Source organism: Amphiura filiformis, chromosome 10, assembly GCF_039555335.1.
Source record: "Amphiura filiformis chromosome 10, Afil_fr2py, whole genome shotgun sequence".
NCBI classification, from domain to species: domain Eukaryota; kingdom Metazoa; phylum Echinodermata; class Ophiuroidea; order Amphilepidida; family Amphiuridae; genus Amphiura; species Amphiura filiformis.
The window spans coordinates 67,578,243-67,866,600 of record NC_092637.1 but is presented as its reverse complement, the minus strand read 5'-3'; the positions used below and the strand labels follow the sequence as shown (position 1 = coordinate 67,866,600).

The 288,358-nt window shown below is 37.2% G+C and overlaps 5 protein-coding genes, 3 long non-coding RNA genes and 1 pseudogene across 8 annotated transcripts; 7 read left to right on the top strand and 2 right to left on the bottom strand.

Annotated features, from left to right (window-relative positions):
* Nucleotides 1-42,158: 42,158 nt before the first annotated feature.
* On the bottom strand, nt 42,159-44,218 carry LOC140163206 (uncharacterized). The gene is made up of 2 exons (XR_011860419.1): nt 44,049-44,218; nt 42,159-43,018 (listed from the first exon to the last, which is right to left on the bottom strand). It is a non-coding gene; the product is annotated as an uncharacterized lncRNA (long non-coding RNA).
* Nucleotides 44,219-47,533: 3,315 nt separating this feature from the next.
* Nucleotides 47,534-49,042, top strand: LOC140162371 (uncharacterized). The gene is made up of 3 exons (XR_011860259.1): nt 47,534-47,639; nt 47,994-48,269; nt 48,964-49,042. It is a non-coding gene; the product is annotated as an uncharacterized lncRNA (long non-coding RNA).
* A 1,101-nt stretch (nt 49,043-50,143) lies between these two features.
* On the top strand, nt 50,144-59,989 carry LOC140162065 (hyalin-like). The gene is made up of 9 exons (XM_072185355.1): nt 50,144-50,315; nt 50,465-50,710; nt 54,152-54,397; nt 54,553-54,798; nt 54,949-55,194; nt 55,718-55,963; nt 56,523-56,768; nt 56,913-57,158; nt 59,769-59,989. Exons 1-9 carry the CDS (start codon nt 50,144-50,146, stop codon nt 59,987-59,989), a joined length of 2,115 nt encoding a protein of 704 aa, XP_072041456.1.
* Nucleotides 59,990-60,133: 144 nt separating this feature from the next.
* LOC140162064 (fibrinogen-like protein A) lies at nt 60,134-60,484 on the top strand. The gene has a single exon (XM_072185354.1). The coding sequence runs from the start codon at nt 60,134-60,136 to the stop codon at nt 60,482-60,484; it is 351 nt and encodes a 116-aa protein (XP_072041455.1).
* A 5,356-nt stretch (nt 60,485-65,840) lies between these two features.
* On the top strand, nt 65,841-221,650 carry LOC140163202 (uncharacterized). The gene is made up of 15 exons (XM_072186601.1): nt 65,841-66,676; nt 67,863-67,973; nt 69,450-69,527; nt 70,023-70,124; nt 73,091-73,201; nt 74,211-74,321; nt 80,550-80,786; nt 82,162-82,470; nt 82,612-82,881; nt 84,431-84,739; nt 85,279-85,515; nt 87,528-87,836; nt 87,955-88,227; nt 89,772-90,074; nt 220,193-221,650. The coding sequence occupies exons 1-15, from the start codon at nt 66,016-66,018 to the stop codon at nt 220,828-220,830; spliced, it is 4,059 nt and encodes a 1,352-aa protein (XP_072042702.1). The 5' UTR covers nt 65,841-66,015; the 3' UTR covers nt 220,831-221,650.
* Nucleotides 116,314-119,042, top strand: LOC140163204 (uncharacterized). Its single transcript, XR_011860417.1, has 3 exons — nt 116,314-116,571; nt 117,399-117,525; nt 118,787-119,042. It is a non-coding gene; the product is annotated as an uncharacterized lncRNA (long non-coding RNA).
* Nucleotides 124,713-127,968, bottom strand: LOC140163296 (protein NLRC5-like). The gene is made up of 2 exons (XM_072186695.1): nt 127,917-127,968; nt 124,713-125,833 (listed from the first exon to the last, which is right to left on the bottom strand). Exons 1-2 carry the CDS (start codon nt 127,966-127,968, stop codon nt 124,713-124,715), a joined length of 1,173 nt encoding a protein of 390 aa, XP_072042796.1.
* On the top strand, nt 180,312-208,581 carry LOC140163295 (uncharacterized). The gene is made up of 15 exons (XM_072186692.1): nt 180,312-181,150; nt 182,841-182,951; nt 183,498-183,581; nt 184,690-184,800; nt 187,884-188,120; nt 193,992-194,300; nt 194,437-194,706; nt 196,169-196,477; nt 197,012-197,248; nt 200,539-200,847; nt 200,989-201,261; nt 202,895-203,200; nt 203,342-203,614; nt 204,909-205,217; nt 208,220-208,581. Exons 1-15 carry the CDS (start codon nt 180,379-180,381, stop codon nt 208,579-208,581), a joined length of 4,272 nt encoding a protein of 1,423 aa, XP_072042793.1. The 5' UTR covers nt 180,312-180,378.
* A 38,981-nt stretch (nt 221,651-260,631) lies between the features above and the next one.
* LOC140162063 (ficolin-2 pseudogene) lies at nt 260,632-261,254 on the top strand (annotated as a pseudogene).
* Nucleotides 261,255-288,358: the final 27,104 nt, after the last annotated feature.

Here is a 288,358-nt window from a genome sequence, read left to right as displayed (position 1 = left end):
GCCTGACAATTCTAATTTAATAATATAACTTTTTAAAATAGCAATTTGAATTGATCAACATATGATTTAAAAATATATATATCTTTTTTTTAACATAAACTTTAACATCAGACATAACATTCCTCAAGTAACTGCATGATTAATAATTAACTGCATCTTCTAATCTGAAACATTTAACTCCAAAACACGATTGGATAGGGAGAACATTTTTTTTTTAAACAACGTCTTTTAAAACTCTGAAGCTCGTACAGCAGACAAGGAAAAGGGGAAAAGGGGATGACAAACTAACACAATTCTGAAAGACATCGACCAAGACCTTGCACAATCCCCAAACTGGGCATTTACAATGTCAAGTTCCATGTGTTTCAGAAAGTGCGAAGATCTTACTCTACACCTTAAACTACACCTTAAAATTAACCCTAGAGTTCATAATCTTGAATCGCTGAATCCCTGGCCAGTAGATCCACCGCTGTCGACTTGAACCCCCGGGCTTGAACCCATTCGCTGCACTGTAGGCCTACTTGACGCTGATCCTGACGTTGAACTTGACACTTGCGTGATGAACTCGACACTCAATTTGTCGGTGTGATTCAGATCATGTTTTCCATAAAATTTTAAACATGACGTAATAAGAATTGCTTTTTGCAATTGGACGATAACTGATGACGGATGTCAATATAAATAACAAAAGAATTGAATTCTTCATATAAGTGCAGTTTTCAATGCACCAACATTATAAAATAAGACGCAGTTCCTCCCGTAGATACAGTACTTGACGAACACGACGAAACAATTCCACACGACGAAATTGTACTTAGACATTCAGCGCTGAAGACCAATACCTTGATAATATTTGATTCAGAATATAACGGGCTTACATGAAAATCGTATGCAAAGTTGTGCACCATACTCCGCACGAATTGATGTCATGTATCAGGTCACAGTTAATAACCCGTATTTTATTTCTTTATTTCTGAATCAAATGTTATTCTGGAATCACACAAATATTGTACTGACGAAAATTCACAATCATTTCAGAATCACACATATTGCATACCAACTGGAACAAAATTCTTCTGTGTCAAGTTCAAATCCAAATGCACCTATTGTTCAGATGATTGACCACGAAAATGACCGAAGAACTCCATAATCCATTCAGCACGACTCGAATTCTCTGAAATATAAACTCAAGCAAAATACACAGTATAAGTATAACACATACATACTATCTAATTTAGCATATTTCTTAAGGTGGTTATGGAGGCATTATAAAAGTGCTCTAAGCATGTTTTAAACAGATTAATTGAGTAGAGCAAAGTACACTGATCAATATGCCTTTTGTTTGAGTCAATTGGTCATACGGTTTTCAAAATATATCAATTTATATTTTCTTTGTATCTTATTGTTTTTATCAATAATCAATAAAGTTAATGAGCTAAATTGACTGGAGCTCATTTACATATAATTTTTGCCAATATATTGCTCAAAATCCATGCATAAATGTTCAGGGTACTTTTATTTTGCATAATTTTGCCCTGAAACTTGGTCAAAGTGTTTCTAATATGTCCTAATGTATTATATAGTGAAGCCGCCCCCTAATTTGCATATTTGCATAATTAATTAGCATTTATGCAAATTAGCTCATTAATTATGCAAATATGCAAATTAGAGGGTGGCTTCACTATATAATACATTAGAACATATTAGAAACACTTTGACCAAGTTTCAGAGCAAAAGTATGCAAAATAAAAGTACCCTGAACATTTATGCATTGATTTTTAGCAAAATATTGGCAAAAATTACATATTAATGAGCCTTTCCAGTCCTTTTAGCTCATTAACTATATTGATTATTGACAAAAACAATAGGATACAAAGAAAATATAAATTGATGTATTATGGAAACCGTATGTCCGATTTGCTCCAAACAAAAGGCATATTGATCAGTGTACTTTACCCTACTCAATTAATCTGTTTAAAACATGCGCAAAGCATTTTCTAATTTCTAGAAAATGCATCCAATACCACCTTAATTCCATAATCATAAGAATACCGTATACCATATACAATATAACATGATTTATACAGTATAACATCATAACATAACACACGCTGCCTTTCTTAAATTCTTCACAAATTTTGAAAAATTACACAGCCAAAATTCCATAAACACGCAATTTTCAATTCAAAAATTCATAATTGAAATTACAATCTGCTTTATTCTTCACATAATTTGAAAAATGAATACAGCCAAAATTCCATAAACACAGTTTTCAAAATTTCATAAATTACAATCTGCTCTATGCACAACATTAGTATTACAAAATTCAATTGCAACACATTCATCTGCTTTTGCCAGATATCTTCACAGGATAACTTTTCAAAAATTCCAAAGCAGCTGGGTTTAAATTATCAGCAGGCTCCCAAGTATTTCTGGAACTTGGGAAATCACGCCACTTGATAAGATACTGAAGCTTGTTGTCCCTGTACCTACCACGTAAAATCTTCTCTACTTCATACTCACTACTTGTGGTAACAGGGGCGGCGCCAGGGTATTTTGATAGGGGGGGGGGCAAAACAATGTTGAAAATGTGTTATGCAGCGCGACAGCGCTGGCCGTCGCGCTTGCGCGACGCAGGGGGGTGTCTGAGGGGGGATGTGCCCCCCTGAGAATTTGGAAAATTTTCAAAATGAAAGCACAAATGAAGCCATTTGATGCACCATTTTCACCCTTTTTAGGGTTATTTATTTTCCAACCGCATATTTTTATGTATTTCATTCACGGTCCCGTCTTTCAGCCCGCTTGTTTTAGGCATGGACCTACTCAATTAGTAAATCCAGCACCTTTTGGCAACAAAATAAGTTCATGGTACAAATGTGCATATGGTGGAAATGTTAAATATAGTCCAATGTTAAAGTCGCGCGAAGCGCGAAAATATGGGCACTTTTTAGGCTAAAATGGCCAAATATGAGGTTACTTTGGTCAGAAACCCACATACAGGCGTCAACATTGAGGAATTAATGATTGTATGAACCATCTACCCTATCAAAATTTATGGGGGATTTATACCCCACACCCCGGGTCGGACCTACGCCTCTGGTCGCAACGCGGTGTAGGCCTATATGTTAAGTCAGTTGCATTGTATATGATATGCCGTTTTTTTTTTTATAAATTGGCACGATAAAATTATATGAATGGGGGTGTCTTGAGGTTGGAAATATTTCAAACTGAAAGCCGCGTAATCAGGAATGTAGGGGGGAGGTAGTCGCCCCCTATGATCACTAAAAGCCGAAAATGTTCACTTTGCGAGCGTAGCGAGCGAAAAAACCCAGTTTTTTATGCTTTTTCAGTCAGAAAAGGACAAAATTTGCCCATTCGCGAGTGTAGCGAGCGAAAAAAAAAGGTTCTTTATGCTTTCTTGGTCAAAATTTTAGGAAAAGGTCCAAAACAGGTCCACTTTTTCAAAATTAGCCCCAATAAATCCTGGCTACGCCCCTGGCCGGCCGTAATGAAGCAAATTGCTTATTTATATTGGTGCATAATTTTTACACTATTTCTGAGAGAGGCGTTTTGGATATACAATGTGATGAAATAAGTTGTGTGATCTATCGGACTGAAAGTTAACTTAATTGCTGTATGACACAGACTTACATGTGTTGCCGCGCCAGGAAAGTGACGTAGCCAGGATTTTTCCAAAGTATAGTTGGGAGAAAAGGCAAGAGAGGCCATGTGACTTTTATGGAGGAAAATTTGCCGAAAATGGGCCCAAAATATAAAAACCAACAACTTTAAGACCGCGTAGGTCAACATTCCACAAGGGGCAAGATGTCCGAAGGGGAGTTTCCTCCTTCTAACCATGGCCAGGGAGGGGAATTAAAATGGCTCCTTTTCTTCTTCTCCTCCTCTCTTTCTCTCCCTCCCTTTTCTCTCTCTCCTTCTTCTCTTTCTCTTTTTCCTTCCTTTTACCTCTTTTTTTGAAAATCATAGGGGGGGGCAATTGCCCCCCTTGCCCCCCCTGTGGCGCCGCCCCTGTGTGGTAACAGGAGTCAAAGGTAGACCCGGTATAAAAGATGTGCGCTTATCCAATTCCTTGGATGCCATAAGTGGGGCAAACGAGTCATCTGGACAATCAGCATCTACAACACCTTCTAGAGGATCCCTTTGCACAAAATCTTTGGGCATGACAGTATTGCAGTCAGATCAATAGTTGGTCGAATCCAACCAAAAGTGTCCACGAGCCAAAAATAAAAGTCCGAAATAAAAATGTCTCCACAATTTTTTCCTTTTGTCTATTGATTGATGACATATTGGCCTTATAGGAACCAAAAGTGCCATTACTAATCTTGAAAAATAAATCCAGGACGTGTGATAGTAAATGTGATATCAAAACCCAATGTTACCTACGAATACCACTAGGATGCTTTCACTATCGCAATACTAATCAACCTAAAACAAATGGAATATTCCCATTAACGCTTTTTTCGTGTAATGTAGACCACAGGGTGTCAGGAAAATGCTAGCTCAACCAGAAAATATTTGTTTTTATTTTTATAACGCGATCAATATGATCTTAGTCAATTTATGCTAGTTTATTTTTGAAAATGAAGTTTAGGTCAGTTTCTGTATTTCATTTATCAAAGGAGTATGAATCAATTTACACATTGTATAAGAACGAGTATGATATATGTTTTCAAGAATATTAGGAATTATACGCATACACCTAACGCTTTATACAATGAAAAGGTGAAGAAACCCGGGTATTCGTAGGTAACATGAGCGATTTAACAATATCTATATTGAGTTTATAGGTTTAAATTCTGCTATTATGGTAATGAATTAATAAAATGTTAGTTTTTAGATCTCTTTCAGATGGTACGTCCAAATGGATAAATGCTATTACCTTATATTAAAAAAGTTTGATGCTTTTAGCAAGATTTTGACCACTTCATTTTGATATACAAGTAGTTAATCAGCAATTTTACATAATAAATAATTGTTGAATGAATCCGTATATGGGTAATACTAGTGTCCTGGGGTACCGCTTAAAGTTTTTGACAATTAATTTCCATTGGTAGGGACACTTCATTACACATGTCATGTATTATGCTGTATTCGTAAGTAACATTTCAGTATTTGTAGGTAAGAATTAGACTTTTGGTGGATATCGCAATCAAAACTTCATTTTATAAAGCACTTTGAATGTATTATTTTCTTTATATGCGTTTATTGATACTTTAGACCATATCATGTATTAATAATGTCGGTTCACAGCGGTTGAAAGAGGATTGAAGTAAGAAACAAAGGCACTAAAGTGACTTTAATTTGCTTAATTGCACACAAATCGCTTAAAACCGTTATTGCAGACTTGTGAAGTCTATCTTGGAGTCAGTTACGTCTTGTGGCCTTTCGTTTGAGGGCAACTACAATTAGCTTTATACCAGTGTCCATCAATGTGTTGTCTAGATCATGAGACAATGAGAACAGTCGTTTTTCCATGGTATTCGTAGGTAACCTTAGCGAAAACGTCAAAAGTTACCTTCGAATAAATCAATTTGGACACAAATTACTCAGAAACCAGAAGGTCGGTAAACATTTAAAATGAAGCACACATGACAGTTGACAAATCCAAGTATTTATCCCCTTCTAATCTTCTTTGAATCTGATTTTTCTTTCAAATGAGCAGACCGTCGTCTATTTCAGTACATATTTTTCACCAATTAAGTCGTATTCAGTTTTGCATGGTGGGCATGTATGTGAATTCGCAACTTTCATTGACATATGATTTGATAGCAAACATACAGGCCTTCGTTATGTACCAATATGGGCATTGGCATGAATGGCGGTGTTTCACAATACTGTCATGATGTCAAAGTGTATTCGTAGGTAACATTCGGATACCGAAATTTACCTACGAATACTTGCTTTTATTGTTGACATCTCAGAAATATTTAAACGCAGGTTATTGAAATTTGGTAGAAATAAAGAGTGTATTACCCTGCACCTATTGCTTAACTATTTTTTCCTATTCTCTCACTTTGTGGAAATGACACAGCCTTTAACATGTATTCGGAGGTAATGCATATTTTTTACCAAACCTACCTTTGTGCCATTTAGAATTTCTGACAGCTAAACACAATAATAAAGATGTCCGAATGTAATGCATTTCAGTATTGGACATATCAAAGCTTGTATCAATTGCGCATTTATTAGTGATTTCCATTTTTGTAAGATATATCTAGTGCTATGAAAAATTGTATTCGTAGGTAATGTAAACAAATACCACTCAAAAAATTATCACAAAAAATTCATAATTATGTACAAATATGTGAAAAATTGAACAGGCAATCTTTTAATACACACCTTTCAGGAAATCAATTTAGATTCAATCCAATGACTTCTTTTCATAACTGATTTAGATGTTTTTAAAAATACTTTAAGAAATATTTTGAAAAAATGGGTAAAAATAGCATGTTTTGGGGTCTCTGTGTCTAAGTTTTTCACAGAAGAGGGTCTTATTATATATGGCGCGAAGCGTATGATCAAGGCGAATAAAAACAATACAAAAACGAATGCCAATTGATTAATACTTTTAAGTTATGGCCCTGAACATGCCGTGTACACTTTTCGTTGGATTCGACCAGTTACTATGTCCATGAAGGTATTTTGTTATGGCGTCATAACATAATCATGAAATCTTCACAAACAATTCTAAATTTGTTATGTGGTGTCAAAGCAAAATTATCTTACTCTAAAACCGTCGGGGTACCGTACGACAATGTACCACACTGCAAGTATGTTAATTTTCCACTTATAATTGCTAACCGTGTATTTTGAATGGGGATGTCAGCCCTGTATCTTCGCCAGCCTCGTACGTCACGTGTTGCGCTTCCTATGCCGCCTGTCGCTTCAGACGGATCAGATCAGATCTGCTTCAGATTGTCATTGTTTGGCTATACGCTGGCGAAGTTACGTAATTAATCGGATTAATTACCATAGCAATAGGTGAAAACAATTTTGAACATATCGCGCTGCACTACACGCAGGTTACACTCATCACCTGTGTATGTCTGCAATCATAGATTGAATACAATACTGGTCTTTTCAAAGATACTATAATCAAAGACAAAATTAAAAAGACTAGTTTGCGTCTGACGTCAGGGCAAAGATGCGACGTGATTGGTTGCTGACCTGCGCAGTACGATATTTTCGGTCTTGTTGACAGGACGTCATACACAAGCTAGTCTTTTTATTTCGGTCTTGAATTATTATCTTACAGGTGCAAGTAATCAGCATGATATGGTTCAATGAAGAGGTACCGCGTGAACGTATCAGTGCAGCGCGGTATATTTAAAAATTGTTTTCACCTATTGCTATGGTAGTTAATCCGATTATTACGTAACTTCGCCAGCGTATAGTCAAATGAAGAAAATAAAGGCTCACCGCTAAATAGGAACAAAAACACATTCAGTCACCACTCATTGTAAAAAAGCATATTTAATAAAGTATAGTTTGACGTGTCTCCGATATAGGCCCACAGTTCTGGAGTTATAGGCAAAAATGTCAAATTTTGGTGTAGTAGGCCTACAGTTGAAAAATGCTCCAATTTTAATCCAACTAGTCTCAAATTGTTGCTTAGGCAAAAATAAATCAAAATGAGAAAAGTTGCATTGTTTTGGATGTTTTGTTACATAGGCAACGTCATTATGTGAACGTCAACATGGCTTAACATGCTTAATGGATCTTGATCTTTGTTAGTAAATTGTTACAAAGGTAAATAACCATCTGAGATATGACAAACTATTCTTTTTTTAAATGTTATTGTATCTGAGACCATATTTTAAATCAAAATCGGAGATTTTTTCAATTGTTGTCCCTTGAGTGGAATCCAAATTTTAACATTCGACCTGTCCCCTAAGAACTGTATAATTTATCGGAGATAGGTCAAAATATAAGTTTCTGAATCATTACGACGTGATAAAAAAAATGGTATGTGTTTTTTTTAAATTAAGATTTGACCAACTTTCACCCACATGCATAAGCGGCCATTTTTGATTTATTCAAATTAGACACTGTTCTACTACCGTACACATCTCGATACACACATATTTCTACCAAGAGCTTCCAAGCAAGCAGTGAATTGTTCTATGCAGTCTTTGATTACACTATACGGTTGAGTGCATAGCAACGTAAGAGCTGTGGAGCTTCTAGCTGAAAAATAAGCCTCCGTGATTGGTTTTTGTCGAAACCTCAAGTGTTCCCTTTAGGCTCCCTTTATCCAATCAGATTTTGTTTATATCAAACGAAAGGTCAACAGAAAACGCAATTCAATGTTATAGCAAGGCGAATGTGGTAAACCTGTTGAAAACTACCTATCCAAGCACATTTTTGACCAAAATGTAGGTTTAAAAAGTCAAAACCTCAAGTGTTCCTTACAATATTTTTTCAAATTTCATGTCATTAAATGTAAAAGCACACTTATACTGTCCATAGGCCTATACTAGCGCCATTAGAACACTGAAAACGAAACTTGGGGTGACTAACTAAGGAAAAGTTAGTTAAAACAATGTCAAGTACGACTAACCTGTAACTAATACGGCTGGACTGGACTAAACTATATGTTAGTAGGTCAGGATACACTAGGGACTTAACTATCAAAATACTAGTTCAACCTTTACCTACTAATATAATAAATTAGTTCAACTAGACCTACTAGAGCTTACTAGGACTCTACTAATATATTGGGGTGTTCTACTAATGGGCTCTACTATCAAAAACGATGTCAAGTACGACTATTTTTTTTAATAGGGCATTCTGTACTAATGTTCGACTAGTTCAGCTGACTGAACTAGTCTGTGGAACTAGCCCAATTCTAGCCCGGTAGAAGTGGTCGAAGATATGGAAAGGTATACGTTTTATTGACCTTTTTTCCCAACCTTGTATTTTTTAATAACTTACAAACCGTTTTAGCATGGTTAGAATTTGAAAAACAGATTTGGCCCCGTTTTTTGAGCCCTGTTTTCTACTACACACGGCATGATGAAGGTTCCCACGAATTCGGCAGCAATGACAGCCTCAACCATGCATGCACAAACCCACGGTCCATGATCATGACATTTGTGTTCCGATTTACAACCTCATTTCAAATTCTAACGGTTTGTAAATTATTCAAAAACAAGCTTGGAAAAATGTCAAAAAACATACCTTTCCATTTCTTCGACCATTTCTAACGGGCTAGAATCGGGACTAAAATGTCCATCTCAATGTGCTATACACAGCTGCATGTGTGAAATGTCGTCCATGAAGTTAGTAGAGACTAGCTCTACTAGCTTTATTTGTCATAAGAGTCATGTCATGTGATCAAAAGGGCGGTAAATTCAACTTTAGTACAACCCTTGGTACGGTCCACAACCATGATTCGTTCTACCAATTCGTAAAGCCAGAAAAGTTAGTTGGACCGACTTTTGCGGTGCAACTAATTTTCACTTATTAGTAAAGTACCATAATTTGGCATAGTTCGGCATGTCCGTACTAACAATTTCCCTCACTGCATGCTGTACTAGCCAAGCATACTAGATGGACGTTTAGTCCGACATTAAAAACTAGTTTACCAGGGCTTAGTTCAGCTTCAAATACGAGTTTTTGTTTTCAGTGAATGGGCAATGGCAAATTTTGTTTCAATTGCAAATCTTGTGCAAAAAGTTACTATATATTTTCACCTGTTTTGTCATTCGGTTGTAAATTCAATGAATTATGACTTTGCTAAAGAGTGCTTACAAATTGATATGAACTATATTAGACCTTGGCCCACTATGACACCCCTTGACATACTATGATTCCCCTCGACGCATCAAGACACCTGGGGGTCATCCTACTGGATACCATTGACCCACCATAAAACCATTTTGACCCACCATGACACCCTTTGACAAAACCATACTAGCCATTGACACGCCATAACCCACCACGACATCACTTGATCAACCATGATGACATCCCTTGACTCACCATGATACGCCTTGACCTACGCTGACGCCCATTATCCCACCTTGACACATCACCCACCGTGACACCCCCATTGACCTACCCTGACATCCCATGGCCCACCAAGACATCCGTGACCCATTCGTCTACCCCTTGATCCAAAATAACGCCCCTTGATCCATCATGACACCATTAACCCCACAAGACACCCTTGACCCTCCTTAACCCACTTATCGTGCATGCGTGGTACATGAGAACAAAGTCAAAATGACAGACAATTCGCTTTTTAGAGCATTTTATCAAATATAATTTAGTAAATGATTAACGTATTATTTTATTGAAATGGGTAATCCTGAAAATAGGAGCCCACAATTTATGAATTTTCTTATAACTATAAAACTATTAAGTGTACGACCCCCAGGCAATTGTCTGTCATTGTATTACATTTTTCTCTCATTCATTTGACAATATCCTCGGGATCATATTAGACACCATTGAACCACCATAAAACCCTTTGACCCACCATAATAACACCCCTTCACCAACCATGTTAGCCTTTATCTCACCATGACACCCATGACCCTTGCAGCATAACATCAACCATGACACCCTGTGACCCACCATGACACCCTATGACCCACCATGACACCAACTTTAATACTCTCCATGACACCACTTGACCAACCATGACATCTATGCAGCTGGGATTAGTTGAGCAGTTGATATGAAGTAATGAGAACAAGTAAAAGATATGGCTAGCTGACCTGCCTGATCTGGCTGAGGACATAATAATGTACTTCACTTTTAGATAGGCCTATCTATACTCCTCAGAATGTACCATACCCACGACGATCCTGATTCTGCAGCCTCTGATGCTGCCCTGCTATTCTGGTAACTGACTTCACCTCTCCTCTTTTAAAGCCTAGATTTCGCAACCACTTCTGCAAAGAGTGTGCAACAAAACCACGGCAGCCGACTTCGAAGGGGTAGCAAGAAGCCTTCCAACCTCTATCATTGCATTCTGCTCTCAATTCGGAATACTTTTTCAATTTCTCTTATGAGCTTCATCAATGCTGTCTTCCCATCTGACAATCAGCTCTCCAATCATCAGTGCATTTCCAGCCTCTGACCATATGACAATATCTGGACGCAGTGCAGTGATCAATATCTCTCCTGGAAATCCTCCTTTGCCATCCAAATCAGCCCTAATGCACCAGCCGTTTGTTGAAGAAAGGATGCTTGATCTTGATCTGGTATATGACCTCCTTCACAAATGGTAGCGCTAGATGTTGGTTGGAGCTTGTGAAACATTATTTCGATCAACTTACAGTTTAACTTCCTCCACCATGTCCACTATCACTCCGAGGACGTTGGTTATAATGCCTCCAGGAGTACATACCACTCGCAAGAGCAGGTGCGTGCACATGCACTCAGAATTACTGAACATTTTCCTCAGGACTGTTGTTGATAAATGAATGAAGATATTTCATATTTCTAGTCCAATAAAACAGTACTCACTGTTGAAACGGTATTGGTAAATCAAGCCAACACATAATATTATTTTTAGGTAACCCCCTTTTTTTCATTTTCCTACCCAAATCGCGTAGTACTCCTTTAAATTTCATTTCTGCATTACATTATTTAATGGGCGCTACTGCCCATGTGCGATTCAATCAATTAATTATCTCCGTCAGCCAATCAGCGTGCCGTACGTGCTAGCTGGCTGGGTTCCCGCATGTCATTCTCGTCCTTGCTGTGCAGGTGAATATATACAGTTTTTCTTTGTCGTATTTTTAATTTCATTATTTTTTTAGAGTATTAAAATTGTTTCGGAATTAAATCGTTCCAAATTAAGTTAGGATATTGTGTATAGAACGCGTGGAGGTGGTTTTGAGATCGTGAAATCAATTTTTAAATGTGTTTTGGACGATTTTCATCATACGTAAGTTGAGTGATTTGGTCATGTTGTTTTGCACGTGTATAGGTATGCATAGCGCCTGCATCCAAATTTCTTGTCGTTTATGGTTTCAAATGCACCTCCAAAATCATGATTTGTCATTTTAGTATTTTATAATCGTCGGTCCTAAACAAGGCAGCATATACCTTTGCCCTTACTATGGTGTGCAATTCAGCTTTCTAGGTAAAGTGGAAAGTGAGAAAGAGCTGGATTAGTTTGGTGTTGTGAATTATTTTATTTGTGTAATTAAATGCGGTGTCCATCACTGTGCATGCTTACTCGGCGACGTGGGTTACATGCACCAGAGTTATGCCTAAGGAGATATCAACAAAGAGAAGTAAAGGGGGTAACACTGGTTCTTAGTGGACCGGAGTTATGCCTGAGGAAATATCAACAAAGAGAAGTAAAGGGGTAACACTGGTTCTTAGTGGACCGGAGTTATGCCTAAGGAGATATCAACAAAGAGAAGTAAAGGGGTAACACTGGTTCTTAGTGGACCGGAGTTATGCCCAAGGAGATATCAACAAAGAGAAGTAAAGGGGTAACACTGGTTCTTAGTGGACCGGAGTTATACCTAAGGAAATATCAACAAAGAGAAGTAAAGGGGTAACACTGGTACTAAGTGGACCGGAGTTATACCTAAGGAAATATCAACAAAGAGAAGTAAAGGGGTAACACTGGTTCTTAGTGGACCGGAGTTATGCCTAAGGAAATATCAACAAAGAGAAGTAAAGGGGTAACACTGGTTCTTAGTGGACCGGAGTTATGCCTAAGGAAATATCAACAAAGAGAAGGAAAGGGGTAACACTGGTTCTTAGTGGACCGGAGTTATGCCTAAGGAAATATCAACAAAGAGAAGGAAAGGGGTAACACTGGTTCTTAGTGGACCGGAGTTATACCTAAGGAAATATCAACAAAGAGAAGGAAAGGGGTAACACTGGTACTAAGTGGACCGGAGTTATACCTAAGGAAATATCAACAAAGAGAAGGAAAGGGGTAACACTGGTACTAAGTGGACCGGAGTTATACCTAAGGAAATATCAACAAAGAGAAGGAAAGAGAGTACACACAGGATTAAGCTTTTCATCCTTAGTTGGCTGTAGAAAAACTTTGAAACCAGCTCTTGAAGAGTCATTTTTGATACCATGAAACGTAATATTGGCACCATCATCACAAAATTCCACTTGATCTGTGGAGAAAACATAACTTGAAACCTCTGATGATTCCGCATCAAAATGTACCGACCTCGGGGCAATGTCTGACGGCCGTAACATCAATAATATGCTAACAAAGTGATAGTTTTTAGTCTCAGTTCCTTGATACAAAGTTGTGCATTTGCAGGCCACTGCCGAAAAAGCTCACGAAATGGCTCAATAGGCATAACTTTTGATCTTTGCATTGGTGTATATGTCCCTGATTTTATCAATGCATCAACCAACCGTTGTAAGTGATAATCATTCAAAACATTGAAATAACCATAACTGTTATACATGTGTGTGTATGCTGCCATGGCAACCTTAACTTGTGACCTGGGTGCCTGGGACTTGTCTGCAAGCTCACATAAAAAATTGAGCCATGTGATTGCTTTGATCAGGAGGAAACTTCACTTGGTTAAGCTCACAAAACTTGTGTAACTTTCTCAACATAGTATTGTATGACGTGACTGTAGATGGTGCTAAGCAATAGGCTATTTGTTGGGTAGCACGGCTTGGCCATTGTTTTTGTCTGTTTGGTCACGCCACATACTCTCCAAGCAAATATGCGCCATTTTTTGTTTTTTCAGTGCCTCTGGCATCAGTATGTGTCCATGTGTGAGTCCTTGTTTTGGTAGTTTTAGTGGGGGTGCTACTGACAGGTTTAGCAGCTTCTGAAACCAGGCTTGTGCTGGCCACCATGGGGCAATTAATGTTGCATGTGCCCCTTGTGCTTCTACAATGTGTAGAACTTGTGGAATTAGCCTGAACGGTGGATTCACAAAATTGTTGTGTCTGTTCCAGTCTTGTTGTGCCAGCGCATCCACGCCAGACGTGTATGGGTCTGCATACCTGCTGTTGTAAATGGGCAGCTGTGCATTTGACATTGTTGCGAACCTGTCTACAGTGTGAGGTCCCCATATTTGATTTATGTACCTGAATAGGTCTCTGTTGAGCTGCCACTCGTAATGGTTTGAAAGCCGAGACAATGTATCGGCTGTGACATTTAGCCTCCCTTGCAGATGTTTTGCACTGAGTATAAGTTTTTTGTCGTACGCTTCCATCCATAACGCATTGGCTAACTGTGAGAGGGGTGGGCTTGGCCCCCCTAGTTGGTTTATGTATGCCATTGTGGTTATATTGTCTGTTAGTATTTGCAGTCTTATTCCCGGTGGGAAATTGAACGACTTTAATGCCATCAAGACTGCCATCATTTCGCGATAATTTGAGGGCATTTGGCCGAGTCTGTCGTTCCAAAACCCGGCTGCAAGCTGATTGGTGCCCTTTATGCGGCCCCCACCCTGATGTGGAGGCATCCGTCTCCATTTGAAGGTTTATCGGCCCAATTTGGATCGGGGCACCGTTCCATGACCCCAAAGCTTGCAGCCACCATTCCAGGTCTGCACGCGTGTGTGTGTCCAACACCAGGAAATCGCTCCAACTTGTTTTTGAAGCTAATAGTCTGTATGTGTTTCTCAGGAGAAGCTTGGCTGGCAATACTGCTTTTGACATTGCAATGCATTGCCCTGCTATTCGAGCAAGCATGCGCGCATTGATTTGACATTGGGCTAAAGCGCGCCTCAAGTCTTTACGCAATTTATAGATGCGCTCATTTGGGACACGTAAAGTTGGTTTTTCACCAGTTGTGATCTTGTAACCAATATAATTTTTAGATTCCTCTGGATACAAAGAAGATTTTCTTCATTAATCACCCAACCAAGGCGCAATAGGGTATCTATGAATAAGTTCTTGTGGTCTTGGATGCACCGCTTTTGGCTGAATAAAATGAAATCATCGACATACGCAGTAAGGCGAAGCCCGCGCATGCGTAAATATTGAATAACAGGTCTAATTGTTTTGCAAAAATAGTACGGACTTGCACTTAAACCAAAGGGAAGGACCTGCCAAACAAAAAAGCGATTCTCAAAAGTAATGCCTAAGAAATGTTGATGCTCAAAGGCCACAGGAACATGATGGAAACCGTTTTTGATATCCAAAGTAATCAACAAATCATGTGGTTGAATACAATCAATAACAGAGTTAATGTCCTCGTTGCGAAATTTTGGTGTTTCACAACATAAATTGATTTGACGAAGATCAACAATTAAGCTATGTTTGCCGCCTTTTTGGGCACACAACTGATTGGTGAAACACAAAAGGGAGTGTAAAAACCTCCCGAATTGCACCTGACTGAAGTAAAGCTTGCAGCTCACTCTTGATAAATTTACACTGGGAGCCAGTAAAAGCTCTATTTGGTAAATGAAAACTGACAGGTTCATTCACAAATGGAATACACACGCCGTTTTGTATCTAATCAAGCACTTCATTTGGGGCACCAATATGATGCCAGTAATCAACCTTATTACGCAAGGAAGCTGCTTTAAAGCTGCTGGATTGTTTACCAAAGCACATAATATCAACATTAATTTAACTAGCTGAAAGGTAACATACATGCATAACTTATGTATACAAAACAGGTTAAACACAGGTTTTAAAATCACAACTGACCAATCAATAGTACAACATTTGCTCAAATTGGCAAAACTTGTCTTGTATCATGTTGTGCACTAGTGTAACTGTAATACCAAATTTGGTTAAAGTGTTAAATCACAAACATTGCGTGGGTCCTTTTCACCTGTATGAGTCCTACTGCTAAACAAATCAATTGTCAGACTGTGACGATGGTCGTTGTGGCGGCACACTGCGGTTTGCGTAGCGATTGTAAACATCACCTGACACCGAACCGTGTTGATAACCACGATAACCAAAATTGCTGTAGCCACCCCTGTTGAAGTTGAAAGTTCCACGCCGACGCTCACGCCAGTTGGAATCCGAAGAAGCTGTAAAGTTATTTGCACTTCCCTGACTACGTTTAGAGCTACTATCACTTTTATCAGAGTACGCTGCAAGTGATGACGCCAACTTTAAGTCTTTGAGTGCACTAGGTGACAGCCCGGATGTGTTCTGCTGAAATGCTCTAAAAAACTGTGCCGTATCTTCACTAAATTTACCCTGGACTACCAAAGAGGCATACTCATCTTGTAAGAATCTTATATGAGCAAGCTGTACCTGGTAGAGCTAGTGACCGTAGTCCTCCTGAGACAATTCACTACCTGGCGATAATGTGCTTAATAATTTAAGCGATGTTTCTACGTACTTGGCAGATCGTGATACCACCTGCAAAGTCTGCTGGTCCTTGCGCTTGATTCCTTTCTTTTGGTCGTTCAGCCTGTGATCAGGAGGCAGTTTTAGTTTGCTTACTGCATCCTTTATAGCGAAAAACTCGTGCTGAAGGTCCCCGACTGTATTATCGGACGAAAGTCCATTGGCATTGATATCGTAAGGATCGACATAGGCCGACTGTCCTGTGGACGTGGCATAATAATTACCATTCACATGTAAACCTGACCTGGCATGATCGTCAACATGACGTTCAGATTTGTCCTCAATATTGGGCTTTTCGCAAATTGTTTGCTCGATGTTTTTCAACCTAGCCTTCAACGAGTCTTCGTTGTCTTGCAGTCGATGCACAGAAACGGCTAAATCCTTCATTTGGTCCAGGATTCGGTCGATTTTTTCCTCCGCCATTGGACCCCGCCAGCGTAGATTTTCGCTGAACAAGGAATGATCTTTGACCTGACCTATGGTCAGGTCAACACTAATTGAATTAGTCTTAGACCTCCAGTCGTTTTGTTAACCTAACTACAGCAGAGGAGTATTGTGGTTTTTGAGAGGATGTCATTTTGGTGAGTTATATATTTTATAATCAAGAGAGGATATTATTTGGTGAGTCATGTAAATTTTATTATGCTATGTGATGTAGTGCACATTCTGTTGGAATCATATTGTTTTATTATGTTGTAATTTTAAAATGGTGATGATACATAAAGATGCATACCGCAGGTGTGACATTTGTTATGTATTATTGAAAATCCAGTTAGCACCTAGAGGGAGCCATGCTGCCCAAATTTTCATTTGGCAAAAAGTAGTTGTGTTTTATAGGATTTCTGATAAAAATTATAATTATACCTTACCAATACATGCTTGCCATGTGTTTCGTAAGTGTCGTTACTATTAGCATGCGCTGAGCGGAGCCATGCTGCCCAAATTTTCATTTGGCAAAAAGTAGTTGTGTTTTATAGGATTTCTGATGAAAATTATAATGATACCTTGCCAATACATGCTTGCCATGTGTTTGCAAGTGTCATTACTATTAGCATGCGCTGAGCGGGGCTACTATGCCCAATTTTTCATTTGGTACCAAAATAACTTAGATTTTGTAGGCCTTTTACGTTAAATTGTATTAACACATTTTTCCTATTGATTTCTCGTCCTTGCTGTGCAGAGGGTGCTCGCTGTGTAGTATTGCAGAGGTAGTTGTAAAAAAAAAAAGCGCAGTGATTTGTAGGAGTAGGAAGCTAAAGTATAGGATAGGGGTGTGACTGAGTCTTGTATGTTGTAGTGTGGAGTTATGTAAATAAAATATTGTTGAGGATAATTAAGAGAACTACTACGTGATGATTATTTAGATGTACTTCTGCTTGTAAAAGATACTCTGAAGGTGGGGTTCTGCCCCCACGACTTGCCCACGTCTCATACAAAAATTTTCGTGTTCCCATTTTTGGGAACTGGTGTCAACCGCCCACCTGACTATCATATCCAACGTTACTGACCTATCAGGTTTTACATTAAAAACACATTGAGACATTTCGCGCTCTTGGCAATCGGCCGTCCCGCCACACTGTGGACGTTTCGAAGTCTAGCAGACTTCTTTCTCAACACTGATGTTGATGTTGAGACGATCGTCTGTTTTCCTGCTAATGATACTGGTTGCTTAGCAACTTCGAAACGTCCACAGTGAGTACTGTTTTATTGGACTAGAAATATGAAATCTCTTCATTTATGCACTCAGAATAATTATGTTGCAAAGTGCCTTTCTTACTACACGCATTGCAACAGCCCGTCTTATCCTCATACCAGACGCTCAGGTTGGCTGATGTTGGCAATATATCATAATTATGTTGACCTGCACAGAAATGAGATGCGAAGAGGTTCCATCTGCCAAATCACGCTCCAATACATGTTGCGTTGTTCAGCATTCTCCCACCGAGTCCAAGCGCCTTGCTTAGTTTGACCTACTGCCTTAGCTAGTCTCTTCTCCTCTTTTGCGACATTCCTTGTCTGAAGAAGACAACCACCATGTGTGCGTAGTCCAACCAATCCCCTGACGACCTAACTGGGTATTAGCGCCAACCATCTACTTGCACTTGTCTTTGCCTCCTCAACTGCCAAGTTGGCTGTACACTTTCTCCCTGACCTAACACCAGGCTGGGTGTTCTTGATTACCGGGTTCTTTGAGTGTATAAGGGTCATAAATGATCTTGCCGGCCACCTTGAACTCTTCAACAAGAGAACGCACTGGAAAAGTCAACATATAGTCCGGCTGCTATGGATTGCGATGTTTGTTAAGCTGCGTGGATGCCCAAGCCACTTCTTGACAAAGTTGTTGATCTTCCGCTCCATTGCCTCTACATTCACTGACATGGGTTATTGCTACCTCATAGACTGTGAGTGGCCACATAATCTGTGGCACGAGATTATTGCAACCACCATGGCTTCAACTTCCCGGGCAAGCCGCACTGATCATGCACTGATCAATCAATGGTTTCAAGACATTCGTTTACTTGCCGTGTTGTCTCTTTGACTCTTCTTGTGTGCTTTAGTTCCTCTGTGTACCAGCGCCCGAGGCTTTTCACAGGTTGTTCCTGAAAAGTTGGGATCACCTCTCCACAAAGGTTGAAGTGAAAGTACTGGAGTATTCCTCCTTTGGGATGTATACACCTTCCGCTATACTCCATGACAGAGTGACCACATCCTGCCTCCATACAACTCGCAGCAACCTCCACAAGAATTTTCTTAGCTCGCCACACTTCTTGTAGACTTTGTATGGGAATCCATTTGGGACAGGTGCGGAAGCCGATCTAGCTTTATTGATGAACTTCTCAACTTCAGCAAGTTTGGGTTGTGCACGTTCAAACTTCATGCCTGGTTGAGTCTGGAATCAGCATGAAATATGCTTTAAAATGAACTTTTATACCATATGTTTATATCTAACAACGTACTTAGTGCTATTTTAAGGGATGAGCCTATAGGAATAACGACCAAACAAAGAAATTCTTGTTTATGCCGTAATATTCCCGCTAAAAAGTGGTTCTTTTAATTTTAGAAAATACATTAATAATCGCATTGGACTTTTCGTACTGATCGTACTATAGTGACCACCAGCCTATAATGTTCTAATCACACTATAGACTGGGATTACATGTGACGTCATTGCCAGGCAATTGGTCTCTATTGTTCCTTGCCCGGAAATATGCCCACGCAGTCAGGGACCGTGCTTTTAAAACGCCCGCCAGATCACAATAAGGCCATTGAACTGTGTAGTGGCCATACGTACTTGCTGAAGTATAACGGTAGCACGTTCCCTTACCGACTCATTATTAATGTGTGGAAAGGGGTCAGGGACGGTATTCTGATCATTCTAATCCTATCTTTTGAGGTCAATAGATAAAAGAAAGGCCTTGAACACAGGTGCAGGGTTGTAGATAATATTTAATCATCAAAGCTGCTGGCATAAGAAATTTCGAGGAGACAGCGCTTATTATTTCTTGTAAACACAATCTAATGTGGTACTCACTACATGTAGAAGGCCGGGCGGGTCTGCAAATTAATGCATGAAGCTAGTAAAGATATAGCTTCATGTTCAGTTTAATCAATTAAAATACTATGGCTGGATATCAAAAAAATCGCGAGGCATTCTTTCTTGTTATGGAAGACAAGTATTAATTTTTATATTATTATGACAAAATCCAGTCCCTTCTCAATTGAATAGGCTCCGAGATTAGACTTTCCTTTCCAAAAATCAATTATATGGCCTAGAGGACATGATATAGACCTAATCTAAACCCATATTCGGTATCCAGAAACCTTCACAGTCCGAGCGGCGCTTGCACTCGCATCGCATTAAACTAGACAAAGTTCGCTAAACTGAGGCCTGCTTCAATTGCCAACCTTTATCGAGGGGCGAGTTTGAGGTTTCATAGTCATCTATTACCTATACCATTTTGCATTTTTCACCCCGATGTGGCAGTGATGTCAACGCGTTGTGAACAGCTGTTTCGCTCGCGCATCTATGCGGTGTCTTTAAGCGCGTGCGTATGTACACCAGCGCCATCGAACTCCAGCGAGTGATGCTGCGCCTAATAATATTCGTATAATGCCCCCAGCATACTTTCCTGCCGCTTGCCGCTGCGGCAAGCGGTAGAGCGTTTCAACCAATGACAAGCATTGATTGTGTCCGATTGTCTGCAATGCGCGTGCGCCAAGCCGCTCATTGCAAGCGACAGGGTAGTATGAAGCAAAAAAACGTTAAGAGTCCCACGTTACATCGCATGGTAAAAGTTAAAAGAAACTGAACAAAAATGTGTTGTTCAACGATGTATTATGAAACCAGCTTTATACTGACGTGACCCCGGATGTGACGTCACTGTCACATCAGGGTGAAATGGTATTGAACAACGCAAACCAGCCAAATTTGTCATAAGTTTGAATGGCCATTAGAAAACCGTGAATATAGTGTCAGAAAGTCTTACACATCTTGTATGAGCCATAGTATACTCAGAACTCTTGTCAGTCGCTGGCTATGGTTATAAACCCATCCCAAAAAGAAAATATCCATTTTGATTTGGTCCATTAGACATGTTAGATGGGGTGTTAAAGCAAAACCTACCGAAAGTATGTTTATACAGATAATTTATTCCGTCCAAATCGATGCAGAATTGACGACACAATGCAAACACCTCAATTTTAAAAGTTGCAGTTATTCCTGATTGATTTAGTTCTTCTACTCAATTGCATGATATGGGCAGCGATAGATCACGAGCGCATCAGACGTCTCACTGCGAGCATGCGCCGCAGACATGGCAGATGTCTGGCAGTCATTGATGCAGCAGGAGGACATACCAGATATTGAATGTGAAGAGTGAAGGGTAAAACATTGACGAAAGAGTAAATGAGTATCTGTATTCAATAAAACACATGAAAGTCAAACAGTCTTAGTCCGTCTCTGTTATTGTGTACCTTTGTGAAGAATCTTGAGAAGCAGGAAAACCACATCAATAGGGATTACTGCAACTTTTAAAATTGAGGTGATTGCATTTAAAAGGTCACTGTGTCATCAATTCTGCATCGATTTTGACACCATCATCAGTCGGCTGCGTCCTGGTTTCCTCTTCCCATGTGGTGGAATATAAAGGGCATATTCTTTCACAGGCTCGTCGTCTTCAAGACGCAGTATATGGCCGAGAAATTTGAGTTGATGAATCTTGACTCTGGCAACCAGTGGAGTGGTGTTGGTCAGATTGTAGATGGTTTCATTTGGAATCCGATCCATACCCTTGATGTTTAACATGACTCTGTAGCAAGATGTTGCAAAGGCATTGATCTTGTTTTCCATGTCCTTGGTGATTACCCATGACTCGCACCCGTACAGAAGGACTGTAACACAATTGTCTCAAACAGCTTGATTTTTGTTTCGATTGGCAGGGATGGGCTTCTCCAAAGGCGTTCCAGTTTCCAGAAAGCGGCCCAGGCTAATGGTTTTCTTCTTTTTAGGTCTCCAACACTAGAGCCCATCTTGGAACACAAGTACTTGAAGTCTGTGACGTGGTTGATGGACTATGAACAAAAATCTTTTTCTTTTTTTCTTCTCCTTTTTTTGTTGCTGTTGCTGAAATTAGTTGAAAATTTAGCGGCTTGTTTAATTTTGTTCGGGGATACACCTCTATGGAAGACATGACGAAAAGCTTAAACTGACGCCCCATACTGCAGTTAATGTTAATGTTCATTTTCCTGTACACAATACAGTGCTCTCACCATTGACGCGTGGCCTCTACAAACAGTGTATGTTAGTGTTATAGGCCATTGCCTAGTTATCGTCACTGTGTGAAAAATAACGGGCGAATATTGTTTGTACTCACTGAAATTCTAGAAAATATAGTTTTGTAACATGTCCTAAATTTTTAGCTAATTTAGATATTTGGAAATATTCGCACTTTGGTATTTTAGTAAGGAAGATCACGGCATTCCTTGTGTAAATTGATTGCAACTTTTAATGACTATCACTCATAATGTAGACAGCTCTCTTCCGAAAGGCATTAAAGCTAAACCACTTGACGGATATCTTTTGTACTTGACGTCAATCAAGAATAATGTACACATTACATGTAGGCTAAAAACTGAGAAGGTGGGGCATCTGCAAATATTCGTACTTCCCTGATATATAAATGACAGATAACAGCAAAAACAGCTCCCATATCTGTCCATAACTTTGGTCAGTGCAGCGAGACAGGGGATTTCAAGTGGGTGATTATTGATTGGCAAGTGCCATATTTGGGCATAAGTGCATTCCACCATTCAATGTGGAGGATAAACTAGACTTGACTCGATTGTTTTGGCTGGAGTGTTTTCCTGTTAACCCGGATTAAGTACTGCAAAGGTCGATCATGTTTGCTGTGCAGCATAAGTGCACTATGCTCGGTCATCAACGTTCTTAGTTGACCACTAAGAAACATCCGGGCAAACCTTTGTGTCGGATTTACAGCGCTAGAATAGTATTATCTAGAAGAATGACTATGAGCAGTTTGCTTATTCATGTGACGTCATCATTGGAAAGGAACACCCCAAATGTAGGAGGCCATCCCTACACTACCATGCTGAAGACGTTAGTATACATAGCGAATGATGTTCCAAATTAGCACAAAATTGGGATGAGTAGGTTAAATCCCAATTAAATACCATAGTGTGAATAGCCACTTGGATTGTATATGAAAATAAATTGCATTTTAATTTTAAAATAGAGAGAGTGGACATTGTTTCATGCAAACAACCCACATGTGAAGTTGTACCAAACATTATAATTAAACCCATAATCAAACACATAGCAACAGGAATGTAAGCAATTATTGCCGTCAGATTAACACCAACTATGATATTTTCATAAATAAACTTGGAACAAACATGTAATTGATGCTAAATATAAAACTTATGTAAATAACAACTTCAACTATATTTGCAATTCTCTGTCGCAAATACTCAAGCGAATTTGCCTGTTTTTGCCATCAGCTATGCAAGATTTTGCCGGAGTCTTGAAATTTAGATGATAAACGGTTAATTCCAAATTCAACAATTACACTTCAAAATCATTACATAACGTCAGTAGAAATTGTCAACACCATTAGCATTCGCTAAAGTTATGCCAATATTTTATGCATTTAATTTCATTGATTGTATAATGTTATATAAACTGAGCTCAAAAAGAAACTTATAATTTGTCACAAGGTCATATCTTAAAATCCTGTCCGTAAAATCAACCGAAATTACACACATACTTACTTCAATACTCTACTCTAAACACATATCAGTAACCAAGTAGTTATCCAACTGACACAATAGCAAAATGTACTGACATGGAACAGCTTTCTGGACCACATTCACAGCCCAGTAATTGACATTCAGCAAAAGAAATATGTGAGAATGAGTACAAAATCCTTGCACATGTGATAATTCCAAACAGTAAGTGGAATAGTGTGGAACAAGACCTGTTTCTTGAAGAAAGTGTGTGAAAAGAAAAAAGCAGCACCGTTTTATCTTTTGTGCCAGGATCTTGTATGCATTCTCACAGATTTCTTGCGCTGGGTACCAAATATTGGGCTGTGAAAGTGGTCCAGGAAGCTGTTCCGGGTCAGTGCCTTTTGCTGTTGTGTAAGTTGGACAACTGCTGGTTACTGACATGTGTTTTGAGTAGAGTATTGAAGTAATCCTGGGTGTAATTTTGGTTCATTTTGATTGACAGGATTTAACGATATGACCTTGTGATTCACAAGTTTTTTTTTTTTTTTTTTGAGCTCAGTTTATAAATGATTACAATTTACTTGAAATTCATCGTCGCATAACCTCATGCAGCAGATTTTTAGACCATACAGTCTCTACGAAGGACAACCAATTCTTTAGAAATGCATAGTCGCGCTAAAAGTCGATCGATACATGTTAAAATCAGCACAATTCAGAGATACACCTTTTTGCTATGAAATTTATTTTCTCGGTCAAATATAAAGCAATATTTTTTTCTTCATTAATGTCAGTTAAAAACATAGTGCTTGGATATACATTTTTTTTTTTTTTTTAATCCCGGTGTTAAAATTCAAGCATCATATTTTGTCTTTTAGTGTGATATTTTTTTAGGCCTTTAGTTCGCCCGCGAGCTTTTTACGGAATTCATTTTTTAGCGTCTCAAACTAATATAGTTTGCTAAAGAAAGATATTTCCAACCTCTGTAAGGCACATCGTGTGGGTCTATATATTATAGTTTTGTCAGAATTTCCGTTTTTATTTTACCCTTTTTCCCTTCATGCTCCGGAAATTTCAACTTTGTCCGATCGGGCACAAACTTGGTAGGTGGAATCCTTGATACAAGGCGAGTATTTGCCCGAAATAAAATCGAGGTCAACCGAGGTCAAAGGTCATTACGGAGGGGGGTCAAATTTCAAACTTTGTCCGATCGGGCACAGACTTGGTGGGTGGAATCCTTGATACGAGGGCTTAAACATGGTATAACGTATTCTCAATATGACAGGAACAGGAAGATTTCACCACTCCCTGTGAGGACTGCAATGTCTTCCCAGCATTCATAGCTGAAAATGGTTTCTAAATTTCAAACGGATGTATCAAATAAAACTGAGGTCATCAAAGGTCACAGGGGATCAAGCCAAGGTCATCTAGGGTCAGAGGTCATATGGGGTCATTGGGGGGTCAAACAGCATCACTATCTGATGCTGGTGGTGCTCTCACGTACAGCTACAGTGCCCTCACAGCTGCTGGTACTCTAGTTACTTTCAATTATCACAGGACATATAGTGCCGTTGCTCTTTTTTCATAATTGTTTTGGTTACAGCCTCTAAAATGGGGGTTGTTGGGTGAGACCTGGACAGTTTGGGGGAAAACTTTTGGAGAAAAAGAGAGTTGTTGTAGCTCAGCGAGAGCTTATCTAATTATTTTAAAAAGGGGTCATTGGATGACAGAAAACCACAAAGGGGTCACAGGGGTAAGAGGAAGTCGCAAAATAGGGGCAAATGTTTACATTACTTAAACGTCTCCAGTGAGTGCCACCCATTCGGGTAAAATCACAGGATAAAATATGTCATTGTTGTAGAGACTGCATATATGACACAGGATAAAACAAACAAATAACATAAGTAGTAGAGGAAGTAGGCCTCGGGGAGTTTTGTAGGGCTGGGGCCTGGGTCTTTGTACAGTTACATATTCAGTTTACGTCATTATTATTGCTAATTATGCTAATTAATCGGATTATAGGTGCTAAAACAATGGCTAATTGAGTTTTTAATGAGGCAAATGTAGGTTAGAGCGTAAATATTTATTAATTTGTGTCTTTATATAATTCCCCCACCCCCACATGTAATGGAATCTCCCATTTGTTGTGGGGCTGGGTCCAAGTGGTATATGGACATGTCTCAACAGGACTAGTATTGGGGAATTCCCATTATGACTCATCAAGGTTGTTTAGGTAATTGTTGTAATCAGGGCATTAGGTATGAATATTATAGGCCTATAAACCTGTAAAGCTACATGGGCAAGTTCAAAGTAAAGATTATTAGCAGCCGTTATTAAAAATCAACTTTATAATATTTGTTGAGTAGGTTACCTTGTTTGGAAAATGCCATACGGCCGAGCGCTTTTGCCGGCTCTCTCCGACCATCATGCCACCCGCTGCCTGTGTAAGAGCGAACAAAAATATCAGTGGGCTCTACCAGCCCCCCACCATCGAGGTTTGATCGTCCAGCCTACCCCGGATAAGGACGTAGGTCACTTTTGTTTTTCAGCAAACTAAACTTAATGGATGGTCTTACGATTAGCCCTTTAGCGTTTTAGTACACTGGGAACAATTATATTATAGTGAAGGAGGGCAAAAAAAAGGGGGCTAGAGTTGACAAAATTACAAGACTGGGCATGTAGATTCCTGCGTCACTTGATAATTTTTCCTGGTATTAAAAATGTGTCGGGCGTGAAGTGTGAAATCAAAAACTCAAGGTCCATGGGCCCGCCTTGGCTGTCTAACGGTGGGGTCACTGAGTCACTGAGCCCGGTGGGGGCAAAAAAAAAATCATCCCACTGATCTGCTACTAAAAGACACTTACCGGGACAGATGTGCGCAAAGCGCGCGAAAGGTTTAGTTTAAATTCAAGTTTCAATGCTAAAATGGGCCAAATTTATGTATTAAACTTGGTCAAATGAAGATTTAAACTGCAAATTTTGTCAATTTTGTCCTGGTATTTCGAGCCAGTGGAGCAAACTTGTTCCCTCCCTTCTTTCCCTGGTCGGTACGCCTCTGGTGGGGTCCATGAGCAAAGCCCCTGGCCGGGACCCAGAGCTCCCGCAAGCTCACGAGTTTTAGGCCTTTTCCAGGCATCAGAAAATCATACAGTGCCTTTAAGGTGGCTATAAGTGGGAATTTTTAGACTTAGTTTTGTATTGTATCTTTAAAAGTAATGATGTTAAAAAGATAAAAGTATACATTTTCAGAGCGGAGATGATGCAAGGAATCCATATAGTACGGCAGATTTCTGAAAAAATGAGCAGTTGTTGAGAAAAGCTTGATTTTCCTTGCCAATTATTTTTGGTACAACATAGTAACTTACCATACCGACTTACTGAAGTTTTAGTAAAAAAATGAATTTCCAAGGGACCGTCTCGCTTATCTGCTCTCAGAAAAATGGCTTTAATGGGGAAAATGCGCGCGAAGCGCTCAGAAATTTTGCCTTTTACTGTTAAATGGGCCAATTTTGCGTCTAAAATAGACCAAAAGAAAGATAGAAATCGCAAATTTTGTCACAATATTTCTGTTGACTGACTAGGCCGCCGAGAGTCATTACGCGCTCCGGGTATAATGAACACACGAAGGGAAAATATAAGATATCTCCGGAGGGGAAGGTGGTACGAAGGTCAAACAACCACCAAAATGTGTATTTTTACCCACACTATAATGTTATACCAATAACTCAATTTCGGCCAGGGGTGGACGTAAGCCCTTTTGCATCTCAGCTCTTCATATAGCGCGTTGTATAGGTAGACCTAGTGCTAGATATAGCTGCCTGTTGGAATATTAACAGAATTGCCTTCAATTAGGATTTTATTTTAGTGTTCATAAATAACCAACCTGATGAAGCTATTGCAATTATAATATTATAAAATTTGCTGAATTGCTGATGTATTTAAAAGCAAGGGTCTTTTTTTATCTTTTTGGTTTCGGTTCCTATTTCATTTTTGGCGTTACAATTGGAATTTGTAATCTGATAATAGGTTGGGTGAGGACATAAAAGCGAGAGGGGCGCTAGATCACTAAAACACCGGTGTTCCACACACAGTGGGTGTTCTGTAATCTTGTCTTATCCAGCCTTGGTTGACAGCAGGCATCCACCTCTATTGGAATATCAAGCTGATTGGTACTTCAAACTAACATTGAATTCAAAATACAGATCAACATACATAATCCCTTGCATTTTCGTTTCTGAACAATAGATAAAAAGATAAAAAGGCCCCAAGGTAACCACGATTTTTTCAAAACCAATAAATCTTTTAATTATAATTCATTTTAAATTGAGTCGTAAAATGTTGCTACATACAGGAAGATATTGTCAGAGATACAGACGGTCAGATAAACAGACAAAGTCATAGACAGTAATATACACTGGCATGTAAACATGAATGGGGTTAGTATGTTTGTTACCAATGAATAACTCTCTTCTATCCAGTGGTACCAAAATATGTACCAACATTATCCACATGACGTCATTATGACATCATAATGTAAGTACGCCCTCGGAAAATTGGGACATTTTAGCTGTAATACAACACAGGCCACAGAATATCATTTGAGGCTACAAAAACGTACAAATAGGCTTTTGTCTAACACACGCGTCGCGTCACGTCACGTCACGTCACGTCACGTTGAAATGTTATCAAAAGTTCATAATAAATTATTAACTCCACAATTACCCTTATCTCCCTACGTGATAAATAGTCCGTGAAATAGTCCATGGAATTCCAGCTTTTCATCAATGCCGCAAAGCACAGCAAAGCTTCAATGAATAAAATAATCGGGATTGCTGGAACTACTTTTAAACCACAGCCCGTATCCTAGTTTAGTGTAGCCTCTTTTGCAGGCGGTGCGTTTTCGCTTTTCTCAAACTATGAGTGTGATAAAAACACGAGTAGCCTGCGACGGAGGCTACGTACAGTGCGCACACCACTAAATAATGCTCCCACTGAAACACACGTGAAAATGGCCTATCAAAACAAAATAAGCTACCTCATTCGCGTGTTTCAGACTTATAAAACACGTTAGCCATTTTTGCAGAATCTGTGAGGTATATGATGCGGTATTATTTGGTCTTCTTTGATGGCGGTGTAAATAGCTGGTCATATAATTCGCAGTAGGGGATATTTGCTCTCGTCTCGGTTGTCTTTTGCTCCCTTTTTGCATTTGGCAACAAATGTTGCCAAATGCTTTCTTTCACCCGCATTTCTTTCTTCTGGCAACATTTCAAATCGCTATAACATCCACATACTAAGTTGGATTTTAACCAAACTTGGTCAGAATGACTACTGACCACTCCCATTTATGGGTTGTACCCCAATTTGACCTTTGACCTTGATTATATAGTTGAAAATGTGATTTTTTTCACACAAAAATACTAAGGCTTCTAGACGATTAAGCCGATTTCCACCAAAATATTTTAGAAGAATCCCCTACCCATGCTTCATATAGGATGTACACAAATAAGGGGTCAAAGGTCATTTTTCTTCTTTCTGGCAACATTTCAAAATGAGTCTAGCACCCGTATACTACATCGGATTTTGACCAGGCTTGGTCACAATAATCACTGACCACCCCCATTAATGTTGTGTGACCATGACCCTAATTTGACCTTTGACCTACTTGATATGGCCAAAATGTGATTTCACGACATTTTTTTTCACATGCCACAAACCTTGTGGGAAGCACAAGTGGGTAAGTGGCTACTAAGTTTCCTATATGGCTTCAAGGTCAAAGGTCATTGAGGGGTCATTTGTGTTAAAAGTTTGATCTCACTCCAGACTCAATGGATTTGATCCAAACCTAGTCCGAATTAATTAACCTTGACCTTGACCTGACATGTTGAATGACCTTGACCCACGTATGACTTTTGACCTGAAAACAGAGGTCAACAATAAATGTTACCAAAAACGTTTCCACAGTGACCCGATGTGCAATCTACCGTTGAGGGGCCAAAGGTCAAAAGGTGTGAAGTTGGCGCGAAATGTTGAACTTCATTGCGTAAATGACAGCTTGTCGCCCATTTACGACCGCACAACAATAAAATCACTCCGCGTTTGTCGTGGCTATTGTGGTGCGAATCGTCATCGTGGTTTAAAGCTGGTAGGACCTACATTTGTATAAGCCAAGTAAAATTAATAAGGAATATTTTTTCATACAAATACAAGTAAATATTTTGCCATAGAAAAAAGTCATTTTTTTAAATAAATGATCGTGTCTGGAAATTCATGGAAGGTAAAATCGCGAATCTGTTTGCCCTTTTACGTGCATTTCGATGGGGCTTATTTGGTGGTGTGCGGCCGTCAGCAATCGCCACGCCGATAACCATTTCACTGTGGGCCTGGGATAATGACGGGTTCGATGCGGAAACACCCCGGGAAAAACTAAAAGAAATCGTGAACTGAATCCGTATGACTTGTTTGTAACTTTTAAGAAGATATCAACGTGACGTGACGTGACGCGACGCGACGCGACGTGACGTGACGTGACGTGACGCGACGCGTGTGTTAGACAAAAGCCTACAAATATGCCAATTTTTACCGGATTTTTAGCTAAATATAAAACTACATTATTAAATTTTATATAAGTATCAAGTTTGAATATTTTTGTTTGAATATTTTTGTAAGAGCAGGTGGTGGTCGCCGTGCATTCTCTAAATGCAGTAAATTGTCATCGTCAACCGTGTAATTGAATGGGATTATTTTGAAATGTTAAAACGCTTGAAATATCACAAACAAATATGCCTATGTTAATAAATAATATAAATACAAGCTAAAACCGTTGGGGTTCGATAATGAACCCCACAAAACTAACCGAGTATATGGAAAATGCCATACGGCCGAGCGCTTTTGCCGGCTCTCTCCGACCATCATGCCACCCGCTGCCTGTGTAAGAGCGAACAAAAATATCAGTGGGCTCTACCAGCCCCCCCCACCATCGAGGTTTGATCGTCCAGCCTACCCCGGATAAGGACGTAGGTCACTTTTGTTTTTTCAGTAAACTAAATTTAATGGATGGTCTTACGATTAGCCCTTTAGCGTTTTAGTACACTGGGAACAATTATATTATAGTGAAGCAGGGTAAAAAAGGGGGGCTAGAGTTGACAAAATTACAAGACTGGGCATGTAGATTCCCTGCGTCACTATGATTATTCCAGAATAGGCCCCAAAATATGGACCTATGAAACGTCAGGCAAAGATCACCTAGAGTCACATTTCAAAAATGTTTAATACTTAGGTCATAAGGATTCAGGAAAATAATAGTTTGACATCTCTGTGATGAACCGTTTTCGAGTTATATGCAAACAGTTCAAAGGTCAATTTTCTTTAACTCAACAGGGGTTAAATGGTCTCGAATTGTTCCTCTTAACATAAAAATCATTACTGAAGATGTTTTACATAATGGGATGTCTGTTACACGGGGAAAAAAGGTCAAATACCATTAAACTATTTTGTGATGTTACCTTAGGAATTAGGTACCTAGATATCGTATTACTCAATTTTGCCAAAATCTTATCAAGACACTATTTTGAATACATTATTAAGCACCTGTCAATTGCAACCCCGGCCCATGGGTGTCCGGGACTTGACATCATGTGCCCAGGGATTTGACTCAAAATTTGTCCCGGGGGAGCTGTGTGTTGGCCGGGACTGGTATAAGAATTGATGTCGGCCAAAACCCCGGGAATTTGGGCAGGGTGCAGGTGAGAGCCGTGATTGGGTCGTAACTTACCGGGGTTTTCCAACCACTGAAATGTCCCGTGAACATTACCGTGGTTTGCTAAAAGGATACCCGCAGTTTCATGGGCCGATGGATACTATGCACTTGGCCGTACTTGAGCCGGGGGTTATTATAAATTACATTATTAATATATTGATATAAAATTTGAATACAACGTCTTGTGTTAATATAAAGATTTTCCAGGCTATTATGTACATTTTCATGTTGCGTGTAATTATCAAATTATCATTAATCACATTCGTTGAAATCAGAGCATTTTAAGCCTTTGTCTCCCTGTGGAACCCAAATTTTGACAATTGACCTTTCACCAAAAAACTCAAGAAATGTATATCGGAGATAAATCAAGCTCTACTTTTTCTGAATCTTTATGACGTAAGGACTACATTAGTATGATTTTTAACAACATTGACCAAATTTGAAATTTCACCCCTGCATAAGCGGCCATTTTAGATTTATGCAAATTAGGCACGGTTCCACTACTTGGACTTTTGGGGACTTTTTATCATCTTTAATATACTTAATGGTGATTAATTGGTTTCTGTTGCAATTAGTAGTGGGTGATTTAAAAAAAAATTTGATTGGCCTAATGATTGCAAACGGAAGTATGATTGCAAACGGAAGGATAAGCGATACAATATGCTTTTAGGTAATTAATAACATGCATTATTTATGTGGATATATTGCCTGTTGCGCTCACGATCATAGCAATTGCTATTGTAATCCGGGATAGTAATACTTTTTTTAAAGTAATTAAAAGCCCATGGCAACATACAGGTATGCTGTCTGTGGAGATACGGTCTGTGGCACACACGGTCATTGCACGTGTTATTATAATACCACGTCACAATTCCATATTTGGTATCAAACATACCTTATTAGGCCATTGTCGTAATCAATAGCCAATATTTCACTAGTTTCTTGGTTTCCGACTGCTTCATCGCCAGCGGTGGTATCATATAAGGGAAGTGATTGCACCTGGACAATCGTGGTTTTTGTTTGTTCCGACTAAGCGTTTAAAAAGTGTAAGTTCCAAATTAGTATTAATTTTTGGAAGCTATAATATTAAGGAGGAGCCTTGGTGAAACTTTTGAAAAAACTAATGAAATAAACATGGAAGCGGGGTTTCAAAATATATCGCTGAAGAACTAAAAAAATTGCAAAAATTACGTAATCAAAGGTAGGTTTACACGAATATTGCAGTGAAACGTGATCTACGGTGGACGAATTTTTTTCAAGGTAAGACAAATATAATTATATCCTTATGGTCAAATTTGGGGTAACATTTTATATAAGTGGTTGGCAAACGTTTTAACTCTGCGGGCCAAAAATAACCAATGAAAAATTACTTGGGTCGCAGATTAGATTTTACAACACACTACATACATCATACATATATGTACGTAGTGTGTTTTAAAATCTAATATGCGCCCCAAGTGCCGGTTTTAGAGGCCGTTCAAGAACGTTAAGCGAACGTAAGCCATTTTCGGTCGTTTTTGGAGGCAAACTAATGACTGAACTTTCCACCCGATTGTCAGTATCAGTTTTTTAAGTAATGTTTGTGACGTAACTGCTCCTTTTGCGTAGTTCTAATAACCCGTGGCCTAAATTCTTGACAAGATTATTGAAATGCGTACTAATATCGTGTGGAATTTTTAAACTTTTGGACGTCTTATCAATCCACCAAAAACATTATTAATCAGAAACAAAACATTTTGTACTTTTTTTAACCCTCGGCTTACTCGGCCATTTTTGTAACACAAACTACTAAGGGGAAGTTGCAGCCATCATAATACTGTAGTACAGGTGTATAGCAGTGTGTAAAATAGCGCCCATCTGCACGCCCGAGATATGCTACTTTGTCAAACGAACGGTCAGCACGGTTGTTTGAACAAAACATTATATAATTTTCGATTCTAGACCCGGACAATACCAACAGCTATCACACTAACATACAAATATATTTTAAGCTATTTTTAACATAAGATTTTCGTATCTTATCAACGTATTCATCATTTACTTTTTTTTTGGTAGCTTGTATTCTATAAACTGTTACCTCGTTGTCACACTTTTTATCGTTTATAAGCACTATGATAAAAGGCACTGGGTTAAGCCGCTTGCACGCGTTTAGCAGGTGCCTGTTTTCCCGGGGTACCTGTTTTGCCCGGCGCAGAGCATTAGGACTAGGATTACGGTTTGGATTAGGATTAGGGTTAGGGTTAGGGTTAGGATTAGGGTTAGGGTTATTCATTGGTAATATACTAGTAATAGTAATAGTAATAGTATACCGTGTGCGCGCGCTTTATTCCGTAAACAATAAGTATAATAAATAGACGGCTTTCTAGCAGAACCACTTGTAGCATAGTGTGTAGTGCTTCGACTATGGATCGATAGGCTGCTGGTTCGAATCCCGGTGGATCCTTGGTAGAATTTTAAATCTAGCTTGTTTCGTTTCTTTGTATTAAGTAAGAGGAAATAAAAGTAGCCTAAGTAACTCCAACGGAACGCAACGCAACGCTAGTAAGCATTTCGTAAGGTGTGAAGAGGCACGCTTCGTAGCGCTTGTTAGGTTGTATTCTATAAACTGTTACCTCGTTGTCACACTTTTTATCGCTTATAAGCACTATGATAAAAGGCACTGGGTTAAGCCGCTTGCACGCGTTTAGCAGGTGCCTGTTTTCCCGGGGTACCTGTTTTGCCCGGCGCAGAGCATTAGGACTAGGATTACGGTTTGGATTAGGGTTAGGGTTAGGGTTAGGATTAGGGTTATGGTTAGGGTTATTCATTGGTAATATACTAGTAATAATAATAGTAATAGTATACCGTGTGCGCGCGCTTTAATCCGTAAACAATAAGTATAATAAATAGACGGCTTTCTAGCAGAACCACTTGTAGCATAGTGTGTAGTGCTTCGACTATGGATCGATAGGTTGCTGGTTCGAACCCCGGTGGATCCTTGGTAGAATTTTAAATCTAGCTTGTTTCGTTTCTTTGTATTAAGTAAGAGGAAATAATAGTAGCCTAAGTAACTCCAACGGAACGCAACGCAACGCTAGTAAGCATTTCGTAAGGTGTGAAGAGGCACGCTTCGTAGCGCTTGTTAGGTACCCGTCGGATATCGTGAAAGTGTGACAAGAGGTTGAAACTGTATATTTGTGTGCAAATTGAGGGCGTTTTTACATATATTTTTAATTTAATTTAGCCAAATAATTTAAGTTATTCCTTACATTTCATGAAAAAATGGTTTTTGAAAATGAAATCCTGTTGTTTTAATACCATTGTACCAGTGTCTACTTCTTGTAAAGATGAAAACATGATTCAAGATAAATAGCGCCACCAGTGTTCACCTTCTCTTTCAAATGACTACATTTTACATGCATTCAAACAACCGTGTCTGAAATGTTCCACTATAACTATGTAGTGTCGTACCAAATTTACCAAATTTGCGATGCTCATCGTTCGATTGGCATTTTTAGGCAACAGTGTTCTTTATTTTGGCCGTTTTCAGCACTATGTTTGCAAATTTTTGCGCGCAAACGTTCAAGTTAAGTCAGAAATTTTGCCAGAGACACCACTGATAACTAGACACTAAGACAGCGCCCGAGCACCGATACATCAAAACAAAATTATATGGAGAGAATAATATTGGAAACATTATACTACAATTCCTTCAGGTAGTTTGGCACTCCCAAATTAATGTAAGGCCATTTCCGTATCTTACACAAAGTCTTTCTCTACAAAGTATAGGACAGGGTGAAGAAGGCGAATTTGAGTAATGTTATTACTACTTAAAGGCGTAAAGGCGGTTACTTGTCTCGGCTCGTTAAAACCAAGTGAGCGTTGACATGTCATTGTTTTTAAAAAGTCGTAAAAATCGTCTTTTATATTATTTCTCCGTCTAAATAATTATACTTGTAGCTTGATAATATTTTAAAGCGACAGAGCCCAAAGGTGTTAGATACATTTTGTTATGATCGCCATGGGAATATAGCAAACATTGGTAATTGCTTGGTAACACTATTCTCGCGCCAATATAATCATTTTTCAATTACACTAATGGTTATCAATTAATTCCAGCACGTAGTGCGTATCGTGGTCAGGGCCGTCGCCACACCATTTTGTCAATGGGGGGGGGATAATTTTTCCTGGTATTAAAAATGTGTCGGGCGCGAAGCGTGAAATCAAAAACTCAAGGTCCAGGGGCCCGCCTTGGCTGTCTTACGGTGGGGTCACTGAGCCCAGAGGGGGGGCAAAATTTCAAGTCATCCCACTGATCTGCTACTAAAAGTCACTTACCGGGACAGATGTGCGTAAAGCGCGCGAAAGGTTTAGTTTAAATTTAGTTTCAATGCTAAAATGGGCCAAATTTATGTATTAAACATGGTCGAAAGAAGATTTAAATTGCAAATTTTGTCCTGGTATTTCGAGCCAGGGGAGCAAACTTGTTCCCTCCCTTCTTTCCCCGGTCGGTACGCCTCTGGTGGGGTCCATGAGCAAAGCCCCTGGCGGGGACCCAGAGCTCCCGGAAGCTCACGAGTTTTAGGCCTTCTCCAGGCATCAGAAAATCATACAGTGCCTTTAAGGTGGCTATAAGTGGGAATTTTTAGACTTAGTTTTGTATTGTATCTTTAAAAGTAATGATGATAAAAGATAAAAGTATACATTTTTTTGGTACAACATAACAACTTACCATACCGACTTACTGAAGTTTTAGGGAAAAAATGAATTTCCAAGGGACCGTCTCGCTTATCTGCTCTCAGAAAAATGGCTTTAATGGGGAAAATGCGCGCGAAGCGCTCAGAAATTTTACGTTTTACTGTTAAATGGGCCAATTTTGCGTCTAAAATAGACCAAAAGGAAGATAGAAATCGCAAATTTTGTCCCAATATTGACTGACTAGGCCGCCGAGAGTCATTACGCGCTCCTGGTATAATGAACACACGAAGGGAAAATATACGATATCTCCGGAGGGGAAGGTGGTACGAAGGTCAAACAACCACCGAAATGTGTATTTTTACCCACACTATAATGTTATACCAATAACTCAATTTCGGCCAGGGGTGGACGTAAGCCCTTTTGCATCTCAGCTCTTCATATAGCGCGTTGCATAGGTAGACCTAGTTCTAGATATAGCTGCCTGTTGGAATATTAACAGAATTGCCTTCAATTAGGATTTTAGTGTTCATAAATAACCAACCTGATGAAGCTATTGCAATTATAATATTATAAAATTTGCTGAATTGCTGATGTATTTAAAACCAAGGGTCTTTTTTATCGTTTTGGTTTCGGTTCCTGTTTCAGCTTTCGGTTTCAGATCGCATTGTTATTTTGAAGTGTTAGCATGGTACGTGTGAACAATCCTTTTATTCTAGTCTTTTGTTGCTCACTAAAAAGTTGAACGAAGAGAATTTCTGTTTTCGGTTTGTTGAGTTATGTTTTCTGACATGAAACATTGAGATAAGAGGGTTTGTGCTAATCTAGACAAAGGAAGTATCTAAATGTTGTACGGCTTCAAAAATTGACATGCGTTTAGTGTATGGGCACTTTCGCCTAGGCGGGAGTGGCTCGTGGAATAGCCTAGCATCGAAATATATACTAATCAGTGTTGCCCGGGGTGTTGCCAAGAAGTTTTGTGTAGTTTTAGGCATGTAGGTATACTAACCCTGCAATCGCGGAAAAAAATCGGTCATATGATTAGATGACACGGGGAATTATTTTCGTCCCAAAATACACCTTAAAACTTGAGTGTGTGGTAATATGCAACACCAAAGAATTGCGTCAAAGCGTAACTGATTGATTTCATTTTTTGGCGTTACAATTGGAATTTGTAATCTGATAATAGGTTGGACGAGGACATAAAAGCGAGAGGGGCGCTAGATCACTAAAACACCGGTGTGTGTTCTATAATCTTGTCTTATTCAGCCTTGGTTGACAGCAGGCATCCACTTCTATTGGAATATTAAGCTGATTGGTACTTCAAACTAACATTGTATTCAAATTACAGATCAACATACATAATCCCTTGCATTTTCGTTTCTGAACAATAGAGGAACCGAAACCAGCCCCCCACCATCGAGGTTTGATCGTCCAGCCTAACCCGGATAAGGACGTAGGTCACTTTTGTTTTTTCAGTAAACTAAACTTAATGGATGGTCTTACGATTAGCCCTTTAGCGTTTTAGTACACTGGGAACAATTATATTATAGTGAAGCAGGGTAAAAAAAGGGGCTAGAGTTGACAAAATTACAAGATTGGGCATGTAGATTCCCTGCGTCACTATGATTATTCCAGAATAGGCCCCAAAATATGGACCTATGAAACGTCAGGCAAAGATCACCTAGAGTCACATTTCAAAAATGTTTAATTCTTAGGTCATAAGGATTCAGGAAAATAATAGTTTGACATATCTGTGATGAACCGTTTTCGAGTTATATGCAAAAAGTTAAAAGGTCAATTTTCTTTAACTCAACAGGGGTTAAATGGTCTCGAATTGTTCCTCTTAACATAAAAATCATTAATGAAGATGTTTTACATAATGGGATGTCTGTTACACGGGAAAAAAGGTCAAATACCATTAAACCATTTGTGATGTTAGGTACCTTGATATCGTATTACTCAATTTTGCCAAAATCTTATCAAAACACTATTTTGAATACATTATTATGCACCTATCAATTGCAACCCCGGCCCATGGGTGTCCGGGACTTGACATCATGTGCCCAGGGATTTGAGTCAAAATGTGTCCCGGGGAGCTGTGTGTTGGCCGGGACTGGTATAAGAATTGATGTCGGCCAAAACCCCGGGAATTTGGGCAGGGTGCAGGTGAGAGCCGGGATTGGGTCGTAACTTACCCGGGGTTTTCCAACGACTAAAATGTCCCGTGAACATTGTCGTGGTTTGCTAAAAGGATACCCGCAGTTTCATGGGCCGATGGATACTATGCACTTGGCCGTACTTGAGCCGGTTGTTATTATATATTACATTATTAATATATTGATATAAAATTTGAATTCAACGTCTTGTGTTTATATAAAGATTTTAGATTTATGTAAATTAGGCACGGTTCCACTACTTGGACTTTTGGGGACTTTTTATCATCTTTAATATACTTAATGGTGATTAATTGGTTTCTGTTGCAATTAGTGTTTTTGTTTTTTTTTTTTTTTGGTTGGCCCAATGATTGCAAACGGAAGTATGATTGCAAACGGAAGGATAAACGATCCAATATGCTTTTAGGTAATTAATAACATGCATTATTTATGTGGATATATTGCCTGTTGCGCTCACGATCAAGACAATTGCTATTGTAATCCGGGATAGTAATACTTTTTTTAAGTAATTAAAAGCCCATGGCAACATACAGGTATGCTGTCTGTGGAGATACGGTGTGTGGCACACACGGTCATTGCACGTGTTATTATAATACCACGTCACAATTCCATATTTGGTATCAAACATACCATATTAGGCCATTGTCGTAATCAATTGCCAATATTTCACTAGTTTCTTGGTTTCCGACTGCTTCATCGCCAGCGGTGGTATCATATAAGGGAAGTGATTGCACCTAGACAATCGTGGTTTTTGTTTGTTCCGACTAAGCGTTTAAAAAGTTAGTATTAAAAAATTAGTATTACTTTTTGGAAGCTATAATATTAAGGAGGAGCCTTGGTGAAACTTTTGAAAAAGCTAATGAAATAAACATGGAAGCGGGGTTTCAAAATATATCGCTGAAGAACTAAAAAATTGCAAAAATTACGTAATCAAAGGTAGGTTTACACGAATATGGAATACTGCAGTGAAACGTGATCTACGGTGGACGAATTTTTTTCAAGGTAAGACAAATATAATTATATCCTTATGGTCAAATTTGGGGTAACATTTTATATAAGTGGTTGGCAAACGTTTTAACTCTGCGGGCCAAAAATAACCAATGAAAAATTACTTGGGTCGCAGATTAGATTTTACAACACACTACATACATCATACATATATGTACGTAGTGTGTTTTAAAATCTAATATGCGCCCCAAGTGCCGGTTTCAGAGGCCATTCAAGAACGTTAAAGGTCCACAATCGTTGGCCTGGTCAACTGGTAGGTGACCTTGTCCTTGTAGATCACACTCCTATATACTTGTATACTTGTTTGGACTTTATAGTGTCTGGACTGACATGCCCTGGGCCACATAACTCAATTATGTAGTTCATTATTCCAGATGTGGTGGTGGACCTTTAAGCGAACGTAAGCCATTTTCGGTCGTTTTTTGGAGGCAAACTAATGACTGAACTTTCCACCCGATTGTCAGCATCAGTTTTTAAGTAATGTTTGTGACGTAACTGCTCCTTTTGCGTAGGTCTAATAACCCGTGGCCTAAATTCTTGACAAGATTTTTGAAATATGTGCTAATATCGTATGGAATTTTTAAACTTTTGGACGTCTTATCAATCCACCAAAAACATTAATAATCAGAAACAAAACATTTTGTACTTTTTTTTTTAACCCTCGCCTTACTCGGCCATTTTTGTAACACAAACTACTAAGGGGAAGTTGCAACCATCATAATACTGTAGTACAGATGTATAGCAGTGTGTAAAATAGCGCCAGTATGCAGGCACACGCAATTACGTTGCTTTTCTAACCCACACCATTGACCCGGAAGTACTCACGCTGTTAAGAAGCAGAGTTTGACCCTGAAAAGTTGGCCCAGGAAAACTTCGTTTTTTAATGTTTAGAATCATAAATCGATGGAAATTTGCTCATTATATGCCAGGATAGAGATGATATTATCTATCCATATGCATAGATTCATGCAAAATATATTGCATTGTTGGAAATACAAGCAATGTTTTTTGGTAAAAAATTTAGTATGGTTTTGGATATTTTCTCACGAAATTTAACGCAAATATCTGATTTTCAGAATGCCGGTCCTTGATATCACTTGACAAAATACACAATTTGTAATCTTTTGCATTGAAAAATTCAACTCCGATATCATGAAGATATTTTACCTGGTCAAACGGATAGATATAATTTGTACTTTTCATTTTGAGACCGGACTGTCAGACCGCCGATCATCGCGTTTGTTTTGATCAGAAATCATGACCTTGACTGGGCTAAATCACGCGTTGTCTCGGTCCCAGCCGGTTTGTGTTCCTCCGTCACTAAACAAACCGTCTGGCGACAACCCCGAAATGACGATCGCTGATTGGTTAATGAATTTCCAAATAAAACTGTTTTCAATTGGCTATAGGACGTGACTTGTGTTAGTGACACTAAACATCGTAGGTCCCTCACTGTTTGTAGATACCGCAAAAGCAAAATATACGCTAGCTCAGCGGCCACCGAGGCGCCAATCGTCAGATATCGCCTTTCATGTCACCGCCTCGTAGCGCGTACTCACGTACGTTGTGTGGATTTATGTAACCGCATAGCTGTCACTCAACCGTTGCATGTTGAAGCCCGGCACTGATTGACAGCAATTCTCAATCAGAAGATTTTCTTCTGACGATGGTTGGCCAATCAGAAAAGACGTACTATGAGGTTGTCGCCAGACGGTTTGTTTAGTGACGAAGGAGCACAAACCGGCTGGGACCGAGACTAAATCACGCGCAGTGATTGGCTGGTTATAATCACGTGGGACGTAAAATAATAAAAATCCCTTTAAAAAGGGATAAATAAAATAAATAATTTTTTAAACTTATAATAACATGTGTGACAATACTAAGAGGGGGGAGGGCTGGGGTTAGAAGGGGCAATTTTGACAGGTCAAAAGGGTAGCATATGGTGGGGGAGGGCAAGAGGGCTTGGTCAAATTTTTTTTATTTTTTCTTTTCCCGTCAGCCAAAAAAACAAAAACAAAAAAACAACAGAAATCCATTACTTTGGGCCAAAATTACCATGAGGGTCAATATTTTTCCCAGAAATTTTAATCCCAGAAAAATATTTTTCCCAGAAAAAAATACTTTTCCCAGAACAAAATATTTTCTCAGAAAAAATATTTATTCCAAAAAAATATTTATCACAGAAAAAACACTTTGCTCCGAAAAAGTATTTATCCAGGAAAAATATTTTTTCCAGATAAATTTTTGAAAGGTCAAAAGGGCGCAGCCTATGTTGGGGGAGGGCAAGAGGGCTGGGTTAATTTTTTTTATTCCACCCCCCCCCCCATCAGCAAAAAATAAAAACAAAAACACAAACAAAAACAGAAAATCCATTTTATACTTTGGGCCAAAATTAACATGAGGCAACGGAAAAAAGAAACCCTGTTCTACGGTCAGACGGACCTTTCAAGTAGGGTCGGTCTGTCGTTTTGGGGTTTGTTTTTTTCAGGTTTTTTAATGACCCAAAAAATGACTAAAATCTGTAAATAAATTGCAATTTGAGAAAAAACAAAAAAAAAAATTCCTGATATTTCTGAAATTTGGGTCGGCATTCATTTGTACAGGAATTTTTTTGTAGAACAGGGTTTTCTTTTTTCGTCGCCCGAGGGCCAATATTTTTCGCAGAAAAATGTTACTCCCAGAAAAAATTGGTTTTCTTACAAAAAAAGTTTTCCCAGAACAAAATATTTTTCCCAGAAAAATATTTATCCCCAAAAATATTTATCCTGGAAAAACATTTTGCTCCGAAAAGTATTTATCCAGGAAAATATTTTTCCAGAAAAAAAACCATTAATCCCAGAATATTTTTTCTGGTTTAAGTTATTTTTCTGTGAAAATATATATATTTTTTTTGTGGGAATAAATTTTTTGTGGGATTCAGTAATTCTCTTCGTATACTACTAGTCAATACGGATGAATGAATCATACAACAAAAATTATACACATGAAAATTCCAAGTTTGTTATATTTTTCTTTTTTATTAAATAAAAAAAAAGGGCATCAGGCCTAAAAAAATTGTTTGATTGGCGTAACATAAAAAATAGGGCAAGGCCTACTTTTAGGGTAGGTTGGGCTACGCCAATCAAACAATTTTAGGCCTAATTATTATTATAAATAATAATGATTAAATAATTATTAGCTGCAAATAACACCGTCTTTTTCTGGCTTTTTTTTGTTGCACATTTCTGCCTTGTCAAAGGAGGACACATACACCGAGGGGTATACACGGTAATCCCTGATGCTGCAACACCGCAGGATTTCATCAGCAACTTGTTCTGTAAATTATAGTTCCCCTCATCTCTGTTCAGATGAAGCAGATCATGTTCGGAACAGTCTGGCTTTCAAAGTGTTTCACTTGCAAACGTGAAGTAATAATTTGTGCCCAGGCCTGCACAAAAATTCTGCATTTGAATGTCAAGTAATTTTATGGATGCATTAATTGTCCAAGTCAGAACAGTAGAACTGCATGTCTGTGGATGACATTGTTAATGAGAAGCTTTAAGAGTATCAGGGTACTTGTATATTGTCTTAATTGTGGAACACAACTCTGTAAATTCTACGACAGTTCGAGAAACAAATTCGGAATTTAATGCGTTTGATCCGACATGAAGAAATAATATCTGGCTAAATTCCTATTCCTATTTCGACATCATATTCAATAGCCATCTGCTTGAACCATTTCTCCTTGCTTGTACATAATGGAGTGACATGTACGACCAGTCAACTGCGTCTTTGTAAATATCAAACATGTCCATAATCTAAGTATTTGGTGAGCGAGTCCCCAACGATAACAACTTGCAGAGCCCCCTAATCTGGCGAGAACCTGTAATAAAAAATGAAGATATCAGGTATTAATACTAGAGCCCCATAAAAACAAAAAACAAAATCGGATTTATCATTCTTAGAAGACTTTTTCGGCGAGGATTTTACAAACATTTCCAATTTTGCGGCAATTTTTTGCAATTTTTTTATTTGACCCCCCAAAAAAATCACTTTCCCCCCCTCAGAAAAAAAAAAATCCCTTGCTGCCACTGTTATCATGATAGTTGGCAGTACAGTACACATTAAGTTGGGTGCATATATATTATTGTGAGTTAAAAATATGCAATGTCCAACAAAATCGTATCGACGTCTCTGCAGGTTTCAAACTTAAAAACACTTGGGACCACCGATTTTGAGGTCCGAGACCGAGATCGACATTTATACATCAGAGACCGATACCGCAATCAATATTCATGAATTGTAAGAGAGATCTAGCATGTCTAGTTACGTTTGTTGTCATATTGTTGTTGCAATGTTGGAGACGATGAATGCATTTATCCATCCATTATAGGCTATAGTTCTTCATGATTTCAGTATAAACACTTCTTCATGATAGTTTGAGATTCGGATTCCATAAATAAAAGTTGATGAATTCAAAATTTTAACCAGTTTCCTGACCTGTGAGTGTGAGCTGTCATTAATACTGTCCAGACCAGAGCTGAATTAAATTTATAAAACACGTCATATAATCTGGGAATACCATGTTAAATCATACGCAAGTGCCGATTTAATTGTATAAAATGGCCCGGAAATATGGTAATTTTCGTCGGCGGATTTTTATTATTGGAACTTGTCGGTCCCCAATGATTTTGGTATCAAACAAAAGCTTCATCTCTCAACTACAACAAAAACACACCGAAATTAACGTCAATTTCTTGACCCGGTCAAACGGATGGTTACAAACTACTCATGTCACACAATTCTTCAAACCCACCCGAAACTTCCAACCAATATTTCATCACTTTACGATCACCGAAACTCATCAAATTTGGACTTAAAATACTCGTAAGAATCTGGACATTTCAACTTACCTCGCCATTTTGTCGCAGCTCTGCATACCAACCCGGAAATAGCCTCGAAAGATATTGGACATAGGGCAGACCTTTCCTATGACGTATTTCACAGGGTTGACATCCTACGATCGCGGTTTAGAAAATGCGAGGTCAGCGCTGTGAGCACGATTGCTGCACACTGACTGAAAAGAAAAGGGGCAAGGAGCCCTTTTCTACCGAAATTCAGCCCGATCATGGGCCAAAATAGTGTAAAATGCAACATTTTTGCACGCTCCCCGAGCACCTCGTAAAGATAACGCCCATTTCCATCCTGATAATGGACAGAAATAGTGTAAAATACCACATTTTTGCGCTACGCGCGCACATCGTCCATGTATTGTATGATGCGACTGTAATCTATGCCTCCAAAATTTTATTTTGCCCCCTGACGAAAAAAAACTGGCTACGCCCCTGCCTTGAACACAAATGGAGGAAGACTCGATCAAATGAAGATCGCGATAAATTTGTTGCACAGAACTCTAAAGTTAACCAATTGATTGTGAATAGTAAGGCCGTTTATTTCAATAGATAATGCAAATGCTAAAATCATGTATCGAACTCTAAACCCCTTCTTAATTCATCACCTCATAAACTACATGCGTGTAGTTCCAATATAGCTCTAAGGGGCTGTCATTTTCTTCGGAAGGGGGTCATGAATATACTGGGGGGTCATAGAATTTTTAGACCAAATATAGGGGGGTTATAATTTTTTAACGCCCAAAATAGGTGTGTTATATAATTATTAAGGGCTGGTGATTCAACATTTTCGCGCGCTATATAATGCAAAATTTTTGCACGCTCCGCGCGCCTTCTTTACGCACACGATCACTTTCTTCGCTCTTTGTTCCGGCAATGAATAATTTGTCTTGAGTCTGTGTAGGCGGAAGGGGGAGGGTCAAAAAAATTTCGACCCAAGATAGGGGGGTCGTAAAAACTTTTGCTTGCGATAGGAAAAAAATAAAAAATTTACTCAGGTCAACGACATATTCATGACATTAACTTAGTATTTAACACCTTGAGCAATTCACAAGAATGACCTCATCAACATATCTTAATCTGAGCATAAGGGGTAATACATGACCATAAATTGTAAAAATATTGGGCGTCATAAGAGAATATATTATGGTTATATACATAAACCTATAAAAGATGCTTTATCAAAATCAGTTGTGATGGGTGTTTTTGCATGTTATTCCAATGTTACAAACTTCTACAGATACGGCAAAAACTTGAAATATATAACCTAAAATTGTCATCATGAGAATCCACACAGGCATTGTAGTATGTCCACCAGGTAACACGCGCATGCGCTTACTTTATTATAAGGGCATTGTTGCTAAACCTTAATTTACTAAGTACGCGGTTTGTGACACCGACAACACGCCCAATTACTGTCACGAGCTCTACCATTGGTATTTAGGGAAACTATTGCCAAGACCTTAAACAAAATTATTTTTAAAGCGGTCCAATCCGGTCCCCGCACTCCATGCGGGTATTCATGCTTGTCGGTGAACTTTAAAACACCCCCTTTTGCATCTCATTTTGCGAAGTTTTTAGGGGAAAAAGACTCCTTTTTTTAGCGATTTCGCGAATTATTTGCCCTTCGACAATACCCTTTAATTTTGTTTAAACGCGAACGATATTTCTAATTTCCCCTTTTCTGGCAGAAACGCGTAGGCTGCTCGATGAAAATACCCCTTTTTTCAATTTCGCGAACACGTGGTTTGAAAAAACACCCCTTTTTTGTGTGTTTCGCGAATCGCGATTCTTCATCTGAAAACATCCCTTATTTCGCGAAATTTTCGACGAGCATGAATACCCGCGGATGCACGGAGTGCGGGGACCGGGGGTCCAATTGAGACTCCGCTAACCATTGGTGGCATTACCAACGCTCATAAATTATTTAAATGATTTCCAAGCCCCCAGCTAGCTGAACATTCAGTAGCTGTTATTCCAGTGTTCTCTCTCCGTTTTTATTTCAACAGCTCTCCTTACGACGTCGGACGTAGAGGTAACGTGTGCCATAACTAGGTGAGTAAAGTATTCTAAATATAAAATGAAGTGACTAAACACTTGTATGGTACGTGTTCATTGCCAAATCGTTTAGGTATCTTTTGCAAAAAACAATGGTGTTCGTTATGGTCAAGCTTTGATACATCTCTTGACAGTCAGCCGCCTGGACAACCAATTCTTTAGAAATGCTTGGTCGCGCTAAAAGTCGATCGATACATGTAAAAATCAGCACAATTCAGAGATACACCTTTTTGCTATGAAATTTATTTTCTCGGTCAAATATAAAGCAATATTTTTTTCTTCAGTAATGTCAGTTAAAAACTTGGTGCTTGGATATACATTTTTTTTTTAAATCCTGGTGTTAAAATTAAGCATCAAATTGTGTCTTTTAGTGTGATATTTTTGATTTTTATAGGCCTTGAATTCGCCTGCGAGCTTTTTACGGAATTCATGTTTTAGCGTCTCAAACTAATATAGTTTGCTAAAGAAAGATATTTCCCACCTCTGTAAAGCACATCGTGTGGGTCTATATGTTATAGTTTTGTCAGAATTTCCGTTTTTGTTTTACCCTTTTTCCATTCATGCTCCGAAAATGTCAAACTAAGTAAAAGTAGGTAATGGTGAGTACTTTTATCTCGAGAGCAACCAGCAGAAATAGTCGATATTTCCTTTGTTGTTATCCAGGTCAATTTTTCATTGAAAGCAAATTGCCCGACCAGCGATTAAATCCCCAATTGGGTGTTCTGGTTAAACATGATCAGTAGGAGCGCTATAGGTCTGGGAATTTCTTTGCTATATTGAAGTTCTGGCAACACTATAGCCATGCCGGTATTCCTATTAAACCCAGGGATATCGATCCACAATGCTAGTACTAGCCTTAGATTTCACGTGTTGATTTTGAAATTTTTCAGCCGACAGTGAAAGATGGTGAAATCAAAACGGAAATTCTGACAAAACTATGATATATCGCTCACGGTGATGTGCGTTAGAAAGTTGGGAAAAATCCTTCATTAGCGAACTATCTTACTTTGCAAAGCTAAAAGGTGGATCCAAAAAAAGGCTCGCGGGCAGAGTTTAAGCCTATCACAATCGAAAACCTTACACTAAATGACTAAATTTCACGCCTAAGTTTAACACTAGGATTTGAAAAAAAATACAGTATCAAGCACTACAGTTTTTTCTGACATTTACTGAAACAATGAAAAGGATTGCTTTTCATTTGGCCGAGAAAATTAATTTTACAATGAAAAGGTGTAACGCAAAATTTAGCTCATTTCAACACCAAATTCGATCGTTTGTATTGCCTCATTAAATGACTGAGTGAGCCTTGCAGAACAAAAGAATCGGTTGTCCAGGTTGCTAACTGTTGAGTTATTGGAATGTTAGATGATCTGATTTTGGAAGTCGGTTGTGTCCGATTTAAGTAGTATGTGTGACAAGATAGCGTAATGAAACTTTACGTGATGACATTTATTTCATTTCAGGTCACCATGTGGTCGTTTTTGTGGGGGATGAATCGTCTACTACGTGTGGCTTTATTTATTTTAAGCATACAAGGTATGAATATAGTAGTTGAAGTAATAATTCCCAATCATGTATTATAAACTGAACACAAATTGCCTACTGGATTTGAATAAAATCGCATTTTCTCGACAGTTGGTGCTCATAGTTTAACCTGGGCCAAAATATACCGAATGCACACTTTTATGCTAAGTGGCGTAGACATATTTTTGACAGGGTAAGGTGGATGTACTTGTGAATGTATCGACGGAAATATTTTTGTCGACTGAATTTGAAATTGTTGACGCCATTTGGATTTGCCCAGGACGCTCTGGAATCTAACGCGGGGGGAGGGGGAGTGGGGGTAACAAACATTATCACCTATTCACCTTAATGTTCTTTATTCATCAGTGTTGATATCAATAGTGTCTAGCTACGTGTGCGTGCTAGAGGAACGACCAGATCCATCACGAGGAGGTGCCTTGAGATGGTCACTGCCGTATAAAGAGAGATGTCATTGCCAAGGAGTGGTAGCCCCTCGGAAGCCTACCCAGGCATGTGGTACTTATCAAGACGATATCGACGATATGAAACTATGGTTTGTGGATGATCCTAGACCACTAACCAACCGTATGAATTGGAATAAAGATGCACTCGACATCCTACTGGAGCGAAAGGAGTACTGCGGTAAGTATGCAAAATGTTTAGCTAGAATTAGTTACGGTTCCTCGTTTAATGGTATTCACATGCGCGGTTTTTTTTGCGGGGGGGCTTGGGGTAAATGGAGAGGGCGGCAAAAAAGAAGGGACGGAATTATTAAAGAAAAAGGGTGAACAAATTATGAAAAAGGTTTAAAGAAATGCGAAATCAATGGAACTATACATTTTAACTTTTGGTCGGTAGCCCTATACATTTTTTGTTTTGCTCTTCACTTTCAAACCATCCAAAAAATGGGGTCAACCTTTTCGAGCTCTTGATGAAGGGTGCGGCAAAATTGACCTTTTCTGCACAAAGCCCCCCGGGTAGGAGCAACCACGGTATACAAGCTTGCGAAGCATAGTCCGAGGACCACGTTTATATACACACAAAGAATGGTCGGATTGTTGGCCTTGAGACACTTTGTGCCATTATGATAACAGTGGGGGACACGTCCCCCCCTCGGATTGACGGGCATGCGGGCAAGTAGTAGGTAGTCAAAGAGAATTGAACGATCATGGATGTCCAATTGTCAATCACTACATTTCGTCGGTCGCAACACATAGTGGCGTAGGGTAATTTTGGTAATATGTATTCAATTTGGTCCAACGGCTTTCAATATCAAATTCTTCAAGTATAATGACTTCATTTTGCTTCGTCCTTTCTATCACGTTTTTTTTTAAAGGAGTAAATGAATGCTCATCGAATCCTTGTGAATATGGAGGGATTTGTTATGATAGAATTGGGGAATACATCTGCGCGTGCCAAGACGGATTCTCTGGATCTCGATGCGAGAAGGGTAAGTTTTAAACATAGCTTAGTCATGTTCGTAGTTCTTGTGTTCTTGTGAGGAGATAAAGAGCATGCATGTCCTCTTTTAGGGAACAAGTCCCACGTGTTTGACTAGTAATAAATTAGCATAACTAACTAACTGCGATAAAAAAAAAAAGTATCCGAATAGTTAAAAAAAAATCCTAATTATTTAAACTAAACCATATTTGGGATTTTTTTAGTAGATGCACTCTTTGTTGTGCTTGTTGGAACCTTTTTAACCTGCAGAGGCCAGTTTGACAGTTTTAACCTTCGTCTAATCATATGCTTGTAATTCTACTTCTTGAGTTTGCATTGAATTTAATGGAATGGCATAATGTGCAGGATTAGATCTCTAAACAAATACCCAAATATCCAAGTATTAGGATACTTTTTGGCGCAGTATGGAAATTATGTGAAATGTATACGAATGGAAAGTTTAAAGACATAACATTTGTAGATTAGATCAAAATTACACTTTACTGTGTTAGGCACTATAAGATACTTTAGAGAACACAGCCCCCTTAAAAGGTTTCATTAACGAGATATGCTTTGGAAAAGGTAAATTTTAGGAAATCAGGATGAGGTCTCGCCCCCTTGGTTTATTTTGTGTACTTTAAGTGATATTTTTGATATTTAAATATATGTCATGCTTTTTGTTGTTTTTTAATGATTGTTAATTTCACATCAATTCAGCTTTTAGCTGCTACCGTGTCTTTTAATAAACCATGAATGAAATCCGAAAACAATCTCCATTAAATAAATAAGTAGATAGGCTTTCTCTACGGGAATCAAAATTTCACGAGTATGCTGTCGGTTATCACAGTACCGGAAGCTGTGTGAGATGTGTCTCTGACTGTCCTGTTGGAGTACGAGACACAAACTAACTTATTCTCAATTAAACTCTCTACATGCCTAAATTGCATTATATGTTAAAGTGCACATTTTTTATAAACCAATTCCATGTTATTGTTTATTCAGACATTGAAGATCCTGTTTTGGAGTCATGCCCTGTAAACCAAACAGCCAACACAGATCCAGGTAAAGCAACCGCAATGATTGTATGGCAAGGGCCTACTGCTACCGATAACTCCGGCGTTAACCCTACAGTTATGTGCGATCCGGCATCGGGAACTGACTTCGTTATTGGAAAAATGAATGTAACGTGCACAGCTGTGGATGGATTCGGAAATGTCAATAATTGCTCATTTTACGTTGATGTCATGGGTAAGAATTATGTTTTTACATCAAATCGACTGACAATATATTATTATGTGAATATGCTATTGTTGTGTCGCAGTAAACACAACCAATAAAACCGTATATAAGCACTTTCAAAATTATCAAATTACATTTGTATTAATGTTAATTTTCAGACAATGAAGACCCTGTTTTGGCGTCCTGCCCTGCAAACCAAACAACCAACACAGATCCAGGTCAACCAACCGCAATGGTTGTATGGCAATTACCTATTGCTACCGATAACTCCGGCCTTAACGCTACAGTTATGTGCGATCCGGCATCGGGAACTGACTTTGTTTTAGGGAAAACAAATGTAACGTGCACAGCTTGGGATGGATTCGGAAATGTCAACAATTGCTCATTTTACGTTGATGTCAAGGGTAAGAGTTCTGTTTTTCTTTTTGTTTTGCAAAGGAAAGATAAACTTTCGTTCCTTCCAAAATTGGCTTTCGATGGATATGGAAATAACAAGAGTTGCTGATTTAACATGAGTAAGATTTAACGTTCTTGTACCAGATATTCGGTCAATTACAGGGAAAGTGACTCCCGATATAAAGAAAATAATCAATAAGATTAAAGTAATTTTGTTTCGGTAATTGAAGGTGTGGGGTCAAAGGACGTTGCGTCACTTTTTCCATGAAAGTTACATTATTTTTAATTGATTTTTTTCTGAGGGCTCTCTTTTGCCATTTGTAAATCTTATTAATATGAATATTAATGGTAGCATTGCTCCAAGCAAGCACTGTAATATTAAAATGGGAAGTCTTTAAGTGCACTACCGAGAAAACAACTTTCTTTCTGTAATAAAGTGTTTGAGATTACAAAGAATCCAGATAGCTCTTGACATGTGTTTAGAGACATTATCTGTATGGTTATTCCATGTACGATTATCATCAATCATTACTGCTTAATGTTGAAGTTTCGTATTATCTAGACTATAATCAATACGCTTAGCATTCACAAAACCTTTTTGTATATTTATTCAGTACGATGAAATGCATCTCGATAGCATTAATGAAAATATGTTTGATTTAAACAATGCCGTGTTGCTTATAACATCATATTGACTGACAATATAATAATAATAATAATAATAATAATAATAATACGACTCTTATATAGCGCTTTACACCGAAGTCCCTTAGCGCTTAAAACATGAATAAACAAATAACAAACAATACCTACACAATACAACCTATAAACAATTTCTGCATGTGATATAAATGAACAAAGTGAAACATGAGATAAATCAATTGTCACAAAATGCTAGAGTAAACAAATGTGTTTTTAAGGAACATTTAAATTGTACAAGCGTCTTAGAGTTTTTTTACATTATATGGTAAATTGTTCCAAAGTTCAGGAGCAGCGAAATAAAAAGATCTCTGTCCATAAGAAATAGTAGCAACTGATGTAGAGACAAGATAGCATTTTGAGGATGATCGTAGATTTCGAGGAGGTTTGTATTCCTGAATCAAATCAGCAAGGTAGTCTGGAGCAAGTCCATGAAAACATTTATAAGCGAGGAGAAGAATTGTGTACATAATACGATATTTGACAGGAAGCCAGTGAAGATTTTGCAGTACAGGAGTGATGTGATCATGGAAGCGAGTACGCGAAACAAGTCTAGCAGCAGAATTTTGAATTCGTTGAAGCTTTGAGATGAGAGAGTCAGGAAGGCCATATAAAAGGCTGTTGCACCGATCAAGATGACATGTGATAAAAGCATGAACTAAAGTTTCAGTTGACTTTTCATCCAGATAATTTCGAATGCGACCAATTTTGTACAGAGAAAAGGAGGCAGAGCGACATATATTATTGATGTAAAGATCCATGCTGAGATCATCTGCAACAATGACTCCTAGATTACGGGCAGATTTTACAGGTTCTACTGGTACACTTGCAATATTCACTGAAGATAAGGAAGATAATTTTCTGAACTTTGATGTGATGTGAAGGACCTCTGTTTTATCTTCGTTGAGCTTCAAGTCATTTGCAGTAGACCATGCTTTTATATCAGTGATGCAGCGTTCAAGTTTGGGAATGAGAGACGCATAATCATCCTGTTTCAAAATGACATAAACTTGTGTATCATCTGCGTAAATCATCCTACCAAGACCATGAGAATCTATTATGTCCTCAAGAGGAGAAGTATACATTGTAAATGACAATGGGCCGATGACAGAGTCTTGTGGTACTCCTTCAAATGGTGTATGCGGTTTGGAAACAGAGTCATTAATTACAATTGATTGAGAACGATTTCTGAAGTAAGAAGTGAACCAAGTTAAAACAGAGTCGGAAATTCCATATCTTTTGACAAGTCGATCAAGAACAATTTTGTGATTTATAGTGTCAAAAGCAGCGGAGTAGTCAAGAAGAATGAGCACGGCTTCATTACCTTTATCAGTAGCAAGTAGTAGATCATTGTAAACAATATTTGACCGTCCACGGCGAATGAGCCGTAAATTCCTCCCCGGTCAATTTTGTTTTATTTCGTGTTTAAAAATAAACATCATAAACTTAAAAATGGTATATCATTTGACTTCAAACGATATCCAGAAGCGGGGTTATGGTTTGTTAAACTTTGCTCCTTCAACAAAATTATAGCTTTTTACGTTTTTACATGTGTCTCTTTTTCCACATTGCTGGCAATAAATATCAAACAGTCATAATTGGCGGTCATTTCAACTCATCCCCAAGTCAACGAGGTTTAAGAAAGTTCTCTCATTGTTAATTGTTGGTTATGCATACCTGTACAAAATACAATGCCTGGTAACCCACCACTTGAACAGTATTTAGCAAAAGCAAACAAAGACCAGAGCTATTAAAAGTTATATAGCCATCTAAGGTAGAAGCTTATTATCCACTTCAACAATAGGATTATTGATTAGTTTTTGACTATCTAAATGAGACGGGTGTCGGGCCAGCTTAAGTTACCGATGAATATGACCTTCGTACACATTTTACACCGTAACTCAGAATACAATTTAGGGAAGTTACGGCTCATTTGTGCTGCCGGGTCACATATATCATTGTGTGGATATGCAATTGTTGTGTCGACTATAAATAAGACAAACAAAATCATATTTAAACACTTTAAATTTACTCAATTCCAATTGTTTTATTGTTTATTATCAGACAATGAAGACCCTGTTTTGGAGTTCTGTTTTTCTTTTTCTTTTGTTTTTAGTCTTTGTTCAATCATATTCTTGGCTCATATTTGTTGTGACGATAATTCAGTCAATAATTGATTATTGATCATAGGGCAGAAAGCCATGAATAACCATTCATCAAGTGAACGTTTTTATATCCGATTCCGTGCATCAATTGCACTGAGTGAACCAATGATTTGTTTCTCCGTTAATAAATTCGTCACTCCTTGCTAGCCTTGCGACTGATGCACATCTACTCAACTTTGGTTCACGATGAATAGTTAGACTGGTAACATGATGACGATTCTAATGTCATCATGTCTTGCACGTGATTCATATTAAATTATACTACTTATGTGATGTAACTCTGGTAAGGTTTTATATTAATTCATACACCTTGTATTTTGATCAGTTTAACGTAAATTCATAATAAATTATATGATACGTAATTTCTGTTTCATCTTGTTCATCATTTCGAGATTGTCATTCCCGTTCCCGTTCATTCCCTCATCCCTTGGGACTCCAAATCTGGTACCTCGCTCTTCCTTCCCATGACTAATTCCCCAATTTAAAAGTCATAATATATTTGTATTACAAGTATCACAACAAATAAAACCGTATTTAAACATTTTCAATTTACCCGATTCAATTTGTCTTAATGTTTATTATCAGACTATGAAGACCCTGTTTTGGCGTCCTGCCCTGCAAACCAAACAACCAATACAGATCCAGGTCAACCAACCGCAATGATTGTATGGCAAGGGCCTGTTGCAACCGATAACTCCGGCGTTAACCCTTCAGTTATGTGCGATCCTGCATCGGGAACTGACTTTGTTATCGGGAAAATAAATGTAACGTGCACAGCTTTGGATGGATTCGGGAATGTCAATAATTGCTCATTTTACGTTGATGTCAAGGGTAAGAGTTCTGTTTTTCTTTTGATTTTGTTTTTAGTTTTTGTTCAATCATGTGCTAGTCTCATATTTGTATTACAAGTATCACAACAAATAAAACCGTATTTAAACACTTTCAATTTACTCAATTCCAATTGTTTTATTATTGTTTATTATCAGATAATGAAGACCCTGTTTTGGCGTCCTGCCCTGCAAACCAAATAACCAACACAGATCCAGGTCAACCAACCGCAATGATTGAATGGCAAGGGCTTATTGCTACTGATAACTCCGGCCTTAACACTACTGTTATGTGTGATCCGGCATCAGGAACTGACTTTGTTATTGGTAAAATAAATGTAACGTGCACAGCTTTGGATGGCTTCGGGAATGTCAATAATTGCTCATTTTACGTTGATGTCAAGGGTAAGAGTTCTGTTTTTCTTATAACATCAAATTGACTGACAATATCATTGTGTGAATATGTTAGTGTTTGTTGGCAGTAAACAGGACAAACAAACCCGTATTCAAACAATTTCAATTTACTAAATTCCATTTGTGTTATTGTTTATTCAGACATTGAAGATCCTGTTTTGGAGTCCTGCCCTGCAAACCAAACAACCAATACAGATCCAGGTCAGCCGACCGCAATGATTGTATGGCAAGGGCCTATTGCTACAGATAACTCCGGCGTTAACCCTACGGTTATGTGTGATCCAGCATCGGGAATTGATTTCGTTATTGGTAAAATAAATGTAACGTGCACAGCTGTGGATGGATTCGGAAATGTCAATAATTGCTCATTTTACGTTGATATCAAGGGTAAGAGTTCTGTTTTTCTTATAACATCAAATTGACTGACACTATATCGTTATGAATTCGGCAGACAGCCGAATCCGGATTCGGCTTTTGGTAAAGTCATTTTACGCATTCATTACTTTTGAATTTGAGAATAAGGGATCAATGCTATACAATACAGAGGGCAGCATATCAATTTGTTAACGGCGATCAGATGATAACCGCATAGTAAGTATTCAAAAGAGGGTGGCATACAGGGTTAGCCAACGGTGACTCACAGTACAGTCAAAGACGATAACCGTTAAAAAATCGATATGCTGCCCTCTATAGGTAAAGCATTGATCCCTTGTTCTCTAATTCAAAAGTAATGCATGCCAAAAATGAATTTACCAAAAGCCGAATCCGGATTCGGCCGTCTGCCGAATTCATAACGATTATCATTGCGTGAATATGCTATTGTTGTGTCGGCAGTAAACACAACAAAAAAACCCGCATTCAAACATTTTCATTTTACCCAATATCATTTTGTGTTAATGTGTCTTATCAGACAACGAAGGCCCTGTTTTGGAGTCTTGCCCTGCAAACCAAACAACCAACACAGATCCAGGTCAGCCAACCGCAATGATTGTATGGCATGGGCCTATTGCTACCGATAACTCCGGCCTTAACGCTACAGTTATGTGCGATCCGGCATCTGGAACTGACTTTGTTATCGGGAAAATAAATGTAACGTGCACAGCTTTGGATGGATTCGGGAATATCAATAATTGCTCATTTTACGTTGATGTCAAGGGTAAGAGTTCTGTTTTTCTTTTGCTTTCGTTTTTAGTCTTTGTTCAATCATATGCTAGTCTCATATTTGTATTACAAGTATCACAACAAATAAAACCGTATTTAAACACTTTCAATTCACTCAATTCCAATTGTTTTATTATTGTTTATTATCAGATAATGAAGACCCTGTTTTGGCGTCCTGCCCTGCAAACCAAATAACCAACACAGATGCAGGTCAACCAACCGCAATGATTGAATGACAATGGCTTATTGCTACTGATAACTCCGGCCTTAACACTACTGTTACATGTATGTGTGATCCGGCATCAGGAACTGACTTTGTTATTGGTAAAATAAATGTAACGTGCACAGCTTTAGATGGATTCGGAAATGTCAATTATTGTTCATTTTACGTTGATGTCAAGGGTAAGAGCTTTGTTTTTCTTATAACATCAAATTGACTGACAATATCATTATGTGCATATGCTAGGCAGTGTGTTGGCAGTAAACAGGACAAACAAACCCGTATTCAGACAATTTCAATTTACTAAATTCCATTTGTGTTGTTGTTTATTCAGACATTGAAGATCCTGTTTTGGAGTCCTGCCCTGCAAACCAAACAACCAACACAGATCCGGGTCAACCAACCGCAAAGATTGAATGGCAAGGGCCTATTGCTACAGATAACTCCGGCGTTAAACCTACAGTTATGTGCGATCCTGCATCGGGAATTGACTTTGTTATTGGTAAAATAAATGTAACGTGCACAGCTGTGGATGGATTCGGAAATGTCAATAATTGCTCATTTTACGTTGATGTCAAGGGTAAGAGTTCTGTTTTTCTTATAACATCAAATTGACTGACAATATATCATTATGTGAATATGCTATTGTTGTGTCGGCAGTAAACACAACAAAAAAACACTTTCAATTTACCCAATATCATTTTGTGTTAATGTGTCTTATCAGACAACGAAGGCCCTGTTTTGGAGTCCTGCCCTGCAAACCAAACAACCAACACAGATCCAGGTCAACCAACCGCAATGATTGTATGGCAAGGGCCTATTGCTACTGATAACTCCGGCCTTAACGCTACAGTTATGTGCGATCCGGCATCTGGAACTGACTTTGTTATCGGGAAAACAAATGTAACGTGCACAGCTTTGGATGGATTCGGGAATATCAATAATTGCTCATTTTACGTTGATGTCAAGGGTAAGGTTTCTGTTTTTCTTTTGATTTGTTTATTTTCAAACATGTTCAAGTTTAATTTGTGTTACAAGTATCAGTTTCATATCATTGCCAGTTTCATATAATTATTTACCAGTATCATTATTGTTATAATTATCATCTAGTATGTAGGTCCTAATAATTGTTCTCAATTGTAAAGGTCTGTATACACTATTTTGCAAATACCTTTCCCACTGCCTGTCACCTAATGTGCACCTGTTTTCCTCGGAGTTGTTTTGATTTTGTTTGTCTTTGGCCAAAGAAAGACATATGCTCGTTCTTTACCAAATTGCCTTGATATAATAACCACCGAAGCGTATGTTATAGGCTTTAATCAATAATAATTCATTTCACCAACCATGTATATTTCAATCATCATTGGATTTAATCTTGAATCTTTCAACAGACAATGAAGATCCTGCGATGGAGACCTGCCTTACAGATCAAATAGCTAACACCGATTCTGGCCAACCAACCGCCATGGTTATATCGTCGGCTGTATTCCATAGTGGCGTATAGTGATTTTTGGTCATTTTTTTGAAAATTGGCACATATGTTTTTAATGATGTTCTCTTTCATTTTTCTAAGTCTCATCAGTCATAATTAGCTAATTAATTAGTAATTAATTAATTAAATGTGGCGTATAGTTACAAAGTAACATTTTTTGTATTCCATAGTGGCGTATTGACCATACGCCACTTTTTATACACATTCTATAATTATGAAATATCGGCAGAAATGAAAAACATCGTATGTCATAGTGGCGTACACGTATCGGACCTATACGCCACTATGGAATACGAACGACGAAAAGTAACGCCATAGGGATTACACGGCGACCGAGGTGGCGTACGGTTAACGTTAGGTTAGGGTATTGCGTTTTGTTTGTTTTCCATAGTGACGTATAGTTTTATTTTCAGTTTGCCAGCAATAGTATGTATTTATTTCTTTTGAAAAATATATAACAATAAAATCTATTTAGTTTACTACAGAAATTTCACATCATTTACAAAATATTATGAATGTCTGATTTACACAACTCGATTTTAAATTGGCATTTCTTCAAACCTGATTTTCTCGAAAAGTTGTTTATTCGCGGCGCCCCACTATACGCCACTATAGAATACGGACGACGATATGGGAAGATCCAGGGCTACGGATAATTCCGGCAGCAGCCCGACAGTAATCTGCGACCCCCCATCGGGAGCGAGGTTCCCTATTGGACAAACCCTTGTAACGTGCACGGCTTTTGATGGATATGGAAATAACGACAGTTGCTCATTTAACGTGTTTATTCATGGTAAGATTGAACTTTCTAGTATCAGGTTTGAGCCAGTAAATGTATTGCCTCAATCTCAAGGAAACGAGCTATGATCTGGTACTTAAAAATAACATTTGCCACGCGCGTCGCAGGGTTCGGAGTCTCGCCATCTTTCGTGGCAATCCGTGACAATACTCTGACATCGGAGGATTGCCACGTGTTTGGATTTGTTAGAAGATTCCTAAAAATTGAGTTGCCATCCTCCACCGTCGGGAATTCCCACGCAATGCGTGCCGATCCTCCGAACCCCTAGAGGATTCCCACATACTGCGTACCTCTACCATAGGATGATTCCCACACAAAGTGGTTTGTTCCTCCAAATCCTTAGAGGAGGATTCCAACACACAGCATGGCGATCCGCCACTCTCGGAGGATTGCCACTCATTGATCCTCCACCGTTGCGGATTCGCACACACTGCTTGACAAAACCTCCAACGGTAGAGTTCTTCCACGAGCGAAAGGTCATTTCCACATACTTGTTGCCTGGTTAACAGCAGAAAGCAGAAGACGTCCCGACTTTGGAATCTTTTATGAAAGACTTCCCAAGTTTTGTTGGGCTTTTGCTTGCAAATTCTGAATTCTTAATTTCATATTTGATAAAAGTACTTTGTATCTAAATTCGATGCGCTGGGTTGGTTATTTATTCTATAATTGTAAATATGGGTTAGTTTCTCCATTTTAAGTTCATGATTGTGTATGCTTATATATTTATGTATTCTATGTATTTAAAATATTCTGTTAAATTATTTTGATGTATTTTGATGTATATTTTAATGTAACCCCTGGGCCTCATGGAAGAACAGAGGATACCTTAAAACATCCAATGAATGAGTAACCGAGGCAAAAGAAGAAATAAAACAAACAAACAAACAAACAAACAAACTTTGATTAATATACCCGTAAAAAGTATGAATATATCCAATTCTTCCATAAGATCAATATTAAATTTGTAAGAGATTGCTTAAGCTTGAGTTGAAAATAATAAAAAATAATAATCATAGTGATGGTTTAATGGTTGATATGAGATAGCAGGGTTTGTGTATGGTATGATATTAGATTTTTTAAATATTAATAATGAGAAAAAAAATGCTAGAAAGGGTTGTTTGTAATTAAAAATCCGTCGAATGCACTACCGGTGTAGACCATATATAGCTTGCTGGATTGAAGTTCGCCCGCTTGTATCCCGTCAGCTGCCAGGTTTTAAAACAAATTACAATTACATGATCGGTGTTCCAGAAATTTCAATATCTTAATTGTTTTCCATATCGTTTCAGATATTATACGGGATTGCTTTGATTTGGTGTCTAATGGAGATTACCCATCTGGCATCTACACAATAAATCCAAGTGATGGTGTATTTCAAGTGTATTGTGATATGAGCACAGATAACGCGGGGTGGACTGTATTCCAGCGCCGATTTGACGGATCGGTAAACTTCTACCGCGGCTGGACTGACTATGAGAATGGTTTTGGTGATGTGGGTGGTGAGCACTAGGCAGGTCTCAGGCTGCTACATCTACTGACATCAGGAAATCATTACATCTTACGTGTAGAGTTAGAAGCGTTTGACGGTGACAAAGCTTATGCTGAGTATCACTCATTTAGTGTGGGTGACTCGTCATCTAATTATGTCCTTACCATGGGTCATACAGCGGCATACGCTGAGTATCAGACATTTGCTGTGGGTGATTCGTCATCTAATTATGTCCTAACCATTGGGTCATACAGTGGCAACGCTGGTGATTCATTGGCGTATCATAATAACGAGGCATTCACTACGTATGATAGGGACCAGGATAGGTCTTATGTTAACTGTGCTGTATCCCGGAAAGGTGCCTGGTGGTATGGTTTCTGTGCATATTCCAACCTGAATGGCCAATACCTTGGTTCTACAGGAACCAATGATAATTCAGGAATGGCATGGTTCTACTGGAAATCAAGTTGGCAATACCTTAAGACCTCTTTAATGAAGGTCAGGCGTGTTCAATAAATGATACCAATCAATCTCTTAAATGAGATTTCAGATCACAATAGCCACTGTTAATATTTCGTATTATCTTTGCATTCCAGATTCATAATATAATACGAAGCTTTTTGCTATACCAAAGAGACCAGAGCAGGCGTAATTGATTGAGTTACGCAGTTTGTTGTTTTGTAACGCCGGCAAACATGGTAAAAATGATTACACTAAACGACTGGATTCTTTATACTTTGGTACTCAAAACGCATAGAAAAAGCTTCATATTATGTAATATTCATACATACTCACGATATAACGACGGTTCTGATTGGGTTTGGGTCCTTTTTTGCTGGTCATAAATTCCGTTTATGACCAGTACGCAGGGCATAAACAAGCTGCGTCACGCAGCGTTGGAACCCAATTAACGTGATCAACGATTTGCTAGTGTTGCGTACACGCGCATGTTACCGCACCCATCTCACGCGGAGCGCAAAAGATGAACGCGTTGACTCCCGGGCGTTGACCTTATGAGCCGAGCTGCTTCCTTGAGTGCTACTCATTTTCTTCCAATTTTTGAAGGAACACGGTATGGAAATGTTATTTAAACGTGTAAACCCTTATTATTTTCATTTGTATTGAACTGCTAACAATGTTCAGAATGTTGGGTATGTATGAACGGGGTTCATTCATAGGATTTCGGGCATGATCGTTGATTTATGTTCTCGGCTCACGCCTCACGCATAAACAGCGATCATGCCCTCAATCCTATGAATGAACCCCTAAATAATAATATTGGATGGCTTCATTTTGGGTTGTATGAGAATATACTGTACTTGCCATGAATAATATTCAACTCGCCGTACCGGCTCGTTGAATATCATTTATGGCGCGTGCAGTATATTCTAATACAACCCTCAATGTCATCCAATATTATATAATTATCCAACAATTATAAGTATAGACCAGAGCCAACAACTGACATTGCACAAGTGAACTTTTTTAACAGTGATTTTAATATCTAACTATATTTATATACCCCAGGCATCATGGTCGTTATTAAAATGTATACTCTTTTGCCATTTAATATATGAAAATTCAAATTAAATTAAAATGAAAACTACTGCATTTCGTCAAATATCGTTGTATTTATGTGTAGGTGGAGTGTTGGGTGCCGTGTGGTAGCTTGGTTTTGATATAATTTTAAAACAAATATGTGCGCGGTGTATGTAAATTACTCACACACTTTTGTATAACTATTATTTACATTTTTGTTTAGGCCATGTCAAGTTGCATATACACCAAACACGTAGGACACGACAAACTGATTGTGATTTAAATTTCAGACAGGGAAAGCTAAGGGATTTTCCCTTTAGAAACATAAAAGAAAAATATCAAAAACAAGATACGCACGATTGGCACTGTATTGTACCTGCTTGGAAACGGAAATAACAGGTTGAATTGTTATTGCCGGGTAAAAGTTGTCATGTAAACTTTGAAACTTTATTTTATTAAAGGGAATCTCCGGCAATCATAAAATTATGTCAGACAAATAATTATCAAGCACGAATCACATGGTTATTGACAATGTATCATACCGTAAAACTTCGTCTACAAGCATATGCATCATGTTTTTAATGAAAGCTTAATTAATCCAGGCGACAAAATTATAACATTTGAGCAAATAAATTACAGATACAGGCATATACAAATATGTACTATTGTAAGACTAAACTACTGTGTCAGCATATTTACGGCTGTTTTATATTAATTTATCAAAACACTCTATATGCTTGTACACGAGGTTTTACGGTATATCAATGGTGACAATCATACTTAAGATCAAATTCTGTCAAAATAGGCTAGGCCATACCATGTGGAATATAGGAGTGGTGGACGTATTGGTAGTAAAAGGAAAAACAGAACTGCCCAGTGTACATAGAACAAGATGTAGCCATGCCGTGTTATAGAGGCCATGCAGCCATGAAGTGTTCTATTTAAACAGATAATTAAATGGAGTAAAACATCATAGTTGGTGTGCAGAACACATGACACGTGGATATTTAATATCTACGAGCAAATCATGCCTTTGAAATCAAAACATTTTATTTATGGGTAAAAATTACATTTTTGGTGACTTTTCAATGACGTTTTAGCGATTTGGGGCATTTTGGGCAAACATTTATTTTTTTTCGTAATTTTTAGCAATTGCCTGCATTGCAAAAGTATGTATTACACTTTATATTATTGATATACAATGCTTCTCTAATTTTAAGAGAAGCATTTAAAAAGCCATTTATGATGTATGATGTGCAAATTTCCCAGTCTTGGCGGTCTTTGCACCTACCAAGATATCAGTCAACATCAATACAGCAGATTCCAGTATAAACAGAGACGTCAGCAAAAAAGTGTGGGGAGACAGGTGGCATGTCACCTTTGTGCCAACCAAATGCAAAACATGGTTGTCTCTAGGCGAAAAAAAATTAAAAACAGACTCTATCAGAACTTGACGCCTATTTTGGAGACTGCAAAGTGTATGTTGTGACGGAACGTGGGATTCTTGGTGTAAACATTTTTGGGGTAACCATTGAAAACAAGCATCTTTTAACCATTTCAACTAGAGCTGGACAGAAGCTTGAAGCATTGTGGAAGACTTCTAACAAATTGGGTGTAGAAGGCAGATATGGCTACTGTCAACAAATAACAAGTATATAGCGTAAATGAAATATTCATCCACGGACTAAATGAATTCTTCACCAATAAAACTAGGCCAGTTTGACAAAATCCAAAAGGAGTTGAAGACGTTGTGCTCCATCCGAACTCAACATCACTAGACTGCTTTACATACGACGGATAACAGATGCTACAGTTCTGTAGAAAATGCTGTCTTTTTACCAGCCACTAGAACTCACTTATTGGACAACAATTTCATCCATACTACAATATTCCCTTTACGGAAAAGTCTCTGTTGTTGATAGCAACATTAAGAAAAACACTGAGAAAAGGATTGATTCCTTCAAGTATCAAGTACATGCACATCTACTTCGTGAATCAGCTATGTGATTTATTTTTTGTAGGACTCAATTGATAGCCCCCACTGAATAACCTCCAGATTAATGTTTTTAATATGTATTTTGATATTGACCTCTTGTATGGGTCTTAATCACTTTGGTCATGGCTTTGGCCTCTTTTTGTCCCGTGCCCATTTGTTTTTCTCTCGTGCATTGTCAAAGAGTGAACCATTTAATTGGCGAAACAGAGTTCTTCTTAGGAGTCATCAAATCAAAACTGATAGCAAACTGAGAAAGACAAAAAACTAATATTCAAAATGTAGTATGGTTAACATCCATACGTGAGCAGTCAACGATGAGATTGCAATTTACGTATTATAGAAAGTTATCTGCGATGTTTTTGGATATGGAAATGAACAATTATGATCAAATTGGTCAATTTTTGATTGTTGATAGTGCAGTGAGGCAAGCTTTTTTGTAGAGAAAATAATGGATTGTACCTTATTATTTTAAGGAACTTGTTTTGGCTGGGGTACAAAGCTCAGTGATAACCACTGGTTTCCAGTTTGGATCAAGGGTCAAACAAAATACCTCAAAGTACGTAACAAATACATAACATAACATATCATTATTGACAATTTTCCAAAACTAGAGTTCACTGTGTAAAAATTGTCATTAAAGGAAATTCAGTCGCAAACACCAAATATGGTAAATCTACTAATAATGTGATAGCTCACTTCATCAATACTTTGCACAAAAGGGAAAGCTCAAATTCACCAACATTCAATATTGTTCATTGTTTTGACATTCGACATTCAAAATGAATGAGGATAGTTGTATTCGGCGAACATAGAGATATATACAAATGAGCCCAACAATGGCAAACCCGAGAGGAATCTGATAAAGACAAAATTTGACACTCAATACGAAGTAAGGATAAGGGTATACTAGGAGACAAAAATCTGTGATCGGGTGAAAAATCGGTGGAAATCTGTGATCCAACACAGACTGATTGTTCAACCAGTCACACATTTTCCTCAGAAAAAAATACGCAGAATTCGGCAACCATTGTTAACATCCACACCCGAGCAGTGTACGATAAGATTTTACAGAGAAAGTTATTTGTTATGTTTTGTATACAAATTGTGATTAAATTGGTCTATTTATGATTGCTGATTGTTCGGTGGAACAGTCAGACAAATTATTTTGTTTATCTGACTGTAACATAAAATAAATTGGCAAGTGGTGAAATTAAAGAACCTTTAATATGCCCAATAATTATGATTGTTATGCTTTATGAACAAGTTGACGTCACTTAGCAACAATGAAACAAAACAGTCCGTATCCAGGCACCATGACCATGGACCATATTCAATGAACCGTGACAAGTTTTGTCATTATTGGTATATATGTACTGGGTGTTGTAGATTAGGAAAATGGCGTCGTAATAAGAATCTGTTGTTATGCGCCCATTGGGTATCAGTAGGTTATCCCAGAAAGGATTTGATATTTCAGTTAATTGGTCCGATTTTTGTTCAGATTCAGGTCTTTCTCCTACCGTTAAGCTTGTACCAGTCGCCTCCGCCAGAGTATTAAAATTGCAACTGAACTTAAGGGAGTGTTCATAAAGAATTTGGTAGTAGTGGGGGTGGTTGGATAATATGAAGGGAGTTTGAAAACTTTAGGAGGAATGTAACTCTTTAACAGTCCAGAGGGGAGGATAGGACTTCTTAAATTAGCATTACCGTTAACCACACATTGTCCGAATAAGTAGGGTCTGAGTGTTGTAGCCAATTTCAGTAATTTGTTCCACACATTTTGGAAGCCGGTCAATGATTTTGCAATTCACCCCCCCCCCCCCACCCCCTGGACATTGTGTTATATTACCGACCTGGTCAGCACAATCTACTGGGCAAAAAACCAAGCCCTACGAATACTTTTTAGCCTGGAATATGCATCTTGAATTGAGGCTGAACATATTGACAAATTTAGAAATTGACCAATTTCACCTTGATTTTGGTAGTGAACGTTTTGCAATTCTAACAATAAAACCGAACCCATCGGAAGATTTTTACCTATACCCTTTGACAACTCTCACAACTGCCTCCTGGTACTCCGCCGGTGTTCGAATAACACTAGACCTGTGGCCTCTGTCAACTATAAGTTATTGCAGACCTACAAAAGCGGGTGGTCTTATATTTGTTTCTTCTTAGCGGAGGGAGATTTATTTCAATTTCCCGTTATGAGCAAACGTGGTTTAAAGCTGATCTCAGTAGGGTTAGGACAAATTATTTATCAACTACCCCTAAATAACCGTTTATGCATAATGTTATGTTTTATGTGTATAGTGACGTCGCTTAGCAACAAAGAAACAAAACAATAAGTCACCAAGCACCATGACAATAGATATGACCCCATGAACCAGGAACAACCTTAGTCAGTATTGTTATATATTCGTTACCAGACTAGATTGGAAGCACCCCATTTAATACTAAGTCTATTAAAAGTACTAAATTGATCATTTCAACCAACTGCATAATTCTGTAAGTCATAATGGCAATATCTACGATGAAGTTTACGATCGTTGTCTCTACTATCATGGCAACATTCGTTGGCAGCAATTGTCAAACAACAGATGTTTCTCCAGGATTTCAAGATGGCAACTCTCTACTACAAAATGTAACCAATACTTCAGCTACTAACAGTGCAGATGACATGGCATCTGTGCTGCCTGAAATCATTCTGCTCTTGAAAATTCAATGGACGAAAGAAAATGAATACCGAAATAACACAATTGAAGTGCTTCAACGTCAGCTTGAGGTCCAGCAATATAATCATGATGAGACAAAGACCAGACTCGACGATCAGCATCGCACATTGAATCAGATAGCAGATACTCAATCACAGATGGCGGATACTTTCAGTCAAGTTGTGACTTTATTGCAAAATATGACGTCGACTATGAATTCTATGGTGTCTGTTCTAGAGAACCAACAAGCAGATGTTAAGAACATTTCTCATTCATTACCGATTGTACTGGACCAGCAAGCAACTGAGATAGAACTGTTAAACCAACAACTGATGTCCATGAAGAATTGTTGTTTGCAAAATATTGTCAATGATTATGAAGGCCATGTAACAACGGCGGAAATGAGCACTGAAGAAGCTGTAATGAGCTCTGACGAAGCTGCAATGACTCCCGATAATAGACCAGGTAATACAGTACTTACATTCAGTCACATAGAGACGCGATTTGTTATAGGAATTTAGATATATGATATTTGAAACCTTAACTTATAAATAAATAAGCGTACTTTTTTCAAGAGTTTCTTGTGAGTTGAACACAGCTTGTCATATGGTTCGATATTGTTCACATTCTGCACTTTCAATTTCTACTCGGTTCTGTTTCCAAAAGTGTAGTGCGTAAAATAGTGAGGTTCAAATGCATTGTTATGTAAGTGTTACCCCCAAATATTGACATTAACGTAGCAGTATAAACACTGCATTACTTAGAACATGTCAACAAAATGCAACGTCATATTTACTGTGTAAAATAGTTGTTACGTTGATATTTGATATCACTATTAAACAAAAATGTTGCATCTTATGCTGTTTGTATTTAAATTTATATTCTTGAAATTTTATATTTTATATAGAAACAATAAACCATTGTTTTGAAGTGGTTGTTTTCATCATCAAAAAGTCAATTTCAAAGACAAAAATTAATGTTCTTTTTTGAAACTTTTGCTATTCACATGTCAGTATAAAATGCGTGTTCTTTCCATTGTATTATGATAATCGGTGGAACAATCTGCATTCCTACATTAATTTACATTTCTCTCCTGACTTAACCTTCTATTACCCAATCGGGATATATATTCTGATGATATTATATATGGTAAGACAATCACAAGTGCAAAGCTCGAAAGACGTGATTGCTCTCGGTGCAAAAACAAAAAGACGCCTAAAAACGATAGACAAGGACGGGTGTAAACGGCAGACTGTCACAGCATTTAATGTTATAATTTAAATATCGCAACCTCTTATATTATTTTTATTTTCTATAATGCAAAAACAAAAAGACGCCTAAAAACGATACACAAGGACGGGTGTAAACGGCAGACTGACACAGCATTTAATGTTATAATTTAAATATCGCAACCTCTTATATTATTTTTATTTTCTATAATGTTTTCATTTGATATAATAACAATGAAAACGATGGCTATGAATGAATCATTCACTACGCAAAAACTCTGAGGTACCACTGATTTGTCTACCACCACGGATTTGACAGTAACAACTGAGCCAGATACATAATCGTATGCAAAGCGTAGTATTATAATGTAATACAATCTGTGTTAGGCTATCTGATTTAATAAGCTTGTTCTCTAATTTAGGTCCAACAATAATGAAAATGACCACTACGTCCAAACCATTCACTACAGCAGGACAATTAGGTACCACTGAGTCATCTACAGCAACGGGTTCATCAGTGACAACTGTCCAAGGTACATAATTATTGTACTCCCCCGTTGAAATGTTTTTCTGCAGTAACAAATGTTGAATTTTTAGTAAATAATACTAACTTGAAACCTATATATTTACTCCAATATCATTTATAATAACTTTAATCAGTTTTAATCAACTTTTCAACATCAAAACATTGCTGGAAAATAAGGAAACAAACTTTCTTCTGATCTCATGAAAAACCTGTACAAAATCCCCATAGGAAAAGTGGCGGCGCTGTGCTTAATTAGCTATAATTATGACGTCAGTCCTCGACGACCATCATAACAAGAAATGACGCTCGGGGTATTTGAACTCTTTTTTAAAACATGTGATGCATAACAAATGTTCAATTGAATTGTGATACTAGAGGAATAAAGGTATCCCACGATTACAACGGATTAGTAATTGTTATGCGATTATGTTATTTGCCACGATCCAAAAGAGGTAACTTCCATACAGTTAATATCATGCAGCCTCACTACAGGGATTTCCTATCTAGCAGCGCATTATAGTTTAATTTCGACTTCCAAAATTGTTCAGTTTTAACATCAGATCAGGCTCAAAATGCCAAAAATTACCGAAGGGAATGATAGACGCATATCATAGTGAAGGAAAATCTAACCGTGCAATTGCAAGATTATTGAATATGGAAGAGGGATATGTTCGATATAATTTGAGAAAAAAGGAGATTCATGGCTCAATGGACAATCGCCCGAAATCTGGACGGCCGAAAACACCAAGATAATAATAACAACCGAACCCAAATAGCGTTTGTATCAAATATTGTTGATGATGACGTGACCAGCAGTGCAGTCGGGATAACTGCAAGTTGATCATGATAACTTTTTGATAGCAACAGGGTATTGACGTCATAATGAGCCTCATTAAACAGTGCCGCCACTTTTTTAAATGGAATTTTACTGTGTGATTTTCCAAAGAATAAGGGTATTTTTTCTTTGTTAATTTTTTTAAGAAATGATGGTTCCAGGTTCCTGCAATTATGACCATTATTTATTAAAGGGTTTATATTTTAGTGACAGTTATGTTTGATACGTTTTCCATTTGTAGTATCATTACAATTTAACATTTTCTGCGGTTATAGGGAGTGCGGAAAGACATTTCAATGCGAGAGTATCATTTTAATGTAATGATTTACTGGTTTATTACTTACTGATTTACGACTAAAGATATATATAGGTTCAACCGCGTTAAGTATACAACGTTTCCTGATCTCCCGTTAGTGTACGAGTACATGGTAATCAGGATCCAGGATGATGGGGGGAGGCGGATGTATGTGTATGTCGGCACTTCCAAACTCTACATGGCTTCGTCTCATCTCTTGCATCGCTGGCGCAGTATAATGGGTCTCCAGTTAAATGTCTTGCGTTAGGATGTCAACATAGATTATTTGACATAATCTGCGCATGTGTTTAATATGTCGTCTGTTGATTTGTTATGCTTGTTCTTTGTTTTAGGTTCAACCACAACGGCAGGACAATTAGGTACCACTGATTCATCTACGACAGCGGGTTTTTTAGTGACAACTGAACCAGGTACATAATTATTGTATATCAAGCTTCATTCCTAATGAAATGTTTTACTGTTTTATTGCTTTATTGATTAACGACTATGAATTATTATTAAGGTTGAAAAGCGTTAAGGCGGCAATCTACTTCTTCTTCTTCTTCTTTTCTTCTTCTTCTTCTTCTTCTTCTTCTTCTTCTTCTTCTTCTTCTTCTTCTTCGTCTTCTTCTTCTTCTTCTTCTTCTTTTCTTCTTCTTCTTCTTCTTCTTCTTCTTCTTCGTCTTCTTCTTCTTCTTCTTCTTCTTCTTCTTCTTCTTCTTCTTCTTCTTCTTCTTCTTCTTCTTCTTCTTCTTCTTCTTCTTCTTCTTCTTCTTCTTCTTCTTCTTCTTCTTCTTCTTCTTCTTCTTCTTCTTCGTCTTCTTCTTCTTCTTCTTCTTCTTCTTCTTCTTCTTCTTATTTTACACAATCTGCGCATATTTTTGATATGTTGTATGTTGATTTGTTATGCTTGTTCTCTAATTTAGGTCAAACCACAATGAAAATGGCGACTACGACAGAACCATTCAATACGGCAGAACAATTGGGTACCACTACAACAACTGATTTTTCAGTCACAACTGAGCCAGGTACATTGTATACCAAGCTGTATTACTTATTGATTAACGACTATAAATACAGATAGAGTTATGGTACAAATGTTATACGCAATACGATCAGTAATATCTTTGCTAAATGAAGAAGTTGGTTTCTTTACTAGCTTGGGTTCGAAAGTTATGTCCGATTAACTAAATCGTCCAGAAAACGTGTTGGGCCACTTTTGCCATGTTGGCACACAATCAAGTTTGCACCGCGTAAAACGCTTACCGTGCATTAAATATCAAAGAACTGACACAAAAGAACAATAAGTGGTTTTTCCTCTTATAGTTAACATGTACTAAATAATAATATGATATTTCTTTAAAATTTGTAAATGAAGTCATTATATTTCTTTCACATTATCCTATAAATAAAGTAATTTCTCCAATCGGCATTGGAAGTTTGCAATGCATTGTGGGACAGTTTTTGCAGTTTTAGGACACTTTGTCCTTTGACTTATCGGGAAAATTGCTGTAATTATTAATAATTTATTTATTATTGTCATAATGTTATCATTAAAAATATTTAAATTATTTATTTATTTAATAATAATGTTTTTAAGTTTGTTTTATTCTAGTAACACGTTTTAAATTATATTTTGTACGCACAAAACCCGAATTTGTCTGAATTTGCCAGATAGGTCAAAGGGCAAAGTGTCCTAAAAAAACCGGAAGTTACAATAGCGATTTGGCTTATTTCTCATATCCCTGAGATATCATCATTGGTAAAAGGAAGAATAGTTTTTTCATCCATAAGTACAAAACAAACGGTAAGAAAAGTTTTGAAATTAAGTTCCGCTGGGCTTCTTGCTGTTCTGGGCGACCACTATTGCCAGCATTTCTGTTGGTACTCTTACCAAATTCTACATACTACTCATGGCTTGATGGAAGACGTGAGTTTGGGAAATGAGCTACAAACAATCTTGTAATTTCAGCTTGACTCCATGTGATACAGTATGCCACAAACATAACGTGAATTGGGGTTGACGTTGTGGAGCTGCAGCCATGATTCCTAGTAAATGAGGTTGTTATGTCAGTGCTTAGTTGTGACTTTCAAAAACTAAAGATTTCTATTATGTAATAATTTCTACCATTTCGAATACCCCATTGTTTAAAACTACCTATCATCAGAGCACCGACCAACTGGTCCATGGTTCAACTCTATTTAGTAACTTCTGTCACACACAGACAAAAGTGGCCCAAGCGGTTTTAAGACTAGGTTACAAAATTGACCATATCTTCACTTGTATACCATCGATTTTATTGGAACAAAGCTTATCTGGTGGCTAAAGAAATTATCTTGATATACATATAAATATCAAACCAAAAAAGTAAGCGGCATACTTAATGTATATAATTAATGTGTAATTGTATTTTCCAAATTATATAAATTTTACTGTTACACCCTGCATACCTGGATCAATGGTTGTAGCGGGAGGTGGGGTATGTGTAGGTCGGCACTTCAAAATTGTCTTGGCCCTTTGAAATTGCTTACATGCATAAAGTGGGCTTGATCTCCCTAAAATTGACTCTATGGTTCTTTTGAAAAGTTTAGCATAACAACGACGGCTCTCCAAAGCTTCAACTCTTGCATCGCTGGCGCAGTATGTTAAGTCTCCCGTCAAATGTCTTGCGTTACGATGTCAACATAGGCATTGATAAGTGTAGGCCTTTATTATTATTATTTGACACAATATGCGCAAAAGGACAGTTAGGTACCACTAACTCGTCTTCAATGGAAGATGTGTGATTTTCCAAAAAATAAGGGTATTTTTCTTTCTTTATTTTTGTAATAAATGATTCTTCAGTGACAACTGAGCCAGGTACATAATTATTGTATACCAAGCTAATTCCTAATGTAATGTTTTACTGGGATATTACGTACTGATTTTTCAGCAAACACAAAAAAGTTTTAAAACGTTTTAAATAAGTTATATTTTGGCTTTTGGTTTACATAAAAACGTTTCAATAACATTAAAATGTCTGGTTATATAAAGGTCATGAAAACGTTTTGTATGAAAACACACTACAACAATATTTTTCAAATGTTTTCAAAAATGTTATTGTAAACTATTTTTGCAAACATTTTTGCCAAATATTTTGTCAACACTTAAATAACATTATGTTAAAATATTTGCACTTAGCAAACACAGAAATGTTCTTAAAATGTTTTGGTTTTTTTCAAAACGTTTTAATAACATTTAAATAACATGAAATCGTTTTTAAAACGTTATTGCAAATATTTTGGGCAAACATTTTTTCGCAAAATATTTTTTCAACCCCCAAATAACATTCTGTTTAGAATGTTTTGTATCAAGTTTTCAAAAATGGAATGTTATTAAAACGTTTTATACCCTTCATATAACCCGACATTTAAACGTTTTCTCTAAAACATTTTTTGTTTGCTGAGCAGTAGATTATCAAAAAATGCTTTTTAATGTTATGAAAACGTTTTATACCCTTAATATACCCTTTATATAACCCGGCATTTAAACGTTTTCTGACAACCTTTTATAACCTTTTGCGAATGATGTCGAAAACGTTTTGTGTTTGCTGGGTTACGACTATAAATACATTTACTTAGTTAGTGTTCAAAAGGAATAGTCGTCGTTCCACCCCTTATATACCTGGATCCAGGATTGTTGTGGGAGGGTGGGGTATGTGAGGTCGGTACTTCAAAATTATTTTTGTCCTTAAAAATGCTTACATGCAAATAGTGACTTAACCTCCCTATAAATTGACGATGGGGCTATTCTGAAAAGTTTACATAAAAACGACAGCTCTCCATAGCTTCATCTCTTGCATCGCTGGCTCAGTGTCATAAGTCTCCAGTCAAATGTCTTGCATTACGATGTCAACATAGATTAGTGTTGGCCTTTATTATAAATATTTGACACAATATGCGAATGTTTTTGATATGTTGTATGTTGAATTGTTATGCTTGTTCTCTAATTCAGGTCCAACCACAATGAAAATGACCACTACGTCCAAGCCATTCACTACAGCAGAACAATTAGGTACCACTGAGTCATCTACAACAACGGATTCTTCAGTGACAACTGAGCCAGGTACATAATTATTGTATACCAAGTTAATTCCTAATGTAATGTTTTCTGGGTTATTATTTATCTATTTACGACTATAAATACATTTACTTTGAAAAGCGTTAAGTGTGTAATGTCTCCTGCTCTCTAGTTAGTGTTCAAAAGGAATAGTCGTCGTTCCACCCCTTATACAGTAAGCCAAAAAATTAAGGTACCAGTTGCGTTCACCCCTGTATATCCTAAATAAAAACAAATATGAAAATTAAAACAAGCCGCCAATACCTGTACTCTTTAGCTCGGATTTAAGACCTTATTTGTTAAAATTCGTTGAGAATTAAAGATGCGGTGATCTAAAACCTAATGAAAAAACGAAATCAAAAGTTGCAATGTTGTGTTCTAATCAATGAAAGAACGACGCTAGTGTCAACGTGCTAATCAATGGAAGCACGGCGCTACGTCTTCTTGGTCGCGGACGGTAGGGCATGCAATGCAGCAAACTGCAACTTTTAAATTGACATCTTCGTTGGGTATTTGGATCGTCATGTCTTTATTTCTTGCACAATTTCAACAAATGAGGTCTTAATTTCGAACTAAAAGATGCAGCTATTGACTTGTGGTTCCAATTAAGACATATCTGTCATTGTTTGGGATATACAAGGGGTGAACATAACTTGTACCTTAATTATTTGGCTTACTGTATACCTGGATCAAGGATTGTTGTGGGAGGGTGGGGTATGTGAGGTCGGTACTTCAAAATTATGTTTGTCCTTAAAAATGCTTACATGCATATAGTGGACGTAACCTCCCTATAAATTGACGGTGGGGCTATTCTGAAAAGTTTACATAAAAACGACGGCTCTCCATAGCTTCATCTCTTGCATCGCTGGCGCAGTGTCATAAGTCTCCAGTCAAATGTCGTGCGTTACGATGTCAACATAGATTAGTGTTGGCCTTTATTATAAATATTTGACACAATATGCGCATGTTTTTGATATGTTGTATGTTGATTTGTTATGCTTGTTCTCTAATTCAGGTCCAACTACAATGAAAATGACCACTACGTCCAAACCATTCACTACAGCAGAACAATTAGGTACCACTGAGTCATCTACAACAACGGATTCTTCAGTGACAACTGAACCAGGTACATAATTTGTATACAAAGCTTCGTTTCTAATGTAATGTTTTACTGGGTTATTACTTATTGATTTACGACTATAAATATATTATGGTTAAAAAGAGTTAAGTGTGCAATGTCTAATGCTCTCCCGATATTGTTCAAAAGGAGTAGTCGTCGTCCCCCTTACATACCTGGATCCAGAATTGTTTTTGCCTTTAAAAATGCTTACATGCATACAGTGGACTTAACCTCCCTATAAGTTGACGGCGGGCTGCTTTAAAAGTTTACATAGAAATGAAGGTTCTCCATAGCTTCTAAAACATAAATTTAGATTAGTGCAGCTCTGTCTGGTTTTCCTTTCCCGTGCTTTGGGTTCCAGTGGTCCAGTTTAGATACAGGTTCAGTCTTGTTTCTGCAGCAGTAACCAGCGAACAGTGTCCTTCTTTGTGTCTGATTTTCTCTGTCAACATTGAAAGATCTGCATACAATTACCAGGGCTACGACACTGAAAAATTTGCATAGCAAAATGACCCGTCTCCTCCGTAGCCAATTTGGTTTCGCTCCATCGAAATCAAGCTGGCCACGGAAGAGACTACCCTCCTTTGTGTTTGTTCATTTGTGTATGGAGAGCCATTCTTGGAGTCTATAATGACTTAGGGTACGCTCTCAGCTAGAGTCCGACGCTGCATTGTACTAGAAATACCTTTTCTGTAAAATCGCTGTAGAGCCAACCGGGAACACGTATTCATTTTGAAAATATAGCATTAAAATTAGTATCACCCTTGTGGCCCCCGTGCAGTGGAAAACCTTAATTCTTTCATTAAAAAGAAATGAAAATTAAAAAAAACACGGATCCACCTGGGCACCTATAAAATGGGCACATCAATTTGTCTCAAATATGAATGAATTTTAAGAAAATACGGGATATGATGAACCATTGACTTGACGCCATGATAGTAGGATCTATTAGTCGTTTTATATACAATGTATATACCGTATTGTCATAATACCAATACCGTAAAATTCCGTCAACAAGCATATATATGCCTCTAAACGAGGTTTTTTTGACACAAGAGACAAGAGGCAGACACTCTCAACAAAAACGTTATTTGGAGTTTGAACAACTATATTACTGATAAAGGCGGCTGTACAAACATGTATATTAATTGCAATGTTTTTGAGAAAGGTATTGGCCTTTCATATCTTTCGTTAAAAAAAAACACGTAAATGTGCAGTTCATATGTGAGTGGACGCGGCGAATCAGCCGTAAACTCGGCAAATTGTATTTTGAGTTAAAGTGTCAAATGTATGTGAAGGTCGTATTCATAGGTGTATCAATTCGTTGCGACAAGTATCTTATCAAACGCTGTTTAAATCAATCAATAATACTACTGCTGAAGAGGATAATAAGCTTCTACCTATTTCTATAGAATAGTTCTTGTCTTTGTTTGCTTTGGCTAAATCCTGTTCAAGTGGTAGATAACAAAGCATTGTATTTTATCTAGGTATGTATAATCAACAATGAACAATGAGAGGATATTTCTGAGCCTCGTTGACTTGGGTATTATTTGAAATGACCGCCAATTATGACTGTTGGATATTTATTACCAGAAATGTAGAAAAAGAGACACTTGTAGAACCGATAAAAAATACAATTTTGTCGAAGGAACAGAGTTCAACAAATCATAACCCCGCTTTTGGATATCGTTTGAAGTCAAATGATATACCATTTTAAAGCTTATGGTGTATATTTTCTAAACACGAAATAAAACAAAATTGACCGGGGCCGACTTTACGGCTGATTCGCCGCGTCCAGTCACATATGCACAAACGAATACTTCTCTTTATGATATTCAGGTTTTTGTACACCACGTATAACATGCTACATAGGAGGTCATACGTGTTGACCTTCATCTATTGTATTTGTTCATTTGTGTATGGAGAGGAGAAGCGCCATTAAACGCCATTAAAACTCCATCAGTATTAGGGCGTAGTTCAGTGAACTCACCGGATTGCTATTCCACGTTCTTTGATAATACAGATAATAGAGAGATTGCGATTTCTAAACGTAGACATCGGACGTACGTTGATCTATTCAAAACCACTCTCCTGTATCGAAGCGAGGTCACGTATTTAGCTATTTTTGAAAATATTCCACGTGCGAAATCGACGTAGATACATCGTTGAAAATGCACAAAATTCGTCCATTCCACAATATGTTAAAGACAGTCAAAGATAATGAACATACGAAGGAAAGTCTAATTATTATTATGATCCTTTTTGTTAGTAACAAATCATTATAATAAAGGTACAACGATGTGTTAAAAATGGACTAAATTTAAACGCAATATTTATACGCAGAGATTGTCTATTGAAATGTGTGTGATACTTTGCGTATAAAAAATCACCTTGCGATTTGACATTTTGGACTCAACGTAGCATTAAAACGTACGTTCCACCATGGTTCCACGTGGAAATAGGCTGATTTTACCTCGAGTCTAGGTAAAGGAAACGTAGAGAACGAGTGTTTCTCTACAAATGTTATAGTCAAAATATCATGTGTTTTTTGTATAGCTGAGGGATGGTGCAATAACTTTGTGTATCCCCGAGGTGGTGAAGTATTATATGGGGTGGGGAGGGGGGGGGCAAAGATTGGTCGGCAGGGCAAAAGGGGGGGGGCAAGCATTTTTTTGCAGGTCGAAAGTTGGAACACGTTCAAATATGCACAATTCCTGATCGGTTATTTATTTATTTATTTATTTATTTGTCTGGCGCTCTAGCTGAAATACAGCAAGATAATGTAAGACAGTAAATGTAAACCTGTATCAGAGAGTTGATATTCTTGAGAGGGCACTCTATTCACGTGGTTTCTTTTCCAACGCTAAAAGATCACGAATTTTGGTGGTTTGCAAATGAAAAGTGTCCGCACTATCGATTGATTACGTAACTGTTATGAATAATTTATTAGGTTTTTCAATGCAATAGCCTCGACCCATTAATACATATTATCTGTATTATCAAAGTACTTGGAACAGCAATCCGGTGAGTTCACTGAACTACGCCCTAATACTGATGGAGTTTTAATGGCGTTAATCCTCTCCATACACAGATGAACAAATACAATAGATGAAGGTCAACACGTATGACCTCCTATGTGACATGTTTATATGTGATGTACAAAAACCTGAATATCATAAAGATCAGTATTCGTTTGTGCATATGAACTGCACATTTACGTTGCTAAATATTACTCATCATATATAATGACAAATATTGGTATTATGACAATACGGTATATACATTGTATATAAAACGACTAATAGATCCTACTATCATGGCGTCAGGTCAATGTTCATCATATCCCGTATGTTTCTTAAAATTCATTCATATTTGAGACAAATTGCTGTGCCCATTTTATAGGTGCACAGGTAGATCCGTGTTTTTTAAATTTTCATTTCCTTTTAATGAAAGAATTAAGGTTTTCCACTGCACGGGGCCACAAGGGTGATACTAATTTTAATGCTATATTTTCAAAACGAATACGTGTTCCCGATTGGCTCTATAGCGATTTCACAAAAAAAGGTATTTCTAGTACAATGCAGCGTCGGACTCTAGCTGAGAGCATAGCCTAAGTCATTATAGACTCCAAAAAGGGCTCTCCATACACAAATGAACAAACAAAAAGGAGGGTAGTCTCCTCCGTGACCAGCTTGATTTCGATGGAGCGAAACCAAATTGGCTGCAGAGGAGACGGGTAATTTTGCCATGCAAATGAGGTGAGTGTCATAGCCCTGCCTGTATTTTAGCTAAAGTATCTCGAGCTAATGAACACGACCTTTTGCCAAAGCCTATGTAAATGAGTCATTGTGAATTAAAGCTGAGTTTATTCACCGCAGAAGTGACATAATTAATCGGATTAACTACCATAGCAATAGATGAATACAATTTTTATTATATCACCCTGCACTACAACGTACACGCGGTACCTATGCATTGAACCATAGATGTCAAAGAAAGGATGTTCACTCGCACCTATAAGATTAGTATTTTTAAAAAGAGCTGTATTGTATTCAATCTATATTTGCAGACATACACAGGTGATTAGTGCAACCTGCTTGTGTTGGCATGGTTGGGCGATCTATTCAAACATTGTATTCATCTATTGCGATTATTACGTCACTTCTTAACTTAAAGAGGCCCTGCATTCTTTTATCGATTGGCTCCAAACAAAGGATTTGAACCGGTGTCCTTCACCGTAGTTATGGCGGAGTGCAGTTCAACAAAAGCATGATTGCAATCTACCACGACATTTCGGCTCACACACATTAGAAATGCACTACGATAAAAATAGGTTGATGAAAACAGTGCAACAGAGCATTAATGCCCAAAATTGAAAAGCTGTATAATTTATAAACAATATACACTACGCATAAAAAATACTACTACAAGTGATTTTCAACATATAAGAATCCAAACAATCAAGTACCAACATGGACAGTTTTGTCCTTATATCACTTTTGGGTTTATAACAAAATGTTTTCAAGCCTCTATCGTGATTGGCAGCTGCATAAGATATCTCTTTGATAGCTGATAATGCCCATCTATTCACCAAGTGGCTATTAACTGATGAGCACTGTTATTATGATAATATGAAATCATTGTTTATCAACAAAGGTGAGGGACTCGTCTTCTCGATATGCTCAAACAAACCGCTACACTTTTCAATGGCTTTCTTGTACTATATGACATATGGTGGGCGATTTGAAATGCACGTGCCCTGAGCAAACTACGATGCGTACGCACACTGCAGGGTAAAGAACAATGGACATTGCCATAATTCGCGCGCATACTGCCGGGCAATGACGTCACATGTCAAGTGGTATATACCCGATCAATGTTGGAGTTGCCTATAGCCTATATGTTTAAAATTCAATATGGCTACCGAACTGTCATGTGGTCCAGTGGATTAGTGCGCTGGACTTCTGTATTCTGTATGTAGCAGCGGCGTGGGTTCGAGGCCCACCTGTGCCGAACTGAAATTCCATTTAAAAAAAATAATAATAATACGGAAATGAGACTGGGCGAATTTATGTATGACGTAGAGAGGATTAAGATTCCTTTATTGATCCCTGACCCCACCGACTACCCCGGGCTGATTTCATGCAAAACAAATCACCAGATGACTGACTCTAGGACATAGCGCCACAACACGAGCGTTGGTAAAGTATGTGGCCTCACTGCAATACATAGCTACGTAAAAACGTACGTGTTAACGTACGTAAAAACGTACGTCCTACGTCTACGTTTGGAAAATCGCAATGTATTAATGGGTCGGGGCGATTGCATTGAAAAACCTAATAAATTATTCATAACAGTTACGTATTCAATCGATAGTGCGGACACTTTTCACTTGCAAACCACCAAAATTCGTGATCTTTTAGCGTTGGAAAAGAAACCACATGAATAGAGTGCCCTCTCAAGAATAACTACTCTCTGCATTTACTTCCAACAGATGTTTCATAATGTCCTCATCAACATTCTGGAACATCAGTCATCTAATATTATTCTTTGACCAATTTAGAAGTGGCTGTGAATGCATCGTGCATATACAGTGTGTCGTAGAAAAAAACCCGGCTGAATGAATGTGGTCATAACTTTAAAATAATGAAATCAAAAACAAACAAAAAACACTAAAATATAAAGAAATACAAAAAAAGGAAAAAGAAATACAATATAGAGAAAAAGAAAACACCTCAAAACAAAACACCCAAACAAAAAACAAACAAACAAATAAAACAAAACAAAAACAAAACAGGACAAACAAACAACAACAAAAAACGTGTAGCACCAGCTGTTTCCTACACGTCAATGTTATTTCCGTGGTTACAAAAAATGGATGGTTACGAAACGCACGTTACAATGCAGCTCATTCCAAGTTTGACAACAATATTCTTCATACGTGTTCATTCTGATCAGACTTGTTTGGGTTATTTGCGGGGAGGAGATAAGTTTAAGTGACCGATTATGGGTTCGAATTTCAACCAGCGGTTAAGACACAGGTCTCGTAAACCTGAGGTGCTGGGTTCGATTCCCGATTTTTAAACAGTGTGAGTACAGAATGTAGTTTATGACAGAATTAATTCATCCGGTAATTATATATTGAGACAGTAGAGGTTATACTCCAGCTGCTAATAATGATTGCTTGCGTCCACATTTGCTGGAAGCGATGACTTATTTCATTAACATTTTCAGCTCCAACGTGTGCACCAGATGAATTCTTCTGCGCCGATGGAACATGTGTGTCCAAAGTATGGGCGTGTGATGGGTTTGATGACTGTGCTGATGGTAGTGATGAAGACGAAGCTTTCTGTGCTACCTGCCCCTTCCAATTCTATTGTTCAAATGGCCGATGTATACACATAGAAAATGTTTGCAATGGAATAAATCAGTGCAGAGATAACAGCGATGAAACTCAACTGTGCGACGTCGGTAAGCTATACGTAGAATTTAAAATGTTAAATCTATGGTATTTTTATATATTGCTTTCCTCCTTGCATGAATACTGGAGTACACAATGGCTGGGTTGGGTCCTGCGTACCAAATCTAACAGAAAATAATTTAAAAGCACATTTCGTCGTATTAGTGCAAGAAAGTAGTTCGAACCATTTTCCAAATTTTGCATGAAAGCGTTTTTGGGTTATATGTTGTTGTTTTTTTAATTACTTCAAAAAACAAAATAGCGTAAAATATCCGTGTCTATATTTAAAATTTTGTTTCCAAAATTCCAATTGGAATGGATATTTTTGTAACTCTAGCTTATTTTCTAACTATTTTCAACATCATTTTGTCGCCTAAAAATTCTCTAATGCAAAGTTTAAAAATGGGTGCCATTGGATTTAGCTCCTTTTGGAACAAAAAAATATATTTATTATTTTTTTCTTCGCACGTGGGATGTTAAAGAGTTTTGCAATTATTTTTTTAAAGATAACCAAAACATTGTTATAACTATTCTAGTGGTCCAATGTCATTAGATTGGCAAGGTTACTGCTACTCTTAGGAATATCTTCAAATGAATTTTGCACAAAGCAGCCTTTGAAGTTAGCGCCTTCATTTGTATACTCCTCCTCCAAAAAGATACTTCTACAAAAATTGCACATACAAACTGTGTGCACTCACCCGACGATTAACCCTAAACTGTTATTAGAATAATATACATATTCTTAACATTTGGTCACTTTAACAAGACACTATTATGATAAAAAGAGTGATAGTAAAATCAAAACAAAGATTCATAAAAGATCTATTTGTCACATCTAACATCTAACTTTGCAACATGATTTAAGGATAAGTATATGGGATTTGACGCATCGTACTTTAATATAAATCCTAACAAATTTGGAATACCTTGTTAATATTGTGGTCCCATGAACCTCCCGCCGATGTGTCTTAAGCAGCGAGGTATAGGACAGGTGTTTGGAGGACAATGTCTTATTTGTGAACTGTTGAAGGGCATACCAATACGTTTGAAGAATATTCGCCGTGGAAGTGCATGACACAATGAAATGTGTACATTTGAAAAAGAAAACGAACGCTCATTCCAAAAAACCCAAGACTGAGTGAAAATTGAGGTAATAATGCTTTCATTGACAACTCTCTACATAGACTTGCATGTTAACTCTGATGTAAACTTCATTCTTAAAAACGGCCACAAAATTAAAAACGAACGTTTTTTTTTTCAATATTTATAAAATGTCACATAATTTCTTTCTAACAAGTAGGTACGTCATTCATTAGTTACTAATATGATGGAATTTAAAACTATCGCATAAGTCTAAAACTCATTAGAAGCAATTGTTCGTTTCAGATTTACCATCGCCATATATTACCAATGTAGGAGGAATGTTTGTTACATTAAGTTGGGAAGAGCCCCCGCCGGCACTAGAATGCAATCCTTCAAGAAACATTACGTATTATGCTGTCACATTCACTCCACAAGATGGCGGGTCTTCACAAACTGTTTACGTTCCTGCTGAAGCTGGTACAAATTACACGATTACAGGATTGGAACCAGAAACGATGTATAATATTGAAACGCGTGTAGTCATAGAGACTGAAGGACAAGAAGAGCCTGAGCCCTATGATCTTGGAATACCTCCGCAGGTTTTCGAAACGTGTAAGCTACAGACGTGAAAATATTAAAAGTCATAATTTATTTAAGAACGTACTAAAATTCATCTTAAATAGACTTATGTGAAGTTCTATAACGTTTATACCTTTATAAAAGAATTTGTATGTTTATGTTTATGTTTTTTAGTATTTGCTCAAACAACAGCGCAAAGTTCTACTGTAGCTACAACGTGTGCACCAGATGAATTTGTCTGCGCTGATGAAACGTGCGTGTCCAAAGCATGGGCGTGTGATGGGTTTGAAGACTGTGCTGATGGCAGTGACGAAGACGAAGCTTTCTGTGCCACCTGTCCATTCCAATTCTATTGTTCAAATGGTCGATGTATAGACATACAAAATGTTTGCGATGGAATAAACCAGTGTAGAGATAACAGCGATGAATCCCAAATTTGCGTCGGTAAGATATGAAGGAATAAATTCGGTAACAAGTCGGTAAGCTATGTTTGAAATGATAAGTCCAATGACATATTTAAATTGTTGCTTTGCTCTTTGCATGAAATTCATGTAGATCGCAGAATGATAACATAAATAAATTCCATGTTGCAATTCTCTTAACATTTAACTGCTTACGGCATTCAGACTACATAACAATGATAACGGGTGGATGGTTCGTACCATGGATGGTGTTGGTCAGATTGTAGATGGTTTCATTTGGATCCTTCGTGTCCGATCTTAAGAGAAAAAAAGAGAAAAAAGTATGTTTCGTCCTGTTGGTAGTAGCAACCATTTTGGAAATGTGTAATAAACCACACCTCAACCCCTTCGTAGTCCATGTTACAAAATTTGGCTCAGGGTTAAAGATATGTATCACAAAACCTTTACTAGGTAAATACATAATACATTTCTACCTTTTTGCATGGTTGAAATGCCCAATGGTGTAGTAAAATACAATAGTAAACGATTTAGCCTGAAGTGATGTAAGTTTAACATCAGAGATTTCCGGTTTTATCACGAGAGAATCGATCGATTGATGTGTATAATTGCATCAGTGACATATAAACTGTGTGTGTAGTGCTATTCCTCTTACGTCTTATTTATACGTCTCAGCTGTGTGAACTTTAATAACAATCCGCGAGCTAATATAGCCATTATAGGCTATAATTTTTTATAGGCGCTGGAAGGAAATAACAATTTTCTTTGTTATACCTCATTTATGGGCTCAAAATATATAGGAGAATATAATGTGATCAAGTAACATTTTGTGGAAAACAAATAAGAATATATATTCTTTATTAAAATGTTATCATTATCATTACATGTACATTTAAATGAACGTAAACCAATATTTGAAAGTTGCAATAAAATCCCATTGCTTTGTTTTCAGTGTCCAGAGAAGGAAATGTTGTCAGCTTGTTTCGTGAATTTTCGAGCAGGTCAATGATGTGATAATAAATTTAAAAAAATATCATTGTTTGCCTCATCCCATATTAAACATTTCTCCTCTATCCTGTGATATCAAAATAAGTACAAACATTTTCCCCACATAATGTCGCTATGACGTCATAATGTGAGCACGCCCACGCAAATTTGGGAAATTCTGGCTATGTACAAAAGTATAGGTAAAATTGAGTTTCACCGAATTTTATCCTAAATATAAAATGAAATGATATAAAGGAAATGACTATTTCAACCTAATTAACAAGTAAAAAGTAAAAAGTCAATAACTCTCGGACAGACAGACACAGATCCGCATAAATCTGATTCCTAAATGACCCTTTCGTCTTTACAAACAGTGGCGAAGCTAGGGGTTGTGGCACCCGGGGTCAAAGATACACAATGACGCCTTCACCCAATTCTTGAAACAATTACTCGCTGTGTTATTTTGCCATGGACTAGTTTACTATTTGTGCTTTATAAATTATAAAATGTCCGCTTGAAGCGGAGCAGAAACAGATGCCTCCCTCTATGCAGCTAAGTGTAAAACGCTTTTATAATGTTCATTTCAGATCTACCATCACCATCTATTGCCATTGTAGAAGGAATATCGGTCACACTAACTTGGGACGAGCCTCCGCCGGCACTAGAAAGCAACCCTCCAAGAAATATCACACACTATGCTGTAACATTAACTCCACGAGATGGTGGGCCTTCACAAACTGTTTACATTCCTGCTGAAGCTGGTACAAATTATACGATTACAGGATTGACACCAAGCACGATGTATGACATTGAAACTCACGTAGTCATAGCAACTGAAGGACAAGGAGAACCTGAGCCTTATGATCTCGGAATACCAACACAAGTTTTCATAACGTGTAAGCTATAACCATAGGCCCTATAGATATATGTATTCAAAATCAAATTTTAAACAAAACATATTGAACTGTAAGCTTAAAAACACTGACGTTAATGCTAAATGTATTACGTGTATTATTGTTATTTGTAATGGAAATAACGACTGCGGAGACATGAGCTATGAAAGACATGGCATGAATCCGACTACATGTAAACTGAAAAACAAAACAAAGCTAACAAACAAGATAACCTAAACATGCCAATCTCTCCCCATATACCACTAGATACTACTTGTATTAGGCATACCATACACGTATACATCATTCACGTTTAAAAGCAATTTTTGAGTTATTGCGACTTTCTGAACTACATGAGAGACGTAAAGGTCCACGACTGGTTATGTGCAACAATCCTAAAAATGAGCTTCCAGGTCAATCACCTCTGTGTAGATGAAACAGGGTTATTTCACGGTTTATTAGTGTACGTGTCCTGATTAGGCACGCAATGACATAGAAAATGCAAACCGATTTATGTTTTTGTTTTTTGTTGCTGTCTTCAGCTCCAACATGCCCACCAGATAAATTCTTCTGCGTTGATGGACCATGTGTCTTCAAAGACTGGGCATGTGATGGGTTTGAAGACTGTGCTGATGGCAGTGATGAAGACGAAGCTTTCTGTGCTACCTGCCCCTTCCAATTCTTCTGTTCAAATGGCCAATGTATAGACACGCAAAATGTTTGCGATGGAATAAATCAGTGTAGAGATGACAGCGATGAGACTCAAATGTGCGATATAGGTAAATTATTATGAAGGGTTTAAATTTGTCGGCTGTATTCCATAGTGGCGTATAGTGGGGCACCGTGAATACTTTTCGAGAAAATCGGGTTTGAAGAAATGTCAATTTAAAATCGAGTTGTGTAAATCAGACATTCGTTATATTTTGTAAATTATGTGAAATGCCTGTAGTAAACTAAATAGATTTTATTTCTAACTAGTTTACTTTACAAGTGACTAACTTTGGAATTTAGGGTGCTCAAACCCATTACAGGTGAGCTATAGAAACAAATTCAAAGTATAGACCTCTGGCAAGGCAACCGTTACTAATAGTTTCACGGAATACCTTCACTTACGATCATCGGGTATACCGATCATCAGACGGATAATTTGACATGATTTCAACTTAACGGAAATGTTTATACATGTATATACATTCTGTGGTGTCGACAGAATGACAAACCAATAGATTTTATTTCAAAATATTTTTCTAAATAAATAAATACATAATATTGCTGTCAAACAAATAATATGTACAAAAATATACGTCACTCTGGAAAACACGCAAAACACAATACTCTAACCTTAAGCCACCTCGATCGCCGTATAATCCCCACCTTTGTTTCATAACCACTAAGGTATAGGGCATTTTTTGTTTTAGCAATAGCCCCCTCTCCAAAAGTATTTAATTATATTTGTAATTGCTCAAGTAGCATTTTGTGCAAATTTTATTACACAATTTGTTGCCGTTCTTTTTATGAGTATTTAAGTACCTAAAACGGCCTAGAATGAGGCTATGGCGCTCTTTCCAGCCTTGTCTAATATTAATCTCCATAAACTTTATATGTAAAATGAAAATGACCATAAAAAGAACGGCAACAAATTGTGTAATAACATTTGAACAAAATGCTAATTGACCAAGTACCAATGCAATGCAATAGTTTTCGTGAGGGGGCTATACGAAATATTTTTTTTATGTATTGCATATGTATGGTCTTTTCAAAAATAAAATATCCATCTGAAACATAGGTGTCCCTGTGGCGTTACTTTTCGTCGGCTTCATTCCATAGCGGCGTATAGGTCCGATACGTCACTATGCAATGTAGCGACGCGTACGCCTATATGACATGCAATGTTTTTCATTTTTGCAGATATTTCTTAATTATAACATGTGTATAAAAAATAATCGATGCGCTACTATGCAAAGCACAACATTTCACTTTGTAACGATACGGTACATTTATTTAATTAATTACTAATTAATTAGCTAATTTTGACTGATGAGTCTTAGAAAATGAAATATATAAACGAATTTAATTGATACTATACTCCGTGGCATATTGAAACATTTGCTTTGCAAAACATGCTTGTAAAACACAGATAAGTAAGTCCAAATTTAATTTAATTTTGATTCCATTCTAATTACGTGTTAACCCGACGGGTGAGAACAACATAGACAAATAAGCCATTTCATGGATTACTTTTAATTGAATAATTAATAAGTAAAACATCCAACACCAATGCTAATTGGTTAATTCTACTATATTGTACTCAACGGCGAACTGCGCGTGGCTTCCAGATCTACATACCTAATCTAAAACTAGATAATTATTTAAAAGCATATTTAATGAGCACATTTCGTCGTGTTAGCGGGAACATCGCATATAATTTTGGTCTTAAGTCGTTGGGCAAAAAATATTCATGCTATTAACTGATTGCTTTTAAGACTGGTAAAATAATTTAAAATAATTTCATTTACCTAAAATTGTATACGCCTTCAAAAATTTCAATTTCAGCAGAAATGGACTAGTTGCACTCACACGAAAATTGAATTGCTACTAGAATTAGAAAATTACTCTCAAAGTCACTAAAATCTAGTGTAAATAAATTGATTTTCTTTGTGTGCAATTTTCTCTTGCTTTCAGTCAAAATAAATCAAAACAGCACACAGATTTTACATGTACACAGCAATGTTCGTCAAACTCATGAGTCCACCCTAATGCAGTTAAGTGTTAAACTCATTGTTCGTTTCAGATTTACCATCGCCTTTTATAGCCAATGTAGGAGGAGGGTCCGTTTTACTAATTTGGGACACGCCTCCACCGGCACTAGTAAGCAACCCTCCAAGAAATATCACACACTATGCTGTCACATTCACTACACAAGATGGCGGGTCTTCGCAAACTGTTAACGTTCCTGCTGAAGCCGGTACAAATTACACGATTACAGGATTGGCACCAGGAACGATGTATGACGTTGAAACTCGTATAGTCATAGAAACTGAAGGACAAGGAGAACCCGATCTCTATGATCTTGGAATACCTCTGCAGGTTTTCGAAACGTGTAAGCTGTAATAATTTATTTAAGAACGTACTAAAATTCATCTTAAATAGACTTATGTGAAGTTCTATAACGTTTATACCTTTATAAAAGAATCTGTATGTTTATGTTTATGTTTTAGTATTTGCTCAAACAACAGCGCAAAGTACTACTGTAGCCACAACGTGTGCACCAGATGAATTCTTCTGTCCCGATGGAACATGTGTTTCCAAAGTATGGGCTTGTGATGGGTTTGATGATTGTGCTGATGGTAGTGACGAGGACGAAGCTTTCTGTGCTACCTGTCCATTCCAATTCCTCTGTTCAAATGGACTATGTACTGACACGGATAATGTTTGCGATGGAAGAAATCAGTGTAGAGATAAAAGCGATGAAACTCAAATTTGCGATGTCGGTAAGCTAATAAGTATGTTTTAAAATTATAAACCCAAGAACATGAAAACATTGATTTGTTCTTTGCATGACATTATTGTATATCACAGACCCGAATTTAAATGCAATACCAGGTTGTGATTATCCTTAAGACGTAAGTACTTGAGGCACCTAGCCGTAGTTAAGTGCAGATCAGATGGTGTGAGAGGCTTAGCCGGAAGTCTTATACCAAACCTAATAAAAGATCATTTAAAAGCGTTTTTGTTTCGAGAAAATCATATAAACCATTAGTTTAATTTAGCAGGAATGTATTTTTTGTGTTTTAATTGTTTCATTTATTGTTTAACACAGTTTAACATTTTAATTACAAAATAATAAATTGCTTATAAGACTTACAAAATCAGTTAAAATATGCGCATTTACCTTACGGTTTTAAAATCTTCCAAAACACCTGAACAATCTTGCACTTCGCCCGACGATATGTGTCGTAAAACTGTTACTAAATAAAAATAAATATAAAGTTCTCAAAATAACATCATACCATAGTATATTTAAGTTGTGATAATAATGATGTCAGAATAAAGATTCGTAAACGCCTTTTTTCACATCTACCCTTTCGACTTTTGACTGATTAAATAATGCATATTGGAATTTGAAATCGCATTATAATAATAATTCTAATGAGACTTGATAAAACTACAGGAAAATTACACGTTTTCAACCTAAGGCGAAAGAAAGGAACCCGCTAGGTAATGGGAAAACGCATGCTATATTGCTCGCTACAAGAAATTTCTCATTGTTAATGAATTTTGGTATCATATAATAGCCATATTTTTCTCATTACCATCCTGAAATTTGTCACTCCAAAATAATCTATTTCCGAAGAAATCGTGAAAAAAATCTGGCGAATTGTGGTTACCAATTTAAGCAAAGTGTCAAACGCCCGAGAATTCTGGTAGGCAAGAAAAATTCGCGACGTTTCATTCCGATACCAGTTCGCCTGGAAAAATAAATCAAACTATATAGAGGGCGCTATAATGATATGCACTTAAAACAAAATAAAATAAATACATAAAAGCGAAATAAATAAAGGGCAAGAACTTTTCCTGTCAAGCATGATAAGAGGAACACGAACAAATATAAGGGAGCGAACCTCCCACTGAAGAATTAATTTACACTGAAAATGTTCTCGTTTTTTCACATAGATGCATAAAGGGGGGCGATATTTGAAATTGTATTTAAGTTTAAAAACAATCCATAGCCTCAACCAATAGGGTTACCTACTTTAAACAAGATAAAAAATAATCGCAAATCCCGACTGGCACACAAGCCAACTTGAAAAGGGGGCAAGGGAAGGAGCCGGCATGGGATTCGAACCCACGACCTGCCGATCTCTACACGGACGACCTATCAATTGGGCTACCGGCTCCCACTGACAAACGGTGGTTAAAACCGGGTCTAATGTAAGCAGTCAAGCAAACCCGCTTGTGTGTTTCTGTGGTATATGGATATATGACACCTTCATACAGATAACTCTAAAACTCTTTGGAAAACAATTAATTTCAGAGATACCATCGCCATCTGTTGCCAATGTAGGAGCAGTGTTCGTCACACTAAGTTGGGAGGAACCTCCACCGGCACTAGAAAGCAACCCGCCAAGAAACATCACACACTATGCTGTCACACTCACTTCACAAGATGATGGACATTCGCAAACTGCTTACGTTCCTGCTGGTACAAATTACACGATTACAGGATTGAGACCAGAAACGATGTATGACATTGAAACTCTTGTAGTCATAAAAACAGAAGGACAAGGAGAGCCTGAGCCCTATGATTTTGGAATACCACAGGTTAATTTTACAACATGTAAGCTATTATATTCAAAGTCATATTGTATTGAAAAGTTTAGCTTAAAATGATATGTTAACGTGAGATGTGTTTACTTGAGTGTTATTTGTGATAGAATAACGAATGCGGAGGTATGAGCGATGACGAAAAAGCATGATTCCGACCACAGGTAAGGTGATACATACCCCACCACCAATAAAAAACTAAAAAATAATAATTAAAAAAATCCCCATTCAATCATACACACTACCGGTAAAACCTGCAGACAGCCGAATACCAAAACCTGAACGAGGACAGTAAGTATGGTATACGAGCTCAAAATAATAATAGGATAATGTCTTAACTGCCAAAATACAAGACCTATACCACGGGATGATGAATTTCCACAAGTAGGCTTTACGTCTGCCGCTCACCTAGATTAAAATATGATGTTACACTATTACTTATCTCTATTCAGAACACTTTCCACAAATAATAGGCTTTCACATTTCAAAGATAGCACGTCTGCCGCTTACCTAGATTATGATGTTCAACTATTACTTATGCTAACACTTTGACTACGGTCAGGAGGGTGAGAGTTCATAAGGGCAATGTCGGGTCGATCGGTTACAACAATGCTGGACTTAAGATACATAATTACCAAGGATAATAGAAATCAGGATGTGACAATTGCTTATTAGCACATGTCCAATTCTTATTGAAAGAACAGTTGTTATTAAAATGATGTCCTGACCTTTCTATAGAGAGCTAATAATATCTTGAGCTTGACTCAATGTTGTGTTAACGTTATGCAATGGATTTTTTAAGGCTTGATTCCAGAGGGGCGTAAGTTAATAATAGAAATAGCCATGCAGAAAAAAAAGGAACTAAGCGTACTTGGTGTATCAATCTACATGCACAATGACCACGAACCTATGAAACCGTGGCACGTGAGTCATCCTATGTTGCAGGGATAGGGAGGGGCAACCATGATAGGGGTTGCCGGGGGGCAGACGGTTTTCTGCAATTTTCCTATGGTATTTTCTACATTTTCAATTTTGTTTATCCTTAGGTGATATCTGTCGTGAAATAAATCAATGCTGCTATAGGCTATAATAGGCCTAGTAGGCCTACCCTGATTATGCAATATATACAAAAATAACTACAACAACAATAACAAAACCAACAACCAATATATAATTTGTAAAAAATATTCATAGGCCTATATAGGCCGCGCCTATTTAGACAGTAGGCCTATTCCTGAATTATATAATAATACAAAACCGGCAAAACAATCAATCACTGCAGTCAGAAAGAAAAAAAACCAACAAGAAAGAAGACAGTAGATATGTTGCAGCCTCATAAGGCTACGAAGTCTAGCCGTGAACTTGAAATGAGCTCTGATGAAATTACTTCGGAAAGAATTACCTTTTCATGAAAAATTGAGGCACTATGTTTAATAACAATCTAACTAATGCAAATATTTGACCTTTGATTGACCGCCGATGACCCTGAAATGACCTCCATTATGTTTTGCACATTATCAACATCACATATACTGATTCAAATTGATCAAACTTGAAATGACCTATATATTTTGAATCATATCAAGAGCACATAATTATGCTCTTTTAAATTGGACAAACTCTCATCCCTTTTGACCCCCAAACAGACCCCTTCTTCATGTTTAAGCCAAATTTAATTACAATCGTATATGAGAATAATGCTTAGAGCCATTTTGGCATTATTCTGATTCATCACTTAATATGCAGTAATTATTGAATAGTAAAGCCCGTTTGCCATTCTGATGATCAGCGCACTTAATATGCATCAAATTTTAAAGTGCTTTTCAGTAATCAACCATTTTTGTCCCCTGTATCACCTTGAACTCAAAATCTGTGAGGACCCCATAGGCACCAACTAATGTCAATGCATATGTGTCAGCCGCATCTCTGTACCATATAATTTGTAGGAAAAGAAGAATTGTGAAGGTATTTGGTTATGTGCAGGAAATATCCCCTTAATGGCCTTTGACCCCCAAATCTGTGAGGACCCCATAGGCCCCCGCTATAACCAAGGTCAATGTCCAAATCTCAAAACTGTACCATGTAATCTGTAATATTTTTGGTAAAAATCACCGTTTTAGCCAAAATCACTCATGCGTGACATTTGACCCCGAATGGGTCATGTCATATGTAAATGTGGAGCTTTTGTGCAAGTTTGGTCATAATCGGTCAAATAATGAAGCAGCTAGAGTAAATTATACCAAATGTTGACAGAATAAAGAACGAAAGAAAGAAGAAGAACTAGTGGCAACTGGTGGTCATGGACCACAAACCTTAGCTTGGGCATGTTGGTGTATTGGAGGTATCTGACCCCTGCAAACTGTTCCAAAAATATTCCCCTGGTCATGAGGTTTGTTGTCACCGACTTTAAGCCCTGTACCGCTTACAGATGTCCAGAAAATGAAATTCTAAGATTTGACCCCAGATAACCTTTGACATGACCCTTGCACAGTATTTTAAAATGTTCCACTGGTCAGTTAGTTTGTTGTCACGGAGTTTGAGCCCTGTTCCCTTTACAGATGTCAAGAAAATGCATTTCGAAAATTTGACCTCTGCATGACCTTTGACCTGACCCCTGAAAAAGGTTACCCTGGTCATGAGATTTGTTGTCACCGAGTTTGAGTCCCATACCCCTTACAGATATCCAGAAAATGAATTTATAAGATTTGACCCCAGATAACCTTTGACCTGCCACCTGTGTTCCAAAATGTCCCCCTGATCATTAAGTTTGTTGTCTAAAAGTTTGAGCCCCGTACCCCTTACAGATGTTCTGGAAATGCATTTCTAAAATTTGACCTCTGCATGACCTTTGACATGACCCCTGCAAGATGTTCCCCTGGTCATGAGATTTATTGTCACCGAGTTTGAGCCCCATACCCCAAGTCCAGATAATGAAATTGAAAGGTTTTACCCCCTTAATGACCTTTGACCCCAATTTTGTCTACAAGCTATGCGGACTTGGTATAGCCAATGCATATGTGCAAGTGACATCATTGTGCTATGTAGTATGCGGTAGAAGAAACGTTTTGAAGATATTTGGTTATATACCAGAAATGCCCCTTTACTGACCTATAAACAACTTTATGTGTACAAGCTATGGGCCCTGGGTATAGCCGATGCATATGTGCAAGTGACATCATTGTGCTATGTAATATGTGGCAGAAGAAGCATTTTGAAGGTATTTGGTTATACACCGGAAATGCCCCTTTAATGACCTTTGACCAAAATTCTGTTTACACCCTATGGCAACTGGATATAGCCAATACATATGTGCAAGTGACGTGATTGTAGGGTATAACATGTCGGAGGAGGAGCATTTTGAAATTGTTGGCAGAAAGAAGAAGCGGAATCGGATAGCATAACAGTACCAAGCTGGGAGCTGGGGGTGTAACCCCCCCCCCCCCAGCTGGTTAAGAAGAAGAAGAAAGAAACCACCGAAAAACAAAAAAAAGTAAGGAAAAAATAGAAAATAATAGAATTGGGCCACACAGGGACTCGAACCCTAGCTAGTTGTCCAGCTCAAAACTATTACGTAGTCGAGAAGAGTATGAGTCAATCGCGCTAATCGATTGCGCCATGGAGGGGCTTGTGAATATTGATGGTCTGAAACTGATAATAATTATGCAATGCATACAGGCTGTTATGATAAACAAGCGCATTGTCCCCCCCCCAAACTCGTTTTTTGCAAAAGCTTCAATTTGGAAAGAAATCAAATGGTAGTGTAATCGACAGACAGTTGAGAAATAATGTAGGTAGTTAGATGTCAAAATTAACGTTCCGCAATCAATTTCATTTCATTTCATTTCATTTTATTAGAAAAAGCATCGTGACCCTAAGGCCAAATTGAGCAATTTTTACAATCAATAAAAGACATCCAAATATTACAAAATTACAAATACAAAATATATAAACAACAAATTTAAATTCAAATAATGCAAGATAAGAGATGAAAAATATTGCACATAAATAAATGGATATTGCTACATATTAAAACATCAGCATGCAGGTGTGAGTCAGTTCCTGGAGTCGGTGTGGGTGGAAAAAGGGTACACAGGTGAAGGGTACATGAGCGCACGCATGCAGATGCACAAACAGTGGCATGCCAGCACACATGGTCCCTTCATCTCTGAACACATACAACACCCAACCACCACCGAGAAACATCCACTCACACCTGCACAATATACTCACACACACACCCCCACACCCCTAATTCACACCACAGGCACACCACACATATATCACTGGACTCAAACAAACTCCAAAAAACACCTGGTACTCCCTCGGGCTCCCACTCGCACATACAAATAAAGAGATCATATATAAATTATATAAATAATGACACCTGCATATACATGTAATACATCAAAACTGTTTTAAAATGGCAAGTGCATAAGGATAACTACTGATTCAATAAATTAATAAAATATGGTACTGGACTATTAGCAAACCTGGATGTTCTGACTGGAATTTTTGATATTGCACTTGAATTGCGGAGATTTCTACCATGGACTTCAAACCTAGTGGGGGAATGAGATGACTAGTACGAGCATTGGTTGATAGCCCTTCAGCAAATGAATGACAGAGTAATTCTCTTCTGTTAGTTAAAAAATCAAGATTGCACGAAGTAATTGCATCATCATAAGATATTTAGTTCCAACCAAGTATTGTCCTACATGCCCGTTTTTGGATTCTTTCAATATCAGCAGATTGTTTTGATGTAATACTTGAGTGCCAAACCACAGCAGCATATTCGAGAACTGGTCTAAGGTAACTTTTAAGAACAATGGTGAGCTCATCTTGAGAGAAGCCAATTTTTTTTAAAGTGCGAAGCATAAAAAGACGCCTATTGGCTCTGGTTAGCTTGTCATTAACCTGGGCGTCCCATTTAAGGTCATTTTGTAACCAGAGACCCAGCACTTTCGCTTTGTCAACATAAGGAAGAGGCTCATTACCAATACTCAAATCAGTGTGTAGTGGCTCTGATCTACCAAAATTAACAAGTAAAGCCTGGCATTTGGATGGGTTTAATTTAAGGCTATTGTTTTTGGCCCACTCAGTAAAATCATTCAAATCATCTTGAAGACAGCCTTTAACATTACGATGACGGTTCTCACCAAAGGTCATGTCATCAACGTATTTCCAGTATTGTGATTTGGCATCTGTGGCAGCATCATTAGTAACAATTTGGAATCCAATAGGACCCAGTTTTGTGCCTTGAGGAACCCCCCCCCCTTTGACAGTAACATACTCAGATAAAGAATCATTGAATTTCACACACTGCTGCCTGTTGTGCAAAAAATCACAAATCCATGGCACAATGGTTCTTCTCACACCAATTTCGATCATTTTCTCAATTAACAAGGTGTGATTGATAAGATCGAACGCTTTTGAGAAATCTGTCAGAACCACTGTGCCAACGTTGTGGAGAAAATGCATGAGATTAACTAAATAATGGCTGGTAGAAACTCCAGAAACATTGCCAAACAGTTTGATGTCAATAAAATTCTCAATGTCTTCCAAAATCCATTTACAGATAAAACCCTCAGCAATTTTGGAGAAAATTGAAGTGAGAGACACAGGCTTAAGTTTTTCAACATTAGGAGGGCTGGTCTTTGGAACTGGCACAATTATTGCTTTTTTCCATTGGGTGGGCACAATTCCCTCCTTGTAGGAAGAATTTAAAATATCTGTAAGTGGAATACTGAGTTCATAAGCAAATTCACGCACCAATTGAGGTTTAAAACCATCGGGGCCACCAGCTTTAGATGGATTCACTTTCTTCAGTTCAGAGTAAACATCGCATGGGTAGAGGTGAGGGACTGGATTTTTTGCAGGTAAATAAGCAGGAAGCTTAGCCAGGTCAAGAGGCTCAATGTGGGCTGACACACTAGCGAACATGTTGTTAATAGTGTTAGCCTTACCTGTCGAGTCACTTACACTTACACTTACACTTACAGGATTGATGGGATTAATTATAGGTTTAGGCCTTTCAGTACCCCATATCCATTTTCTTTCCAGTGCTGATCAATCTTTCCTTTAAACTGATTTGTAGTATTAACTCCAACAACATCTTCAGGGAGGTTATTCCACACATCTACCACTCGCTGGGAGAAGAAGAACTTCCTCAAATTCAAACCTTTCTTCAGCTGCCTTTTGAAGAGTTTGAATTTGTGACCCCTGGTGCCTGTGTTATGAGACATGGTGAAAAGCTGATCTGGGTGTATATCTTCCAAGCCGTTGAGAATTTTGAAGACCTCGATCAAGTCACCTCTCAGTCGCCTGATCTCCAAGAGATACAGGTTCAGTTCTTCAAGTCTTTCTTGGTAGGGCTTCTCCCTCAGGCTTGGAACCAGTTTGGTAGCTCTTCTTTGGATCTTCTCAATGGCTTTGATGTCTTTTACCAGGTAGGGGTTCCATGCCTGCACACAGTATTCTACGTGTGGGCGAATGTATGCCTTATACAAGATAGGGAAGCTCTCCTTGTCAATGTGCTTGAAAGTTCTCTTAATAATCCTCAGGCTAGTCATAGCTTTGTTGGCTGCCTTTGTGCATTGCAGACTTGGTGTGCAGTCGTCTGTAATGTATACACCTAGATCTTTCTCCTCTTTAGCTGTCATGATTTCTTCTTCCCCTAGAACATAGCTTCTCTCATTGTTGTTGATTCCCATGTGCATGCACTTGCATTTGGAGGCATTAAACCGGAGGAGCCACGTATCTGACCAATCTTTGAGATGGTTTAGGTCTTCCTGGATATCATCACCTCCTTTAGAGCTGTTCTTCTGGACCCTGTTGTAAAGCTTTGTGTCATCAGCAAACATCTTTGTTTTGGACGATACCACTTCTGGCAGATCATTGACATACAGGACGAAAAGGATTGGTCCCAATACTGAGCCCTGCGGTACGCCGCTTAGGACATCAGCCCACTCTGACAAGCCTTTCATTACTCCAACTTGTTGTTTCCTGTCTTGTAGGAAAGCTGCAATCCATTCAAGGATTTTGCCGGAGATACCATAGGCTCTCAGCTTTGACAAAAGCCTTTTGTGAGGGACTGTGTCAAAGGCTTTTGAGTAATCAAGGTATATAACATCAACTCCAAATCCTTCATCTAAGCTGTCTGTCACATCTTCTAAGGTGGTGAGCAAATTAGACATGCATGATCTTCCACTGGTGAACCCATGTTGATCCTCTGAAAGAAGGTTGTTCTGGTTTACATGCTTGAGTATAGCATCCCTCAGTAGTGACTCCATGACTCTTTGACCCCTTCTTAAATATTGGGGACACTCTTGCTTGCTTCCAGTCATCTGGGATGTTACCCTCCTCCAGCGATTTTGTGAAGACCTTGAACAGGGGTGCCATCTCACTCTTGCATTCTTTCAAGACATAAGGATGTACTTGGTCTATTCCAGGTGATTTGTCTTCCTTCAATGCATGCAACTTCTTCTCAACATCATCTACAGTAAACGCCGCCCCACATAATTTTTCAATGCCGGGGCACCTGTCTGGTAATGTTGGCACATCTCCATCAGGTTCATTGGTAAACACACTCTTGAAGAAGTTGTTTAAGACATTTGCTGTTTCCTGATCTGTTTTGTCAGCTCACCTTTCTCGTCTTCAAGTTGTGAAACTCCTGCTTTCACCTTCTGCTTGGCTCTAACGTAGCTGTAGAAAGCCTTGGGTTTCTTTTTGAAATTCTTCATTATCTTCTTTTCATACTCCACCTGTGCTCTTCTGACTCTCTTTTTGGTCTTGTTGCTCTGCTTTCTGTACTCAGCGTAGTCTTTGTACTGCAGGGTCTTTCTGTATTTCTGGTACATGTTGTGTTTCTTCTTGATTGATCGTTTAACACCAGACTTTAGCCACGGGGGCTTTTTGCTTCTCTTCTTCCTTAGGGGAACATGATCCTCGATGGTTTTCTTGTACTCGTCTTTGAAGATATTCCATGCACTATTACAACTTGTGCCATGAAGAATGTCTTCCCAGTCAATTTCACTAATGTGACTCTTGATCTTGATTTAAACTTCCTCCTCTCCTCCTGCTTGTCTCCTTCCACCTCCACGAAAGGGCTGGTCGCTTTTAACGATCCTCCGATTTCTGATGACTAACTCACTTTCACCTTGTTCTTTTCTGTTGTTCAGATCTGCACGAAGCTTTCTATTTTGCACTCTTTCCTGGTAAGTTAAATCCGGGGTGATATATACAATACTCATGGCTTCGTCATCAATTTGTCTCAGTTTCTTGGCATTTGACAAGGCTTTCTTCTTCACATACTCGTCACTAACAGTAACTTTCAGTAGTCGTGGTCTCTTGTTGGTGTTGTTCGATTTCTTCCCTAGTCTAACAGGCTGGGTGACTCCTGCGTCCTTAACTTCAAGTTGATCCAGAATATCAGTCACTTGCTTCGCATCATATGCTTTCCTATCTTCACTCTGTGTACTACTGGACTCTGGTATGTTGTGTACTATTAGATTGCATTGCCTGTTGTTCCTCTCTCTCTGCTCCTCTAAGTAGTGCGAAACCTTCTCCTCAATCATTTCTTCTAATCTTTCTTCTCTGTTGATAGTAGCTTGCTCAAGTTTCCTAAACCCTTCAATCATTACATCAAGCTTCTTCTTCACTTCCATCATTTCATCTGTTTGTTTACCTGGACTACCACGTAGGCCCCTACCTTGAACGAAGCAGGTCACCGCTGGGATGCATGCATCACAAAACCACATGAGGTTAGCCTGGTATTTACTTTTCTTGGTTAGTAATTTGTACTTTGTCTGATTGAAGCCTGCACACGACTGGTGTTCCCATCTGCCACATTTATCACAACAAACAGCCTTATCTTCCTCATTAACTTGCTTTCGGCAAGATAGGGCAGGACACGTGAGGGTCTCTTCAACTACTTCTTCACTTTGTTTAACACTACGGGGGGTTGGTATGCCAGGTAGAATACGTGATCTAGTACTAGGTGACATTGCCATTGGACTTGCTTTAAGCTTACTAATACTACTACTTGCCATGCTACTGCTAGCTCTACCGGTTCTCTCACGGCGATGGCTGTCTGGTGTCATTGGACTTACTTTACTAGCACTACCAGTTCCTTCATGGCGATGACTATCCGTTAATAAGCTTGAGGCACTGGTGTTCAATTTACTCTGCTTGGCGCTGACCATCGGAGTACTACCAGCACTAGTACCAGTACAACTCCCGTTCCCGGGCCCGTCATGTTCATGGCCGCCATCTTGGAATTTTTGTTTACTACTACTGCGGGCATGACGGGTTTTAGATTTTTCAGTTTCACTTGTTACAGACTGTGTTCTGCTCGTTCTGACCATGATGAATGGATATGGGGACTTAGCTTAACCTTAAATATATAAATGAACGGTCCTCTTCTTCAGCAAAATCTTGATTTTTCTTCCAAAAATATCACGACATTCGGCAAAACACGTCTGAACACTACACGGTGTTTCTAGTTATCGGTGTTTCTAGTCATCATCATCTACTCCTGGGACACTCACTCTGAGCTCAGATTTGTTGTTATTTGTGACAATTTTTATCTGCTGGTGCCACTTACGGGGCTCGGTTTTTTGAAGAGATCTAATTCTCTGAGCATGATAAGTTAACTTAGCTTTAGTAATTTCTCTTTGAACCTTGTTACGTAATTTACGCCACTCAACAGGGTTAACCTCAAAAGCCATTTGCCGTTTCTTAATCAACTTCTTAACATATGGCGTGATCCATGGTTTATCATTATTGTGAATCTTTTTCTTTTTAATTGGGAAACACTCTTCAGAAGCAGAATCAAACATGGCATAAAACCTATCAACTTTGCTCTGAGAACCCTCGCATTCAAGGATTTCATGCCAGTCTTGTTTCTGAATCCATGTACCAAAGCGATTAATTCCATCCTCAGTGATGGGACGACCAACATATATTTTAACAGAGTTATTTCTATTTGAAATCACTTTCGGATTCCATAAGACACCCTTGTGATCAAGATATCGATAATGTAACAAAACATTTTGACTCATGCAATATTCTCGAAAATGTTTCCCCAAAACGGGCTTTAATCGGTACTGTATTTGGATCTGTTAAATGGCAACATTATTTCTTTGATCGATTTGAAGTACAATACAAAAAAGAAGAAAAGAGTCACTCGGCGTGGTTTTATACGGGGCGCACATTTGAAAAAGCAACAACTTGTGAATATGGTGCGTAAAAAGGATTTAAACAAAGGATATTCAAATTTATTCTAAAAAATTGTATAAACACACAAAAATAATGTTAAGCTACATCCAATACACCAACATTTCACTCGCTGCGATTTTGATTACTGAGAAAACTCAGTTTTAGAGAACAACTTCATACGTCTTTTATACGTTTTTTATACGTTTCTTTGTGTCAACCTTAAATGCGCTGTTAAAGATCGGTTTTGTATAGTACACCGTTTCGTTATAAAATAAATGTAACCCTTCAATTCACTGTGTGTAAGCTTCAAGTTTGTACGTGACTTCTTAGCATTTAAAATGCGGAGCTTGGGTAAAATCTGACTAAACATACGTTAGTCAAATTAAGAAAATTAAGGGTTAAGCCAACACTAATTCTCGCGATTCACAATACAATGCGCCGCCAACGGTTGCTCTTGGCAGTCCAATTTTTGACATGCTTGGTCGACATCTACTTTCTAGACACCATTGGATTTTCACGTAAGTACCGAGGGGATTAATAATGTTGAAAACAGCTCCACGCAGGATTCCGTGTGATCAATATAGTTCGAACATGTTTTATAGTGTGCATTCGCGTGTAACATCATGACATTTAAACACAATGCCATGTTCCTGTGTTGTATTCGTATTACGCGGGCTTTAGATGTCGACATTTTCCCATGATGCACTGCGTATTTTGGCCTCTCCCAAGCAACCGCTGGAGGCGCATCGTATTGTGAATCGGTCGAATTGCAACAGAATACACTTATTCACCATTCATTTCAGAAAAGCTTATCAAATAACACATCAAAAGTCCCCGAAAATCCAAGTAGTGGAACATTGCCTAATTTGCATAAATCCAAAATGGCCGCTTATTCAGGGGTGGAATTTCAAAGTTGATTATATCCAGTTAAAAACCATATCAATATTGCTCTCATCATGAGGATTCCGAAAAAAAATATATAGATTAACCTGTCTCCGACACACAGTTCTTGAGTTTTAGGCAAAAAGATGAAAGGTCAAAATTTGTGTCCACAATTTTAAAAATACTTAATTTTGATCCAATCGGTCCTAAATTGTTCCTTTCGCAAATATAAAATAAAATAAGAATAGTCGTTGCATTGTTTTGGATGTTTTGTAACGTAGGTAACATCACAAACATGGTCAAGGTCAACAGGGCTCAATGGATTGTGATCTTTTTGGTCATACCAAGGTAACAAACCACCTGAGATATGGCAAACTATTCTTTTTTTTTAATAAATATTTTTGCTAGCGGAGAACCTGAGACCATTTATATCAAAATTAGAGGATGTTTCAATTTTTGTCCCCTGTGGAATCCAAATTTTGACATTTGAGCCAAAAAACCCAAGAGCTGTACATCAGAGATAGGTCAAACTATACTTTTTTCTGAACCCTTATGACGAGAGAAATACATTGGTATGATTTTTAACAAGATTTGACCAACTCTAAAATGTCATCCTCTGCATAAGCGGCCATTTTGGAGTTATACAAATTAGGTACTGTTCCACTACTTGGAGTTTCGGGGACTATTTGATATGTTTTTATGTGAGTTTTGGGGACATGGACGCATGTGAAATGGATTATGTTGCAATTAGTGGTGGGTATTATATATTATGTCCCCCATGCTGTTCAACGCCTGTGGTGAATCGATCATGCGACAGGTGAATGAGGTTGTAGATGAGAGATCAGGCAGCATTGTCGGTGGAAGAGCAATATGGAATATTCGCTATGCAGATGATACCACACTCATAGCATGCACGAAGGCAGAACTTGAGAAGCAAGCAGTCGAGTTGGAGAGGTGCAGTCACACCTTTGGTCTCCATATTAACGCAGCCAAAACCCATGTTATGACCCATGGTAGCAAAGAGACAATCTCCCTGGGTGGAAAGCCAATCAAGCAGGTTGAAAGGTTCAAATACCTTGGCTCAATGGTAGGGTGTGATGGAGACTCTACACCGGAGATCAATGCTCGACTAGCAATTGCCAGAGATGCCACCAGCCAATTATTAGGACTATGGAAGGCTAAAGCGATCAGCCTAAAGCTGAAGAAACAACTGGTGAGATCCCTTTTCTGGAGTATAGCCCTGTATGGTGCAGAAAGTTGGACCCTAAAACAAAGCGATATCAAGAAGATAGAGTCGTTTGAGCTGTGGGTATGGCGCAGAATGCTTCAGGTCAGCTGGAAAGATAGGAAAACCAATGCATGGATCCTTCAGAAAGTGGGAATCACAGAGAAACAAGGTCTGCTCAGTCAGCTGAAGAAAAGAAAGTTATCCCTGTATGGTCATTGGAAGCGGCGTCCAGATAGCATTGTTCAGATAACGATAGAAGGAGAAGTAGAAGGAAAAGCCAGGCCAGGTCGAAAGAAAACAGGATGGATTGATAACATCAGAATGTGGACTAATGGTGGAATGGCCGTGGCAAGAGAGAAAGCACGCAAGAGAATGCCAACGGTTCTATGAGGACTATGGCAACGCAGCAGCATGCAGCAGCAGTGGTGGATGATTTCATATTTTGAATGGCCTAATATAGTAGTGTCAAATTCTGCTGCCCGTCTGGATGATAGAAAAATATTTAAAAAATATTGAATTTGTCTGGGATACCCATATTAATAAAGTTGTCAAAAAATGCAATCGTAAGATGGGCATGATCATGCGTACAGTAGGGTTCAATGCCTCAGTAAAAAGTTACTAGAACTCAGGAGTGATCTTGAGTAGCTGTCTTTGGAGCGGTACATCAAAACACAACATCCAGATGTTGGAAGGTGTTCAAAGACCACCACTAGATTATCTTCCGATCCATTTAAACTTAAAATTCAACGTTGCAAAACCGACGCGCACATGACTTTTTATTTTAATCGCATTGTGCAGCGTTGGAATCGGCTGCCCTTGTCTACAAGGACAGCCGGTTCCTTTTCTTCCTTCAAATCCGGGGTGGTTGAATTTTTGAATTCTCATTTTACTCAAAATTTTTGTTCTTTGAATACATGCTCTTGGAGCTCTTACTGCAGATGCTCGAATTGCAGGCTTATTTAATTTGGAATGGGGCTGTAATGGGTTTTTCCCCATAAATTATTTTCAAAAATCGAAAGGTGGGATTGTCCTAGAGGTGATTTTGCACCTGCTTGTCCCATTATTTTCGCTGGCATTTTATTCTATTTACTTTGTCTTGATAAGTAACATGTGCAATATTTATATATAATATATCTGTCTTTGTAATTGTCTATGAGCCAGTGATGAAGCATAATAAATAAATAAATAAATAACAATACATTAAAATGGTTTCATTGGTAAGGAACATGTTTGGCGCTTAAATGTCATGTAAATGCCTTTTAAATCTCCTAAATGTCTAGTTTTCTAAATCATTAACTACACATCTTTGCACCTTTAATTCGTTATTTAATGTATTCAACCCTTTTAGATAAATATAAATTCTTTCATACAGATTCTGGCCTTGAATCTTTACATTTTATATATTTGATATGTTTCTCATGCAGATGATTGGTGTGTAAACGTTGTACACGTGGGACCCAACATTCAAGATCACAGTGGAACTTTAAGAAAGGGAATAGTTTTTATTATGCCTCGTCATGTGATAGAATGTGTGGGAGTTGTATCGAGTTGGGAGTTTTGGACAGACGTGTTAGCTACATTTCGAGCAATGGTATTCAGACCAGATTCTGGAGGCGACCCTACTAAATGGACAATTGTTGGTATAAATGATATCCCCGCATCAGATGTGATGGCCAACCAAAAGTCTATTCATGTCGTACCAAGTAATGACCAAATATCAGTTCAAATAGGTGATGTCATCGGAGTAGCCGTTGGACAAGTCAATCCAAGAATTCAACTCTTTCAATTTAGCGGGATTGGCCTTACTCGTTACACAATTATGTCAGACCCTTCTACTTTAATGGCAGGTGAAACATTTGTCACCAACATAGGCCCGACTACATCCGAAATTACACTTGCCGCCAAAATATCAGCTCCAATCTAAGATCATAGTACTACCAATAGGGTACATTCACGTTGATTTCTTTGCGCAAATGGACATTTTCAATTATTTCAGCATAATATCTGACCAGTTATTCGGAAATTGGTGTCATATAAAAGGCACCGACATGAATACGCCTACCTTGACTAGATCTACTATAGGGCCCTTTAACCGTGGTAAACCCCCCAAAACCGCGTTATATCCAGAGAACTACTGAACCCAGTCACCGCTCCCCTGGAGAGTGTGGAGCGGTCACTAGGTTTTAGCAGTTTCGGAGTATTGCGTGTCTCGGAGTATAGCGTGTTTAAAAAGGCTCTCTGGTAGGGCTAATCTTCACATTCATCAGTAAATTGAATATAAATGTACTGTCTAATGATCTACTAACCAGTTGGTCTGATTTTGTCTTTTGCCTATCCAATATCGTGTCATAATGGATAGGCTGACCAATATTTTGAGTAGCCGATGCCGGCGCAGCCGGTATCCACTACGATATAAATATTGGCCAGCCCATCCATTATGACACGATATTGGATAGGCAAAAAACAAAATCCTATATTTTATTCTTCATCTAATTCAGTTTAAGTAAAACATTTTAAAGTAAAGATGCTTTTTTCCAGAAAAAAATCACGTTACATTTGTGAGTACACCCCCGTTGTTTTAAATGAACGAACCCGTTACGAACATCTAAGCCGCCGAATCGCGTTCTTAATTCTTGCATGTGTATTACGCGAACATATAAATCGCGCGATCATTGAGGATCTACAAGCATGACAAGCGTGCCGCCATTGCGTGTCGGCACGCTCATTGTCTTATATGACTATCCACTATGTCGATGTCATAATGGATAGTGAAAACCAATCAAATTGTGCGTATTCTTGACAAGACGCATCAACTGAACCATTTGGTCTAATAACCATTTGGTCTAATAACCATTTCGTCCAATTGCCATTTCGTCCAAAACAATTGCCACTTGGTTGAATAATCGGTATGCAACCATGATATATAAAGCTTGATACTTAAGGTTATGTTTCCATTGGGGTGTATTGATTTAAACTGAAATAGCCCATTGTAAGACCAATCTATTGTAAAACAACACTCGTTTAAAGGTATGCTTGTAGGTGGAATTCTACGGTATAAGTAGTTATATTATATTAAGTAAATGTGTGCTCTGGTTATGAGACTGGCAAGATGTAGTCATAAGATAATTACAATTACATCCAGTTATTACCTATGACCTCTTTATGACCTTTAAGATCAAGAAATGGCTAATAATTATGTATTCTTTACAATTTCAACCAGCAGATAGATATTACATTGTAACAAGCGCAGAAATATTTGGTATGAAAATGACAAAATGTCTCAGAAGTAAACCCAGATATAGTGCAAAATGTTAAATGTCTAAATAGAAAGACGTCAACATTTTACCCTATATTTGTTCACCAATGTAATTTGATACAACAAAAATACGGCAGAAATTTGTTAATTTTTCAATGGCAAAGTACACAGAAGTTTAGAGAAAATTAGATGAAAAAAATACCATTGTTTCTGAACACAAAAAATGTATGAATTTAGCAAATAATGGCATTGAATAACGATATATCAAAATAGAGAATGTGTTTATATATTTTTATCAATTCTGGATGAGCTGCACAGCAAGTTACTAAACTGAGCTAAAAAAGGCAACTTATAATTTTCCACAAGGTCATATCTTAAAATCCTGTCCATAAAAATGAACCAACTTCAATACTCTACTCTAAACACATGACACAACACCAAAACCGTCTTTCAAGTTGTGAATTCACTTCTGAATAACCAAAACAAACATTTGCCGACTTTTGATGATCCTAAAGATCTTGCCACACGATTTACTAGATTCTTCACGAACAAGATCAGTGACATTCGCGATAATCTGGATAATGATCCAGACAAGCTTGATGTTTCAAAGTTCATTAAGTCCAGCAAACTGCGGCTCTCTCACTGGATTTGTTGAAATGACTTGTGACGAAGTTCGCAAAGTGATAACTGCTTCATCAAATGCGTCTTGTTTTCTAGACTCACATCCAACTTGGCTACTTAAGCAACACATTGACCGACATCTACCTGCAATCACTGCGATTGTTAACAAATCCCTCTGTTCGGGTATTCTTCCATCTGCCGATCACAATGCTATTGTGACACCGCTCATCAAGAAGCCTTCTTTGGATAAAGAGATGAACTACCGCCCTGTGAGCAGCCTGAGTTATGTTGCTTAAAGGAAGTCCCCGGCAATCATAACATTATTCCTTATATGTTAGAAAAATAATTATCAAGCACGAATCACATGGTTTTATTTAAAACAAACTCATATTGACCATAAAACGAATAAAAACATCCGTTTCTCAACACGCGATATTCAAAATTCCCGGGCGCCGAGTGCAATGACGTCCCAGTAACACAATGAAGGCTGACGGCAATTGAAAACAAATAACCATTACGTCATTGCACCCTTAGACAATTTCGGCGCGGGAATTTTGAATACCGCGTGTTGAGAGCCGACTGTTTTTATTCGTTTTTATGGTCAATATGAGTTTGTTTTAAATAAAATAATGTGATTCGTGCTTGATAATTATTGTTCTAACATATAAGGCATAATGTTATGATATCCGGAGTCCCCCTTTAAGTTATAGAGAAGTGTGTTGCTACCCAACTTGTTGAGCATCTCAACTCAAACAATCTTACTGATCCATTGCAGTCGGCGTACCGTGCGCTCTGCACAGTACAGAGACTGCTATGATCAAAGTACTGTCTGACACTACATCTGATATTGACTCAAGACGGGTTGTTTTTGTTGTACTTCTCAATATGAGTGCAGCATTCGATACTGTTGACCACAAAATACTATTGGACCGTCTTGAAAAGAGCTATGCAATTACTGGCACTGCCAAAGCATGAGTTTTACCTTAAAGGTTGGACTTCGAAGGTGTGTATATCTGGCACGTTATCTGAACCTGTCACTCTCAGTTATGGTGTGCCACAGGGGTCAGTGCTTGGCCCTCTTTTGTTTACTTGTTATTCCAACCCCATTGGGAAAATTGTGCGCTCGTACCAATTAAGATATCACATCTATGCTGATGATTGCCAGATTTTCGCATCTTTTGATCCTCGCATTCCTAGAGATATGGAAAATACTCTCATCAATATAACGAACTGTATCGCTGAAATCAGGAGATGGCTTTCAGCAAATTACTTTAAACTCAATGACTCAAAATCAGGAGTTTTTCATTACTGGATCAAACTACAACTTAAAAACTCGTTGATACTAAAAACACCCAACTTGTCATTTGTGGCTCAAGTATCAAGCCCTCCCCTGTCAACAGTAATCTTGTCTGTTTTCTTGACGTAAACTTATCCCTCACGGCTCACGTCAACAATCTTCCCAAGACAATCCTGTTCCACATCAAAAATATCTGGCACATACGTAGATTCATTGACAAAGAAACATGTCACCATGCAGTTCGTGCTCTAGTTATTTCCAGGCTGGACTATTGTAAAGCTGTCTTCACTTTACTATCTGCCAAGGATAAGAATCGTTTACAGCGACTGCAAAATAGTGCTGCACGTCTTGTGTTTGCTGTTGGATGTCGAGTCGAATCTAAACCGCTTCTTCACAAACTGCACTGGCTGCCTGTTAAGCAGAGAATTGCCAAGTATGTCAGGGACTACACTTATTTGAAAACATTTTCTCCGTAACATTTTGTTTGGATTTTGCAAGGCAAAATTTGTCTTAGTGGGGTACCCTATTAATTGTCCACACATTATTCTATTCTATGGGGCATTCCAATACATATACCGTATTTACTCTATTAAAGCCTCCCCCCCTTTTATTCAAAGAAAAAGTGACCGAAATGCAGACATTTCCATGCCATAACCTGGAAGCATTGTAAGTAAGCTTAAAACTGGTATTATGATCGTGAAATTGCATGCATTAATCGTACTCTAGCTTACCTTATAAATCACATTCTTGAATCAATATGCACATAGATTTAATTTTGTATTATTGTCTGATTATATGTGGCCAGTCCCTGTATAGGAGCCGCCATGTTGTTTTTCAAACTGAAGTCGTATATCCCGAGTTTCTCATTGAAAACTCTCCTCCTCCCCCCTTTAACGCACCCGGAGCATTTAAACGCTATCCAGGATTTGAGCCTGGGACCTTTGGTTCACCGGTCCAATGGCTATCATACATATTGCACCCCAAACATCACCCCTTCAAAAAGGCTTTGATTTGTTTACCACACACACCATAATAATCACACATAACACAAACCTTTCAGTTTTCGTTTCATATTGTTTTCATCATCATTTCATCAATATTATGACCTGAAGGCCACTCGTGGAATAACTATTACTTGTCAGTCAATTTACTGCATCCAAACATTTATAATAAAGCACAAGCCTATAGAGGCCGTCAGCCTTTCGCCATCTTGTGGGTACAAATGATATATGTGTTCATGCGTCGGACACTACGCGCAGGGCGCAGTTTGCTACGCAGCTGTTATCGCGCATCAACGCGGTGATTTTGCTGTTCTTGCATGGAGATCGAACGACCATCACGTCGTGTACCCACAAGATGGCGGCATATGACGTCACGCTGACGGCCTCTATTGATAAGTACCAACATTCTTAGTCGTGTTACCTCGAGAGACTGCAGGGCGCAGTTTGCCACGCAGCTGTTATCGCGCATCAACGCGGTGATTTTGCTGTTCACGCATGGAGATCGAACGACCATCACATCGTGTACCCACAAGATGGCGGCATATGACGTCACGCTGACGGCCTCTATTGATAAGTACCAACATTCTAAGTCGTGTTACTTCGAGAGACTGCAGGGCGCAGTTTGCTACGCAGCTGTTATCGCGCATCAACGCGGTGATTTTGCTGTTCACGCATGGAGATCGAACGACCATCACATCGTGTACCCACAAGATGGCGGCATATGACGTCACGCTGACGGCCTCTATTGATAAGTACCAACATTCTTAGTCGTGTTACCTCGAGAGACTGCAGGGCGCAGTTTGCCACGCAGCTGTTATCGCGCATCAACGCGGTGATTTTGCTGTTCACGCATGGAGATCGAACGACCATCACATCGTGTACCCACAAGATGGCGGCATATGACGTCACGCTGACGGCCTCTATTGATAAGTGCCAACATTCTTAGTCTTGTTACCTCGTTGTTATCATGCCAAACGAGAGACACATATCTCTATAAAATACACTGCCATTTTTTCACATTTTTATCTTTTTAAACTTTATACAGAGTTACTACTATCATCATCATATGAAAAGTTCAGATGTTAAATTTCATACTATATTTATATTAACTCAGCATGAATTCATATTTTTTTAAATATGTTTGTCTCCATATAAAAAATATGGCTATGATTATGTACAGTGACATCTACGAATAATAACAGTAAAGACATTAGCTTAGTCAAGGTACTAACAGTCTCAGTTTTCACATCATATCACAACACATGTCCAGAAATCTGCTATATATATAGTAGTGAATTAGAACTTAAGTTTCTGGAGATGAGTCAAGATACACACAGGTGAATTTAAAAAAATCAGTCCGGGCTATTCCAGTTCCAATCCACATAACCTCTATGGAAGACATGACCTTAATCTTCCACACAGGGAGTGTGAATTTCAGATGGAGTTACGTGAATGGGTGAACTCTACACTCCCTGTGGGGGTGATCAAGGTTATGTTTTCCATTGGGGTGTATTGATTTAAACTGAAATAGCCCATTGTAAGACCAATCTATTGTAAAACAACACTCGTTTAAAGGTATGCTTGTAGGTGGAATTCTACGGTATAAGTAGTTATATTATATTAGGTAAATGTGTGCTCTGGTTATGAGACTGGCAAGATGTAGTCATAAGATAATTACAATTACATCCAGTTATGACCTCTTTATGACCTTTAAGATCAAGACATGGCTAATAATTATGTATTCTTCACAATTTCAACCAGCAGATAGATATTACATTGTAACAAAGCGCAGAAATATTTGGTATGAAAATGACAAAATGTCTCAGAAGTAAACCCAGATATAGTGCAAAATGTTAAATGTCTAAATAGTAAGGCGTCAACATTTTACCCTATATCTGTTCACCAATGTAATTTGATACAACAAAAATACGGCAGAAATTTGTTAATTTTTCAATGGCAAAGTACACAGAAATTTAGAGAAAATTAGATGAAAAAAAATTACCATTGTTTCTGAACACAAAAAATGTATGAATTGAGCAAATAATGGCATTGAATAACGATATATCAAAAGTTACTAAACTGAGCTAAAAAAGGAAACTTATAATTTTCCACAAGGTCATATCATAAAATCCTGTCCATAAAAATGAACCAACTTCAATACTCTACTCTAAACACATGTCAGTAACCAAGCAGTTATCCGACACAACTGACACAACAGCAAAATGCACTGACATGGAACAGCTTCCTGGACGACATTCACAACCCAATAACTGGCACCCAGCACAAGAAATCTATGAAAATGAGTACAATATCCTTGCACACATGATAATTCCCAAAGAGTAAGTGTAATAGTGTGGATCAAGACCTGTTTCTTGAAGAAAGTGCATGAAAAGCAGAAAACAGTACCGTTTTATCATCTGTGCAGGGGTATTGTATGCATTTTCACACATTTCTTGTGCTGGGTGCATATTGAGCTGTGAAAGCGGTCCAGGAAGCTGTTCAGTGTCAGTGCATTTTGTTATTGTGTCAGTTGGACAAATTTTATAATTGCACTTTTACTAACTTGGTCTTAATTCCATTTGAAGGGCGTGCGAAGTAAAGAAAGTAAGTCATTTTAAGTGAAGCATATGCCTACTTCACTTCGATAGGAGTAGGACTAATATATAGTTCGTCGGGTGCATCACATACTGGTCTATCTTGAATGTTTTACTTTTCTGAGAAAATTGGTATTATAGTTTCTTTTATGAGGCTCTTCAAATTCAACAAATTACAGACCTAGCTGAAAATGTTAAATTTGAGATATTTATGATTTTTACAAAATACGTATTTCACATACTGAAAAAAACACGCATTTCTAGAAAATCCAAATTGAAAATCTTCGTATTAAGCTTACCTTTCTATAATTTAATTAGACTGTGGATTTTCAAGAAAGTGGTTTTAAATTAAAGCATATACTAACAGATTTATCGAAGTGGAATATTGAATTATATTAATGTTAAATTTGAGATGTTTATGATTTTTACAAAATACGTATTTCACATACTGCTCTATCTCGAAAAAAAAACATATATTTCTAGAAAATCCCAATTGAAAATCTTTGTATTAAGCTTACCTTTCTGTAATTTAATTAGACTACGGATTTCAATGAAAGAGATTTTGAAAGTTTATTTGTGTTGGTGGACCACTCACCTTTAAGAATCACACAGGTGGATTTTTCAAAGCCCTTGCAAAAATGGAAATCCAAGATGGCCGCCGGCGGCCATATTGAAAATATCAAATTTCAGCCTCTAACCACAGGAGTATGTGTAATACCTCGTTTTAGGGGTTTGGGCATGTGGGGAATCGATTTATGACATCATTTTAATGATTAGAGGTCAAGGTCATGTGATAAGACCAAGTTAAATATCAAAATTCAAGATGGGCACCCGACTACATGAAAATCTACATTTTCAACCATTCGCCATAGAAGAATGCATAGTACCCCCACTTTTGGGGCTTAAGGTGCAGAGAAAAAATATTTCTCACATCATCATGCGTGGTCAAGGTCATGTTGCAGTCAAGGAATCCGCAAAACAACTAAAAGTTACCTTTTGTGCACATTTAGAAAGCAAATAGGCGGAGATATATTTAAATGTTTTGCAACTCAGCTCATCTTTTATTTCAACTTTAATACTTCTTTTCAACTTTAATACTTCTTGTTTGGATCACAATACCAGAGGCCTAGTATTAAGCAGTTCATTCCCGATCAATCATAATATTGATCAATATCAAAGACCCTAGATACAAAATCTACCATTTAATCGTGCGATCTTATACCTGCGATATTGAGCAATACCTTAAAGAAATCCAATATGTATTAGATAAAGGGTGAGAAACAGACCATTATCAGAAATTCGCTGTCGTAGTGCACGTTAGATTATGACCGTTGCCAGGTCAACTGGATCACGCTTTCCTTGTTACGAACCACTGATCGAAATGATCACAACACAAAGCCTATGGCATATCAAAATTCGGAACAGGTGCTTGGGCCCAGGCTTGGAGCAGTAACCAATGGTTACTAACGTGCACTAGCACTACGACAGCGAATAATGGGCGTGTTGTTCATGGCTGGTGAGATATTAGTTGGTTTGAGGTTGAGACCCTGTTAGGGTCGAAACCCGGGGGCACTCAACACAAATGCTCATACGGGTATGCTCCCCCGGAAAGACCCCCTTTTTGGATTTCGCAGCTCCGAAAGACCTCCTACATTTGACCAAAATAGAGCTCCGAAAGACCCTTGATTTTGATAATTTCAGCTCTGAAAGGTTTTTTCAGGCGATTTTCAACCAGAAAGCCAAGAAAGACCCTTGATTTGGACTGTTCGCAGCTCCAAAAGTCCCTATTTTACTTGTTCGCAGCTCCAAAAGACCCCCTTTTATCGGAAGGCCGTCAGCTCCCAAAGACCCACCACCTCAAAATTCTGAGGGAGCATACCCACCAAAATGTTTCGATGTGCCCCCCGGGGGTCGAAACCTCAAGAGGTCAGATGTAGCTGATGAAGACCCACACATGAACAAGGTATGCTTCTTCTTGCTACATATCTGTTTCTGAGGGAACAGCCGATTCTCCCAAATTGGAGAGGAACCTTATTGGACGACGTACGAGCGTTGCATGCTTCGTTCATATCTTGCTGAGTTCATCATACCCTGTCAAGACATGGGCCTTGATGAGAACCCGACACAACTCGTCTCCTAGCTTGAGGTGCAGCAGTAATGGGATCATGCGCCTCTTCTCTCCTGTCCCAAACTGAACCCAAAGCTCCTGCAAGCCATTCTCCTTGAACAAGCCAATGTAGTCATTAGACAGGATTGTTAGTTCACTCGCAGCTGATCCATTCAGCTTCATTCTCGCAGATAGCAGCTCTTCATTTACCACTATTCCACTCAGAACTATGTCCTCTAAATCTCATCCTGCTAACTCTTTTGCTATAGCAGTTGTAGATTCTGCTTGTATTGACTAGATGCCCAAAAATTTGTCCAGCTGCAATGGAATAGGCACAGATTCATTAATGACGGCCAAATCACAGCGCTATTCTCACCAGCTCTACGGGTTCGCTCTCCCTCCTTAAAGGTCCACCACCACATCTGGAATAATGAACTACATAATATATTGAGTTATGTGGCCCAAGGCATGTCAGTCCAGACAAGTATACAAGTACACAGGAGTGTGATCTATAAGGACAAGGTCACCTACCAGTTGACCAGGCCAATGATTGTGGACCTTTAAAGCTCTGCTCTCTGAACCTGCTTCCCCAAGAAATATCGGGCTAGACTGGAGAAGGTCATGTGCATATAGTTCTTCTGGAGCAAGTCCACATAGTGTAGCAATCTCTGCCTCCCTCTGTGCAGATGCGATGTCCTTCGTAGAAACATTAGCCTTGATTGTTTGATTGCTGGTTTTCTGTGCAACAATCAGCTGCTTGATGAGAGGAACGATCTTGCGAAATTCTGATTTCTCCTGACACTCTAGGGAAATGCTTCAAATTGTTGACGGAGAGCCGCGGCGGCAACAGATACCTGCTCAAACTTAGTGACGCATTCCTGACGCTTCTTGATTTGTAACATATTCTTGAGCTCAATAGCTGACTGGACAATGGGAATAGATGCATGGTCATTAGACTACCAGAACGCACTCCACATGAGCAGGTCAAGGACCTCTGAAACTACAGTATAAGCATTCCCTTCAAAGACCTGACATAGTGATCACCAGAGACATCGGCCCAACACTTCACTTTCAATTAGAGCATTGGCTATACCACTGCCAGTGAGGTACTTTCCTTCACATCTCAGGAGGACCTTGGCAAAGTGGAACATTCCCAACATGAGAAATATGTCATCAAAAGTGCCTGGTTCATTCATGACTATGAAATTAGCTTTCTTTCTATGAACATAATTGTACTTAAATATTCAATTCTATATTCTGGTTAAACTACAGTTACCTAGTTAGCTTGTCTGTGAACTTCTCTGTGTGTAAAACTGTGCTGTGTTAGACCGATTTATGACTTTATCTTGACCTAAACTCATGAAAAGAATGTCAGAGAGATAAAAAAAAACCAAGGTATTACAAAAGTGGCAGGAAATCACAATTTTCAATATGGCTACTGGCGGCCACCTTAGATTTTGACCTTGAACTTGATCTTATCACGTAATCGTGACCCCCAATCATAAAAATGATGCCAGAAGTGGATTCCCCACATGCAAGAATCCCTAAAACGAGGTATTACACATACTCCTGTGGTTAGAGGCTGAAAATTGACATTTTCAAAATGGCCGCTGGCGGCCATCTTGGATTTCCATTTTCGCAAGGGCTTTGAAAAATCCACCTGTGTGATTCTTAAAGGTGAGTGGTCCACCAACACAAATCAACTTTCAAAATCTCTGGCGGATGAGTTGTAAGCCAGGTTGTAGCCAGGTCCAGGACTAAGTATGTGATGCGTCTAATGTCACGTCACCGTTCGCGAAATCAAGAAGCTTCGAGATAGACCCTAAGATAGACCAGTATGAAATGCGCTTTAAATAAGATATCGGGTAATTAACTACTTCACATACAGAACTACAACGTAAGTGTAATTTTAAGCAATATTGCATACGTAAATATAATTCAGGATTCCACTTAAATAACTCTGTTAAGTAAATGCTTTAATTAAAACAACTTTCATTAAAATCCGTAGTCTAATTAAATTATGGAAAGGTAAGCTTAATACGAAGATTTTCAATTGCGATTTTCTACAAATGCATGTTTTTCGAGATAGACCAGTATGTGATGCGTCCGACGAATTATACCAACACAAAGATGACACCTTTTGAAACAGCTCGGTAAATAACTTATACATCAGCAAATTTTGTGGCTTACTTTCTCACCAGACTGATATCCTCTATCATTAAACATTACACCAGTGCTCCTCACTAGTTTTTTCCCTCTCGCTTGAGTCCATTGTAATTACCAGTGGTATTACCAGTTAGCTTTTCTACACTCTCTAGATGAGTAAAGCATTTGAAAAGTTCTTCAACACCATCATGTCCGACTAGATTGTAACTGAAACACCTGAAACAGCATGAAACCTGTTACCAACCGTCAACATTTGACTTCCAATTGCGGATCAGTCACTTTCTAAAAAAATGGACTTGTGTTGCCCTTTCTTGTATACTACGACAGATTGCTAAACTGTGGTATCTCAGCATGCTCATGGACAGAGAAACAATTCCTTTTGAAAACTGAATTTGTAAAAAAAAAAGTATAATCAAGGGATTTTACGCCGGAAGCCTCAAATAACCCAGGAGCACCAGGTGATGTTAGAGTTTAAAAATATGATTTTTTGCTATTTTTAGTTGATAGTATTTTTTGGATACCTTATTACCTCTAGAATGTCCCCTGAAAGGAGACCATTAAAAAATACACACAGCTCATGTTACAGGGGGGTCAAATTAGGGTTTGTACAGTAAAGTATAGGGAAATCAAAGCTGTTTTTGATTTTGACTGCATTTATTTATTATGCAGTTTACTATGACAAATTTGGTTTTAAAAGAAAGATATTCATGTAAATTAATTTTTTCAAAAATAAAAACTTAAAATTTGTCTATGGTTTTCATGTAATTAATCACATAAAATTGATTAGTCGAACACTGCCCTCGTAGGCGAATTGTTGTTAATGAGCTATACGCAGCCTGTCATCATGACATGCTGCATATAGCTATTATCACACGGTGATGGGCAAATTTGCCAAATTATATGGCACTGGTTAAATTGCATGATTTGAATGTTCTAGTTGGAGTAGATCCACTTAAAAGAAGTTAAACTCAAAGTTATAAGATTCAAGCTGCCGTTGATAGACACGTCAAGCATGATAACATGATTATTACAACCTGACGGTGTGGTGTTTGTGACTGCTTGTATCAACTGTCATGACTAAGCTTAGGCTTGTTCCAGTGCCAGTGGTTCTGTCTTCTGAGACTGAAGGTATATGAATTCTTGGTAAGTTGCATTTTATCTATGAAGTTTTGACTTTCACTTTAGAAAGCATATCATGGTACATGAATGTAAATTCCACTTTACTATGAGCATATACCTGTACGGTACCGTACATGATATTTTAATGGTAATATAAATAATTTATGTGATATTGATATTTATTGTCATGATTGTTATTATCATGTATCAAATGACTGGTTTGATCAGTTGAGTTACTGGTACCATTCATGCATTAATACGTAATCAATTTTGCTTCAAGACAAGTTAGTTGCACAGGCAAATATTCAAGCTGACCAGTGTTAAATATTAAATTCGGGATTAAATTATTCTTTATCACTTAGGCCCTATCAGTCAATGTGTTTACGTTAGCGTCGGTCGACTCAGCAGGATCCATAAGTTTGGACGTAATGCTAAGTGTAAAAGGCCTGTATAAAAATCTGCAAAAAAGTGCAATATTGTCACAGAGATCTGCAGGAATATCTAGGTCTATGTCCCAAGTCTATTCTAGACTCTCTATTGTCTTTTTTCCCAATTGATGTATTTTATTGGGAATTTCGACTTGTATACATGACATGTGAAATGTGGTCATTTATGGGCATTTCCACGGTAACACGTGTTACACTTTAGCGCATCCACGTTTACTTTCCATCCTCTGGTTGTAATATAGTAAAATTTAATAATACAACAATGGTGCGAAAGCCGTAACCAACCAAAACAAAATCATAGCAACCGCATTGACCCTCTTTATTTCTGGCGGCAAAAAAGTTTATTGCTGAACAATAAACTCAATAAACGTTATTTAAACTTAAACACAATTTTGAAAATTTCAGACGTATATCACCAAGATTATCAAAAGCCGCTGCAAGGTCAAGGGAGTGAAAATATCACCAAGTTTATCAAAAGCCGCTGCAAAGTCAAGGGAGTCGCCATGCAGAAATATAGATTTGCAAGATAAGCGTGAGCAATTGTACTTTTTTTTGTTGCCAGTTCACATGAATTTCTAACAAGTTTTCTATTCCCTGTTTCTAACTTTATACTTTAATACAGAGATGTGATTTTCAGAAATTTTCCTGATTTCATGAAATTTTATTAAAAATTTATTGTTTTCAGGAAATTTTGCCCTGCACGATAGAAATTAGAATGAGACAGCTCATTTTTATGTAAGAGGACACAAATGATGATACAACAGCTGATGAAGATGGTTCAGACAGTGATGAGGGGTTGTCAGACTTGTATAGTGATTCTGAACAGTCCACTTCTGATGAAAACACTTAGTTAAACACCTCGGTATTGTGCTGACAAACAGTTCAACTCTTGACTGCAAACATTTCAATGTCCTGTAATGAGATTGATTTCTGGTCTAGCAGTTCTTTGTGCAGCATTTGGATTGAATTTCATTAGTCATTTCTCTTAGCAAGCTTCCCAGAGGAGAATTTTCTATTGCAGGCTGACATTTATATTACCTTTATGTCCCTGATATGCACAAAATGCATCAATTGGATATTTTGCGCTAAAAGTTGTGACCTGATTAAAAGTTTGTTTTATAAATCATTGTAAAAGACGGGTGATTTTGTGGTATTCAGCTCTCTCTCTCTGTACTTCCTATCATTTTGTAGTTCTACACACTAAAAAGTATATAGATTGATGGATATCGTGCACTAGAGTTTATCACCAGATGTCTGCCGATGCTCCTATTTCACAACAACTTTGCGTGGTAATATCTGTACGCAGCACGCGCGTAGCATAGCAAAACACTGGCATCAGCAGACATCCAGGGATAAAGTCTGAACATATCAAAAGTTGATTTTTGGACAAATTCATTGTTTATGTTGTAGCAATTATTTTGAAGTTGAAGTACTTTTGCTCCTATATGGCCTAAACAACTTTAGTTTCCTCAGTGGGAATTCACAGGGGTGATTTTCCCACAGAAACATTTAAAAGTACTTTTGCTCCTATAGGGCCTAAACCACTTCAGTTTCCTCAGTGGGAATTCACACTAATATTATTATATTATTTGATTTGTAAATTATAAGATGTTTGTAGCAAAGACAAACCTATAATATTTCAGGTCATTTCATCATGGCAGTTGGCAATGGTAGGCTAATGTCTTGCATGATACAGTTGTGCACACATTGTTTTTCACTTGTCCATTTCACTGCCAAGATTAAATGAAATGGAGTATAACATGAGTAAAACTAGATTGTTTGTGTCTTTTCAGATCAATGAAATGGCTCTACGAATGAATGCATTGATGAACAGATTATATCGACTACTACTAGCAAGTGTCATTTTGGAAATAATAATTAAGTAATTCAAGATTAAGAACTTGCAGAATGTATGTTACATTAAGGGAAAGGGGATAGTAGATAAGGTGACAGGTGACATCATGCGCACACATCATGGCAATTTCCACTGTTCTTTGCCCAGCATTATGCGTATGCATCATACTTTGATCAAGGTCCATTTCATATCTAGTACAACTAGATGGACCGCGGTTCTCGGATGTCGCGGTTTTCGACGCACAGCGTCGACCGTGATGCCTCCACTAAAGGGAGTGATGTGGAATTCACAAGTTGATACAAAGCTTCAAGCCTAAAAGAGGAGACTGAATTTGACCTTAGATGACACCTGGATGACCCCAAAACAACCTTTCAATGACTCCTGGGTGACCCCAAAATGACCGCCCAACAATTTGGCTCCAAATGTTGAGGGTACATGCCACAAAATAGCTTTCCATAGACTTTACGTGCAAAATAGGGGTCACGTTTTAGGCTATAAGTCGAGTTACGTCTTACTTTGAAATATACATATGATATCATCTTAATCAGAACAAAATTCTGCATAACATATCTGAAAATGACACCATATTTTAGGTCTACTTTTTGAGAAAAATAGCGCTATATAAAAAGACCCGATTTTCCCGTGTTTACGTCCGACTGCTAACCGCGTTTTGACCTTGTGTGTTCATGCGCTCATCATCGTAAACATCACTCAAATTTTCGCGTTTTCTGTTCAAATTAGTAGAGATCACATTCACAAGTTCTAGCAAAACACGATTTGCAACACTAAAATTGTTAATATTGTACCGATTTTGCACATTTTTATGCAAAGTTGGGACTATAGTCGTGATAAACTTTTACCGGAAACCGCTTCACACGCGGATTTAGTGGCATGCACCCTTGAAGAGGCTAAAACATCGTTTTAGGCCTTGAAAATGATTTTGTTATCTTTTTCACTACATTTTGAATTAATTGTAAGAAATTTTGGGTTATTTTCTTTCATACTTTAGACAGGATGTCGATTTCAAGCACAAGCATGATAGCCGACAATTGCCATTTTTCGTCATTTTGATGCACATGAATGCACAATGGTTGCTGATTTGCTATTTTCATGAAGATATTAATTGATGTTAAGAGTAAACGTTCTTTGAACATCTTTTACAAGTGCATAACTTCAACATTAAAACATTCTCAGTACCTGCAGAATATTTAAAAAGACAAGAAATGTCAATCAAGTAGGCCTACCCCCCCTTCAGCGTCACTTTTAACCCGTTTTGTGCAAAAAGCAAATGTAATGAATGGCTATTTGAAATTAAATATTAATATAAATTAAACTTTGAATGTTATAACAATTTAAAATACTGGACAGTGGTATAAATAAAGCAAACTAGAAACTTAAATATCTTAAATCTAATATTTTATGTAATTTTATTAAAATTGAAGGCCAAAACTTGAGTTTAAATGACAAAAAAATTGGTTAAAAAATAACAATGAAATTGAAAAACTTCTTTGTAATTTAAACACCAATAAACAATGTTTTCAATATTTTGAAACTCTTCTTTATTCATATCAAAAGGTTTCAAACTTCTACCAAAATCGGAACTTTTATTAAATTGGAAATAAAAGCAGGCCTATTCGCGGCAAACGCACATACAGCGAAAAACCTGGCGGCGTCCATGAACGCGCTTGTTGATGTCCCTCCTCTTTTCTTCGCGTGCATTTTAAATAGATAAAGACGCGCGGAAAACGCATGGAATTGCTCCTTAAAGGGTACATGCCACAAAATAGCTTTCCATAGACTTTACGTGCAAAATAGGGGTCACGTTTTAGGCTATAAGTCGAGTTACGTCTTACTTTGAAATATACATATGATATCATCTTAATCAGAACAAAATTCTGCATAACATATCTGAAAATGACACCATATTTTAGGTCTACTTTTTGAGAAAAATAGCGCTATATAAAAAGACCCGATTTTCCCGTGTTTACGTCCGACTGCTAACCGCGTTTTGACCTTGTGTGTTCATGCGCTCATCATCGTAAACATCACTCAAATTTTCGCGTTTTCTGTTCAAATTAGTAGAGATCACATTCACAAGTTCTAGCAAAACACGATTTGCAACACTAAAATTGTTAATATTGTACCGATTTTGCACATTTTTTATGCAAAGTTGGGACTATAGTCGTGATAAACTTTTACCGGAAACCGCTTCACACGCGGATTTAGTGGCATGCACCCTTGACTGTACCCACCATGTTTCATGCCCATATAGTAATTATACTAATTTGACCTCAGATGACCCCTGGTGACCCCAAAATGACCTTCCAAAAAATTGGTTCTAAATGTTGACTGTACCCACCAAATTTCATGCCCATATGACAGTTTTTACTAATTTGACCTCAGATGACCCCTGGGTGACCCCAAAATGACCTTCAAAAATTTGGCTCTAAATGTTGACTGTACCTACCAAGTTTCATGGCCATATGACTATTTTTGGTAATTTGACCTCAGATGACCCCTACATGACCTCAGGAGACCTTGACCCACTAACCAATATAAACTTGTTCTGTCTGGGGTCAAGATGCACCCACCCACCAAGTTTGAGGAACGTGCGACCCCCAGTCTCCGAGAAAAGATGTAAATAAGGAAAATGAGCCCTCTGACCTCAAATGACCTTTTACCTCAGTATATGACCTTGAACCTCACCCAAAAAAAAGTAGCCAGAGTTTTTGACCATGACCCACCTATCCTGAAAATCTGAAGTCAATCCGCCCATCCATGCCCGAGATATCGCATCCGGACGGAAGCACGGAAGCTCGGAAGGACGGAAGGACGGACATTGCAAAAACAGTATGCCTCGCGGTGGAGGCATAAAAATGTAGGCATACAAGAAAGCCATTTTAAACATCAATATTATTCCAATTGCCCTGGTTGATATACACTGATGTCACCTCATCTATACATTTATGACCATTAATTGTTATTGGGCTGTTAAAATGTAGTAAAGCTAGTCTTAGAGATACTGTCCAATAGTTCTTACAAAACAATGGGACAGCATTGATTTAGTATATTTAGTAAGACCACACTAAGGCATTTAATTTTTCCAACTTGTCAAAGCGATATATGTAGTATACCATTTGATATGTTAAATACAAAATTATACATTGCTAAGGAGCAACTTAAAATGTGTGTTGAACAGCACTTTCACTTTTCAGTAAAGTTATTATGGTTCAACATAATTAAGCCATACTTTAAATAAGATTCTTAAACACTTGAGAACGTTCCTGCAATCTTATTGGTTCTTACCTGTGTGATATGACACGATATCACACGGGTCAGCGTGTGTGCATTGACGCGATACGCGTACTCGCTATTTGAACCAATCGGAGGCGCATAACAACAACGGGACTGATCGATTTTAAGCCCTAGGTAATTCCTTGCAAAATGTACGATTTAATTTCATTAATATTTGTAATAGGGGGCCTACTTGTAATGATATTTTTATTTGAATTGAAGTGTTTAAGAATGAGAATAAAAGTATTGTTTTTAGCCGCTGTCGTGCATCTATCGTCTCATATAACACAGACGACATCATTATTTTAAGTAAAACAAATCGGCTTCGCCTCGTTGTTTTACTTAAAATAATGATGTCGCCCGTGTTATATGAGACGATAGATGCACTCAGGGCTAAAAACAATACCCTTATTCTCTAATTCACACCTGTGGCTGAGATCAATCCTGTGGTAAGCAGACTCAAAGCAGATACAAAATAATTAATAAAAAACATGTTGACAATGCATATCGTGTAAGATTGCCAAGTAGAATGATAATGCAAGATTTTTCAATATATGTCAATCAAGTCGCAAAGACTCTCAATGTAATACACAGTGGCTGCCTGTGCTTGTGGCTCAAAGTGAAGCAGGTGCATATGGTGGGATCATTTTAGACTGAAAATAAGGGTAATGTGCAAGTCTGGGGTGCCCTGCAGTTTCACTCACCCTGAGCCTATAGGAGTTACGCCATTGTAATACGCTCATGTACAAATAACGCATCCATTGACACATATTTTATGCTATATATGGTGTTTTTTGAAAATAAATGAAAAACGATTAGTTTAAACAAGATATAATTGTGATATTTGAATTTCTTGTGTGATTTCCTTTCATTTGATACCCATATTGACATACTTTCGATGAAATTCAGATTTGACCCCCTGGGGGTCCGTGTGAATATTTTGGGGGTCTCCCGGTCGGTGCTTAAAATACTTGCCATGGACCATCCAAATTGATGGTGCAACTAAAAATAGCATTAAGAATTCAAAAAAAGTACTCTGTGCTCCCTGGTTAAAACCTGTTTAGCACCTGCAATCTACCAATTACCCAATTATTTTCTTCACTACACCTTTTTAACCAAATCGGTCTCCCGTCTAGATAGGTCACAGTTACACCAAAACTCATCACTCCTTCATTCCTGACTCCTGCATCCTGTAATACCTGCAGTAATTGACATTGATTAGTAGTATTACCAGACAATTTGTTCAGGCCCAGCACTGCTAGTCTCGGTAGGCTAGCAAGGCTTTTGAATATTTCTGCAACACCATCATGTCCGATTGGATTTTGATCGAAATAAATTTGAATCAGTCTAGGGAGATATTTGAATGATTGTGATATGGATCAAGCTCCATCTGATCCAATGTTATTATTAGACACGTCAAGCAGACAAAGCCGTGTTGTGTATTGGAGTGATAATGAAAGTGCTTGAGCACCCTCTGATCCAAAGTGGTTATTGCGCAAAGTAAGCTTAGTGAGCTGTGGTATGTATTTGAGTGAAGCTGCGAGTGCAAGCAAATGCTTCGCCACCAGTTTATAGCTAGATAAGTTCAAATAGTCTAACAAACTTAAGTTCGTCATTGCATCAGCTAAGTGGAATGACGAATCACTTAGTTTAGTACAACTCAAATCTAAGGAAGTCAGAGGCAAACTTCTGTTTTGAGAGTCCCTATTACCTTGCTTTTGACTTGTGCTATCATGTTGAAGCTTCCTACCAGCATTACTCATTGCTTCAAACAAGATTCGAAACTCTTAGTAGCATCTGTGTCTGATATCCACACATATTTTAGCACATTAACATATTGACACATTATTGGTATAGATTGACTTACATCGGGACCCTTCAGTTTAAGGCTAAAGTTTGGTGATTGATCCTGACCTGAGACTAATAATTTCATGCACGACTTGCTCAAGAACTGATAGATCTGTTGCTTTACCATGTTTGTGGAGGGGGTATAACCAACGTAGTAAGATTTGATTGACTCTCAAGAAATGATTTGATAGCCAATATACAACATGAGCAGCCATCAAAGTCAAGAATTTGGATTGACTTTGTTATCATTTTATTTGGCATCCGATTAAGTAGGGAGGTAACTTCAGGCACCATTTCTTCCGCAAATGCTTGACCATATCTGAATGTCAGGTTATTTAAATGAGGCACCTTGGTCACATATACGACTGGTATTGTAAACGGTTTACACACACCAATCGGTGCAGTATATATTGTAACCTTTTTAATAAAACTATGCCATGTATGGGGAGTGCTACACTCATCAAAATAATAGTTCAAGACACTTGTATAATTACAAAAGTTATCATCATATACATTTATACTTGAGACCAATGGCTTCATTAGTGAGTGCAGTGACTGGTTAAACCCAAAGCGAGATTCAGCTTCAAAGAGTAAAATCAAGGGTAATCTCAGGAATAAGCATATAATTTCCAATACCGCATCGTGTACCAAATCTATCAAAGCTATGTTTTGATTTGCATGACTTGTTAATGAAATACAACAAAACAAATTCGGCTGCATTTTCATTCACAACTAAATTTCAACACATGCTCCATATCCTCAGGATCCATTTTGGATACATATGACTTACACGCTATTTGATCGGTCTCAACCAAACTTGCCAAGTACATTGCCGCACAAAACTCTTGAAATGTTTTATGAATGAATGACACATTGGTTACTCTATCAAATCCTCTAACTGTGCAATCTTTTGAAATCACTCCTAGAGAACAACCCCGATCAACGATATGAGAAGAATCAAATTCCTGTTCCTGGAAAATCAGTTTTGAATCCTGATCTACCAAACCATCTAATGTAGTTTTACCTAATATGATTAAAATCTGATCGAATGAAATGTGAATTTTGAATTGAGCGAATGACATTTCTGATGATTCCCTAGCCATCCAATGCCTGGTCAGGTATTCTATGACTTGATGATACAAACCTGAAATTGTACCAGGAAGTGACTTATTTTGTTGCCATATAACGCATATCATTGCCAACATGAGAGAGAAATGGGACAGAGATTTGATCGTCTTGGTTTTGTTCAATTCTTTTAAAAGGCAGTCCTTGCATTCATGACAGTCACATTCTTTATATTCATCTTCCTCTTCTTCTTTCTCGTCCCCTTCTGTATCCTGGTCTTGTGCGCTAACAAACACGCTGACAAACGTTTCAATGCTGTCATCAGAAAACCCTTCAAGTAACACTTGTACATAACCCTCATAGCAGCTATTGAAATTATCTATTTTATTTGGCCTCGTTATGACTATGGTTTGGCACCCACAGAGCAAGTTATCACTAAGAATCGTATCATTTGAGCCTAGCTCATCATAGCCATCGAAAAGAAAAAGGCACTTGCCAGCAGTTGATGCAATATGATTACGCAATTCCTGTCCAGATACCCTGGGTAAGAGTTGATTAGTTATGGCATCAAACAGATCTTGATTTACTTGAAATTTGCGCATGTCAAGGGCAAACACAAGGTCAAATTTTTCCAGATTGATAACAAATTGTAATTGGGACGGGTGGCAAGTGTCTTCATTAGATGTAGCCCACTGATAAGCAAGTCTTGAGGTCAGAGTTGTCTTACCAGTGCCCGTTAACCCAGATACTAGTATATGACTTAAATGATTACCATGTACTGTTTAACAAATCAGTATACGTATTAAGATGTATATGTTTAACTTCCAAGTTTTTTCATTAGTTTTAACTCAACAAAAAACTCATCTGAGTTGGGGGCTCAGTGATAATAGGAAGATCTTCAACAGCTGGTGCAGGAAGTTCTGAAGCTGCTGTGCCACTGTCGTTGTTAAGGAGTGAGCTGAAATATTCTTTCCATTCCTCAAGCAGTTCATGGTCACTGGTTGGGGCTGATCCATCTCTCTTTTTGACTTTTACCCCTTTCCTTGAGTTCTTCCCAGAAAGCGTGTGTATGATTTTCCAGGTGGTGGTGTAATTCTCCATTTCATCGGCCAGCTTCAGGTCTTCCATCTGCTTATTGAGTGTAGCAAGCTCATCAGATTTATAGGAGTTGTTAAGGCTGGTGTTCAAGTTCCTCCATCTTTCTCTAGATTGACGAGACTTTGAAATGGAGCACCGCTTTTTAGGCCCCATGACAGGGTGTAATTCCCATTATTCCAGTAATTCCTAAATGTTCCCTGTAAGTCCATATTATTCCCAACTAATTCCGAATAAGTCCGGTAAGTCCCTATAAGTCCATATTATTCCCAAATATTCCTGTAATTCTGAGTAACTCCAAATAAGTCCGGTAAGTCCCTATAATTCCATATTATTCCGAACTAATTCCAAATAACTCCTAATAAGTCCAGTAAGTTCATATAAGTCCACTTAATTCCCAAGTATCCCTCTAATTCTGAGTAACTCCAAATAAACCCGTTAAATCCCTGTAAGTCCGTATTATTCAAACTAATTCCAAATAACTCCTAATATATCCCGTAAGTCCCTAAAAGTCCATGTTAATTCCCAAATGTTCCAAATAAGTCCATATAATTCAAAATTTTGAATCTCAATGAGTTCAGGCAATTTAAACAAACCATCACAGGGACATCATGCACCCCTAAACACACCCAGATATATGGGCCCAAAACACTCACCTCCCCCCCACTTGTCACCCCAACACCGTCGCACCTCAGCCCCCCCCACACACACACACATCCATCCCACCCGTCACCACAACAGACAACAACCCCCACTCCACATACACAGACATCATTTAAAGTACCGATACCTTTTATTTCTGAAAAAAATGGCACATTGTTTTTTATCAATTATCTCTGTATGTTTAATGTGATTAAGGGTAGACGAGGTATTGTTGGTCGAAGTAACCTAAAAATCGATTTTCATTATCTAGATCAATATATTATTGAAAAATAACACCTTGATGTTTTGCAAAAGTTCATTCTACAAATTGCATACTTTGCAAATTTGCTTAATTTATTGTTGTTAATGAGTTATGTACGTTTTACAAAAGTGTTGTTGTTTCAGCGCTCTTTACAACGTAACTCAAGAACCACAGGACCTACAAAAGTATATCTGTGATATTTGAATTCTTCTACACGCTCGCTATGAAATGAGCAATGCAGTTTTTGCTAAAGTTCACTATCATTCACAAGATGCCTTGAACTACCAAATCACAACAGTTTGAAATTGTTAATAACCTTAAAAATTCAAGCTTACATGTCATATAGTTGTGCAAACACTCGGCACCCAAAATGATACACCCAACCATGTCTTACCAATTAGATAAAGCATTTCATGTTCTGTATTATTCCCCCAAGGTTACGGTTACACTGAAATAATGCATTGATAGGTCTAATTCAATGGGATATCGACTTACATATTACACACCCCTACCCTGCACAACCCATCAACTTACGACACCCCATCAACAAACTCACATACCCCAACCTCACACACCACAATATATATACAAAGAGTACACATGTGCGCTACACCCTGCCCCCTCACACCCAACATTAACATACGCACACATTCATTGCACACATACACTAACATACGGGGACACCAACAAAAATTAAGGTACACCAAACCACTCAAACATACAAAACCTGAAAAAAACACTTAAACTTTTTAACTGTTTTGTCTGATATTGATAGTTTTCACAAACCTGTCATGATTATGCATCTACATTTGTATACCCATGAGGAGTATTATGCCTACAATGGGACTTTGCACATGTTTACAAGTAGCTGTAAGCCATTGTCTGACATTCTGAAGGGGATTGGAGTTGGCCATGTTGACTGAAGTGGCAGAATATATGAAATAATCCAACAATACATATGACAAGTGGCAGAGGAGTTCCAAACCCAAGTATGGGAGAGGAGTGTCTCAAGGGTGTCTACTGTAACCCAGGACTGTAACTGATCTCTTCTGCATTATATTATTAATTGATGATAGGTGATATGTAGAGTAAATAGGATGGGGAGAACACAAGAGTGTGTACTTTTGGAGGGGAGTTATTGGATGATGTGGTATTTGCAGATTGCCAAGCAAGTATGGTAGTCCTATGGTACAGGTCTACAAAGATTGATGGAAGGCTTGAATGGAAGATTGAAAGAATATGACATGAAAATTCATGTAAAGAAGTTCAAAGTAGTGAAGACATGACGAGGGCCGAATTTTAAGCATCACCATAAATGGACAGCAGAAAAAGCAGGTAACTCAGCATGGGAAGAGTCGTACTAGAGCCCGAATACTAGAGCAAAGATTGGCATGACAAACAAAAGAAAACTCTGCTTTCCAAAGCTTACAAGAAGGACATAAACAGATGCGAGTTGTAAAAAGTCAGTAGTTTGGAGTGTAGCCTGACATGGATCTGAGACATGGACACTGCAGAAAGAGGATACATGTTATGAAACTGGAAGCTTGTGAAATATGGGTGTGGAGAAAAAGTACTTTGAAAGACAGAAGACTAAGTGTTTTAACACTTACCCATTTGTCATCTCTCTTTCAATACTGTGGAAAGAGAGGTTGATAGTATGTATATACAATCAGAAAGAAGAATTGGACTGGAATATAGATGGAACAGCGGAAGGAGGGAAGGGATCAAGAACGCTTGTGGAGTTAAAGCAGGGTCTATATTAAAGTGAACAGCTGTTGATGGGAACAGCGAATTATTACCTGTCAAATAAGGCATAGGCCTATACATTACGCAAGCAAGCTAGGCTACATGGGCAATGGGCATGGTCATGATTCTATAAATATTCGCAATGTGCACTGCTTTGCCCGTTTCAAAAACATTTCAATGGGATTTTTAATTGATCAATTTAGAGGAATGATGAATATTCTCTTCAGTTTCAATATCATAGAGTACAAACAATGTTAAAGAACGTCACAGGCTATTCGAAAAGTGCAGGGCATCATCCCGGTACTGTTGACTGTACTTCAAAAGTACACTCATGTACTCTAGGTTCCAGAGTAAAAAATAAGTACAACTTGTCTGTACCAGTGCGATAATAATCATACATATGAGGGAGGCACTTATAAGGAAGAAGAAGAGAAACATAATTGTGTTGTTGAGAAAGGAATGAGGAAACATATAAACTCGTTTTGTTTCAACATCAGATTTTCTTTACAATGATTAAATTGCAGCATTATAATAGACATGCATATACCTCAAGTGGATAGTGTTTACTTAGAAAAAAGATGACACAAGATGATGACTCAGTATCATTGGTCATGGGAAAGTATGTAACGGGTATGGGTCCCAAGCCATGAGTACGGGTACGGGCACGGGCCCAGACCATGGGTACAGGTACGGGTCCCAGGCCATGGGTACGGCTCCCTAGCCATGGGTACGGGTACGGGTCCGAACCCAAAATAGGGTGCGAGTACGGATACGGAGCCACGGGTACGGGTACGAAAATTGGGACTCGAGTACGGGTACGGATAGGCCTACAGGTCCCAGTATGGGTAAGGATACGGGCCATGGGTACATCAGGTACGGAAATTGGGACTTAATACTTGTATGGGTCCCATTATGGGTATGGGTATAAACAAAGCTATTACTATTGGTGTAAACATTAATTTGATGTTAATTGCTATTAATACACTCTTGATGTAATAAATAAATAAAACTACATTCCGCACCAACAAACATTTATAAAGAGAAATGTATTATGTCATAATCATATGCAACATAAGTTTGAAGTTGTTTTATGAACCATGAGTTCCTGAGACATTTTTACTTGCTAAGTACTCTCATTTACAAAAAAAATGTAGAACTGGTTTAATTGTGTGGAATCAGATCCTTTTCCAGGATCTGTGGTGGAATTAATCAAGTACAAAAAGAGATTTGATGTGGTCTTAGTGAATCGAGCAATATATTGGGATGTGAAAATCATCATGTGAAAAAAAATATGTCTGCATGTGTATTGACACACAGATTGCACAAATAATAATTTCAACATACATTTAGTAATTTCATCCAATTTAATTGTTTTGTCAATTTTCCGAATAAAGAGCCTAGCTTTCATCATGTTCATTTCATGCACATCCACACATCCCTTCTACTTCTAAGGTAATACTGGACAGGACCAGGCGGTATAAATATCCAGACTTAACTTCTTACACACAATGATTAATAATATCATTAATTATGCACATCTGGACAACTATATCCAAGTTTTATCAATACTTTACCTATTAGCTTCTGTAAATCATAAATTTCTGTAAACATGGCGGTAAAGGAACTCTATTCATTTGACTCCGATGCACAAGCATGTGGCGGAGAGCTATGCTCACACAAACATTGACATGTAGTTCTTCATGTGTGCACTTGTGCATGCAGGAGAGTCAGTGTATTGGGATGGGGAATATTAAAATGATGAATAAAAGCTATAATAATGATATTAAACATGATAACTTGAAATTCACCACAAAGGACAATTCTTGAAATGTTTTTCCAGTTTGCTGGTTTTTTTCTGTACCATAGTGTGCACGAATGCGACATGTATAGGCCTACATATGTATGGGTGCATGGCATAAAGTGTGCACTGCAGTGTAGAGACTGTCACAATCTACACAGAATGTAGCATAATATGTACATTTTGTCAGTGTAGCATTGGCTAGATTTAAGTTTTTCTGGGCCCTGGGCCAGGCTAAAATTTAGGGCACTTGCTATATGGATAGTGGATCCATGTGAAGAGTTATCCATGTGGATCCATATGTTACTCACCACCCAAACCCACCCTATTTGTTTTGATTATGATCAGTAACTGAGAGGAGAAGTAGGAGAGGAGTTAACATGCATCTGGGAAGTGAGAGTAGATCTACTCTCACTTTCAAATTTGTATTCACTTGTAGGCCTATGTATTGATTTGTCCTGATTGAGCACCATTGTCTCATGTTATGGTTAATGAATATAAAACACAGTTAATTTGTCCTCATTGAGCATCATCATTGTCTCAAATTGGTTGTTGTCTTGCATGTTTATTTAGGTTTCAAGTTTCATTGTTTGGTAACTTATAATATCTACGGAAGAGCTGCCATACACCTTCCAGCATTTTCCTCCATAATGTGTCTGTTTATTGAATTGTGTTCAATATTGTTTTCAATGTATTTACCATTACCACTAGGCCTAGTATAGACTACTCTAAGGTCAAGTGGTTGTAATGATAAAAAAGGAAGGTAGTGAACCTGCAAGTTTTGGTAACATTTGTAGACTCCTATATAGGCCTAATAGGCCTACAAGTGAAGTGAACTTGCTATCAACCCAAGATAGCACTCTCCATTGATTGATCGATTGACATATAGGTACAGGATGAAAGTCCCATCCTGAGATGGGTAGGCCCTATCTGACACCACAGGGGTTCAAATTGCAATCAATTGCGGGAACCTGTTTAGGTTCTCGCAAAGGCTTTGCGAGAACCTTCGGTTCTCATCAAAACCAGGCTTCTGATTCCTGCAAAATATTGAGAAAAATAGGTAACCTTAATTTTTGTGCAGTTTTTCTGACAGACAATGCATGTTGCTTTCACTACCCTTTCACAACAATGCTCAAACTTAAAACTAGTTCTAAGTTCATCTGACCAATCGGCCACTGTTGCCTTTGTCACCGATTTAATTTTTGCCTTGGAACAAGGGATAGATTAACTACCAGAGCAATAATTTATGAATACAATTAATATATCTCCCTGCACTATCATATTTCTGCTGCAGAAAGGTAAAATATATAACACAACATGCGATCTGAGACTTGGAAGCTTACGAGAACCAATTTTGGTTCTCCTAGTTGTAATCAAGCGAGAACCTTCAGGAGAACCGGTTCTCGTGTTCTCCTCGAATTTGAAACCCTGCACCATTGTATATTTTATACTCACAAATACATACATGAGGTAGGGTGTGGTTCTACCTGGTAGCACATTCGGAAACAACATGGAAAGTATTTGCTATCTACTGCAGATATACATATAGATGACGTTTGCACGTCCAAGTGGTTTAATTTGGGGTCCTGGACATGTACCTTCAAATGCAATTTCTGGGAAGTCATTTTGACTTCTGTGAAATGCATGTAATTTGTGACACAATCTGGTCCATGGGGGGCAAAGGAGGCATTTTTGAAAATTGATTTACTGTAATTATTACATAATACGAGGGTCATTCAATAAGTTCTACCCGTTGGGTCATAACTTTTGTTTTGTTGTTTAAAGAGTGATAGAGTTACGCAATCTGCTGTTTAGTTATCAATTAGAACTTTGCAGAGAAACATGACAAGATAGCTTTTTATTGTACCTGATTGAAATACCAAAAAGTATGTCAATAATTTGGTGCACTCTTAGCTATAATTTTTGCTTTTGGCAAAACATGCACATGGAGGCCGGATTATGTGGTTTTATATTAAAATTCCACTCAGCCAAAATTATTCCTAAAATATATAGGAATATCGAATAGACACGAGAGGTTCTTTAAATATTTTAAGAAACTCGTTGGAAGTTATTGTAGGACGCGTTTCGATTAACTGTGATCAAATTAATTTGATCTATTTTGGTTAATCTCATCAGCTACATTTTGCTGTGTTTGATCTTAGGATAGATGCCCATTTTAGGCTGTTTTGTCGCACATATATACCAAATGACTGTCTAGCTTTTTGATATTCAAAATGGTAGATGTGCGGATCAAACACAAAAGTGTGTTATATTTTAATCTTCACTACTTATATGGATGTATCTGGTCTTGATAAGACTAAGAAAACAAACCGATATAATGAACAAGTTTGAAAATACAACATACTTTGGTTTTTGTTGGTTGAAACTATGATTATGAGCCCGTTTTAGGCATGTTTTATAAAGTTCTATACATAGGCCTACAGTGCAGCGTTATAAATGTGCATATAAAAGAGCCTTATTATGAGGACCATATGATTACCCGATTGGGTGTGGTTTTATTATGGTTCATTATAAGGTCTATATATTTAAAATAACATGTTAACATGCAGATCAGGTACGTATAGGAACAATGGAACTAGTGTAACCAACTAAAGTGTCAAGGAAGCTCGTAAGGAAACATTCATGAAGATAATGTGATGATAGATAATTAATTTTCATCTAATAGATCCAACAAAATAACGAGGTAACGTGAAAGAAACACTGCTTGTTATTTTGGCCGTTTAACACGCAGTTCTATATGGGCGGACATAAAGTCATAATTTCTTGAATTATGACTTTATGTCGAACTTTGCTCTGTTTACCTACAAACACAACAAATTTGGCTGATTCCATTTAGGTGCAAGTTGTGACATGTGTAAACATTACAAATATGCCAAAAAATCAGGTTAAAAAAAAAAATTCACCAAATTCATATTAGATTGTACATTATGACTTTAAATGGCACTTCCCTGTTTAAATAGTGAATCCAAAATGTCATCAATATTAATTGAAATGCCAGTAAACTTCAACTTGATTTGATTTTTGTATTTTTGAAGATTTGTATTAAAATATCATCAATATAGTTGGAACATGTTGTCTAAATAGTCAATGTGTACAGTGTAAATAAGTAATTTACATTTCTTTATAGCTGTTGTGTTTATAAATTTAACAATTATGAAGCAAATGGGATTTTAAAGTTTCCAGTCATAGAATTCAGTTTGTGTGTAGTTTACTTGAAAAATGAGTTGTGGAATAAATACTACTATGACTATGAACTTTTAAGCAGCCAGTATCAGCTGTAGTGACCTGGAGTAAATGTCCCATTGGGACTAGTCGTGTGGGGGTGCGTGTGTGTCGATCCTTGTGTGCCCTATAAAAAACAAGCAATTTTCACTGTGAAATCTGCATCATCATACAGGTGTTTGGTTTTTCACACCCTCATAGATTAGGTTTAGGGGTAAAACCCAGGGTGGGGGTTGTCCAAACAAGTCTTTTTCTGCATTTTAGGTCTTTCCAAAAAGGGAATGGGCTACTTTATCATGCCCTCTTTTTGGGTAAAATATTCCCCATGCAGTCTCAAAGAATGACCTGGGGGATTTAATCAAATGACTCCCTTTTATTTTTGGTGTCAATTCTCTCACTGAAAGACACCTAGTTTCAACTTGGTGTCTGCACATCCCTGTCATTTCCAAATTCGAGTGCCCCTTCCCATCTGGAAATAGGGCTTCTTTTCCTTTTTCCTGTTAATCCTTTCATCTACTGAAGTAATGAAATATATACTGTTTTAAAATTGAGCCTATTGTCAGGTCAGCTGGATATGAAGTTAGTGAATTTAGACAAAAAAATCATTCTGTGAGAGATTATCAAAAAATCAATGTTTTTCACTTAAAATTAATATTTTATTGAAAGACTAGTCTTTAATTGATGTCTAACAGGTTTTTAGAAGTCAAAATTGACAAATGTTTCCTAATTGAAGAAGCATTATTTAATATTTGAGGGATTTTTAAAAACTGAAGGTTTGAAAAAAAGAAGAAAAAAAAAGAAGAAATCTGACCGTCCGACCCAACTTTCCCATTTTCCCACTTGAGGGCAACACAACAATAATTTTTTTTGGCCTAAGTGGATTTACAAGCTATAGGCTATAGGCCTATTTACAAAATGTTACAGAAAAATGTACAAGATTGCAGTTCCTTAATAACAGAACCGTAGCCACGAGTGCAACACCCCCCCTCCCCGAACCTGCAAAAGTATACAAAAGTCCCAAAATTTAAAGCATTTGCGAGCGTATATAGCGAGCCAAAACAATTGATTTTTAAAGCTTTTTTGGTCAAAAAAAAGGGTCCAAATTTGGGGAAGAAAGTCCACTTTTCACAAAATTGCACCACCTTTTGGAAAAAAAGCCTACTTTTTTCAAAATTCAGCACCCCCCTAAAAAAAAATCGTGGCTACGGGCCTGCTTAATAACAAGATAATTGGACAAAAGACATGTATATGAAATTCGCACATACACTATAGTAGGCCTACTGAATAATTTTGATATCAGGTCCAGGCAAGATAATATTAAAATAGAAATTAATTTCTTCAGACTCAGACAGAGTGCCCATGACATTGATTTATCCTCAATAGTAAAACACTTACTCCCAAATACCCCCCGAAAAATACAGCAAAATTTTTATATGCAAGTTGGAACTGACTAAATTTTTTTTTTCTACATGTAATAGGCCTATATTTTCTTTTCTCCCAACAATTACTTTCATTTATACATAGTTAACACAAGTAGAGAACTTTATACATTTCATTTAGTGTGTTACCATGGTAATATGGCTACCTGAGTGTCAAAACTCTGAAAATACCATTAGCCTCTGACCCCGTGCCAGGTTCAACGGGAGGGCTAAGCACATAGCGGGTATTTCAAACTCCAAAAAGCACTAATACAGTAATAGTTGCACACATGCAATATCCACATGTAGTTATTACTGTGGATTGCACATGTTTATACATGTACAGCTATTTTCTACGCAGGCTAAGAACTACCGGGAAAACTAAAAGGTGAAATTTTGTGTTTACCGGGCAATTTTCAATTTTACAGTATAGCATTTTAGCCCAAAATAAATGTTAAACAACATGAAAATTCCCATTTTAAATGTAATTGTGTGTACTGTGTACATAGCCTTTATACCCTATACAGTGTACATGGCATGCATGTATGTAGGTAAACACTTGAAAGCTCTTGAAAATAACAGAGTATTGACAGTGAGTTTGAATTTGTAACCACTTCTATTTAGATAAAAATTCCTTTAAAAGGAATAGGGTGGGCAAATGAAAAATTGTCAAGAGAAATGAAAGTATGAGTAAGTCTTCACAATTAAAAACAGGGAAAATATGACACAACATCGATTTCCAATGGGGGAATAACACAAAACGTACGGTTCTTACATTATGCAGACTGGCAGACTGGGGCAGACTGGCAGACTGTGGCAGACTGGCAGACTGGATTGTTGCATGTTCATGAAATACTTTCCATCATTATAAAACTGTAATGTTAACAGGTCATACTTAATAATTGTATGTATTCAATTCAATTCAATTATTTAACAAAATACCCCTATTGTATTGAGCAATATATTTGGGTTGACCCTCATGCTAGGAATTCATCCTCTTGTGTTCCTAGTATTATAATGGATAATACACGTAGTGTCACTAGGATCCGCAACATGCTCATCTATCAGGGGCACAGTTCTTTAACCCCAATACATTTGTACATTCATTGAATGACCTTTTAAAATATGGGGATAAAAACTCATACTCTGCAACTTCAGGTCAAATTTTGCACTATGATTGTTTAATTCAGGTTATTGGGCTATGCCATTGGGATGCGGTCATTGTGGTCCATAGTGTGTGTTGGCCTAGATTTATGATAAATAGGATGGAAAGTGGTTGTCAAATCTTAATAGTGTTAGTGACCCTATCACCCTACAGACTTTTTATTCGATGTAAAATATTTGATGTAACATATCTACCGTATTTTTTTAATCTATTCCCATTCTATTTTCAGTATTTAAATGTTTAGGGGCTGCGCAATAATTATGAGCCCCCAGTGTGTGTGTGTTGGGGGGGGGGGGTAAATTTCGAAACGGCTCACCAAAAATTGCTTGCCCCCGGGGCCCCCCTCTCGGCCCGCCAAATATTCTTTGCCCCCCTTGCACATCCCAATTTACAAACCTTAAATGGTCTTGATAAATGTTGCGAGCGCAGCGAGCAGGAAATTTGCATATTAAAGCGTTTCAGTACCGTACCGTTTTGCCTTTTTAGCACGTTTTATTCAAAAGACGCCCCATGAATGTGTGCCAAAAATCGCTTGCCCCCCTTTCGCCCCCCCCCCTCTCAGCTTGCCAAAAATTGCTCCCCCCCCTTTCGGCTCGGCAAAAAATTCCCCCCTGAATTTTACCCTCACCCAGGGCTCATAATTATTGCACAGCCCCTTAAGTTCTAACGTATGTTTGATGACATAAAAACGATAATATATTTTTACCAGATATTATACGTATTCATATATCGATTTTACGTCAGACATTTGTTGTAGCTTGTTGTCTCGCTTTCCTTCACACCAATTTTTAAGAACCTGCACAAATCTGTGGCAATTTGAGCCTGTATGACCCTGACATGACCTTGATAATTTTTGTCCACCATTAGGGGTAGTTCTAACCTGACATTACTACCACTAGTATACCAAATGGTATATTTTGATACTAGTCTCATATTCTGCCCCAGTCTGCCAGTCTGCCCCAGTCTGCCAGTCTGCATAATGTAAGAACCGCAAAACGTATAACCAAAGTTAAAAGAATTTTTAACTTTATATGTTTATGATTTCACACCACCAAATAGAATTATATGGTTGTGCGCCCTTAATTTCACTTCTTAGAAAAACCCATGGATTCTCAATTTAAGCATTAAAATGAGCAGAAATTTGCATAATTTTAGCCAAATTTGGATTGGTCATGATTAGTAATACTATTTCCTGCAAGTGTACCACAGATGGGCGAGATCAAATAACTTTTAATGATTTTAAGCAGCCTTTTCTTTACAGAAACACTGGCATGGTTTTGCCTGTAAAATAGGCAATTCCCAGACATCGTAGACTTCGAGGGCCAGTCGTAAAAAATAATGACGGTCAACCTATATTTTTTCCCAGCCAGAGGGATCAGGCAAGGGCTGATTTCAACCATCATAGCTGTCGCTTAAAACTGAGTCGCTCCTGTGAAGAAAAAATGACGTTTTCTTAAGGCAAATTTAGCACATATCTCTATGGGACTCTGATTTGGTGGTGTGAGATCTGAATGGAGCTGTGTGTGTGAGTCTCAACTTTTGATTGAGCAAATTAGCCCTGTTCCACATTTGCGTTTGCATCCACCGAAGAAGTGCATTGACTGAATTGGTGTAATTAAAGGCTAAAATTGAAGAGAACTGCAACATTTGCTACAAATATACCAGTGCTAAGGTGAGTTATGACCCGAAATGTGTGTTTGAGTGAAAGATTCCATTTCGTAGAGTGACTTAGGCCCATGCAATGTTTACAATCATAATATTTTGTAAGCTTACATCATCAATGGCATGCAATGACTCAGTGCCAGATAGAGAAGACATCAGTATGGTGCTAGGGTACTGGTCGGAACTCATGAAATAGGCGCCTGGATCAGGTAAGCTTACGGTTTGTGTGTGTGCGTGTTGGGGGGGTAGGCTAAGCTTATGATTCCACTACTGGTAACCCATGTAATGTTTACAATCATGCTGGTATGCAGTGACTCAGTGCCAGATGGAGAAGACATCAGTATATGGTGGCACGTGGGCTAGGGCACTGGTTGGAGCTCATAAAATGTGCCCATGGATCAGGTAAGCTTATATGGGGGGGGTAGAGTTAAGATTTCACCAATAGGCCATATAATTCAACACTTATAATTCAGGTATTGTGGATATGTTCTTCTTTGTTTCTATGTGTCTGCCTGGCTTCTTGTCCCTCTTGACTGTAAATTGCTGAAAGCCTAAGTCTTGGTGAACTTTAACATGGTAATCACAATGCTATCTTCAGTAGATAGCAGATGTCAGAGACACAATGATTCTGCTTGAAATTTTTGTTATCCAGCTTTCTTGCTCAAATTATGCTAAAAATAAGTTAATTAGATTAAAATAGTCTGAAATTAAGGACAATCAGAAACATGTTGGATCATTCAGATTTCACACCACCAAATAGAATTATATGGTTGTGCGCCCTTAATTTCACTTCTTAGAAAAACCCATGGATTCTCAATTTAAGCATTAAAATGAGCAGAAATTTGCATAATGTTAGCCAAATTTGGATTGGTCATGATTAGTAATACTATTTCCTGCAAGTGTACCACAGATGGGCGAGATCAAATAACTTTTAATGATTTTAAGCAGCCTTTTCTTTATCTTATTTGTTATTCCCCATTGGAGGTTGTGTCATATTTTCCCTGATTTTAATCTTATCTATTGCTTATCCTTTGTTCTCTGCTGGTCAGTTGGAACAGATTTTCCCTGTTTTATATTAACCCTTCACATCACAACAGAAGACATTTTATGTTAACATTTTATATAAAACAGTGTTATAAAACTTTTGTAGATAATAGTTATTTAAAACATTTTCGTAATCATACCTAGAGTTTTTTTTATCATCAGATAGAAATACTTCTGCTCATCTTCTCTGGTGAGACAACAGGGCTGGGGTATCTTTCCATATCAAAGTTTAAAAATCTGTCATATCAATATCCTCAATATGTTGTTTTGAAACAACTTATGAGGGGAAAAGTTTGATTTTGCAATATTTCGATATTATTTTTTTTAACTTTGTAACTTTATTATGATTAACATAACTGTATTTCAAAGTGTCAAATTATATCATTATTTTGTCCCAACAAAAATAATCCAGGGAATAAAATATTCATTCATATGTTTATTTATTTTATTCAACCTGGGCCATATCTACTGGTGCACATGCATTCTCATAATTTGTCTATAATACCTTATACAAGCATCAGCAAGATTTGAAAAGTAAATAGCCTGTGTACACACTGAACACAATGCACAGCTGTCAGTATAAAATGATATATATGACCTTCACAATGCTATTAATTTAGCCCAAAGATTAGGAAAACTAGCAAAACTGGTGAACTGATACTGTTCAAATAAAAACATCTGCAAATCTTGCTGCAATTTCCAAATAGTATTTCTATTACTTAAATAATTATTTTTGTTATTTCTTTTAATACAAACACATTACTGCCTATGACGACTTTATCGTATTACTTATATATCAAAATCAAGCAGTGGCGTAACCAGCAGGGGGGGGGGGGGCTGGAGCCCCCATTTTGAACCCTTGCCCCTGTTTGCCCCCCCAAATGAAAAAAAGTTAAAGTAGGCCTACTTCTGAGAGTTATTAATTAACCTCATATCTGGTCATTTTAACCTTAAAAAACACAATTTTTGCGCGCATTTATTCCACTTTTTTACCATATGTCACCAGTTTAGCTTCAATATGCCAAAGATTTTCGCGCGCTTCGCGTGCATTTGTACCATACACTTCTTTTGTCGCCAAAAGGTGCTGGATTCCTGCCCCCTCATTTATTATGTTTGCCCCCGCTTGCCCCCCCAAATGAAAATGTCTAGTTACGCCACTGAAATCAAGTAATAATTAACGCCGCACCCACCCAAAAAGGTCAAATGTGGGGAGGTATCATGTTAATCCAGGGATTTAGTTTTGGCACTTCAGACCTACTCCTGATGCATGCATGGTGGTGAAACAAGAAAGATAAAAACTGTAAAAAAATGTATAGAAATTGTGACACAAATTGAATTATACATAAAATTTGTTGTTTTTCGGTTGCTAGCTGTATTGTTTTGGCTCTTCACTTTTTCAAACCGTCGAAAAAAAATTTGGGGCAACAATCCACAACGTCCGTCAGCAAAAATGTTTTCGTCGGTACATACATTTACAAGTTAATGTGCCCCCCGCTATGCCACTGTCTGAAATTTACATTGAATTGTTATTTTTACCCAAGGCCAAAATAGCCAGTGGGGTTTCTTTCACTTTACCTTGTTATAAGCTTATGATGGATGGACAGAAACCCTAAAAATATTATTTCTGCATTTCGGGTATAAAAGAATAACATAATTAAAATTTGAACGAAATCGTACATATGGCTTTTAGGTTTTTCTGGAACTGAAAATTATGAGGGAAAAACTCTGGAATTCCAATGCCCTCTATAGGTGTTTTGGTCAAAACAGTAAAACATCTGGAATTCCAATGCATTGGGGAAAATAGTCTGGAATTCCAAAATGATTTAGGGAAAAAGTCTGGAATTCCGACGCCCTCTATGGTTTGGAGAATATGACTTTGAATGGATTTTCAGAAATTAAGAGTAAAAATTTGTGGAATTCATAATGCATTGGGGGGAAAAAGGTCTGGAATTCCTAACGCATTTGGGGGAAAAAGTCTGGAATTCCGACGCCCTCTATAGGTTGGAAGTATGTGACTGTAAAGAGTTTTGGGGAAAAAAGTCTGGAATTCCAGACCAAAGTACATACAAAAAGAGTATGGAATTCCTGTGACCTCTATAGGGGGGGTTGATTATTATCTGGAACAGCCCATTGTGGAGATATGGCCTTTTCAAATCGAAAATGAGGTGAATATTATACTTTTTTCCAAATCAATTGTCACCCGAACCTTAGACTATGCCATAGTCGAATTTTGATAAAAAAATATGTTATTATTAATCATGATGAACGCATTCCTTGAACTCAAAATTATATTGATGTTTATTAAAATTAAATTGTTCAATAGTAAAATGGTCATAAAGAGTTTATATAATTAGATGGTTAGTGACAATAAAAGTTATATTGAATGCAACATATCTTGCATAATTATAATTGCTCACTTAATATTGAACAATTCTGATCTTGGAATCTACCAGTTTAAATTGATCGCGAAAGCCCAAGTAAAAAAATCCCACTTGGGAAGCTAGCAAACAGAGGGAGTACGGTGACTGAAAATATCAGATATGTTAAAATCTATCAATTGCACACAAACAAATTAATACAAATCGGAGTTTTATGCTTATTAATGTAGGCCTAATAGCCAGAGTACCGGTATGCAAAATGGGCAAGTGGACTACGGAGAAGTCTACCGGAACCTTTGAGTTTCTACTCATGCTACGAAAATATAGAAATAGATGGATCCCATTCAATGCTTTTAATACCAAAATTGTACCGCTGTTGCCCAATTAGCATAGAAAATTAGGCACTATTTGGTAGTGTTCATGTTCATACACTCACAAGAAATTAGCAAATCAAAATTTTGACACCCCAAAACGACAATTTTCGGCCAACATCGGACAAAAATTGATTTTTTCCTCGAAAATATAAAAAATAGGGAATTTTAAGTGCCAAAATCTGAAACTAGATGATATTTTATCCTGGAAACATATAAACAATCAAGAATTTTTATTGTTTTTACCCCTAAATAATTTTTTTTTTTTTTTTTTCCGCCAAATGAAAGTCAAAATTTGAACGCTGTCTTATTGGTATTCCTTGGTGTCAAATACATAGTGAATCCAAAATTGCCCATAAATTTTAATTGAAATGTCCTTTTAAATTTCAACTCGGTGTCAAGTATTTTTGTATATAGCTTTTGTAAACATCATATTTATCAATTTAAAAAGTAGGAGCATGTTGTCTATATAGTCAATGTTTACAGTGATTTACATTTCTTAACTTCATAGCTATTTTCAAATCTACAATTACTTTCCAGTCAATGAGTTCAGTTATGGTTATAGTCAGTTGTGGAATATAAAAATCCAGCCAGTGTCTTGACCTAGAGTAAATGTCCCATTGGGAAATATTGATAGTATTTATATAGCCCAGTCGTGTGCTGGTGTTGTATTGGTCGTGTGTCACATTCACTGCCCTCAAAATACCATACAGGTTTTCATGCACTCATCAACTTTTCACAGGTGAATTGGCGAGAAAAATGGGGGGGCTGTTATTCAAACGCGTCATTTTGCTAGAAATATAGGTCTTCCACAATAAAGTTTCGGGCTACTTTTGTCATGTTTGCTATGATGTGTTTACATCAAAGTATTGATTTGACCAATATATCCTGGTTGACCTGACAATTAAAGGAAGGTGACCTGATATAAACTGAGCTCAAAAAGAAACTTTTTTCACAAGGTCATATTTTGAAATCCTGTCCATCAAATTGAACCAAAATTACACACAGGTTTACTTCAATACTCTACTCGTAACACATGTCAGTAACCAAGCAGTTATCCAACTGACACAACAGCAAAATGCACTGACATGGAACAGCTTCCTGGACCACATTCACAGCCCAGCCCTGTTTCATGAAAAAGGTGTATGAAAAGCAGAAAGCAGCACCGTTGTATCATCTGTGCAAGGATCTTGTGTGCATTCTGACAGATTTTTTGTGCTGGGTGCCAAATGTTGGGCTGTGAAAGTGGAGCAAGTCCAGGAAGCTGTCCCATGACAGTGCATTTTGCTGTTGTGTCAGTTGGACAACTGCTTGGTTACTGACATGTGTTTTGAGTAGAGTATTAAAGTAATCCTGCAGTTTTTTGATGTTATTTTCGGAAATATACCGATTTGGAATGCCAAATTCCAATATGTTTATTAAAAAATATGAGCTTTCATATCTGATACCAAAATCAGCATTTTGATGAGGTAAAGTGGGGATGAGATTGTTAATCAGGTTACCCACCTTTAATTGACAGGATGGTACGATTTCTTCAAAGATGTGCGGTTTTCACCTTTTATGCCCAAAACATGTGCACAGTGCACTTGCATTTAGGGGTGATTCAATAATAATGTATATTACCCCTAGGATGGTGAATACCCTTACCTAAATCATTAGCCTTCAACTACCCTTCACAAAGCGGTCGTCAATAGCGGTCAGCTAGCGGTCGAATGCCATGTGACCGCTAGTTATTATAGCGGTCATATATAGTATTCTGTAGTGAAAAATTAGCCTTCCTATTCGACTACCCTTCGACTACCCTTCGTATGAGGCGAATTATGCAAATGAGCCACGCTAACTAATGGTCGACCACTAGTGGACCAGTAAGCCGAATGCTATACTAATGGTCGACCAGTAAGCCGAATACTAGTAGTGACCAGTAGTATTAGCGGTCGACCACTAGTGGACCAGTAAGCCGAATGCTATACTAATGGTCGACCAGTAAGCCGAATACTAGTAGTGACCAGTAGTATTAGCGGTCGACCACTAGTGGACCAGTAAGCCAAATGCTATACTAGTGGTCGACCAGTAAACCACTGGTATTGACCAGTAGTGGTCGACCATTAACAGGACCATCCAGTATAGCAGAATGCTATACTACATGTACATGTAGCATAGGATACATGTAAGCTGAATGGGGGTTGGGGTGTGTGTGATGTGGGGGGATTTGTGTGCATGAGGGGGCGCTTGAGGTATACTGATGGTCAAGGACTTTTTTCCCACCAACTGAGGACTTCCAAAAGCTGTGGACATCACTGGTTCTACTACATCTCTTCTGGCATAACAATAGGGGGCACCATGGGGCCGGGCCATGGGGGCAGTAATTGATGACCCCGGTGTCCGAAGAATCTCCCCAGAATGTCCTTAGTCACAGTTTATGTTTTCATGCAAAACAAACAGCTTGTAAACAGTAAACACAGATGAATGGGGACATTTTCCTGGTCTAAAATGCATCAAACGGGGACATTTGAGCATCGGGATGTTCCCAGTTGTAGAGTTGTAGTGATAAAATTGACCAGTGTTAATTAAGATGTCCCCAGTTGTCTGGGGGGGTGTAGGATATACCCGATTGTAGGTTTCAGACACGTGTCCCCAATTTACACACACAAATTAATGTCCCTAATTGATGCACAAATGTTCATAATTGGTGATTAGGCTAGAATTAATTACATCTATGTGTGTCCCCTTTTGACAGTTTCAGGCACATGTTCCCAATTTACACATGTTACAAGACAGGGTGGTGGGGGCGTATGTGCAATTTACCGACAAACATAAGGACATGCACATGATATTTCACATTTAAACAATTGCAATGGGAGACCGTCTTCAGTTTCGGAGCACAAGCACAATTGCATGCATGTATCCATAAGTCATGCATTTGCAAGATACCTCTATCGTGCATTAATTTAATATACTGTCCGTAGTCGAATTTCATACATGTAAAAGTGTCCTCAGTTTGTCAATTGAATGCAGTTTCAGACGTCAGCGTTTGCATAGTCCTAAACTGCATGTGTCCACGTTTGGAATAACACTCGGGTGTGTGTGTATATTGATCAGGGTTTCCTTAATGCCAAATGAGGACACACACCATATGTTTCCAAAAACAAGGATCTATACATATGCCACGAGGGATATATTGTATGACTGAAGGGGGCACATCCCCCAAATGCCACCCTTCTGCATCGTGCAAGCATGACTGGCAGCGCTGATGCACCCTGTACTTTCTAATTTCTAATCTTTTGACAATATATATCATTCCAAACAATTCAAAAAATGTTCCCAGCCGGAGGCCTGTATGATATATACATGCTTGACGTATAATAGTACATTCCTCCATGAAAATCTTCAGCAAGTAGCCCGTTTTTTTACTGGGAAAAAATTAACTGCATATACGGGATACAGTATGTAATAATTATTAATAAATGCCTCAATATAATCTCCTCCTTGCACTAGACCATTCCCTATTTCAAGAAACTGCCAGCATAAAAACTTATACATACCAAATTTACTTCAAATATATTTTAAGCTTACCTACATACTACATTATCCATGCATGTAGCATTTTTGTTTGCACACAATTACTATATGGATCACATAATTCCATTGCCAAGCAACATCCCAATAATTTGTACAATTAATGCCTGTAATACAGCTAAAAACATCAAAAAACAAGAGTCCCATATCATCTCTGCATTCACACCAATTCAAAATGGCAGTTATAAATATATTCCCATCATGCTCCAGTCCTTGACCCTGGGGTCGACCATTAAGGAATTTAGTTGAAGGGTAATATACTTAGAACATTTTCCTTCTTGTTGAGAATACTAAGCCACTTGGTCTGAATGGTAGTTAAAAGCTATGAATAGTAAGAGGAAGGGTAGTTAGCGGTCCTTACTATTCAGGAAAATCTTACACTAATGGTCGTACTACTATTCGAGGGTCTTGAATAGTAGCGACCACTATCAATACAGTATTATTAGAGTTCGAATGGTAGATGAATAGTTATCGAAGGGTATCTTAGCCTTCCTGTTTGGTAAGGGTAAGGAGGGGTGGGGCAATGATTGTTTGGCAGGCCAAAGGGGGGGGGGGAGATTATTTGGCAGGCTAAAGGGGGAGGCAAGCAATTTTTGGCACATATATTTGGCACTATTTCGATATTAACCCTTAAAAAGGTGTAAAAAGATGTTATGAAATGCTCAAATATATGCAAAATGTTCTTTTTGATGCACTCACATCACATGATTAAAGATAATTTCAGGTTTTAAATTGGGGTTCGCCAAACTCTAACATGTGTAAAGAAAGGGCAAAGATTTTTTGGCATGTCAAAAGGGGTGTGGCAAAGATTTTTTTTTTTTTTTAAAAGGGCAGTGAGGAATTTTTTGGCACAATGAAAGGGAGGCGCAAGCATTTTTTAACAGACCATTTAAGAATCACCCCTATAGTACACATAATCATGCACAGTCCCTAAAATAACTTGCAGAGGATTGGCTTGAAAATTCAAACAACACTTCTTTAATTCATGTCTACACTTGAAGACCTGAGTGCAAGAAGACGGTAAGTCCATATTAGCATCTTGAGATATGATCGTTTAAACTTAATTATAGGCAAGAAGAATCATTTTGTATATCAACCAAATAAATATCTATAATATTGATCGATATATCATTTTGGACTTACAGTATTCTTGCGCTCAGGTCTTCACTTTCACATAGCATTCATATGGTCAATGATAAATAATGAGTTTTCTACTGATGCAAACAAAAATCTACATTTTGATGTGGGCTGTGGATTTGCATGATTATCCTCACCAACATATGAACAGGCACTTGCACAGACATATACAAACATAAATCACCCACTACCCCACTACAGTAAAAATGATAAGGGTGCCCATGCTGTGGAAGATGACAGAGCCCAAGAATACGAGGGTTGGTCAATAATATCCCGCAACCATTATTTATCTCCGCTCATGCATGACTTAGATGACTGTTACTTACGATCAATAAAGTTTGTACCTTTGTCTTTCAAAACACACAACAATTAGTATCAGAGTACCTTTAATTACGTAATCTCATTTGCATAAAATCATTGCCATATGTACACTGACAATTGTCAACATTGGCGGGAAATTTGAATTGTAGTTGAGGAACGTGTAATAAAAAGAAGCAGAAGTAAGGAACAAAGCAATTTACCAGCCTTATTTTTGGTATGAGGTAATCTGAGTATATTCAATTGATAATTTTGAAAGAAGAAATGATGTATCCGTCAACAGATCAGGAAAAGGACTGTCTTTGAATTTCACCAAAATTAGGCCTTAACGACAAACAAAATGGCGTGAAAATCTGGAGAAAAGAGCCCACACGGTAGAAGAAAGAATCCAAATTATCTCCAAAATAAAACAAAAACAAATATGATTGTTGGTATGGTATGAGAGATCATAGTCAAGACAATAGAATTTGTTGCAATAAAAATAGAAATGTGCGCATGCGTAGATGGTACGCATGATTGAACGTACCAAAAATGCTAAAAATATGACTAATACAAGGTTTGCGGAACAGTAGCTGTGTGAGTGAATTGCTATACCAAGTTTTATGCTAGAATTAGACATACCTTTCGAAATTCAAATTTCTTATTCAATCCAGAGCCTCTCAATGGTGTGCTACTTTGATTACAAAAACAAGACCTTTTGAAAACAAAGGTTTATTAAGAAAGAAATGTTTGTGATTTCACCACTGGGATCTCCCTTTTTAATAATCAGTAGATACCCAATCAAACCAGGTACCATTTGTTAAATTTTGTCGTCGATTAATATTTCTATCCCTTATTATGTAAAGAACAATAGGTGATTAAGCCTACTCAAAATTGGAGATATTCAACACAATCTCTTTTCTTTAATAAAAATGGTATAGATCTAAAAAGAGTACAGCATCATTCCTATGTTATCGGTCTACAAAGTTGCAAAAACCGCGCCAGATTCCATACTTTTATTCTCGAGATATTTGGAATTATGTAACAATACCTCAATTTGGCGCAAGATTGTCTTGACTATTTTTCACCATAAATCAGGCAGTGCCCATACACTATTGTGTTTATGCTAATGTCATTATGTAATCAAGTATTCAGCAGTATTTAGCGTATGAAGTAACAGTCATCCAAGTCATGCATGAGTGGAGATACACCATAGTTGCGGGAACTTATTGACCAGCCCTCGTACTTCAAATGGGGATAATAATCCATACATGTATGCATTGACAGGGTCACAGGGGTGCATAGGGTGGTGGTTGGAGGGCTGTATGAGGGGTAGGAGGAGTTTAGCAAGAATGTAATCATAGAGGAAAATTTAAGGAACAACTTTTTATGAATAAGCCTTTTAAAATAACACATTATGATACATGGTGAACAAATGGAAGGATTTGACAAGTTTCGTGTTTTTTTGTTTTTTTTTTGCTTGTTTTTTTGATTTTTTGTTTTTGTTGTTTATTTTAAACAAAACAGTTTGGAAGATATGAGGATGTGCACAGACACCAGTTTGAAACTAGGGGCCTCAATGAGATACTTGACACCAAAAGATGGAGTCATTAGCGTGTGATGGCCCAAATAGGAGGGGATGTGAGAGTCATGAGAAACATTTTATCAAAATGAGGGTCTTTCTGTCGGAGTGTGGACAATGAGGTCAAAATATAAAAGTTGATGAAGTTTGGATTTTTTTCAAAAAGCCATGGAAAGTTTTAGGAGGAAATATTTGAAGAAAAATACTTTTTAGAGTATCAGAAATTGGGGAGGGGTTGTTTGGTGAGGGTACATAAATTGATTTAATTTTTTGGTCAAAGAAAAGATATAGTCCCTACTGCAGTTTCCATATGATATTGACACATAACACATGATACATGGTGAACAAATGGAAGGATTTGACAGGTTTCGTGGTTTTTTTTTTTTTTTTTTTGGGGGGTTTTTTAATTTTTTTTGTTGTTTATTTTAATCAAAACAGTTTGGAAGATATGGAGATGTGCACAGACACCAGTTTGAAACTAGGGGCCTAATTGAGATACTTGACACCAAAAGATGGAGTCATTAGCGTGAGATGGCCCAAAATGGGGTGTGAGAGTCATGGGAAACATTTTATCAAATTGAGGGTCTTTCCGTCGGAGTGGTGACAATGAGGTCAAAATATAAAAGTTGATGAAGTTTGGATTTTTTTTCAAAAAGCCATGGAAAGTTTTAGGAGGAAATATTTGAAGAAAAATACCTTTTAGATTATCAGAAATTGGGGGGGTGTTTGGTGAGGCCACATGAAAATTTGTTTCACGTCCCAACATTTATTTATTTTTTGGCTAAATGAAAAAAATACTGCAGTTTCCATGTGATATTGACAGTGCTAGCAGTTTTCAGTATCTAACAGGAAAATGATGAGGCCCTTTTATTATGAAGGGTTAGACTCTTTTAGAGTTCTACAAAAATACTTGCAAGTGATTCATAGTGAAAATTAACTTGTTTACCAACATTAGGCCTATATAACCTTAAAATTAAATATGTAAATTGAGGAAAAAAATATGGACTGATCCCAGAAATTGAGGAGGGGCGCGAAATGAATTGATTGAAGGGATCATTTTCCGGGGATCATTTGAGCCTCATTTGATGAGAGGCAGTTGAAAAAGGGGCGTCAACAACAAGTTGAAAACTTGGCCCAGAAGAGTAACAACATAATTATTTACTCTTGACCTACACATAACTACGTAAGACCTATATGAAATTCATGAATACAAAAACAGTACATGTACTAATTCAAATCTAGTCTAATATCATTTTCTTCAGATTGTCTGTGCCATTTGATTTATCATCAATAGTAAAACTCCCAATATTAGAAAAACACAGTGCAGGTGTTTTTGTGTAAGTTAGAACTGTATTAATTGCCAGTCAATGACTGGCAATATACTTACAGATGTTCTTTTTTCCCAATATTTTTTAAAAGAAGAAGGTGTTGGTGTTAGATTGTGGATATGGGTAACAATGCATATTTGAGGAAATTTACAATTTATCATCAGAGGAGGTATTCAATGTAATCTAACAGGAAAAAAAGAAGTTGCGTGAAGGCAGGTACAGGTGGTAATTATTAGGCACATATCTGAGGAAATTTATTAAGTTAAGGCAATGAGGATTGTATGAAAAAAAAAAAGAAGTCATAAAGGAATTCAGTGTATCAATGCTAAAAAAATCATAAGTGCTAGTGAGGAAGTGACGACCTGGAAAATTACGAGGGAATTTAAAAAGTGAACATACATGTAAAGCACTGAACAAGTTGTAAAGGATAGTGAGATGGACCCATCAACATTAAGAGGTAAACATAAAAAGGTAGTAACCAACCATGGTAACAGAAATGTTTTTATCCGGTATTACAGTGAAATAATGTTTTGCCTTTTACTCTGTAACTTCTTTGTCACAGACAAACATCACTCACATGATAAATTTAATTATACCTGTTTTGGATGAATGGCATTTTCTAAAATGTATTGAAATTATTTGATAAGAATATGAAAATGTGTTGAAACATGAACAAACTATTTCTAAAATGTATACATAAATTATTGCAAAACCAGTACTACTAATTTCAATGTTTACAAGTATTTCCCAGTATCAGAGATGCTGCCTTTCCTTCTCATGCCTGAATTCCTTCTTTTATTAAGTCAAAATGTCCGTACTTTTAATAAATTATCTTTAGCCCATTTTGGGGACTTTTTATCCAAATTTACACATTATTACAAGCTATTCCTATAGCCAGGGCTGTCAACTTTTGGAATTGCTTGGCGTGAGACACGTGGCGTACAGGGATTTACCGACTACAATGTTCATTTTGACTCATATAGCGTGAGACCGTGAGAAAGTGACCCAATGCGTGAGACTCACGGCCAATGCGTGAGAGTTGACAGCCCTGCATGCCTATAGCATGTGTAAATAATTTTCCAAATTGTTATGTTGAATCTGTTTTTCATATACATTTCTTTTGTTACTTTTGAAGAGATGGCGCCAGTGGTAATACTAATTCAAAAACTGCTCAATACAGGGTGTCCCAGAAAAAATTACCAACAAATAAAATTGGACGTAAGTCAAGAAATAGACATCAAATTCTAAAAATCTAAATATCAGCATGTGACCCATCTTATTCTGCATCTTATACATTAATTTTACTGAAATCTGTTGACTGATTGCGAAGAAATGAGCGATTACGTAACGCATGCATCAATTCAATTCATTCCAAGTTATAAAGAAAGATCATTCTACACAATGAATGCGCCGTAGTGGTTTACTGTCAATTGGCTTCATATTTTGTACCGTGAAATAATTTTCGCTGTTTTTAAATAATCTGTTTCTTGCAAAACATTTAATTAGGTTTTGTTCAAATTTGAAAACCTGCACGATATTGAAAATTAAAGCTTGCATGTAAGGTACTTGTAAATATCTTTTTCGTAAATGTTGATATAAATGTTGCATAAAGAATTCAATCTGGCTTAACAAAATTCTCACACACATTAATGTTTTCGGAATATTTCCAAAGACTTGTAATGCAAATTTAAATGTTAAAACTTCAACATTAATGTTGCATTGTATCAAAAATCACATGTAAATTAAGCTGTAAGCACTAAATCATTGTCATCTTTGGCTCAAAAGGTAAAATATAACATATTTGCCCAACCTAAAGAATTAAAGTTGGAAAACTTCCAATTGCAGAAATCAAAGTATTCTCGGACAAACTGTTATTCATCTCCATAACACCATCAGATTATAAAATAGATAATGTGGACTTAATTTAATGAGATACACAAACCTCAGGAAGCGGTGAGCGAGTATGAAAATAGCGCCTGTTGATCAAACTTGGAATAAACTGCATTGATGCGCACATTATGTAATTGTAATCGTTCATTCAACCGAATGTGATGCACAATAAAAAAGGCTATGCGCTACATTTTTTGATTCTGATGTCTAGTTCTCGACTTACATTCAATTTTATTCACTCGGTCATTTTTTCTTGGACACCCTGTATTAGAGACCCTTCCTGCATTCTTATAAATACTGTAATTAAAACATTTGTAAAAAATTTGAAGCTACCGGTTTAAAAAATTGAGGATGAAATACTTTTAATACTTATTCAATTGAATATGTCGGTCAGCAGACAACAGTGCGAGAAAAGAAATATTATTGCCCAATACGCACTGAAACAATGATAGGAAAATCAGGAACAACAACAACAGCCCGGGCAACAACACTTAGGAATTTCATCACTATTATACTCATACTTTTATGTATACGCTTGTTTTTTGGGCTCTAAACATATATGTTAGAAGCAAAGCCAGAAGCAGGGTATTTCAAAGTCAAATAATTATAACCACAATACCATGTTCTTTATATAGATTTTGTACCAGGATTTTGTATTTACTTCATCAGATAATTTATTATAAACTATTTACAGTGCATGTGTAAATAATGTGTAACATACTGTGTAGTATGGCTAACATGCTAAATACTAGCAAGTACACAACCAGTTCAAACTTCCCACTTTTAACTACAAAAGATCAAATAGGGCGAGCTAGGGGCCAGAGGTTAACATGGTAACATGATGATGGAATGCGTGTGTATACTGCCATTAAAGGTGCACTAGTTATTATATTAGCAGTATTTAATAATGCTTTAACAGTCTTTAATAGTGTTTTAAAAGTCCATAAGCTATCCAATCATTGAATATTGTGTAAACAATGAGTTATAAAGGGAATTGAAAGAAGAATAATTTTAAATGGATAACGGGAAGCAATAAGCATGCTAGCAAGAAGCTGTTTGTGATAGATTGGGGCCTAGCCAGTTGCAAATCTGAGTATGAGACCACATGAACCCTAGGCTTTTATTATTTGAGGCACAGCTACACTGAAGTCTGAAGTGAAGATCCTGTACTATTATGCCAAACCTTAGCCTCACCACAGCACTAACTGAACCCCAAATGATTCTCTCAGAACTCAGCATTTGAAGAGCAGTAGACATGGTAGAGCTGGGGTATGCTCCCAGGGGGGGGGGGGGGACTTCAAAATGAATTGGATATCTAGGTGTAGGGCTGGCACTTTCACAGTAAAGGGCATTCGGTGAGAGCAAAATATAAAACACATGAAGTAATTGGGTGAGAGCATGATTTTTGGCATTCGGTGAGAGCAAAATGTATATAATATAGGGTCATTGGGTGAGCGACAAACCATTTGGATCTAAATTAGTTGGGCATTGGGTGAGAATATGACCTCTTTTAAAATAGAGTCCAGAAAAAGCCTCGAAATTGATTTTCTAGTTCTAAATGGCTTTGTTATTTCAAAAGAAGTTTTTATTTTTTATTTATTACACTTTATCACTGGTATATACAATAATAGGTATAATATCCCATCAAAATATATTGCACATGAATATTCAAAAGTATGCATACAAAAAAAAAGGAAGTATAGATAAAATTTTGCACCAGTGAAAGGCAAGGACTAACAGGTGCAAAGCACCTCTAGGACAGTCCCACCAAAGATCAAAACAATGAGGACACCCCTCCCAAAAAATTTGAAAAAAAAACCTACACAAGCCTACAACCAGAACACTAGCAACATGTAACCCATAAACAAAAGCAGTGATATATGACCATGAACACCCGTTGCTGTTCAAATGGGAATATATAAGGGCTGTGCAATAATTATGAGCCCTGGGGAGGGTAAAATTGGGGGGGGCAAGAATATTTGGTAAGCTGAAGGGGGGAGGGCAAGGAATATTTGGTAAGCCGAGAAGGGGTGGGGGGGGGGGGGCAAGCGATTTTTGGCACACATTCTTGGGGCGCCTTTTAAATAAAACGCTTTAAAAAGGAAACCGTACGGAAACGCTAAATGCAAATTTTCCTGCTCGCTGTGCTCGCAACATGTATATAGGCAATTTAAAGTTTGCAAATTGGGATCCCCAAAATTTGGCATATGTGCAAGGAGGGGCAAAGATTTGGCGGGCCGAGAGGGGGGGGCAAGCGATTTTTGGCGAGCAGTTTGGAAATTCCCCCCGGGCTCATAATTATTGCACAGCCCCGAAGGGTCTTTGGGTGACCATACCCCACCCCCAGGGGGGTATGCTGGACATGTTGCAGTTAATTTCATTTCCTGGCATTTATCATATTCCTCTGAAGCTATTAATTTGGCAAACATGGCAACTCCACATGTTGTGCACTGCTAATTAACCCTGCTCCTGAACCCAGTGCTATATCATTCGAGTCTGCACTCGGACTCACTTTTTTGTCGAACTCACAGACTCAGCTCGGACTCTGACTCTGAAAAAGCCAAGTCCAGTAAAAATTAAATATATGTCAAATGTGAAATAATTATCTCAAAATTATTTCAATTAAATTTTATCAAGAAATGTTCAACTTCACTAACTCATTTTCCTAATTAATTGGGGCTGTTCATATCCCACATCCATTAAGATTCATCTGTCACTTAATGCAGAACATGTGGAATTCAAGTAGCTCATTCCAGGAAATTTTGGGATTTGGAGGAAATTAACTTCTCCATACAATACATTTTAATATTGTGGAAACGTTTGCTGCATTTTTAGTGAAAGTTGGTTTTAGGCTACCAGGAAATAAACATTTTTTAGCCCTAATGATTAGAAGTTCAATTGATAATAACAAAGATCCTTATTTTTAGGATCTTATAATAATTCTCTGCCTAAAATGCAAACTTTATGAACTCTTTAAATCATTAAACTCAGTGATGGGTAAGATTGCATGCTCAGCTCATCTCATTGATGGTGAATTATACATGTAAACATGAAACATTAAAAACACATTCAGTACATGTACATTACATTCATGAACAAGCGCACTCGGGTGGCAAAAACTTCTCATCTCACATGACGAGTGCACGGCTGAGAGTGCATTCAGAGATTGCAAAATTTTGTTACAAGTGAAAATTAACTTATAATAAAAAAAATAAGAAATTGATAATATTCAAAAATAATTTTTACATGTAATTAGCTGCAATTCTATATTCAGTTTTCATTGGCTTAGGAAGATTTTTAACAGGGGGGGGGGGGGTGAAAATTGAAAACATTTTGGTGGGCCACATTGGAGGGTGTTAGAGTGGGTTCGCCCTGGGAGTCAGTCACAAATAACAGTAATAGAAGGGTCAATGCTCTGTGTGGTTAAATGTAGATCATGAAGCTGAAGTCTCTAAGTGTTCTGTGAGAGGCACACGCCTACCCCCATTGGGAGTTTCATCATTAGGTCAGCCATATATGCCACAGCACAGACCTGGAATAATGGCCACTACATGTAGCAACTAGCTTGTAAATTATTACTATTATAATAGGCCTATAGATAACATAATAATGAGATCGAATTGCCTTTGCAAGGAAAGATTTATGTTGGAAATGTTCATGCCATATAAAAAAATGGGATAGAGAAAGGTCCCCTTCTAATTTTTATTGTTCTAAATCGAAAATCTGGATTTGTTCTGGCTGATTCCAAGTAAGCACATGTTGTTTTGGCTAATTTCTACAATTCAATCCAAATTGTTCCAAACTATTCCGATAAGGGGTGGTGCAATAATTATGTGTACCCCGGGGTGAATTATAGGGGGGCAAAGATTTTTGGCAGGCCAAAGGGGGGCAAGCATTTTTGGCAGGTCGAAAGGGGGGTCAAGCGATTTTTGGCAGGTCGAAAGGGGGGCAAGCAATTTTTGGCACAGATATTTTGGGCACCGTCTCTATATTATGCCCTCAAAAAGCGTAGGAAAACGTTACGAACACGTTCAAATATGCAAAATTTCCTGCTCGCTGCGCTCTCATTATATGTTAAGACAATTTAAGGTTTTAAATTCGGGTTCCCCAAAATCTTGCATGTGTAAAGGGGGGGCAAAGATTTTTGGCACGTCAAGGGGGGGGCAAAGGTTTTTGGCACGTCAAAGGGGGGCAAAGGTTTTTGGCACGGCCAAAGGGGGCAAGCGATTTTGGCAGACCATTTTGAGAATTCACCCCCGGGGTACACATAATTATTGCACCACCCTAACTCTATCTTGTCCCGACTAATTCTGATAACTCCGGATTGTTCCAACTAATTCCTATAACTCTGCATTGTTCCGACTAACTCCATTAAGTCCGGATTGTTCCGATAACTCCGGATTATTCCGGCTAATTCCGGATTATTCCGACTAATTCCGATAACTACGGATTGTTCCGCCAAATTCTGATAACTCCGGATTGTTCCGACTAATTCTGGTAACTCCGGATTGTTCCGACTAATTCCAGTATCTCCGGATTGTTCCGACTAATTTCGATAACTCCGGATTGTTCCGATTAATTTTGATAACTCCAAATTGTTCCGACTAATTTCAACTAACTGCGGATTGTTCCAAATAATATCGCTAACTCCAATATCGGACTCCGAAATCGGAATTAATACCCTGTCGTGGGGCCTCTTTTTGGCCTCATCCCTTTCAAGTTTAAGTCTGATGGTTGCATCTGATACCCAACTTGGCAGTCCGCATGGCTTTTGCTTTCCAATAACTTCCACAGCAACTTCACGAACTGCTGTCTCAAAGGTCTCATACCTATCAGAGATGGGTGTGGCATCATCCATGCTCAAGACCTGGAATCTGTTTGTTAGTTCCAGCTGAAATTCCTCTTTGTATCAGGATCTTGCAACTTCTTCCAATTGAATTTTGGTCTCCTGCAAGGTTTTCCTTTGCTTGTTTGCAAACTGGCAGCTAGACGGACGCTCACAATACGATGATCGGAGTCCACTTCTACTGAATTGTATGCTCGACAGTTGCGGAGAGAATTTACCCACTTCGTCGGGTGTATTACATAGTGACGTATGTTGATTTTTGTCATTTTTATGAAAATTGGCCAATGTATTTTAAATAGTGAATAGTATAATATTACCAAGATTTGAAGCTAAAGTTTGCATAATTAATTAGTTAATTAATTATGCAAATGACGGATGTTGCTATATTACATTACCCGACGTTTTACATAGTGGCGTATCTAAACATCCGTCACTATGTAAAACGCAGTTTACTCGGAAAAACAACTAAATTGTATGGCGTATCTGTCACATCCGTCACTATGTAAAAACATTATTTTTCAATTTGAACGTACGTAATTCAATATTGTTCATTGAAACCTACATGATTTCTTGACGGATGTTGATAACTGGGTATAAACCAAAAACTTTTACGTAGAGCAGATATTCAACGGATCAATATTTTAGTAAAATATCAATTTTAATAAATTTTTAATGGTTCGAGTTGATTCGACAATTATTTAGAGACATTATTTCAAAGCTTTACAATATACAAGGGATGATTAAGTAATAAAAAATGAAAATATGATCTTTTTTAATGAGTAGGTTATTGAAAGATGATCAAAATATGTTCAGAGGCGTTTAGAGGCGGCTCCAAATTTACAGATAATACAGTGTAAATTGGTAAAAACTGAATATAATCATTGGCGTTTTGTAAAAAGAAGTTACAGCTTGTGTGATTAGCTATATCATGAGAGTGAGTACTAGTAAGATCAGGAGTAAATACTCAAATACAATATGCCATGTATGTCATGGGCACTCGTGACGAGTCGGTTTTATCATGAAAAAAGCGTTTAATAATAAGCGTAACGAACCGACGGATGCTTCGAAGTCCTTCCTTGATCCGACTTTTATGCGCAAGACATAGTGACGGATGTGTGACGGATGTCCATAGATCAACATGTGACCAGATTAGCGTGCGCGATATTGGCGCAAGACATAGTGACGGATGTGTGACTGATGTTAGGGTGCAACGTTTTCACGTTTTTACATACTGACGTATAACTTTGTAATCATTTTACTGATTTAATAGAGAATAATTCTTCATGTGATAGATGTTTCAAGATACTTTAGATATACTAGTTTTTAAAATACAGCAACTTTTGGAGGATTTTACTTGACAGTGTTCTACTATGGTTGATCACAAATCGGCGTACTCTTTGATCGCGTCTAACTCAAAAACTTTTTTTCTGGCGAAGTTTAACATCCGTCACTATGTAATACACCCGACGACTTGCTGTTTATTAGAATGTGGTCTAACTGTGCATGGGTTGATCCAGCTGGATGGGTCCAAGTCCAGAGACGATTCCTGGGTTGGGGGAATCTCATTTGGGCCGGTCTGAGGTTGTACTCCTGGCAAATGTTGACCAGACGCTCACCATTGTCATTGGTTGAATCATGGTAGCAGTATGGACCAATCACCCAAGCATGTGAAAGATGACTATCTGTTCCAATTCTGGCATTAAAATCACCGAGGATGAGATGGATGTCGTGCCTTTTCATACCATCCAAGTGGTCAGATAGAGATGAATAGAAATCCTCCTTGTCAGAAGATGTTGATCACTCAGTGGGTGCATATACAACAGTGATGCTAAGCTGAGGGTTACCATGGAATGTTACAAATAGTATCCTCTCAGAAACAGCTTCAACACTCTTAAGACATCTGTGAACATGCTTGGACAAGACCAGACCCACTCCTCCATGCCTTTGCTTGGTATCAGAACTGTATACTATAACCCAGTTCCTGTCGTCTGACAAAAGTTAATCAGTTGGGCTTGGTGTAATGAGACGGTGTTCTTGAATTCCGGCAATGTCAATACCTGCATCAGCACAGCCCATGAATAGCTGATGGATTTTCGGTTGTTGATTAATAGTACGGACATTATAAGTATATATTACAAGAGGTTTGAAGGTAGACAGGCGACAATAATCAGAGCCAACCGTTCGTGATGGTGTACCGAGTTCCCGCTGGTCCGTCATGGAGTCAACAGTAGACTGCCGCTCATCTACCCTCGGAATTTTTGGAGATTTGCTTGTAGTTTTCGTAATCATTGAGTTGCAGGGAATTATTTTAATTCAGTCCCAGCAGCTTTACGGGTGATCAGTCCTGTTTCAGCTTATTTCTGGACACACAGCAGCCGATATCTACCAATATGCAGTAGTTCGCCTCTGATCTGGAACATGTTGGCCAGTGTTGGAAGGTTGACCAATGATGACATGTTCAACACCAGCCTATTGACCGTTGGGAAGTAAATCTTCCTCTTCCGCTCTTTGGCCCATGATGAAAAAATTCAGAGCCATAGAGATAGGTTACTCCAATATGAAGAGAATCACTACGTCCTTGTCCCCTTAGAATACTCAAGAAAACAAAGATGGAGCTTGATGTTCATGGCAAGAGACCTTGGAACTAAACTAGCCCTACCAGAAAAACAGCACCAGATCTTACCGCACTGTTCTCCAGCAGTTTAAGGACAAAGTCCGGCCGGAACTTAACTCACAAATGCTCTTGAAAGACCTGGTATCAAACCTAACCTAACAAATGCCACGAACACTGGTAAAATACCAGCCCGCACCTGAGAGCACCCAATGGGAAATCCAACACCAGAAACAGCATGTTAAACACTGATTCTTTGCAACCGGGGTTGCAGGTGTTGGCAAAGGTAATTTTCAGCCCCCCCCCCCCGACACTGCAACAGTGTCTCCCTTTCCCAAGATATAAAGGGTCAACATTTTCACCGGTGTTAATATTTTAGAACAGTTCTCTTGTCATAATAATTAACAAAATATATACTTTGACATATCTACTACTTATCAGTCTCGAGTTATTAGCGTCGAAGGTCACCGTTTTTGCTCCAAACGGGTTTTTGTTTGTTTGATTGTTTTTTTGTTTTTTTGTTTTTTTTTAAATTTATTTCTTCTTTAACCTGGGACACTCAATCAGTTGACCTGTTCTTCCTTGAGGCCCAGGGTCAAAACAGAAACTGACCTCTGATTGTGATTAAAATGGTTTGAATTTCCTTGTCTTGTTAAAGCAATCCACATGCTCATCATTACCTATTCTTATTCAATGGGTGCGTCTTGTAAAGAATTCACCTAATTTGATTGGTTTTCTGGTGTATAATATCTCGCAATAATTGATAGTGATATTAGTCAGGGCGCGCGCCGCCACGCAACGGCGGCACGCTTGTTGCTCTTCAATGATCACGCGATAATGCGTTCGCGTAATACACGTGCGAGAACTAAGAGCGCGATTCGGCGGCTTAGATGTTCGTGATGGTTTCGTTCATTTAAAACAACGGGGATGTCCTCACAAAAGTAACTTTATTTATAAAAATTACATTAAAACTGAATAAGAATGAGAATTAAAGATAGGATTTTGTCTTTTGCCTATCCAATATCGTGTCATAATAGATGGGCTGGCCAATATTTTTATCGTAGTTGATACCGGCTGCGCCGGCATCCACTACTCAAAATATTGGCCAGCCCATCCATTATGACACGATATTGTATAGGCAAAAAGCAAAATCCTATCATTTATTCTCTAATTCAGTCTTCATTCAAGTGACCAATTTAGCTGGCTGTGTTTCGTATCTACTAAGCAACAAAACCCCAGTTATACGTAACTTTAAGGTCAACGGTTTGCCTTTATTAGACTAAATCTGTAGATGGACATGGTATCTAATAAGCGGTTTGGACATGTCAAATACAATAAAGAGAAAAATATAAAATTGCAGATTATAATAGCGAAGATTTTGAGTTACAAATCTTGAAAAAAAAATCACATTGGATGGTGACTTCTGCATTAATAACCTTAGTGCATAACCTCAATTTATTGCACCAGGTATGTTTTTTGGTCACACTGTACGACGCCTAATGGGTCCCCTACTATTTTGAGATTCTTTCTTTCTTTTCTTTCTTTCTTTCTTTCTTTCTTTTCTTTCTTTCTTTCTTTCTTTCTTTCTTTTTCTTTCTTTCTTTCTTTCTTTCTTTCTTTCTTTCTTTCTTTCTTTCTTTCTTTCTTTCTTTCTTTCTTTCTTTCTCTCTTTCTTTCTTTCTTTCTCTCTCTCTTTCTTTCTTTCTTTCTTTCGCATGATATCGTGCATTCAATTCAGTGGCTTCATATGACATAACCAACTATGATTCTATAGTCATTTTGTCGAACTCTTGCAAATTCATCTCACTTGATATCGTATTCTCAATATAGTGACGTCACATAGTACTTTCCCCGTAATTATGATTATAATAGTCAAGATAGTTATTTTGTCGAAGTTGCCAGTCTTTATTTTAAATTTATATCGCCCGTTCCCCGTAATATCCCATGTGACAGGATTATTTAAGTTTCAGGTAATACTTTATGAATATATATGATTTCCAGGGTAACTATTTTATCCTGTTTCATAACAAAAGATTTAGGAGGATAACAACTTCTGTTTCTGTTTAATGAGAAGCTAACGATTGATCCCTAGAAACGGCCGGGTAATAAACACGTCGTTTCTTTAGAAAGGTATATCTTGTTTGACATCATTATTAGAATGATTGTTTGATTCATAAGCTGATATAAGTATTGCCTTACTTGGCGTATATTGATAACGTGTAGACAAACACGACCGTTATCAATACAGCCTGTCTCAAAAAAAAATTGTGCAAGTGAAAAAAGCCCTCTTTGGCAATTAGAAAACACCGTTGTGACATGATGCTTACATCAACGTCAAGGGCACAGTCTTAGCTCTCAACTGCCGTTTAGTCTGTTCAGTTTGCTTGTTTTATCTCGAGATATGTCTAGTTAACAACTAAAGGGTACAATCACAATTGTGCCACTTTTACTAGGGAAGAGGGCTGTGCATGTAAATCAATGATAGCTGATGTTGATGCTTCTAATGCACTCTCCCCTGTATTAGACGCATCAACATCAGCACGCGTGCATTATTTTGTCTAATTTCTCTCCAAACAAGTAATACGCGATCATTAACCTATAAGTGTGCAATATTTGTTTGTCTTTAACATGTCTTGAGTGACAAAGAAAACAGTATTTACCATGATAAAATCACTGTCATGCACAGTCATGTATTTAATTTCACAGCACAATGTTGAAATATTTATTTATCTTTTAATCTGTTTTAAATGAATAAAGATAATCATTATACCTGTATCATGATAAAACAGTGAAAACAATTTAGTATTGTTGTGTAATTGATGTATTCTTTTGATCTTACGAAGGAACTCTTCATAAACTTGCTGCTACAAATGTATATCATTGATTAATACATGTACAGCCGTCTTCCCTATAGACGAATCCAACGAGCCAAGACATGGTCAGGATTTGGTCGGACATCTTTGGGTAGCCGCTAGCACCAACCTGGTGTTTTGAGCGTCCAATTGTGCAAATAAAAGCCGCCTAACACCTAGATCCAAGGACGAGGAGGTTAATAGAATAAGGATGAAAACACCAGATATTTACACACAATCTCAATGCAAGGTATGGTCAACTTGCCACATGTGTACAAAAGCCAGACATGCCAAGGTCAGAAACCCCATTGGGTTATGGGAATGTCTTTAAACATCCTCTGCTCATTCACAATGTGATCACATTGCATATGACTTTCAAGTGTTTTAAAAAACATTTGAAATGATCGTTATATAGGAGTAATTAATCAGTATGTGAAAGCTTTGCTAGTAGTCATTCGATGTTGGGTCCCGTTCTCGGTCACACATCTTTGCACAGTATTTTTGTGGGATTTGAGAGGACATAAGGCACATCAAATGCCACTTTGAATACAAGGGTTGTCCTTCTCATGTGAAATAATTTAGATTTTTGGAAATTCGCAATACAATATAAATTATATTGCAACTTATTAAAAATTAACATTATTATTATGATCAAATTCGGCATATAACTGTTGAACATCTGGCGGTGCAGTTATATCAGATCAAATTGTAATATTCCAAAATACCAATTTGCTTCACAGCGACGCCCTCAATTTTACTCGGATTTCTACTTTTTGCATAATTATAATGCCCAGTGGTATACTAAAATACCACGAAAAAGACTAAGCCTGAAGTGCTTTAATAACAGTAAAATTTAAATTTTTGTCGACCCGGTTTTATTCGGAGTTCAGCGATCGAGTACTTGCTAACATGTACCTTGGATGTCAGCTTGTATGTACACACGTCGAGCGCGATGCTCCGTGCAGTTACATGTAATGCGATCGGCGAGCGTAGTACACGCATTGTAGGCGTTGGAATGAATCGCAATTTTCTTCGTTATACCTCATTTCAGTGAAAACAAACATTTAAAAAATAATCTATTCTTCATGCAAATCACACATTATTGCTTTAAGCATGGGAAATCGTTGCTTATACATTGGCCTATCTTATGTATACAAGAACAACACAAATCCACCCTATATACGTGCGGCTATTGAGCATGTGAAATCCCAAACCACCCAAGTCCAGGACTTGGGTGGTTTTTGCACACATATTATAGTGCCCTCGCAAACAGGGCAAGATGGATGACGTGCTAAATTGAGGTGAGAGCAGCAGTGATGATGAAATCGTAAAAACACAGAAATAAAGCTGAATGGACACAGAACAAGAAAAAAAAAGACTGAGAGCAAAGGGCAAAGAATACACTAACTATGTGATTCAAAAAACAACCCAAGTCCAGCACACAAAATGACCCCCCACAAATTCCCCGAAATGCTAATCATCATACCTAATACAGTTTAAGCCACTCACTCGCATGTAAAACTTGTCCTATTTACCAGGTAAATCTAACTGAAAGAAATGAAAATGATACACAGTTTTTTTTAATTTCTCAACATCGCTTTTCATGGACTTGGGTGGGTGTTGTATTCATGTATTCATATAATAAAGAAGAGGTATCCTTAAGCAAAGCATTGGACAGGGTAGTTCTATGAGAGCTGCGAGCTGTGAGAGAATGAATAAAAAATAAACAGATAATAATAATAATAATAATAATAATAATAATAATAATAATAATAATAATAATAATAATAATAATAATAATAGCGACAAGGCACATATCCACTCAATTAAGAGCGCTCAAGGCACTAAAACAAAAAACAGGTGCATTATTTACAAAAAACAGGTGCATTATTTACGTAAAAGTAAAGAGAAATATTTATATCACCCCAGCAAACACAAAAACGTTTTAAAAACGTTTTAAATAAGTTATATTTTGGCTTTTGGTTTAGGTAAAAACGTTTTAATAACATTAAAATGTCGGGTTATATAAAGGTCATGATAACGTTTTAAAACGTTTTGTATGAAAACACACTACAACAATATTTTTAAATGTTTTCAAAAATGTTATTGAAAACTATTTTTGCAAAACATTTTTGCCAAATATTGTGTCAATACTTAAATAACATTATGTTAAAATATTTGAACCCAGCAAACACAGAAATGTTCTTAAAATGTTTTTTTCAAAACCTTTTAATATCATATAAATGTCGGGTTATATAAAGGTCATGAAAACATTTTTAAAACGTTATTGAAAATATTTTGGCCAAACATTTTTCGCAAAATATTTTTTCAACCCCAAAATAACATTCTGTTTAGAATGTTTTGTATCAAGTTTTCAAGAATGTTTTTGGAATGTTATTAAAACGTTTTTATACCCTTTATATAACCCGACATTTAAACGTTTTCTGAAAAACATTTTTGTTTGCTGAGCAGTAGATTATCAAAAAATGTTTTTTAAGGTTATGAACACGTTTTATACTCTTAATATACCCTTTATATAACCCGACATTTAAATGTTTTCTGACAACCTTTTATAACCTTTTGCGAATGATGTCGAAAACGTTTTGTGTTTGCTGGGACCTTAAGGATTTTACCGATTATATACGAATCACACGTGTTACTACGTGTATATTTAATTCTGAAGCCCGTATCTTTTCCTCCAGTCAGTATTTCATTGCAGCTAATGTCACAGATTCAGATGAAATCACCTTAATTTCTGTATAAAAAATGGTGACCAGCATCTCATTTATCTGAAATAAAATAATTCGATATTTGTGACAAATATCATTACTGTGTAAAGCTTTTTGCACACTTTGCCCAAGTTGTGAGTTAAAATCCAATTACGTTAATCAATTCGATGACCAACCTGTGCAATATCGCCATAAGCCTGTTATAATACAATTTCGGTATCGTTTGAAAAGTGAACTAAAATGGTGTTAATATACGTGTGTAGTGGCGATTAACACTCTTCAAATTCTTTAATGAAACCATATTTGTCAAATTAGTTCTTGTACGTCTACCTTAATGGATGCCAAGGGGGCGTTACATATCAGGAATTCAATTAAACCATAATGGAAGTAAATGCACTTAAATTAAGTATTAAGGGGTCGTCCATAATTTTCGCCATTTTCACTTACGTACAAAGCGTACGTAACTTTTTACCCCCCTCCCTCCCTCGAGTTACGTACAAATAAAATGGCGAAGGATTTCCATGAGAACTACTAATAGCAAAATTGAGATGTTGGGTTGGGGTTGGGGTTAGAGCTTAGGATAAAGGTTCGATTAGGTCTAGGGTTAGGATTAGTGTTCCAGGAGGACAGTTGGTTCTGGATTAATGTTTTTACAGATAAGTTGAGAAATGAAAGCCATCAATAAATTAAAATATAGCTTAAAATTCAGCCCGAATCTAAACTAAATGACCAATGTACCCAAAATCTGCTGAAAAACCCAATACCTTCGTTTCCACTAAGAACCCCGGGGATCACATCCATATGGGGAACCACGGGGACATCCCTTGGCATGTTTAATGTATGCTCTTGCAATATTATTATTAAACTATGGGTTTCATATCTTTTGTCGCAATAGTGACAATCCACACTTGAGCCTTTGCTGCCATATAGCGCAGATAGAAAATATTTTGGTATGAACTAAATTAAGCATAGTGTAAAATAGGTCCACTGTGCATAATTAGACTCAAATTCAAAGAGGAAATCATTGTTTGCATGGCATGTTATAGAAAATAATTGTTAAAACAAATCGAACAATTTTAGGTCAATTTTATATGAATAAAATATTGGAAAATATCATAATTTATCACTTTCATTTTTTTTTATTGCTCAAACAAATCGCCATTTTTCTTACGTACACATGCCCAGGAATTTTACCCCCCTCCCTCCCTCTTACGTACGCTTTGTACGTAAGTAAAAATGGCGAAAATTATGGACGGCCCCTAACGCTTCAGTAAAATTATGAAAAACATGACGGGCTCTTCAGTCTAAAAGAAGTTGGTGGAAACAATGTAAGTAATATCTGGATGTGTAACTCAAAATGTTCCATATTTTCAGCTACAATCTGATATTTTGATTTCGTTATTGTTGGCATTTCTGACACATCTTATAGTATCGCTGGGCGGGGAAATCCAAATACTAAATATTGAGCCCCAGTATATTGTGTGCAATTATTTTTTGAAAGTCTCTTTTTGAAGAAAATGTCCCAGTACACTTTCTGACACTTTCCTTTTACCTGCATGAAATGTTTGTAAATATCAAACTAATCAACGTCAGTTTTTATTTGCGATGTTTTGTGACATGGAATTGATTTTGTGACATGAATTTTTTTATGATTGTTGAAAGTGCAGTGAGGCAACCTATTTTGTACAGAATATAATTGATTATAGCTTATTATTTTATTATTTGTCTGGGGTACAAAGCTCAGTGATCACCACATGTATGATTTCCAGATTGGACCAATCAATGCATCGTGTTACATACATTATATAATTATACATTACATAATATAAAATAAGAGAAAAAAAACCTCGTTGGTCGTCAACTATGGCTATTGAGCCATTTCAATAACGCCCCATTTAGTGGAAAGAAAAGGGTCATGAAACTTTGCACAGGGGGTCAAGTTCAAAGTTACTCAAACTTCCTCAAAACACACACAATTGTCATCCTCAGGCCACAAGGATTCCAAAAGGTATACTTTGATCTCTCTATGACGTACGGTTATGGAGTTATAGGAAAGGTGTAACATTGTGACGTCATATGTCTAATTTTGACTCCGCATCAAAAGGCAAAAATGAGAATTGCTCTGATTTTGTTGAAAATGGTCTCAAATTATTCATCCTGTTGCAAGAAATCTGGAAAAGAATAGTTATAACTCTCTAGAGTGCTTTCAAATCCAGGTAACACAACAATAGTGAAGGTCAAAGTGTTTCAATATAGAATTCAATGCGACTCAGTGGGTGTTATCCTATTTGGTTGTGTAACCAAGGTAACGAAACATCCTATATACAGGGTGTCCCAGAATGATTTGTACCGTGTTTGCAAAAATAACTAAAAATAGAAGACGGGCAGTGTATCTATTTTTGATACCAGCATTATAATGTTGGATATGTCTCCTACCTATTCTGTTAATTTCAGCACGCTACCTTTATTTGTTTTGGCGTGGCATGCAATAATGTAAAATCAATCAAAAAAGACTCGCATACCTTTGAAAAATGGCACGATACGATGAAATGAAGAACGTGGGATGTTTGGCACAGCATTTCGACGACAACTACTGAATAAGAATGAGAATTAAAAATAGATTTTGTCTTTTGCCTATCCAATATCGTGTCATAATAGATGGGCTGGCCAATATTTTTATCGTAGTGGATACCGGCTGCGCCGGCATCCACTACTCAAAATATTGGCCAGCCCATCCATTATGACACGATATTGTATAGGCAAAAAGCAAAATCCTATCATTTATTCTCTAATTCAATCTTCATTCAAGTGACCAATTTAGCTGGCTGTGTTTCGTATCTACTAAGCAACAAAACCCCAGTTATACGTAACTTTAAGGTCAACGGTTTGCCTTTATTAGACTAAATCTGTAGATAGACATGGTATCTAATAAGCGGTGTTGGACATGTCAAATACAATAAAGAGAAAAATATAAAATTGCAGATTATAATAGCGAAGATTTTGAGTTACAAATCTTGAAAAAAAATCACATTCGATGGTGGCTTCTGCATTAATAACCTTAGTGCATAACCTCTATTAGACTAAAAAAACCATCAAGTGGTTTCATAATCTTACTGAAGCGTTGATATCAAGCTTAAGTGCATTACTTTACAATCAGTTTGAATATAGTTCCTTCTAACTTGTATTTAATCCCCAAAAGTCAAGTGAGAATGAAATCTTTCTTTCTTTCTTTCTTTCTTTCTTTCTTTCTTTTCTTTCTTTCTTTCTTTCTTTCTTTCTTTCTTTCTTTCTTTCTTTCTTTCTTTCTTTCTTTCTTTCTTTCTTTCTTTCTTTCTTTCTTTCTTTCTTTTCTTTCTTTCTTTCTTTCTTTCTTCCTTTCTTTCTTTCTTTCTTCCTTTCTGTTTCGACTTTCGGCCAATTTATTGCACCTGGTATGTTTTTGGTCACACTGTACGACGCCTAATGGGTCCCCTACTATTTTGAGATTCTTTCTTTCTTTCTTTCTTTCTTTCTTTCTTTCTTTCTTTCTTTCTTTCTTTCTTTCTTTCTTTCTTTCTTTCTTTCTTTCTTTCTTTCTTTCTTTCTTTCTTTCTTTCTTTCTCTCTCTCTCTTTCTTTCTTTCTTTCTTTCGCATGATATCGTGCATTCAATTCAGTGGCTTCATATGACATAACCAACTATGATTCTATAGTCATTTTGTCGAACTCTTGCAAAATCATCTCACTTGATATCGTATTCTCAATATAGTGACGTCACATAGTACTTTCCCCCTTAATTATGATTATAATAGTCATGATAGTTATTTTGTCGAAGTTGCCAGTCTTTATTTTAAATTTATATCGCCCGTTCCCCGTAATATCCCATGTGACAGGATTATTTAAGTTTCAGGTAATACTTTATGAATATATATGATTTCCAGGGTAACTATTTTATCCTGTTTCATAACAAAAGATTTAGGAGGATAACAACTTCTGTTTCTGTTTAATGAGAAGCTAACGATTGATTCCTAGAAACGGCCGGGTAATAAACACATCGTTTCTTTAGAAAGGTATATCTTGTTTGACATCATTATTAGAATGATTGTTTGATTCATAAGCTGATATAAGTATTGCCTTACTTGGCGTATATTGATAACGTGTAGACAAACACGACCGTTATCAATACAGCCTGTCTCAAAAAAAAATTGTGCAATTGAAAAAAGCCCTCTTTGGCAATTAGTAAACACCGTTGTGACATGATGCTTACATCAACGTCAAGGGCACAGTCTTAGCTCTCAACTGCCGTTTAGTCTGTTCAGTTTGCTTGTTTTATCTCGAGATATGTCTAGTTAACAACTAAAGGGTACAATCACAATTGTGCCACTTTTACTAGGGAAGAGGGCTGTGCATGTAAATCAATGATAGCTGATGTTGATGCTTCTCTCCCCTGTATTAGACGCATCAACATCAGCACGCGTGCATTATTTTGTCTAATTTCTCTCCAAACAAGTAATACGCGATCATTAACCTATAAGTGTGCAATATTTGTTTGTCTTTAACATGTCTTGAGTGACAAAGAAAACAGTATTTACCATGATAAAATAATTGTCATGCACAGTCATGTATTTAATTTCACAGCACAATGTTTAAATATTTATTTATCTTTTAATCTGTTTTAAATGAATAAAGATAATCATTATACCTGTATCATGATAAAACAGTAAAAGCAATTTAGTATTGTTGTGTAATTGATGTATTCTTTTGATCTTACGAAGGAACTCTTCATAAACTTGCTGCTACAAATGTATATCATTGATTAATACATGTACAGCCGTCTTCCCTATAGACGAATCCAACGAGCCAAGACATGGTCAGGATTTGGTCGGACATCTTTGGGTAGCCGCTAGCACCAACCTGGTGTTTTGAGCGTCCAATTGTGCAAATAAAAGCCGCCTAACACCTAGATCCAAGGACGAGGAGGGTTAATAGAATAAGGATGAAAACACCAGATATTTACACAAGCCGCTCTTACTTATGTTTGCTATGGAGCAAGCAGATGCATGATGGGATACTCCCTTCAGCTGCTGTGTTTACACACAATCTCAATGCAAGGTATGGTCAACTTGCCACATGTGTACAAAAGCCAGACATGCCAAGGTCAGAAACCCCATTGGGTTATGGGAATGTCTTTAAACATCCTCTGCTCATTCACAATGTGATCACATTGCATATGACTTTCAAGTGTTTTAAAAAACATTTGAAATGATCGTTATATAGGAGTAATTAATCAGTATGTGAAAGCTTTGCTAGTAGTCATTCGATGTTGGGTCCCGTTCTCGGTCACACATCTTTGCACAGTATTTTTGTGGGATTTGAGAGGACATAAGGCACATCAAATGCCACTTTGAATACAAGGGTTGTCCTTCTCATGTGAAATAATTTAGATTTTTTGTAATTCGCAATACAATATAAATTATATTGCAACTTATTAAAATTAACATTATTATTATGATCAAATTCGGCATATAACTGTTGAACATCTGGCGGTGCAGTTATATCAGATCAAATTGTAATATTCCAAAATACCCATTTGCTTCACAGCGACGCCCTCAATTTTACTCGGATTTCTACTTTTTGCATAATTATAATGCCCAGTGGTATACTAAAATACCACGAAAAAGACTAAGCCTGAAGTGCTTTAATAACAGTAAAATTTAAATTTTTGTCGACCCGGTTTTATTCGGAGTTCAGCGATCGAGTACTTGCTAACATGTACCTTGGATGTCAGCTTGTATGTACACACGTCGAGCGCGATGCTCCGTGCAGTTATATGTAATGCGATCGGCGAGCGTAGTACACGCATTGTAGGCGTTGGAATGAATCGCAATTTTCTTCGTTATACCTCATTTCAGTGAAAACAAACATTTAAAAAATAATCTATTCTTCATGCAAATCACACATTATTGCTTTAAGCATGGGAAATCGTTGCTTATACATTGGCCTATCTTATGTATACAAGAACAACACAAATCCACCCTATATACGTGCGGCTATTGAGCATGTGAAATCCCAAACCACCCAAGTCCAGGACTTGGGTGGTTTTTTGCACACATATTATAGTGCCCTCGCAAACAGGGCAAGATGGATGACGTGCTAAATTGAGGTGAGAGCAGCAGTGATGACGAAATAAGTATGTAAAAACACAGAAATGAAATAAAGCTGAATGGCCACAGAACAAGAAACAAAGACTGAGAGCAAAGGGTAAAGTATACACTATGTGATTCAAAAAACAACCCAAGTCCAGCACACAAAATGACCCCCCCCCCACAAATTCCCCGAAATGCTAATCATCATACCTAAATACAGTTTAAGCCACTCACTCGCATGTAAAACTTGTCCTATTTACCAGGTAAATCTAACTGAAAGAAATGAAAATGATATTCAGTTTTTTTAATTTCTCAACATCGCTTTTCATGGACTTGGGTGGGTGTTGTATTCATATATTCATATAATAAAGAAGAGGTATCCTTAAGCAAAGCATTGGACAGGGTAGTTCTATGAGAGCTGCGAGCTGTGAGAGAATGAATAAAAAATAAACAGGTGCATTATCTACGTAAAAGTAAAGAGAAATAATTATATCACCTTAAAGAATTTCCCGATTATATACGAATCACACGTGTTACTACGTGTATATTTAATTCTGAAGCCCGTATCTTTTCCTCCAGTCAGTATTTCATTGCAGCTAATGTCACAGATTCAGATGAAATCACCTTAATTTCTGTATAAAAAATGGTGACCAACATCTCATTCTTTTGAAATAAAATAATTCGATATTTGTGACAAATATCATTACTGTGTAAAGCTTTTTGCACACTTTGCCCAAGTTGTGACTTAAAATCCAATTACGTTAACAAATTCGATGACCAACCTGTGCAATATCGCCGTAAGCCTGTTATAATATGATTTCGATATCGTTTGAAAAGTGAGCTGAAATGGTGTTAATATACGTGTGTAGCGTCGATTAACACTCTTCAAATTCTTTAATGAAACCATATTTGTCAAATTAGCTCTTGTACGTCTAACTTAATGGATGCCAAGGGCGCGTTGCATAGCAGGAATTCAATTAAACCATAATGGAAGTAAATGCACTTAAATTCGGAAAATAAAATTAGGAAAAACATGATGGGTTCTTCAGTCTAAAAGAAGTTGGTGGAAACAATGTAAGTAATATCTGGATGTGTAACTCAAAATGTTCCATATTTTCAGCTACAATCTTATATTTTGAATTCGCTATTGTTGGCATTTCTGACACATCTTATAGTATCGCTGGGCGGGGAAATCCAAATCCAAATTTAAATATTGAGCCCCAGTATATTGTGTGCAATTATTTTTTGAAAGTCTCTTTTTGAAGAAAATGCCCCAGTACACTTTCTGACACTTTCCTTTTACCTGCATAAAATGTTTGTAATATCAAAATAATCAACGTCAGTTTTTATTTGCGATGTTTTGTGACATGGAATTGATTTTGTGACATGATTTTTTTTATGATTGTTGAAAGTGCAGTGAGGCAACCTATTTTGTACAGAATATAATTGATTATAGCTTATTATTTTATTATTTGTCTGGGGGTACAAAGCTCAGTGATCACCTCGTGTATGATTTCCAGATTGGACCAAGGGTCAAACAAAATGCATCGAATTACATAAGAAATACATTACATAATACAAAATAAGAGAGAAAAAAAAACCTCGTTGGTCGTCAACTATAGCTATTGAGCTATTTCAATAACACCCCATTTAGTGGAAAGAAAAGGGTCATGAAACTTTGCACAGGGGGTCAAGTTCAAAGTTACTCAAACTTCCTCAAAACACACACCATCGTCATACTCAGGCCACAATGATTCCAAAAAGGTATACTTTGACGTACGGTTATGGAGTTATAGGAAAGGTGTAACATTGTGACGTCATATGTCTAATTTTGACTCCGCATAAGGCAAAAATGCGAATTGCTCTGATTTTCTTGAAACTGGTTTCAAATTATTCATCCTGTTGCAAGAAATAAGGAAAAGAATAGTTATATCTCTCTAAAGTGCTTTCAAATCCAGGTAACACAACAATAGCGAAGGTCAAAGTGATTCAATCTAGAATTCAATGCGACTCAGTGGGTGTTATCCTACTTTGTTGTGTAACCAAGGTAACGAAACATCCTATATAGAGCAAACTAGCAAGACAAATGATTTAAAACCGTTTTCAACTAAAAAGGAACAATTTTCATTTTCACCATCTGTGGAGGCAAAATTTGACTTATGACGTCACAATGTTACATATTCGTCCGCCATAACTCCACAACCGTACGTCGTTAATAATGCATACCATACCTTTTTCTGCCCACTAAATCAGTTCGGGGGCACTCTTAATATACGGACGTCTCTGATTTCAAAGACGGGTCAGTGATTTCTCATACGGGGGTCTGTGATATCAGAGTGCATTAGAATAAGCTTTCCTATGTTTAGCAAATATTAACATGTACAAAAATTATATCTATATGTGCAAAGTAAAAAATACCAAGAGTATCCGACCCTGCGCTCTACAACCCTGATAAGGCCTACTCCCAAAATTATTCCCACTGCGCTGGCGCGCTCACCAAAATTACTAATATCGTTTGCTACTGGGTTTTGAAATTAGGAAGTATGTGATTTATGAGACATCTCTAAATCTTATACTGTTATGTGACATGACGTTTCAAGAGTATTTGATATCAAAAACGTAAGTGAATTATGAGTGCCCCCGAACTGATATAGGGGTACTGTTGAAATGACTCCATAGAGTATAATGATTAGCTCTATAAAGTACTCCATGTCTGCCAAATATGGCAAATTTAACATGATTTGCACAATGGTCACCGGAATCCGTTAGACTAAAACACGTACTATAGGACACGGCAAACCAATTTTGACTTGAGTTGTTGACTCTGCAATCATTTGGTAGGCCATGTCAATTTGTATATACATCAAACGCGTCAGACTGATTGTGACTTAAATTTTAGACAGGGAAAGCTAAGGGATTTTCCCTTTTAGAAACATAAAAGAAACATATCAATAACAAGATACGCACGAATGCCGCTGTATTGTATCTGCTTGGAAACGGTAATAACAGGTTGAATTGTTATTGCCGGGTAAAAGTTGGCCTAGCAGGCAAGAAGTAATAAAGTCATGTAAACTTTTAAACTTTATTTTATTAAAGGGAATCTCCGGCAATCATTAAATTATGCCTTATTTGTCAGACAAATAATTATCAAGCACAAATCACATGGTTATTGATAATGTATCATACCGTATAATCTTGTACACAGAACAAGATGTAGCCAAGGCAACGTAACTAACCCCCTTAAATAATGGCCATTATTCAAAAACGGTTTATTGTATTACAAATCTGTAAAATGTGTTGGAAGCAGAATCTGCGCATTTTGATACCTCATTAGCCTAGAAAACAATAAAACATCGGTGAAATTAATGTAGTGAGGTCCAGATTTGAAAGTTGCACTTATATACAATACAAAGACACTCATAATCAGATATCATTACACAGATTTCCTTCCATTATACTAAAAACCAAATCCATACAATTTACTGCAACTTTCAAATCTTGGGTTACATTGATTTAAATGTACGCTGTGACGTCAATATTTAGTCAATTGCTACAAATGAGGTGACAAAATGTGCAGAAAAAATTCTGCTTCCAACGCATTTGACAGGTTTGCAATACAATTGCCTGTTTTTGAATAGTGGTCATTATTTAAGGGGGTTAGTTAGTTACTTTTTTGAGATTTATAAGAAATACATTACATAACAATTGGATACCATTAAATAACATTATAAAATAGTGGGCATGCAGGCAGTGGGAAACAGACCAGCAAAAGGCAACCTGTTAAAAGATATCAAAAGATGGGTCCTCCATCCATGCAGCTCCCAGGGTCGAGAACTGTCCCACACATCACCTAGCAACACATGGGACAGAATGTCAGCCCACAGAAAAAGTCAGCACAACAGCCGATCAACATCCTGTAGAACTAACAGAACTATAGGATTAAAAAACTAGACCAGCTAAATTAGAATGAATAAATTAAAAAACTCACATAAATTAGAAAACATAGATAAACATACAATATGTAAAATATTGAACTTTAAGTGATTATAATGAAAAGTCATTTAACTTAGTGCAAGTGGTGATATTGCAGTTCCTTTAATATGCCCAACGCTCATAATGGTTATGAACCAATGAACCAGGTACAGTACCAGTAAAGCTTTGTCATTGTTGACAATTTTCTTAAACTAGAGTTCACTGTGTACAAATGTGACCAGATCTGATCCAATCAGGCCGAAAGTCTGCAATAATGAAACTAAGATATATGAAAAAGAGAGGATAACAAACAATAGAAAACACAAGAAAACGGACATATAAAAGGTTCATAACTTTCAATCAAATATACAAGAGACCTTGTTATTCAACATCAGTAAGTGTAGGTACTGAGCAAGTTAGTAATAGTAGTAACTAATTTTTCAACATTTTCAACTTTGCCCTGAGTGGATCAGATCAGGTTATAAATTATCATTAAAGGAAATTCAGTCACAAAAATCAATAATAATATTAAAGCTTACTACGTCAATACTATGCAATTGAAGAGAATCCGTGACGTCATAAAGCATAAAACCCAACACTTCATCAGCAATCAAGTTAGTTAATTGTTTTGAACCAATATAAAGCAATATTTGTTAAAGACAAAAATCTGAAATTCAAAATGAAGCAAGGATAAATGTATATCCGCCGAAATCGACAACCATTGTTAACATCCATCCGAGCAGTTGTGATAGTAATTAGAGAAAGTCATTAAAACAAATTAAGATTAATTTGGTCTCTTTCTGATTGTTGATTGTTTGGTGGAGCAGTTAGACAAATTATTTCGCACATATTATATTATCTGATTGTAACTTAAAATAAATTTGCAAGTGGTGAAATCCTAGGACCTAGGGAAAGGTAACTTGTCTCGTGCAAGTAGATGAGAAGTCACCGGCAAAGAAAGTGACAGTAACTAGCTATGAAGATCTAAATAAACTGTGGAGAAAAGGCGCCGATCTCGTTGACACCAGCAACAGAAAGAGAAGAATAACAGATGATGATTATGACAGAATTGAGTGGGAAAAAACTGATAAACTCGAATGACTGGACAAACTCATTTAATATGAGTTCACTTATTGCACTTGTGTCATTAAAAATCATACAGTGAAGTGATATTGAACCTATTAAAATGTTTTACTATAACATGTACAATACTATGTTGAATCTAAAATGGCGACATTTGCAGGTAGATTCATGTCTACATAATATGAGACTAGCTTGTTAAGTTTGTATTGATATATTGATTCACTAGAATCAAAGTAGATTTCCATTTCATTTCAATATTGCCGATGTTCGATCTGCAATACACATGATTAAGGTGGTGACAATGGATTAAACCAAAAGTGTAAAAAGCTGGTATAAACTAAAAACACGATCATGATTGTTTGAATGAAATTGAAACCTCGTTTAACAAAGTTTCTTTTTCTTTGATGACAAGTTATTATTCTAGCTATTGTATTAACTTATAATAGTGTGTATTGCTGTTTGATGACAATGAAATCATTTTTAAAAGAAAAGTATCTGTAGGCGTTCAATATTTAATAATTTATTCTCGTAAAAAAGGGCACGCGCCTACATTATATACGTTATTGTAGACTCATTTGAGTTGCTCGAGCAAAGAACTTCACGACATAAAAGGTTCTTTCACTGATAACATTTTATATATATATATTTATTATTTTGTTTATTGTATGATTGTTTAAATGTCAAATCAAGTTAAATGTATTGCCTGTCACAAGAATATGCAAAATAAGCACAAGGTATTTTCATGTAAATATTGTAAACAGTACGTACATAAGAAATGTATGAAAATGAGCCGCAAAGCTATCTTGTCACTTAAGCCAGATGAGTATGTGTGTATAAATTGTTCTAAAAGAAATGAAAATATAAGTAATAGTGAAAATTGTGATATTGGAATTAATGATGAAATTGACGACCCCGAAGGAAATATAAATGTATCAGATATTATTATGGATAAATATGATAGTATGGTTTTTAATCCCATTCGATTTCAAAATAACAGCAAAGATGATGAAATAAATGAAATGAATCATATACCAGAGTGTAACTACCTGACACCTGAAGAATTTGGCCTGAAGTACAAAGGTAATGAGGAAAAATTTTCAATATTAAATTCTAATATAAGAAGTATCAACAAAAATTTCGAAAAACTAAAACAATGTTTAAAGATATTAGAACACACATTTACAATAATCGGCCTTTCTGAAACTCACTTAAAGGAAAAGCCATCTGATTATTATAATTTAGATGATTACAATATGGAATTCACAAATAGAGTGGATAGAGAGAAGGGTGGTGTCATTCTATATATTTTAAAGTCCATCAAAATATAAACTTAGACCCGACTTATGCATAGCTAATGCCAATTTTGAATCTTGTTTTATAGAAATTGAAGATAAAAATGCCCGAAACAAGTTAGTAGGTGTCATATACCGATCACATACAGCAATTGATCACTTTGCTAAAGACATTACACCTATTTTGGAAAATATAACAAATGAAAAAAAGAAATGCTACATTATGGGCGATTTCAATATTGATTTGCTGAAGGATGATTCTCATAAACCAACTCACGAATACTTAAATCTCGTTTACTCGCATTCTTTCATTCCAACTATTTATAAACCGACGAGAATAACTGAATATAGTGCTACTATCATTGATAATATTCTTGTTAATAATGATGGTGATGTAAACTCTGAAATAATTGTTACTAATATCAGTGATCACCTACCAACCATATTGATCGATAGCAAACCAGTCACAAATCAGTCGACTATGAATAGTAAATATTTCTTTAAAAGAAATCACAGTCCGGACAATATAGAACATTTGAAACAAAAACTTTCTTCTGTAAACTGGAATGAAGAGCTAGATAATAATGATGCTAACGATTGTTACAATAAGTTTGTGAATGTTTTCACCAAAATATATGATGAATGTATACCTATGAAAAAATATAAGTGCAATAACAAAAGAGAACCAAGGCTTCCCTGGATAAGCAGAGGCTTACTCAAAAGCATAAATACTAAAAATAAGTTGTATAAGAGGTATGTACAGAAGCCATGTAATGAAAGGCTTAATACATTCAAGAATTACAGAAACAAATTAAACAGTTTAATACGAAAATCTAAAAGGGAGTATTACAAAAGGAAATTTGAAACAGTAAAGCATAATTTACGAAAAACTTGGAAAACAATCAATAATATCATTGGCCGTAATAAGAAAAGTAACATTCAAACTCAATTCACAAGTACACAAGGTCATGTGATCTCTGATCCTCAAATAATTTCCGACGAATTTAATGACTTTTTACAAGCATTGGGCCAAAATTAGCATCCACAATAGTTACAGACGGGAAGAACTATTATGATTACTTGAAAACACCATCAAATAGTAGCATGTATATGAAACCAGTTGTAAAAGAGCAAATTGTAAAGATTATACATAAGTTCAACCAAAATAAAAGTGCCGGTCATGATGATATAGGCAATTTTATTGTCAAAAGGATAGCAAATGAAATATCAATACCTCTCACTGTAATTTTAATATTTTCATTACTACTGGAAAAGTCCTGATGAATTGAAGATTGCAAAAGTAATCCCTATCTATAAGAAGGATAGTCATGACGTGTTTTCCAACTATCGACCTGTCTCTGTTCTTCCATGTTTTTCAAAGATTCTTGAAATATTTTAAATGAAAAACAATTTGGTTTTAGGTCTAATCATTCTACGTATATGGCAATTTTGGAATTAGTTGATAAAATCAGTACTTCAGTTGAAAATAATGAAACTACAGCAGGAATATTTTTAGATTTGTCTAAAGCCTTCGACACAATTGATCACAGCATTTTGTTATACAAATTAGAGTATTACGGGTTCAGGGAAATGTATTAAATTGGTTTACAGATTATTTGTACAATAGGAAACAATATGTATATTACAATTCATGTAAATCCAGCTATATGAGCATTTCATGTGGTGTACCTCAGGGGTAGATTTTAGGCCCATTACTATTCATACTGTATGTTAATGATATTATAAATACTACCTCTGTTCTAGAATTTGTTTTGTTTGCAGACGACACTACTATTACCTATTCACACCAAGATATTATATCTAAATTTGATCTCATTAACAAGGAACTAGAAGAGGTCAATAATTGGTTCAAAGCAAATAAGCTGTCTGTAAATGCAAGCAAGACAAATTATATGCTACTTGGTACAAGTCGTAAAACATGTATTTGCAATGATAGTGTTAACATTGTATTGGATAATACGAATTTGGAAAGAGTTAAAAATACAAAATTTCTTGGAGTTACAATTGACGAGAACCTGACATGGAAAAATCATATCGATAACATTGCAAAAAACATGTCTAAGGGTATCGGAATCATTAACAAAATTAAACATTTCGTACCTGAGCATATTCTATATTCATTATATTGTACACTGATACTTCCTTATGTTAATTACGGTATTATAGCATGGGGCAGCACTTGTAAAACATACTTAGATACACTTTTCAAGCTGCAAAGAGGGCACTTCGAATTGTATCAAATAGTCATTACCTAAGTCATTCAGCTCCTCTCTTTCAGAACTATAAAGTACTTAATGTCTACGATACCTATAATCTTGAATTAAGTACTTTTATGTATAAACATTTTACCAATCAACTTCCAGAAGCATTTCAAAAGTATTTTGTAAGGCAGAGTACTCTGCACAAGTACCACACGAGAAACAATGAAGATTACCAGGTTCCTAAATCTAAAACGAATTTCGCTCATAAAACCTTAAAAACAGCGGGCCCAATTAAGTGGAATTCACTTGAGAAACATATAAAGACTATAAAGACGATCAAGCATTTCAAAACCAAAGTGAAAGATAATATTATTCTTAATTACATTTAGTATTTTATCTAATTTCCTTGTACGGCTTAAAGTAATTTAATTGTGTATCGTATTATCTGTAATATAGTTAATGTAGTATTGAATTTATCTCGGTAATTTCTTGCATATTCTTGATCACAAAACAGGCTCTTTTGGTTTTTGTTAGGAGTAAATGGGGGGGTGTTTTGACATTTTGCGGTATATTTTGTTGTTGTTGTTATTTTGAAACTTTTTGTTGTTGTTAGGACAGGGGGTTCTTAATACAGGCCATCCGGCCTTCCGAGAACCTCCTCATTCAATGTATGTGTTTAATTGGTGTGCTGTTATATTTTATATTTGAATGAAATAAAGATGAATGAATGAATGAATGAAATGCCCCAAAATCTCTATTGTTGTGCTTTATGAGTACGTTGACGTCACAATGAAACAAAACAGTCAATTTCCAGGCACCATAACAATAGATCATATTCAACGAACCGAGACAAACTTGGTCATTATTGGTATACTGACTACACGACTAGATTTGACGCACGCCATATTTAGTACCTAGTCTTTTAACAGTAAAGAGTAGTAGTAGTAGGTTAGCCATCATGGCAGTGTCTATGATAAAGTTTGTGATCATTGTCTCCATTATAATGGCAACCCTCAATGACGGCAATTGTCAAATAACAGATATTAGGCCAGGATTTGATGCGACCATTTCTCTACTGCAAAATGTGACTAGTACATCAGGTACGATGTCATATATCCTGCAACATATCAATAATTCATTACAGAATCAGGAAGGTCTGCATGTCGTTACCAACACAATACTGCAGAATAGCAGTGCTACTGCCGATGATATGGCTTCTATGTTACCAGAAATTATTTTGTTGTTGCAAGATCAATGGAAGAAAGAGAATGAGTATCGAAATAACACCATTGATGTACTTCAGAGTCAGCTTGATAATCAGAGAGATAATCATAATGAGACAAAGGCCTACTTGCAGGATCAGCAGCACACACTGACTCAGATGGTAGAGAGTCAAACGCAGATGGCAGAAACGCAAACTATCATGGCAAACACGTTCAGTCAAGTTGTAGCTCTACTGCAGATGCAGAGCCAACAACTTTATAATATAACGTCAACTATGAATACTATGGTGTCTGTGCTAGAAAACCAACAAGCTGATGTGCATAACATTTCTCATTCATTACCCATTGTACTCGACCAGCAAGCAACTGAGATAAAACTTTTAAACGAACAACTCATGTCCATGAAGAATTGTTGTTTGCAAAGTGTTGTCAATGATAATGAAGGCCATGTAACAACGGCGGAAATGAGCACTGAAGAAGCTGCAATGGCCCCCGATGATACACTAGGTAATACACTACTAACATTTAGCCACATCGAAATTTACATTTCAACGTATTAGACAGATTGCATACCTTTATTTATAAATAAATAAATAAACGTAACCTTTTCAAGAGTTTCTTTTTATATGCTTGTTACATTGTGCGATATTGTTCATATTCTGCACTTTCCATTTCTACTCGGTTCTGTTTCTAAAAAGTGTAGTGCGTAAACCATGGAGGTTCAAATGCATTGTTATCTAAGTGTTACCCCAAAATATCGATATTAACATAACAGTATAACCACTGTATTACTTAGGACATGTCAATAACGTGCAACGTCATATTCACTGTGCTAAATATTTGTTACATTGGTAATCACTAAGCAAAAATTTTGCATCTTATTCTGTTTGTATTAAAATTTATATCTAAGCCAATACTCTTGAAATTTTACATTTCATATAGAAAATAAACCCTTGTTTTGAATTGGTTGTTTACATCATCAAAAAGTCGATTATGATATCTTTCAGAACACAATTATTGTTCTTTTTATAAACTTTTGCTATTCACATGTCAGGAGCATAAAATGTGTGTTCTTTGCATTGTCTATGATAATTGGCCGAACAATCTGTATTCTTATGTTAAATTACCGTTCTTTGCTGACATAACCTTCTATTACCCAATCGGGATTATATTCTGATGATATTAATTGATACGAGCACCGTCAACCTTTGTCAACACTATTTGTTTGCTTTAGTAGCAAGCCAGCTCTCTTTCTGTAGATACGCTATATTTTGACTCTGTAGTTTTGATATTTTGCTTGCTACCTTGGATTAATTATTTGCTATGACTTGAGTAATTCTTATTCTTGCTACCCACTTGTAACTAGATTCAATCATTTGCTGTATATATAATTGTTGTTATTTGTCCCTGAGGAAGGGCAGTTTATCTGCTCGAAACGTCGGTTGTATTTTTGTTTAACTTAGTCTACTATCCCTGTTGTTTTTGGATTTTTACTAGTGCAGTAATATTGTACACCATCTTGTCTTGTTTCCCACACCAAGTTGATATACCTGGCGTGAATCTTTCTATTTTCAACTTAAATGTCCAATTCGTGCGGTATAAATAACCAAATGTGGGCGTAAATTGCTGTTACTATGGGGTCAGCATTAAGAAATGTTAATACCGAATACCTGTAAAGGTAAAATGACTCTTTGTTACACGGGAATATCAGCCGTAGTTAGAAATAACATAGCATGTTATTAATGTGTAAGAAGAAAAGGTTAACATTCTTGAAAATAATGTCTATTGTTGTTCCTCCAAATGGAAAAATCCACCAAATTTCGCAAATTGTGTTGTCATATAATGTCACACGACTTTTAATGTTATAAGATTTAATGTAATAATTTAAAAACGCTTGGTCTCCGAAATATCGCAACCTCTTATATTATTATTATTATTATCTGCGAAGTTTTCTTTTGATATTTTATGCTTATTTTCTAAATTAGATATGATAACAATGAAAACGCTGGCTATGAAAGAATCACCCACTACACAAGACCTCTTAGGTACCACTGATTTGACTATGACAACGGATTTCTCTGTAACAAACGAGCCAGGCAAATACTCATGTTATAAGCTTAGTATAATTGTGTGACACAATCTGCGCATGTGTTTGATATGTTATATGTTTATTTGCTATGCTTATTCTCTAATTTAGGTCCAACCACAATGAAACTCGCCACTACGACAGAACCATTCACTACAGCAGAACAATTAGGTACCACTAAGTCATCTACGCCAACGGATATTTCAGTGACAACTGAGCCAGGTACATCATTATTGTATACCAAGCTTCATTCCTAATGTAATGTTTTACTGGTTTATTACTTGTTGCTTAACGACTGTAAATACATTTAGGATGAAAGTGTTAAGTGTGCAATGTCTCTTGCTCTCCCATGGTCGTTCCACTTCATACGTACTTGATCCGGGATTGTTGTTGTGGGCTAGGTAATGTGCTTACATTACAGTCCATATGAATAAAGAAAGTTAATTGAGAACCAGAGTTCTTAACCAAATGGTGTTGTGCTCTCTGAAGTGAATATGGGTACAGTTGATTTTGGCCTTGGGGGAGGGGGAGATATGGGTAGGTCGGCACTTCCGAATTGTTTTGAAAAGTGTCACATAAAAACGACGACTCTCCATAGCTTCATCTCTTGCATCGCTGGCGCAGTGTTATAGGTCTCCAGCCAAATGTCTTGCATTAGGATGTCAACATAGATTAGTGTAGGCCTTTATTATTATTATTATTTGACACTCTCTGCCCATGTTTTTAATATGCTGTCTGTTGATTTGTTATGCTTGTTCTCTAATTTAGGTACAACCACAATAAAACTTGCGACTACGACAGAATCATTAACTACGCCAGAACAATTACGTACCACTAAGTCATCTACGACAGGTACATACATAATCAATAATCATATTCTAAGCTTATTCTGATCATTATTGATTGAATGTTCTTAGTCATCCAGTAGTTTTAACAGTGTTTTGGAAATAAATCTAATACTGGAACTTACTTTTGCAATTTTGCTATGTTGCGTCTGGAACCACCAGACTTCACCAGGCAACCCGCTGGACTGGTCACGTGCTAGACGGCTAGGACAAAGCTGAATGAAACGACAAACTTAGCGAAAGGACAAACTTGTAGAACTTGTGGAAATTTGTTTGAATATCACCTACTTTTCGTACCAGGGGAAATATTTCAAACAACAACATGGGTGTGCATGGGCTCCCTCATTTCACCGATAGTGGTGAACCTGTGCATGGAAAGCTTCGAACAAGTAGCCCTAAAGTCGTACCCGGGTACTGAGGGTTAGGTTGTGTTTTGTGGATGACACTTTCGTTGTATTATACTGTAGCTTGAAGGTTTCTTTAAACACATCAATAGCGTGGATGACAACATTAAATTCACTCTGGAACTGTGCAAAGATAAGTCGCTTGTTTGTCTCGACTGCTTAATAACTGTTAAAAGTGACGGTGCCCTGAGATGTACAGGAAACCAACACACACCGATCACTACCTCCAATGGTGGCTCTCATCATACATAAGTTAGGGGTTATAAGAACTCTCCAATGCCGAACGGACCCGGGGAGCGGACATCATCATCAGTGATTCTTAACAAATTTACGAAGAAAAGGACCACATCAAAACATCTCTCAATAACTGCAGATACCCAAACTGGGGCTTTCTCAAACCCACAAAGAGTAAAGAGCTAAGAACCGAGGGAACCAGTGGTCAAACTATATAATAAAGCCCGGGTCACTCTTCCATACATATCAGGCATCTCGGAACGCGTGAAGAATCATTTTAAATAATGAAACAATTAGGAACCACTAAATCATCTACGACAACAGGTTTTTTAATGACAACTGAGGCAGGTACTTTTAAGTACATATCCCAGTTGTCATTAAAAAAAATCATATTTTAAGCTTATTATTATTATTTTACACAATCTGCCCTTTTTGATATGTTATATATTAACTTGCTATGCTTGTTCTCAGATTTAGGTCCAACCACAATGAAAATGGCGGCTACGACAGAATCATCTACTACAGCAGGACAATTTGTTACCACTGAGTCATCTACAACAACGGATTTTCCAGTGACAACTGAGCCAGGTACATCATTATTGTATACCAAGCTTCAGTCCTAATGTAACGTTTTACTGGCCATGGTTTATTCCTTATTTATTAACGACTATGAATATATTTAGGTTGAAAAGCGTTAAGTGTGCAATGTCTCCTGCTCTTCCATTAATGTTCAAAAGGATCCAGGATAGTGGACATCCCTTTAAAATTGAAAGGTTTAACTTAAAAACGACGACTCTCTATAGCTTCCTCTCCTCCATCGTCATATATATCTGGGGTTCCATTCCCATGCTTTGGGCTCCAGTGATCTAGTTCAGATAAAGGTTTAGACTTGTTTCTGCAACAGTGAGCGTGTCCTTCTTTTTTCTGTTTGTCTCTATCAACATTGGGAGATCTAAATACAATTATCTATATTGCGCCCAACGGATGTTTCAAAATTTCCTCAATGGCATTCTGGTATATATATCAGTCATCTAATTCTTTATCCATGTAATGTTTTATTTCTTTATTAATTAACGACTATAGATATATTTAGGTTGGAAAGCGTTATGTGTGCAATGTATCTGTTCTCCCATTAATGTTCAGAAGGATCCAGGCTAGTGGACATCCCTTTAAAATTGACTGTGAGGCCATTTTTTAAAAAGTTTAACATAAAAACGACAGCTCTCTGTAGCTTCCACTCCTGCATCGTCATATGTATCTGGATTTCCTTTCCCACGCTTGGGCCCCAGTGTTCTAGTTTAGTTACAGGTTCAGTCTTGTTTCCGCAGCAGTGATTAGCAAACCGTGTCCTTCGTTTTGTCTGATTTGGACGATCTGGATACAATTATCAATATTGCGTACATTGATGTTTTAAAATGTCATTAAAGGCATTCTGGTATACCAGTCATCAAATTATTTAGTCAATTGAGGAGTGACTGTCGAGTGTCGATATACAGTGTGTGCTAGTAAAAATACCCGCTGGATTAATATGGTCATAACTTTAAAATATTTAAATCACACAATAAAAAACACCGTGTAGTACCAACTGTTTCCTACACGTCGATGTTAATTGCTTTCGATTTGTTTCCGTGGTTACAAAGAAATGAATGTTTACGAAACGTACGTTACAATGCCTCATTTCAAATATATAGTTTTAGTTTTGGTTTTGGTTTTGGTCACGTGGTTTCCTATTGTCCTGCCTAACCACTTGAATCATAAGATATCGAACTCATTGTTTCTACCTTTTTTTTAAACCGAACATTTGTGTCAGTCAGTTTCGGTTTTGGTTTCAGTTTCTTATAAGTGGTGTGGATCGTAAAATTATTTGATTTGAAGTTACCTACTCTAAGTATACAAAAGAAATGTTTAAATTTCGCAGTGCAATATTCACGAGCAGAGAAGTCGAACAAAGCAGTCTACATTTGAAAGCATTGATTTAGTTTGAAAGCATTGACTTGAGACTACGAATTAGCCTAAGCTGATTTCACTGTGAAAATATATAGACCATCGAAATATTTCCACAGACATTACAATAGCCACTTGACAGATTATGACTTCATTGATATCAACACTATTATACATAACTCTATTTATGTGCATGACGCATGACGGAAGATCAATATCATAGAAAGCTGGTTTAAACTAACTTTTATTCAATTTATTTATTGGAGAATAGAGAGAGATAGAAGAGATCGCCAGGGAAAGAGGGTAGGTGTGTGTGTGTGTGTGAGGGGGGAGGGGGTAAGGGTAAGGGAGAAAGAGAAACAGAGGGAGAGAGCATTGGAAGTGGGAAGGAAGGAGGGGAGAGGGGGCTCAAGAGTGGAGTGGAATAGGGAAGAGTCGATATCGAGTGTGGGGAGGGGGGAGTGAGGAGGTTATATATAGGAGGCGGAGGGAACATAGGTAAGAGGTATGGGTTGTGCTTTCCGGGGAATAATCTAATTCATAATCAAATCATCTACATCATCATGCATCGTTTATATTTCAGACAAATAAACAAAACACCCACCCCCCCTCAATATATGCACATGATTTCTACATGTAGGCCTAGGTCTCGTATATATCCATCATTTGTGTCTCAACGATGTCTATGCATAACTTATCAAACTCGGGTGTAATTTTATGGTGTCATGGAAGTGTGCCATCTACGGCAAAAGTCGCCCGCGTTGATAGATATCGATAATGAAAATGTTAGCACAATAGGCTATTATATACGTATGGTTATAGGCCATTATACTTTTGATTATATATACCCTCTTGTGTCCTCCAGCACAATAGTGTTATGATTGCATACCAGTTCATCTCCACATTTTAATCCCTTGATTTTTGGTTTCTGAACAATAGAGAAACCAAAACTATATATTTGAAATGAGGGAATGTAGCCAAGTATGACCACGAGATTCTTCATACGTGCTCATTCTGATCAGACTTGCTTGGTATCCAACGGGTTTCGCTACAAATCTAATTATTGTGTGTGTGTGGGGGGTGTATGGGGGGGTATGTGTAATCATAGTTCTACCATTAATATAAAGGTATCTTAACGACTTATTGCCAGAACTGATCAACATAACATAATTCGGGAGAATAAAAAAAATGCATCAAAACTATAAGAATGCTTGCTAGCAAGTAATCTGTCTAACTTATTTATCATACTGTCAAGCATTCCGTCCCCCGGCCCCTCTATAAAGTGAATAAAGTGACAAATGTTATTGAATAAATAGGGAAAATGTCATGTCAGAATGCATAGAGTACAAATATTGTTAACATGAAACTATGCCTTAGCCAATTATGTGATGCAGTCTGCATGATGTAATATTAAATTACTATATATTAATAACATTTGTTTTCCGGTTTCGCTATTTGAGTTGTGTAAACGTATTTGCACCTTCAAAGTAAATGGAAAATACCTAGATACCGATTTATATATATATATATCATTATTTGCTGTCTAGCCATTGAACCGAATCTAACGCAGTTTGCACTGATATGCAGAAAACAGATTGTAATACATGTTCATTTTTAAATAGTGTGACTTCAGAATGTACTTTTAAATTAATTCATCCGGTAATTTTTATATTATGCTCGAGCTGTGAATAATTGTAGCGATGACTTCCTGTTATTAATATTTTCAGCTCCAACGTGTACTCAAGATGAATTTGTCTGCGCCGATGGAACATGTGTTTCCAAAGTATGGGCGTGTGATGGGTTTGATGACTGTGCTGATGGCGGCGATGAAGACGAAGCTTTCTGTGCTACCTGCCCATTCCAATTCTATTGTTCAAATGGCCGATGTATACACATAGAAAATGTTTGCGATGGAATAAATCAGTGTAGAGATAACAGCGATGAAACTAAAATCTGCGACGTCGGTAAGCTATACGTAGGATTTGAAATGTTAAGTCTATGGTATTTTTAAATTTTGCTTTCCTCCTTGCATGAAAATATCGGAGTCCACAATGGCTGGGTTGGGTCCTATCCGGAGGTCCTGCGTACCAAATCTAACAGAAAATAATTTAAAACCACATTTCGTCGTGTTAGTGCAAGAAAGTATTTCGAACCATTTTCCTAATTTTGCAAGAAAGCGTTTTTAGTGTTAAAATAATAAGTTTTTCTTGTTTTATTTAATTTACTTAAAGGTGAACCTCATTGAAAATAAAGTTATATATCAATGGAAAGCTTATGATGTCAGGATATTAAAAATTATTTTTTCCGATTTTTTTGATGGCCAATAAAGCTGAAAAATTAAAAAAATGATTGAATTTTTGGTCTTTTTTAAGGCGCCCAAAGAGCACCCAAATCAATCGTCTATGACCTTGAGAATGCTCGTGACGTAAGCTCAGGGTTCGCAGTCACGTGATCTTACTCGGAAACGTGTAAACAAGACTTGCTTCCTGTACTTTGCAAGCTGCCCGGCAAGTCTGATTTTCACAATAAAGCTTGAAATTAGAGGAATCTTCAAGTTGCTGGTTCCTTCTATATATATTAGAAATAATAGAATTATTGTCAACACATAAATTTTCCGTAAATTTTGACAAAATCAGTCATAACTGGCTGGGTATAACTGGGTAATAATTGAGTTTGAATTTCGCGCTGGGATCAATCCCATGCGCAAATGCTTGCTGCTACCGTTCATGTCATGGACTGAATAAACATGATCGAATAACAAATTAAATACTTGTTTGTTACATTCCCTATATATTCTTGATTCATTGTAAAATGTCTGATTAAAATAAATATCGTCTTGCAGTAATCCCAAAATTAATAAAAAAACGCCGATTTCATCAAATCCAGCCCATATAAAGGTTTTCATATTTAGCGCATTGCGGTAATACGTACGTTCTTTCCACACAATCACGATTGAAAGAAATAGATACTTTATTATGAAATAAATACAATTTAGACTTAGCAGACCGTTATTTGATGGAATTCTGAAATCTGAATAAAATTAAAATATTGTCGCTTGTGTCATGATTCTTTAATGATAGTACAATCAGTGTACGGTACTGAAAAAGTGAAACATTCATGTTTTATGGATTACCGAACACGATGCGTAAATTGCTGCTGAAGTGCAGGGACGGATATGCACAAACACAGCGACTCGCTTCGGTGCTTCGTCCTCTGTGTTTCATGGGGTGTTTCAGCAAATTTGATCAATCGTTCCCTTATATTTGGAACATTTACAGGAATAAATTTTGCTGATGAAGTAGCAATAAGTTGGAATTATCAGAATGTGAATATCAAATTGGTCATTTTGTCTGCAAGTACAGTACAGTCGCGGATACTGAACACTCGGCGTAGTGAGACTCAGTCAGTCACTGAGCTCATCCCGTATATGGTCGAATCCAACCAAAAGTGTCCACGGGTCAAAAATAAAAGTCCGAAATAAAAATGTCTCCACAATTTTTCCTTTTGCCCATTGATTGATGACATATTGGCCTTATAGGAACCAAAAGTGCCATTACTAATCTTGAAAAATAAATCCAGGACGTGTGATAGTAAATGTGATATCAAAACCCAATGTTACCTACGAATACCACTAGGATGCTTTCACTATCGCAATACTAATCAACCTAAAACAAATGGAATATTCCCATTAACGCTTTTTTCGTGTAATGTAGACCACAGGGTGTCAGGAAAATGCTAACTCAACCAGAAAATATGTGTTTTATTTTTATAACGCGATCAATATGATCTTAGTCAATTTATGCTAGTTTATTTTTGAAAATGAAGTTTAGGTCAGTTTCTGTATTTTATTTATCAAATGAGTATGAATCAATTTACACATTGTATAAGAACGAGTATGATATATGTTTTCAAGAATATTAGGAATTATACGCATACACCTAACACTTTATATAATGAAAAGGTGAAGAAACCCGGGTATTCGTAGGTAACATGAGCGATTTAACAATATCTATATTGAGTTTATAGGTTTAAATTTTGCTATTATGGTAATGAATTAATAAAATGGTAGTTTTAGATCCCTTTCAGATGGTACGTCCAAATGAATAAATGCTATTACCTTAGATCAAAAATTTTGTGATGCTTTTAGCAAGATTTTGACCACTTCATTTTGATATACAAGTAGTTAATCAGCAATTTTACATAATAAATAATTGTTGAATGAATCCGTATATGGGTAATAATAGAGTCCTGGGGTACCGCTTAAAGTTGTTGACAATTAATTTCCATTGGTAGGGACACTTCATTACACATGTCATGTATTATGCTGTATTCGTAAGTAACATTTCAGTATTTGTAGGTAAGAATTAGACTTTTGGTGGATATCGCAATCAAAACTTCATTTTATAAAGCACTTTGAATGTATTATTTTCTTTATGTGCGTTTATTGATACTTTAGACCCTATTATGTATTAATAATGTCGGTTCACAACGGTTGAAAGAGGATTGAAGTAAGAAACAAAGGCACTAAAGTGACTTTAATTTGCTTAATTGCACACCAATCGCTTAAAACCGTTATTGCAGACTTGTGAAGTCCATCTTGGAGTCAGTTACGTCTTGTGGCCTTTCGTTTGAGGGCAACTACAATTAGCTTTATACCAGGGTCCATCAATGTGTTGTCTAGATCATGAGACAATGAGAACAGTCGTTTTTTCCATGGTATTCGTAGGTAACCTTAGCGAAAACGTCAAAAGTTACCTTCGAATAAATCAATTTGTACACAAATTACTAGGAAACCAGAAGGTCGGTAAACATTTAAAATGAAGCACACATGACAGTTGACAAATCCAAGTATTTATCCCTTCTAATCTTCTTTGAATCTGATTTTTCTTTCAAATGAGCAGACCGCCGTCTATTTCAGTACATATTTTCACCAATTAAGCCGTATTCAGTTTTGCATGGTGGGCATGTATGTGAATTCGCAACTTTCATTGACATATGATTTGATAGCAAACATACAGGCCTTCGTTATGTACCAATATGGGCATTGGCATGAATGGCAGTGTTTCACAATACTGTCATGATGTTAAAGTGTATTCGTAGGTAACATTCGGTTACCGAAATTTACCTACGAATACTTGCTTTTATTGTTGACATCTCAGAAATATTTAAACGCAGGTTATTGAAACTTGGTAGAAATAAAGAGTGTATTACCCTGCACCTATTGCTTAACTATTGTTTACTATTCTCTCACTTTGTGGAAATGGCACAGCTTTTAACATGTATTCGGAGTAATGCATATTTTTACCAAACCTACCTTTGTGCCATTTAGAATTTCTGGCAGCTAAACACAATAATAAAGATGTCCGAATGCAATGCATTTCAGTATTGGACATATCAAAGCTTGTATCAATTGCGCATTTATTAGTAATTTCCATTTTTTAAAGATATATCTAGTGCTATGAAAAATTGTATTCGTAGGTAATGTAAAAAAATACCACTCAAATAATTATCACAAAAAATTCATAATTATGCACAAATATGTGAAAAATTGAACAGGCAATCTTTGAATACACACCTTTCAGGAAATCAATTTAGATTCAATCCAATGACTTCTTTTCATAACTGATTTAGATGTTTTTAAAAATACCTTAAGAAATATTTTGAAAAAATGGGTAAAAATAGCATGTTTTGGGGTCTCTGTGTCTAAGTTTTTCACAGAAGGGGTCTTATTATATATGGCGCGAAGCGTATGATCAAAACGAATAAACACAATACAAAAACGAATGCCAATTGATTAATACTTTTAAGTTATGGCCCTGAACATGCCGTGTACACTTTTCGTTGGATTCGACCATATATCTATACGAGTTCGCCTATCATACATGACCGGATGTAAAGCTAAGAAATAATTAAAAAATCCTGTACATGTACCTTATTCTATTCCTTCAGTTTCTCATTGCGATAAGTTCATCTCAACTTGGTGTGACGATCTGAACTGGTAGCACTAGCAGTTATTTTTTTGTAATCTGTTTTCATTCCGGTTCTTCGGCGAATCTTCGCTCTTCGTGCTCTACTGTAATATTCCCTATGCATATCGTGGATGGCTTGGCCTATCCCAAATCACCCCGGCCAGCACTTTTCCCATTTTTAAATCCACACACTTTATTCAGGAACTTCATTCTTAATTTGATCATGATATTTCCTTCATGTTATTCTTATTTTATTGAAGATATTTTTCATGTAAAGTAAGTTGACAATGACTGAATTCGTGCATTGGCCGGATGCATGCCACAGTAATACACGGACATTGTGTTTACAATCAAACCCGGAAGTAACTGTGTGTCCCTGGGCTGACGTCATCAACGAAAGCGCCCAATTTGAACGATTTCGTTTTGTAATTTAGGGGGGGGGGTGCCAATATCCAATCTTTGCATGGAGATTATGTCTAGCCTGGTACGCTATGCAAATAAAAAATATTATTTTCTGCTTCCTGACATCATAAGCTTTCCATTGATATATAACTTTATTTTCAATGAGGTTCACCTTTAAAAAACAAAACAAAATTAATTACATTTAAGACTTTTAAAATAGCGTAAAATATCCGTGTCTATCTATATGTGACCGTCCACGGCGAATGAGCCGTAAATTCCTCCCCCGCTCAATTTTGTTTTATTTCGTGTTTAAAAAATAAACATCATAAACTAAAAAATGGTATATCATTTGACTTCAAACGATATCCAGAAGCGGTTTTATGGTTTGTTAAACTTTGCTCCTTCAACAAAATTATAGCTTTTTACGTTTTTACATGTGTCTCTTTTTCCACATTGTTGGCAATAAATATCAAACAGTCATAATTGGCGGTCATTTCAAATCATCCCCAAGTCAACGAGGTTTAAGAAAGTTCTCTCATTGTTAATTGTTGGTTATGCATACCTGTACAAAATACAATGCCTGGTAACCCACCACTTGAACAGGATTTAGCAATATAAGCAAACAAAGACCAGAGCTATTAAAAGTTGTATAGCCATCTAAGGTAGAAGCTTATTATCCACTTCAACAATAGGATTATTGATTAGTTTTTGACTATCGAAATGAGACGGATGTCGGGCCAGCTTAAGTTACCGATGAATTTGACCTTCGTACACATTTTACACCGTAACTCAGAATACAATTTAGGGAATTTACGGCTCATTTGTGCTGCCGGGTCACATATTTGAAAGTTTGTTTCCAAAAGGCGCTAAATTCAATATCTGCCTTGTGTCACATTTTCGGGTCTATTTTAACATTTTAAATTTATTTATTTATTTATTTATTTATTTATTTATTTATTTATTTATTTATTTATTTATTTATTTATTTATTTATTTATTTATTTATTTATTTATTATTTAACCTGGGGTGGCCAATCAATGCACTGGCACTGTTCTCCCTTGGTTTTTAATGCCATTTAATGATTGGAATGGATATTTTTGTAACTCTAGCTTATTTTCTAACCATTTTCAACAACATTTTGTCACCTAATAATTTTCTAAAGCAAAGTTTAAAAATTGGGTGCCATTGGATTTAGCTCCTTTTGAAAAAAAATTATTTTTTTCTTCGCACGTGGCAGGTTAAAGAGTTTTGCAATTATTTTTTAAAGATAACCAAAAAATTGTTATAACTATTTTAATGGTCCAATGTTATTAGATTGGCAAGGTTGCTGCTACTCTTAGAAATATCTGTGAATTTTGCACAAAGCAGCCTAACAAATAGGTACGTCATTCATTCACTAACAAGATGGAATTTAAAACTATCGCCTAAGTCTAAAACTCATTAGAAACAATTGTTCGTTTCAGATTTACCATCGCCATATATTACCAATGTAGGAGGAATGTTTGTTACATTAAGTTGGGACGAGCCTCCGCCGGCACTAGAAAGCAATCCTTCAAGAAACATTACGTATTATGCTGTCACATTCACTCCACAAGATGGCGGGTCTTCACGAACTGTTTACGTTCCTGCTGAAGCTGGTACAAATTACACGATTACAGGATTGGAACCAGAAACGATGTATAATATTGAAACGCGTGTAGTCATAGAGACTGGAGGACAAGAAGAGCCTGAGCCCTATGATCTTGGAATACCTCCGCAGGTTTTCGAAACGTGTAAGCTACAGACGTAAAAATATTAAAAGTAATAATTTATTTAAGAACGTACTAAAATTCATCTTAAATAGACTTATGTGAAGTTCTATAACGTTTATACCTTTATAAAAGAATTTGTATGTTTATGTTTTTTTAGTATTTGCTCAAACAACAGCGCAAAGTTCTACTGTAGCTACAACGTGTGCATCAGATGAATTTGTCTGCGCTGATGGAACGTGCGTGTCCAAAGCATGGGCGTGTGATGGGTTTGAAGACTGTGCTGATGGCAGTGATGAATACACAGCATTCTGTGCTACCTGTCCATTCCAATTCTATTGTTCAAGTGGTCGATGTATAGACATACAAAATGTTTGCGATGGAATAAACCAGTGTAGAGATAACAGCGATGAATCCCAAATTTGCGTCGGTAAGCTATGAGGGAATAAATTCGGTAACAAGTCGGTAAGCTATGTTTGAAATGATAAGTCCAATGACATATTTAAATTGTTGCTTTGCTCTTTGCATGAAATTCATGTAGATCACAGATAATATATAAATAAATTCCATGTTGCGATTCTCCTTAACATTTGCTTACGGCATTCAGAGTACGATAACGGGTGGATGGTTCGTACCATGGATGGTGTTGGTCAGATTTTAGATGGTTTCATTTGGATCCTTCGTGTCCGATCTTAAGAGAAAAAAAAAGAGAAAAAAAGTATGTTTCGTCCTGTTGGTAATAGCAACCATTTTGGAAATTTGTAAGAAACCACACCTCAACCCCTTCGTAGTACATGTTACAAAATTTGACTAGGGTTAAAGATATGTATCACAAAACCTGTACTAGGTAAATACATATACATTTCTTAAAGCCTTGTGTGATATGTTCCACATCGACACGCTCAATTAGTTCCTAATTTGTACTTTTTGCATGGTTGAAATGCCCAATGGTGTACTAAAATACAATAATAAACGACTAAGCCTGAAGTGATTTTATTATAATAAAATGCAAGTTTAAATAAAAATTGGAGATTACCGGTTTTATCACGAGTTCATCGATCGATTGATGTGTAGAATTGCATCAGTGACGTATAAACGGTGTGTGTAGTGCTATTCCTCTTACGTCTTATTTATACGTCCCAGCTGTGTGAACCTCAATAACAATCCGCGAGCTAATATAGCCATTATAGGCGCTGGAAGGAAATAACAATTTTCTTTGTTATACCTCATTTATGGGCTCAAAATATATAGGAGAATATAATGTGATCAACTAACATTTTGTGGAAAACAAATAAGAATATATTCTTTATTAAAATCGTACATTATTGTTTTAAAAATTGATCAATTTTATCATTATCATTACATGTACATTTAAATGAACGTAAACCAATATTTGAAAGTTGCAATAAAATCCCATTGCTTTGTTTTCAGTGTCCAGAGAAAGAAATGTTGTCAGCTTGTTTCGTGAATTTTGGAGCAGGTCAATGATGTGATAATTAAAAAAAAATATCATTGTTTACCTCATCCCATATTAAACATTTCTCCTCTATCCTGTGATATCAAAATAAGTACAAACATTCCCCACATAATGTCGTTATGACGTCATAATGTGAGCACGCCCATGCAAATTTGGGAAATTCTGGCTATGTACAAAAGTATAGGTAAAATTGATTTTTTTTTCTCTTACATATAAAAGGAAATGACTATTTCAACCTAACAGATCCCCATAAACCTGATTTCTCAATGACCACCCTTTCGTCTTTACAAACATCCAAGCAAGTGTGCCATGGACTAGTTTTTATTTTGCGCTTTACAATAAAATGTCCATTTGAAACAGAGGCCTCCCTCCATGCAACAAGCTGTAAAACACGTTTAAAAAATGCCCGTTTCAGATCTACCATCGCCATATGTTGCCAATGTAGAAGGAATATCCGTTACACTAAATTGGGCCGAGCCTCCGCCGGCATTAGAAAGCAACCCGCCAAGAAACATCACACACTATGCTGTCACATTAACTCCACAAGATGGCGGGCCTTCCCAAACAGTTTACGTTCCTGCTGAAGCTGGTACAACTTATACGATTACAGAACTGACACCAAGCACGATGTATAACATTGAAACCCGTGTAGTCATAGAAACTGAAGGACAGGGAGAACCTGAACTGTATGATCTTGGAATACCTCCACAGGTTTTTGTAACGTGTAAGCTATAACCATATAGATACAATGTATTCAAATTCAAATTTGATTCAAAATGTATTGAACTGTAAGCTTGAAAACACCGACGTTAATGCTAAATGTATTAAGTGTAATTGTTTTTGTAATGTAAATAATGGCTGTGGAGACATGAGCTAGGAAAGAAACAGCATGAATCCGACTACATGTAAAGCAAAGCTAACAAACAAGACAACATAAACACGTAAGCATCTCTCCACACACCACTACATACAACTTGTAAGGCATACCATATAGATCCTTCGCATTAAGAAGCAATTTTTGAGTTATTGCTACTTTATGAGCTAGATTAGAGACGTAAAGGTCCACGGCTGGCCGGCTGGTTGTGTGCAACAATCCTAAAAATGAGCTTCCACGTCCATCACCTCTGTCTAGATGAAACCGGGTTATTTCACGGTTCACTAGTATGTCCTGATTAGATAGGCAATGGTATAAGGAGAAATCTATAGCATAGAAAATGCAAACCGAATTTATGTTGTTGTTTTTTGTTGCTGACTTCAGCTCCAACGTGTCGTCCTGATAAATTCTTCTGCGCTGATGGACCATGTGTCTTCAAAGACTGGGCATGCGATTCGTTTGTTGACTGTGCTGATGGTAGTGATGAAGACAACGCTTTCTGTGCTACCTGTCCATTTAAGTTTTTCTGTTCAAATGGCCAATGTATAGACAAACAAAATGTTTGCGATGGAATAAATCAGTGTAGAGACAACAGCGACGAAACTCAAATGTGCGATATAGGTAAATGATTAAGAAGGGTTGAAATTGATAAACCCCATGGCATATTGAAACATTGCTTTGCATGACATTCTTGTACTTTCGTGTTAACCCGACGGGTGAGTACAACATAGACCAATAAGCCATTTCATAGATTACTTTTAATTGAATAATTAATAGGTAAAACATCCAAAACCAATGCTAATTTGTTGATTCTACTACAGGGTGAGTAAAAAAAAAGTGCAATAGAGAAAAGAATCCATTTTTATTTAAGAACCGATTTAAACTTTTTAGGTTTTAAAACATTTTATAAATGATATATCCATTAGTGACATTGTGTGAAAAAACCAAGGAATTAGCATTTACCGTTTTGTTTTTATGGCACATTTTATAGCGATACCCAATTTTTATGTTTGTCCAAGAAACGTCTAAAATTTGAATGTCAGACCACTCTGTGTAAGGTAGATCTGGAACAACTGCTATTTACTTAACCTCATTGGCATTGAAATAAAATGTAGCACCCAAATTGTTATTGTCCTTGGTCTTGTTTAAGGAAAAGAAATATTATTTGTTGTCATTTTCATTTTACATTTACTTTAAAGATGTTTATTCTCTATCAAAAACATACACATTTGTAGGCGGATTTTTTCAAATGTCGAAATGGAATGCGCGCAAATTGAAGTGGAGTGAATTATACAATATCCAGTAAGTTGGACATATTGGGATTTAAAAAAAAATAGAGTTGGAGTCGAGTGAGGTATGAAGGACTTAAAGTAATGTTAGAAAGTTTGTTTGAACAGAACAAAGAAATTAAAATAACGCAAAAATCAACCAAATTTAAGTTAAAGTCAGTTTCAGAGCTGGTGCCTTTATCGTGCATTGTGTGCTCTAATTCAAAATGCATGGTACCTCGTGGACAAATAATGAAATTGGGTATCGTAGCAAAAGGACTCATCAAACTTAAACGGTAGATGTGATTGACTTCATTCACAACAGGCGACTATTGAGTGTGGCATTTATAGAAACTTTCAATAATTGGAAAGTTCAACGTGGTTCTTACATAAGTATCGATTCTTTGCTCTATTGCACTTTTTTTGACTCACCCTGTATATCGAACTCAACGGCGAACTGCTCATGGCATCCGGATCTACATGCCTAATCTAAAACTAAACGCATCCCAAAAAGAAAGTTTCCAGTTTGATTTTGGTCCATAAGTCAAAGAAGGTGTGTTAAATCAATGCTTGTATGTAATATGTAATATGTATAGGGATGCTGGAGCGAGAGTTCCCGCCATTCCGTGATGCACTTTTCTTTTTGTCTGCTTTGGCGCTTTTGTGTAGTTTTTAAGACTGTATTTTAAGTACCGGTAGTATTTTGTAGTTTTAAGATTGTATTTTTCATGGTTTGTAAAGCGCCTTGAGACCCTGTTGGGTTAAAAGTGCGGCTTATTATTATTATTATTATTAAATCCAAACTTACCAAAAATATGTTACAGATAAATTTATTCCACATAGTTTGATACCTCATTTGTGACTCCTCGCCACAACTGAGCCCGGATGTCGCCAATCATCATTTTTGAGATATTCAACCAAAATATTCTGCTTGAAATTAGCTTTAAAATGATGTATATCATGTCTATAGTACTTGACATTTAAGTAGTGAAAAATCAATAAAACAGTCAATAAATCCTTTCTTTCCTATTGTTTATTGTTAAGTTCGATGGAGCATATCTCAATAGTGGCACTGGCGACATCCGGGCTCAGTTGTGGCGAGGAGTCACATTTGTCCAAATCGGATGACACAATGTTGAATACACCTACACAGGATTTGAAAGTTGCAGTATTTCCTATTGATGTGGTTTTCCTGCTTCTTTTAAGGGAAGGGGTATGAACGTTTGGACAGTATTTATTGTGGGACATTAGAGCACATCAGACATATCGAATTGCATTCTGAATACGAAGAATGTCCTTCTGATATCAAATAATTTTGATTTTTTGAAATTTGCAATGTAATACACATTTTATGGCAAATCATTAAAATTTATATTTTGATATTTAACAGTACTTGAAGTAAACTTTATAAATCTGATGATTTATACTTAAAGTGTATGTAGGTGGGATGAAAAGCCGACGATCAATTGAAAATTTTGACCTTTCGTATTGAAGATATGGATTTTTTTTCCCAAAACACCAAAAAAACAAATAGGTCTTTTGGGGAAAAAATCCATATCTTCAATATAAAAGGTCAAATTGTCAATTGATCGTCATTTTTCCTCCCAGCTACATACACTTTAAAATATATCATTACATTTATATAATTTATTTCGAGGACTGTTATATATCAACAATTTGAAAAATATCAAATTTTAATAATTTGTCATAAAATTTGTATTATATCGTGAATTTCAAAAAATGAAAATTATTTGATATCAGAAAGACATTCTTCGTATTCAGAATGCATTTATAACGCCAAAGTGTCGTCAATTATGTATCAATTTGGACAATTAATGCGGTATCAAACTAAGCGGAATAAATTAGTGAATATTATCAGTCATCCAGGTAGAAAAACATAATAAAATGAATATTGAATCTGTTCATCTGGACTTACTATTTTTGATAGCGACAGTATCGCGTCTCATCCGCATCATCAGGCTGACGTCATACCATCAAGTGTGTCACAGGTCAATGGTTCATCATCTGATCAGTCAGCCTGATGATGGGTCCTGGATGAGACGCGATACTGTCGCTATCAAAAATAGTAAGTCAAGATGAACAGATTCAATATTAATTTTATTATGTGCGGAATAAACTTATCTGTAACATACTTTTGGTAGATTGTGATTTAACACCCCTTTTTTGACTTATGGACCAAACTCAAACTGAATATTTTCTTTTTGGGATGGGTTAGATAATATTATTCAAAAGCATATTTAAAGAGCACATTTTGTAGTGTTATCGGGAACATCGCATACAATTTTGGTCTTTGGTCATTGAGCAAAAAGATATTTATGATATTAACTGATTTTTTTTGAGGATGTCAAAATAGTTTTGCATTTACCTACAATTGTATACATGCCTTCAAAATTATCAATTTCAGCAGAAATTTTTCCTATTTTTAACAAAAGGTTACTTTCACAACAAAAGCTCTTTTAGAAAATTACCATCAAAGTCCCTAAAATCTAGTGTAAATAAATTAATTTTTTAGCAATTTCCCCTGATTTTACATGCACACAGCAATGTTCGTCAAACAGCTTCAAACTGATGAGTCCACCCTAATGCAGTTAAGTGTTAAACTCATTAAAATGTTCGTTTCAGATTTACCATCGCCATCTATTGCCAATGTAGGAGTAGGGTCCGTTTTACTAATTTGGGACACGCCTCCACCGGCACTAGAAAGCAACCCTCCAAGAAATATCACACACTATACTGTTACATTCACTCCACAAGATAGCGGGTCTTCACAAACTGTTAACGTTCCTGCTGAAGCCGGTACAAATTACACGATTACAGGATTGACACCAGGAACAATGTATGACATTGAAATTCGTGTAATCATAGAAACTGAAAGACAAGGAGACCCTGAGACCTATGATCTTGGAATACCTCCGCAGGTTTTCGAAACGTGTAAGCTACAGACGTGAAAATATTAAAAGTCATAATTTATTTAAGAACGTACTAAAATTCATCTTAAATAGACATATGTGAAGTTCTATAACGTTTATACCTTTATAAAAGAATTTGTATGTTTATGTTTATATTTTTTAGTATTTGCTCAAACAACAGCGCAAAGTTCTACTGTAGCTACAACGTGTGCACCAGATGAATTCTTCTGCGCCGATGGAACGTGTGTTTCCAAAGTATGGGCGTGTGATGGGTTTGATGACTGTGCTGATGGCAGTGATGAAGACGAAGCTTTCTGTGCTACCTGTCCATTCCAATTCCTTTGTTTAAATGGATTATGTACAGATACAGACAATGTCTGTGATGGGCGAAATCAATGTAGAGATAACAGCGATGAAACTCAAATTTGCGATGTCGGTAAGCTAATAAGTAGGTTTTTAAAATCGTCGGTCGCAACACAAAGTGGCGTACGTGAAGGACAAAATACGTTTCCGTTCAAAACGTTTTTGAAGGATATGCTACTAGTATCGGAGTCGATACCCGGGGGGGCACTCCAACTTTGGAGGTGACGCGTATGTAGGGCTGTTAAGACCCCCTTTTTCAGCTCCGCTGTCACCCAAAGACCCCATATTTCTTTTACAAGCACATGCTCTGTCAACCAAAGACCCCCTATTTTTCCATTTGATCTGTCACCCAAAGACCCTTACAAGTTCAATTTGAACAGCAACTTTCATTTATTACTGATTTTGTTACTCATTTTGAAAAAACAATGAAATTTGAAGCCATTTAGAACTAGAAATTCGATTTTCGAGGTTTTTGTGGCGCTGGTTCGGCTCTCACCCAAAGATTCCATTTAAGAAAAAAGGTCATGTTCTCACCCATTTTGACCTTCGTATTGAAGATATGGATTTTTTTTCCCAAAACACCAAAAAAACAAATAGGTCTTTTGGGGAAAAAATCCATATCTTCAATATAAAAGGTCAAAATTGTCAATTGATCGTCGGCTTTTCCTCCCAGCTACATACACTTTAAGAATATATCATTACATTTATATAATTTATTTCGAGGACTGTTATATATCAACAATTTGAAAAATATCAAATTTTAATAATTTGTCATAAAATTTGTATTATATCGTGAATTTCAAAAAATGAAAATTATTTGATATCAGAAAGACATTCTTCGTATTCAGAATGCATTTATAACGCCAAAGTGTCGTCAATTATGTATCAATTTGGACAATTAATGCGGTATCAAACTAAGCGGAATAAATTAGTGAATATTATCAGTCATCCAGGTAGAAAAACATAATAAAATGAATATTGAATCTGTTCATCTGGACTTACTATTTTTGATAGCGACAGTATCGCGTCTCATCCGCATCATCAGGCTGACGTCATACCATCAAGTGTGTCACAGGTCAATGGTTCATCATCTGATCAGTCAGCCTGATGATGGGTCCTGGATGAGACGCGATACTGTCGCTATCAAAAATAGTAAGTCAAGATGAACAGATTCAATATTAATTTTATTATTTGCGGAATAAACTTATCTGTAACATACTTTTGGTAGATTGTGATTTAACACCCTTTTTGACTTATGGACCAAACTCAAACTGAATATTTTCTTTTTGGGATGGGTTAGATAATATTATTCAAAAGCATATTTAAAGAGCACATTTTGTAGTGTTATCAGGAACATCGCATACAATTTTGGTCTTTGGTCATTGAGCAAAAAGATATTTATGATATTAACTGATTTTTTTGAGGATGTCAAAATAGTTTTGCATTTACCTACAATTGTATACATGCCTTCAAAATTATCAATTTCAGCAGAAATTTTTCCTATTTTTAACAAAAGGTTACTTTCACAACAAAAGCTCTTTTAGAAAATTACCATCAAAGTCCCTAAAATCTAGTGTAAATAAATTAATTTTTTAGCAATTTCCCCTGATTTTACATGCACACAGCAATGTTCGTCAAACAGCTTCAAACTCATGAGTCCACCCTAATGCAGTTAAGTGTTAAACTCATTAAAATGTTCGTTTCAGATTTACCATCGCCATCTATTGCCAATGTAGGAGTAGGGTCCGTTTTACTAATTTGGGACACGCCTCCACCGGCACTAGAAAGCAACCCTCCAAATATCACACACTATACTGTTACATTCACTCCACAAGATAGCGGGTCTTCACAAACTGTTAACGTTCCTGCTGAAGCCGGTACAAATTACACGATTACAGGATTGACACCAGGAACAATGTATGACATTGAAATTCGTGTAATCATAGAAACTGAAAGACAAGGAGACCCTGAGACCTATGATCTTGGAATACCTCCGCAGGTTTTCGAAACGTGTAAGCTACAGACGTGAAAATATTAAAAGTCATAATTTATTTAAGAACGTACTAAAATTCATCTTAAATAGACATATGTGAAGTTCTATAACGTTTATACCTTTATAAAAGAATTTGTATGTTTATGTTTATATTTTTTAGTATTTGCTCAAACAACAGCGCAAAGTTCTACTGTAGCTACAACGTGTGCACCAGATGAATTCTTCTGCGCCGATGGAACGTGTGTTTCCAAAGTATGGGCGTGTGATGGGTTTGATGACTGTGCTGATGGCAGTGATGAAGACGAAGCTTTCTGTGCTACCTGTCCATTCCAATTCCTTTGTTTAAATGGATTATGTACAGATACAGACAATGTCTGTGATGGGCGAAATCAATGTAGAGATAACAGCGATGAAACTCAAATTTGCGATGTCGGTAAGCTAATAAGTAGGTTTTTAAAATCGTCGGTCGCAACACAAAGTGGCGTACGTGAAGGACAAAATACGTTTCCGTTCAAAACGTTTTTGAAGGATATGCTACTAGTATCGGAGTCGATACCCGGGGGGGCACTCCAACTTTGGAGGTGACGCGTATGTAGGGCTGTTAAGACCCCCTTTTTCAGCTCGCTGTCACCCAAAGACCCCATATTTCTTTTACAAGCACATGCTCTGTCACCCAAAGACCCCTATTTTTCCATTTGATCTGTCACCCAAAGACCCTTACAAGTTCAATTTGAACAGCAACTTTCATTTATTACTGATTTTGTTACTCATTTTGAAAAAACAATGAAATTTGAAGCCATTTAGAACTAGAAATTCGATTTTCGAGGTTTTTGTGGCGCTGGTTCGGCTCTCACCCAAAGATTCCATTTAAGAAAAAAGGTCATGTTCTCACCCAATGACCCCATATTTTTTACATTTTGCTCTCACCGAATGCCAAAAATCATGCTCTCATCCAATGACCCCATATGTTTACATTTTGCTCTCACCGAATGCCCCTTAGTGCGAAAGTGCCAGCCCTACACCTATATCCATTTAATATTGAAGTGTCCCCCCCCCCCCCTGGAGTTGATACTCCTCCACGGTTGTCTCTCAGTGACCCGATTCCATTTGTAATTGAAATTTAAGGCTCAAACTAATAAACTGTATCTTTAATAGTTAATCAGAAATAACTATTATTGGATAATAACTAGCTCTATACGCCACTATGTAAAACGGAAAATGTTGAAATCATTCTACGAAATGATATACCCAATGGAATATCTAAACATCTCCGTTGCTCTTTGAATAACATTCTTTATATCAGAGACTATCCTACTTTAATTCCATGTTGCAATTCTCCTGAATACCTACGTCAAACCTAAATAAGAACATAACGGGTAGGAAGTGGTCATAGCCTTTGTACCTAATTTATAAACTCATAATATAAAGCATATTTCGTAGCGTTGGTGTAAGACAAATCGTATGGTCTATTTTGGTGATTTAACAGGGAAGGATTTTTGTGTTTTAATTGTTTTACTTAACAGTTTAACCATTTAATTGCATCCTCTGTGTAAACTACAAATTTTTGCTAGAATCAACTTTGATTCACGCAAATATGTTTACGAGAGTGAGAAATAACGGCCTACATCTTGTTTTTTTGTTTTGTTTCGGTCCATGGTCGACACATCACACACAACCCCCATCATGCTGCTAATTCTAAAACTCTTGGGGGAAACAATTCGTTTCAGATATACCGTCACCATCTGTTGCCAATGTAGCAGTAGGGTCCGTTGTATTAAGTTGGGACAAGCCTCCGCCGGCACTAGAAAGCAACCCTCCAAGAAACATCACACACTATGAGGTCACATTAACTCCACAAGATGGCGGGCCTTCACAAACTGTTTATGTTCCTGCTGAAGCTGGTACCAATTACACGATTCCAGGATTGAAACCAAATACGACGTATGTCATTGAAACTCGGGCAGTTATAGAAACTGAAGGACAAGGAGAGCCTGAGCCTTATGATCTAGGGATACCTCCACTGCTTTTTACAACACGTAAGCCATTTTATTCAAACTCACATTGCATTGAAAAGTTTAGCTTAAAATGATATGTTAATGTGAGGTGAGATAGTGTTATTTGCGAGCGATGACGAAAAAAGCATGATCCCGAACACTGGTACGGTGATACATAGCCCACCATTCAATCATATACACTACTGGTAAAACCTGCAGACAGCCGAATACCAAAACCTGGACGAGTATAGTGAGTGAATAGAATTGAACGTAAGTCGAGAAGTAGACATAGAAATAAAAAATTATTGTGCATCACATACGAACATTTTATTTGATTCGGTTGACTGGTTGCGAAGATATTAACGATTACATAATGCGCGCATCAATGCAGTTCATTCCAAGTTTGAGCACATGCGTTTTTTCATACTCGCGCACCGCTTCCGAAAGTTTGTCTATCTCATTAAATTTAGTCCACATTATCTATTTTATAATCCGACGGTGTTATGTTATTCATGCTTTCACTGAAGATGATAACATTTTGTCCGAGAAAACTTTGATTTCTGCAATTAGAAGCTTTCCAAGTTTAATTCTTCAGGTTATGCAAATATTTTAAGTTTCCAAAGAACATTTGAGCAACAAATGACAATGACCAAGTGCTTACAGTTAACGTGTGATTTTTGATACCATGCAACATTAATATTGAAGTTTTAAAAGATTTAAACTTTGCATTACAATTTCTGCGAAAGATTCCAATAACTTAAATGTCTGTGAGAATTGTTTTAAGCCAGCTGGGGTTCTTTTATGCAATAATTCTTTATACAACATTAATATCAACATTAACGAAAATATTTACAAGTACCGAGCATAATCTTACATGCAAGATTTCAATATCGTGCTGGTTGTTTTCAAATTTTAGCAAAACATTTCATTAATATGATCAAAGCAAGTCATGATAGGATTAAATGTAACACAATAGAATCATTATTGTAGCATATTAAGTATTGTAGCATTTAATGTCCTTTAAGTATTCTAACCCCTCTGTTTTCTTAATGATCAATGTAAGATTATAAATCTTAAAACAATAATTTTAGATCAATTATATTGTAGCTTTGATTGAAGAGTAGAAGATTTATTAGCAGTACATAGTAATGTGGTATCATCGGCATACAGAGTACATTTGCAATCAACACTATTAGAAAGACTAAATAAACCTAAAATGAAGAGGACCTAAAATAGAGGGTTGTGGAATGCTAATATTCATTATCGTCATCAGCCGTATTCAGCCCACTGCAGGACAAAAGCGTCCACAGGTTGGCACCAAAGATTCCTGTCATTTGCTTTTGTCATCCACCTGATCCCTATGAAACTTGATATCTCACCCCTCGATCTGACTTTCTGTCTGCCTTAGTGTCTTGAGCCCAGCCAAGGCCTCCATTCTGTGACATCATTCTTTGTCCATCTATTATCTGTTGATCTTGCAAGATGGCGAGCCCAATGCCAATTCTTCATCTTTATTGTGTGGATTATGTATGTAACTTCTGTTTGGCTCCTGATCCATACCACTGTTTTTCTATCCATGTTTAAGTTCCGTTAGTCATGGGCATGGCTGGTAATACCCATTTGGTTGAAAACCTTTCGTTTTAGACAAGTTGGCATCTTACTTCTCATGATGTCATTGAGCTTACCAAATGCACACCAACCAGCCAACCAGTCCTCCTTTTTACTTCATCCATGTGATTGTGAGTCATGTTGATTAGGTGTCCTAAGCACATATTGGTCCACCTTTTCTATTCCTGTGTTCTCTACCATGACCAGCTGTTCTGTGGCAAACTGGTTGGACATGACTTTCGTCTTTTTATGTTAATCTTTAGTCCCACTTGATTACTTCTCTGATTCAGATCATTGATCATTTCTTTTAGATCTTTGGCATTGTTTGATATTATGACTATATCATCTGCCAACCGTAGGTTATTTAGGTTGTCTCCGTTTTATGCAGATGCCCTTACTTTCCCAGTACATGATGGCGCCCTACACGGCAGCTGGCGAGAGAAAATAGCTCTGCAAAACCCTTCTTTTATGATCTTTAGATTCGAACTTTTGTCATAATTTTTACACTGGAACATTTCGTAAGTACTCAAGTAACTTTTGATTCATCATTATTGCTAGTGGAACATTTGTGATGTCATGCGATCAAGCAAAATCAGTTGGAACTCGGAAATAATAAATTTTCAGTTTCTTATAGGATAGTAACAAACATTTGCAAAGTTGCATTTTGCAGAAACTCCATTGCAATTGAACAGTCAGTTCCAAATATATGAGCAATTCAAGAGTTTCCAAAACAACAGAAAACAAAAAGAAATATTTCCTTTGATTGGCTATATCTCAAAATCAATATTTCCGAGTTCCGACTGATTTTGCTTGATCGCATCACATATGAGTTTCTCCTGACTGCATTGCATTGCCATGTAATCAAAGCACACTATATTTTCGTCTCTGGATCGATTCTTGATCGGTTACCTTTTGGTCAATTGGTCACTTGTCTGTATAGAACTTTTGCGAAGTTGATCACCGGTCAATCACTTGTTTGCATTTTATCCCCCGGGATTTTATCACAATGCGTCCATTTACGTACAGTAGGAGAGTGCTGTTCAACATTGGAAAGCATATCAAAAATAATAAGAACCTATATCGTTTGAATGATGAAACATTTTTGAAACTGAAAGAATTAAACATTACTGCGAAGCGACGCGGCTGTCGTGCAGGTGTTAACAAGCCCCGCAAAATCGAAACATCTCATATTAACAGAAACTTTGATCCACATCAAAAAGCTAGAACTGTCAATTTGCTCAATTTACAGGGTGTTCCAAAACAAAACCCGTGTTCGCCGTCTACTAAATATGCCGTTTGGAATGCTCGGTCCATGAAAGCTCCTGCAAAGGCTCCATCGCTTATTGACTTTGTTATATCGAACAAGCTCGATATCCTTGCGATAGTTGAGAGCTGACTAAAACCTGATCATGCTAAACCCACGCGTCTGTTATCAGACCTGGAAAACGCTCTTCCGGATCATGAATTCCACCATATTCCACAGTTGACCAGAGGTGGAGGCAGCGTTGGCGTTTTGCTTCGGAAAGGCTTCAAGATCATTGTCAATACACCACCTAGCTTCGAATCGTTCGAGCATATCGATTTGACCGTTTCCTCAAACTCTTCGGCTGTTCGTCTGTTGACCAAAACTAAGGAAATTAAACGCGGGACATTTGAACGTAAATGGCGTAAATCCATCTACAGACCACCACCATCTAAAGTGAATAAACTGAATTCTGGTTTGTTCTTCACTGAGTTTTCCACGCTTGTAGAATCCGTGTCTACTATATTAAACTACTCCCGCTGTGATCGGTGGTGACTTTAACGTGCATATGGATGTTCCCGATGATCGCGATGCAATCACTATGAGAAATCGTCTTGAGTCCAGTTCTCTTGAGCAGCATGTCCTGGTCCCAACTCATAAGAATGGTCATTTGCTCGATCTTCTCATCACAAAGACTTCTGATTCAATCGCTTCGGACATCAAGCTGAATGCGAGTTTGCCTTCTGATCACGCCGCAGTGAAATGTCTTCTGAATATGTCACGACCACCTGCCACCAAACGGACTGTGACATTCCGTTAGCTACGCGAAATCCAACTTGAAGATTTCAAACAGTATATTGTTACTTCGCCTGTGGTTACCGATCCCAAGGACGAAATTGATTCGCTTTGTACACACTTTGATGTGAGCGTCAATATGTAGAATCTGGCCTGACAGTTCATAAGCAGATTTTTCGTGATGCATGGACACAGCTAAGACTAACTATCATAAATCTAAGCTCTGCAACCTTGACAGTCGCCAGCTCTTCCGCGAAGTAGACAAAATCTGCTCGTCAAACACTTCTAAGATACTTTCTTCTCATGACAATGAAGAGCAACTCGCTAACGACTTCGCCGACAAGCTAGATAACATCTCGCGTACGGACTCCACTCCCGAAACACCTCTGCATCAATCGACCTTCTGCAAATTCGCACAGGTATCTTAGGAACAGGTGCGTACTATCGTGATGAAAGCTCCATCGTCGTCTTGTCAATCAGACTGTATTCCGACCTGGCTGTTAAAGGCGTGTTTTCTTGAGCTCCTGTCCTGTATTACTAAGATCGTCAATCTGTCGCTGCAATCGGGAACGTTTCCATCCTCCTATAAAATTGCGCGTGTGACACCATTGATAAAGAAGGTTGGCAAAGATCCGGAGGATCTCGGCAATTATAGATCAATATCCAACTTGAAATTTCTCTCTAAGGTGGTTGAGCGTGCAGTAGTGACACAGTTGCAAGACTTTATGCAGCAAAACGGTCTCTATAGGAAGTTGCAATCCGCGTATAGCAAGTGCCATTCTACAGAAACTGCACTACTCCGTGTGCACAACGACATTCTTCGTGCACTGGACTACCATAGAAACGTTGTGCTTGTTCTGCTTGATCTCTTGGCCGCCTTCGACACTATTGACCACCACATCCTTCTAAGGCGGCTGAGGGATCGCTACCTCATTCCTTTCTGATCGCAAGCAATATGTTGCTGTAGGTGACAGTTCTTCTGCCAATCATATCCTTCACTATGGTGTTCCTCCGGGGTCAGTGAGCGGCCCTTTAAATTCACCATATATTCTGCTCCGTTAGAGGATGTTATCACCGGTGATGATGATGTTGACTTTACCCTGGAAGAAATGCCTGGCCAGTTGAGTAGGCTGGAAAATTGCGCTCGCAATGTAAAATCCTGGACAACGTGAAATTACCTTCTATTGAATGACACCAAAACAGAAATTGTTCATATGTCGTTTTGTGAAAGATACGCCATCGATTTCATCTCTTACCATAGGCCAGTCTGAAGTTAATAGCATCGTCAAGGAAGCCAGAAATCTTGGTGTCGAAATGGACAATCACATGACTCTTGCACCTCACGTTAAAAATGTATGCTGCTCTGCTTGCCATGCCATCCACAAGATTGGCCTGATTCGGAAGTATATCGACAGATCAACAGCCAAACGCCTTGTTCACGCCTTTGTGACCTCGCGTTTGGATGCCAACAACATCCTTCTCTAAGGACTTCCTGCTTCAATTCTCGAAAAACTTCAACGTGTTCAAAACTGTGCTATCCGTCTTGTTACTTGTGTCAAGAAAGACTGCAACATCACCTCTCGTCGTCGTGAGCTTCAGTGGCTTCCAATCAAGGATCGTATCGTCTTCAAACTTCTTCTACTCACATATAAGTCACTACATAGTATGGCACCATCTTACATATCTGATCTCATCAAAGTTCATGTTCCCCAACGCATTCGTCGGTCAAACTCAAAACTGCTTCTTAATGTGCCGTCCAGTCGCGAGGTTTCGACGGCCTACTACGGTGAAAGGGTATTCTCCGTTACCGCGCCAACTTTGTGGAACAAGCTGCCTGCACGCATCCAGAAAGCGGGCAGTCTCGCCATCTTCAAGAGACTTTTAAAGACTTTTTTTGTTTGACAACCCGTTGTAAATATTTTTGCTGCTTTTCTGGTTTTTAATTGGTAGTTTTTAATATGTACTTTCTATGTTGTAGTTGTAAGTTTTATCTTTTGTTAAGCGCCCAGAGGCCTTTTTGGTGTTGGGCGCTATATAAGTGCGTTGTTGTTGTTGTTGTTGTTGTTATTGTTGTTGTTGTTGTTGACGTGTGATTTCTTGAAGTGCTGCATTAAACAGTTCAGGAGAAATGGTATCACCTTGTCGCACCCATCGTTGGATAGATATCTTATCTTATCTTACTGCCTGGATCTCAATGCTATCAAAAGCTTTTTCGTACTCAATGAATCCAAGGCACAGTGGCTTTTCAACAATTTGGTTTACGACATGAAGGTGATCCATGGTCATGATGGTAGAATCCCGGGTAGAATAGCCGCTCCGAAACCCCGCCTGTTCCCTGGGTTGGTTGAAGTCAAGGATGTTGGTGATCCGATTTGTGAGAACTTTGGTGAAAAGTTTGTAGGTGATTGAGAGTAAGCTGATTGGCCTGTACTTGTTCAAGTCTTTGATGTCCCCATTCTTGTGGATGAGAATTATAAAGGCATTATTCCAACTGTCCGGTGTCCGGTTAGTCTGGATACATAGTGTGAATAGCTTTGCATGCTCTGCCTTTACTGCGCCGCCTCCACCTTTGAGAATGTCAACTAGCACTCCATCTTCTCCTGGTGCTCTTTTCATGTCATTGAGAGATTTTTCAACTTCGTCCACTCCAATTGGTGGTGTATTCTCTCCTGCACTTTCAACGTCTATAATTGGTGGAGTTATTTGGACTTTGCTGGAGTAGATATCTTGGTAGAACACTTCTACCCGCTTGATGACTAGTTCTCTGTCTGAGATTATGTTTCCGTCTGTCCCCTTCAGTGCTATAATTTGAGATTTTCCAGTGGCAAGTCCTTGCTTGGCTTTCTTGTAGCGTTTGTTTATGTTCAAAAGTTTTCTGGATCATCTTTATGTTGTGTGCTCGGATTTCATTTGTCATTCGCTTCCTTAGGAATAATTCTGTGTACCCGATATGTTGAATTCCAATCGTGTTCTTCATTTCCCGTCTCTTTTTCATCATTTCAAAATTTTGAAATCTTGTCAATCTTTTTTTTTTTTTTACCCTGCTGTCTCCAAAGCACAATCTAGGATTGTGTTTGTAAGTCCCTCATTTACATCTAGGTCTTCTGATATTAACCCTAACACCCAAAACTCTTACAAAATCTTACGATGAAACATTCTGCGCATGCATGAATCCCAGGGTCTGCGATGACGCAATCACCCGAAGTGTTATATGCTCACGGAATTGCTGGCCGGGCAGCAATAACCCGTGTGTACCGGTCCGTGATCGTGTGGTTGGCATGCGGGGGGTCAAAGGTTCGAATCCGGGGGTGCCAAGTCAAACATTCTTCTTCTTCTTGACTTTTTCGGATCTTCTTTGACTTCTTAATGTTCTTAAAATCAGATAACGTGGCGTTAATGTTGACAGCTAGCGCTTTATTACCAAGATATGATTTAAACCACTCAAGTGTTGACCTTTCAAAGGATAGTAGTTAACACAATCAAAAGCCTTTTTGAGATCAAGAAATATTGAACCAGTGACTTGGCCATTATCCATATCCAACATTTAGAGAAGTTGCTATTGACCGGTTCTCTGATATAATACACATAGAAGTATAATATAATTGATTATGTGTAACTCTTTCATGATTTTGGAAATGAGGAGCAAGGCAGAAATATGCCTACATTTCCAACATCTAATTGAATACATGAATACAAAAGCCACCCAAGTCCATGGGAAGTAATTTTGAGAGAAAAACCTGTGTATCATTTGAATTCCTTCGGTTAGATTTACCTGGTCAATATGGTAAATTTTACGTGCAAATGAGTGGATTAACCTGTATTAGGTATGACGATTAGCATTTCAGGGACTTCGTGGGGTTCATTTTAAATTTTGGACTTGGGTGGTTTTTTGAATCATATACAAAGGCAACAATGTTAGAATGAGATTACCACTATAAGGGTAGTAAGATAATACAAAATAAAGCACACAGGTATGTATAATGTTGATAAGCATTCTGCCATGTAATATAAACCACACACTTTCCTTTATTAAACCCATTTTTTTTTCAAAAGTCACTCGCTAGCAATGAATGTGTTACAAGTGGACTTTTATACATACTGGATTTCAATCAATGTGTTACAAGACTCAAATCATGGAATTGGGTGATTCTTTCATACATGCTCTTTTTCACATGCTCAATAGACACAGAGGATGAATTTGAGTTGTTCTTTCAAACATATGAAAGACCTATGTATAGCAACAATTTCCCATGCTTAACTCAATTTGGCCACAGTATGGACTTCGGTGACTTTTGTATTCATATATTCAATTAACCACCTGCCTTAAAAATTGGGCCAATTGGGCCAACTTCCAATTTGTTGAATAAACCTATGTACATAGAGAAAGATTACAGATATATGTATATAGAATTATTACAACAATAAGGTGCAGCTATATAGTTCCAACAACTTGACACTAACACAATCCATATCAGGTGACTTATTGTTTGGAATATCACAAATATACTTAAATACAAACTCTGGGGTAATATAACTAAAGTTAAAATAATAAATTCATGAACATGAATTTTTCATGTAAGAGGAACTAAAAATATAATTTTTCAGTTCTATTATTTCACTCTTGTGCAATCTGAATTTTTCTTTCTGAGTGCTTCTCTGTTACAAACATCCTCCCTCTTGATTTAATTATCTCATTTTAAAGATCCTAAATTCGGTAAAAATGGGTCACTTTTAAACAAATCGGCTTTTGTTACAATATAAGCGGTACGCAGATGAAAAGTTATATTGTTAATACCCTGGGTCACATGCAACTCAAGCGTAGTGTAGAGAGAATACATCCTGATGCATTCCCAGGTGGTTTAATATAGAAGGCTTTAGCTGTCTATGTACAATTGTTTATCACCCATCTGACTTTAGGCGCTATATTTATATAAACTGAATGCCCTTGCTGATAAATTACGCATCAGAATGTATTAAATAATGTACGATCTTATACTATGAAATTGGTTATTTTTTTAAACCTGATTATTTAGCATTTTTGTAACGTTTAGACAAGTCCCATTTTGCACTTGAATGGAATCAGCCAAATTCGTTGTGTTTGTAGGTCAACAGAGCAACTTTAGTCCCTCATAGAACTCCATGTTAAACACCCAAAATAGCAAGTGGAGGTTTCACTTTACCTTGATATTTTTGTTTAAAATGCACTGTTGCGCAGATCCTTCCCGGCAGTTATTACTAATATTATTTCAGTATTTTGGGAACAGAATAAAAACATACAAATCGTACATTATGACTTTAAGGGATCGGATAGCAACGTTTGCACAGTATTTTTTGTGGAACATGAGAGTGCATCATACATATCGAATTGCATTCTGAATACGAGGAATGTCCTTCTGATATCAAATAATTTTGATTTTTTGAAATTCGCGATATAATAAACATTTTATGGCAAATTATTAAAATTGATAACTCTTGATATTTAACAGTCCTCGAAGTCACCTTTCTGAATCTAATGATATGTACTTAAAGAGTATGTAGCTGGGATGAAAAGCAGATGATCAATTGAAAATTTGACCTTTTGATTTGAAGATATACATTTTTCCCCAAAACACGTGAAATTTTAGACGTAAAATTTTAAAATGATAGACGGCTTTTCTTCCCAGTGTTACGAGTCGTACTGACTCATGGCCAAAATCACCTTTTACCCGAACTCACACGAATGCACAACACAGATACACTGTTTGATTAAGCTAACAAAATCTAAGTCTTTAATTGAAAGCAAGTTTTAATTGGTACAATATATGACAACAAATGCACATACACAATAATAAAATATAATCACTCTTTAACTATTTAGTACTTAGCCAGCATTCTTCTTCTTCTTGATGATCATAAAGAGTTATTTCAATGTTCTGGACGGCTGATGTATATCCTTATTCTCTTGCCATGCGAAAATCAGCGAAGTCCTTTGTACACATGCATTGATAAATATCCATGTGAATAAAATCCTCACACAAATCTCCTGGCGCATTTTCCGATAAAGTGTTCAAAAAGCCAAATCTGTGTCGCTCATAGTTTCAAGTCGTATGCAGACTTGTTCCGTCAGAAAGAAATGACTTTTATTAATATAACTAATACTTAGGAATTGCTTTCTAAAATGTGTGGGGCTAGAAGTTGTAACATGCCTAGAAAGTATAAAACAATAAAGCTGATTATGCATATGGATTGTTTTCCTCCATGTCGCCAGCCAAGGTGCGTTCCTTATAATGTGTCCCTGTTCGCTATACATGCGCGCATAATAATGGATTATAGGTACTTTTCATTAGCAGGTATCATGCCCTAATTATAAAGTATAAAACATCACAACGCAGGTTTTACATTTTTTCCAACAGGTCTTTGAGATGATGTCGCCAATATTGTTCACAGAAACGTTACCATATTTCTAATGGATAGCAATCTGTCAAAATAATTGGCTATGTGAATGTTCTCATATGTGATGGATCAAGCAGGCTCCATAGTTATATTACATATGTGGTACATAACACAATGGTTTCAAAGTAAAAAAAAATCAGGTCTATTAATGGCAAAAAATCCTGACGTTACGTTCATGTTGTCACAGATACGTTACCTAAATTCTACTCCCCTCGGAAAAAACGCTGAGATAAATGAAGCCAAAAACCATACCAGACTTTAGTACATTGGGTGATGACTGATTTTACACTTGCACGATTAAGACAAAAGTGTGAAAGGGCTTCACAGATACGTTACCACAGATACGTTACCCCAATGAAAAATCACCCAAGCATTGTTTTGTGCTCTGAAACTATTAAATTTTACGATTCTGAATGATTTTCATGAATTCTTCGTGGTTGGAATTTTGCAATTCCCGAGACCAAACTTGAACGCTTTATCGGAGAATGTGTCTCCTTGCGATGCTTTCTCCAAACTTAACTCCTTGCGCTGCTTTCGCCAAACTTAACTCCTTGCGCTGCTTTCGCCAAACTTGGTGCTATTTCCACCTTTCACACTATATCTTCAGGAAGCAGGACTGCGATGCAGTTGTCCCCACTTATTTTGACAACTGTGTTGTATCAAAAACCATAGATCATTATATTTGGACAATCTATGCATGAACCAGACTTCAGCGATTCGACAGAAGAATATATATTCCTTTCTTGGAAGAAGTACGCTCTTTGACGTATTCTAGATCTTCTCCGACAACACTGGCATGTAGTAGTGCATTGACTACTTAAATTAATTCTGGTTCGTAATTTCCTTTTTTTTTTGAAGGAATTGGACTGTAAGCATATTAGCTAGCTAGCCCAGATCAACACTATCAACTGTGAATAGTTGTGTTTACATTTTCTTATATACCAAGCAGTGGGAGATCCCAAATATTAATAGCCAAATGTGATCTTGGGAATTCCCAATCCTTAATTATAACATTAACCTTTCTCATTACATCACTTCCTCAGGGGAATTCCGTGACATCATTTTCACTTTACAATCTCAGGGGACTTTCCAATTGTGCAACACACTGAAAAGGTGAAGTCCCAGCTATCCATTCAATTTGCTGAGAAGGGAATCCCTAAAATGTCTAATGACATAGATTTTAATTGTAAACAAAGATAATCAAATTAAATTACTCAGGACACATCACACCAGTTACATTATATACATAAAGTATGCACATATCATTAGATTTATAAAGTTTACTTCGAGAACTGGTAAATGTCAAAAATATTAATCAGAATGTATTAAGGCTACAGGATCATATGCCTAGTAATCAATCAGAATGTATTAAGGCTGCAGGTTCATATGCCTAGTAATCAATCAGAATGTATTAAGGCTACAGGATCATATGCCTAGTAATCAATCAGAATGTATTAAGGCTACAGGTTCATATGCCTATTAACGTTTTTCACGAATTTCCATTTAATTTTATTTTAAGAAGAAGATTGGTATAGAAACATTGTCGTAGGGGAGGAGGTAGGAAGAGGAGAGGAGGGGATATGGAGAATGAAAGAGGGCCTGGAGGAAGAGAGAAAGAGGAAGACATGAAAAGAAAGAACTAGATACGTTGCAGCCTCATAAGGCTACGAAGTCTAGCCGTGAACTTGAAATGACTCCGATGACCTGAAATGATCTCCATTATGTTTTGCATCATATCAACATCACATATACTAATTTTCATTCAAATTAAACAAACTTTGGAATTTTACCCCTTTTGACCTTGGCCTGGTTAACCTCTGGTGACCTTGAAATGACCTCCAATATATTTTGAATCATATCTAGAGCACATTATACTAATTTTCATTAAAATTGGACAAACTTTAGATTTTTACCCCTTTTGACCCCAAAACAGACCCCTCCTCCATGTTAAAGCCAAATTTGATTACAATCGTATATAAGCATAATGCTTGGAGCACTTTGGCATTATTCTGATGATCACATCACTTAATTGCAGTAAATATTGAATTTTAAAGTGATTTTTAGTAATCAATCCTTTTTGTCCCCTGTATGACCTTGAACTCCAAATCTGTGAGGATCCCAGTCAAATAATGAAGGAGCTAGAGCAAATTATATCAAATGTTGACAGAAGAAAGAAAGAAGAAGAAGAAGAAGAAGAAGAAGAAGAAGAAGAAGAAGAAGAAGAAGAAGAAGAAGAAGAAGAAGAAGAAGAAGAAGAAGAAGAAGAAGAAGAAGAAGAAGAAGAAGAAGAAGAAGAAGAAGAAGAAGAAGAAGAAGAAGAAGAAGAAGAAGAAGAAGAAGAAGAAGAAGAAGAAGAAGAAGAAGAAGAAGAAGAAGAAGAAGAAGAAGAAGAAGAAGAAGAAGAAACCACTGAAAAAACAATAGTCTAGCCGAGACTAAATAAAGAGAAATAAATAAATAAAAAGAAAGATAAGGACAAATTTGAATGAGAGGGAGAGACAGAAAAATAAATAAAGAGGGTGGAGCGGGGAGTTAGAGAAGGAGAACGAGAGAGTGCTAAAGTGTAGGCCTAGTAGAGAATAAGTGCAGAGAAAGGAAAAGAAAGGCATTAATAAATAAGTGTAATAATAATTATTATAGAAACTAAACACAAAACAGCACTAGGCAGCCATTCAGTGATGTCAAATTCTTCAGGCGTTACGTAATTAAAACGCGCAGTCAGTATTTCACTCCTGCCAAACACAAGTCAACCAATTTCAAAAACTGAACGTTGTAGGTACACTTTCATGAATACTGATTGGCAACATTTTTCAATATGTTAGCCCTCAAATCGGACACAACAGATGAATAGATGCTGCATTCCGTTGATGCATTCTCTTTACACTATAACGCGTGAGTTCAAGTTTCTTGTTCTTCGTGGAATGGGGATATTCCCAATATTTTTACACCCCACACCACCAAAGTGTCCCGATACCAGGTGCTAACATTGCATGGTCTATCATGATCATTTAGATTACCCCACACACGTTGATATTCGCTATCGTAGTGCACGTTAGTAACCATTGGATACTGCTCCAAGCCTGGGCTCATACACCTGTTCCGAATTTTGATATGCCATAGGCTTTGTGTTGTGATCATTTCGATCAGTGGTTCGTAACAAAGAAAGCGTGATCCAGTTGACCTGGCAACGGCCATATTGTAACGTGCACTACGACAGCGAATACTAGTGGAAAGTTTGGACCAAAGTTTGCGCCTTCCAGTGACAAACTTATCGATCGGATGGGCGTTGAAAGTGAATGTTCGAAAAATGTACATTTCTTCGAACATACGAATCTGACAGAAAATTTAGCATTTGTACGAATGCAACATTTTCATAAATTTAATACCAGTATTATACAGGATATGTTTGATATCACTGTGTAAATACTTTGCAGTAGTTTTCAGTTTTGGCTTTAAAGGATCCAAAATGAGCGTTTATTGCGTTTCGACAGTATTTTTTGTGGGACATAAGAGCACCTCAGACCTATCGAATTGCATTTTGAATACGAAGCATGTCTTTCTGATATCAAATAATTTTCATTTTTTTAAATCACAATATAATACAAATTTTATGACAAATTATAAAAATTTGATATTTTTCAAATTTTGATATATAACAGTCCTCGAAGTAAATTATATAAATCTAATGATATATTCTTAAAGTGTATGTAGCAGGGAGGAAAAAGCCGACGGTCAATTGAAAATTTTGACCTTTCATATTGAAGATATGGATTTTTTTTTCCCAAAACACCTAATTTTTTTTGGTGTTTTGGGAAAAAAAAATCCATATCTTCAATACGAAAGGTCAAAATTTTCAATTGATTGTCGGCTTTTCATCCCACCTACATACACTTTAAGTATAAATCATCAGATTTATATGATTTATAAAGTTTACTTCAAGTACTGTTAAATATCAAAATATCAATTTTAATGATTTGCCATAAAATGTGTATCAAATTGCGAATTTCAAAAAATCAAAATTATTTGATATCAGAATGACATTCTTCGTATTCAGAATGCAATTCGATATGTCTGATGTGCTCTAATGTCCCAAAATAAATACCGTCCAAACGTTCATACCCCAGCCCTTAAATGACGAAAATGTACTTATTATATAAAATACTTTTACGTCATGTTTTCAGTCGATTTTGATGGCACTCGCTTAAACATATATGTAAATGGTTGTTGCCATGGCAACTGGGACAAATGTGATTAAATACCCTTAAATTGAAGTGACTCTTATATCAATAATGGATAATAAAAACTATGACGAAAAGGTGTATCTGTTTGGCCAAAAACTGCAAAATTGTTAAAAGTGTAAAAATCGTGCATTTTATGCTGATATTTGATATTCAAGAGGTTGTAGGTAAATACGCTTTGGTTGGCATGATTAACCTTTCTGATTCAAAAAATGATATTTAATTAAACATTTTTATACTTTTTAAATGAGATATCTTACACTTCTAAACTTTGACCATGAATTTTTTTTTGTTGATCAAAACAAGGACAATTATATCACAGTAATGCATTTACACCCAAATATTAACTATTAATCTTCCAGCATAGACTCTTCTCAGTAAATATGATGTTTACACGCAATGTACGTCTCATGTTATAGCTATTTAAATAATAAAAAATGGTGAATTGGTAACAAAATATCAGAAAAACAGCATTTTCAACTAAATTTAAGAAATTACAGTCTGGTAAAATGAAAAGATCATAGTGTATAGATATATTTTAATCTTTGTTTAGAAACTATATCTAAAAGTTTTGCACCCAAATCTTAACTAAAGCAGATGTGGGTATCCTATTATCATAATGTTATTCTCTGCTCACCATCACTATTTTCTCCATTTACTTACTCCATCTCTTAACTTGTTTTCCATTTTGTTTTTATTAGCTATTCGAGATTGCTTTGATCTGGTTCCTTATGGAGATTTATACCCATCTGGCATCTACACAATCTCTCCCAGTGGTGGTTTGTCATTTAATGTTTACTGTGACATGGATGGTGATGGTGGGTGGACTGTATTCCAGCGCCGATTTGACGGATCGGTAAACTTCTATCGCGGCTGGAATGAATATGAGAATGGCTTTGGTGATGTAGATGGTGAGTACTGGGCAGGTCTCAGACTCATACATCTACTGACATCGTCAGGGAATCCCTCAATCTTACGTGTAGAGCTAGAATCATTTGATGGCGACAAAGCTTATGCTGAGTATCAGTCATTTGCTGTGGGTGACTCGTCATCTAATTATGTCCTTACCTTTGGGTCATACAGTGGCAATGCTGGTGATTCATTGGGTTATCATAATAACAGTGCATTTACTACGTATGATAGGGACCATGATGGCCGTAGTAGTAACTGCGCTGAATCCTTTCAAGGTGCCTGGTGGTATAATAGATGTCTTCAATCTAACCTTAATGCCAGGTACTTGGGGCCTACAGGAACCAGTACCTCAGGAATGTATTGGCACCACTGGAAATACACCCAATCCCTTAAGACCTCCATAATGAAGGCCAGACGTGTTCCATAAATGATACCAATCAACTCATCTCTAAAATGAGATTTCAGATCACAATAGACACATTCAATATTTTGTATTATCTTTTCCATTTCTGGATTCATAATGTATCCTACAGTTATAATTATACAGAAATCAGCAACTAACATTTCGTATAAACAAAGTCACTGTTGTAATGGTGACTTAAATATTTGTGCACATTTAGATATACCAATTATATACCCCAGGCACCATGGTCGCTGTTAAATTGTACCAATGTTTAAATTGACTACTCAGTGCCAGAAGTGGGTTAGTGCAATATCTGCCATATGTAGCTCCCATGTGTAGAAATGAGTACAATATACTGTGTGTAAATTGCCAAATGTTCGCAGGGCAGCTATTGCACTTACCCACTTCTGGCACTGAGCAGTCGAAATATGAAAATTAAAATTAAAGTAAAATGTATAATGCTGCACAATTATGTAAATATGTTTGTGTTTATAGTGTGGATGGGGTTGGTAGGTATGTGGTTGATTGGTTCCGCTGTGTGTTAAAATTAATATGGGTGCGGTACGGTGTAAGCAATCTATTCACAGACTTTCGAATATTATCTACATTTTTAGAACTATTGTTTTGAAATAACTTTATTTTGTATTGTTTCCATTTCTTGGTTCATTATTTATTCAGCAATAACAGTTATATACCAACAACCAACATTGACCACAAATGTAGTGAGTTTCTAAATGTATGTATAATGACATATTATACTTAGCTAATGTCGAGTTTTATTGGTAAAACTTTGCTGAAAATGTTTTGAAGATTTTAATATTATTGTAATGTAACATACATAGTCATTCCCGAGCCTTGTATATTTTTAATTCGAATCATGTACAATTTATACTTGGGTGTGTATTAGTAATTGTTGCTTTAAGGAAAATTAATGATTGCAGTTAACTCGTTTCTATTATATTTTAGAATGGGCTATTCTATTCGAAATACAAACACCCCTACGGAAGACATGACCTTAATCTCAAACACAGGGGGTTTAGATTCCAAACGGAAACTCCTATTCAGGTAACCATAACAAATTCACACTCCTCAAAGATTAAAGCCATGTCTTCTTGGGTTGGAAAAGCCTGATGTAAATTATGTAATGTTGTATATAACATGATGTTAAACTTATCTATTTAGGCAAATAATCATACAGTCGGAAATAATCAAACATTTTCAATATCAATTTGTACCAGATTTTTTTGGATTGGCATTATGTTGTCAGATTTCAATGAAATACTGTTCTACAAGAATTCTAAGTAAGATGTCAGATAAGGAAAATAAGGAAATCAAATTATCGTGAAGTTGTGTTTATATCCAAATGTGATGAAGCTGGTGCCTCAAACGAGACAGCGGTAATTATAGTTTCTAGAACTACTGAGATGGATCTAGTCGTTTTTGATGTAAGAAACACGTTCTCAATGATTCCAGATCAAAAGTGTTGTTCATAGATAATCTAGAACCCCAGGTTTAAAGTCGGTGGCAATATAGTGCTAACCCACATTTATTTTTTGAAGAAAAACAGGGAACAAATAAGTTCATATTGGTGCAAAAATTACACATTATGTAAATCAAATCACAGATTATGTAAATGTAAATCAAAGATACGCCACCGCTCTGAGCAACTACATCTGGAACCTTAATGATAAGAAAGTATCACATTCCATCAAATGGAAAATTATTGCTCGAAGTAAATCGTACTCTACCAGCAGCAAAAAATGCAATATATGCATTACTGAGAAATACTTTATTATAACTAAACCACAAATGTCAACCTTGAACCACAGAAACGAACTAGCAAGTGGCTGCAGGCATAGAAAAAACATTTACTGTGTAACTATAAATAAGTCGCTCTTTTAGCATGTTTAGCAATATGTAGGCCCAGACATGGATACGCACTTAAGACGCGTATTATGTTGCACAACTTTAAGATACGCGGTTGCGTTAATTCCTCTTGCGCGCGCATCAAAACTCAAGACATATTCTTTGTCATTTTACACATTGCAACTGACGAGTGTGGATGGGTCAAACCATCCATACGAAACAAATTTGTATTGCGAGTGGTAATTTCACTAGTAAAATAATAATACATTATTTTAATATGTACAATATAATGATAATCTATCAGTTTTAACTGCAATTGATTCGAAACCAGTAACAAGTGCACTGAAAATAGGATGAGGGTTAGGACTATATTACACCCACCTCTTCAATTGTCCTGCTCTTTGGTTGTAACATTGTTTAATTTTAAAAGCAAAGCTCAATTTAATTTTAACATAGATCTTGGGTGATTATATAACATATGTAGTGATTTCATGAATTAAATGTTTCATATTGCTTGAAAACCAAAAAGTATGAGAACAAAATCATCATTATAATAATTTTGTTGCTGGAAAATATAATTTTCTGGATTTCCCAAAATAATAAATACAACTGCAGTTAACAACGGAATCTGCTCCAAAATGAGAGCCAACGAAGTATCGGACAGACTATTACCTGTCTGATAGATCAATCAAAGTTGTTCTGCCTGCCCAGTCGTTTAACACTGCACCCGGCAATGCTTATGTTTTACAGGGATCAATCATTGGCCCATTCTATCTTTCTTTTGGTCTTGCTGATGTTTGCGAAGAATTTTTTTTATTTGGGGCTCTTTGCACCTTCTCATGTTGTGATGTGCCCTGAGTAATTTGATTTAATTTCATTATTTAACTTTGTTTACAAGCTGAAAGTATTTCATGAGATGGGAAACCCCCTTGTACGTGCAAGATAATGGTGTGGAAATTCCCCCAAATTATTGTAAACAAAGTCAGAGCTATGTTTGGAACTTGGAAAGCCCCAGTTCATTATTGCACCATCAGGAAAACCCCCCAGGAAGTGATGTAATGTGAAAGGTGAATGTGTATAATTAATATTGGGAAATCCCAAGATTGCAGCAATGTTGTGAAAATGTGATTGAAGTAATGGTTTATTAATAGATGATGGGATTTTTTGCATGAGTACTGATATAAAAAGCTGGAGGCTTTTGTGGGACTTTACAGAATGTCATGTGAGATTGAAAACTCCACATGTGTGTGATGGTCTTCGTGCTTCAAAAAAGAAGTACATTTAACCAGTTTATATAGCGAATAATTGAGCTAATTTTAATACAGCAACGAAGAAGACAGCGAGCACACAAAAGTGCTCTTCCTCATCAAAGGATTAAAAGTTCTTCTGTCAAATTGCTGGAGTTTGCTGGGTTTGTGAAGGCCACGCATCTGTCAAAAAAACAGCGGAGCTGTGTTAAAGAAACCTGTTCCCTGGAAAAGAGTGGTTGGTGAAAGAAACACCATTTTTGGAGAAAGCAGCGCAAGGAGACATATTTGTGGAGAAAGCAGCGCAAGGAGATATATTTGTGGAGATAGCAGCGCAAAGGAGATTGGAGGAAGCATCATCATTTTCGTATGAGGATTTTATGTGCAGGGATTTATAAATGCAAGTGTACGATGGAATTCGCTGATTTTCGCAGAACAAGTGAATAAGGATATATTACATCAGTCGTCCAGAACATTGCAAGAACTCTAGGATCACCAACAAGAAGACAGCTGGTTAAGTAGTCATAGAGTAAAACTGTCATTGTGTGATTTTATTGTATATGCGATATTGTTATTATATGTACCAATCATACTCTGTTTTCAATTAAAGACTTAGATTTTGTTAGCTTAAATAAACAGTGTATTTGTGTTGTGCATTTGTGTGAGTTCGGGTAAAAGGTGATTTTGGCCTTGAGTCAAGTGCGACTCGTAACAAAAATTGGGGGCTCGTCCGGGATAATACACTGTAAAAAAAGTTAACATTCATTTACTGAGTCTTGAAAGTGAAAGTACAGTATGACAGAGTTCAAAGCAGAAGAGTTTCTTGAAACTATAAATTGGGAGAAGTTTGATGAGTTGAAGAAGCCTGATTTATTGGCATTTGCCCAACATTATGACTTGAAAGTAAAGCAAGCTACAAGAAAGCAAATAATCAAAATGCCTTGATAGATGTTTTGGTCGGGGAAGATATTTTTGATGAGTCCTATTTGGAAGAGAAACTTGAAGTAGAAATTGGTGGGGACTCAGCATTTAAGTTGAAAGAGTTGGAAATTCAATTAGAATTGAGGAAAATGGAAATGGACCAAAAGAAAATGGAAATGGATAAAAAAGAAAAACTGGAAATTAGTTAGAGAATGAAAAACAAGAAAGACAAGAAAGATTAGATATGGAGAAACAGAAAATGGCAATGGAAGACAAAGCGCGCCATGAAAAGATGGCGCTGGAAGCACATTTGAAAGAAAAAGAAATTGAGTTTGAACAAGAGAAGTTGGCTAAGCTAGGTGACAAATACTCATCAAGTTTCTCCTCAAAGTCAAAGTCAGGGTTTGATGTTACAAAGTATGTAAAGCTTGTGCCTAAATTCAAAGAGAAAGAAGTTGACGAGTACTTTCAACATTTTGAAAAGGTAGCTACAAATTTGAAATGGCCTCCAGAGCATTGGACCCTACTGTTACAAAGTAGTTTTGTGGGGAAGGCCAGGGAAACTTACTCAGCTCTACCAATAGAGAAGTGTAATAATTATGAAGAAGTTAAACAGGCAGTCCTTAAGGCCTATGAATTGGTGCCTGAAGCATACAGACAAAAGTTCAGAGATTCAAGAAAGCAAGCAGATCAAACCCATGTAGAATTTGCCAGAGTAAAAGAACAAATGTTTGACAGGTGGCTTGGTTCAAAAGAAGTCAAAGATGATTTCGGCCAACTTAAGCAATTGGTTCTTATAGAAGAGTTCAAGAAATGTGTCCACGTTGACATTAAAACCCATTTGGATGAAAGCGCTAGCAAAATTAAGACGCTAAATGAGGCGGCGACAATGGCGGACGACTATGGCTTAACTCACAAATTGAATGGGAGTAGATTTAGTCATAACAGAAGTTATTCAAACAGGTTCAGCCATAATCAACCTAGAGCAAATCAGGGTGGTACACAAGAAGTGAAACCTCAGTCTAATTCACAGCATAGTGCTGGTGGTAGAGGGACCCCAGGGAGTTCAGGTAACAGAGCAAAATTTGAGACTGAATTTAAAGCCAAAGTAACTTGTACTCATTGTAAGAGACCAGGGCATACGATGACCCAGTGTTATTTCTTAAAAGGCAGACAAGACGCACAAAAACAGCAGCAAACTGCTAGTAATACTGTAGGATGTGCAGTGTCACTTGAGTCAAAGAAACAAGTCAGTCAAATCAAGAAACAAGAATTCCCACAAAAGGGAGGTGAGACAGACAAGGTGTGTGAAGAATTTGAACCATTTGTGTTAGAGGGAGTAGTATCACTTGGTGAGAATGGTAGTCCAAAGCCCATTAAGATTGTGCGAGATACGTGTTGTGCACGGTCTATGATTCTGGAAGGAACTTTGCCCTTTAATGAGGATAGTTCAGCAGGTAATGCTTTGATCCAGGGTATTGGGATGGAAATAATTAGTGTACCTCTCCACAAAATTAACTTGACATCTGACTTGGTTTCTGGTCCTGTAACCATAGGAGTTAGACATGAATTGCCAGTCAAGGGAGTGTCCATGTTGCTAGGAAATGATCTGGCAGGGGGAAGGTTTTTCCTGACCCAATAGTCACAGAATAAGCCCTGTATACAGGATGATAATAGTGAGGTAGAGGAGATATTTCCTGCATGTGCAGTGACACGGGCAATGAGTAAGAGAGCCTCATTAGAAACAATTGAGGACAACCAAATTGATGACTTAGGCTACAATTTGGAAGACACATTTGTGTCAAAGTTGAATGAGAAAGAAGATAAACTTCCTTCTCCTGGGGATAAAAATACCCCGAAAAGTGACACAGCCTCTGAGCATGAACAAATTGGGGAAACCATGAAAGACCCATTAAGTCATGACAAGCTGATTCTGGAGCAACAAAATGACCCAGAACTCAAAGAGATCAATCAAAGGGCATTGAACCTAGAGGAAGCAGAACAAAATTCTGTCTGTTTTTACAAACAAGATGGAGTGCTAATGAGAAAATGGCGCCCACCTGATGTGCCTGCCGATGAAGAGTGGAAGGTAGTGCACCAAATTGTGGTACCAAAAGTCTACCACACTGAAGTTATTAACATAGCACATGATAGTCCCATGGCAGGGCATTTGGGTGTTAAGAAAACTCATGAAAGAATTCTGAGACATTTCTGGTGGCCCACTCTCAGAAAAGATGTTTCTGAATATTGCAAAACATGTCACATATGCCAAGTAGGAGGGAAGCCAAATCAGAAAATACCTCCTGCTCCATTAAAGCCAATTCCAGCCTTTGATGAACCATTTAGTAGGGTTATTATTGATTGTGTAGGCCCCTACCAAAGACTAAGTCAGGTAATCAATACCTTCTGACAATTATGTGCGCGTCAACACGCTTTCCTGAAGCCATACCCTTGAGAAATATTAAAGCAGTGACTATAGTGAAAGCTTTAACCAAGTTCTTCACATTTGTGGGTCTCCCCAAGTCCATACAGTCAGACCAAGGATCAAACTTTACTTCTGGAGTATTTCAGCAGGTCATGTATCAATTAGGTATAGAACAGTATACCTCAAGTGCTTACCATCCAGAATCACAAAGTGCACTAGAAAGGTTCCACCAAACACTGAAAAACATGATCAGGACATATTGTTTGGAATTTCAGAGGGACTGGGATGAGGGAGTACACTTGTTGTTGTTTGCTGCTAGGGAAGCTGTTCAGGAAACTTTGGGATTTAGTCCTTTTGAGTTAGTGTTTGGACACACAGTACGCGGACCCTTAAAGTTGTTGAAAGAAAAGTGGCTCAATGAGAAATCAGATATCAATTTGTTGGATTATGTCTCCAATTTTAAGCATAGGCTTAACAGAGTAACTGATATTGCCAAAGAAAACTTGAAACAGGGTCAGGCCAAAATGAAACAATGGTATGATAAACATGCCAAAGAGAGAGTGTTCAAACCAGGTGACAAAGTTCTAGTGCTGTTTCCAATTCCAGGACACCCATTACAAGCCAGATATCATGGCCCATGTGAGGTAGAGTCAAAAGTGGGTGAAGTAGATTATATTATCAAGACTCCTGGTAGACGCAAGAGCAGGCAGTTATGCCACATAAATATGCTCAAAGAGTATGTTGAAAGAAGTGACAGTGGCATTCCAAAACCTGTGTGTACAGTAAAACATGCTGATAATGTAGACAAACATGCCGATGTAGACAAAATCGCCAATGTAGACAAGAGTAAAGATGACAATTCTGATGTCACATTTGACCAGGATAAAGAGCTGGAGCACAAAGAGTATGATGTAAAATTGAACAATTCTGATGTGCTCACTAATTTGGACTCAAATATTTCCTGATACGCCAAGTAGGACAAATGCTGCATTTCATGACGTAGATGTTGGTGATACAAAACCAATCAAGCAGCATCCTTACAGAGTCAATCCATTGAAAATGGAACATCTCAAAAATGAGATTAATTATATGCTAGACAATGATATCGTTATGAATTCGGCAGAGTGACGAATCGAGCATTTTGAGCAAATTGAGTTACTGTATGCTTGTGATTATGTATCAGGCGATCTTTCATTTCCACCAAAAATTAATGATAAATCTTACTTCCCGACGTAGATATTGAAATTGTGATTTGGACGAATCGCGCCTAAGTGCGATTAATAGATTTGACCAAAAGACGAATCGTATACTTAGCTGTACAAAACAGGTTGATAAATTGTATAGTATAGCTGGAAACTCAGATTTTTTTATATAACATGTCATATAATGTTATTGTTGATACCAATGGGTAGCTATAGGTATCTTCTATTCAGTGATAGCAAAATAAGTACAAACATTCCCCACATGATATCGCTATGACGTAATTATGTCAGAGCGCCGTCGCAAAATTGGGAAATCACAGAAAATTATACACAAAATATAGGCCAATATTGTTATATCTACTCTAAAATTCTTGATTTCAACTGGAGTTTTCACTAAATATTACGGGGATGACTAATTATAACTTATATACCAAGTTTAGGAGCTATAGCCTTAGTCAAACCAGCAATTTTAACATAAAATCCCCAAATCAAGGATGAGTGCTATAGTTTACACGTAGTTGAATGCGGATTCGTCCCCGTATACAACTCTTTGCGCAGAGGTTGACACTTTTTGGATTTAGCATAAAGCCGAATAGCTGTAAATACCTGTTTTGAGGGAAATATCGATTGTTTCAGAAGTTGCGAATATTGCAAAAAATAGGGTACATTTACTTCTATAATATACATTTCAAATGAGTGCTCACGAATGTTCTCATATTTTAGAAGGGCCGATGGAATGGTACCAATATTTTCAAACGTCGTTTACTCAGAACAGCGATTTTACGGATTCGTCACTCTGCCGTATTCATAACGATATCATAGAACCAAGTAGTAGTGAGTGGAGTTCACCATGTATTCTTGTTCCCAAGCCTGATGGTTCATACCGATTGGTCGCAGACATGAGAGCTGCAAATGTTCATTCAAAGACAGACTCGTACCCAATTCCAAGAATTGATGATTGCATAGACAAAATTGGGAATGCAAAATTTGTTAGCAAATTTGATCTTTTGAAAGGGTACTGGCAGGTTCCACTCACAGACCGTGCCAAAGAGATTTCTGCTTTTTGTACACCATTTGGTCTTTACCAATACAAAGTCATGCCATTTGGGTTGAAAAATGCACCCGCAGCCTTTCAGAGAAAGGTAAATCAAATTGTGGCAGACATAGAGGGATGTGAAGCGTATGTAGATGATTTGATTGTTTACAGTCAAACTTGGCAACAACACATGGAACAACTCCATCAATTGTTTAAGAAGTACAGTTGACAGTCAATCTGGTAAAAAGTGAGTTTTGCCATGCCACAGTCACATACTTGGGATATGTTGTAGGTCAAGGTCAGGTGAAACCTATCAAAGCCAAAGTTGAAGCAATTGAGCAATACCCCACACCTGTAAACAAGAAGGAACTCATGAGATTTCTAGGAATGGTTGGCTATTATAGAAAGTTCTGTCCAAACTTTTCAGAGATAGCAAGTCCTTTGACTGATTTGTTGAAGAAAGATGCAAAATTCATTTGGTCAGAACAATGTGAAAATGCTTTTCACAAAGTCAAATCAATACTCATGAGTTCACCAGTGCTAACTGCACCTGATTTTCAGAAGCAGTTCAAGTTGACTGTTGATGCCAGTGACATAGGCTGTGGAGGTGTTGTGATGCAAGAGGGTGAAGATCAAATTGACCACCCCATATGTTACTTTTCAAGGAAGTTCAACAAGCACCAGAGAAATTACTCCACAATTGAGAAGGAGTGTCTAGCATTGCTATTAGCATTGCTACATTTTGATGTGTATTTGGGTACCACAGTATACCCTGTGCTTGTTTTCACAGATCACAATCCCTCACCTTCATCAACAGGATGAAGAACAAAACCAAAGACTGGTGAGGTGGAGTTTGACCTTGCAAGAGTACAATCTGGACATCAAACATATTAAGGGAAAAGACAATGTAATGGCTGATGCCCTGTCCAGAATTGCATAGAAAAACCTGAAAAACAAAAATTCCTTTTGAAAGGGAACATGTGTGACAAGTAGTCACTGTGTATGATGAGTTAAATACTCAAAGTTGATAATATGTTGAAGTTGATGTAAAAGAAGAACACTTAAGAAAGTTTTCATTACATTCAAACTTTCTTCTTTTAAGGGGGAGGGTGTGATGTGCCCTGAGTAATTTGATTTAATTTAATTATTTAACTTTGTTTACAAGCTGAAAGTATTTCATGAGATGGGAAACCCCTTGTACGTGCAAGATAATGGTGTGGAAAGTCGTTTTGGAATTCCCCAAATTATTGTAAACAAAGTCAGAGCTATGTTTGGAACTTGGAAAGCCCCAGTTCATTATTGCACCATCAGGAAAACCCCCCAGGAAGTGATGTAATGTGAAAGGTGAATGTGTATAATTAATATTGGGAAATCCCAAGATTGCAGCAATGTTGTGAAAATGTGATTGAAGTAATGGTTTATTAATAGATGATGGGATTTTTTGCATGAGTACTGATATAAAAAGCTGGAGGCTTTTGTGGGACTTTACAGAATGTCATGTGAGATTGAAAACTCCACATGTGTGTGATGGTCTTCGTGCTTCAAAAAAGAAGTACATTTAACCAGTTTATATAGCCAATAATTGAGCTAATTTTAATACAGCAACGAAGAAGACAGCGAGCACACAAAAGTGCTCTTCCTCATCAAAGGATTAAAAGTTCTTCTGTCAAATTGCTGGAGTTTGCTGGGTTTGTGAAGGCCACGCATCTGTCAAAAAACAGCGGAGCTGTGTTAAAGAAACCTGTTCCCTGGAAAAAGAGTGGTTGGTGAAAGAAACACCATTTTTGGAGAAAGCAGCGCAAGGAGACATTTTTGTGGAGAAAGCAGCGCAAGGAGATATATTTGTGGAGATAGCAGCGCAAAGGAGATTGGAGGAAGCATCATCATTTTCGTATGAGGATTTTATGTGCAGGGATTTATAAATGCAAGTGTACGATGGAATTCGCTGATTTTCGCAGAACAAGTGAATAAGGATATATTACATCAGTCGTCCAGAACATTGCAAGAACTCTAGGATCACCAACAAGAAGACAGCTGGTTAAGTAGTCATAGAGTAAAACTGTCATTGTGTGATTTTATTGTATATGCGATATTGTTATTATATGTACCAATCATACTCTGTTTTCAATTAAAGACTTAGATTTTGTTAGCTTAAATAAACAGTGTATTTGTGTTGTGCATTTGTGTGAGTTCGGGTAAAAGGTGATTTTGGCCTTGAGTCAAGTGCGACTCGTAACAATGTTCACTGTCAAGCATTGAACAATTTGATTGGTCCACCATGGTGAACTATTTGAATGAGCTATAACTGTATAACATCATGTTCATTGACCTTGTTAATTCTGGTTGGCTAACAGTAACAGCACAGGTATTCTGACATTTAGGACATTCTGTGTAGTTTATTTGAAAGAGGAAGACAATGATGCGATATCGCCATTTTGCATTTTGACGTCGCCATTAGATTAACATGTAATCATTAAATCTTCACAAACGACTCTAAACATAAGTTATATTATTCTGAAATCGTTATGGTTCGGCAAAGTGTCCTACTGTAAGTATGTTGTTTTTAAATGTTAAACTTCTAATTTTAAATTTCAGACATTGGCACTGACTGACGACGTCCAATAGTACCGGGATGACAATTTTCAAGGATATCCAATAATTGTGACACGATCTGGTCCACGCGGGCCAAAGGCGGCAAATTTGAAATTGAGATAAAGACAAAAATATGGAGTAAAAAATCAAAACAATAAAATACATCTTCTTCTTCTTTCGTATGCTGCTAATGGGAGATTCAGATCTCAAGTTTGCTGCTAAGCAGCCAATCTCTTGTGGAAACATCAACTTCAGAGAGTCGCTTGGCTCCATTTGGGGTCGATGAAGGTGACAAGCTTTGTTGATGTGGTCTGCCGTCTGCTCTTCCTTTCCGCACTCACAAAGTGGGCTTTGGGCGAGGCCCATCTATGCATACTGGCCCTGAAGCGACCTACACGACCCTGATTTGGTAAAATGATCTAACTTGAAATTAAAATCGCTGTTTCGAGAAAAAGAGCTTTAAGGTTTGAACACTTGACGTTTTTCTTTTTGAATAAAATAAATTATTAAACAGATCTAATGTCTTAGAAAATATAAAAATCTCATTATTTGGTGGCATGGTGGTGATTTTAGGATGTCACCAATGGAAAGAGCGCCCTCACATTACCCATGTTATGGATTTATCTCAAAATGTCCAAATTTCAAGTTAGATCGTTTTACCAAATCAGGGCCGTACTCCTGTTCGCAGGCGGTTGAGTTTCACCCATGCATGGCGTGGCAAATCCGAGCCAGGGCTGGATTTCGACGTATCTGGGATGTAGCTCTTCAGGGGCGAAAATGACAACTGCCATCTCTGCTGCCATTCATTGCCAGTCCAGTGAGCCGATGTCTCCTTGGTCTGTGGATCAAAGCATGTGCCTCGATGTAAATGGGTGCCGCGACTTCAGACGAGGTTGCTGAACGTTGACCACTTAATGGAGAAGATGGCCTGGGTTCAAAGCACGCCGAGTCAGGGCCATGGTCTGCGACTTCCTCCTCAGATCGGCCGGTGGAATACCTGCTAGTACTGGCAGCTGTTCTGCTAGGGTTGGGCGAAGGCAACCACTTATGGTGCGGAGAGAGTTGTTAAAGCTCGAGTCCACCAGGTGTGCATTAGCACTCCTACTCCATACAGGTATTCGTCAGGGGCGTAAACCAAAGCCTGGGTTGCAGTGCGTAGAGTGGAAACGCTGGCTCCCCAACCTGTTTCTGCGAGGAGGAGAGCTCCCCGTGCTGTGACTTTGTCGCGAAGGCTTGCCAGGTGTTGTCGGTAGGTAAGTGATGTTTCACTCCAAGGTAGGTAGGGGTAGCTTGGAAAGCAAGTCTACTCTTATTGACCATGATGTTTAGCTCCCGCTTAGTTTCCTTGTTGTTAAGGTGGAAAGCTGCTGAAACTGTTTTCCCTTCATTGAGCTTCAGGCGCCAGTTCATCAGATATGTTGATAGGGTATCCATGTCATTGCTGAGGACCTTCTCGATGTTTGACCATTTCCTGTGCGTTGCCAGGATGGCTATGTCATCTGCGTAGCCGTACTTCCTTGATGTTGTCTCAGGCAGGTCATGGATGTAGATGTTGAATAGCAAAGGAGCCAGTACAGATCCCTGAGGAACCCCGTTGTTAAGACGGCGAAGTCTGCTTTGCTGTCCGTCACTGGTCTTCAGTACGAAGCTCCGATTGAGATTAGGCTCAGTACTGAACAATACGTCTGTCCGGTATCATGCGAAGTAGCTTTGCAGTGAGTCCCCTGTGCCATACGGAGTCATACGGTGTCATTCTCAAATGTGTCTTCAATGTCCTGCGTAAGGAGGGTCACTTGGTCCACAGTTGACCTCATGGGTCAGCTGAGGGTCAATGATGGGGTTGACCCGTGCGTGGATTAGACGCTCAAGAAGTTTGTAGGGGATGCACAGCAATGAAATGGGCCTGTAGCTCTTTGATCATCCTTAGGTTTGTTCGGCTTCGGTAGGGCGATTACGGTGGCCCTGCGCCAGATCTTAGGGATTTTGCATTGGCTCATCGAAAATGACAGAAAGAGGCGTAGCCAGTTGGTGACGGCGTTGCCAGCATGAAGGAGGAACTCAGGATGTATAATATCAGGTCCTGGGGCCTTGCCTGCTTTCAGCAGTTTGATAGCTGATGACATTTCCTCCACTGTGAACTGTTTGGTTAGCTCTGTGTCATGGGTGTCCGTCTTCCAGAGACTGGCCACTTCCTTGGCAACGCATCTTGAGAAATCCCGATCTGGGTTCTTGAAACGGCCGTTCTGGACTAAATGAGATGCAATGGAGTTAGTACTTACTGGGCACTTGGTTGGAGATGAGGTTTCCCGGCCAGTTAGTCGGTTGACTGTGTGCCATGCTCTGTGGCAGGAGTGAGTGAAGTCAATTGACTCAACAGTTTCAGCCCATAAGAAATATACATCACGAAACTTCATAACTTTAGAACCAAGTATGCTAGACCCGGGTATTTTCAGTATATGATAGCCTAATGTTTATATTTGGTGATAATAGTAGCTCAATTGTCAAAAAATGCCTCCTTTGGCCCCATGGAGCAGATCGTGACACAATCTACCAATTTTGAAGTATCAAAAATCATTCAAATTAATCAGGTGAATCACCCAAATTAATCAGGGTTGCCAAACTCGCGATTTGGTAGCCCAATTGGGTGACTTTGAAAATTCCCCCCGAGAATTTCGACAATTTCCTGTCTCATAGAAACAGATGGTTAAGACTTTTCAACAAATCAGGAGCAAGGTTAGGCTAACAATGGCCTACATTTATTCAACTAAGGAACTGTGCAATAATTATGTATGAGCCCTGTTTGGGCAGTGCTCAGACCCTGGGAGTGGGTTTGTCTGATATTAGGAACCTCCTACAGTTTATGTTTTTCGTTCTGCGACTGCACTTTAAATTGAACAAATGAAATTGCCCCACATCTTTCAAAACGGGGTGCACCATAAAAAAAAAAAATACTCGAACACTGACATTGCACCCGACCTTCTCAGTTGTAATTCTAAATGACAATATCCTCTCACATTTTAATATTAATAATACTAATAACATTAAATAAATAAATAAATAAATAAATAAATAAATAAATAAATAAATAAATAAATAAATAAATAAATAAATAAATAAATAAAGTAATTAATTAATTAATAAACAAATAAATAGAACATTTAAACAAATTATATAAAATACTAGCAGTACCGCTAAAGACGGCTAGTATAAATTATCATACACTATATTATACCATTGTGCTTTTCAGGCTCACTGCAACAGAACTGATAGTCTCATTCCTAAATTGTGATGTGTGCTTATCTAGCATAAAACAATTCACCATTAAAATAAGTGTCCCAATACTTAAAACAAAAGTCATATCCTAAAGTAACTAAATCTAAATTGCAAAATAAAGTAGTCGATAGACGAGAATTTTGTTATTCCACTAAGTTATACTATTTTGACAAAATGGTCGAGTTTAAAAAATGACAAAGTTAGATATTTCCTCTTTCAAGGCGATGTCTGCTACCTTCAAGTTCAAATTCAAGTTTATTTGCTTTCATCTCAATTCACAATATTGTTATAAAAATGGTAAATGCAGGATAATGAATACGTTATGATATTACTTAACAGCATGAAAAGTGAAGAGATGTGGATGCCGCAAAGATGCAGAGAGTGAAGCCTGTGGCACCCAATCTGAAGAAGGTGGAAATTTAACTTACGCTACAATATTAATGTGCACTGCAATGATGATATCATGTGGCCTAAATAGGAATGAAAGACATATTGTACGCAATCATTAAAGCAGATAATAATACTCAAAGGTCATTCAAAAACGGGTGTCACGGTTGTGGATTAATTTCTTTGTTGGTTATAAAATAGTCGGGGTCAGTAGTCTGAAATGGTAGTTGGTCATGAAGGTAGTTGAACTTAAATTGGGTAGTAGGGAAAATATAAAGATCGTAGATTTTAAGCGTCTGGATAGACTTGAATAGAGGGTATCCGTGTTCTATAAGCTGCATATCCTATCAACGACTGCTATACCTTGTTTAGGACTTTCAAAAGAAGTGCTTGCATGTGCAACCATGAATGTTTCAAACTAACCCGCCAAAGTCATGCAGGTAACTCCGAGGTCGTGCATTGAATTGGTTTGAATGAGGAATACTACGGGAACCAGCGCCTTTTGTTAGAAGTCACACATGGGTGAAGTGGATAACCTCTATAAGGGGTCGGTGTGGGCGAGCCGAACTGAATAGGCACATGTTCTGATAATTTTCTTCTGTATTAAGAAAAGTGTATGGAGATGGGAATTGTTTTTACCTATTGTTACGGGTTCAATAAAGCCTAACGGACGAACGCTCACTCGACTCCGCTGTGATCCACGGTTGTTTGATGTATATAGAATTGGCTTCATTATTAACTAAATATGAACTATAGATGGCGCTATTTATCCTAAATCATATTTGTTTATTTGCACAGGGGTAGGTGATTAATACTGCCATTAAAACAGCTGGAATAGGTGAAACAAGCAACATTTTATTTTTATAAACATATTTCATCAAACAATAAAAGGAATTATCTGTATTAAAAGCTTGAAAGAGTAATTTCCAGTAACTAAATAGCGCCCCCAATTTTGTCATTAATAGATACATTTTATATACGAAAAAGCTTTAAAAAATACTATAAAAGTGACTAATTTTGTAAAAGACGGGAAATTAAAGTTGAGAATGACTCAAAAGCATATGTATACAATAACATGATATCACTTTTAGCTGTTTAAGCCTAAAATTTGGTTGTACATGACGTTTTGTTTGAAAAACTAATAAATGATCCCATCAAACAACCGTGGATCAATATCTGCGTGCTTTGAGGAAAAAACTCTCTTTTTAATAAAATTGCTATAAGTTACGTTAATTAAGTCGTATCGTACCAAATGACTTTCAAAATACGCATAACAACATTCTCTATCTAGCGACTATTATTTTGTAATTCTGGTGTTAATTTTAGTGACTTTAAGCAATGTTTTTCGTTTTAAGTGTTCGGATACTTTTTGGCGCAGTATATAATGTTACGCCATAGTGCGCTAATGGGGTGGAGGGTAGAGGTGGTATTTGGGCCTTTTCCAATGAAGATAGACTATGGTTATATCCCCGTAACTGAAAGTCGTAAAAGTTAGTAGAAATGGCGCATATTACAATATTCACAAAATTGACAAAATAGTGCGATTTCAAGAGAAAATATCACTTTTTTGACCAAATATTTTACGTTGGTAACTTCAAGGTGGAGCGCGTGCGCTTAGCCAAAGCGTAAGTGTTAGCAAGTATTGCGGATATATTGAAAGTGTAACAAAGCGTAATGCTTTGCGTAGAGTGTGTAAAGGCATTTATACTGCATCGAGCTTTGCTGTGCGCTGTTATGCGACAAGAACTTAAAGTTCGTTGCACTGGCCACTTTATTGTAAGTTATAGGTCGTTCACGTGACGTGTTTCAACAAATCACATTGAATAATGGGTTTTCAGGGGGGGGTGGTCGGGTGGTGTCCATCGTTTTTCGTGATGTAATGACATTACTAGCTAATATTACTGAGACTGTTGACGGGGAAGATTAGGCCTACTCCCGAGGCTGACCCGACAGATCAGCTCGACTGCAGGGCAGATAATCGAGCACAATTTCAGTGTATTCGTTTAGAACAGTTTGTCACCAAATTTGCCTTTAATTATGTGTCAAATTAGTTGTCACCCAGCTATAAGTAGACGTGTAATAGCACCGATGTCCTGACACCTCAATTCTGTCTAGTTTTTATGCTTCGAGTCTTAGTCACCTAGTCAGTAGACCCAAACTTTATAAATGCTCTTGTTTTTGGAAAAGCTTTCAATACTCGACGTTTTCTTACATCCTGTTTTGTCAAACTATATCCCTCCCCTTTCCATGTTTCCTCCCTTGGTGCAGTAGCGTGAGTCATTCGATTTAGGGGGGAGGGCGCAGATCCTGATTGATGGTGTCTCGGCCTATTGTCGACATTTTCAATATATTTTACTTCCATTGTGGTGCAAAATATCTCGTTTTATATCTGTGAGAAATAAAGAAATAAAGGTTCTAGAAAGCATTCAAGAATCCTGCTTTGCCCTCTATAACCCTTTGTAGAATTTGTGCCCTTTATTGGACCTTTTTTGGTTCGTTGGGTTGTTACAAAAGAACCGTTGAGGGTTCCATCTTTTGCACCTGTTTTATAGCCCCATACGTATATATTATTACATTGTGTTTTCCTAAAAACCTGGGCGTCATAAGGAATTGGTTATATGCCATATGCATATCATTAGTGATCGGTGTTTTTGCATGCTACATAATTCTGCACATACAGCAAAAAATTAAATTGAAACTGAAATATGTAAAATTCTAATCATGAGATTCCATACAGGCATTGTAGTATGCCTACCAGGTAACATGAGCATGCGCTTACTTTATTATAAGGGCATTCCCGCATTTCAAATCATTAGTTTTGGTTTCTCTTTTGTTCAGAAACCAAAAATCAAGGGATTAAAAAGTGGAGATGAACTGGTCTGCAATCATAACACTATTGTGCTGGGAGGACACAAGAGGGTATATATAACCAAAAGTATAATGGCCTATAACCATACGTATATAATAGCCTATTGTGCTAACATTGTCATTATCGGATATCTATCAACGCGGGCGACAGCTGATGCTCTCTGCCGTAGGTGGCACACTTTCATGACACCTTATAATTACACCCGAGTTCTATACGAGGCCTACATGTAGAAATCATGTGCATATATTGAGGGGTGGGGTGTTTTGTTTATTTGTCTGAAATATAAACGATGCATGATGATGTAGATGATTTGATTATGAATTAGATTATTCCCGGAAAGCACAACCCATACCTCTTACCTACGTTCCCTCCGCCACCTATATATAACCTCCTCCCTCCCCCCTCCCCACACTCGATATCGACTCTTCCCTATTTATTCCACTCCACTCTTGAGCTCCCCTCTCCCCCTCCTTCCCTTCCCACTTCCAATGCTCTCTCCCCTCTGTTTCTCTTTCTCCCTTACCCTTACCCCCCCCCCCACACACACACACACGCCCTCTTTCCCTGACGATCTCTTCTCTCTCTCTTCTCCAATAAATAAATTGAATAAAAGTCAATTTAAACCAGCTTCCTATGATATTGATCTTCCGTCATGCGACATGCACATACATATAGTTGTGTATAATAGTGTTTATATCACTCAAGTATCACTCAAGTCAAGTGTCTATTGTAATGTCTGTGGAAATATTTCGATGGTCTATATATTTTCACAGTGAAATAAGCCAAGGCTATTTCGTAGTCTCAAGTCAATGCTTTCAAACTAAATCAATGCTTTCAAATGTAGAGTGTTTTGTTCGACTTCTCTGCTCGTGAATATTGCACTGCGAAATTTAAACATTTCTTTTGTATACAGGGTGTAACAATAAAATTTGTACAATTTTGAAAATAGAATGACACAAGTATGCCGCTTATGTTGTGGTTTGATATTTATATGTCTATCAAGATAATTTCTGTAGCCACCAGCTAAGCTTTGTTTCAATAAAATCGACGGTATAAAAGTGAAGATATGGCCAATTATGTAACCTAATCTTAAAACCGCTTGGGCCACTTTTGTGATTGAATATAGAGTTGAACCATATACCAGCCAGTTGGACGATGCCGCTTATTTGTTGGTTTGATATTAATACGACTATCAAGATAATTTCTTTAGCCACCAGTTAAACTTTGTTCTAATAAAACCATAGGTATACAAGTGAAGATATAGCCAATTATGTAACCTAGTCTTAAAACCGCTTGGGCCACTTTTGTCTAAACTGTTACAGAAGTGACTGAAAAGAGTTGGAACCATGGACGATGTTCTTATGATAGGTAGTTTTAAACAATGGGGTATTCGAAGTGGTAGAATTGATTACATAATAGAATATCTCCTTGAGTTTTTTAAAGTCACAACTAATCACTGACATAACAACCTCATTTACTAGAAATCGTGGCTGCAGCTCAACAACTTCAACCCCAATTCACGTTGGAAGAGAGTATTTTGATGGTTGTGACATTCGGTAGCACATGGAGTGAAGCAGAAACCATAAGATTGTTTATAGCTCATTTTCCAAACTCATGTATTCCATCAAGGCATACAATTACATATAACTATGAGAAGTATGTGGAATTTGTTAACAGAAATGCTGGCAATAGTGGTCGCCCCAGAACAGCTAGAAGCCAAGCTGAACTTTATTTCAAAATCCTATTGTTTTGTACAATGGATGTAAAAAACTGTTCTCAGTTTTACCAACGATACCTCAAGGATATGAGAAATTACTTTATTTATATGATAATTTGAAAGAAATTTCCTGACTTCATTTCTATATTTTAAAGAAAGATCATATTATCATTAAGTTCATGTTCATTATAATGAAGAAACACGACTTATAATTCTTTTGTGTCAGTTCCTTGATGTTTAATGCACGATAAGCTTATCTACGCGGTACAAACTTGATGTGCGCAAACATGGCAAAAGTGGCCCAACACGTTTTCTGAACGTTTTAATTAATAGGACATAACTTTTGAACCCAAGCTAGTAATGAACCCAACTAAACGTCTTCTTTTAGCCAAGATATTACTGATTGTATTGCATATAACATTTGTGCCATAACTCTTTTAGTTTTTTCCTGAGAAGTCAAAATGCAATTGTATAAATTTTATTGTTACACCCTGTACTTAGATCAGGTAACTTCAAATCCTGTAATTTTCTTCGTCACACCACTTATAAGAAACTGAAACCAAAACCAAAACTACCTGTCACAAATGTTTAGTTTTAAACAAAAGGTAGAAACAATGAGTTCGATATCTTGTGATTCAAGTGGTTAGGCAGGACAATAGGAAACCACGTGACCAAAACCAAAACCAAAACTAAAACTAAACATTTGAAATGAGGATTGTTGCCAACACCTAAATTTACCGTTTGTGACACCGACAACACGCCCAATTACTGCCACGAGCTCTACAATTGGTATTTGGGAAACATTGTCAAGACCTAACAGAAATCATTTAACAAGCAGCCCAATTTGGGCCCCGCAAACCATTCCTGGCATTACCAACGGTCATGAATTAGTTAAATGACTTCAAGCCCGCAGCTAGCTGAACAATCAGTAGCTGTTATTCCAGTTTTCTCCGTTTCTATTTCAACACCTTTCCTTACGACGTAGGCGTAACGTGTGTCATAGGTGAGTAAAGTATTTTAAACATAAGTGAAGTGACTAACACTTGTTGTATGTACTTTTAGGGCGTGCTCTCAAAGTTCAAAGGTAAGGGGTGGCTGATAGTATGTGTTTTATTACTATATTTGTCAGAAATATAATATAATGATTGACTTTCAAGGCTAGCCCTCACTGATAGCCAGAATGGAGTCAAGTGACTCTATAAGTGGAGTAAACTAGCACTGACTCTCCAAAGGAGTCACCTGATTATCAAAGGAGAGTCACTTGACTCTACCTGTGGGGTCAATTGACTCTACATTCAGAGTCGTCGACGGAGTCAAGAAATTTATGACTCTTCAAGGGAGTCAGACTCTGTAATAGCTTTGCTCTTGACACCATGTAATGTATATTCTCCCATTCCAAGAGGATGGTGGTCAAGCCAAATTTTCTCCATCGTGTCCTCTAACAATCGCCTATGGCGTGAAACTCAGAGTAAAGTCTCCTATTCCGGTAGGTCCATACTTTGAATTTTTATCTTGATGTACATCTATGTGTATCATTATTTTGTCTTTTTTTTCGAATTGTTGGAGTGACCCTGTAATGGAGTCAGGGTGACTCTATTAATGGAGTCTGGGTTACTCCAGGAGCAGAGTCCAGCCACTACGCGACTCTCTGTCTAAAATGACTCTATATTGGGAGTCAAATGACTCCTGTGTAGAGTCATCAACAGTGACTCTTCAACGGAGTCAAGAAATTTATGACTCTTCAATGAAGTCAAATGACTCCTAATATGGAGTCATTTTAGACATAGAGTCGCAGAGTGGCTGGACTCTGTTCAGTGCTATGTATACTGGATGGGTAAACGCGTGTCTGGTAGCATTTTCAATCAGTTATATATATCGTTATGAATTCGGCAGGGTGACGAATCGAGAATTTTGAGCAAATTGAGTGTTTGTATGTTTATGATTATGTTTTAGGTTATCTTTTATTTCCAACAAAAATTAATGGTAAATTTTACTCACCGACGTAGTTATTGAAATTTTGATTTGGACGAATCGCACCTAAGTGCTATAAATGAATTCGGCAGAGAGACGAATCGTATACTTGGCTGTACAAATCATTGAAACACTAGGTCAGAGAGACGAATCGTATTTGTGTAGTCGGACTAGCGACGTGTCGGACTGAGCGGTGCACCCCTTGTAGACAACAATTGGTGTTAATCCTAAGATTTCGTAATTTTTATTTCTTTTCATTTTTTTGGTAGTGGTATTGGCACAGTATTTGCTTGTCATGAGATACCGTAAATTCTTGTAAATACTTTTTATTTCAAAAATATAATTGATCTTAAAAGAGCACAGTTAAAATTAATGTGAAATCGAGCTTTATTGTTAAGTTATTGTAATTTCAAACACATTGACTGATTAGTCTTTCCTTTCATACCGTTGCTGCTATACTTAAATAAATGCGTTAAACACGTCAGACATGTTAAAATGGGAATTAAAAGTAGAAGCTGATCAGCGTGTTAATTAGACCAACGCTATTGTGTTCTATTACCCTGATACCAGAACTCTAAATAATAGACGGTGATAGAAAGGATGTGACGTGAATTTTATCCATTTCCTATGGCAACGGCAAGGAACAATATTGTCATTAGAACCATTAACTGATTCTTAATGGAAATCTACCAATACCTTAATGTGTTTTGAACTCAGGCTTGATATTAAATTCCTTTTTGTTTAATTGCCTGAATTACTTAAAAACTTTTTATTTCAAAAATGTAATTGATCTTAAAAGAGCACAGTCAAAATTAATGTGAAATCGAGCTTTATTGTTGAGTTATTGTTATTTCAAACACATTGACTGATTAGTCTTTCCTTTCATACCGTTGCTGCTGTACTTAAATAAATGCGTTAAACACGTTCAGACATGTTAAAATGGGAATTAAAAGTAGAAGCTGATCAGCGTGTTAATTAGACCAACGCTATTGTGTTCTATTACCCTGATACCAGAACTCTAAATAATAGACGGTGATAGAAAGGATGTGACGTGAATTTTACCCATTTCCTATGGCAACGGCAAGGAACAATATTGTCATTGGAAACCATTAACTGATTCTTAATGGAAATCTACCAATACCTTAATGTATTTTGAACTCAGGCTTGATATTAAATTCCTTTTTGTTTAATTGCCTGAATTACTTAAAGCCTTAATGTTCAGAATATACCTTTATGTTTTTCAAAACCGATTTTTTGGCATATTTGTAATACTTACACATGTTCCAACTTAAATCTATGAGCAAACTGTCAAATTCGCCCTATCGCCCGATTTGTAGTAAAAAAACGTGATGATTGTCTGTTGGTCCATCATAATTTTCAGATTATGATAATATGTCAGAACAATCGTAAATCGCAGTCTCTCCGGGCACTCACAGCAGTAACACATGTATGTGTTACTGGTACAAGTGACATGTTTAGATGATGTTATCTGAACAGTCTCTGCAATTGACACCTTTTGTAGCTAAATAACAATATATATCATGTCAGTAAGTGACTGTTGTGTGTCTGGATGAAGAGAATAGTATCTTCACAAGTAAAAATAGGACACTGACCAAGGTCAGATGGACTTGTGGTTTGTAAAGTGTTGAAAAATAGTTGAAATCAGTCATATTTGGGTGTGGTAATGCTCCTCTTTGGGGGTCTATTACATCAAAAGAAATCAAATGATTTTTTATGAAAAAGATTATGAAATCCAATGTAAAAATTGTGATATATTTAATTTTGAGAATTACAATTCTACTTTATAGGTATAAAGGAACACGTTTAGCCCAGTCAGTTAAGTTCCAGGTGCAAGCCCTATGACACAATGCATAATGTAAACTTTCTTTATCTGTGTCAATAATAGAATATTGATTTCAACGGAGTATTGAGCTGTATGGAAAAAAATATTTATAATACAGGGTGTTGACACTGTGTGGTACCGGTATGTAATTGTATCTGAATAATCTGTTACCTTGGTACTTTGAGATCATGTTTACATAGTTAATTTCTTTGCGACTCTCATTTCTGTAGGTGCGACGGTCAATTGAAAACAGGAAGTTATGGTCAATATTTTCCAAGTGTTACTTGGTAGGGTAACACTCTTGGCAGCCATGTTTTTTAATGATTTTAGATGTTACTGCATGCAGTAACATTGTAAAATGTGACCTCAAATTGACCTCATTTGAAGTCGCCGCCAGGATATGGACTAGTGTGTGTTACTTGTAGCAGTAACAAAAGTGTGTTACTGTTGTAAGTGCTGCTACGAAGCCAGTTTGGTTACGCTCCCTCCACACGTGGAGGGAGCGTAACCAAACTGTCTGCGTAGGAGACTAACTCTGAGGCCGCACTCGCCGTCCTAATCCAAAAGGTGCGAGATATTTCGAGTGATAAAGGTGAAGTTTATGATGTTGTTTCTTTGCAAATTGCCAATGTTTTTCGCTTTCAAATGTATTGGGAACTTTAAAAATGATTGCATATTAACTATTTTATCATTTTGGAAGAAAAAAAGAAAAATCTAAAAATTAAAAAAGTTTGTTTTTAAGAAGGACCGGATAAGGACCTGAAGGTTTTACTATAATCCTAGACGTACTAGCAAGGGACACGAGACTCAAATTAGGCACTCAACTATGAAACATTGCTTTTTTGAGATGTTTACATCCACTGACACACAGCCTAAAACCTAAAAAGTTCTCTACATGTACTATAAAGCCTTTTAAGGTTTAAAAACCCTTCTACAAAGAACCATGGTACAGTAAAGCCATTTCAGACCTGCAAAGCAAAAGGCTACAACAAAAGAAACGCATCGCAACATCGGGTCCGAATGATCAAGTTAACAGCACTCTTTGAAAAAGCTAAATGCTGAAGAAAGGAAAACGAGCAAGGTACACCAACTTGATGTGGGGAAACAAGTAAAATACAGACTAGACAATATGCAGGGGGGGCAAAACCAGCAAATGTAGGCATAGGAAGTAAGCAAAGTTCGATAGCCAAAAATTACCAGTTCCAAGGCTCACAAAAGTGCTAAACCTGCAAAAACAACAAGGATCAATGGTAATACAAAACTGCACTAGAACAAGTGATGAAAATCACTGTGCATATAAACAGACACGCTAAACCAAACATCCAGAGTAGGCACAAAACAAGCAAAGTTCGATGGCCAAAATTGCCAATTCCAGAGCCCACAAAAGTGTCAGGAAAACAGTACACTGGAAGTGATGAAAATCACTGTGTACATAGCAGTCAAACACTAAACAGACAAAAAACAACCGACGTTTCGAGCAGAAACGTTTCTAAATGCTGAACTTTGAACCTGAAAGGTTCTGTATTTAATACCTTAAATGATAAAAAGTGTAAAGGGTTGTGGAACGGTATAAAGCCTTTCTTATGGTAACAATTTTTAAGTCATACTTACAGGACAGCCAGTAATTAATTTTAGTGAGATGGGTAACGCATCAACACAAAAACGCAAATTGTTATTAATTATTTAGTTGTTTTTATGGTAGTATTGGAGTTATAAAGCAATAGCTCAGATACCTGCCATTTCGATGATTTAATATGCATCACTTCACTTAGGCAAACTTCATTTTGTGTAGCACTTAGGCCTATTATTATTAAATATATATATATGACCGGTTACCATGGTGACTAATGTCGCTTTTCAGTTCGCATCTGTTCGCAGGTCCAATAAATAATTCCTGTTAAAGGCAGGGATTTCAATTACTTTTGATCAAATGTAACAAAGTGAATGGGTTTTACCAATTTAATTGACAAGAATGTTTTATTTATGTTAATTCGTTATGCAGCGTCTATGTAGAGCCGTGCTCTCTATACACCAATCCGAGAAGCGTTTACTGTATTTGGCCCTCTAGTGACGGCAACACAGATGTATCAGAGCGGGAGATTTAATTCGTAATTCAATACGCATGATTGTGTATTGAATATCACTGTTGTGTACAATTCCCGGGTACAATTCTGTATATCACACAATAAATAATGGATGGAACCCCCGACCTCGGGACACCTCAGTTTTACATCGGGGACACCGCAGTAATGGCGAAGTCGGATAGGTGTATATAGTAGAGTCATTATTTAGTGTACAAAAACCCCATCCAGCTCCAAGAACACCCGGAACAAGTCGCCAACGATCAAATTTTGTAATTCTTAATTTCATGTAATGTGACTGTGGGACTAGGTGGACTTTCACATCCTTGAAAGTACTTATTAAAAACATGTTTATTTAATCAATAAATAACAGTTAAATAGGGTCCTGTTTCATTCAATGGGCCACCATGGCAACACATTTTGGGTTATTAAGACAAACGAAACATCACAATTTGTAACACAAAACTGGGTTCCTTTTGCTATTTCAGATTTGAATTTTGATGCATAGATTTTGAGTTATTATCTAATAATAGGGGGGGGGGCGGGTTACTTTTTGCTAGATGTTTACGATGTTTCACAATAGAATATAATGTGAGCTGATCTGATCCACGTTAGCCAATGTTGGAAATGTTGAAAATTAAGCGACTGCCATAAGTAACTTGCTTAGTACCTATACTTACTGATGTTGAATCTCCAGGTATCTTGTGTACTTCGTTGCAAAGATATGAACCTTTTTACATGTCCATTATCTTACTGTTTTATTGTTTTCTCCTCACTTTTTGCCTATATAGTACGTCTCTAGTACAGTTGAAAAGTTCTTTAAAAACTCATTTAATGAAACAAGCATTTTCCTGATGTACAACAGCATGTTCGTTTGTTCGCCTATTGAATTTGGTATTTGTAGTAGTATTATTAGTATTATTATTATTAGTAGTAGTAATAGTATTATTACAATTATTATATATTATCACATCTCAGTTCATCAGGTCACATATATTTTTGAGATGAATATTATATCTTAAGGTCTAATGGGGTAAGGGTTGTGGTGGTATTGGTGCTTTTTGCAATAATGTTACATAATGTTTGTTTCCTCTGCGATCAATTATAATTAGGGTTTTATCATCATAAAAAGGGCAGAGCTTAAGGAGTGAAAAATGTACCTTACAATTTAAAAACATAATTGCAGTAGGCCAGAGGGCGGGACTATATTTTTTTTATTGATTGATGTGAGATCTCTATTATCTGAAGAGAGACCTTAAGTTTTCACAATGTGGTTTTTTTTAATATATATTGCTGTTATAGGTGTTAATAATATGATTTTACACTTATCCTAATTTTTCATTTATCATACCACTTTGTATGTTAAAAAACAAAGATAATTCTAACAACGCACAAGTTTCTGACATTTATGCAGACCAATTATGCAGGTAAATAAGCTAGTAAGCAATGTATTAAAGTTGGCCAAACGTATTTTTTCTGATACTATCCACCAGATCTCTGAATAATAGATAATAGAAATAAAAGACGTGACATTTAGTAAGCATGGTATTGAACGTAGGCATGGTATTAAACGTATTTTTTTAGATACCATCAACCAGATCTCTAATTAATAGATGCTAGAATACAGAGGATGTGACATGCATTTTGTCCATGTCCTATGGCAAAGCTTAAGAGTTATTGTAATTCAAAATCACTAACAAATTGTTATTTTAAATCTACCTTTGCCTTAAGGCTACATGCTCTTTTTGGTTGAATTTTTTGGCGGGAAATACTCCCGCCAAAACATTAAAGTAATCTTTTCCCACAACCAAATATCATAGTCAGGAAATTAATGATGCATCTGGTAGCTTAGATCATAACTTCCATTATACTTAGTTGCAATTATCCCAGAAAATTCTTGATTTGTTTTTACAGAGTCTTGAATTGTCGATGTTTTTGATCAAAAAACATCACTCGGTGTATTTTGAAACTCGAGGCATTAACTCTTCTCAAATTAGCCCCAAAACATAATTTATTATATGCACGTGTAGCAAACACCAATGGGAATAATTGGACGTTGTTTGCGGGGCCTAAATTTTGGTTTGATTTTATTTCACAATAATTCTAAGGTGAGAATTTTGACCTGACATTTCCTTTTTGGATTTCCAATTTAAATTCATTAATATGTGATATTTTGAATAAATACAGAGTACGCTTACCTTTCTGCAACACTTCCCGGTATCATTAAGCATCTGCTGATAACCAACATTTTAGCTGAAAACAGTCCCTTCCTATCATTTTTGAAAAAAATATGGTTTAAAAGTGCGTACACTACGCGTATAAACTGGCACAGCGAGGTAATGAAGAGAGCTATTTACGGCGGGGTATCTATTGTAAGCTATTAGGGTAGACCTATAGTATATCTTCCCGCAAGTGACAAGATGTGTCAAGCAGGGCGGTATATTCAAACGCTATTGTCTGGATCATTGAGTATCGATTGCGCACGTATACATGCAACACGGATGTGTGTTGTCCTCCCCAGGTTTTGACATGAATTACAAATGACGTCGTGAATGACCCAGCGTTTTCATTTTATTATTACTAAATTAATCGTCGTTTATCACGAGTGCTAAGAGTCGTACCAGTTCAATTCATCAAAATTAATTTGTATTAAATGAAAAACAAACAGACAAGTAGAGTCATATGTCTTTCTATGACCGTATTCCTACCAAAATCTGATTTTCAATACACTAGAAACGTGTTGATATGTATATCTTTGAAAATCGCCGAATGTCACCGTGGCACAGTAGGCATCTTTAGCATTCATATTGCAATTGGCAGTGGTTCGAACCCCGGTGAAAATTTTAGTATTTTTTATTCTTTTTACTAATGCGCTGTGCCGTTTTTCAAACACCCCCCTGAATGAAACTGATGGGCAAGTACCCTTAATGTATTTCGAACCATGTGCCTGCTCGTTGAAATGAAATTGTGTTAATTTCACGCACATCTGAATTCCTTTTATTGGCCAATGTAATCTTTTACTCCGTTAATGACAAAGTCAATTAATACAAACAATTTGCCAATAATAATAATAATCAATATCAGAGTGCTAAGGCCTTCTTGATTTGATAATTTGTCCGCGCTTTTTTTCGATCGATAATAACCTAAAGCGTAAGTCTCAATGAATATTCTTCATCTTGACCACAGTGCAACCTCAATAGCTCTCACTTTTAGTTTGAAACAAATTCGAGATTAAAAACAAATTTCCCAGGGACCGTCTTGCTGATCTGCTCTAAGAATGGGTTTACTGGGATTAATGTGTGCTCGAGAAAATTGGGCATTTTAATGCCAAATGGGCCAAAAGGGGTTTAATTTTTGGTCTATATAGAATATAGAATAGACCTAGAACATAGGATAAACCAAAAAGGAAGATGCATATCGCTAATTTTGTCCCAATATTTCCGTCGTCTAAGCAGGGGAGGGGAACTTACCAACCGGCCCGTGCTCCATTGGTGCTGATGAAGGGGCGGTACAGAGGGGTGACATATTTTATTTTCAATCTTGCAAAGTCATTGGTTCTTTGCCTATTTGGTACAATAAAGAAAAATGGATGCACCTGCCATGGGTTACATTACTCAAACACACCTGGCTAAGACCATTGTAGGCCCAATAGGGCCTATATGACCAAATAATTGGGGTTGGTTGTAGTTCTTACCCCATCACACATGCTGCATGCGAGAGGCAATCTACATCTCACCCCTTCCTCCTCCCTTCTCTCTCCCTTTCTTTTTCTCTCTTACTTTCTCTCTCTCTTTCCCTTTTTAGGGATCACCTGTGGGTGTCACACCCCCTACACCCCATTGCGCTGGCCTTGTCGATGCCCTGACATCTTCATTCTTTCCAGTTCCTATGCCTTGATTCCTCTACAAAACGTCATATAGTCAATAGGACCCCGACCTTTTAAATGCTCTGGTTATTTGAAAAAGGTCTATACTCGACGTCATTTTGTATCCTGTTTTCTCAAATTAAAAGTTGTCATTGCAATCATTATTGTTTTTGCACCTGTTTTGTAATAGCGTATAGGCCTAATTTGTGTTTTCCTCAAAATCTGGGCGTCGGGAATGGTTATACATGTATACATAAACGTATCTAAGCGACTTCATCAGATTATTTAATAAACAGGGTTTTGCATGCTACTCCATTGTTATAAATCTGTGCAAAAATAATTTGAAATTGTAAAAGAATATCGAATTCACATTTATTATGACGAATCCATGCGGGCATTTGCAGTATGTGCAACATGCGACAAGCGCATGCGCTTACTTTATTATAAGGGTATTGTTGCGGTTTGTGACACTGACAATACGCCCAATTACTGTCATGTCATTGGTATCTAGGGAAACAATTACCAAGCCCTGACACAAATAACTTTACAAGCACCCAAATTTGGGCTCCGCAAACCATTAACGGCATAACCAACGCTCATGAATTATTTAAATGACTCTCAAGCACCCAGCTAGCTGAACATTCGGTAGCTGTTATTCCAGTGTTCTCCGTTTGTATTTCAACACCTCTCCTTACGACGTTGCAGTAACGTGCGGTATAGCAGGTGAGTAAAGTAGTAATATAAGTGAAATGGCTTAACACTTTTATGTACTTTCAAAGTTGAAAGGTAAGGGGTGGCTGTCACTAAGAGATTCAAGACACTGCTCTACTGAAAATTATATTAAAGTGGTACTACACCCCCTGATAAATTTTGTGACTTATTTTGCATTTTCTCAAAATATAACTAAACACTGGTAACAAAAGTTATATACAGTAAGCAAAATAATTAAGGTACCAGTTATGTTATATCTTAAATAAGACAGATATGTCATAATTGGAACCAGCAGCCAATAGCTCATTCGTTGCAATCGTTCAAGAGATAAAGACACGACGATCGAAAAACCCAAGGTAGATGCAACTTTAAAAGTTGCAGTTTGCTGCATTGCATGCCCCATTGATTTGTACACAAAGCGTTCTCGAACAAGAAAACTAGCGCCGTGCTTCCATTGATCAGCACGTTAAAACTAGCGTCGTGCTTGATTAGAACACAAAAGTGTAACTTTTGATTTTGTTTCTTTTATGTTTTAGATCACCGCTTCTTTTATTCTAATCCAATTTCAACAAAGGTCTTAAATCAGAGATAAAGAGTACAGGTATTGGCTGCTTGTTTACATTTTCACATATTTGTCTTTATTTAGGATATACAGGGGTGAACGTAACTGGTACCTTATTTATTGGACTTACTGTATATTATAGGGGCAAGGAATCCAATTACTTCATTGAAATTTTAGTGATTCAAGACAACTGGTTCATTTATTATATGTTAAAAATTGAGGTACATTCTAACGGTACCTCTTTTCTTATCATAAATAAAGTACCGCTTTTCTTGAGCCACTGAAATTCCAATGTAGTATAAACTGGATGCCTTGCCCTTATAATATACATAACTTACAGGTGTACTATATATTATTTTTTGAGAAAAATGCAAAATTAGTCGCCGTGTCCGATTCGAAATTAAATAAGCAGACAAGAACATAGCATAATGAAGTGCGTGATGACATTTTATTTCATTTCAGGTGACAATGTGGTCGTTTTTGTTTGGGATGAATCACGTACAACGCGTGGCTTTACTTCTTTTAAGCATACAAGGTATTAATATAGTAGTTGAAGTATCAAAGAATCTACAATTATTTATATAAAACCAGAGGATGATTTAAGCACTTCCCAGCACTCCACTGGGGTCAACTTGCGGTTAGCAGCTGTGTGAGTGAACATGACACCACTGCCCGGGACCACTGAATAAACGTGTATGGTTAAATTTGAATTTGGACTGATATATTTACAATAAAAACACATTCAAAATGTCGGTCGATTTCACATTTTATGTTATCTACAGAAGGTGTGAATTATTCTTCTTGCATACATCACTTTAGATCTGAAATCGACCAAGTAATAATGACACACGGGCAATTCTAAAACAACATCTTTTGCACAGACTTCAATGGGATTTGAAAAGAAAAGTGGCAGTTGAAACTCGCGTGATAACATTTTACAGTGCATGATGGGGCTTCCTTAAATCATCCTCTGATTATAAAAACTGAACACAACTTGCATGTGGTCGTTTTTGTTGTGGTCGTTTTATGGTGTGGTCATTTTTGTTGGGAATGAATCACGTACGACCCGTGGCTTTACTTCTTTTAAGGGATGAGCCTATAGGAATAACGACCAAACAAAGAAATTCTTTTTTATGCCGTAATATTGTAGTCTTTCAACCCTTTCACAACTTCAGCTGTGTAACTTACAAAAATTCCCGCTAAAAAGTGGTTATTTTAATTTTAGAAAATACATTAATAATCGCATTGGACTTTTCGTACTGATCGTACTATAAGTGACCACCAGCCTATAATGTTCTAATCACACTATAGACTGGGATTACATGTGACGTCATTGCCAGGCAATTGGTGTCTATTGTTCCTTGCCCGGAAATATGCCCACGCAGTCAGGGACCGTGCTTTTAAAACGCCCGCCAGATCACAATAAGGCCATTGAACTGTGTAGTGGCCATACGTACTCGTTGAAGTATAACGGTAGCACCAGGGCTATGCTACTCAGCTCATTTGCATAGCAAAATGACCCGTCTCCTTTGCAGCCAATTTGGTTTCGCTCCATCGAAATCCAGCTGGTCACGGAGGAGACTACCCTCCTTTGTGTTTGTTCATTTGTGTATGGAGAGCCCTTCTTGGAGTCCGTTTGGACTTAGGCTACGCTCTCAGCTAGAGTCCGACGCTGCATTGCACTAGAAATACCTTTTCTGTGAAATCGCTATAGAGCCAACCGGGAACACACGTATGCGTTTTGAAAATATAGCATTAAAATTAGTATCACACTTGTGGCCCACGTGCAGTGGAAACCTTAATTCTTTCATTAAAAGAAAATTAAAATTAAAAAAACACGGATCTACCTGTGCACCTATAAAATAGGCACAGCAATTTGTCTCAAATATGAATGAATTTTAAGAAACATACGGGATATGATGAACATTGACCTGACGCCATGATAGTAGGATCTATTAGTCGTTTTATATACAATGTATATACCGTGTTGTCATAATACCAATATTTGTCATAATATATAAACGAGTAATAATTAGTATTGTAAATATGCAGTTCATATGCACAAACGAACACTGATCTTTATAATATTCAGGTTGTTGTACATCTCATATAACATGTCATGTAGGAGGTCATATGTGTTGACCTTCTCCTATTGTATTTGTTCATCTGTGTATGGAGAGGATTAACGCCATTAAAACTCCATCAGTATTAGGGCGTAGTTCAGTGAACTCACCAGATTGCTGTTCCAAGTACTTTGATAATACAGATAATATGTATTAATGGGTCGAGGCGATTGCATTGAAAAACCTAATAAATTATTCATAACAGTTACGTAATCGATCGATAGTGCGGACACTTTTCATTTGCAAACCACCAAAATTCGTGATCTTTTAGCGTTGGAAAAGAAACCACGTGAATAGAGTGCCCTCTCAAGAATAGGTTCTCTGTGGTAGCACGTTCCCTTACCGACTCATTATTAATGTGTGAAAAGGGGTCAGGGACGGTATTCTGATCATTCTAATCTATTCTTTTGAGGTCAATAGATAAAAGAAAGGCCTTGAACACAGGTGCGGAGTTGTAGATAATATTTAATCATCAAAGCTGCTGGCATAAGAACTTTCGAGGAGGCAGCGCTTATTATTTCTTGTATACACAATCTAATGTGGTACTCACTGCATGTAGAAGGCCGGGCGGGCCGGTCTGCAAATTAGTGCATGAAGCTAGTAAAGATATAGCTTCATATTCAGTTTAATCAATTAAAATACTATGGCAGGATTTTAAAAACAATCGCGAGGCATTCTTTCTTGTTATGGACGACAAGTATTAATTTTTATATTATTATGACAAAATCCAGTCCCTTCTCAATTGAATAGGCTCCGAGATTAGACTTTCCTTTCCAAAAATAAATTATATGGCCTAGAGGACATGATATAGGCCTAATCTAAACCCATATTCGGTATCCAGAAACCTTCACAGTCCGAGCGGCGTTTGCACTCGCATCGCATTAAACTAGACAAAGTTCGCTAAACTGAGGCCTGCTTCAATTGCCAACCTTGATCGAGGGGCGAGTTTGAGGTTGCATAGTCATCTATTACCTATACCATTTTTCACCCCGATGTGGCAGTGATGTCAACGCGTTGTGAACAGCTGTTTCGCTCTCGCATCTATGCGGTGTCTTTAAGCGCGTGCGTATGTACACCAGCGCCATCGAACTCCAGCGAGTGATGCTGCCCCTAATAAAATTCGTATAATGCCCCCAGCATACTTTCCTGCCGCTTGCCGCTGCGGCAAGCGGCAGAGCGTTTCAACCAATGACAAGCCTTGATTATGTCCGATTGTCTGCAATGCGTGCGCCACGCCGCTCATTGCAAGCGGCAGGGTAGTATGAAACCAGCTTTATACTGACGTGACCCCACTGACGTCACTGTCACATCAGGGTGAAATGGTATTGAACAACGCAAACCAGCCAAATTTGTCATAAGTTTGAACAGCCATTAGAAAAACCGTGAATATAGTGTCAGAAAGTCTTACATATCTTAGTATAACCTTGTCGTTAGTGTGATACTGAATGCAGCGCCATATTTGGAATATATTCGTACACGGTGTGGGCAAATAGTTGGTCAAATGTAGGCTAAGTAGGCCTAAATCATGAAAATCGCTTAATGTGAATAATACCAACCAGTAACGGACATTGAGACAACGCTACTTGAGAAGTTTGAGGTAAGTAAAGCTTTTCCTTGTTATAAAAAAAACAAGGAAAAGGCAGTCATTTTTATCACAACGCGATATTTAAAAAAAGTACATTTTGAGAGGGCCTACGCTGGTTCTTTTGATTCTAGTTTAAAATCTGTTCATCACATGCAGTCCGATTTGGTATCTATGGTTTCATCAAAGTCTTGAGAACTAATTTGGATGGTATGTTGGTTAACAAAAACGATACTGTTAAAAATAGCGGTATTTATGCAAGCGACGTATCTATTGTGTAAAATGCATTGAAAATTGTCGGCTAAAGAGGGCATAAATTAAAATCGCGAAGAGTAATAGCAACAATAACTATCTACATTCCAAGCGGAAACGCTTTTCAAAAACATACCACCTTTTTCGGGCAATCGCTGAAACCGAAATATGAAATTCCAGGCCATCTGTAAAAAGTGCGTGAGCAGAAATGACCATGAACTTGGGTCACCGAAACAAGTGTTTATATTGGTGTCAGGCCTTTCATAGTGATACAACAATTAGCCCCCAATAATGGCTTTCATTTGAACCGTTATTTGTTAAACTGCGATTTTTACTTTTTGAGAAATCAATGAATGTATCAAAAAACTTTTCGAAAGTCGATTTGAAATGGCCTAACCCGTTAAGCATACTGTAGTTGAAGTAAGAATTAACAATTATTTATATAAAACTGAACACAAATTGCATTCTGTATTTGAATAAAATCGCATTTTCTAGACATTTGGCAATGGTTGGTGTTTATACTTTAACCTGGGCCGAATATACCGAATGCACATTCTTATGTTAAGTCAAGTGTCGTAGCCAGATTTGTTTAATGGGCGGGATGGGGTGTGGGTGGATGTACTTATGAATGTACCGACGGAAATATTTTTGTTGCCTAAAATTGGGAGTTGTTGATCTCATTTGAATTTGCACCGGATGCTCTGGAATCTTACAAGAGGGGATGTGTTGACAAAAGTTTAAAACACTCATATAGAAATATTAATCAGTCAATGCGGCAAATTTTTAACATGAACGTGCGAAAGGGAAGACGCACGTCGCATATGTTACCAATATGAGCATGGTTTTCCTTCCTGGGCAAAAGGTAATCACAAGATTGTTGTTGACCACAATTGTTTTTGACCAGAAACCCATGTGCACGACCTGCTGTTCCGAAAGTCCATGCTTCCTCAAGTTCTGATACAATTGATAACTTGATAATTCAAGTACGGACATCTGAAAATATTACAAAATATAGAGTATAACAAAAGTAAATGTACTGAGCAACAGCTTTAAACAGAAGAAAAGTCATCTGCGTAAGCGGCACAAATGTTTTAAGCATCACCTATTCACCTACATGTTTTTTATTCGTCAGTGTTGATATCAATAGTGTCTAGCTACGTGTGCGTGCTAGAGGAACGACCGGATCCATCACGAGGGGGTGTATTGAGATGGTCCCTACCGTATAAAGAGAGATGTCATTGCCAGGGAGTGGTAGCCCCTCGGAAGTCTACCCAGACGTGTGGTACTTATCAAGACGACATCGATCACATGAAACTATGGTTTGTGGATGATCCTAGACCACTAACCAACCGTATGAATTGGAATAAAGATGCACTCGACATCCTACTTGAGCGAACTCAGTACTGCGGTAAGTACATTTTGTCACAATGATTATAGCCAGTTCCTTAGTTAATGGTATTTAAGGGGTACTACACCCCTGCCCAATTCTGTACCTATTTTTGCATTTTTCTCGAAAATTATAGCGCATTGGTGACAAGTAAGATATGTATACTATAGGGGCAAGGGCTACAACTACTGCACTAGAAATGTTATTTCAGCACAGACAACAGTTGTGGAGTTACAGTCAAAAATGAGGGAAAACCAAAATTTGATCAATAAATCAATAACTACTTGCCTTGAGTTGCTGAATTTTTAGTGCAGTAGTTGTAGTCCTTGCCCCTATAATATACATATCTTACGTGTCACCAATGCGCTATAATTTTTAAGAAAAATGCAAAAAATAGGCATAAAATTGACCAGGGGTGTAGTACGACTCACTATTAATAGAAGCTTAATGCGGAACGAACGAAGCGTAGTCTGTGGTCAGCTTTTATATACACACACAGAATGGCGGATTGTTTGCCTTGGGACATTTTTGTGCAACATCATGCAGTTATTGTTGACTACATGTATGCACACAACACAGGGGCACTCACAATAGGCAATTCAACCCTAACTGGTAGCGCTGTGTTGTAGATATATGGGATGAACTAGTTAGCGCCATATATGAGAAAGTATAAAAGCTATGATTTTAGTACTTTCTCTATGTTTCAATTACTTAGTATTTTCAAAATATCTGAATTTTCAACCCGGTACACGCTTTAATATCGGGGGACCATACATTTGTATGAGAAAGAAATATACCATCTATATCCAAACTCACGTGTTATTCCAATGCACATTTTGCTTCACAGGGCCGCCCTGGCTTGATCGCATATGCAAGAGGTATCACGAAACCGTAATAGGTACAAATTTAGAATTTTCTGTCAATCAAGTATGGTTTATTCTCTACATGTCAATCTTTAAATCATTAGCATAGTCCTAATAATAACGATGGACCGCCTTGATGAGTAAATAACAGCAAACCAGTGAAAAATACCCAAAAACTGAGTCAGTGGAGCTCCACCCGTACATGTCAATAGCGTCATTATCGATTGTTTTAGTCGACCGTAGCGGACAATTCGGTCGCTCATTGGATTAATATTATCACGTGGTAATACACTTGCGTTGGACAATTGATCACTTTAATGGTTTAGTACTGCATATCTCGGTCTTGGAAAGAGAACTGGCAACCACGTTGCTAAGCAACCATCAGCATCAGTGGTACACAGAAGTTCGTCACAACATCAATAGTGTAGAAAAAGATGTCTGGTAGACATCGAAACGTCCACAGTGAGTACTGTTTATTGGACTAGAAGTAAGAAATAATCCGATTTTATGTTTCATAACAGTCCTGATGAACATGTTCAGTAATCTCGGTTTAATCTTCACTAAGCGGGTTTATGGCTGGCAAGGTCACGGTGAATTTGCCGTGGACATAAGTGCACTATGAGAGGATCTCTTGAATTGTGATAGCAGTCACTTTCATGTTACGGGAAATTATTAGTGCCCAACCGGCTTGAAATATGTGTTTATTTTGCCGAAAGGTAAGGGGACATGGCATCTTGCCCCCCCCCCCCTAATTGGCGGAGATGCGGGCAAGTATTAAGTAGTCAAAGATAATTTAACGTCATGAATGTTCAGTTATCAACCATTACATTTCGTCTATCACAACAGAAAGTTGCGTAGGGTAATGTTGGTAATATTTATGAAATTTGGCTCAACGGCTTTAAATATTAAGTTCTTTAAATGCAATGACTTCATTGTACTTCGTTGTTCCTTGCGAACATAAATATAACGCATTATTTTTTAAAGGATTAAATGAATGTTCATCGAATCCTTGTAAATATGGAGGGATTTGTTATGATAGAATTGGGGAATACATCTGCGCATGCCCAGACGGATTCTCTGGATCTCGATGCGAGAAGGGTAAGTCTTAAACATAGCTCAGTAGTTCCTGTATTAAAGGATTAAAAGAATATGTAAGTCCCCTGTTTGGAAACAAGTTCCGAGTTTTTGACTAGAAATTTTAGCATTTAAATAACTAGAAAGTATACGCTTGATTTATATAGTTTTAGCCCTTTCAAATGTTAACTGAAAAGTTTGAAAACATAACATTTATAAATTATATCAAAATTACGTGTTACTGTGTTAAACACTGTGAGATGGTTTTGAGAACCCAGCCCATTCAAACATGAGCTTTGTATAATGTTTCTTTACCGAGAAATGCTGATGGAGTCACTATAACTAGAAAAGCCTTATTTGCATAATATGTTACGTGTATATTTTTTATAAACCATATTAAGTATCTGCTTAATATAAAAGTATGTATTGGCAATAATTGCTCATTTTACGTTGATGTCAAGGGTAAGAGTTCTGTTTTTCTTATAACATCAAATTCACTGACAATTATATCATTGTGTGAATATGCTATTGTTGTGTCGGCAGTAAACACAAATAAAACCGTATTTAAACACTTTCAATTTACCCTATTCCATTTGTGTTATTGTTTATTATCAGACCACGAAGGACCTGTTTTGGAGTCCTGCCCTGCAAACCAAACAACCAACACAGATCCAGGTCAACCAACCGCAATTGTTGTATGGCAAGGGCCTATTGCTACCGATAACTCCGGCGTTAACCCTATAGTTATGTGCGATCCGGCATCGAGAACTGACTTTGTTATTGGGATAACAAATGTAACATGCACAGCTGTGGATGGATTCGGAAATGTCAACAATTGTTCGTTTTACGTTGATGTCAAGGGTAAGAGTTCTGTTTTTCTTATACCATCAAATTGCCTGACAATAATATTTTGTGAAGTACATGCAATTGCTGAGTCGGCAGTAAATAAGACAGACAAGCCCGTATTTAAACACTTTCAATTTACGCAATTCCATTTGTGAATATTGTTAATTATCAGACAATGAAGACCCCGTTTTGGCGTCCTGCCCTGCAAAAGAAACAACCAACACAGATCCAGGTCAACCAACCACAATGATTGAATGGCAAGGGCCTATTGCTACCGATAACTCCGGCCTTAACCCTACTGTTATGTGCGATCCGGCATCGGGAACTGACTTTGTTATTGGAAAAATAAATGTAACGTGCACAGCTGTGGATGGATTCGGGAATGTCAATAATTGCTCATTTTACGTTGATGTCAAGGGTAAGAGTTATGTTTTTCTTTTGCTTTTGTTTTGAATCATTGTTCAAGTATATTCCAGTTTCATATTTGTATATTACAAGTAATCTTTTAATATGAAATTAATTATTTTTTGATTAATAACCTGATTATTTGGCATATTATCAGATAAATTTGTTGTGTTCGTAGGCCAACAGAGCAATTTTATAGAACTCCATGTCAAAGGACCAAAATAGCAAGTGGGATTTCTTTCACTTAACCTTATTATTTAAGCTTAAAATGGTCAAAAAGCCTTCCTGGCAGTTATTACTGATATTATTTCAGCATCTTGGAGAAAGAATAATAAAATTAAAATTTGGCGGAAAAATGTGGCTTTAAAAGTACAAATCCATTTTGTTTTTCAAAGAAGTGACGCTTAAGATCAATGTTAAATTTTAAAGAGATTGCTTAAACTCGAGTTGAAAATAATAATTGGTTTGGTTTAATGGTTGTTATGCAATGGATGTATTAGCAGGGTTTGTATGGTATGATATTAGATTTAAAAAAATATTAATAATGAGAAAAAACTGCTAGAATGGATTGTTTGTAATTAAAATTCCGTCGAATGCACTACCGGTGTAGACCATTATGTAGTTTGAATCTCGTCAGTTGCTACCATTTAAAACAAATTATATTTACATGGTCGGTGTTCCAGAAACCTCAATGTCTTAATTTGTTTTCCATTTCGTTTCAGGTATACGGGATTGCTTTGATTTGGTGTCTAATGGAGATTACCCATCTGGCATCTACACAATAACTCCAAGTGATGGTTTGTCATTTCAAGTGTATTGTGATATGAGTACAGATAACGCAGGGTGGACTGTGTTCCAGCGGCGATTTGACGGGTCGGTAAACTTCTATCGCGGCTGGAATGAATATGAGAATGGTTTTGGTGATGTGGGTGGTGAGTACTGGGCAGGTCTCAGGCTCATACATCTACTAACATCAAGAAATCCCTCAATCTTACGTGTAGATCTAGAAGCATTTGACGGTGACAAAGCTTACGCTGAATATCAGTCATTTAGTGTGGGTGACTCGTCATCTAATTATGTCCTTACCATTGGGTCATACAGTGGCAATGCTAGTGATTCATTGGTATATCATAACAACAAGGCATTCTCTACGTATGATAGAGACCATAGTAGCAACTGCGCTGCATTATGGCAAGGTGCCTGGTGGTATAATAGTTGTCATCATTCCAACCTGAACGGTAGGTACCTGGGGCGTACAGGAACCAGCGAAACTGGAATGGTATGGAGGGGATGGAAATACCCTAAATCCCTTAAAACCACTGCCATGAAAGTCAGACGTGTTCAATAAATTAAACCGATCAACTCATATCTGTGCTCAACTGAGACAAGGTGCCTGGTTGTATATTGACTGTGAACATTCCAACCAGAACGGCCAATACCTTGGTCCTACAGGAACCAATAATTTATTTATTTATTTTATTTATTCTTTCTTTAGGCAGGGTAGCCCCTTCAAAATTTATACACTGATTTCCAAGAAGGCCCTGCAGCAAAAAGTACAAGATTCACAGAGATTAAAAACAATTTAAAATGATAAAATTATATACAAGTACATAGATTATATTAATTATTTTACAATTATAAAATTACATAAAAAAAAATTATACAAATACACGGATGTTCCTATAATGTAGATGGAATAAGCAAATATTTATTAAGTAAGAATCATATGCTTAAATAATCATTCAGGAATGACATGGTACCACTGGAAATAAAGTTGGCAATCCTTTAAGGTCTCGGTAATGAAGGTTAGGCGGGTTCAATAAATGAAACCAATCAACGCATCTCTAAAATGAGATTTAAGATCACAATAGACACTTTCAATATTTCGAATTATCTTTTCTATATCTGGATTCATAATTTATCCTACGATTATAATTATAGACCAAATCCAATAACTATCATTGATCACAAATAAAGTGAATTTTGTAACAGCGATTGTAATTATGCATATTATACATGCCAACTATACACCCCATGCACCATAGTCGCTGTTTAATTTGCTATTGCACTTACCCACTTCTGGCACTGAGCATGCAGTCGAAATATGAAAATTAAAATGAAAGTAAAATGTATAATGCTGCATAATTATGTAAATATGTTTGTGTTTATAGTGTGGATAGGGTTGGTGGGTATGTGGTTGATTTGTTCCGCTGTGTGGTAAAATTAATATGGGTGCGGTGTAAGCAATCTATTCACAGACTTTGGAATATTATCTACATTTTTAGAACTATTGTTTTGAATAACTTTATTAGTCCAGCCGAGCGGCGGCTGGACTTCTGTTTCTCAGCGGTTTCTTCTTCTTCTTTAGTCCAGCCGAGCGGCGGCTGGACTTCTGTTTTTCAGCGGTTTCTTCTTCTTCTTTCTTTCTGTCAACATCTGACATAATTGGCTCTAGCTCCCTAATTATTTGATCGATTTTAACCAAACTTGGGCAAAGGCTCCACTACCCCAGCCTTTACATTTGATATGACCCATTTGGGGTCAAATGTCACGCATGAGTAATTTTGGCTAAAAATTCGATTTTTACCAAAAATGCTTCTTCTTTTACAGATTACATGGTAGCGCAATGAGACTTGGTCATCGCCATCGACTATAGTTGGGGTCTATAGGGTAAACACAGATTTGGGGTCAAAGGTCATTAAGGGGATTTTTTCTGCACATAACCAAATACTTTCAAAATGCTTCCTTTCCTACAGATTACATAGTACAGAGATGAGATTGACACATATGCACTGACATTAGCTGGTGTCTATAGGGTAAACACGGATTTTGAGTTCAAGGTCATGAAGGGGTAAAATAGGGTTGATTACTGAAAATCACCTTAAAGTTCAATTTTTCCTGCATATTAAGTCCTGTGATCATCAGAATAATGCCAAAATGACTATAGCATTGGGTGCATATAGGGTTATAATCAGATTTGGCTTGAACATGGGGAGGGGTCTGTTTTGGGGTCAAAAGGGGTAAAATTTTGAAATTTGCCCAATTCAAATGCAAATTAGTATATATAATCACGGAAGGATTCAAAATATGATGGAGGTCATTTCAAGGTCACCAGAGGTCAACCAAAGGTCAAAATGGGTCAAATTCCAAAATTCGTCCAATTTAAATCTAAATTAGAATATATAATATTGATATGATTTAAAACAAAATGGAGGTCATTTCAAGGTCATCAGAGGTCAACAAAGGTCAACTTATTTTATTAGGTAGATTGTTATCAAACGTAATGCCAAAATTTTTTACGAAAAGGCAATTGTGTTCCAAATCTTTTCAAGGTCATAAGAGGTCACTTCAAGGTCACGGCTGGACTTCGCAGCCTTCTGAGGATGCAATATATCTAGTTCTTTCTTTCTGTCAACATTTGACATAATTGGCACTAGCTCCCTAATTATTTGACCGATTTTAACCAAACTTGGGCAAAAGCTCCACTACCCCAGCCTTTACATTTGACATGACCCATTTGGGGTCAAATGTCACGCATGAGTAATTCTGGCTAAAAATGCGATTTTTACCAAAAATGCTTCTTCTTTTACAGATTACATGGTAGCGCAATGAGACTTTGTCATCGGCATGGACTATAGTTGGGGTCTATGGGGTAAACACAGATTTGGGGTCAAAGGTCATTAAGGGGATTTTTTCTGCACATAACCAAATACTTTCAAAATGCTTCCTTTCCTACAGATTACATAGTACAGAGATGAGATTGACACATATGCACTGACATTAGCTGGTGTCTATAGGGTAAACACGGGTTTTGAGTTCAAGGTCATGAAGGGGTAAAATAGGGTTGATTACTGAAAATCACCTTAAAGTTCACCTTTTCATGCATATTAAGTGCTGTGATCATCAGAATAATGCCAAAATGAGTATAGCATTGGGTGCATATAGCGTTATAATCAGATTTGCCTTGAACATGAGGAGGGGTCTGTTTTGGGGTCAAAAGGGGTAAAATTTTGAAATTTGCCCAATTCACATGAAAATTAGTATGTGTAATCACGGTAGGATTCAAAATATGATGGAGGTCAGAATGGGTCAATTTCCAAAATTCGTCCAATTTAAATCTAAATTAGAATATGTAATATTGATATGATTTCAAACAAAATGGAGGTCATTTCAAGGTCATCAGAGGTCAACAAAGGTCAAATTTTTTAATTAGGTAGATTGTTATCAAACGTAATGCCAACATTTTTTACGAAAAGGCAATTGTGTTCCAAATCTTTTCAAGGTCATTAGAGGTCACTTCAAGGTCACGGCTGGACTTCGCAGCCTTCTGAAGATGCAATATATCTAGTTTTGTATTGTTTTCATTGCTGAATTCATTATTTATTCAGCAATTATAGTTATATACCAACAATCAACATTGACCACAAATGTAGTGAGTTTCTTATGTATATATGACAATATTATACTTAGCTAATGTCGAGTTTTATTGGTAAAACTTTGCTGAATGTTTTTGAATATTTTAATATTATTGTAATGTAACTTACATAGTAATTCCCGAGCCTTGTATATTTTCAGTTCGAAGCATGTACAATTTATACTTGGGTGTGTATTAGTAATTGTTGCTTTAAGAAAAATTAATGATTGGAGTTAACTCGTTTCTTTTATATTTTAGAATGGGTTATTCTATTTGAAATACAAACACCCCTACGGAAGACATGCCCTTAATATCCCACACAGGGGGTATAGATTTCAAACGGAAACTCCTATCCAGGTAACCATAAAAAATTCACACTCCTCAAAGATTAAAGCCATGTCTTCTATAGGGGGTGTAGGGTTGGAAAAGCCTGATGTAAATTATGTAATGTTGTATATAACATGCATGATGTTAAACTTATCTATTTAGTCAAATAATCATACAGTTGGAAATAATCAAACATTTTCAACATCTATTTGGACCAGATATTTTTGAATTGGCATTATTTTGTCAGATTTCAATGAAATACTGGTCTACAAGAAGTCTAAGTAAGATGTCAGATAAGGAAAATAAGGAAATCAAATTATCGTGAAGTTGTGTTTATATCCAAATGTGACGAAGCTGGTGCCTCAAACGAGACAGCAGTGATATCAAGGGTGGTTGCCCTCAGGGCCCGTATGATGCCTTATTCGTGTGTCATAAGATTGTGTGTAGGAATGTACGTAGGTGTTAATTGGTGTATGCATTTGTAAACTTGTATTTTATCAGAGTCATAAACCTGTAGCAGCTATTGAAAGTTTAAGGTACGTACCATTATATATCAAGGAAGTGGGTGGGTAGGTTTTTGGAAAAACAATTGTCTCGCCATCTGAGCAAAATTAAATGACCCACCTCGGACAAAAAAGACCCATTTGCTTCACCTTAGACAAAAAAAATTGATGTCAAGTGAGGCAGTTGGTTAACCAAAATAAATTAAACACATATTTGACTATTTTAGCTTTTAAATTGCAAATTTTCTTGCGCCTGCGCGGATTTGTTCCATATATCATCATATTTAGTATTTCAGCTTTGAATTTGGTAAGTATTTGTGCGCATGTATTTCGTGAAATATTAGCATATCAGCCCCATCCCTTGATATCTAATGGTGCGTCCTTAACTCTGCGTTAAAAGCCGAATCTGCTAAACGTTATACTATCAATGACCTATTGCTTCCATGTCTACCTAAAATATTTATAATAGAAAATATTAAATGCATAAAATTTATGTTCTCATAGCTCCAGCGAATGCTAACATTGTGCTGCAGTACTGGGTCAACTGTTGGCAATTTATATTAACTTTTATGTGACGATTTTGAAACATAATTGTTGAACTGGGAATTATTAGATATTTCAAGTGTCCGGCAAAAGCTAGCATAGCTAATGACAACAATATGACTTGATACTTGGGGAGCCAAATCCCATATTTTGATAGCAAGTGACATGTTGTATTATAAAAAAGTTGGCCTATCTAGGTATTTTCTATGGGTCATGTGTAATAACTTCTGGGTGGTCGACTAAATCAATCCTCTACGGGGGGTCACGGCATAGGGTCAAAGGTTACTTGGGGTCAAATTTCATAATTGCTCAAATCTTGTTTTCCTCTGGTCATAAGGATTCAGAAAAAAGTATATCTTGACCGACCTAAGACGTATGATTCCTGAGTTATAAGCAAAAAGGTCAAAGGTCAAATTTTGACCTTCACAGGGGTCAACATCGTAAAAATGCTCCAATTTAAACCAAAGATGTCTCAAATTGTTCCCTTTTAAAAACCATTTCAAAATAAAGAAACATCTTAAATGTTTCGTTACCTAGGTAACGGGGTGAGAGGTCAATCCCCTGATGAACTCTATTTACCCTGGCATATTTTGCTACAAGCTATGTAACAAGATATCCTAGAGGTGCAAACTTCTTTAAATTTAAATGGTTTTTCAAGAGGAACATTTTGAGATATTTTTGGTTAAAATCGGAGCATTTTATCAATGTTGACCCCGGTTGAGGTCAGAATTTGACCTTTGACATTTTTGCTTTTAACTCAAGAACTGTACGTCACTGGTAGGTCAAACTATACTGTTTCTAAATCTTTATGAATAGACAAATACTTTGGAGCAATTTTGAAATTTGACCCCATGTAGCCTTAATTGACCCCATGCTGGGACCCCCTGTAGAGGATTGATTTAGTTGGCCACCCAGAAGTTATTACCTTTGATCCATAGAAAACACCTATATAGGCCAACCTTTGGCTCCCTAGGTATGAGGTTTTACGTCAAAAATCAAATGTAAAAAACTATGTAATAAATCGAGGTTGTTACTTCACATGATTTATATTCAGTATCAATAGCATGTTTGTTCCATGTTTATTTATGAAATTAAAGGCTTTGCTACAAATATTGTTGTTCTTGTTATTATTGATGTTTGTGCTCAAAGGTTTCTCGGTTTTGGAGTTCACTATATCTGGAAAATTTGCACATTCCTGTTTCTTTCTGTAGGGTTAATAGATTCGTGCTCGTTGCTTTGTTAAAAAGTGTTCACGTGATCAACAAAAAACTCACTATTATGTGAAGAGGGGGCAGTAGCGTAGCGTGAGACATCGGGGGGGGGGTGCACCGATCATGATTGGGGGCCACTGGGCCTGTTAGGGGCACAAGCGGTTTTTTGGCTATTGTCCAAATTTTCTAAATTTTCAAATCTATGGGGGCAATTACACCCAGTGCCATTATAACATATCACGCTACGCCACTTGAAAGTGCAGAAAGTACTTTTTACGTGTGTATCTAGTAGATGCCCTTTTCCCTTACACTAGAACGAGAAATTCTTGAGTGGCGCTAATAACAATATAAATTGTCAGCTGAATGTTAATGTTAATGTACCAATGGAGCTTGCTTATAAAGTTGCAGTTAATACTAATGTTTAACTAGCAAACATGTTGTTTGTATACCTAGAATTCTCAAGAATGTCTACTGGTGTATAATACATATAGTTCTATAATATCTACTGCATATCTCATTTACGCCAAGACCCCTTTAATTTTTCTTGGTAATCATGAAAGTCATTTTTACGCGATGCATGCTTGGTATTTATTTATTTATTTATTTATTCCATTCGGCCCGTAGGCCTGGTACAACCCAATATTGCAAGAGCAATAAATCAAAGAGAGGCCAAACATCAAAACAGCTAAATAAAAAGAAAACTTAAACCAAAAACACAGAAAAAACAAACACCAAAACAATTTGGACTGGCTAGCCAAGATGGGCACGGCGGCAGTAGCGTAGCCAGCGGGGGGGCAGGTGGGGCAGAGTGCCCCCCCTGACAAAAAATGAAAGAAAAAGTGCCCCTCTGACAAAAAATGAGAGAGAAAATCAGGAGGGCAAAGAAAAAGAAAAAGGGCAAGGAGCCCCTTTTCTAGCAAAATTCAGGGCCAAAATAGTGTAAAATACAAAAATTTTCCGCGCTACGCGGGCACATTGTAACAATAAAGACCTTTTTTTAGCCGGATAATGGGCGAAAATAGTGTAAAATACCATTTTTTTTGCGTTATGTGCTCACATCATCCCAATAAGGCCCTTTTCGTGTTGTTTGTAGACATACAGTCACTATGTATTGTATGATGCAACTGCAATTTTTTCGTCTGTGCCCCAAAATTTTATTTTGCCCCCCCTGACCAAGAAAGCTGGCTACGCCCCTGCACGGCGGGCTGACTTAAAGGATTGCAGAGAATTGCATTGGATAATGTCCTCAGGGAGGTAGTTCCAGAATGTCGGGGCATAAGGGTAGAAAGATTTTTGGCACAAGGTCAGACGACGGAAAGGAGGAACGATGGCTTGTGAGTTCAGATTACGGAGTGAAGGCCGGGAGTGAGGGTTGTAAGGGTTAGGAGAGGAGGAAAGATGATGGAAGATCTTATACAGGTGACAGAGAGTAGCATAGTCCCTGCGTTTGGAGAGCAAGGGAAGGTTAGACTGCAGGAGAAAGTCCTCGTGGCTGAGATTCCAGGACTGCGAGATAACCCTGGCGGCGAAACTCTGACAAGCCTCAAGGCGATTGGTCAGGGTAGTGTTTAAGGGATGCCATGTGACACTACCATATTCCAAGATTGGGCGAATAATCGCAAGATAAAGGATGCGACGGGTGCAGATGGGAGCACTGGAGAATACCCTGTGAATAAAACCAATCGTGCGACGAGCTTTCTTACATATATGGTCGATGTAAAGAGACCAGGAGAGGCTGTCAGAAATCAAAATACCAAGAAATTGATATGCCCGAAAATATCAAAAGTGGCCCAACTCGTTTTCTGGATAATTTATCTAATTGAACAAAGATGTTACTAATTCCACTGCATAATAACATTGTTGCCGTGATCTCTTTTATATTTTTCTAAAAGCGAAATTACAATTGTATCATTTTTATGTTTCAGTCTGTAAGATAAGAATACTAACAAACACGACGAAATATTATTACTTTTATCATTTTATTTTATTTTCAACTGTGGAAAAAAGAAATGGCAACAAGTAGAATAATATGGCAATTGTCGCGTCGACACATTCGTGCTGTTAGTACTCATAGGCTATTGAAGAAATTATTTGCTAGAAGTGTGACTGTAAAATATGTTGCCGGCAAATGCACAATGCCACTAGCACTGGTCCAGTGCTGATGAGACAGACACTCCCTAAGCAATAATATTATGTACTAGGTGTATATTAACTTTGAAATTTACGTGACTTTGAAGTACAGAGCTTTCCAAAATCTAGCTAAGTTGGTGGTGTAAAATTCTGCTGTGTGATCACCTCTGCGTATTAGAATTATATACATATTAACATTGAATTCTAACGGATCATGTGTAGCAAACCCCGATTCATCAGCATTTAAAAGATGTGTTAATTAACAAAGATAAATAATCGAGAATACTAATGACAAGTTAACAATGTTAACAAGCCTTAAATCTTAAAATGTTGCCATGTGGTTTCCCGTAACACGTGATATGTGAACATGTGACTATCAGACGAATACGGCGCCATGTGATGGAAGGTCAGGTGAGGTGCAAAGGTTTTCGTGATCTCCAATATACTTGATGATTTCATACCTTGCATCTGTCAAGCATTTCCTTCGTATTATTGACAACAAGTCCTAATTTCAACATATTTGTTGCAAAAAGTCATTCCCATATCAAAAGACTTTCTTCGAAAACCATATCACTGGTGCCTGATGAGAAATACCCTTCCGCCATTTTCATAAACCGGATCGATTGCGCCCAATTTGCGCCCTGATGTATTTAGGGGCGCACTATACTCTCATTGAACAGGAAAAGTTCGCAAAACTAACGGCGTTGTCATTTACCAACCTTAATTAAACATGATCAGGGGGTCCAATATGAATTATTCATCACGGATCGATAACTGGCCTCATTTTCTAGATAGCAAACCAGCGGGATTTGTCATTCGGTTTGCGTGCTTCATAGAACAACCGTGAATTTAGTGTCACCCCCTTGCTATTATGCATAGCTCATTGAACCACAATGGGCCTGTATGTTTACTTCAAGGTGGAGTGCATACGCCTAGCCAAAGCGTACAATGTAAGTGACAGCGAGTATTGCGGTAATATTAAACGTAGAATGTGTAAAAGCGCTATACTGCATCGCGCTTTGTTGTGCGCTGTTATGCGACAAAAACGTACAGTTCGCTGCCCTGACCACTTTATTGTAATTCAATGTCTTTCACGTGACGTGTTTCAACAAATTACATTGAATAATGGATCGTGGAGGTAATAGAATATGATTTTTAGGGGAAGGTCCCCCATTGCAAAAATTTAGCGGTTGGGGCCGCCGCCGCATATGATTAAAGTAGGTCAAAGGTATTAAAGTAGGTCAAATGTATAGATGAGAAGTTAACACGTAATTAAGCTAGTTAGAAGTATGCCAAAAGTGTTAAAGTACGCCAAAGGTATAAATGAGAATTTAACAAGTAATGAAACTAGTTAGTATTGTGTTAAAGTAGTCCAAAGGTATCAAAGTAGGCCAAAGGTGTAAATGAGAATTCAACAAGTAATTAAATATGGTATTAATGTAGGCAAAGGTATTTTCCCCGATACCAGCCACCAGACCTCTAAACAATAGATGATAGAATACAAAGGACGTTATATGAAATTCATCAATTTTCTATGGCAAGACATATTAAGATCAGACACGTTCAAATTAGAATTTCGCTATTATATTAATTAAGCTAATAAGAATGGTATTTAAAGTAGGCCAAAGGTATCTTTCTGATACCAGCCACCAGATCTCTAAACAATAGATGATAGAACACCATTGACTGTCACTTGCAATTTATCACTTTTCAATGGCAGCACTTACGAGCTATTGTCATTGGAAACCATTAACCAATTGTCATTAATTTTGAAATCTACCTCTCACCTTAATTAATGTATTTCAAATCATATGCCTGCTCAGGCTTGAAATTAGATTATGTCAAAAAATGAAGACGCTAGATCTTAGAAAAGTGGGTTAAGTCACATTGGGTTCATTTAGAGTAAAATTGCACAAAGTTTTTCGTGATGCCATGACACTACTGCGATTGTTGACGGCAAAGATTTGGCGTGCTCTCGAGACGACCCTCACTGGACAGACTAGCTTGACTGCACGGCAGCTAATCGACCAAAGTTGTCCGGTTTATCCTTTTTGAACTGTTTGTCACCAAAATTTACTTTCAATTATTATGGGTCAAAATAGTTGACACCCACCTAAATAGACAAGTAATAACACCAATGTCCTGACGCCTCAATTATTTCTAGTTGACACCCAGCTAGTAGACCGCAATAGCACCTGAGGTTCTTTCTAGATTATGCCTTCCATCGTCTACCATAGGCCAACGTCACATAGTCAGTACGACGCAAACTGCTTAAATGCTCTTGTTTTTTGGAAAAGCTTTCAATACTCGACGTTTTCTTACATCCTGGTTTTTTTTCAAACTACAGGGTGTCCCAGAAAAAATTACCGGGCGAATGAAGTTGGACGTAAGTCGAAAAATAGACATCAGAATCAAAAAATCAAAAAATCAGCGTGTAGCCCATCTTATTCTGCATCTTATATGCTAATTTTGTTGGAATCGGTTGACTGGTTGCGAAGAAATGAGCGATTACATAACGTATGCGTCAATTCACTTCATTCCAAGTTTGAAAGAAAGATCATTCAACACAATGCGCACTAGTGGTCAAAGGGCTTCATATTTTGTTCGTTGAAATCCCTTTCGTTCTTTTTAAACAATCTGCTTCTTGCAAAACATTTAATTACGTTTTGTTCACATTTGAAAACCTGCATGATATTGCAAATGAAAGCTTGCATGTAAGATGATGCTAGATACTGTTAAATATCTTTTTTTCGTTAATGTTGATATAAACGTTCAAAAAACGTTGCATAAAGAATTATTGCATAAAGAATTCCAGCTGGCTTAAAAATTTCTCACACACATTAATGTTTTTGGAATATTTCCAAGAAATTGTAATGCAAAGTTTAAATCTTCAATGTTGCATGGTATCAAAATCACACGTAAAGCTGTAAGCACTTGATCATTGTCATTCTTGGCTCATGTTCTTTGGAAAGTTAAAAATAACATATTTGCAAAACCTAAAGAATTAAAGTTGGAAAGCTTCCAATTGCAGATATCAAAGTTTTTTCGGACAAACTGTTATTCATCTTCAGTGAAAGCATGAATAATATAACACCGTCGGATTATAAAATAGATAATGTGGACTAAATTTAATGAGATACACAAACTTTAGGAAGCGATGAGCGAGTATGAAAAAAGCGCCTGTTTATCAAACTTGGAATGAACTGCATTGATGCGCGCATAATGTAATCGTTAATTTCTTCGCAACCAGTCAACCGAATCAAATAAAATTTTAGTATGTGATGCGCAATAAAATAGGCTATGCAATACATTTTAAATTGTTTGATTTTGATGTCTATTTCTCGACTTACGTTCAATTTTATTTGCTCGGTATTTTTTTCTGGGACACCCTGTATATCCCTCCCCTTTCCATGTTTCCTCCCCAGGAATAGCGTGAGTCATTCGATTAGGTGACAAGGCGCAGATCCTGATTAACGGTGCCTCATCCTATTGTCGACATTCTCAATATTTTGTACTTCCATTATGGGGAAAAATATTTCGTTTTATATCTGTGTAAAAAGGGATTTTAATTAAAAGACAATGTACATTTTCATAAATAAAGATTCTAGAAAGCATTCAAGAAACCTGCTTTGTCCTATAAATGAAACCATCGAAAAAAGTTCTTCAAACTGAAAGGACCCTGTTCTGCAGAAGTATATAATTCTATAGAATTTTTGCCTTTATTGGACCTTTTTTGGTTTGTTACAGAAGAACCGTTGAGGGTTGCATCTTTTGCACCTATTTTATAGATCAATACGTATAGAGTATTACTTTGTGTTTTCCTAAAAAAACATGGGCGTCATAAGGATATACATATCATTAGTGATCGGTGTTTTTGCATGTTACTCCAATGCTACATAATTATGCAGAAAAAAAAGCAAAAAATTAAACTGAAACTGAAATATATCTCATCATGAGAATCCATACAGGCATTGTAGTATGCCCACCAGGCAATAAGCGCATGCGCTTACTTTATTATAATGACATTGTTGTCAACACCTCAATTTTACATTTACGGTTTGTGAGACCGACAATACGCCCATTTACTGTCACGTGCTCTACCATTGGTATTTAGGGAAACATTGCCAAGACCTAACAGAAATCATTTTACAAGCAGTCCAAATTGGCCCCACAAACAATTCCTGGCATTACCAACGCTCATGAATTATTTAAATGATTTTCAAGCACCCAGCTAGCTGAACATTTGGTAGCTGTTATTCCAGTTTTCTCCGTTTCTATTTTAACAGCTCTCCTTACGACGTAGACGTAACGTGCGGTATAGCTAGGTGAGTAAAGTATTCTAAATATAAGTGAAGTGACTAAACACTTGTATGTACTTGTAGGGTGTGCTTTCAAAGATCAAAGTTAAGGGGTGGCTGCCACCCAGAGATTCAAAACATTGCTCTACTGAAAATTATATTGATAGTATGTGTTTTATTACTATATTTGTCAGAAATGTATATTATGCTTGACGAAAATGCCTCGTCATTACGAGAATAAAACATCAAAGGCTTTCAAGGCTAGCTCAAACTATACTGGATGGGTAAACGCATGTCAGGTAGCATATTCAATCAGTTATAGGCCCATAATTTGTTTCATACTGAAATATTGTACTTTATTGGACCAAGATGGTACTCAAACCGAAGTCCTAGTCCTGATCAGAATATGTCCAATTATACGCTTGACTTGACTCCTGTGACAGGCCTCTTGATATGTTTGATCTAAAAGCTTAAAGTCTTGGTCCACTGGGAGTTTAGGTGTTTGGAAAAGCAAGAATCCGTTTTTATTCAAGAAAGACTAATTATATGAACCAAATATCTATCAGTTGTAACAAACATTTGTATACAATTTTAGAAAATAGTGTTAGGCAAAATGTCACTCATTGATTGTATTGAGTTTTACTTGCTCGTCAAGGTAATTTATTTAGCTACTACATAAGCTTCGTGTCAATAAAATCAGTGGTCTACAAGCAAAGATATGGCCAATTGTGTAAAGTGGTCTTACACAGCTTGGACCACTTTCGTGTGTTTGTGTAGCAAAAATGACCGAATTGAGTTGAATCATGAACCATCTGGTCGGTGATCTTAAGATGGGTAATTTTAAAACAATGGGCATTGGAGTGGTATTTGAATTTATAAATTTGAAATAAATATCATATTATTTATTTATTAATGTCAATTAAGTGAAAGAAAAAAACATGAAATACCTTTCGTTTGTTCTGACATCTTCGACGATAAGCATGAAGCATCTTACGCGGTACAAACTTGATACGTGAGAACATGGCACAAGGTGGCCCAACTCGGACGATTAAGTAAAATCGGGCAAATCATTTGAACTTAAACTAGGACAGTTTTCCTGTTACTGATTTTACTGCATATCACATTTACGCCAAGACCCATTTTATTTTATTCTGAAAATGCATGTTTGAAAGTAGCCCAACTCGTTTTCTGGATAATTAATTTAATTGAGCAAAGATGTTACTAATTCCACAACATAATTACATTGTTCCCGTGATATCTTTTATTTTATTTTTTCTAAAAGCGAAATTACATTTGCATAATTTTTATGATTCAGTCTGTAAGATAAAAAAATACTAGCAAACACGACGAAATATTATTACTTTTTTCATTTTATTTTCAAATGTGGAAAAAAAATAAATGGCAACACTTAGAATTATATGGCAATTGTCGCGTCGACACATTCGTGCTGTTAGTACTCATAGGCTTAAGGCTATTTTTTATGTTTTGCTAGAAGTGTGACTGTAAAATATATTGTCGGCAAATGCACAATGCCAATAGCACTGATCCAGTGCTGATGCGACAGACACTCCCTAACCAAGTGCAACTGGCGTTCCTCCTATGCCGCCGCTCTCTTCAAGGAGGCGGCACATCATCAATTTGTTGGTGGGAAGATTCCTCCGGATTTCGGAAATGGGGGGGGGGGGGGGCTTTGAGAGCTAACTGCGCGCGCGAGGCGTGGTGGTAAAAAGGTGTATTTCGGAGCTGCAAACGGTCAAAATCAAGGGTCTTTCGTTGCTTCTGTTTGAAAATTGAATAAAAAACCAGAAATGTGAGAAAATAGAAATTTAGATTTCTTTTAGAGCTAAAATTATCTAAATCAGGGGTCGGTAAAATTCAGGGATTCTTCTGAACTGCACGGTTTAAAAGGGGGTCTTTCCGGGGAGCATACCGGTATGGTATTTTGTGTTAAGTGCCCCATCGTTCCAGTAACTAAAGTAGTTCTATGACAATATTAATAATATACGATACATATGTGAAATAGATTATAAATCGTTTCACGATATTTTGGGAGTAGCCTGTATTTTTGATGCAGATGTCCTTTTCTATGTGTTTTAAATATTCAATCAGTATTTACCAAATCTTTTAGGTATCGCTTACAAAAACAAAAACAAAAACAAAAAACAAAAACAAAACTCAAAAACAAAAACAAAAAACAAAAACAAAAATCAAACAAAACCAAATGGCGTCCAGTTGATGAAACAGTTCTAAATGTAATAAATGGTCACGCTTTAATGTCTGTTGATTTATTAAAAAATTCTAGGTCGGAATTAAACCGAATATGTGAATTTGATATTGACAAAACATTTAGCAATAATTAAGCATAATGAAGACCTCGATGACATTTATTTCATTGTAGGTCACCATGTGGTCGTTTTTGTGGGGTATGTATCGGCTACAACGAGTGGTTTTATTTCTTTTAAGCATACAAGGTAATTAATATAGTCATGATAGTAGTTGAAGTAGATTTCACAAACTTGTAAAATGATATATTTCACAAAAATGCCTACTATTGAATAAAATCGCATTTTCCCAACAGTTGTTGCTCACACTTTAACCTGGGGGAAAAATATGCCGAAGGCACACTCTTATACTCGGGGGTGGTGGGGTTGTTGTACCAATTTGTATATGTAATATATATCGACGGAAATATTTTTGCGGACTGAAATTGAGAATCGTTGACCCAGGATGCTCTGTAATATATCAAATAGATGAGGGGGTGGAGGTGAGGGGTTAACAAAAATTATTCCCAAACGTTTTTCAACTCAAATTTAACACTCATATAGAAATATTAGTCATTAAATGTAGAATATTTTCAACAGGTGAAAGGAAAAAACACCACATTGCATAATGTTGGCAATATGCAGCATGGTTGTTTACCCAGGGTAACCATGGCAACCGGTAATCAAAAGATTTTTATGTAACAAAACTAAATGTACTGATATGATGCTTCCTTTTAAAATCAACTGCGTAAAGGTTTTAAGCATCACCTATTCACCTACATGTTTTTTATTCATCAGTGTTGATATCAATAGTGTCAAGCTACGTGTGCGTGCTAGAGGAACGACCGGATCCATCACGAGGGGGTGCCTTGAGATGGTCACTGCCGTATAAAGAGAGATGTCATTGCCAAGGAGTTGTAGCCCCTCGGAAGTCTACACAGGCATGTGGTACTTATCAAGACGACATCGATGATATAAAACTATGGTTTGTGGATGATCCTAGACCACTTACCAACCGTATGAATTGGAATAAAGATGCGCTCGACATCCTACTGGAGCGAAAGGAATACTGCGGTAAGTACATTTTGCTATGCTTGTGATATAATTAGCGAGGGTTCCTCATTTAATGGTATTCAACTTGACTTACTATCCATACAAGCGAAAGTAAGGAAGCGTAGTCTGAGGACAACGTTCTATATATACACACAAATAATGGCAAATTGTTTGCTTTGGGCCATTTTGTGTGAGACGATGTCTTGCATAATGCATAATATGATAGCAGTTACTTTTATGTTACCGGCAAGCATTAGCGCCCATCCGGCTTGAAATGTGTGGGGATTGGTTGGGGCACAATTGGCCTGAATTGTCAAAAAGTTGCTAAAAAGAGCAAACAAGGGGCCATTTTGCCGAAAGGTGGGGGACCCCTCCCTTTGCCCCCCCCCCCCCCGATTAACGCCTATGCGGTCAAGTAGTAATTAGTCACAGATAATTTAACGATCGTGGATGTCCAGTTGTCAATTACAACATTTGGTCGGTCGTAACACATAGTGGCGTAGGGTAATTTTGGTAATATTGATGTCATTTGGCCCAACGGCTTTAAATATCAAGTTCTTCAAGTACAATGACTTCATTGTACTTCGTCCTTTGATGTCAGCATACATCGAACGCATTATTTCTTTCAGGATTAAATGAATGTTCATCGAATCCCTGTGAATATGGAGGGATTTGTTATGATAGAATTGGGGAATACATCTGCGCATGCCAAGACGGATTCTCTGGATCTCGATGTGAGAAGGGTAAGTCTTAAACATAGTTTAGTGGTTCTTGTGTTCTTATAAGGATATAAATAACATACATGTCCTTTTTAGAAAACAAGTCTCACGCTTTTGAGTAGTATTAAATGAGCACAACTAACGATACTGCGCCAATAACGTATCCAAAAAGTTGAAAAAAATCCTAATTGTAAAACTAAACCATATTTGGATTTTTTTAATAGATGCACTCTTTGTTGCGCTTGTTGAAATCTTTTCAACCTTCGTCTAATGAAATGCTTGTAAATCTACTTCTAGAGGTCACATTGAATTCAATGGGGTGGCATAATGTGCAAGATTAGACAGAATTTACCCAAATATGGTTTAGTTTTAGTTTTTCAAGTTTTCGGATACTTTTTGGCGCAGTATAGAAAGTATACGTTTGTTTAATAAAGTTTTAGCCCTTTCAAGTGTGAAATGTGTATGAATGGAAAGTTTGAAAACATCACATTTATAAATTATGTCAAAATTACACTTTACTGTATTAGGCACTATAAGATGCTTTTGAGAACACAGCCCCCTCAAAAGTATCTGAGTTTTGTATCATGTTTCATTATCGAGATATGCTTTGGAAAATGTAAATTTGATAAAATCCGAAAACAATCTCAATTAAATAAATAAATAGATAGTCTTTCTCTACGGGAATTCTTAATAATTTATAGCATTTTCAGGAGTATGTTGTCGGTTATCACAGTACCGATGCAGCCAGACGCTGTGTGAGAGGGCGAGCTTCCATCAGATGTGACACTCACTGTCCTGTTGGAGTACAAGACACAAAACTTATTCTCAATTGAACTCTCTACATACCTAAATTGCATTATATGTTACGTGCATATTTTTATAAACCAATTCCATGTGTGTTATTGTTTATTCAGACATTCAAGACCCTGTTTTGGAGTCCTGCCCTGTAAACCAAACAGCCAACACGGATCCAGGTAAAGCGACCGCAATGATCGTATGGCAAGGGCCTATTGCTACCGATAACTCCGGCGTTAACCCTGCAGTTGTGTGCGATCCTGCATCGGGAACTGACTTCGTTATTGGAAAAATGAATGTAACGTGCACAGCTGTGGATGGATTCGGAAATGTCAATAATTGCTCATTTTACGTTGATGTCAAGGGTAAGAGTTCTGTTTTCCTTATATCATTAAATTGACTGACAACATATCATTATAATTATGAATACGCTATTGTTGTGTCGGTAGTAAACACAGTAAATACAACCGTGTTAAAAAACTTTCGTTTTACCCTATTCCATTTGTGTTAATGCTTATTATCAGACAATGAAGGCCCTGTTTTGGAGTCCTGCCCTGCAAACCAAATAACCAACACAGATCCAGGTCAACCAACCGCAATGGTTGTATGGCAATTACCTATTGCCACCGATAACTCCGGCCTTAACCCTACTGTTACGTGCGATCCTGCATCAGGAACTGACTTTGTTATTGGGAAAATAAATGTAACGTGCACAGCTTTGGATGGATTCGGAAATGTCAATAATTGCTCATTTTACGTTGATGTCAAGGGTAAGAGTTCTATTTTCTTAAATTGACTGACAATATATCATTATATGAATACGCTATTGTTGTGTCGGCAGTAAACACAACAAACAAAACCGTATTTAAGCACTTTCAATTTACCCTATTCCATTTGTGTTAATATTATTTTATTATCAGACAATGAAGGCCCTGTTTTGGCGTCCTGTCCTGCAAACCAAACAACCAACACAGATCCAGGTCAACCAACCGCAATGATTGTATGGCATGGACCTATTGCTACAGATAACTCCGACCTTAACCCTACTGTTATCTGTGATCCAGCATCGGGAACTGACTTTAACATTGGGAAAATGAATGTAACGTGCACAGCTTTGGATGGATTCGGGAATGTCAATGATTGCTCATTTTACGTTGATGTCAAGGGTAAGTGTTCTGTTTTTCTTTTGATTTGTTTTTGTTCAAACATGTTCAAGTTTAATATTACAAGTAACAATTTCATATTATATTGCCAGTTTCATATAATTATTTACCAGTATCATTATTGTTATAATTATCATCTAGTATGTAGGTCTAATAATTGTTCTTAATTTTCATATTTTGATAAGTAAAGGTCTGTATACACTATTTTGCAAATACCTTTCGCACTACCAGATTTGGCGCAGTTTATGGCGTAAACAGGATAGGCTAATTGAATCACGTCAACATCACACCAGCATCTCTTTCGCCCATCAATCTACTTAGCATCGCGTGGCATAGTCGTGACTAGTTCATTTATATTACGCGATCAGTTGGCCACTGCCAAAATGTCTTTGCAAAATAGTTTAGGCCTTTGATTTTCACGTGTATGAATGTGCACGCATATAGACTGGTTCTATTTTGGAAAAAATCGTGTTCCTAGCGGCAAGTTTGCGTAAAAGTTGACAACTAGCTTATTTTTGTTAATTTGGGTGTGCTGAAATCGAATCTATTGTCTGCCAAGCAATATTTCGAGCCCGTGATCCACAAAAAGACCCCCAAATGACCCCATAGGATCATAAAGGGGCAAAAATTAATTTTATTCCAATAACACTTTCAAACATCTCAAATTATGTGTCTAACCCCATGGATTCCAGAAATGTAATGTTAGTGCGTGTACAACCTATCGTTAAGAAGTTATGGGGCAAAAAAGGTCACATGCCAATTTGCTTGTTGTGTATGAGTCAAAAGTCACAGTTGCTCCGATTTTCGTAAAAATTTAGGCAAATTGTTCGCCTAGCTTAGAGGTTTCAAAAAAGAATAGTTTGCACTAGCTGCGATATCTAGTTAGTATGTTACACAGGAAAGAGTAGGATTCCATGGGATTCAATGGAATGTGTATTTATTTATCATCTATCTTCTAAACTTGACATCGCAGATAGTAAGAACTATTCTTTTCTGAATCCCTTAAACTTGAGGAACAGTTTGCGCCTATTTTTACGAAAATATATTATAAATCTTGTACAAGGTTTTCCCTCCTTATTATTAATGTATTAAGGGGCACGCGTGGTCACTGTTAGTGGACACTTTTCCATATTTGGTTATCCATGCCCATTTGTTGAGGATCCACCATAACAACTTAACTTAAATGTCAAAACCGATGAAAACTGTATAATTATTTATGTTCTAAAGACACAAAATTAGCAACAGTTACGATAAAGCATTACGACAATTACTGACGTCTTTATTTATAACAGCAAATTGAATTGAATTCTGTCACCTAGTGTGCATTTATTTCTCTTGGATTTGTTTTGTTTTTGTTTTTCTCTGGCAAAAGAAAAAAGCACGCTCATTCTTTCCCAAATTGCCTTGATATAGTTACCACAGAAGCGTAAGTTAACTTATAGGCCTTGATCAATAATAGTTCATCCCACCAACCATGTAAATTTCAATCATCATTAAAATTAATCTTGACTCTTTCAACAGACAATGAAGATCCTGTGTTTGAGTCCTGCCTCCCAGATCAAATAGATTATGGCCAACCAACCGCCACAGTTATATGGCAAGACCCAGTGGCTACTGATAATTCTGGCAGCAGCCCTACAGTAATCTGTGACCCGCCATCGGGAACGAGCTTCCTTATTGGACAAAATCTTGGAACATGTACGGCTTTTGATGGATATGGAAATAACGACAGTTGCTCATTTAACGTTTTCATTTATGGTAAGATTGAACTTTCTTGGATCAGATTTGAGCAAGTAAATATTTTCCTGAATCTTAGGGAAACGAGCTATGATGCAAGAATCCACCGTCGCAGGGTTCGGAGGATCGCCATATTCCGTGGCAATGCGTGCCGACCCTCTAAACCCTTAGTGGATTCCCACATACTGCGTGCCGGTTCTCCACACCGTCGGGTGATTCCCACACAAAGCATTGCGATTTACCACCATCGGAGGCGAATCGCTTGACAATCCTCCGACAGTGCAGTTCGTCCACGAGCAACAGGTCATTTCCACATTTTTGGCTTTTATCATGTGTGACATAGTATGATCCCTAATTGAGGGATATTTGATAAATAACACAAGTTGTTATTCATATTTGTTCACTATTTATAAAATGTTCATATTATTTACAGATTTAGTTTTAAGTATAAATGTATACTAAACAGTATACAATTTGATAACACCAGCTATTAAGATATAAAGAGAAAGTTAAATAGCTCACCCTTGTACAGAGTTAAAATTCGGGGGTGAGAAAGTGGAACTTCTCACACATTAAGCTGAGGAGATACATTCCTAAAATGACCATGTCCGCCACGACAGATGGTATGTTCAAAAGCAATGGTCATTTCTATCCTGATTCCTGACTAATCTGACCAAATAATCATTGATGTGGTTTTGGCCAAGGAAATAACATGTCGAAATATTATTAATTTTTCTTCTTATAGGCCAAACCACCCCTTTTCCTAGATTTAGACCATCTCAAGGGACACCACCCACTTTGTTGGTGATCTGAATCACACCAGTCCTGTGATTGGTCTAAAGTTAAATGAAAGTTGATATCTAAACCTACTTGGAAATTTGTGATTGGTCAGGAAAGCTTAGTACCAATTACTGTTAGAAAGCTTCCTATTGAATGAGCTTAATTATGATTCCTTCAATAATTGTATGTATATGGAGAGACTTCCTCTCCATCTTTAGTCTACTTTTACATCAGGACTCAGAGACCACCTGTCTGAGGTGGTCGATAAAGATATTTAACGAAATAAACGCCATCGAAATGTATAAAGCCGATATGAAGAAATAAATGAGTTACGCTTATTAATGATTGAACTATACCAAATGAGTGTACTTTTGTCTTATTGCCACGCCACCACATCGTTACATCATGTTTATCAATATATCCGTTAAAAGTATGAATGAATATGTTCAATTTTTATTATAAAGAGATGCTTAAAAGATCAATATTAAATTGGTAAGAGATTGCTTAAACTCGAATTGAAAATAATAATCATATTGATGGTTTAATGGTTGATATGAGCTAGCAGGGTTTGTGTATGGGTTGGTATGATATTAGATTTTTTTTTAAATATCAATAATGCGAATAAACTGCTAGAAAGGATTATTTGTAATTAAAAATACGTCGAATGCACTATCGGTGTAGACAATATATAGCTTGGATCTCGTCAGTTTCCACCTTTTAAAACAAATTATATTTACATGGTCGGTGTTCCAGAAACCTCAATATCTTAATTTGTTTTCCATTTCGTTTCAGATATTATACGGGATTGTTTTGATTTGGTGTCTAATGGAGATTACCCATCTGGCATCTACACAATAACTCCAACATATGGTTTATCATTTCAAGTGTATTGTGATATGTGTACAGAAAACGCAGGGTGGACTGTATTCCAGCGCCGATTTGACGGATCGGTAGACTTCTACCGTGGCTGGACTGACTACGTGAATGGTTTTGGTGATGTGGATGGTGAATACTGGGCAGGTCTCAGGCTCATACATCTACTGACATCAGGAAATCCCTCAATCTTACGTGTAGAGCTAGAATCGTTTGACGGCGACAAAGCTTACGCTGAGTATAAATCATTTAGTGTGGGTGATTCGTCATCTTATTATGTCCTAACCATTGGGTCATACAGCGGCAACGCTGGTAATTCATTGGATTGGCATAACAACAGGCCATTCTCTACGTATCATAGGGACCAGGATAGCTGTAGTTGTAACTGCGCTGAACGCCACCAAGGTGCTTGGTGGTATTCTAGTTGTTATAATTCCAATCTGAATGGCAGGTACTTAGGGCCTGCAGCAACCAGTGCAACAGGAATGCGATGGGAAGACTGGAAAGGCTCCCAATCCCTTAAGACCACGACAATGAAGGTTAGGCGTGATCAATAAACGAAACTAATCAACGCATTTCTAAAATGAGATTTAAGATCACAAGGGACACTTTTTTTATATTTCAATATTTCGTATTATCTTTCTCATTTCTGGCTTCATAATTTATCCTACAGTTACAATTATACAGAAATCAACAACTAACATTGAGCATAAATAAAGTGTCTGTTGTAACGGTGATTTAAATATTTATGTACATTTAGATATACCAACTATATACCCCAGGTACCATGCATGGTCGCTGTTAAATTGAACCAATTTAAAAATCGACTACTCAGTGCCAGAAGTGGGTAAGTGCAATACCTGCCATATGTAGCTCCCATGTGTAGATGAGTACAATATATTGTGTGTAAATTGCCAAATGTTCACTCGACAGCTATTGCACTTACCCACTTCTGGCACTGAGCATGCAGTTGAAATATGAAAATTAAAATGAAAGTAAAATGTATAACGCTGCATATTTTTTTATGTAAATATGTTTGTGTTTATAGTGTGGATGGGGTTGGTGGGTATGTGGTTGATTGGTTCCGCTGTGTGGTAAAATTAATATGGGTGGGGTGTAAGCAATCTATTCACAGACTTTGGAATATTATCTACATTTTTAAAACAATTGTTTTGAAATAACTTTATTTTGTATTGTTTCCATTTCTGGATTCATTATTCATTTAGGGGCTGTGCAATAATTATCAGCCCCCGGGGGGTAAAATTTCCGAACAGCTCGCCAAAAATCGCTTGCCCCCCCCTCTCGGCCCGCCAAAAATCGCTTGCCCCCCCCTCTCGGCCTGCCAAAAATTCTTTGCCCCCCCCTTTCGACTCGCCAAAAAATTCTTGCCCCCCCAATTTTACCCTCCCCAGGGCTCATAATTATTGCACAGCCCTTAGCAATTATAGTTACATACCAACAACCAACATTGACCACAAATTTAGTGTGTTTCCTATGTATATATGACAATATTATACTTAGCTAATGTCGAGTTTTATTGGTAAAACTTTGCTGAATGTTTTTTTAATATTTTAATATTATTGTAATGTAACTTACATAGTAATTCCCGAGCCTTGTATATTTTCAGTTCGAACCATGTACAATTTATACTTGGGTGTGTATTAGTAATTGTTGCTTTAAGAAAAATTAATGATTGGAGTTAACTCGTTTCTTTTATGTTTTAGAATAGGATATTCTATTTGAAATACAAACACCCCTATTGCAGACATGACCTTAATCTCCCACACAGGGGGTGTAGATTTCAAACGGAAACTCCTATTCAGGCTATCCTATTTAAAATGCACACTCCTCAAAGATTAGAGCCATGTCTTCTGTAGGGGGTGTAGGGTTGGAATAGCCTGATGTAAATTATGTAATTTTGTATATAAGAGGATGTTAAACTTATCTATTTTGTCAAATAATCATACAGTTGGAAATAATCAAATATTTTCAACATCCATTTGGACCAGATATTTTTGAATTGGCATTATTTTGTCAGATTTCAATGAAATACTGGTCTACAAGAAGATGTCAGATAAGGAAAATAAGGAAATCAAATTATCGTGAAGTTGTGTTTATATCCAAATGTGACGAAGCTGATGCCTCAAAATGAGACCGCAGTGATATCAAGGGCGATTGCCTTCAGGGCCCGTATGATGCCTTATTCGTATGTCTTAAGATTGTATGTAGGAATGTACGTAGGTGTGAATTGGTGTATGCATTTGTAAACTTGTATTTTATCAGAGTCATAAATCTGTAGCAGCTATTGAGAGTTTAAGAGACGTACCATTAGATATCAAGGGAGTGGGGTGGGTAGGTTTTTGGAAAAACAGTTGTCTCGCAATCTACCCCGGGGGGGTCACTCCCATTGTGGCCTGTACACCATCCACGATAATGAAAACGCGTAAAAGGGGTAGTTTTTCGTGGGATTTTGAAACATAATTGTTGAATTGGGATTTAAAACTTTTATTAAATATAAATACTTCAAGTCTCCGGCAAAAGCTAGCATAGCTAATGACAATAATAGGACTTGATACTTAGGGAGCCAAATCCCATAATTTGCTAGCAAGTGACATGTGCTATAAAAAGTTGGCCTATATAGGTGTTTTCTGTGGGTCATGGGCAATAACTTCTGGTGGCCAACTATATTAATCCTCTACAGGGGGTCCCAGCATGGGGTCAAAGGTTACTTGGGGTCAGATTTCAAATAGCTCAAACCCCACCAAAGTATTCCTCTGGTCATAAGGATTCAGAAAAAGTATAGTTTGACCTACCTGTGACGTATTGTTCTTGAGTTATAAGCAAAAAAGTTCAAAGGTCAAATTTTGACCTTCAAAGGGGTCAACATCGTAAAAATGCTCCGATTTAAACCGAACATGTCTCAATTGTTCCCCTTTAATAACCATTTCAAAATAAAGAAATGTTTGCCATCTTAAATGTTTCCTTACCTAGATAACTCTATTGACCCTGGCATATTTTGCTACGTAGCCTATGTAACAAAATATCCTAGATGGTGCAAACTTCTATGGTTTTGTAAGAGGAACAATTTGAGATATTTTTGGTTAAAATCGCAGCATTTTTACGATGTTGACCCCGTTTGATGTCAGAATTTGACCTTTGACCTTTTTGCTTATAACTCAAGAACCGTACGTGACAGGTAGGTCAAACTAGTTTAAAACAAGAATGGAGCAATTTTGAAAATTGACCCCATGTAACCTTTGGCTGGGACCCCTCATGTAGAGGATTAATATAGTTGGCCATCCAGAAGTTATTGCCTTTGACCCATAGAAAACACCTATATAGGCCAACCTTTTATAACACGCCATGTCGCTTCAAATGGCTTGGCTCCCTAGGCATGAGGCTTTACGTCAAAAAAATTCAAATATAAAAAAATTATGTAATAAATCCAGGTTGTTTTATTTTACATGATTTATATTCAGCATCAATAGCATGTTTGTTCCTCGTTTATTTATGAAATTAAAGGCTTTGCTACAAACATATTTTGTTCTTGTTATTATTGATGTTTGTGCTCAAAGGTTTCTCGGTTTTGGAGTTAACTATGTTTGGAAAATGGGCACATTCCTATTTCTTTCTGCTGTTCGGTTAGGGTTAATAGATTCGTGTTCGTTGATTGGTTAAAAGTGTTCACGTGATTAACGATATAAACACTATTATGTGAGGAAGTGCTGAATGTACTATTTAGGGCCTACGTCTTTTTACCACATGTCCCCGAAAGGGACCCCCTCTTAACACATCAATTCATGATCAGCCCCCTTTTAGACGGTGTCACCTTTTATGTTTTTTTAAAAATAATTATAACCTTTCAAAATTTCCAATACAACTTTGCTGAAATAATAGAATTTGAAAGTTTCAGACTTATTGTGATGATATCATTCTTGAAATGGGTCATTGGGTAGCCGCACCTTAAAAAATGGGGGTCATCGGGTATAGTCGATTAAAAAAAAGAGGGGGACTATTGACAGGCATAATACCGTCACTTCTAAAGTTGAGTGCCAACCCCATCCCCACCCCTGGGCGGGGTCCCGAGTACTGGTATACGAGGAATAATTGAGGTTTTTGCTTATAACTCAAGAACCGTACGTTTGACATATCTGTGATGAACCGTTTTCGAGTTATATGCAAAAAGTTCAAAGGTCAATTTTCTTTAACTCAACAGGGGTTAAATGGTCTCGAATTGTTCCTCTTAACATAAAATCATTAATGAAGATGTTTTACATAATGGGATGTCTGTTACACGGGAAAAAAGGTCAAAGACCATTAAACTATTTTGTGATGTTACCTTAGGAATTTGGTACCTAGATATCGTATTACTCAATGTTGCCAAAATCTTATCAAGACACTATTTTGAATACATTATTAAGCACCTGTCAATTGCAACCCCGGCCCATGGGTGTCCGGGACTTGACATCATGTGCCCAGAGATTTGACTCAAAATTTGTCCCGGGGGAGCTGTGTGTTGGCCGGGACTGGTATAAGAATTGATGTCGGCCAAAACCCCGGAATTTGCGCAGGGTGCAGGTGAGAGCCGTGATTGGGTCGTAACTTACCCGGGGGTTTCCAACGACTAATATGTCCCGTGAACATTGCCGTGGTTTGCTAAACGGATACCCGCAGTTTCATGGGCCGATGGATACTATGCACTTGGCCGTACTTGAGCCGGGGGTTATTATAAATTACATTATTAATATATTGATATAAAATTTGAATTCAACGTCTTGTGTTAATAAAAAAATTTTGCAGGCTTTTATGTACATTTTCATGTTGCGTGTAACAATATCATTAATTGCAATCGTTGAAATCAGATCATTTAAAATTTTTTTAACAACATTGACCAAATTTGAAATTTCACCCCTGCATGAGCGGCCATTTTAGATTTATGCAAATTAGGCACGGTTCCACTACTTGGACTTTTGGGGACTTTTTATCATCTTTAATATACTTAATGGTGATTAATTGGTTTCTGTTGCAATTAGCATTGGGTAATTTTTAAAAAATTTGATTGGCCTAATGATTGCAAACATAAGTATGATTGCAAACGGAAGGATAAACGATACAATATGCTTTTAGGTAATTAATAACATGCATTATTTATGTAGATATATTGCCTGTTGCGCTCACGTTCATGGTAATTGCTATTTTAATCCGGGATAGTAATACTTTTAAGTAATTAAAAGCCCATGGCAACATACAGGTATGCTGTCTGTGGAGATACCACGTCACAAATCCATATTTGGTATCAAACATACCTTATTAGGCCATTGTCGTAATCAATTGCCAATATTTCACTAGTTTCTTGGTTTCCGACTGCTTCATCGTCAGCGGTGATATCATATAAGGGAAGGGAGTGCACCTTGCACAATCGTGGTTTTTGGTTGTTCCGACTAAGCGTTTAAAAAGTGTAAGTTCCAAATTAGTATTAATTTTTGGAAGCTATAATATTAAGGAGGAGCCTTGGTGAAACTTTTGAAAAAACTAATGAACTAAACATGGAAGCGGGGTTTCAAAATATATCGCTGAAGAATTAAAAAAATTGCAAAAATTACGTAATCAAAGGAATATTGCAATGAAACGTGATATACGGTGGA

Bases quoted from the DNA above. Each gene is read 5' to 3' on its own strand.
- LOC140163295 (XM_072186692.1), top strand. From the start codon at position 180,379: ATGGCAGTGTCTATGATAAAGTTTGTGATCATTGTCTCCATTATAATG. The intron at 182,952-183,497 runs GTACATCATTAT...TCTCTAATTTAG, and splicing joins TTCAGTGACAACTGAGCCAG to GTACAACCACAATAAAACTT. The intron at 194,301-194,436 runs GTAAGCTACAGA...ATGTTTTTTTAG, and splicing joins TCCGCAGGTTTTCGAAACGT to TATTTGCTCAAACAACAGCG.
- LOC140162064 (XM_072185354.1), top strand. From the start codon at position 60,134: ATGGGTCATACAGCGGCATACGCTGAGTATCAGACATTTGCTGTGGGT.
- LOC140163202 (XM_072186601.1), top strand. From the start codon at position 66,016: ATGGCAATATCTACGATGAAGTTTACGATCGTTGTCTCTACTATCATG. The intron at 69,528-70,022 runs GTACATAATTAT...TCTCTAATTTAG, and splicing joins TTTAGTGACAACTGAACCAG to GTCAAACCACAATGAAAATG. The intron at 73,202-74,210 runs GTACATAATTAT...TCTCTAATTCAG, and splicing joins TTCAGTGACAACTGAGCCAG to GTCCAACTACAATGAAAATG.
- LOC140163296 (XM_072186695.1), bottom strand. From the start codon at position 127,968: ATGGCCAACTCCAATCCCCTTCAGAATGTCAGACAATGGCTTACAGCT. The intron at 125,834-127,916 runs GTAAACATGTGC...TTTGTTAAACAG, and splicing joins ACAATGGCTTACAGCTACTT to TACATGGTAATCATTTAAGT.
- LOC140162065 (XM_072185355.1), top strand. From the start codon at position 50,144: ATGATTGTATGGCAAGGGCCTACTGCTACCGATAACTCCGGCGTTAAC. The intron at 50,711-54,151 runs GTAAGAGTTCTG...GTTTATTATCAG, and splicing joins ATTTTACGTTGATGTCAAGG to ACTATGAAGACCCTGTTTTG. The intron at 54,799-54,948 runs GTAAGAGTTCTG...TTGTTTATTCAG, and splicing joins ATTTTACGTTGATGTCAAGG to ACATTGAAGATCCTGTTTTG.